This window comes from Hyaena hyaena, unplaced genomic scaffold (genome assembly GCF_003009895.1).
Source record: "Hyaena hyaena isolate Hyena2069 unplaced genomic scaffold, ASM300989v1 scaffold_734, whole genome shotgun sequence".
NCBI classification, from domain to species: domain Eukaryota; kingdom Metazoa; phylum Chordata; class Mammalia; order Carnivora; family Hyaenidae; genus Hyaena; species Hyaena hyaena.
In genome coordinates, this window is record NW_024081365.1 from 456,088 (window position 1) to 705,877 (window position 249,790).

The window sequence follows — 249,790 nt, forward strand, 5'->3', positions numbered from 1 at the left end:
TTACCTCAAGGGTTCAAAAACTCCCCAACCATTTTTGGCACTGCATTAGCCTCTGACTTAGAAGCCTTCCCAGCAGATCAATATGACTGTGTCCTGCTTCAGTACGTGGATGACTTGCTATTAGCTGGGAAGTCCCGGGAGGGTTGCATGGAAGGGACTCGGCAGCTCCTTACCCTCCTACGGAAAGCCGGCTACAAGGTCTCAAGAAAAAAGGCCCAGATCTGTCAAGAAAGGGTTAAATATCTTGGCTTCCACTTTATCTCAGGGGCAGTGTCAGCTCGGCCCAGAGAGGAAGCAGGCCGTTTGCTCTATCCCGACTCCCACAACCCGGCGGCAGGTTTGAGAGTTTCTCGGGGCTGCAGGTTTCTGTTGGATCTGGATACTTAACTTTTCAGTCCTGGCAAAACCCCTCTATGAGGCTACAAAGGGGGGAGAAAGGGAACCCCTGATATGGGAGTCAGTACAGCAAAAGGGCTTTCGAGGAAATAAAGCGTGCGCTTACTAATGTGCCTGGTTTAGGGCTCCCAGACATGACCAAGCCTTTTTTTCTGTATGTCCATGAGCGCACTGGCATTGCAGTGGGAATACTGACTCAGATGTTGGGATCATGGCATCGCCCGGTGGTGTATCTCTCCAAGCAACTTGACTCTGTGGCCCAAGGCTGGCCCCCCTGCCTATGGGCACTAGCAGCCACAGCCCTTTTAGTGTCTGAGGCTGACAAGTTAACTATGGGACAGGAATTAACAGTTCTCGAGTGCCACACTCGGTATTAACATTAATGGAATACAAAGGACAATACTGGCTCACCAACGCCAGGATGGTCAGGTATCAGGGAATGCTATGTGAAAATCCATGCATTCACCTAGAAGTAGTACGGACCCTGAACCCTGCAACCCTATTGCCTGTCGGGCCAGGCCAGCCAGACCATGACTGCGTTGAAATCATGGATGAGGTGTTCTCCAGCAGACCAGACTTGCGGGACCAGCCTCTCAAAGACCCCGATGCTGAATATTTCACTGATGGTAGCAGTTTTATAGAAAGGGGGGAACGTCTTGCAGGATATTCCGTGGTGACTCTAAACTGTCATTGAAGCAGAGGCCCTGCCGAAGGGGACTTCAGCACAAAAGGCAGAGCTAATTGCTTTAACCCGAGCCCTCCAACTGGCGGCAAAGATACGTGTTAATATATACACAGACTCTAAATACGCCGTCACCACTCTCCACGTACATGGTGCCTTATATAAGGAAAAGGGTCTAATAAACTCAGGAGGAAAGGACATAAAATATGGTAAGGAGATCCTTGAACTCTTAGATGCCGTGTGGGCTCCTAAAAGTGTGGCAGTCATGCATTGCCGGGGACATCAAAGGGGGGATACCACGGCTGCACTGGGAAACCGAAAGGCTGACCGAGAGGCAAAGCTAGCAGCTTCCAAAGGAGCAATAAATTCAGCGGCTTTACCTGCTGCACTGTTCCCTAACCCACTGACAGAGTGGGACCCTAATTACTCACACCATGAAAGTACTTGGTTTAAAACTGAGAGTGGCAACTACCTCCCAGGTGGATGGTGGAAATTTGAAGATGGCCGAATAGCAATTCCTGAGGCCTTAGCTCCAGCCTTTGTTAAGCAGTACAATCAGGAAACTCACATCGGCCGGACAGCCCTTGAAACAATGTTAAGCCGTATTTTTCCATCCCTCGGCTCTCCAGCACAGCCCGAGTGGTATGTGAGCAAGGTGAAACCTGCGCCCGAAACAACTCACGTCAGGGGCCCAAGGCCGTCCCTGGAGTACAGAGCGTTGGGGGAGCCCCCTTTGAAAATGTGATGGTGGACTTCACGGAGCTCCCCCGGGTTCGGGGATGTAAATACCTGTTGGTGTTTGTATGTACTTTCTCAGGCTGGGTAGAAGCTTTCCCTACCGAACAGAAAAGGCACATGAAGTGGCCCGACTCCTTCTCAAGGAAATTATCCCACGATTTGGGATCCCTATCACTATTGGTTCAGATAACGGGCCAGCGTGTGTAGCTGAGGTGGTGCAGCTGGTGGCAAAGGGGCTAAAGATAACCTGGAAGTTACACACGGCACACTGACCCCAGAGCTCCGGAAAGGTGGGACGAATGAACAGAACCTTGAAGCCGCAATTAAGTAAACTGTGCCAGGAGACCCACCTGCACTGGGACCAGGTGTTGCCAATAGCTTTGTTAAGAATCAGGTGCAGCCCCAATAAGCAAACGGGGCTTTCCCCTTATGAAATCCTTTATGGGCGCCCTCCCCCAATTGTTAAGGGGAGAAGGGGAGACTTAAATGAGACAGGCAATTTAACCCTAAGGCAGCAGATGCAGGCTCTGGGCTCTACTCTAGCCACTTTACACCGATGGGTTAAAGAACGATTGCCCGGGAGTCTCACCACAGATACTCACTCCTTTGAGCCAAGAGATGCTGTATGGGTAAAAGAATGGAAGGTCCAACCACTCAAACCCCTTTGGAGGGGCCGGTTTACTGTCATTTTGTCCACCCCCACTGCAGTAAAAGTAGCCGAGGTAGGTCCCTGGATTCCACACCGTGTAAGCGGACCATACGGAAGAAGCGAGCTGCCACGGCGGAGACTCCAACGGGAGACTACAGCCCTGCTTTAGTCACTCCGGAAGCTGACTAATCTACGCACGGCGGAAGCTTGAGGAACTGCCAGTCCGAAGAAATAAATAGACTGTCCTTATTTCTTACATCTGCCTCTTACTGTAATGCACTGTCACCCCTTGTCTCTCACTATTATTGCAATTTTTGCTTTACTTCTTGCTATCGGATTGGCAGAGGTTGCCCCAGCCAGCTGGAAATGTGGCGAGAGGTTTCTGGTAGCACTCACTTTTCTCTTGTGGGTAGGATGTTTGGTTGGTATTGGTTGTTTTCAATTTGGACTCCGCTTGTAAACCTGGATCTCTCATCATGCGGTCCGCGCATTCGCATAACCAGGTCAGGCCAAGGAACCAACCTGCGCCCTATCGTACCATACCCATTTCTCACGCCAGGGAAAGGTCCAAGGGACGTGCATACATAACAAGACCACCTGTTCCGTCTGCCATTGGGGAAGTCAATACACTTGCTTTGACCCACAGTACTCCCCAAATGAAGATTGGTTAGAAGTCCGATCTTACCAGGAAGAGGGGGCCTTAATTAGCCGGACACGAATTACAAACCCCAAACGTCCAGTGTCAGTACTGTTTGATGTGTGTGCGGTTATTGGTCTAGGCCCAGAAGCATCCGTTATACGAAAAAAACGGGCACTTTTCATGGAGGGTCCAAAAACTCTTGATATACCATGTGGAGGCTTAGATTGGGAGCGAAAATATCGCCTCAATGACAACTACATGTGTGAGGAAAATGGTTTATGTGCCTATACACCTGAGTTTCTATGTCCTAGTTGGAGCTGTGTTTCATAGGCCACTTGGAAAAAAAAGGATGCAACAGCTCTCCTTCAAAAGGGGGCTGCTAGATCAGATTGTCAGTCAAAAGCCTGTAACCCTGTAATTTCACTACCATTAATTTAGAAGACTACAAACGGCAACGGGGCATTCGAATTGGTATTCGAATTTATGGAAGAGGCAAAGACCCAGGGACTGTACTGTATTTTAAGAGGATCACTGCCACCCATCCAGCCACGTCCCACCAAGTTTTTCACTCCTTCTGCGAGGAAATAAGAAGTAGTCCCCTTCCCATTTCAGTCACAGCAAGGAATTTGTTTCCGGCCCTGGCAGAGACTATAGCCCAGACTCTGAAGATCTCTTCATGCTATGTATGTGGAGGGACCAACATGGGGGATCAATGGCCATGGGAGGCCAGAGAATTAGATCCCATAGAGCATTATGATGGAACGAATAACCCAAGTTCTACAGCCAGGGTTTGGCTCCTGAAAACCTCAATCATTGGGAAGAACTGTCTTGCCCGATGGGGGGAAAAGTTCACCATTCCTGTTGGAAACTTAAAATGCCTGGGCCAAAGGTTTTATAATTCAACCACCTGGGAAACCCAATGGTGGGGGTCCCCAGGTCACCATGAGCCAAATCCTCACCCCTTGTTTAACTTCTCTCATCTCCAGGAGGCCTGGGACAACACAGACGCTGCCATCGAACGGCGGGCCCCAGGGGGACTATATTGGATATGTGGGAGAATAGCCTACACAGTACTCCCTTCAGGCTGGTCACGGTCATGTGTGTTGGGAACTATTAGCCCATCCTTCTTCCTACTCCCACTTGCAGGAGAACTTCTGGGAGTTCAAATATATGGAGATAGGAAAGTTCAAAGAAAGCAATGTACCTTGCAAATTGGCAACTGGAAGAATAATGAATGGCCTCCCGAACGAATAATTTATTATTACGGCCCTGCTACGTGGGCCAAGGATGGGTCTTGGGGCTACCGCACCCCCATTTATATGCTAAACCTCATAATTAGGCTACAAGCAGTTGTAGAAATTATAACCAATGAAACTGCTAGGGCTCTTAATTTACTTGCTAAGCAGCAAACCAAAATGCACAATGCAATCTACAAAAATCGCCTGGCCTTAGATTACCTGCTTGCTTCTGAGGGTGGTGTTGCGGAAAATTCAACCTGAGCAACTGCTGCCTACAGATAGATGATGAAGGAAAAGTCATAGAGGAGATCACAGATCGAATGAGAAAAGTTGCTCATGTCCCAGTCCAAACCTGGAATGGTTGGAACCCCAGAGAGTTATTTGGAGGATGGTTTTCATCTTTCGGGGGATTCAAAACCCTCATAGGTATTGTCCTCCTAATTCTGGGAGGATCTTTGATCGTACCCTGCTTGGCTCCCTTGATTATACGATCAGTCTCCAGTCTCATTGAGACTATAGTTGAGAGAAAAACGGCTGCTCATGTAATGATGTTATGGAAATATAAACCTCTAAGCCAGGATGATGCTCTTTGACCCAAAATAGAGGGGTCCGAGCATCAAAGGGGGGAATGTGGTAGGAACCCCTCCCTAAGGAGAAAGAAAAAAATGAAGAAGAGAGGTGAGAAGACTTCAAGGTCACCTAGGTATGAGTCCAGCTGCCTACATGCCCCATGTTCCTGTAAACTGAAACAACTTAATCAGACTGCATGTTTATGTGTATTACCATATATGGGAGACAAAGAAATAGAAAAGGCATAAAAAACCTATGCCATATGATGTGAGCCGCTCAGTTCTTTTGGGTACAAACCCAACTGAGCGGTGCCGGCAAAATAAAGTTGCTTCCTGGAAAGAAAAGTCTCGGTGTCACGACTCTCTGAGCAATAATCCTGCAACACTACAATGGGCGCTGGGACTCTGCACACATCCACACTCCCTCACTCAGCCTAAAAATGGGGAGGACGGACTCAAGCAAGTCCAGCTGCCCCAGCTGTTGACCTGTGTGTCTGCGTGGAGGGGGGAAGGGCAGAGCAGAGTCTACCCTTGGTGGGGTGTGGACAGGCCTAACTAAATGGGGAGCTGGGTCAGGCAGAAGCAAGGGAAGGAGTGAGGGGGTTGATCTGGACCTGCCTGACCCACCCAAGCTGACCGCAGACTGCTCAGGACTGCTCCTTAAACCCTCAGTGAGGAACCTCAGTTGGGTGGTAAGGACGTGGGATGAATGGGATGGACAGGGACAGATCCCAGCTCTGTCACTGCTTAAACTGGACACCTTTGTCCCCTTAAAATGTCTTATGTTGAATCCTAAAACCTAGGGGATGGGATTTGGAGGCGGGCTTTTGGGGAATGATTACGCTATGTGGCTAAAACCCTTGTGAATGGGATTCGTGCCTCAGAAAAGAGACCCCAGAGAGCACCCTCACCCCTTTGGCCAAGTGAGGTTACAGTGAGAAGCCACCAGCATTCAGTGAGGAGCCCAGCTGTGCCTGCTGGTGCCCTCCTCTCAGACTTCAGCCTCCAGACAGTGAGAAGTAACCTTCTGTTGTTTACAAGCCATCTGGTCTGTGGCATTCTGCGATAGTTGCCCAAAGGGACTAGTTCACCCTGTGTGAAGCCCCCATCCCCAAAAAAGAAAAACGTAGGCTGGACCTCCCTACAAGCTCAGAAGGGTGGTCATCCTTGGGCATTTTTACTTCTTTCCCACTTTTTGCTCATTTTCCCATGTACCCTCCTTGACAGTGCCCTGTTGTCCAGAGTCAGGGATGTGCCAGCACCTGTGGGAGCTGCCCATGTTGTGCCCAGCATAGCGCTCCCCTCTGTGCCCCGCCCCTTGTAGCACGGGAACAGTTTATTGCTGGACTTGCCTCCGTTTACCTTCCCCCATGGAGTCCCGTGGGACCGTGTGGAAAGGCCAGGCCTGGCGTCACACTGGGCTGGGTGTGAACATCACCTGCTCTCCCCCTGCTCGGCAGGTGAGAGGAGCATCAGCACTCACAGCACCTGCCACACTGAGCTTCCGAGGACCGCTGGGTAAGACGCAGCATGGGTGCCTGCCAGCCCGGCCATCCTTAGCCTGGGTTTGTTCGGCGAGGGGTGACCGCTTTGAAACATCTAACAGTGCAGAAACATCTCTCTAAAGGAGAAGGCCTTTCTTTGTTGAGGACGCAGCACGACGGCCCGCAGGGAACACCCCTTCCTGTGCATCTGTCCCCACGACCAGAGTGGTGGATGAGGCTGTGGGGTGGGATGGAGAGTGAGCAAAATGGAGACAATGGTGGAATCAGGGTCACCTGACCCGGGATGGGCCAGCGACCCCTCAGCTGAGGCCAGAGGCCAGAAGGTGCCCTGAGATGGGCTGCCACGAGGCCCCAGCTACCCCAAGGCAGCACTGTCTCACTCCCAAGCTGGCACTGAGGCTGCCCATACAGGCTCTGCCCCTGTGCTGAAGCCAACAGAAGATAAGACTGGAGTTACTCCTGACTGGGGGCTGAGGGCTGAGGGGCAGGGCAGCCACCCAGACCAAGGGCCAGAGAAGCAGCCCAGAAGTTCCTGCATGGGACGGAGATGTCCCAGCACCAGTCTCAAGGGCCAGACCAGATCCTTGCCCTTTATCCTACTTGGTACAGGGAGGGAGAGCTGGGATGGGCTTCAGATTCTTTTCCCTCCTTTTGCTTCCAGCAGTGAACAAGTGGGTGCCGATGCCACATGAATGGGCACCGAAGTGGGTCCACTCAGCCTGAGTGCTGGCTCTGTGTCCCATCCCTTGCTCCCACCATTCACACTGCGGTCCTGGGGAGGAGAAAGCAGCCAGCAGCATCGGCACCGGGCGGGATACCCTACACCCCGTTCCGTCCTCAGGCCAGGACAGGCAGGTGGGAACCCTGAGGCTGAGAAGCCCCTGACCTCAGGCAAAAGGAGGAACAGAGGCTGACATGCTGCACCCCTGCTAAGGGCCTAGGCTCGTACGTGCATGTATGTCATGTATACACAGAGAGAACACAGGTGCATGCGCAGGAACACATAAACACACACACAGAAACATACGCATGCACACAGAAGGACAAATGTCCATGCATAACCACTCATACACAGAAGCACATAGGCAGACTAGCACAGAACACACACATACATGCATATACAGAAGCACACGTAAACCACATAGAGACACACACACACGCATACACACACTCCTACACACACCCCAAGGCTCTATCTCCTAATCTCCACAGTCCGGAAACCTTGGTGTGTTCACATCTAACAACATGCACGGGCCCCGCAGGGCATGTGAGTCCCCAGATGGGTGAAGCAGGCAGTCAGTACAGAGGAAGGGCCTTCTGGGCAGCTCAGAGGTCTGTGCTGGTGTCACATGGAGAAAACCAGTCTCTGTGCCCTCATTCCTGTGCTGCAAGCAGTGAGGTGGGGGAGGCCTTTGATGTCAGCCTGGGAGAGGAACACCCAGGAAGCTTCTAGAGCTTACAGAATTGGAGGAAAACGCCCCAGGAACTTCATAACACAGACACTGGAGAGTCCACCACGACACACCGGCCTAGAGCCTGGCAGCCTCTCTATCACGTGGGAAAGTGAGGCTGTGGGGAAGGCCAGGGGCAGGCACCGGCACTGGGTACCCATTAGAGAGGGGGGCTTCCTGGAGCAGAGCCCTGGAATGAGAACTGGGAGGAGGGGGCTCTGGAGGAGGGGGAAAGGGTGGAAGTTACCTGCAGAGGCACACAGTGGTGCAAGGCCCAGAGACATTGTCAGAGAGAAGGGGAAAGGAGGCAGATGGGGTCCTGGTCATTTCCTGAGCCCTCCTTTCTGTTCACTTTTTTCTTTTTTTTTTTTTTTTTAATTTTTTTTTTTAATGTTTTATTTATTTCTAGGAGAGAGAGAGACAGCGTGAGCAGGGGAGGGTCAGAGAGAGAGGGAGTCACAGACTCTGGAACAGGCTCCAGGCTCTGAGCTGGCAGTCAGCACAGAGCCTGACGCGGGGCTCGAACCCACGAACCGCGAGATCATGACCTGAGTGAAAGTTGGACGCTTAACCAACTAAGCCACCCAGGCGCCCCTCTGTTCACTTTATTCTTGTTACTATTATAGCAATACAGAGGGCCAGAGAGGTTAAGTAAATTGCTCAAGGCCACCCAGCAGGTTTGAACTGAGGTCTGTCAGACCGCATAACTCAAAATCACATACTCACACTCCAGTCTAGCGTGAGGCTTGGGGGACCCTCAGAGCCCGGGGCCTGGGTTAGGCTGTCAGCCAAACACACCGCCCTTGCAGGAATGCAACTGCATTCCACAGGCCAGCAGAGGTTGTCCAGGGATCACAGATGGGAAGGCAGGCAGAGGCCCAGGGGGGTGGTGGGTCTCCCAAGGACACTGTGCAGCAGGGTGATCAACCTTCCAGGCTCTCCTGGGACTGAGGGGACCTCACTGGTGGTCAGAGTGTCAGCCATAGAGCTGGGCCAAATCAAGACAAGATGACCAACCTCTGGGCGGTCAACAGAGGACTGGACGCCCGGGCTGTGATCACATGTAGGGCTGGTGTATCCCCCTCTCAAGAGAACAGTGCTACCAGGGAGCCCGGGCTTGTAGGGCCACCGCAGGGTGACCTCTTACAGGCCCATCCATGGGAGACCTAATGAGTTCTCGAAGCAGGAGCCTGGGGGCATACACACCTGACTGAGGGCCTCGCAACTGCCTCCTCAGCACAGCAGCTGGCAGAACTTCTATTGCTTTCAAATGAAACACTTTTTGAAGGTCAAATTCAAGCATTTCTGCCTGCTATCCAAAGTTTTAAATTCTGAGCAGCAAATAGTCAAAACAATTACAGCCAGCCACCGGTCTCGAAGACATTTGCTTTTTGTACATTTCTTGTCTCCACGTCCCTGGCCTTGTTTTTGCAAGAACTGCTGCCTGTGGGGCCTTCGAGATCGCGACCCATCATTTTTCTACAGATGCAGCGCGGAGGATTCTGGGGGCCCCTCATTATGTACCCTGTACCAGGGCTACTAAATGGCGCTTCTCCAGCACCTGCAGCCTCAGGTCGGAGGAGGGGTCACTGGCTCCCCACTGCACAGTCCTCGGAGGGCACTTCTCAGTGGACCCTGCCCTGCCTCCGAATCACACACATGCCCCTCTTCTGTCCTGCTTTTCCCGTTTAGCACACATCCCCATGTAAAGGTCTGTTTATCTTGTGTTCTCTCTTTCCCACCGGAACACCAGTTTCACAAAGGTAGGGATTTGTGTCTTTTTTCCCCCCACACTGGTGCACCCCTAACACCCAGAACTGGATCTAACATAAATATCTTATAAATATTTGTTGAATAAAGGAACTCCAGAACTTCGCTTCTAAATCACAGAAAAATCCTCTGGGAGTTCAGAGACACCTCCCTGCCCCTTGGCAGGCGGAACTCCGCGCCCTGGGTTCGTGAGCGCTTGGCAGCTGCCTGCGGGTCATGGGAAAAGCTATTTCCTGAAGCCCCCACTCGGGGCCTCGACCTGCCCTATCTGACTTTCAAGAAACTCGTTTCACCCCCAACAGTGATGGAGGGTCTAGGTGGTGTTAGACATGGTTGCCGAGCTCAGGTAGGCAACCTTGAGAAGCTGCTGGCTACTGGGAGAGCAGGGATTCAACCCTGGGGGGAGTCCCCGTCCCGAGAGGCACACTGCAGGGGTTAAGGTCCTCCTCACAGCACACAGCGCCCCCTACAGTCGGGCAGCTGTGGGCAAGCTGTTTCAGAGCTCACTGTGCTTCTACTTCCCCAACTGTAAAAGGGGGACCCGGAGCACCTATGTCCCTGGACGATGGGTGGGGTAAGTGAGGTATTACTGCAGGCATAGAGGGCCGGCCTGTAGGAAGTGTGGGGTGCTGGAGTGGTCACTGTGTGGGCCCAGCCTCTCCTGTGAGAGCCTGGAGGCAGGTTCCCAGTATCACTCGGGGCGGGACTGAAGCTCGGGAACCCCTGCTTCAGGTGTCAACTGTGCAGCCAGCCCATGTGTCTCTCTGTGGAAGCTCCCCAGCTACACAGCTTTGGAACCTGCTAACTTCAGGCAGACGGGCCCTTGCCCTGGGGGATGTGGCCTGCACGGCCAAGGGTGCAGTGGGTCCCTGATGGAGCCCCGTGTCTGGCTGAGGTTCCCAATCCTCAGCGTCCTGCCCACCCTGCCTTCTGGAGGACCCCTCCCCCACCAGCAACTTCTGCTCTGGAACAGACCCCCTTGCATCCTCCCTGCACTTGAGAAGGACTAAGCGTGTCTTATTAACTAGTGCAGTCGTTCATCTATCACCAGCCCTGCAAGGAGGGCGCTGTCATCGTGGTCCCTGGATAACCAACTAGAGCCCCAGGCCGCACTGCGGTCGGTGCCTATAGAGGCCGAGGGCAGGCTGCGAAAACGTGCCCCAATGGCATCGTGATTATTATGAATTGAAGCTGCTGGGAAGCGGCAAGTTTAAGGACACTTAATCCCTCCTCTGTTCCTGAGAGCAGGAAGCAAACCTTCCATTTGAAAGGTATCCTCCCCATGCTAAGCAAAAAGACATCCTTATCATCAGATAGGAACTTTAAAAAATTTTTTCAAAATTTCATCTTTTTTAAGAGTTAATTTTTAATTTTATTTTAAGCAGCCTCTAACACTCACAACCCTGAGGTCGAATCACATGCTCTTCTGACTGAGCCAGCCAGGTGCTCCCGGGTAGGAACTTTAAAGCCAAGAAAGCTTTAAAAGCCAAGAACTTCAAAGCCAAGAAAGCGGAAACAAACCTTGTCACTTTTTTACTAATCTACTTACTACCCCAGCCCAAGTTCCACTTAAAAGTCCTTAATAATTAAAGCTCTCAAACATCTGTTTTCTTTCTCCTGTCGATCTCTCACAAATTTATCATCTCTTTGTCTAAAAAGCATAAAAACTGCCTGCTTTGGTCATTTCTTTGGGTCTCAGTTTCATTACCAGGCCTCCATGCACACATAATAAAACCGGTGGGTTTTTTTCTCCAATTAATCTGTTTCATGTAAATTTAATTCTTAATCCTGCCGGAAGACCTTGAAGGGTAAAGGAGGAACGTGCCCCGCTCCGACAGCAGAGCAGTCCCCACCGGGGTGTGCTTGCCAGCCTTGGAAACAAAGTCGGAAGAGACCTCGGGCGCAGTGGCCTGGCCCCTCAGATGCTCACGGGAAGATCCCGCCCTCAGCCAGCGCTCCCTCGAGCCCCCAGCGAAGTCACCCTCTCCACCCCACCGCCTCAAATCCTTGTGGCGCCTTTCCCCTTCCTTTCCCCATCCAGACCTAAAATGAAGCCGCTCCTTAGAGGGAGCCTTGAGCCCCCTTGTGGCCATACCTGGAAACGCAGGTCCCGGAAACCCGCCCCCGCCCTGGCTCAGGGTCCCTGGAGTCCCTCTCCAGGTGGAAGGCGTTTGAAAGAACTGCACCTCCTAAGAAAGACCCCGGCTCCCTGAGGAGCGTTCCCCCGAGGGGAGGGCTGCCGGGAGGCACAGCTCCCACTCTTGTGTCCCAAGGTTCCTCTGCCCCAAGGACATGGCCCTCCCATGACAGCTTTAGCCTGGGCTGGGTACATGCCCCCTCCAGGGCTTCCCTGCAAATTTAAGGGCAGCTCAAAAGAAATGGCCCAGAGTAACGGGCAACAGGACAGAGGGCATCCTTCATCTATCCAGCGGGTCGTACTGAGCACCCACCTGGTCAGTAGGACTTAGGGAACATCCCTCCCACAGGCTACAACAGGCTTTCAAATCCACCCACTGAAATTCAGACTCACTAGAGGGCCAAAGCCTCACCCTGTAACCTGTGTGCCTCGGCGGGTGGGCTTCGCATCGCTCTTCCCAGCTTTGAGCCCCAGGGGAAGGCCTCACGCGCTTCTGATGTGGTGACTCATATTTTAAAAAGAGTTATGTGGGAGGCACACGCAACCCTTTGATAGTTCAGGCGGGCACCATTCCGACCCAAACCTTCCCTAAGAGCTGGTGGGTGACCTTAGATCCACAAGAAGCAAACCAGAAAGTTTGAAAAAGCCTGTGCAGGCAAGTTGCCGTCACATGTTGGCTGGTGTACCCAGGATACACAGAAGAGCCTGGTGCCACCTTTTGGAATTTGTGAAAGATTCCCAGATCTCTGATCTGTTGTGCTCCAACAAGTCTCTAAAGGAATTTTGTTTCTTTTGGTAATTATGCAAACACGGTGTCCTGGGATCTGCTGACATTCACTTGATGTGACTGTGAGAGTTTGTTATTCATATAATTGGTGCAGACAGAGAAAAACTGCAAAAACTTCTGGGAAATTGACTCTTAATATTATAACACATGATGCAGAAAAAAAACGGAATCACAGCAAAGATGAGCTCGTGACTGGGGACTTGTGGTTTCTGCATGGGTGAAAATGTCTGCACTTTTTGATAGTTTTCAAAAGTTGTGTGCTGGAATCTCCCCACCTCCAGACTTTTCAAAATCCAAAGGAAATTTGCAGAGTTTGGCCTCTGAAAGTCATAACTGATGCATAGCAAATCAGAGCCTGCCTTAGCTGGTGCTGTGCAAACCCTGCCCCCCCAGACCTAGACCCTGCACAGGACTGAGCAATATACACCTGGAGACTGGGGAACCAGTTTTTACAAGAGAGAGACCCACTTCAGGTACACAGGGCTATTCATTCTGGACTCTGGAAAAACAAACCTGCTTTCCCCTTCCTCCTTTATCATGGCTGGCAACACTTATCACTCCCAGGACTGTGCAGGCACATGCAGGGAACCAGGATGTCCAAACTGACAGAGCAAAGCTGTTGGGAAGAGCCAGACGTTTTAGCCGGATTCTCCAACTCTTACCCAGCTTTGCTGTGGCTTCTATCAGGGTCTTGAAAATACCCTCTGGAACTGCCTTGCATTTGGAGGACAAGGACAAAGTTCCTTCCCTTGATGGCACAAAAAATTCTTTTTTATTTTATTTTATTTTATTTTATTTTATTTTATTTTATTTTACAAATAGTTTATTGTCAGGTTGGTTTCCATATAACACCCAGTGCTCATCCCCAGAAGGATGGCACAAAAAATTCTTAAGGGACCTGGGCATTGCACACGACAGCCACAGTGCCTTGTCTGCCGGGCTTCTGATAGGAGCCAGGAAGAGGAAGGGAAACGGTCTGGAACTGCTCTGTTTCACAGAAATACAATGCCAGGCACGTAGGTCATTTAAAACTTTTTAGAAGATACATTTAAAAATTTAAAAAGAAGTGAAATTAATTTTAATAGCATGTTTTATTTAACTCAATATGAAATAATTTATTTCAAAATGTAATGGGTATAAAAATTATTAATGAAATATTTTATCTTTTTCAATGTGAAATCTGGTGTGGATGTTATACTGACAGGACATCTCTGTTCAGTCTAGCCGCGTTTCAAATGCTCCGCAGCTGTATGTGGCTCATGGCTACCTGACTGAACTGTGACGGTCAGGAATCCAACTCCGGGAGCCCCTGGCACAACTGAGCAACATCACAGACATTCTCCAAAGTCCTAACCAGAGTCTCAGTGCTCCCTGAACATAACTAAGCCTGAAGGATTGAAATGTAGGAAACTGGCGCTGAATGACTGAGTGGATTGAATTTGCCAGTCTTCTCAGGGCATCCCCATCCTGGGAGCGATTGCCCAGGGCAGGGCTGCTATGTAAAAATCAAGCATGCCTGTTACATTGAGACTCTAGGTTAGCTTTTCCAAGTGAATAATGTCCACATGGAGAGTGACTCATAGTACTGTTTTTGTTGAATTACTGACGAGGTCCAAGGCAAATTTGTGACTGATCTACTTTTTTGGGCTGCGAGAGCAATGGAACACGTACGTTTCCTTCTTTGCCTTAGCTGCTAGGAAACTCGAAGTCCAGTCTGTTCTCAGTGCAGAGATGGTGCTTTATTATCCAGTTGTGCTTTCACTCTTATTTTAATACTTTGGGGATTTTGCAGGTTTCTGTCTTCTGAAATTTTAAAGAAACCTTGAAGTGTTTTGGAAATGGGCAGGGTATGAATGTGTAAGGAAGTTTCCATATCTTACCACGAGGTGGCAGCATTGTGTAATAGACTATATTGGTTTCCGCCCCCATCAGGGCCTATTCTGCCATTTAGTAACTGGGAATTCTGGCAAGTGACCTTTACTACCCCAAGTCTGAGTTTGTCATGTGAGAAAGGAGAAGCTATTGTGAAAATGAACTGCTGAGATGAAATAAAGCCTGAGAAGTGGGAACAGCCTTGTGATTAGTTGCATGGACTCTGAACCAGATGGCCTGCTTTCAAATTCTGTTGTGCCATTTAATAGCTGTGAGGTCTCAGGTAGGTTATTTAACTTCTCTGAACTTCAGCTTCTTCTCTGTAAAATGGAGATGCTATCACCTGCTTGTTCTGAGAATTATACAAGTAGCAGATGAGGAGAAAATATCTGCAAAACATGTATCTAGTAAATGACTTGTATCTAGAATATAAATAGATTCCTTATACTTCAATAATAAGACAAGTAAGCCCACCCCCCAAAAATGGACCAAAGATTTAAATTTTAAAGACATTTTATTAAAGATGTGGGAATGGTGAATAAGCACACAAAAAGATGCTCAGCTCAGCGTGGCAGTCTTAGGAAACCACAAAGCAAAACCACAATGAGATACCAGTTCACACCTAGTAGAATGGCTATAAAAAGACACATAACAACAAATGTTGTCAAGGATGTGGAGAAATAAGAACCCTATACTTGTTGGTAGGGACATAAAATATGATAGCATCTTTGAAAACAGCTTGGCGGTTTAAACAAAAATTTGTCCTATGACCCACCAATTCCACTGTTTAAGATATCTACCAAAGAGAGGGGCATCTGGGTGCCTCAGTCGGTTAAATGTCTGACTCTTGATTTCAGCTCAGGTCATGATCTCACAGTTTATGGGATTGAGCCCCATATTGGGCTCAGTGCTGATGGTGCAGAGACTGTTCGGGATTCTCTCTCTCCCCCTCTCTCTGCCCCTACCCTAAGTACACTTGGTCTCTCTCTCAAAATAAATAAATAGACATTTTTTTGAAAAAGGGGCACCTAACAACATGTCTGTTGTTAGCAACGTTATTCACAATAACCCCAAATTGGAAACAACCTAAATGTCTGTCAACTGCTGAATGTGGTATTTCCATGCAATGGAATATTATTTAGCAATAAAAAGGAATGAACTGATTCATGTTAGGACTTGGATGAATCTTGAAACATTATGTATGCTAAGTCTAAGAAAATATATCCAAGAGACTACATCTTATTTGAATACATTCATAGAAAAAGTCTAGAAAAGGCAAATTTATAGAGGCAGAGTGGGATAGTGATGCTTGGGACAGTTAGGGGGCAGGAAGTAATGTTAAATGAGCATATGGGATCTCACTGGGGAGAGGAAAATGTTCTAAAATTGATATATGCTTAGGGTTGCACAACCTGGTAGATTTAACTAAAAAATAAAATCACTGAATTGTATGCTTGGAGTGGGTAAATGATATGATATGTAAAGCATGCCTTAATAAAGTAGCGTTTAAATAAAGAAGTAAAATGAAGTCACACAGCTTTGGAAAAACAACCTACTTTATCTCCGTACCAGGGAGTATCAACTCTGGGAGGGGGAGGTGTGACGGGCAGGGGAATGACACCTTGTTGAAAGATGCCTAATCGACATAAAATACGAAGAATTGAGGAAATCTGGGACAAAATCCTCTTGCCTATTGGGAACACTGAGAAGCTTTAGCAAGAAAGTACAGGCAATAGGGACTCAAAGGGGCTAAAAAGACTGTTGAGTCTTCTTGCCCACTTCATGCAGAAGAGGAGGAGAAGGAGCAGTTCCGTGCCCCACCCCTACAGAGCCACTGGCACCCTGATCAGCACAACACACCCGAGTCTGAACACTTGTCTCTTCTCTAAGAATCCAGAGAGTCAGACGTTGAGTGCACATGGTGCAAAGGCACCTGCCTTTGTTATTCTGAACTTGTCACATCCGATTTACCAGTGTCGAGTGGCATACAGACAAAATGGTTAAGCACGGGAGGCTTATTCAGATAAAAGGAAAAATTACCATTTTCCTAAGGTAGAGAAAAATGATCATTGGTCTAGCAACAGTTAGAAGCTATTGGGGAAATGATGGTGAGATTGAGCCACAAGGTACCGTAGAGTTAAGTATTGCTAACGAGAGAGAGAGATGGTTGTCATGGGAAGAATTCTACATCTCTGTACAAGGAATACATACATGTTTGGAATTTCATCACGTTTCTTGCTTTGAATTCCTTTTCCCATCCTACTTCTCAACAGTGTGCAGTTGTGTGTGGTGCTCCTTAGGGGAAGAAGCTGTGACCTGACCCTGGGCTGCTCAACATTGGGCACTTGGACTTGGGCAGACTTTTCCTTTTCACCCTAAACTGCAATGAAAGCTTACCGCTAGGAAAACCATAAATAAATGGTGTAATAAAAGGCTGAGGTCTTCCTCCTTGGCTCAGAACAAGCAGAGCTGGGTGGGCTGTCTTCACCTTGCCTAAGTTTGGCCAAGACAGGAGGCAGCAGGGCCAGAGGTGAACAAACCAGATGCGTTCTTGGGTCTGTAACAAAGGTGGCCAGGAAAAGCCCTGAGAATTGTCTGTTCTGGTTTCTAGCGTCAGTGAGCCATCCTTTAAAAACCTATACAATTTCATGATGCATTATGCCAGACCTGAATGTCCAGTGATATGTATGAAGAGTTGACATTCCACAGAAAACAGACCTAATAGTGCAGGAAGAGCCAGGTAAGGATCAATCAATCCATACAGATTCTAATTTATAGCACCCCCATTTGAGAGGTTGTAAATAAAACTAATAAGGAAACACTACATGGAAAAGGGTTGGTGTAAGCTTAAGATGAGTATCTCCAGGCCCAGTTAGTACGTGCTAAGGGTGTAAACTATTCAAGTTTGGGAGAAATATATTTTGTCGCTGATGGGTCTCTTATGCAAACCCCAATGACCTGAATGCAAAATGGGGTAAAACAGTGATGCTGATAACAAATGACTACATTTGGTGCCAGGTAGATCTGCCATTAGCAATGTCTTTGCATAAGTTGACTTAAAATTTGCGGACATATCATCCTATAACAGGACATTGTAAACAAAGACCAGTCACTACTCAGTGGCTGTACCCCTGTACCCAGAGACTGCTGGGCCTGGGGACCCTGCACGGAGATGAAGGTGACCTAGGACACATGTATTCCTGCTCCAGAGAAGAATAGTGGAACACAGGAGACAGGGAACAAGCAATCACAGGAAAGGTACAGGCAGGTAGATGTAAGCAGGGAGGTGAGAAATAATTGGCTTTAATGGATACTGACAGATATACAGATAGGATACTGATGGTCATGCCAGGGCAACAGGCCCAGAGGCTTGGGACGGGAGGCTTCCAAAGCTCCTGCCATTTTCTTCTGTCTCTCTTTCTACATACAAGGATCATCACTACCTGTTTCATCTTTGTGTTTTTATGCTTACTTATTTTTGAGAGACAGAATGTGACCAGGGCAAGGGCAAAGAGAGAGGGAGACACATAATCTGAAGCAGGCTCCAGGCTCTGAGCTGTTAGTATAGAGCCTGATGCGGGGCTTGAACTCATGAACCGCAAGATCATAACCTGAGCTGAAGTTGGATACCTAACTGACTGAGCCACCCAGGAGCCTCTCATGTTTTTTGAGTGCCTTCCTCTTTAGGGTTTTACACATTTTGTTGAGTGGGTCAACATGGTTGATAAAGCTAACCATTAAAGAAAATGCAACAGGTTTTGTGCATCACAGATTTTAAAAACATTGCCAGTTTCTGTCAAAGAGTCCCTACACATATGCCCTTGCTCCAGGTAAGTCTGGTGGGGCACAGGAATAAAATTTTGCTGGAGCCAGTTTGACCCTGTTGTGACATACTAGTGACATTTCACATCCTGTCATACTATGTTCCTAGAAAGCTAAATATCTTCTATTTCAAATGTTTTAACTTGCTGTTGTAAGAGAAAATTTTTTTAAGTTTACTTAAGCGAGAGAGACAGAGATACAGAGACAGGAAGAGTGTGAGCAGGGGAGGGGCAGAAAGAATCCCAAGCAGGCTCCGCACTATCAGCATGGAATGTGATGTGGGGGCTTGATCCCACAGTGAAATCGTGGACCTGAGCTGAAGTCAAGAGTTGGACGCTTAACTGACTGAGCCACCCAGGTGCCCCAATAAGAGAAATGTTAAAGATTTGAAATGCTCCACTCCATCCCTCACCCTTTCCCAACTTGCTCAATTGGTTAGGGGTTTTCTAATTCATGGTCATGCTTTTTGCCGGTCCTATATTGACCTTCCATTTGGCCATTCATGTAACAACGTGCCAGTAACCAGAACGAGAGGCATGAGTGGCAGTCCTAGAGGAGTGAGGTCTGGTGCAGAGGACCAACACCCTCCAGGGTGTTGAGGGCTCCCAGAGGAGACTGCTCCCAGGTACTGTGCAAACCCAGTGGAACCCGAGAAAGTAGGACAGGAAGATGGAATCCTGAGGGACGAGTAAGAGTTCAAAGGCAAACTAGGCAATAGCAGGACCTTGGAGGAAGCCTGGTTGCAGTGAAGGTTCCTGTGGCTTTACTAGCTATCCCCCTTAATTTTACTAAGTCATAGGGGCACCTGGGTGGCTCAGTCGGTTAAGCTTCCAACTTCGGCTCAGGTCATGATCTCATGGTTCGTGGATTCGAGCCTCATGTTGGGCTCTGTGCTAACAGCTCAGAGCCTGGAGCCTGTTTCAGATTCTGTGTCTCCCTTTCTCTCTGACCCTCCTCTCCTCTCTCTCTCAGAAATAAATAAAACATTAAAAAAATTTTTTTTAAAATTTTTACTAATTCATAGTCCAAATCAGCTATGCTCAGGGAAGGCTCCAGGTCTACTTCTGGGTCCCAAACTGAAATGAAGACTGTAGGATTGTGGTGACAGCCCTGAGTAAAGTCAGAAATCCCTAAGGACCAGGTGACCCAACTCTCTTTTCTCATAAAGTGGGCTCAAAATAGTGTAATGTGTAGGGGAAGCGGAGGTGTGGAGTCAGGGATCAGTTATTGAATGCCTTTGTCCCGGGTACTTTACAAATGTTGCTTAGGCAATAGAAATGACGTTGGTGTTTAAAACAAACAAAAATAATAAAAACAATAACCCAACCCTTTTCTGATTATAAGAACGGTCTCTTAATTTAGAAAAAACAGAAAAAGTATAATATGAAGATAGAAAATAAAACCACCCATAATTCTATCACCATCCTTCACTGCTGCTTTTTTATGTACGTATTTACAAGCACATTCACAGCTTTGTTATTTTGCTTTTGTCCCAGTTATGGTGTGAGTACTTTTGAGTAAATGCTATTATGATGTGAACACATTCTGAGTAAATATTCTTTAAGACATTAAGTGACTACAGAATAATCTTCATAATGGATTTTCATATGGGAATTGTCATTCCCCTACTGTCAGAAATTTATTTTCCATTCTTTTAAATAGCTCTTTACATACAAAGGTATATATAAATGGCCTGCCATTCTCTACTATTACATTCCTCTACTAGCAAAGGTCAAGATTTCATGTCTTATTGCCTTTTGTATGTCTGTGGTTGGTCCATTCTGCGACTTAATGCTTTTTGCAACATTCACAACTGATTCTAAATCCATGGTCTCCTCTGCTTCTCCCTGAAATTCCTGGGGAGCTCTCGAAGGGAGGAGACCACTATGCTCTACTCCTCTTCCCTCAGCCCAAGCCCCCTTTAGAATGAGAGCAGTCAGACCAAGGCCTAGGCTTCTCAGGGGGTCCTGAGATGAGCTGCTCAGCTCACGCCCCAACCCATTCTCAGACATCTCCTCCAAGTTCTGTCTAGCCCTAGAACTTTCAACCTGACTGAGGTACCAAGGTGTTTGGAGTGCCTGTATTTGCATCTCAGCATTCATCTAGAACACAACTTAAGAAAAAGCATGAACTAATAATTTGTCAAAGATCCTATTTTTTCATTACAATTCATATTTGCATTTAAACTACCTTTAATTTATATTACATAAATGTAATGTTTCAACTAAAACTTCTCATGAAAATTCCCTAGAACTCAAAAGTATTTTGAACTAATCCCATGCTTAAAAATGTCTCAGGGTCACTGAATGTATCACTACCTACTACAGATTATGTGATAATGATCTAATTTTTGTTTAGTTGAAATTAAAAAAAAAATTCTAACACAAATGCACATTTGCCAAGGGAGAATGGCTTTGGAGGTAACCCTCTTACAGTTTATCATTTGGGGATCTGTCTTGTCCTGCTGGAATTCGATCTCTTCCAAGGCAGAAAGGGTCTCATCAGCCCCTACCACAAGATCAAATCCAGAGTTTGGCACGCAACAGGCATTTTAACAATATTTACTGTGAGTAGTGAAAGAAAAACAGGCGCTTTTCACTTTAGCAGGTGAACATTTGACATGTACTTTTGCAGAAAACTATTAGTCACCTAAAATATTACCAAAGAGGCATTATTCACTCTCAAAATGAATGCCTGAATAAATTTACATGTGGATTAGATAACAGGTTATGTTCCAAAATCTGGAAAATAAGCAATACTATTTTTACAGCTGGGAGATCAGAGAAATGTCTGTGAGAAACTTTTTTACCCCCCTCTCGCTCTCTTTTTAAAACGTGGATGCTACCCAATGTTCATAGCAGCACTCTCCACAATAGCTAAAACATGGAAAGAGCCTAGTGTCCATCAACAGATGAATGGATCAAGAAGATGTGGTTTATCTATACCATGGAATACTACATGGCAATGAGAAACAATGAAATCTGGCCATGTGTAGCAACATGGATGGACCTTGAGGGTGTTATGCTGAGCGAAGTAAGTCAGGCAGAGAAGGACAAATATCATATGTTTGCACGTATAGGAGGATTAGGAGGAACTTGACGGAGGAACAAGGGGGAGAAGAAGGGGGGAAATGGCGGGAGAAAGGGAGAGAGGCAAACCATGAGAGACTCTTGAATGCTGACAAAAACTGAGGACTGATGGATGTGGGGGGGAGGGGGGATGGGCATGGAGGAGGACACTTGTGGGGATGAGCACTGAGTGTTATGTGGAAACTAATTTGACAATAAACTATTTGTAAAAAAAAAAATGAGTTTCCTAAAATAGAAAAAAAAACAAAAAACAAAAAAAAACGTGGATGCTAATCTGAGGGGTTTTTTTGGGGGGGGGCGGGGATTAATGAATGAGAAGTCTCCTCCAGATGATTTGAATTTCTCATCCCAGATTACATAGCAAAAAATGGCAGGTAGCCAAAATTATCAAGTAGGCCATACTAGATTACATGAGAGTGGGATAGAAGGCAACAAAGCCTAGACATAAACTGAATGTTAAAGGAAGACTTCAGTAAATGAGATCTTCTGGGTCAAGATCTAAAAGGGAAGGTGGCTGAAGACAGTTGAGAAGCCTCAAAATTAAATCCTGACTAATGATCTAAGAAAGAAAAGGCAGAGAATTTAAGAATACCCAATATGGCTAAAGAGTCCTTGAATCGTATCAGATTGTAAAAGGGAAATGAAGACATGTAACCAACAATTTATATAGAAGCAACGAAGAGAATAGTAAAAGGCAGTTAAAGCCCAGAATGAAATGAAATGAGAGGAAAAGGAGTTTTACTGCTATGTTCTAGACAAGATGATGAACAGGGCATTCCCGCAGAGGATGGCATGATGTTGGAACCACCCATGGGTCCTTCATTTCCATGAGTCAGGGACCATGTGGTTTTCATCTCAGCACACCCAGCAGCCAGCACAGGACTCACACCCAAAAGACATCCACAAAAATTACTTAAGATAAGAAGTCTGAATCAACCTGTACTTGTTTATTCTACAGAATAGAAACTATGGCATGAACATGAAAGACCAATGAAATTACTACACTTGATTACAGACTAAAAAAGAAAAATCTGGAGTTAAGTGTAAGAAAATACTTGCTATTAACTCACAGGGCCTTAAAACTGATACAGATGTCTTAAGAAGTGGTAAATGTCATTACCAAACTTGTTAGTAGTGAAAGTTTCTTCATTCTTTTCTCAGCATTTATATAACCATTTTGGATTAATAATTAATCAAGTGTCAACTTTTTATATCCCATTATATAAGGACTATCACATACAGTTAAATTGGAAAATAAATTATAAATGCCCTGTTCTTTTTGTTCCTAAAAACTACATAGAATTTCATAAAGCACTTTGTGGCTTTAGGTTATTTTGTATAGGTAATGTTTAAAAAAATAAAATAATCAAAATTACAATGTCTTCCTCTTATAGGCAGCATTCTCACTCAGGGTGCTAATATTTTTTTAAGTAAAAACTATCCATTATCACAATATTTTCCTAAGATAAAGCAGCCATTTGATGAGAATGGAAACTGATGTATTCGATCACTTACAGAGTCTGTGGTAACACTCAACTATTGCTCAACTCCTACTCGATCAGGGGTGAAAGTGACGTGGGTGTAGAGGGGAGTATGTGACATGACAGAGTTTGAAAAGAAAACACAACCAAATGAGAACAGCATTTTGCATCTCTGTGTAGAACAAGGTATCTGAGACAAAGTACTCTATGGAAGGCAGTGTTGAGAAGGACAAGAAAGATTTTATAATTATGAACTTTATTTTTATTTACTATGCCAACATTTTCAGGAAAGAGACTTTACATCCAGTTTTTGTAGTTCATTTTACAAGCAAATTCTAATATACAGTATTTACTCTGAACTTGTTTTTCAAATCAACGGGAACAACAATACTGCAGATATTAAAGATTGTGGTGTTTTTGTTTTTAGTTAGCAATGACTTTAAATTCTTAGGGTCAGTATTATTTTGTTATGGTGATGCTCTAACAAGGAGAAAGTGGGTAGCTTTCCCCAAGACAGTTAAAATATATGATGTATTTTTAATTAATAGCATAGTTGTAGATTGGTGCCCACCATCAGAATCATTTATCCAAACATATCCTTTCAAACTGCTGCAGCAGAAAAACTGAAGGGAGGTGTGGAAAGAAAATTAGAAAATATAATTCAAGCATCAGAATTAAGAAAAATAGCAATGTCATCATCCTCAAGGAAAAACACCAGGTATCTGTATTACAGCTATAAGTAATTTTCAAATGTGTGCATAAGCATGCAAACATAACCACCCCAACTAATTTATAAACACGAAAACCATTGTGTAAGATGAAGAGTAAACTGAACTATGCTGCAGCCTTACTGGATTTCACTGAAGGCCTGGTTGGTGACTCCAGATTACATCTTCAGTGCCCCAGAGACCAGGAAATCATCATGACAACTCTGCTCAGAACTGAAAAGTGTACTTCTGTATCTGCAACAACCATCTTTGCTACAGAAGACACAGAAGTGACAGCTAGGGCGGGGCGGGGTGGGGGTGAGGGATCATGTTCTCTTTGATGCACTGAGTAAAATACTTAAGGGTACCATGAAACATTCAAAGAACTTAGTGCTTTAATGAGTAAAGTGACATGCTGAGGATATAATTCTGTGAAAGGCTGTACTTCAAACAGCAACAATTATAGAGAAATTCATTTCAACAAAGAAAGCCACGCCCAATAGGAGGCATTCCAGGCACAACTCCAAGCAATTAAGCTCATTTAAAGTGCAAATCTGATACTTTCTCTCATTATTCAGATTTTTACTTGTTAAAATACTTAGTAGTAAGTTCCCTAACATCTATATAAATACAATGAACAGTAGTCTATATGCCTGAAAATATTGCACAAATTAAAATGAGACTCCAAAAGAAAAATGCTAGTCGGCCTGTTATTAGAAACATTCTAAATGATATAACTATATAATCCTTTGTTTAATGCCTTAAAATCATCTGCACCTGTACTGATTAACTCCTTAGGCTAACCTTTCTCTAAGAATTTGATATGCATCCCATCAACAGCCAAATGTCTAATTCTACATGCTCTATTTTCTCTTTCACAAATGCGAAACTTAACCAACCCCCCAAAAAACTTTTTCTTTAGGATTTATAACTCCTACATTGCAGCCATCATCACCAAAATCACAAGAACTCAGAAAAAAAGTGATCTGAGTTCCCATGGAGGAGGATTTGGCACAGAGCTGACTTAGAGAAGCACTAAACAGAGATCAAGCCAAATCTGAGAGTGATCCCTGATTATTCAGGTGAGTTACATCCTCACCTCATTTCTGACTTAACTTTTACTAATAAGGAGCAGTTTTTAAAGAAACATTCATGCAGTTTTTAAAGGAAAACTGCAGGCAAAACTTGTTTTGTACAAGCATCCTAGATTTATTTTCCTCCTAAATATATTATACTTCATAATGATATTGACGAGCCAAGACTGAGGCTCAACAAAAGTACAGAGAAATCAATAAATGGGTGGGTTAATTTTTATGTAAATTCATCAGAGAGAAAAAATAGAGCAGGAAAAAGACAGGAAAAAACAGATTTCAGGAGTCAACACTTTTATATAACAAAGGTATTTCCCTCAGACTAGGGGATTAAAAATAAAGTAAAAGTTTCAACTTTTCCCTTAAAGATAAAGGCCTACATGTAAATAATGTTTCACAAGAGTCTACACCAACTTCTAAATAAACCAAAAACCAATTCACCAATGTTTTAGTTTAGAAAAATATAGTGTAATAACATCCTATTTGCAATATACGAGATCTGTTTTCTTTCTCCTTCAAGATAAAACACCACAGGTACCCACTTACATCTGTCAGCCATTGCTTATTGTATCTGGGAACAAAGCTTTGCTGATAGGTCTGAGTACTTTACACTAACAGTATCTGGACTATGTGAAAACCTTCCTGAACTTCAATGCTTCTCTGACAGAAGTGCTGTCAAATGTTGCTCACCTGTTACCAAATTCAAGAATGGTTTTTGTATCCAGTGAACAGCAAATTCACTCGAATGGTCCTCTGATAGGTAAGGGATGACTGCATTAAACTGAGAGTTAACAGCTCTTTTGAAATTTCCATGAGAGCACTTGCTGTTTTTCTTAAAAGGGGCAATTTCACCAGTGTATGTTTTTTAACAAAATCCCCAGAACTTTGAGTGACTTTTTGATCATAATCCCTTATGATACATTTTTGGTCAGCTGATCACAACAAAAATCAACTTTGTAAAAGCCTATTTGTCCGAAAGACATTGATTCTAATCAAAGCAGCAATAGGTGAACAGCCTAAAGATGACATGATGTGGGAGAACAGAGGGCAAATTTACTGAGCCATCTGATGAGTGGCCCGCAGCATGATTATGTTAGTGCATATGGTCCCTTGGCGGTTCCACAGCTACCTTCCTAGAACATTAAAAAAGCTTTTAGTGAAACACAATGTCCCCCTCTCCAATTCTATTTTTCATCCCAAATCCACTTTTCAAGAAACTGCCATTCAAACATGCCAACATAAAAGGGAAACCTGGAAAACTCAGGAAAAAAAAAAAACCCACTAAGAATTCCAGCTTTCTCAAGATAGTCTTAAGTTTATAATTATCCTCAAAATATTTTAACTGTTTTGCTATAGAAAATAGTTTCAATCCCTATCTGTGACGTATTTATATCTCATCAAAGGTTTGTGCAAACATTTCAAGTCCATTATTCCAGTCTTCAGATAATAGCAGAAAGTCAATAAATACAAATATTATAATAAAGACTTAATTTAAAATATATACTGTGGAACCTTCAATCAGCTATCATGGATCCATAAGCCTATAGGGTTCAAAACTGAATTGCCAGCAAAACTCTCTAGCACCAACAACACGTGTTACAAAATGAATACACCTTAGGTATAGACTTCAAGATGTAACCCAAGCTTTCCAAAATTTATGAGTAGCAAAAACAAACACAAATGGTGTGTATGTGTATATGTGTGTGTATGTAAAACAAGATGCTAAAGCAACATGTAATTGATTTTTACAGCATATGAAACATTTTTAACCAGGAGACTTTGGTAAATAAATAAATACTGGGACTAGCTGGCTGATCCTAGCAAGGAAAAATAAAACTTACATAGACTTTCCATTAAAAGCCTGATCTCTTTTATTCATCACAAAGCTTTTGCATAGACCTTCTGAATATACAAATCACTGGCCAGAATGTTACTTACAGACTACCATCTTCAGTTATCACCGTGTCTTTAGTTAAAACAGTAACCATATTCACAAGAGGGACAAATGAAAAAGGGCGAGGCTCTGAGAACCACAGTTAATACAGACCTTAGAAGGACTAAATGAACAAAGCACACTTCTTGCCTGCTAAGTGGAATATTATGAACTTTCTGATGTGCAGAGGGATGGATAACATGATTAGAGCCTTCTGTAGCCCTCTGAAATGAGTAAGCAAACTTTTGTGTTTACCTGAGACAAATATGCTCAAATGCTGTGTACTTCAACCAGGACACAAAATGGAAGAGCCAAACTATTAGAAGCTTCCATATTTTAATTTTTTAAGATTTGCAAGCTTTCAATGGAACCTCCATCATAGTAGCAAACTGCGTGTAAAGCTAGTAAAGAACAGATTGTTTTTTAAAAAAACAAATTGGCAGGTGATGGCTATGTACTTAATGTATCTTTGGTTTAGGAAGTCGGGAATATCGATTAGAGGCCAAACAATCCCCAGAATTCAAATTGCCATTCAGATTCTGCATGATTTCTTTTCTTCTTGTTAGTGGCCTTGGGATGCTTGTCTTGGCCTGGAAGTTTTGAGGCTCTGGTTGGGAGCTGCTTATTTGTTTTTGTTTAAAAGAGCCAGAAGGGGGGCGGAGCTTAGATGCTTTTGGATTTGAATTACTTGCAAGATTTGTTTGACTAGATGTTGGCTGCAGTTTTGATGAACTGCACGGTGTGATTATTGGTGACTTTTTACAAGTGGGAGTTCTACTTGGAGATGATTCAGAAACTGGAGGAGGTACCAAAGAATTTGAGATGGACGGCTTAAAAAGCAGTAAGGACTTGGGCTGGGATGTGTAGCCTTCCAGTGAAGACTGATTTCTTCCAACTCTCGTAGCCTGGTCTACTGTACTTGACTGGGGAAGCGTCTGAAGAGAAGTGGGTACAAATTGCATGTCACTAATTTGATTATTTGTCGAATGATAAGGCTCTTGAGCATTCATGGTCATTTTCAAGTCTGCTTCAGAAGGTGTAATCTTAGCCACATCCTCAGTGAACTCTGGGCTTGACGAAAAAGGCCGGTCTTCCAGACTATAGTTGCTTTCTTGTTGTAAGCCATGTGTAAAGCTTTCATCCAGATGTGAAACACCCTGATGTATGCCCTGGCTTGTGCATTCACTGTGGGCCTCGATATGCTGCGGCTTTATTAGTTTTCCCTGGGCGTGGTCTGTGGGTCTGGGAAGGCTGCTGGAAGGCTGTAGTACTTGAGGCTATTAAAATTAAAAACAACATTAAGCAACAATTCAATTTACAAATGCCACCCAGAATTAACAGAAGTTCCAATTAGAGCGTGTTGATACTTATGTTTTAATATGAGAAGTATGTGGGTTTTTTAAATTGAAAAATAAATTGCAATATTCAAGTGAATTCATGAGACACATACAAGAGTGATAATGCAAACAAAAAATGATACAGGCAGTCAACACTAAACAAGATTTGAAGTCAAACAAAAATGGGAAAAGAAAAATCTTAAAGTACTTATTTATTATAGAAAAAAAGATTCCTGCCTTGATTCATTAGTATTTAAAACTTTACATGTAAGAAAGCTCAACAAAATGATGTCTATAGCACTTGTGATTATATTCTGTACAAATCAGAGGAAACATTAACTTTTATTACTTTTGGAAAGAGCCTACTGGTCATGTCCTATTACAGGTGAGGTTGTTATCAATGTATAAACACAATACATATATACTTTCTATTAAATGATGGGGCCGAAAATACAAAAAAGTTTGCCAAAGGGCTCTGAAACATATTTAAAGGATCAGTTTTTACTAATAACTTTTTTTAACTGCACTAATCCACGAATAAATCTACATAGTATGTCTAATTTCTCCACCAGAACAGGCAAATCTATTTACACGGCATCATTTGTGTTTGGTCACTTTTTTCACCTTCTTGATTAGTACTGGATGATGGCTGCCAGAGCCTGCAGTCAAGTAGGTCACAGCAGGGTTACAGATGACTGAGAACAAAGTTCAGTGACCTGTAGAGGGACGGTGGGCCAGGATGATATATGGCCAACTTTCTACTCAAAACAATAGTAAAACCAAGGCAATGACTACTCAAAATTTATAGAGAATACATTACATTAAACTCTTATTTTAGAATGTTTTAAAAAAAATAAGCCATCTCAGTTTCTGCTTCAAAAGCTAAATGTCCTAGACCTTAAAGTCACTGGGCATTTTCACAATAAATCACCACAGAATGAATAAACTGTCCTTCTAGAAAGAAAGTGCTAAAATCACCAGGCAATTACAATCAATTCAACAGACTTTTTTTTGCGGGGGGGGGGAGGGGGTCCCTAGAAAAAAAATGACCATGTGAAAGTGATCATACATTTTAGAAAGATTAGTAAAAATACAGAGGACTATAGTAAGCAAACAAAAATCTACCAAAAGGGAAAAAAAAGCAACCCAAGAAGGGAAAAGTGCAGCATCAAATGGTTGACTGAAATGGGATGTGCCTTCCTTTTTCACTTCTTCTGACCTTTAAAACTATTCAAAAGATATTCTCATCTTGAGTTAAAAATATTAAAGCAACTTAAGACCTTTGAAAATATTGATGACTTTAAATTTAAAAAATGACTTCATTGTAATACGTCTATTGCTAGTAAGAAATAACATATAACATATGAGGTGAGCTCAAAGCAGGAAAAGGTATGATATCCTAATTAATAAGCTTATTTTTAAGAAAACCAAATCTCCAAAAAGAGGGGTCCTGTGACCTGTGAACCGACCTGGGTTGTCCTGATTAAAGCAGGTTCCCTTATCCACAGGAATATGTTCCAAGACCCCAATGGACGCCTGAAACTACAGACAGTAAGGAACCCTACATTTTCTATGATTTTCCCTATACAGAAATACCTATGATAAAGTTTAATTTATAAGATGGACACAATAAGAGATTAACAACAATAATAATTACTTTGGTGAAAGTTGTGTAGATGTGTTTGTTCTCTCTCTCTCAAAATATCTTATTGTACTGTGTTCACTCTTCTTGTGATGTGATATAAGATGCCTAGGTAATAAAATGAAGTGAGGTGAATGATAATGGGGTTGTAAGATAGCATTAGGCTACTATCTTCCAACAATACATCAGAAGGACAATCATCTGCTTCCAGATGGCAGCCAACAGCAAGTAACTGAAAATACAGAAAGCAAAACCATGGATAAGAGGGGACTACTGTAATTTTATTACACAACTGACTACTGCTTATCAGAGAACTAAATGGAACTAGAGCAGGAAGATGTGCTGCTTAAATGCAATAAAGCTCCATATAAAATATTAAAGAATTAGAAATAATCAGGCTTTTTAGAATAATAAAATTTTGAGTCTTAAGAAGAATTAAACAATTATATAAAAAGTACCTATCACTTAAATTTACAGTGAATAAATTAGTGGCTTCCAAATGCTTTATAAAAATGTAGATTTTTTATTTTTATTAATTGTGGTCTAGTTTCCCTATCCCTAAATAAATGTTGTTTTATTATTTATTTGAAAACTAGTTTGGAAATTAATTCTACTACCATAAGAAAAAGTCTCTTGAAGAAGATGAAGATGTGACTACAGTGAGGACCAAGGAAATGACTTGCTCCTAAATGTGGAAGATTGTGTAGAGCTGGTTACCCACTAAGGACTAAATTGTCATCAATTAACTACTGCTGAGTTAAACAAACTGCGTCTTAACCTCAAGCAAACAAAACAGGGATGTGTTCTGATAGCTTGTTGCCTGCAGCACAATTTCCTCCAAATTCGAAACACTCAACGGTATTAACATAAAGGCAAGATGTTAACAATTCATCCTGCCCACATTCATTACTGCTTCTATGCCCTCAGACATCTTTAGAATGCATTTAAAAATATATATTTAAAAAATCCATATTCTAATGGATAGGAAAGAACATCAAAGATCATTCATTTTTTTAAATGTCTATGATATATCATGCATTGTACTAGGTATAGAAAAAATATGGAGCTTAATACAATGTTGTTCCTATGGTTGAGAGACCTGGTGAGGGAAATAGGTAAACAAATGACACCATGCCTCAAGCAAACCAACATAAGAGAACAAAAAGAAAAAATATGCCTGATTATAGGGGTCGTAGAATCCAAGAATCACAAACATCTGAACTGAGTTTTACGAAGAGTTAAGAGTCTGCCAAGTACACAAGAAGGGAAGAACATTCAGGGTGGAGTGCCAGTACATGCTAAGCACAGAGACAAAAAAGAGAATTTGGTATGTTCTAGTAACTTCAAATTGTTAGATTGAATTTGGAGAGCACAGTGCTGATGGGAAAGCCATAGGCAAGGGCCAGCTCATAAAGAAACTCATGTCAAGCTAAGTGGTTCTGACTTTATGCAACAGATGATGGGAAACACTGATAAATTTAAACAGAGGAATAATAAGATAACAATGTTTATTTTACAATGTCACTTTGACGGAATTAGTGGGGTACATACAGGAAGACTGACTGTAAGCAGAACAGCCAGGTAGTATGCTACTGCTAATAGCCCAGGTGATAAATTATAAGGGTCTAAAATAATATACTGAAAGCAAAACTGGAAAGGATTTAAAGAGATTTTAAAGGTAGTCAGGTAAGCAGCTGTTTGGAAAAAAATTAAGATGCATCCCAGGTTTCTGGCTTTGGAGATACATGATGAGGTACTTCCTAATCTGTATCCAAATAAAATGCCTCTAGGGAAGTTGCCCACAGCCTATTCATTTCGTAGCCTCAGCAACCCAAAACTCAGGATTCAGGCAACTCACTGTAGTCACAAATAAGTACAGCTTTAGTACTTCATCCCTGCAACTTACAGAATGGTTGGTTACTGAAGCTTTTTTCAAAATGTGGAACCATCCCAGACTTAAAGAGCTAGGTGCTTCTAACTAGACTCAACTACTTCAAGTCTTACTTTTAGTTAGATACATCTAACTTGGCATACCATTCTGAGAATTCTCAGAAACATGGTTACAGATATCAAGGTCAAGACTGCCAGAGGCACTACTAGATAACTGCAAGGGATTGGCAGGATCTTCAATGATCATCTTAAATGTTTATTTTGAACAGCTTACAAAGATAACCAGAGATATGAGCTCATTACAGGCATGTACCATGCTTTAATTTTTGTTCTTGCAGTTGGTATCCCTTGTACTTGGCACACAGTAGGGATCAAATACATATTTTCTAGATAAATTAATAAATGAGTATTAGTAAGTGATATATTCCAGAATTGCTTCTTTGGTAATAAATAATCAAAATGATACTTCCCTATTAGGTCTGTGATGCAGTATTAATAACCAAATAAAAACAAGTTTAAAACAAACTGATGAAAAAAATCATATAACAGAAAAAAAGATAATGATTAACATTTAGAAGGACAGCAGGAAGAATTACAAGCTAACAGGAACACAGCACTTCCCGTAATGACCTACCAGCTAAGCCACGAGTATGTTTTAAATGGATATTTCTGGATGAAATAAATAAGGAAAACTGTCTTAACAAGCATTAAACTATATTCCATTTCTAATCCTAACAATTAAACATGATTATACATACAAAAACACTTAGCACACCTCCTACCACATCAAAAGTGCTCAAAAAAATGTCACCTATGATTTTTAAGGTGTGAGAATGATGAATTCAAGCTATGGATCTTTTGTTAATGGGATTTGGGGGGGGAAGTCAAGTTTTTATAGCAGTATAATAAACTAGTTGCTACAGAATAAGAGGGCTCTAGGCTTCAAATAAATATTTCAGTAATGCCAGTTCTATCTAAATGTGTTAAATCGATAGCAGGGATATCTGATATGACACAGAAGTTCCTTAAGTGCCTTCCTGAAGATAAAATAGAGCCAGGAGATGCAAGGCACATCAAAGTATAGAAAAAATTTCACACAGTTATACAGAGGACCTAGTATAACACAATACTGAATCATTTAGCTTCTGAGTCAGACTGATCTGGGTTTGAGTTCTGATTCCATCACTTACTATCGGTGAGATATTGGGTATATTATCTTACTAGTTTGAGATGGAATTTCATAATTTATAAAATGAGGATAACAGTATTTACACCTCACTGAATTGTTATAAATAATACATGATAACATGCATACAAAGTGCTTAGTATAGTGGTTGACACATTACAAATACCTGAGAAATGCTATATTCTGGGCTCTGAGAGAACAGCTTCCCTTCTCTCCAAGGGTAAATAATCAAACACTAAGTTTGCATGCATCATCTCTACATATCACAAGACTATCAGTGGAAAGTACTGTCTTATTTTTGTCAATGAGTAAACTGAGGTCTAAAGAAATACAGTAACATACTGAAATTCACACATTTTAGCAAATGGCACAGCCAGAATCTGAACTGACAGAGAATTTAAAATGTAGCACTAAAACTATATTATTATTTGTGTAATTCCAATGAGTTTACAAACTTTCAGAATGTGTGGTATACCCAGAAGATTATTTTAAAAACTTAACAGGCAAATTAAATACCGACATTCAGATATTAACTTTCCTGGAGAATGCTCTACTTTCTTTCTTAACTGATCTATCCTACACAGACACCAAACTCAAGCCACACTATGTAGCATTATTTTTGGCAAAAAGTGGTTGCAAGCGACCTATTGGTGGGAATAAACTGAATACAAGGAAAGGTAAATTAGCACCCATCACAGAGAAAAACCTGACCTTCACTGTTCCATACCATTTCAAAGATTTCTAGCATTAGCACAAAAAATACTCCTCTCAGTTTCTGTAAACACTTTGTGCTAGAGTTAACCATCGACAAGATCGCAGCTAGAAACATCAAGCCCTGACTGAGAAAAATATGTCCAAGTGTTATAAAGTAGGAAGCAGAAAGTGTAATAATGCATAGCAGACACAGGAATTACCTAAAATTATTTTCTTGGTACATACAAGTTTATTATTACTAAATACATTTTAAAGACTAAAAGGAAGATGGAAATGGACCCATCTGTAACATGCCTGTATTTTCATGCAGGCTCTGACATGCATCATGCAAACTGGAAAAAACAAGAACAAAAAAGTGACTATGAAGAAGGTGGTAGGAAAAAATCTTAAATTGTACTGTACCACGCTTTGTCAGAGAAGTAATGGACTAACTTCTCAACTCCTTGCCAATGGCATAATGGGAGAGCAGAGACAAGAAAAAGACAGGACAATGGTGTCAGAGACCACACATAACACCAAGGAATTGCCATGACTGGGTATAGCAGCCAACAGTATTTGCTTTGCTTTTGTTATGTTTTCCTAGGCAGTATTATTTTATTTACCATACTTGTATAAAATAAAAACATTTTTAATAAATTGATACTTTCTTGCCAAAGAGGTTTGCAAGTTAATGTAAATATTCATAACCACATAAGAGTATTATGTACAGCTTCCCACACTTAAAAGGAATCCTTTGAAGAATGTTACCAAATAAAATATGGAAAGAATTCTGACACAATTTAATATTCATACTCTATTGATCTAAAAAGGTTCAGCCACATGTATCCCTTACAAAGCAAGCAAAAATTATTTCTTTAATAGTTTCAGAACCTTACACATTGTAAACTAAATACAATTCAATATTAGCTTTTTTACTTTGTAATCTGATCTTCATGTCTTAAATGTGATGTTCTAAATTATAAGTGAGGTCTCCACACATCATTATAAAGATGGAAGACATGACTGGATTCTTAGCCTAGTATAACGAGACTCAAAAAATTCTGCTCTATAATTGACATGAACCCAATCACAGCTTTGAAAGTTTCTTGGGAGCCAGGAATGCTCTTATTCCTCTAGATCTCATAATGGTGCCTCTTGATCTCGGAGAACTTAGAGTAGATAACTGATAAATGGAAAGTATATATAAACAAATTCTGAGATAAGGAGTTCAATGGATTTTGTAAATTGACTAGTGAACTTCTTTAAACTAGTAAGCTTATTACTGACTTAAGTAAGCATTTACTACACAGGCACAATCAATGTGAGATGCTTAATTTTCGTGGGTCTTTAAGACACAGAACGATATTAGCATTTACGTCTGGGATTCAGAGTAGTTCAGAAAATAAAACTAAACGTCATAATAGGTACAAGTCCACTGGTGTGACCAGTACATGGTATATTTATCCAGAGTAAGATACTGCAGGCATTATGATACAACAAATATGACTAACAAAACAATCCCACAATCTACAAAGCAGGTTGTTTTAAAAAGCTTATACAGAAAACAGCGGTTGCTATGTATCTTCATATAGGAAAGTGCCCAGAGAAACTAGTTTATGGGACAGCCTCCTGGACCATGAGTTTGATGCACATTTCTAGTCAATTAACCAATGACTAATCTAAACAGCACTTGAAAATAAATAAAAAGCACTTATAAATTAGGGGCAAAATGGACAGAGTGCCTCATTCTATTTGTTCAGTTTTTACTGAGTTACTCTGGTTACCATTTCACTGAAAAATATTTTATTTTTATGAAAAGTCACTCCCAGAGCTAATTTTTCATTAAAGCACTGAAGCTAATGCTACACTTACATATAAAATTGATTACAGTCACATGGTAGAGCCAGATTGAGCCACGTTAATGTATACTTTATGAACACGTTTAGCAATTCAACAATATACATCAAGTGTTTCTAGAAAGTGCACACACCCTTTAAGTAACACCCTTGTAGTAATCTACCTGAGATGATACTGATCTATACATAAGGATAAACTGCACTGCAAGCATATCTTTATTTAATAGGGAATGTTTAAATTAGAAACATCAATGCCCAATAATAGGAAAAGATTAATTATAATCTATCCACATGATAATGTATTATCACATATCCATAAAAATGATGTTTTCAAAAAATATTTACTAAGTGAAAAATGTTCATATAATGAAGCTGTATGAAAAAAAGGAAAACCAAAAACTTGGGGGAAAATATGAGAGCATTATATGTTCTAAGAGAAAAGTATTATTTCATACAACTTTTATCTGAATTTTAAATACACATGTGTGTTAGATTGTAAATACATAACTTAGTTTGGTAAATATATACTGAGTTGTTGATATAAAATGAATCTGTAAGTGTCATTTGTCAAAAAGGTTTGTGAAATACCTTCTGAGGGTTATAAAAGGAAGAAGAAGAGGAGGATATAAGATAATATAATCATCATTCTTAATGTAATTCTGGGTGGAATACAGTTAGTTATAAATTTAGAAATCAGGCAATACTAACACTACATCAAGAAACTGCTGAGCTATTAAGATATATTTAAGATGCACTTACGTTATTTTTATTGTTTAAAATCAATTTTTGTCTCATCTAAGTTGCTGTACATGGAAGGTTAGGTCGATAAGATTTCTAAATTCTTTCAGCAAAGGTATTAAAGAGCAAATTCAACAGTCTTTTCAGGCATAACAATAAATAGACATTATTTCAAAACACAGTTCTGGAAAAGTCAAGTACTCCTAAAAGCATATGCTTTGGCAAGAAGTGCAACTTGAGATTATCATTAAGGCTTTTGCTTTTTACTTGCCTAAAGCAATTTTTTAAAATTAAATTTTCCTACTATGAGGTAGGTTATTTATCATTCTTAATCTTACACAATTGGAAATTAAACAGACTAAACCAATGTTAGTTAAAATATTTGGACAAAAGCTGAAGTCAAAACAAGAAGACTCCTTCTATGTCTAAGTGTAGATATCTTCCTTTAACCCAGAGAAAAATTTAATTTGAAATTGGAAGACATGCATCAAGTTGAGAGCGGTACCATACTCAAGAAATAGAAGTCAAAATTTCCTGAGAAAGAAAAAATATAAATATAAATATATATAATATAAGGCCAGAATTTTCTTAGTTATTCTTAAATTGAATAAATAAATATATTCAATAAATAAATAAACTTAAATTCAATAAGTAGAAATATATTATATAAAAATAAAATATAATATTTAAATATATTTTAAAAATATTTATATTTTAAACAAACAAACAAATAAATAAATACAAATAAAGACCAGGATTTTCTCTGAGGTATTCCTAAGTTCAGTAAGAACATCCTTGGCCAATGAAGCTTTCTGGAGCCACCAGAGCTAAACATTTCCTGTAAACATTAATTATTTCACTCTCCACATATCCAGAACAGGCTATTTCATTATGCTGGAAGGTCTACTATTCTTAACTAAAATCACAAAGAAAACCAGATTGCTGAAGACTAACAGCCAAGCATGCCTTGCTTCTGCATTCAGAAGAAAAGGCAGTTTGCTTATACTGATGTTCAAGAGGGCCTTGGAAAAAACTTACTAATGAAACAGATTATTATAATAAAGGAGAACTCTCTCAACTATCTACCATCACTTACAGAATTAATCTCTTCAAAAGTCGGCCCTAGGAATCACATACTGACTGAACATGGAGACAAACATTATTTCACTAAATAGAAGTTTAGGGTAGGAAGGGGGAAATCTATTCCAAAACCCTATGAAAACCACTGTATTCCATACCATTTTCATTTTCTATATTTAAAAAAATTTTAAATATTCTAAAAAAGATTAAAATTCTGTATTTTATAATTTATGAATAATTCTGTATTTTTTATTCTATAGAAATTCTATACTTTGGAGAAATTAAAATATTCTTTAAAAATTTTAATTAATAGTATTTTATTAATAAGCTAATTTAGTTCTCAGAGGAAATCTAAAACAGTGTAGTAGTTTAGAACATTTAGAACATATTTTTCCTCTAAAGGGACCTTCCCAGCTCAGTAAGAATAATATCAAAAAGCCATGAACAAGTCCTCCAATTATTACTTTCTGCAAACGGGGTCTTAAAAGTTTCAATGATCAAGTACCAGGGCAAGTTCTCTTAGCTATGTAAGCTGTGAGAGCTTACCCAAGAAAAGACTCCAGTGTGTATTATCTTCTAGATGGCTAACCAAAACTTTCTTCTTACTAATCTGAAGATGCAGAGAAAGAAGGTTTGATCCAGAAAAGGCAGAACAACAAATCTTGATAGTGTTGATAGACAGTGCTGCTATTTATTTTCCATATTTGGAAAATAAAAGGTAGCTTTTGACCCAAGAGGAAAGGAAGAAGCATTTGAAAATGGAGGGCCAATGAATAACTCAACAGAAGGACTAGAAAATTCTAAAGCTATACAAGTAAGAAACTAGTGAAATGAGTGTTTCTGAGAAACGTGTTTTGAAAATAAATGTAAAGCTCTGTTTGCAATATAGAATAGGTAACCTTAAATTTCAATTCCATATTCTAGCTAGCTGAAGGGGAGAAGAATGAGAGAGAAGAATGGTGGGGGGTAAGGTAGGAATTAAAAACGGTTAAATTCAAGGCAGAAATGTTAATCTGAGGTAAATCTCTCAAACCATACAATTTACTGGCTACAGCCCTAAAAATATGTTAACATGTTATAGCTGCCTTTTGAAATTCAGATTAGCTTACTAGCATCTTAATGTAATTCCTTAGGTGCTAGTAAGATTTAATTAGAGGAGAAAGGAGAGGAAAGTACTTGAAGATATGAGAAGAAAAAGGAGGGCTACAGAGGTGGTGGGGATGGAAAAGGAGGGAGAGGAGGAGGAGAAATCCCTCTTCTCTTCGCTTCCACTAAACAAATGAACTTGCTACTAAATAATGTGATATAAAAGCCTATACAAACTTTCTACCCTATTTTTCTTTATGCTCATTTTAATTTTTATTTATTCACTTTTTTTTAAAGTATGTTCCACGCCCAGCACAGAGCCCAAGGCAGGGCTGGAACTCAAGACCCTGGGACCAAGACCCCAGCAGAGATCAAGTGTCAGACACTCAACCCTCTGAGCCACCCCTGACTCCCAATCCTGTTTTTCTTTAAAACAAAAAGCACAAAAGAGAAGGAGATGCATTAATAGCCAAAAAATAAGCTTCAAACTTTTGTCTCCTATTCATGCTGATACCTCATAATTTTCCATAATTCAATAAATGAATTTTTATTTGAATAAATCACATTTCTTAATTTTGACTGCTTAAAATGTCTCCCTTTTGGACCTTTGATACTTCACACGGATAAAGATAACTTATGAAAAAACTGATGTGAATCAAAAATCAGGGTAAATCTATACGGAAGGCATAAAAGTGACTGATAGACAATATTAATATCTTTTTCATTAATAGCTTTTTTGGGTGACTTTTCAAAAAAGATAAAATATAACCAACTTACCAGGTGTACCTAAGTACATAATATAAAATAAACACTGTTTAGGAAAGCAGATTTAATGTACACAAAAATTTTCTTACGTCAATTACTAAATTATTAGAAATGTTAGTGAATCATGCATATTCAAAAGCCATTTTCTTCTGTACTGTAAAGCAATTGATGAATTATAAAAACATATTAGTTGTTAAAAAATACCCTTGAAGAATGATTAAAAACACTTCTTTTAGATGACAAAGTTTTTTGATTAGGAAATATTTAAAGAAATGTGCAATGGTCTAGTAAGCCTGCTCCCTCAACAGTATGCATCTGGCCATATCACTGTAGGTACTGTATACCCCTTTTTTTTTTTTAACATAACTGGACTAAAAAAAATTGTTATTCATATATCTCAAGGTCACAAAAAAGAAAATACATTAAAGGCAGATGCATGTCAGTAGGTCTAGGGTCACTGGCAATAAGTTTAAACAGCATTAGAATGAAATTAACTTCAGGTAGTTTTCCTAAGGCTCTAAGTAGACGTCTATTCACATGCAGTCAAAGGAAGGGTTAATTAAGAGAAGAGAGCCCAGGGAGTGCTGATTTAGCACATGCCTGCAGGTCACTCTGGATGGGAGAGGGGGTGCCGGGGGAGGGATAGGTCATGCAGAAGGGAAATACCATGAACGGGAAGCCAGAGCAGGATAGGAGTGAGAGACACAGACTCACTCTGTCTGCGGTGCGGCGGAACAGTCCGTGGGATCCCCTGGAAGGAGCCCTGCCAAGGAGAGAAGGAGGGAGCAGAATACCCACCCTGTGCAGAGAGAGATGGGGTAGGGAGGTATAATAAAAAAGGGAGCCAAAAAATAGAGAAACCAAAGTCATACTTTAAAAAAAAATAACAATAGTGTTAATAAGAAGACAGATTTCATATTTTTTAATATAGATAGTTCAAATGATTAAAATACATCATAATCCAAAATTAGGTATTTTTCATATATTTAAAAAATCATTTTCCCTAATACTTATAGTTAACATGTAAGAGATAAAATATATATATATTCTTTCTGGTACACATTACATTTATCATCTATAGCTCTTTTTACAATAGCAGATTCCGGTCTTGCAAAATGTGAAAGCATTTAAAAGGGGAGATAGACTTTTAAGTGTTAAACACAGAAATTGCATCAATTATAAGTCAGGCAACAAAAAACTATCATATAAAAAATTTTTACTTCTTTTTAAGTCATAGGTTTTCAGAGGATGAGCATGTAAAATAAAGAACACTGGCTGTAGACAGCAGAACCAATACAGCATTAAAAAGACTGAATGTTTTGAGAGCGAGTGGACTGTCAAGAATGTGACACACAGGCCACCAGTTAAACATGTTCACTTTTTAATATGAGTAACTTACAGCTTCTTAGATTCATTTAACAGATTATCAGAACTGGAATACACCTATAATGGCCTTTACTTCACTCTCCTCACTTTCCAGGTAAAACTGGGACATCAAGCAAGAAAAAAACTTATTCAAGGTCTCACAAATAGGACAAAATTGGGTCTCAGGTCTGTTCCTACCCTCCTCAGCAACTGAAATATATCCACAAATAAAACTATTAAAACACTAACAAATCATCAAGGAAAATGAGCTGTAAATCATTATACCCAGTTACATTTGCAAAAGAAGGTATGCATGATTTTTCAGACCAACTAATTGGACAGAGAAGTAATTTATTAGAAGATTACTAACACAGTGTATTGGTATTTACAGATTTCATAAACACTAGTCTAAATAAATAGTTTCCCATTTCTGTATCAATATTTCTTGGCTCAGTTCAGTATAATCAGGTACTTCTTTAAATTTAAGAGTAATCATAGCTACAGTGCTCATATCAAACAAAAACAAAATGATCCATGTTCTATGTTAATGAAGGGGAAAAACAGCTCCAAGAAACCACATGGAATTAATGATCTTTAGAATATTCTAGTTAAAAAAGATCCTACCTTTTGAAATTATCTTTTCTCCATTAACTTAGCCACAGATATTTGCAAAAATAGCTTAGAAAATATTTAATAGGGTGATAATCCCAAGTGCTCTCCAAAAATATTACCTGATATAATTCTAGTTTGCTCTTTCAGAAATGTTTTGGTTCAAAACCTTTACACAAAACACGTCCTCAACCAAGAAGGGGAATGCGCTTTTCCTCTGAGTTTCAGCAGGGCCATCTTTCTACCCACTGCACTGGGCAAAGACTCTTTCATATAGGGATTTTGTACATAAGCTAAACTAGCAGTCAGGATTCCTTTTCAAAGAAATAAATTCTCTCTGGAGGTCTGTGAAAATAGTGCTAACTGGGAGCCAGAGGAACTGTGTTTTTCTTTGAATCTTCTAGAAGTCCTGTAACCTTGAAAAAGACACTGATCTTTTCTGAGCCTCAGTTTCCTCATTTGTAAGATGAAGATTGGAATGTGCTATGAATGAATTATTTGTGTTCCCCCCAAATTTCATATGTTGAGACCTATTTCCCCAGTGTGATGGTATTTGGGAGGTGATGAGGTCATGGGGTGGATCCCTCATGAATGGAATTAGTGCCCTTATTAAAAACAGGAACAACAGCAACAACAACACAGAAAGCTCCTTTGTCCCATCCACCATGAGAGAAAAAAATGAGAAGATGATTGTCTTTTATGCAGGGCCTCACCAGACACTGAATCTGCTGGTGTCTTTGAATCTGGACCTCCCAGCCTCCAAATCTGTGGGAGATAGATTTCTATTGTTTATAAGTCACCCAGTCTATGGTATTCTGTTATAGCTGCCCAAGCAGACTAAGACAGGATGGTTCATCTCTAAGAGACTTCTCACTTTTAGTTCTTATAATTCAGTTAGTCACATACCTGTCCTAATCCCTACTCCAGTCATTTTTATCCTTTTGTGATAATTCATTAGTTCTTTGAAACACTTTTCGTGAAAATGTCTGTCATGACACCTAAAACCTGATAGGAATTTTTTTTTTTTTAATTTTAAATGTTTATTTATTTTTTGAGAGAGACAGACAGAGCATGAGCCAGGGAGGGGCAGAGAGAAAGGGATACACAGAATCTGAAGCAGGCTCCAGGCTCTGCGCTGTTAGGCCAATACAGAGCCCAAGACGGGGCTTGAACCCACAGACCATGAGATCATGATCTTAGGTTAAGTCGGACACTTAACTGACTGTGCCACCCAGGCACCCCAAACCTGGTAGGAGTTTTAAAGGATGTTAAATGTCCTACCTTCTTTACCTAACAGTCCCTGGCACATAGCAGACTCTAAATAACTGTTTATAGATTTAAACTGAATTAAAGGAACTTACTGTATTTACCTAGAGATGAAGCTATAATATCAGGCCTGGCTGCATATTACAAGCACCTAAGAATCTTAGAAACAAAAACAATGATACCCATCTTCACTCACCCAAGAGAAACAAACCATCATCTCTGGGATAGGTTTGAGCATGAGAGGGAAAGAGAGACAACCTTGTGAAATAAACACATAAATAGCTCTGCCTGCTACTGCCAAGGGGCATCTGGTTTATCAAACTGCTTGAACAGTTGTCATTTGAGTTTATGCCTAGAAAGGCAAAAAATATTACTCATTTTACTTTACTTCACTTTAAAGGTATCCTTCCACTTCTCTACCTCCATCTGCCCAACTCCTACCCAGCGTTCCAAGCTCATTTCAAACCCATTCCCTAAAAGCTTTTTCCAGATGCTACCTAAGTTAATTATGATCACTCTTGTTTATAAACATCCACATCATTTGGTGGTACTTGTCTCAGGGAATTTTTCTTCTGCTTTTCATTATGTTGATTTGAATATTTCTATTATTCTTTTATTAAAGATAAGTACCCTGAGAATAATTGGTTTCTAACTTTCTTGGTATCAATTACAGCTTCATTAAGAGATGTTCACAGAAAAACCAAGTGTGTCTATATTAATATCAAATAAAGGAAGATTGAGAACAAACTATCAGGTACAAAAAATGACCTTATAAAATGATAAAAGGGTCAATCTACCAAAAAGACATAATGATCCTAAATGTATATGCACCAAACTACCGACTGTAACACATGAAATGAAAACTGATAGAACTGAAATATTCTGCCACTCATTTATGAGGCTAGAATTACCTTAACACAAAACCAGACAAGACAGTACACCCGACCCCAAAATAACAATTACTCCTCACGAATATAAACAATCCTTAACAAAATACAATTGAATAATTCGGAAACATATAAAAGAATTATATACCATGATTAGGTGGGGTTTAGGTTCACAAGATTGATTCAAAAACAATGCAATCAATAGGCTAACGTGAAAAAAAAAATCACATGTTCATATATATTAGGTATAGCTAAAGCATTAACAAAATCCCACAAACCTTAATGATGAAAGCTCTCAGCAAACTAAAAATTGAAAGGAAGTTCTCAACTTGATAAAAAGCATCTTTAAAAAAAAATTTTTTTTTACATTTATTTATTTTTGAAAGATAGAGACAGCACAAGTGGAGGAGGGGCAGAGAGAGAAGGAGAAACAGAATCTGAAGTAGGTTCCAGGCTCTGAGCTGCAAGCAGAGCCCGGTGCAGAGCTTGAACTCACAAACCATGTAATCATGACCTGAGCCAAAGTTGAACGCTTAACCGACTGAGCCACTCAGGTGCCCCTTGAAAATATCTATAGCTAACATTCATTTAATGGTGAAAGACTGAATGCTTTTTCCCCATAGATCAGGAACATGGCAAAAATGTCTAATTTCATCATTCTTATTCAATATACTACTGGAAGTCCTAGCCACTGGCATAATGCAAGAAAAGGAAATAAAAGACACATATAAATCAAAAAGTAAAAAAAAAACAAAACTGTTCATATTTGCAGATGACATGATAGTCCAAGTAGAAAATCCAGATCAACAGGAAAAACTCCCAGAACTACTGAGTTTAATAAGCTTATAGGATAAAAGATCCATATACAAAAATCAATTATATTTCTAAATACCAGCAATGAACACATGAAACTGAAATTTAAAAGACAATGCCATATATAATAACTCAAAATGACGAAATACATAATAAACCTAAGAAAGCATATGCAGAACTTGTATTCTAAAAACTAGAAAATGTTGGTAAAAGAAATAAAAAATGATCTAAATTAATGGAGAGCTATACTTTATTCAGGGATTGGAAGACTCAACATAAAGATGTTAACTCCAAAATAATATTTAGGTATATAACACATTTTTTGTCAAAATCCTGGCAAGATTTTTTTTTACATAAACACAAGCTAATTGTAAAATTATGTGGAAAAGCAAACAAATTAGAATATATAAACAATTACGAAAAAGAAGAAAAAGTCGGAGGAATCACTCAAGATTTTTTATATAGTTACAGCAATTTGTCAGACAATGAGGTACTGGTGGAGGGGTAGATACACAGATCAATGGAACAGAGAAATCAGAAGCAGATCCATACAAGTATATAGTTGACTGATTTTTGACAAAAACACAAAAGTAATTCAACAGAGAAAGATTTTTTATTTTTAAATTTTTATTTATTTTTTTAGGTAGGCCTCACACCTAGTGCAGAACTCAACGTGAGTTCAAACTCAGGATCCTGAGGGGTGTCTGGGTGGCTCAGTTGGTTAAGCGCCAACTTTGGCTTGGTCATGATCTCATGGTTCATGAGTTCGAGACCTGCATCCGGCTCTGTGCTGACAGCTCAGAGCCTGGAGCCTCCTTCGGATTCTGTGTCTCCCTCTCTCTCTGCCCCTCCGCCACTCACACTCTGTCTTTCGAAAATAAATAAACATTTAAAACAAAACAAAACAAAACAGACTCAGGATCCTGAGATCAAGAGTTGGACGCTTAACTAACAACTAAGCCACCCAGGTGCCCCACAGAAAGGATAGTCCTTTAAACAAATGGTGCAAAGTAACTGGATATTGGTGGGAAAATAATGAACCTTGACCTAAACCTCATATCTTACATAAAAGTTAAGTCAAGATGAATCACAGATTCAAATGTAGAATATAGAAATATAAACATCTTAGATGAAAACAAAATTTTCAGTGTCTTGGCCTTGGTGAAGCATTTAGGCATAACACAAAAAACACAATTCATAAAAGACAAAAAATATTGATAAATTAGACGTCATCAAAATTAAGATCTTTTATGCTTGAATTACTCTGTGAAGATGACTTCCCCAATAGGGGGAAAATACTTGCAAACCATATACTTTACTTTTACGTAAGGACTCAGAAAATACATCAAGAACTCTCAAAATTCAACATTAAAAAAAATAAAAAGCAAGGTGCAAAATGGGAAGACATGGAGATATATTTCAAGTAGAAAATGGCAAATAAGCACACAAAGGACATTAGCACCATTAGCCATTAAGGAAACAGAAATTAAAACCACACTGATATATCACTACACACTTACCAGAATGGCTAAAATTAAAAAAAATAACAATATTAGAAAACATTAATAAAATGCAGAGAAACTGGGGGCACCTGGAAGGCTTAGTTGGTTAAGCGTCTTGAGTCTTGGTTTTGGCTGAGGTCATGATCTCACAGTTTTGTGGGTTCAAGCCCTGTATCGGGCTCTTCATGGACAGTGCAAAGCCTGCTTGGGATTTGCCCTCTCCCTCTCTTTGTCCCTCCCCCACTTGTGTTGTCTCTCTCAAAAATAAATAAATTAATTAAAAAAATATGCAGAGAAACTGTATCACACATACAATGTTGATGAGAATCTGTTCCAGCAGTTGTTCTGATAAACAGTTTGTGAGTTTCTTTGAGAACCAAACACAGAGTTAACATATGACCCAGAATGCACTCTACTGGGCATTTATCCCAGAGAAATGAAAATTTCCTCTATACAAATACTTGCAGCAGCTTTATTTGTAATAGTCCCAAAACAGAAATGATCAAAATGTCTTTCAATAGATATAGTGGTTAAACAAACTATAGAACATTCACATCGTGGAATACTACCTGACAATAAAAAGGAGCAAAATACTGATAGACACAACTTCTTGGATGAATTTCCAAGGTATTATGCTGAGTGAAAAAAGTCAGTCTTGGGGTACCTGGGTGGCTCACTTCAAGATCTTGCATTCATGGGTTTGAGCCCCGCAACAGGCTCTGTGCTGACTGTTCAGAGCCTTGGAGCCTGCTTTGGATTCTGTGTCTCCCTTTCTCTGCCCCTCCCTTGCTCATCCTCTGTCTCTCTCTCTCTCAAAAAATAAAATAAAATGTTTAAAAATTTTTTTTAAAAAGCCAATCTCAAAAGCCCACATACTATATAACACCACTTACATAAAATTCTTGAAATCACTGAATTAAAAGTATGGAAAAACAGAATAGTGGCTGCCAGGGATTAGGAACAGTAGAGGAAGGGAATGGTTCTGACTCTTAAAAGGTAACACACAAGGCAAAATTTCACAGTGGCACAATAATTCTGTATCTTAAATATGGTGGTTGTTGCTAGAATCTAAACAGTAATAAAATGGCATAGACCTACAAAAATACTAATCTCTATTTCCTGGTTTTGATATTGTACTATATTTACATAAAATGTGACCATTGTGGGACTGTACTATTTTTGTAACTTTTTATAATCTATAAATATTTAAAATAAAAGTAAAAAAAAGAGAAGAGTAAAACCATAATGTATATTAGAGCAATAGAGAGGACAACTATTTAAAATGCTGATTATATTGGTAGGGAGAGAAAGAAAACATGTTTAAAGATATTCTCATCTCTATAAAGGTAATTTCCCTGAGTATGAAAGGAAGAGAGATTATGTACTCCTTTTAACAGTAAACAACTGAAGTAGCTATATAATAAATACATGACTAACTAAACCCTGAGATCAGGCAACTTTAGAAATAATAGAAATCCAAGCAATACTAAGCAGCAGCACTAAGAGTAGGCATTGGTTCCCCATGATTTCCTATCTAATAGAAGTGTTTCTACAACAAAAAAGAACTTGTAGAGAAGAACCTAATTTAGAAACTTAGAAGATTTAGGATTTATAAAATATAAGGAAAGGGTGGGAGACCTTATCTTCAGTAAAAAGACGGCAGAAGCAAAGCAAGTTCCCAGATGCATGGAGCTGTTCCAGCAGTGAGTGTTGGAACACATTATACTCCTGAACTGAAGTCTGCCATGAGTCATGGCAGCTGTTAAGATGGATTTGAGAGCCAGAAGGTCTAGTCCCCAAATATGGAACACACGTACACCATCCTCTGGTCCAGAAAGAAGAGCCTCACTCTCCTGTTCTCTCAGATTTACCCTTTGCTATCTGCTCATGAATGTCATAAATTAAGAATCAGGCAATGTCTTTGATTTAGCATCCAAAACCCTAAGCATACTGGGACTGAAATATAGAATAAACTAATCAAAGTTCATTGAATGAATGAATGGCTCTATGGTTTAAAAGCTGGAGGAATGTACTATTCATTCATTCATTCATTCATTCATTTATGGATTCCTGCTACTTTAGTTCAAGTTTAAAGCCTAATCCAATGACCTCTGCACAGAACTGAATTACAGATAGCCTGACATGAAATGTACTATAGACGTAAAATACTCCCGAAATGTCAAAGACTTAGTACCAGCAAAAAACCAAAAATCAAAATGTAAAATGTCTCGGGGCGCCTGGGTGGCTTAGTCGGTTAAGCGTCCGACTTTCGCTTAGGTCATGATATCGCGGTTCGTGGGTTCGAGCCCAGCGTCGGGCTCTGTGCTGACTGCCAGCTCAGAGCCTGGAGCCTGTTTCAGTCTGTGACTCCCTCTCTCTGACCCTCCCCTGCTCACGCTATCTCTCTCTCTCCTAGAAATAAATAAAATATTAAAAAAAAAAATGTAAAATGTCTCAATACATTTTTTATAATGATTTTATGCTCGAATAGTACTCGGGTTAATAAAATATTTTATTAAAATAAATTCTGCAGGGGGCCTGGGTGGCTTAGTGGGTTAAGTGTCCGACTCTGGATTTCAGCTCAGTTTACAATCTCACAGTTTCATGAGACTGAGCCCCGCACCAATAGCATCCCTGTGACAGTGTGGAGTCTGCATGGGATCATCCGTCTCCCTCCCTCTCTGCCCCTCTCCTCACACCTCTCATGCAAGTGCGTTCTCAAAATCAATAAATAATTTTTTTTTTTAAAATTAAATATGCCCGTTTTGTTTTTACTTTAATTTGGATACTAGGGCATTTCGATGATATATGTAGGTCATATTATATTTAATTGAAGCACTAATCTAGATGGCAGCAAGTACCTAATTCTTTCTTAGTTGATGCCATGAAGTCATGAAGTTCCCTAAGCTCTATCCAAGAAAGTACCTTCTGCTCATTGAAATCTACTTTAAATCTTCTGATGACTTTTAAGATGAAATGGTAGATACGAGATGCTTTCTGCTAGAGAAACCACAATGGTTGTATATAAAACCAAAGAGGAGTCGGTATGCATATGAGTATATTCTATCCAAGGGGAAAAATAAAATCTACTTATTGAAAACCATCTTCTTTATTTTCCTTCATTTCTTCCAAAAATGTCTATTTCTTTTCTTTGCACTTCCTAAATAGCTGTATTATACACAGTATCTCTCTCTTCTCTACCATCCTTCTCTGGTTTCTACTACAATCAGATTTCTTCCTCTGCTGCCAGGAAATGTTCAGAGGACCTGCTTACATATGCCTCAATAACCTCTGAAGTAGATTCTACTTCAGATCCTCAATTAACTCAGAGAGCGTCAAGAAGCATATTTAAATTTCTCAGGATATTCAGGGAATGGTAAAGAACAAGGACTTGGCCTATAACTTGCAATCTTCTACATGCTTATTAGCAAGATCAAAAAAATGTTACCTACAGTAAACCTGAGGATTTTTAAATATAACATGTTTTGATTCTCCAGATCACTATCTAACAAACTCATTGTTGCCAAAGAAGAATCCCACCGCACCTCCCCATCACCAACATCTTGTTTAAATACGCTGGGTTCCTGCTAAAAAAAGGACACGTCGAGTCAAGTGTAATTTTTTAGATGAGAAAAAGAAAATCTTTGTTAGTATAATAAATGGTTTCTAAGATAATTTATTTCAAATGAATCCTAAGTCCAAAAAAACATAAAAATCAGGAAATAAACTCAATATTTAATGTTAATTGATAATTATCATTTAACTATGTAAGTAAATATATGTAACTACCTCTTTAACTAAATACAAGTCAGTAAAACTACTTTTCCAATAATTCCTGGATAAAATTTTGAATTCTATTTTCAAATGGGCTTTAACAACAACTTCAAGTATTTCCCTAAACATAAAACTGTGCTGCAGCCAAAATCATGTACTTAACTACTGCCTAAACGTTATCTTCCTACCTCATCACCTTTACTTGTACTGTTCCTTTTATCAAGGATATTTCTCCCATTTCAATTTGCAAAACCTCTCGCAATTCTTCAAGGCTCCTCAGTGTGCCTTTGGGGGAAGGAACCTTGAACTAGCAGTCAGTAGCCTGAAGTTAGAGTAAAACTCAGTCATCAATTAATTATGGAAACTTTAACATTCCATTTAATCTCCCTGCCTTTTGTTACCTAGATAACTATAAGACAAAGGTGTTAAGCCAGATGATTCCTATAATAACAGATGACAAAGAAGCCTAAAGTCTGGGTTTGGTAGAAGTGCTAGGCTAGAAAACTGACCTTCATTTCACCCAAAATTACAATATAACTAACACAGCAATGTCTGAGGCCTGTTTACACCATTTACTTTTGTCTGATTAATAGCCAGTTTTCAGAACAGTAAGGTCAAGGAAGATAGAGATGGTATATAAAGACTCCCATGAGGATGAGAAAATGGAACTTCTCACACTTAATGAAATCACCAAACTACCTAGTAACAGTGTCAGAAAGCACAAATATATAAGAGAAAACTAGAGAAACTTGGAAAGCCCAAACTTCCATCTCGAAGCAAGAGGCATAATCCTATTGTGCAATTTCCTCCATCAGGTAAGGTTCCACAGCCTTTGCCATTAAAGAAATATATCATCTCTGCCTGACAACTTTTACTTTCTATGATTCAACTACAACTTTCGCCTTCTTTACCAAGCTCCTTGATTCTTCCAGCTGGACTTTCCCAATCCTCTGAACCTTATAGAATGCACTACACTTTATATATCACATCACCAGTTCCTTTAACAAACACTTGCTAAAGAAGGAAGGAATCCTATTTGTCTGTGTATTTCCTTTCCCAATTCCCAACTTCTACTGCAAGAGCCTAATAACTGAGATGGGAGAGGTTCACAAACTTTTGTTGAATAAATTATTAGCATCGTGCCTTACATAGAGCACACAAAAAAATTACTCATTAGATAAAATGGAAAAAAGTATTTTGTAAGCTTTAAAGCTATAGCTAAGCTTTAAAAATCGCACTGTTAATCACATTAACCATTATGGTTCCGTATTCATTTTTGTTACTAGGATTCCACTGCTAAAATAAGAGAAGAGTAAAAGAGTCACAGGTGGCTTTATAAGGCATTCTCTTAACAAAAATATCTATTAGTTGGCACCCTACAACAGGATCATAATTACTGGATGGCCATGTGATGATTCTGTGGCACAGGCATACCCTGAACTGAATTTCAGAACTCAGATTAAATTGTGGTCAGTGGATTTTAAACTAAATATATTTTGAAAAACAAGAAGCACAGAATACATGGTTACTTTCTACTGTTTAGAAGAAACCATTCCCTAACTATGCCTAAGAATATAACCTTTACTATCTATATCTTAATGGATTTATACTTAATAGCCTCAACATTTGAGTAATTATAATGATAGAATATATTTGAAAAATTTCAACAAAATAAAATGCTACATCATATATTTTCAAAGAGTTATATGCTGCTAAAGAGGGAAGACTGCATTTTTTGGATTTCTATTTCATTTACAGCATGGGGAAATACCAGTCTCATAAATACATGCAATGAAAGGAGACTAGACACTCAAATAAAATGGGCTATAGTGTGCAAAATGGAAAAGCTATTAAATGCACATTCATTTATATAAGACACACAAGAAGCTTTAAAAAGCACATAAACACCTAAGAGACAAGAAAAATCAACTTACCTAGAAAAAAAAAGTTACAGCCACAGCATATTCAAAACTATTAGGTTAGAGTAAAAAAGAGTGGAACAAACATCAAAAGAGTAAATGACATGAGGTTAAGGGCATATGTACTTACAGGAATTCTTCTCCAGGGTGTTTGAGTGTATTTATCAGCATATGTGCATTTTTCCTCTTTAGATTTTTGGTGGCAGTTACACCGAGTTGCCTGAATAAAACCACAACAAATTTTTATACTAGTATAATTCTACACATACATATATATATACAAAGTAGAGCCTCATTTAAAGGGTAAAAGACTACTACCACAAAAAAAGGGCAATCTTCCAGGTCTATTCAGGTTTCCCATCTTATTCAGAGATTGGGTTCTACTGTTGAATAGTAAAAATTAACCTTGGGAATCTCTTACATTATCCATTTAAACACTATGATCTTATGTATATAAACATATACAATACTATGTATATAAATGTAAAATATATACAGCAATACACAGTTTATAAAGAATACAACTGCAAAATCTAACGTATTTCTCTGAACTACAACAGTACTACTGTCACCACATCACTGTTTTTTAAATTCATTTTTGACAGGACTCTACTGGATATTAAATACCTCAGTCCACAAGTAAGGTTATCTATTCACATGTGTAGTACTTTTAAGCCTCCTTAATAATGTGCTAACCTTATGAACTAAACAATTTGAAGGATCTCTGCCTTTGGACAAGATCCATCTGACCATTTCAGTTCACAAATGAATTTTCTACATATGATTCTACTCAAAGCATACTCATTTAGTCATTTATACAACACAAAGCAATGCACCTATTGTGTAAACTTTGGTCTCTCAAGTAAAAATCAATTAATAAAAAAAGAATGAAAAAACTGATAAGAATTTCTCCCTAGTATGTAGTTGGAATACATCTGTATTATTTATTAAGCAACCCCACTGGAGGTAAACATATTATCTCATAGGAAAATCTACATAAAAAATTCTTGATTACTGCATCAAGTTAAAATTATGTGTCAACTTAAAAATACTTAACAAAATAAGAAATTTTTCTTAATTGTAATCAGATCATTCCATTTTTCAGATATAAAACAAGATCGAATTACAAGCAAAATCTCTATAGTAAAGACATTTTTCTATTCCTAAGAAATGGAACACTGAAACAAAATTCAATATATAAGCAGGCAACTTAAGAGTCTTGTGGAATTCACTGTAATAGGATATAACTTTTAATATATATGGGAGGTATGTAAGGAAAAGATAAAACATTTATCTTACACTTGATCTTAGCCAAAAGGCCGAGAAGCGATAAAACATTTATCTTAATGCAAGCACATTATGTAGTCTATCCTGACTACTGCAATTCCAGAAGTAATTTCCGTTTTGTAGTCTCTATGCTAGGCATATTAAGTATTTGGCAAATGTTTGAATTTTCCATAATTTTAAAAATTATTTGTGACACTTCAATAGATGTAAAACAACTACCCAAATCATTCCCTGTCCATGTGCTCATGTTCTATGCCGTCCCATATTTCAGGGAAGTATATCCTATCTTTTGACCCAATGATAGATTTTGATTAGTTTGAATCAATCAGATTAATCCCATTCCACCATGCTTAGAAAGGGACAAAGAACTTAAACCTAGCCAATTCAATGTGAGGAAATTCTGTGTTATTTCTGAGAAAGTGCTCTTGATTTTTAAATAGGCGTGCTTGGGAAAAAAAACAAACAAACAGGTCTTTATCCTACTTCTGGGGACTAATATACAAGTATGTGACACATGGAGCTAAAGAAGACATCTTGTAACCATTACAGAACAGCCAAAAGGATTCCAGAAAAGTCAATTGAGAACTTTACCATTACCCAAACGACCATTTAAGTAACCATGAAAATTGGTGGGATCTATATTATTTTGTTACTTGACTTTACAAATGTTCTAATCTTTAAGTCACTTTTAGTTTAGGGACTTTTACTTGGAACTTATTACATCATAAGAAATGCACAGATTTACAAGCTGGGTGATCTGGGACAAGTCATTAAATAAAAGTTAATATTTATCATGCACCCATGGTCCAGGTTATAGCATTAGATAGTTTACATAATATAGTTCTTTAAATGATCATAATCCTATATGGCATTATTTTTATTATCCTCACATACAGAAGAGGCTTAGGAGAAATTAGGTAACTTCCCTAAGAGAACATGGTTATTAAGTTTTAGAACCAGGATTTGAACCCAGATCTATCCAGCTTTTCACAGCTAGTCATAGTTTTTCAAATATATGATTTACTCATACGTAAGAGCTATTCTGCTTAAGCTGAGTTCTACTATCTATGACTCTATAAAGAAAATTCTATACTAGTAATTACACAAGATTATTCTGAGGGATCACTGAGCAAGTGTATCTAAATGTATCTAATTAAGGGCATTCTTAGCATTTTAAATGAGGTTTAAATGGTTGAGCATCTATAGTTTTCAGTTAAATTCTTTGAACATTGCATTATTTTACGTTTGTATATTTCACATAAAATATGAATTCAACACTTTATACTGCCACTTTGCTTTTCTGAAACTCTGGACACAAACACGAGTTGGGGAGAGTGCACATATTTTTTAAAAAAGATAAAAATGCATTGAAGCTTGAACTAGAAAGAGACTTTGAAATCCCCCAGAAAATCCTTCATATTTTTCCCTTAAATTCCAATGTTGTTAACATAATGTATTCGTGTCAGCTGTATAACACAAACCATAGACTACTGTGTTCATCAAGTATACTTCTAATCCTCTACACCTACTTCACCCATTCACCTATCCATCTCTTTTCTGGTAACCATCCGTTTGTTTTTTCTAGTTAAGAATTTGTTTTTTGGTTTATTTTTTCCTCCATCATTCACTTATTTTGTTTCTTAAATTCCACATATGAATGAAAACCTTTGGTATTTGTCCTTCCCTTACTGGCTTATTTCACTTAGCATTATACTCTCTATATTCATCAAGGTTGCTGCAAATGGCAAGATTTCATTCTTCTTTTATGGGTGAATAATATTCTATCACACACACACACACACACACACACACACACTCATATATATGAATCACATCTTCTTCTTTATCCATTCTTCTATCAATGGACACTTGGGCTATTTCCATAGTTTGGCTATTGTGAATAATGCATAAATAAACATGGGCTGCATGTATCGCTTCAGTGTAGTGGTTTTGTACTCTTTGAGTGAATACCCAGTAGTGCATTTAGTGGACTGTAGGGTAGTTCTATTTTTAATTTTTTGAGGAACCTAAATATTGTCTTCCACAGTGACTGGACCAGTTTTGATTCCCACCAACAGTGCACAACGGTTCCTTTTTCTACACACCCTTGCCAACACTGGTTGTTTCTTGAATTTTTGATTTTAGCTTTCTGACAGGTGTGAGGTAACAGCGCAGTGTGGTTGTAATGTGCCTTTCCCTGATGATAAATGATAGGGAGCATTGTTTCATGTGTCTGTTGGCCATCTGCAGGTGTTCTTTGAAGAAATGTCTCTTTATGTCTCCTGTCCATTTAAATGGATTGTCTTTTTGGTATTGAGTTATAGATGTTCTTTATATATTTTGGATACTGTTTCTTGAATGTGTCATATTCAAATATCTTATCCCATTCAGTAGGTTGTCATTTAGTTTTGTTGGTTGTTTCCTTTGCTGTGCAGAAGCTTTTTATTTTGATGTAGTCCAACAGTTTATTTTTGCTTTTGTTTCCCTTGCCTCAGGAGACATATCTAGAAAAATGCTGCTAGGGCCAAAGTCCTAGCTGAAGAACACTGACTGTGTTGTTCTAGGATTTTTATAGTTTCAGGTCTCACATCTAGGTCTTTAATTCATCTTGAGTTTATTTTTGTGTATAGTGCAAGAAGGTCATCCAGTTTCCTTCTTCTGCATGTAGCAGTTCAGTTCTCCCAACAACATTTGATGAAGATACTACCTCTTTCCCATTGTATATTCGGGCTTCCTGCATAGATTAACTGACCATATCACTGGGGGTTTATTTCTGGGCTTCTTATTCTGTTCCATTGATCTATGTGTCTATTTGTGCCAGGGCCATACTGTTTTGATTACTACAGCTTTGTAACATAACCTGAAAACTAAGTTTTTATTTTTGAGAGAGAGAGAGAAAGCAGAGGAGGGGCATAGAGAGAGGGAGACACAGAATCTGAAGTAGGCTCCAGGCTCTGAGCTGTCAGCACAGAACCCAATGTAGGACTTGAACTTATGGACAGTGAAATCATAACTTGGGACCCTCAACCAACTCAGCCACTCTGGTGCCCCAATATAACCTGAAATCTGAAATACCTCCAGTTTTGTTTCTTTCTAAGATTTGCTTTGGCTATTTGGGATCTTTTCTGGTTCCATATGAATTTTAGGATTGCTTATTCTAGTTCTATGAAAAAATGCTTGGTATTTTGTTAGGAATTTCATTAAATCTGTGGATTCCTTTAGGTAGTATAGATATTTTAACAAAATTTTTCTTCCAATCAACGAGCATGGAATGTCTTTCCATCTCTTTGTGTCATATTCAATTTCTTTAATCAATTTTATGGTTTTCAGAATATAAGAATTTTACATCTTTGGATAAGTTTCTTCCTAGCTATTTTATTATTTTTGGTGCAATAGCAAATTGGATTGTTTTATTAATTTCTTATTCTGCTGCTTCATTATTACTACATAGAAATACAACAGATTTCTGTACAGTGATTTTATGTACAACTTTATTGAATTCATGTATCAGTTCTAGTACTTTATTGGTGGACTCTTTTGGGTTTTCTATATAGAGTATCATGTTACCTGCAAATAGTGAAAGTTTTACTTCTTCCTTATCAATATGGATGTCTTTTATTTCTTTTTCTTGTCTGACTGTTGTTGCTAGGATTTCCGGTACTATGTTGAATAAAAGCGGTGAGAGTGGACAGCCTTGTCTTAGTCCTCACCTTAGGGAGAAAGCTCTCAGTTTTCCCCCACTGACTATGATGTTAGCTGTGGGTTTTCCATATGTGGCCTTTATTATGTCAAGGTATGTTCCCTCTAAACTTGCTTTGGTGAGGGTTTTTACCATGAATGATGTTGTACTTTGTAGAATGCTTTTTCTGAACTTACTGAAATGATCATATTATTCTCATCCTTTCTCTTATTGATATGATGTATGATGTTGACTGATTTGCAAATAATGAACCATACTTGCATCCCAGCAATAAATCCCACTTGACCATGGTGAATGAAGGTTTTAATATACTGTTGGATTCAATTTGCTAATATTTTGTTGAGGATTTCTGAGTCTATGTTCATCAGAGATACTGGCCTATAGTTCTTTTTGTGGTACCTTTACCTGATTTTGTTTGCTGGGCTTTTTTTTTTTTTAATTACTGATTCAATTTTCATTGCTGGTAACCACTCTGTTCAAATTCCCTATCTCTTCTTGCTTCAGTTTTGGGAGGTAATATGTTTCTAGGAATTTACTGATTTCCTCTAGGTTGTCCAATTTGTTGGTGTATAGTTTTTCAAAATATTCTTTTACAATTGTATTTCTGTGCTGTTGGTTGTTATTTCTCCTCTTTCACTTGTGATTTTGAGTCCTCTTTTTTTTTTCCTTTTTCCTTTTTTTTTAATGAGCCTGGATTAGAGGTTTATTAATTTTGTTGATCTTTTCAAAGAGGCAGCTCCTGGTTTCACTGATCTGTTATACTGTTTTTTAAGTTTCTATTATTATTTATATCTGCTCTAATCTTTATTATTTCCTTCCTTCTGCTGGTTTGGGTTTTTTTGTTGTTGTTGTTCTTCATTTCCTATCTCCTTTAGATGTAAGGTTAGATTGTTTGAGATTTTGCTTGCTTCTTGAGGGAGTAATTTTCATTTCTCTCCATGTAATTTTTTACTTCGTCTTTGATTTCTCTGTTGACCCATTCATTGTTTAGTAGTATGTTATTTAACCTCCATGCATTTGTGCTCTTCCCAGATTTTTTTCTTGTGGATTATTTCTAGATTCAGTGTTGTAGTCAGAAAAGATGCATGGTATCACTTTGATCTTTTTGAACTTGTTGAGAAGTGTTTTATGGCCTAATATGTGATCAGTTCTTGAGGATATACTATGTACACTTGAAAAGGATGTATATTCTGCTGTTTTTGGATAGAATGTTCTGATTATATGTTAAATCCATCTGGTCCAGTGTGTCATTCAAAGCCACCATTCTTTGTTGATTTTGTTTAGATGATCTGTCCACTGATGCAAGTGGGGTGTTCAAGTCCCCTACTATTACTATTACTGTACTACTATTGATTAGTACTGTTATGTTTCTATTAACTGTTTTTTGTATTTGGGGGCTCCTGTGTTGGATGCAGAAGTACTTATAATTATTATATGTTCTTGTTGGATTGTCCCTTAATCATTATATAGTGTCCTTCTTTGTCTCCTTATAGTCTTTGTTTTAACGTCTATTTTGTCTGACCTAGGTACACTGCTACCCCAACCTTCTTTACACATTCAGTTGCATGATGTTTCTGTATCCCCTCACTTTCAATCTGCAGATTTCTTTTGGTCTGAAATGAGTCTCTTGTAGGGAGCATACAGATGGGTCTCGTTTTTTTTTTGTTTGTTTGTTTTTTAAGTTTATCTATTTATTTTGAGAGAAAGTGTGAGCAGAGCAGGCACAGAGAGAGAGGCAGACAGAGAATCTGAAGCAAGCTCCATGCTGTTAGCATGGAGGCCAACGCAGGACTCAATCTCACGAACCGTGAGATCATGACCTGAGCCAAAATCTGGAGTCTAATGCTTAACTGACTGAGCCTTCTAAGTGCCCTATGGTTCTTGTATTTTTATCCATTTTGTCACCCTACATCGTTTGATTGGAGCATTTAGTCCATTTACATTCAAAGTATGTACTGATAGATATGTTACTGGCCATTTTACTTGCTTTGTGGTTGTTTGTGTAGTTTTTCCCTGATTCTTTCTTCTCTTGCTCTCTTTCATGGTTTGTTGGTTTTCTTTAGTGATATACTTAGATTCCTTTCTCTTTATCTTTTGCTTATCTGTTACTGGTTTTTGGTTTGTGGTTACCATTAGGTATGTATATAACATCTTCTGCATATAGCAGTGTATATTATGTTGATGGTTGCTTAAGTTTGAACCCATACTTTATTCCTCCTCATTTTAGGTAATATGGTGTTATATTTTACATCCTTTTATTTTGTGAATCCATTAACTAATTTTTGTAGATACACTATCTTTATGGTTTTTATGTGTCCTACTTTTTTTAGTCTTTCCTTCCCACTCAAAGAATCCCCTTTAAAATTTCTTGTAGGGTTCATTTAGTGGTCAATAACTCTTAGATTTTGCTTGCCTGAGAAACTCTTTATCTTTTTCTTTTTTTTTTTTTTAAATGTTTTTATTTATTTCTAGGAGAGAGAGCGAGCATGAACAGGGGAGGGTCAGAGAGACAGGGAATCACAGACTCTGAAACAGGCTCCAGGCTCTGAGCTGGCCGTCAGCACAGAGCCCGACACGGGGCTCGAACCCACGAACCGCGAGATCATGACCCAAGCGAAAGTCGGACGCTTAACCGACTAAGCCACCCAGGCGCCCCTACAAAGGACATTTTGAATGATGCCTGAATGATGGTGGTTACTGAAATCCTGTCTGGTGCAGCATCAAAACTATTCCTATGGTCCCAACCTGGGGTACCAAAACCCCCAAAAAACAAAACCAAAAAACTACTTGTATGTTCTGTTTTCAGTCTTGGTGTTTGCAAGATAATGTGCAAATCCCATTTAGCAAGATATGTTACAGTAAAGACAGAGTAGTACCGTACATTTAGCAGTTTCAAATACTTTTAGGCTCTTTCTAAATCACTTAGCAAAAAAGTCTGTTACATTTTGTTTTAGCTGAGAATTAGATGTCATATTAGGCTTCATAATCCTAAGCCTCTAATATGTCTGTTTTGTTTATAAATATAGACACATTTTGAACTCAAAATGTGACGCATTATTCTCAGAGGAAGATCTTTTAATAGAGACAAACATGAGAAAAGGGCTGCTGTGTAAAGGTGTTGCAATGATCTTTGTAAACTGTGGACACTGTAGAAGTAACAAAAGTGATGGAAGACAGGAAGACGATTAATTATCTTCCTCCTATAGAGAAGACTAAAGGNCAGAGCCCGACACGGGGCTCGAACCCACGAACCGCGAGATCATGACCCAAGCGAAAGTCGGACGCTTAACCGACTAAGCCACCCAGGTGCCCCTATCTTTTTCTGTAGTGAATGACAGCCTTGCTGGATAAAGTATTCTTGGTTACGGATTGTTCCTTTCAGCACTTTGAAATATGCCACGCCATTCTGGCCTACAAAGTTTCTATTGAAAAATCGCTGATAACCTTAGCGAGTTTCCCTTTGTATGTAATTACCTTTTTTCTTGTTGCTTTAAAAATTTTCTTTATCACTACTTTTTGCCATTTTAATTACTACATGCCTTTGTGTAGACCTTGTTGGGTTAATTTTGCTGGGGGACCTCTTTGCCTTCTGGATGTGAATACCTGTATCCTTCTCCAGATTAGGGAAGCTTTTAGCTATTATTTCTTGAAATAAGTTTTCTGCTCCCTTTACTCTCTTTTTTTCTTCTAGAATCCTTATAATGTAAATGTTATTATGCCTGATGGAGTCTCTGAGTTCCCGACGTCTATTTTCATTTTGTATAAATTTTTTTCTCTCACCTGCTCAGCTTGATTAACTTCCATTATTATTCTGTCTTCCAGGTCACTAATTCATCCCTCTGCTTCCTCTAGACTGCTATTATTCCATCTAGTTGTGATTTTAATTTCATTTATTGTGTTCTTTATCTCTGGTTGGTTCTTTTTCATCTCTTTGTTAAGGGTGTCACCAATGTCTTCCACTGTTTTCTCATGTCCAGTGAGTATCTTTATTGTTACTTTAAAATCTCTATTAGGCATATTACTTTTATATCCATTTCACTTTTACTGTGGTTTTGTCCTGTGCTTTTCATTTGGGGCATATTTCTGTCTCCTCATTTTGTCTAAATCCCTCTGTGTGTTAGGAAATCAGCTATGTCTCCTGCTCTTGAAAAGTAATGCCTGTATGAATAAGAGGTCCTGTAGTGCCCTGTAGTGTCCCCTGATTGCTAGGTGTTTGGTGGTAGGGGATGGGTATGCCCTGCTGTGTGTCTTGGTCACTTTTTCTTTTAGTCTGGTTGTCTGCAGAGGGTCTCTCTGCCTGTTGTGGGCAGTGTTTAGTCTCTGGCTGGGGTGCAACACACAATTTTAACACCTTGGGCTTCCACAGGGCCTGCTGCCAATGGGCCTGAGGCCTTGCAAAATGCTTCGGTCAGGAGACATGGTGTTGGCAAGGTTTCTGCAAGTCTTCTGGGGGAGTGGAGCCACAGCACTGGGAACTGAGGCAAAAGTGACTAAAAAGGGTAGATTCCCCAAAGCATGACGAGGTGGGCATGGCTTGGTGTTAGCAACTTAGGTAGTGAGTGTCAGCACTTGGCTGGTTTACATAGGTAGCCATGTGTTAATGCTGAGTTGTGGAGACAGATGGCACCTACCATCTCCTTTGTTTCTATAGAAGTCCTTCAGTGATCCCTGCTGTTCCAGGACATGCTCCAAAATGAGTAAACCATTCTCCCTTCCATATGTTCCAGGTGTTTTTTCAAACTGCTACTTCTATGCTATAGCTCCGTGGGCTGTTTGTTGTGCTGCCTGTTTAAGGGCAGGAACTCAGCTTTCTCTCACACTTTAGGCTCTCCTAGCTGATGTTTAAAATTCTAGACTTTAAGTCCCTGTGTTTTAAGAACTCATGAAATTCAGCTCCACTTGTTTTCAAAGCCAAATGTTAATGGGGATTCATCTTCCCCATTGCAGGCTTCCCTGTGTAATAGTCTGTTCCTCTCCTTTCTCTTTACCCAGAGCCCCTCCCCTCTGCAGACAGCTGCAGTCAGTTTTGCTCCCAACCATGTCTCTGCCCTTTCTACCCACTTCAATGTGGCTTCTTCTCTAACTTTAGTTATGAAGTTGTTCTGCCTATCTTCGGGTTGTTTTCTGGGTTTACACAGATGTGAGTGTTATCTAGTTATATCTGTGGGATGCGCTGAGCTTAGGATTCTCTTACTCTGCCATCTTCCCAGCCTCCAAAACTTTCATGCTTTTGATTAGGAAATTACTAGAGAGTGGTGGAAACTGTCACTGTCATTCAGCTAGTTAATACTTTTTTTTTTTTTTTTTTAACATTTTATTTATTTCTAGGAGACAGAGAGAGAGACAGCGTGAGCAGGGGAGGGTCAGAGAGAGAGGGAGTCACAGACTGAAACAGGCTCCAGGCTCTGAGCTGGCAGTCAGCACAGAGCCCGACGCGGGGCTCGAACCCACGAACTGTGAGATCATGACCTAAGCGAAAGTCGGACGCTTAACCAACTAAGCCACCCAGGCGCCCCTCAGCTAGTTAATACTTAAGACCAAAAAAAAAAAAAAAAAGTCCTCTAATACCTTGTTTATGATGATGTTTTACTATTTTAAAAAAAGTAGTCAGAGATGTAAGGAAAGAAAAAGTATTTTAAATAGAAAGACTATTTTAATTTTCATTATATGGAATGTGTTTACTGATCTCTACTTAAAATGGTTCATATCTTTTTAAATTATCTTGATTTAATAAATAAGTGACTTCCTAGAGTTCCATTACTAAAACTAAAGATAGGTGATGAGCTCTTCCAAATTAAATCATTTCTAGTTTAATGTAGCAAATACAGAGAGCTTCAAAGCACCTATTGTTGCTTTTACCTTTCTTTTTTCTTTTTTTAGGATTCGTTTAGATTTTTCTTTTAAAAAAAATTTTTTTTAATGTTTATTTACTTTTGAGAGAGAGAATGCAAGTGGGAGAGGGGCAGAGAGAGAAGGAGATGGAGAATCTGAAGCAGGCACCAGGCTCTGAGCTGCCAGCACAGAGTCTGACATGCGGCCTGAATTCACAGACCATGAGATCATGAGCTGAGACGAAGTCAGATGCTTAATCAACTGAGCCACCCAGGCGCCACTCTTTTAGATATTTCTAAAAACTTTCTAAAAGTTATTTGGAAGGTAAGATTTTCTTTTGGACAACTGGGTGCATCTCTTCAACAAGTTAGTATAGCAACAATAAAAAAGATGGTCCTAAATTAAGAGACTTAAAAGATGTAAATAGATATAATATATAAATGCACAGGATATTTTTAGAACTGGGGAAATCTGAAGATGGACTGGATATTAGAAGACAATAAGGATTTACTATTAATTGGTTAAACATGGTAATATTTCAGCTATGAATGTTCTTATTTTAAAAGAAACATATTGAGGTTAACAGAACACTATTAAATTTTTTCAGCATAAAAGGCTTTACCTTTTTATTACTTATTAATCATATATCAATATAAAGTGACCTCTTTTCATAATTCATTCAGTCTTAAATTTATTTTTCTAATTTTAATACTGCAACCTCAGCTTTTTTAATGAGAATAATTTCATTCTGTCTCACCGAACCATTTTGTTCAGCTTTATTGTACCATTTTTACATGAGCCAAATTTCCTTTGTACCAAGAAAATTAATGAATTTTGCATTATATCCTCAATGAAACTATGTGAGATAAAACTACTTTCATTTACTATTATACTTATTACATTTTATCTAATTTCTGTCACCTTAGTTCTGCTGGTTTTAAATATCCTTGGATATTTTTCTACTTTCTATGTCTTTTTAAAATTTTATCTTTTGCAAGATACATTATTCTAACCTAATAGTTATCTTAAAGCATTTCAGAAACATTTTATAATGTATGTAAGTATATCAAAATAATTTAAAAATAATTTTAGATATCCATTTGTAGAAGATAAAAACTTCAACTTCAGTATTTGTCACTTTTCCAGTATATTCCTTATTTCCTTCCTCAAACCTGTATTGCACTTAATGTAAACATTTTTAAGGGGTGCTTGGGTGACTCAGTCGGTTAAGCGTCCAACTTCAGATCGGGTCATGATCTCATGGTTCATGGGTTCGAGCCCCGCATCAGGCTCTGTGCTGACAGCTCAGAACCTGAAGCATGCTTTGATTTCTGCATCTCCCTCTCCCTCTCGCCTCCCCCCCACCCCCAACCCCCCAGCTCGCACTCAGTTTCTCACTCTCATTCAAAAATAAACAAAAAAAAATTATTTTCAAGAATTTAATAGCAATTTAACATTTTACAAACTAAAAATTTCATTTCAAGAAAATAAAAATGTATAAATTCAACATTCAAATGATATAAGAGATAAAGTAATGAGCAATAACTTTTCTCCCATTACTGGCTGAGAAGTTTATCTCATCTAGTCACCCTAAAAATAGTTTTCATTTCATCACTCTTTCCTTCCTTATTCTTAAGTTATCTTTTAATGTCTCACTCAGTTATTTGGAATGCATTATTAGGACATTTTACAAAGATAACTGGGTGGCACATTTTTCAAGACATTCAAGGTCTGAAAATTTACCTTGGTATATAAATAAAAATTTGTTTAGATATAAAATATAGGGTCATACATTTTTTTGAGGTGCACTAGACACAATTTTTGTTTTCTGTAATCTATTTTTGCAAAATCTGAAGCTTCATTTCCTAATGTTGTTTTTCTTCTCCCTGAAATTGTCTGGGTACTTTAGTTTTGAAATACAAACATTAGGTCTTATTATTTTCCTTTTTAATTTTATATTTGGTAGACCCTCAATTTGTAATATTCACTCATTCATTTTACAGATTTGTAAGTTTTTTTATACTCTTTAATCATAATATCTGATCCATCAGTCCCTACTATTTATTCATGAGTTGGATCTCTGTGATCTGAACTCAGTGGCTTAGAGTTCAGGATATATTATATCCTTTTACATTCTAAATGAGATTAATAATTCAAACTATTGAATTGCTTTGTTATACCAATAATGCTTCTGAATTCCAAGATTTCCTTGGCCTGTTGTCATTTTTATACCATTATGTTGTTATCCTGGCCTTTTTATGAATTAAATTATAATTAATTTCAAGATACTGCACATATTTTCATATGAGACTAACATTTGAAATAGCAATTATAAAATTACAAAGATCCAAACATGGTTCTGAGGGATCACTCAACATCATCCATGGGGAAGAAGCATTTTCTTAGAATACTGTTCACTCTAACAGTTTTACCTACAGAAACCTAAGCCCAATATCCAGTTTAATTTCTGCTCTGAGAGAAAAAAATATGCCCTGTTCTCAACTCACCAGTACTTGTTTCTTTAAATACACAAAGAACATCATTTACCTTTCATCAATAAAATGAATGTAAACTGGCGAATTTCAAAACCCTCAAATGAAGGCCACCGAAAATGTACTCACAAAGACATTCTTTTCACCTTGAATAATTAATATTTAGACTAAAATTTCTTAAATATTTAGAATGAAGTAAACCACATAATTTCAGAATGCATATAATCTAAGTGTAATACAAAAGTGAAGCTTTGAAAAACCAAAATAAAGTCAAATTTCAATTCTGTCCAGACCTTAAAAAAAAAAAAAACTGCTCAGTTTGAAAAGCCTCTACTTTATGTACTACACTATAATACTTACAAGCTGATGTTCTAATAGTTGAATTTTTTCATCTTTTTTCTTTATTTCCTCTTTAAGTTGTTTTATTTCATTTAATAAATCTTCATTCTGAAATATTTAAAAAAATTAACATGAAGTATTTAAAATACCCTAATGAGAAGCATTAAATCAACAATGAAGACTGGATAATGACTGGTTTATTAAGGGAAAACTCTTCTTAAATGTGCCAGCTATTAACCTATGAATAAATAGAAACCCATTTTGGTTCTTCCAAAAATTCATAATATAATGGAGTCTAACATGTAAAAAATGAATAAAAGCAACAGTAGCTAACATTCATTAAGTACTTATCAAATGCTAAGAGCTAAGTACTTTTAGATATCTAAGCATTTGATCCTGAGTACAACCCTGAGGCGTTACTACTATCCCCTTTTTACAGATAAGGAAACTAGGACATGGGCCATATACTAAAACAAATTACATATAAAACAGTAATTTCACCCAGATTTCAAGGGATGTATGAGAGTTGCCTATCAGAAAAAATGAAGGGTTCAACAAACAGAAGGAACAACATAATTAAAGGCAGAGAGTCATTTCACGGCTGGTTCAGAAATCAGCAGAAAGATAAATATGCCTGGGAGGGTAAGAGGGAGATTCTTTTTCCATGAGCCACTTTCCTGAGAACTGCCTGACTCAAAGACAAAATACCCTGTCAATTTAGTCTTTAAGAAATTCCTGATAGTATTAAACGGAAACCTTTGTCAAGTTAAGCAGTTTAGTCTTTAAGAAGTTCCTGGGGTGCCTGGGTAGCACAGTTGGTTAAGCATCCAACTTCAGCTTAGGTCATGATATCCCAGTCTGTGGGTTCGAGTCTGGTGTCAGGCTCGGTGATGACAGCTAGCTCAGAGCCTGGAGGCTGCTTCAGATTCTGTGTCTTTCTTTCTCTCTGACCCTCCCTTGCTCACGCTGTCTCTCAGAAATAAATAAAACATTAAAAATTTTTTTAAAAAAATGCCTGATAGTATTAAATGGAAACCTTTCGTCAAATTAAGCAGAAATCCAGTTACATTTCCAAGTGTAAAGTAGCATTACCTTTTGTTAGCCCACTGTGTTTACTACTATTCAAGTAACCAGAAATATATACTGAGGAAATAGTACAAGCAAGGATATAAGTATACATGAAAGACATATCTTGCCAAGGAAAAAACTATGGAGACAATTATAATTATAAAATGCTGTTACTGAGTAAAGTATGTAAAGTATCTCTTGCAGATACATTGGGAACTAACACAAAATAGTGCAGTCTCTTTAACAGGAGATCAGAAATAGACATTTTGCAAATATCATATAAGCTTCACAAACAATGAAGAAGAAAAGATCTTTGTTAATGATGTTATATGTACTGCAACTGGGCAAGACTGTTTATTATAGAAAAACTGATTTCCAGGTGAATTTAAAACGTTTAATTTTTTTAAAAATCATAAATCAAGAAAAAAGAGGGGCACTTGGGTGGCTCAGTTGCTTAATCGTCCAACTTTGGCTCACATCATGATCTCATGGGTTGTGAGTTTGAGCCCCATGGTGGGCTCTGTGATGACACCTCAGAGCCTGGAACCTGCTTCAGATTCTGTCTCCATCTCTCTCTGTCCCTTTCCTGCTCACGAACTGTCTCTCTCTCTCTCTTTCCGATATAAACATTAAAAAATTTTTTAATGAAACAAAAAGACAAAAAGACTGCAGATCACAAAGGATACATTTTTTAAGCTATGTGGCAAATGAAGCTATTAAGAAATGGTAAGTATATTTGATTACATAAAAATTTAAAGCATTTATACAAGTAACACTAATGTTAAAAGCTGGTGAAAACCTATGCAAATATTACAGAGGATTTATACTCAAGTATATTAAGAGCCTGTTCGAACATACAGGATAATTTTCTAGGCCTCAAAAGACAAATAAACCAATTCCCACAAATATACGTGCAACTGGCAAAATGTTCTGACTTATTGAAGAAATATAAATTCAAGTATTAAAAGTATTGTTTTATAGACATTAAATTGGGGGGGAAATGTGATGAACAAAACTACAGAAAAAAATGGTACATTATCAGACATCAAAACTGGTCTTTCTGTACAAACACACGGCTGCACATAGAAGTCATAAAAATGCTTGCACTCTGATTCAGTCATCCAACTCCTAAGAAACTATGTCAAAGAAACAATCCTAAGTATCAAAAAATCTACAAAAAGTTGTTATCTAAAAGTTTACAAATTTACAATTGTCCTAAAAGGAGGCAACTGAAATACAATGTAGTAATCCGATGGAATACTATATGCTATCATTCAGTCACCTCTGGGTTCTGCCAGTGTTGGAAGAAATGGACCTGAAAATAAAATCCAAATACAATGGGATATCATATTAATAGTCAACATGTATACAGTATTTAACTTTATGACACGCACTGTTCTAAGTATTTTAAACATAAGATGGGCAAAGGAGAACACCTATCAGGAAATAGGTAACTCCAGTGAAGTTTTAAAGGATGAGTAAAAGGTTCTGAAGATACAAAAATATGTCAAGCTTTGGATTTGAGGAAGAGATTCTAGTATCATACAACAATACACAGATGAAGATAAGCATAGTATATGTGGAGAATTAGAAGCAGTGACTCTATCACACACAGGCTGTAGTGAATAGCGGATACCAATTTGGTTAGTAAACCAGGCAAGAGCCAAATCATAGAGGGCCATGAATATCAAGCATGACCTAAGCCAAGGGAGTGACAGTGCATTTGAGATGGCTATTTAGAGGACAAATGTGAAAATAACAACAAATTAGGGTAGGGAATTTGTTACCAAAATGTTATAATACTCCAGATGACAGCAGGAGCCTGACCCAAGAGAGTGAAGGGAGAAGGAAGAAGAGCAGGAATCAAAATTAGGAGGTTTTGGCAATTCTCTCTCCATGTGAAAGAGCAAAGAGCAAAAAGGGACAGTCAAAGAGTGATACCGATATTTCTAGCTTGGGTTGTTTAGGTGTGCCACCAAAAGAAATGGAGAATAAATGAGAAATATGTCCAAAGAGGAAAATTTGTGAGTTTCAGATATATTATTAGAGGTACCTGGGGCTGGGACACAGTGGAAATGTCCAATGGGCAACTGGATTACTCAGTGTGAAAGAGCAATTTCAGGGGCCTCTGGCTGGCTCAGTAAGTAAAGTGTCTGACTCTGGATTTTGGCTCAGATTATGATCTCCTGGGTGTGGGATCAAGCCCTCCACAGGGCTCCATATTTGGTGTGGAGCCTGCTTAAAATTCTCCCTCTCCCCCCCCCCCCCCCCCCTTGCGTGTACTCTCTCACTCAAAAAAAAAAAAGAGAAAATTTCATGTTATCAACACCTATGTTATATATGAAATCATGACAGTAAAAAGTTCAAAGCCAACTGGACTAAAGATATAAATCTATACTCTAAAGAAGAGGAGGAACCTACAAAAGAAACGGGAAAATGCTGAGGAGTGTAAGGGATTTCAGAGAGAAGTGACATAAATATCAAGGATAAAGCTTTTAAGGTAACAGTCACACCAAATGTCTATAGCATTAAAACCAGTAGCTGCTTTCATTCTTCCAGGTTTCCACGGTAACTAGAAAGAGGTTTAAGGAGAGTCAAGGAAAGGTTTATTTGGTTTACTGAATTTATGATAGGTAAGGTACAAAAATTTGTTTGTTTATTTATGTTTTTGATTTATTTCTGAGAGAGAGAGAGAGCATGAGCAGGGGAGGGTCAGAGAAAGAGGGAGACACAGAATCTGAAACAGGCTTCAGGCTCTGGCTGGCTGTCACCACAGAGCCTGACACGGGGCTCGAACCCACGAACTTCAAGATCAAAGTCAGACGCTTAACCGACGAGCCACCCGGGCACCCCAAAGTACAGAAATATATAAACTGAGGATGAAGAAAGAGCAGAAAAAGCACATTGAAGATATGAGAGGAGGAAATAATTAGGTCCTTACCAGTAGTAGAAGATAAGAGTCAAGAACCTAACAAAGGGTGGTGATCCACAGCACAGTGGGCATTTTTGCCCTGTAAATGACACAAGGTGAACGCGAATGAAAAGAGATACAGGTAAGTCAGAAAGCCAGAGGGCAGGCAGCAGATCTTGCTTGATAAACACAAGGCCACTCTCAGAAACTGAGAAGAATGGCTGAGAATGAGGTTTGAGGACAGAGGTCAATGTTGAGATCAGCTCATCAAGGGAATGGGAGAGGGAGCTGTTCTGAGATAAAAGACAGATTAGAGATATGGCAGGTCCAGTAGAGACTGCAGATTCTAAATTTGCAATGACACAAGTCATTTGTATCATTTGAAGCTGTGCTGCTGGATGAGAAGGGGAGGGACATAACTGGGGATTTGACACTGAAAGTGCAAAGAAGTCCAGGGTACTGGAAGCAGTATCAGCATCTTACCTTGGATAAGAAGGAAGACTAGAAATTATCTGTTTGGAGGGAAATGGAGTAGGGACAAGAAATAAATACTGTGTAACAACATGTCTATCATGTAACATTAAATATATAGACAAACTAGAAAGGAACAAAGAAAATATTAAAAACATCAGTTGTATAAAAAAAGTTGGAATTAAAATTTTTTTCTTTAAATTACTTCTTCATATGTAAAAACTTTTCACAAAAAAGAATGCAGAAAAAAGTCATCTTCACTTTAAAAACGTCAGTCACAAAACTTAAAACTGAGAGATGATCAGAAACCAACCAAGTCTATGGTTGTCAACTGGTATGTATGTAAAAGTTTTATTTTTTTTTTAAAAGATGTCCTATTGCAGACCTGCTGATTTAGAATATGATACTCATAACAGGATGGAAGCCCAGAGATGGGAAGAAATTTGTGCAGTAACAGGTAAGATAACACATTGAGAAATCAAGACTAGATAACCAGATAACTCCTAGTCCTATATTCTTTTGGTTTTGGTTGTTTTAGATGCAATCTTGTTCCAATAAGTCACCCCATATCCTATGAGAAAATTATGCTTCTTTGACCTCTAAGTCCAGGGCTGACTACTTGACTTGATTTGGAGAAGGTGATATTTGCAACTTTCAAGCAAAATCCACATGTGGTTCTGCCAATGCTTTTTCCCTGAGGTTCAAAAACATATCCTAGGACAGGGGCTGATCCTCCAGACTGGGTCTCAGGATGAAGCAGCAGCATAAAGCAGAGTCCCAGCTGATCTACAGCCAATATGTAACACAGTGAAAAATAACAAGTGAGAAATACATTTCTGTCACTGCAAGACACCGATATTTCAACATTGTTTGTTGACTAGCAAACACGGACTAGCATGCCCTGAAAACAGAATGTGAAAAAAAAAAATAATTTTACTTAGAAACATTAAATCAGGAAAACCTGTATATGCTTAAGAAATATGTACTTCAGAAATAACCATAAAAGAAGAGCTTTTCTCAACTAAAAACAGAATTAAAAATGACCATTATAAAAAATATACTTTCAAACACTAAAATGCATCTGTATTCTATATAGTTTTAAACATGAAAAAAGATAAATTAATCCCATTTTCAGTATACTTCTTCAATATTGTGATTATATAGAAGCATCTGTTAATCACTATAACTGGTATATTTTTAAAACTAGTATTTATAATTATAAAAAAGAATTTAAAAACTTAATATTATTTATTGATTTAAGAAAAATAATTGTGCACCAGTAGTAATACAGGGACAACTAATCATCCAACCAATAAAATAAATTCAAATTAAAACAACAGAGTGATAAAATTTTAACTTATAAGGCAGCAAAAGTTAAAAGCAGACCTGATTAAAACTTAACACAGCAAAACTGCAGGTTTTAATACATTTATCATTAAATGTTTTGATTATTACTGCTTTATAATTTTAGTAATAAAAATTATTTTTTAATGTTTATTTTTGAGAAAGAGAGAGAAAGAGAGAGAGAACGAGTGAGGGAAGAGCAGACAGAGAGGGAGATACAGAATCCAAAGCAGGCTCCAGGTGCCAAGCTGTCAGCACAGAGCCCGATGCGGAGAATGAGCCCATGAACCATGAGATAATGACCTGACCCAAAGTTGGATGCTTAACCGACTGAGCCATCAAGGTGACTTAAAAAAGAATTTTTAAAAATTTAGCATGACTACCTAGTCATACCTTATATATTTGATCACCATCTTCTGGTTCTGGACTCGATGGCAATGATAGCTGAATATCATGCAATGAACCACTTCCATCATGCTGTCAGAGAGGAGAGAAAGAAAACATGAAATTAATACAATAACTGCAGACACTCATTTTAACCTGAATTCACCCCAGACCAAATGCTAGCATGGCAAAGAACAAATAGGATATAAGATTTTAGGAATCTCCTTTTCATCCCTACATATCTGTAGAAGAAAATGTCGAATAGGTAAAAAGAAAGAGAGGGGCAAGAATAATTTGTAGAAATAAATAACAGATAGTACATGAGTAGATGAAGTACAAAGCCACTGAAAGTTTTAGAGTGAGAAAAGGAATATGGAAAATTTCCTAAAGAATTTGAAGATTATCTCACCCACAAAAAATGCAAAATAAAAGTCAAATTACATCTCCTTTGTTTTTTTTTTGTTTAATTTTTTTAATGTTTTATTTATTTCTAGGAGAGAGAGAGAGAGACAGCGTGAGCAGGGGAGGGTCATAGAGAGAGGGAGACGCAGAATCTGAAGCAGGCTCCAGGCTCTGAGCTGGCAGTCGGCACAGAGCCCGACGCAGGGCTCGAACCCACGAACCGTGAGGTCATGACCTAAGCGAAAGTCGGACGCTTAACCGACTAAGCCACCCAGGCGTCCCTGTTTGTTTTTTTTTTTTTTTTTTAAAGAGAAACAACATCTCTCTCTCTTTTTTTTTTTTTCCTGAGAGACAGAGACAGCATGAACAGGGAGGGTCAGAGAGAGAGAGGGAGACACAGAATCTGAAACGAGCTCCAGGCTCTGAGCTAGCTGTCAGCACAGAGCCTGATGTGGGGCTCGAAGTCACGAACCATGAGATCATGACCTGAGCCGAAGTCAGACGCTTAACCGACTGAGCCACCTAGGCGCCCCAAATTACATCTGCTTTGGTTTAGATATGATTATTTGAGTATGATTTTAAAAACTTTTTAAATATTTACTTATTTTTTAGAGAGAAAGAGACAACGCATGAGCAGGGGAGGGACAGAGAGACAGAGAGAGGGAGAGAGAATCCAAAGCAGGCTCCAGGCTCTGTCAGCACAGAGCCCGACACTGAACTCGAACCCATGAACCACGAGATAATGACTTGGGCCGAAGTTGGATACTTAACCAACTGAGCCACCCAGGTGCCCCTGAGTGTTTTTGAGTCAGAAACAATAATATTAAATAACTCAACAAGGCATAGCCATAAAAATCATTTGATTAAAAATACTAGACAGGAGTATACATATTGCATGACTATTTAAGTTTATTTATTTATTTACTTCAAGAGAGAGAGCATGAGCAAGCAAAGGTCAGAAAGAGAGGGGGAGAGAGAGAGAGAGAGAGAGAGAGAGAATATTCCAAGCAGTCTCTGCACTGCCAGCACAGAGCGCAATGTAGGACTCAAACTCATGAACCGTGAGATCATGACCTGAGCCGAAATCAAGGGTCAGACACTTATCTGAGCCACCCAGGCACCCCTGCATGACTTTATTCATATGTATTCATATGAAGCCTAAGAGATGGAAAAACTAATTTATTGTGTTAAAGATCAGAACAGGGGTTGACTCAGGGGAAAGGGATTACTGACTGGAAAGAGTATTAGGGAGCCTACTAGAATGCTGGAAATGTTCTGTCTTAACTGTGTATGGTGGTACATACATACGAAAAGTTCAAGTTGTATACTTAAGATTGGTATACCTTAAAAACCTTACTGGATATATGTTATACCTAAACAGAAGTTGAAAAAGTTAAACTTTTTGTCCTTAAATGCAATAGAGAAAATGACAAGAATTAAGTCCTATCCCTTGCTGAGCTGGTTAGGAATAACCAAGAAATGGCATATTAAATAATTCACATGGGGCACCTGGGTGGCTCAGTCAGTTGAGTGTCCGACTTCGGTTCAGGTCATGATCTCACAGTTCATGAGTTAGAGCCCCGCATTGGGCTCTGCGCTGATAGCTCAGGGCCTAGCCTGCTTTGGATTCTGTATATGTGTGTGTGTCTCTGTCTCTCTCCTCTCCCCTGCTCATACTCTGTTCTTTCAAGTATAAACATTAAAAATTTTAAAAAAAGAATGATTCATGGGGCGCTTGGGTGGCTTAGTCGGTTGAGCGTCCGACTTTCGCTTAGGTCATGATCTCGCGGTTCGTGGGTTCGAGCCCCGCGTCGGGCTCTGTGCTGACTGCCAGCTCAGAGCCTGGAACCTATTTCAGAATATGACACACACTCTCTCTCTGACCCTCCCCTGCTCACACTGTCTCTCTCTCTCTCTCCTAGAAATAAATAAAACATTAAAAAAAAAAAAAAAAGAATGATTCACAGCCAGCCTAAAGAACGGTGAACAAGTATAGAATATGCCTGGGATGATGGTGAAGGACTGGGTCCCTACCAAGGGTGGTTTGACACCTGGTTTGTTCAGATGGTACCTAGCACCCTTGAGATACCCACTGAACCAACAATGTTCAAGGAGCGCTACTATCATCATCTTCCTCAGACCTGTGTGTCCTGAGAAAATAAATCTCTTAGACCACAGAAATGTCCTGTATTAAAACAACAATGCTAAAGAAGAAGACCCAAGCATTTAGGACATTTTCTTCTTTACTGAATCAGAATCTCTGGGTATAGGGCCTATGAATGCGTATTTAGATTGACAGCAAAAAAAATAAGCATTTGTCAATTTTCGAACATAAATAAATTATATTTTTATTGGTGAAATCATATGGAGATAAAGAATTTGACCTGAGAATGAGGTAATGTCCTAATGAATAACAAATGGTTTCAGAAAACCATGTTAAATGTTTAAAATAAAAAAGAAATTTTACAAGACTCATCTCAGTAAAAAGTTCATCTCTGTTGTAAATACCGTGACATATAAAAACAGTCCTACGTATAAGTATATATTTGAGAAAAGAGAAACTGCAAAATCCTACTTATTTTCAAACATCTCTATCTTCTTCCTGAAAAATGCAAAGCAGGAACTCCAAAGAATGGGAGACAACACAAGTATATACTGCTTTTGCCTTAGACATGGGTATAGCTGTGGTAAGTATGTAGCAGAATAAGAAAAATAAAAAATCAGCTTTAAGGTGAAGGAACAAAAAAGGGAGCCCCAGGTAAGGAGAAAATAACAGTGAGACCAGCTCAGGACTCCAGAAAGCTGTATGTAAATTTCCAGGTTCAACCCTGAGTAGCACTTATTGAATCTGATCCTAACATCAAATACTTTGAGAAATAAATCAAGACCACTGCCCAGGCCCAATCTAGCCTCTGAAAAGTGTATACTAAGGACAGATCTGACGAATATGCCAAAAGCTTTTAAATAGAAATGACATTACATCCACAATCCAAAGGTGGCTGGCTAGTCTGAACTTCTAACCTGAACCTAACCAGAGTATTGACCTGTTTTAAAATTAAGATGGTGCCTGGGTGGCTCATCGGTTAAACATCCGACTTCTGCTCATGTCATTGTCTCGCAGTTTACGAGTTCGAGCTCCATGTTGGGCTCTTGTGCTGCTTCAGATTCTGTGCCTACCCCTCTCTCTGCCCCTCCCCCTCTCATGTGCTCTCTCACTCTCTCAAAAATAAACATTACCAAAAAAAAATTATTTTAATAAAATTAAAATAAAAACCAAAAACAATAGAAAACCCAAGAAAACCCACAATATTCTCCATAGCATTTAAACAAAATTAAGTGTCTCATAACAAAATTCACAAAGATCTAAGATACAATCCACAATTACTCACATATAAACAACAAGGAAAATCTCAACTCACACAGGAAAAGACAATTAACAAATACCAACGTCAAAATGAGACAGAGGTTGGAATTAATTGAAAGAGATCTTACTAGGGCCCTTATAAACATTCTCCAAAAGTAAGACAGAACACTTAAAGGGAATGGAAAGAGAAAGTCTCAGAAAAGAACAGAATACGTAAAGTGGAAGTACATGCAAATTTTAGAATTGGAAAGATTCAATAATTAAATTTCAAAATGCACTAGCTAGACTTAATACCAGCATTTGAGATGACTTAGTGAACTTGAAGATGCATCAACAGATGTCATGCAATTTGAACCATGAAGAGAAAAAAAGATTGGGGGAGTGGAAAAGGAATAGAGCTCTCTGAAGGAAATATGGGACAAGAACGAAGGATCTAATATTCATAGCATTAGAGTCACAGAAGGCAGGGTAGAGGGCAGAAAAAAGTATTTGAAGAAATAATGGACAAATACACCCCAAACTTGGTGAAAGACATAAATCTGCAGATTTGGGAAGCTCAATTTAAAAGAAAATAGACAAAGCATAGTCTCTGAACATAATGGAATTTAACTAGAAACAATAACAGAAGGATAATCTTCAGACTCTTCAGAGAGTAAACAACAAACTTTAAATCATCTATGGGTCAAAGAAGAAACCTGAAGGCAAATAAGAAAATATTTTGATTTGAAGAAAAATGAAGATACATTATCAAAATCTGTGGAATTCAACTAACGCAGTGCTTAGAGGGGAAATTATTGTAAGAGACACTCATATGAAAACAAAGGTGTCAGGGCGCCTGGCTGGCTCAGTCGGTTAAGCGTCCAACTTCATCTCAGGTCATGATCTCATGGTTCATGGGTTTGAGCCCCATGTTGTGCTCTGTGCGACAGCTCAGAGCCTGGAGCCTGCTTTGGAGTCTATGTCTCCCTCTCTCTCTCTGTCCTTCCCTCTTTCTCTCCTTCTCCCTACCTCCCTCTCTCCCTCTCTCTCTCTCCAAAATAAAATAAACATTGAAAAAATAAAAAAACCTCAAAAGTGTCAAAACCACAACTGGAGCAAAATAAACCCAGAGTAAGCAGAAAGAAGAAAATAATAAAGAGCAGAAATTAAATGAAATTGAAAATCAAGAAACAGAAAAGAAAGCAATGAAATCAAAAACAGGTTATCTGACAACTATAAAACGTCTAGCAAAACTGCTGAAGAATAAAGATAGAAGGCACAAATCAGACACATCTCAGGACTGAGAAAACAGGTATCAGGAATGAAAGCAGGGATATCATTAAGATGTTTCAGGCATTAAAGTACATAATGCAATAATACTATAATTGACTATGCACACAAATTTGATACTTACACAAAAGGGAGAAATTACTCAGAAAGAGCAAATTATCAAAACTCACCTCAAATGAAACACAACCTGAGTAGATGTGATTATTAATAAAATTATTTCATAATTTAAACCTTCCGTAGAAGAAATATTAAAGGCTAAATATTTTCCTAGAAAATTCTTCCAAAATTTAAAGGAATAATATCAGTTCTATATAATTTCTTAGAGAAAAAATAAAGTTAGAAAATTAATTCAGTTAAATGAGGCTACTAGCACTTCCCTGAACCTAACTAAACCAAGAAAAAAATCAAAATCCCCAAATAGAAATACTTAGGTACAAATCTAACAAAATATAGACAAACTTTCTATACTAAAAGCAAAAAAATCAGGGAGCCTGGGTGGCTCAGCTGGTTGAGTGTCTGATTTCAGCTCAGGGAATGATCTTGCAGTGAGTTCAAGCCCCGTGTCTGGCTCTGTGCTGACAGCTCACAGCCTGGCGCCTGCTTCAAATTCTGTGTCTCCCTCTCTCTCTGCCCCTTCCCCACTCGCACTCTCTCTCTGTCTCTCCAAACTGAATAAGTGTTAAAAAAAAAAAAAATTAAAAAAACAAAAAAAAGGAAAAAAAGAACCAATGAAAGAAATCAGAGATGACTTACATAAATGGAGAGGTATACTCTTTAATGAATTTAAAGACATTGTTGAAATACCAATTCTCTTCCAAATTCAACTACATATTAGTGCCCACTCAACCAAATTTCCAGCAGAATTTTTGCAGAAATAGAAAAGCTGCTTCTAAAATTTACATAGTAAGGCAAGAGATAATAGACAAATAATTTTGAAAAGAAAAAGTTGGAAGATATAATACTACTTTAAGAGTTACTATAAAACTATTGTAATCTAGAGAACGTGATATTGGCAAAAGGACAAACATTGATCAAAGGAATAAAAGAGTCCAGATACAGACACATTTATGTTCACAGGCATTTTTGACAAAAGTAGCAAGGCAATTCAATACAGAAAGGATAGTTTTTTCAACAAATGGTACCGGAATATCCAAATGCAATAAAATTAATTTCACTCATACCTCATAAACAGTCTGCAGACTTATGTATCAAGCTTAAAACTATAAAAACTCTCCAAATAAACAGAAAATCTTTGTACCTTAGGGTTGGGCCAAGATTTCTTAAATATGATACCACACCACAAACACGACCATAAAAATAGTGATAAATTTGACTTTAAGAGAAGAATTTTTGTTCTTTAAAATACTATTAACAGAGAAGAGAAGCTATGGGCTGGGAGAAAATATTTGCAATAATCCGCAATAATCCAGGTAAAGTACTGAGCATAACGTCTAACTCATAGACAGCATTTATAAATTGTTAGCTATTATTCAACAATATTGACAATAAAAAAAATAATGTGCTCTAGGGTTGGTTTTTTTTTTTTAAATTTTTTTTAATGTTTTATTTATTTCTAGGAGAGAGAGAGAGAGAGACAGCGTGAGCAGGGGAGGGTCAGAGAGAGAAGGAGTCACAGACTGAAACAGGCTCCAGGCTCTGAGCTGGCAGTCAGCACAGAGCCCAACGCGGGGCTCGAACCCACAAACCGCGAGATCATGACCTAAGCGAAAGTCGGACGCTTAACCGACTAAGCCACCCAGGCGCCCCTGTGCTCTAGGGTTTTTAACAGAGTTCATCAACTCACAATTGTACACAGCTGCCTAAAAGCAAATTTCATTTTTTTCAATATTCATTTGTTTTATCATTTACCTGCCTGCTAAAGTACTAATATATAAATATAAAGATCAAAACCAACAATAAAGCAGACATTTTTGTTCATGGGCAAAATAATAGACACCAAAGAAGATATACAAATAGTAAATAAGTACATGAAAATATGCTCAAAATGATTAGTCATTAGACAAATGCAAATTAAAACCACAGTGAGACACTGTTGCACATCTACTGAAAAACTTCTGAACAACACAATACCAGGCAAAGGCAAAATGCAAAATAACTGAAGGTTTCATTAATTGCTGATGGGAATACAAAATCATACAGTCCCTTTGGAAAAGAGTTTCACAGTTTCTTAAGTTACATATATAGTCACCATACAACTCTGCAGTCCTAACACAAGGTACTTATCCAAGAAAAATGAAAACATGTGCATATGAAAATCTGTGCACAAATGTTTATATTTATAGTAGCTTTATTCATAATTGCCAAAAAGTGGAAAGGGACACAAATATCCCTCAACTGGTAAATGGATAAACAAACATGCATTCATACAATGGAATACTACTACTTAGCAATAAGCAGGGAATAATTAGTAATACAAGAACAGAATGAATTAATTTGAAATGAGTTATGGTAAGTGATAAAAGCCAGACTCAGAAAACTATATATGATTCCCTTATGTGACAGTCTTGAAAAGGTAAAACTATAGAAATATAGAAGAGATCAATGGTTAAAAAAAATCATTGGTTGCCAGGAGCTAGCAGTGGGTATAGGGATTGACTATAAAAGTTAAAAAAAAAAAAAAAAAAGGAATTTTGGAGGTGATTGTAATACTGCACAACTGTATGGATCTGTCAAGCTCACAGAACTCTACAACAAAAAAGGCTGAATTTTAGAGCATGTAAAGTTATACTTCAAAAAAGCTGTATTAGATTGAATTGTGTCTTCCCTAGAAATTTATACCAATCCAAAACTTGTGAATAGAACTTCATCTGGAAATAGGGTTTTCACATGTAATCAAATTGAGGTCATAATGGAATAGGGTTGAGCCTAAATCTAATATGACTGGTATCTTTATCAATAAGAAGGGAGAAATTTGGACACACAAACACACAGATCATGTGAAGGTCATGTAAAGATGGAGGCAGAGATGGGAGTGATGAATGTACAAAGGAAAGAATTGCCAGCAATCACCAGAAGCTAAAGAGGCAGGGAAGCTTCCTCCCAGAGCCTTCAGAGAGTACATGGCCCTGACAACACCTTGATATCAGATTTCTGGACTCCAGAACTGTGGGAGAATAAATTTCTGTTGTTATATGCCACCCAGCTTGTACTTTATATTGTGGCAACTCTAGAAAACTAATAAAAAAAAATTGAAACCAAACAAAGGGAGACAGTAACACCAGATAAATCTCAACAATCCCAAGAAAAGTAAAAGTGATATACCAATATTACTAAAACACAAGAGGCATGGTAGAATTAAAGATACAAAGCATTAATGAGGATAAATCAAGACTTCAGTGGTCAAAGAAGCACTCCATCAAGATGATGTGCCAATCATAAACATTTATATACCTAATAAAATAGGGCATTAAAAGAAGAAATGGAAAAATCTATAGTTAGAGCAGGAAATTAATACTACTCAGAAACTTGCAGATCAAAGAGAAAAATTTAGTAAGGATAAAATATAAATAACACAATAAAAAAGTCAATATAATAGACATACTGCTACCTAAAATATAGAGAATTATGTTTTCAAAGAAACATAGAAAAGTCACAAAAATCAAGCATATTGTAATCAGGAAATTATATAAACTATGGTCCACATGACAAATCTAGCCAGATGTCTATTTTTATCATAGTCCATGAGCTAAGAATGGCTTTTACATTTTTAAGTAACTGCATTTTAAATGATTTTATAAATATCTACATAAGAACCACGATTTTGCTTCTTATCCAAAAGAGCTAAAATATTTACTATGTAGCCTTCCAAGGAAAAGTTTTCCACTCCTGCTTTAAGACACAAAGCAAATATCGACACATTCCAAAGAACTTATATCACATAGATATTATTAGTCTAAGATTAGAAATCAATAAAGGATGAAAACCCATACACAAACCAATTATTTTTGAAAATTGAAATAATATTACTCTAAGTTAAAAAACGTTTATAATATAGCCCAAGACAATTGAGAGTTACTAATGTTTAAGTTATTGGTATGCCTCAAGGGAAAAAAAAAACACTTTCCAAGTTTTCTGACAGTCCAACAGTCTAGATTTAGCCAATCAAAGAGGGAAAAAGCCCATTATTTCCATCAAAGGACAGAGGCTTAAAGATCATGAATAAAATCTCCAACCGAATCAATTAAAAAATCGTCTCCTCTCCAAATAACTCTGACACTAACCAATGGTAGTATTCCCCATAAACTTCAATTCAAATGAAGTGTCCACGCCAAAATTAGAAAAGCTTTTTCAAGCATTACAGGGGGAAGAAAAACATTACATGGACAGAAAAAACTTATCTTTTTAAAAAACACTGACTAACAATCATATATGCAATGTTCATGTTTCATATCGCATATACTAAGAAGCTAATATTTACTGAATAGTATTGGCATTGTTCTAAGGATTTTGCATAAACCTATTTAATAAACCCATAAATGCAAAACTACATAAAACTACAACATCCTACTGCACAAAAAATAAGCAATTCATAGTAACTGATTGTCCCAGGTATGCTGGGCTGCTTTGCTGAATGGATGGACTGTCTCACAGTTTCTATGATTCCTAATTAGGATTTTTGAACTCTAAATACAATTATCCTTACTTAACTCTTGTGCCATTAGCATTTTATTAAAGATTCAAAAAGAGAAATGTTCCTTCATCCTAAGAGCATTAGAAGACTATTGTCAGCAAGCCATCTTCCACTTTTCTCTTTTGACATAGCATCAAGGTAAACTCACATATTAACTTATTGGAAAACCCTATTAACAAACTCCATCTTACCCAGGCGGCTCTTCCATGAGTTTGCAAAAACTGGGATCTTCCTATGAGTTCCAGAGCAGCTGCAATGGACATAGACACTTGAAATGACTAACAAAAAAGTTTGGCAGCGTTGACCAATCTCTGCTGACAAGCATCATCAGTGATGTCAACAAAGCTGCCTTGTGTTTCAGAAATGCTACAACACAATCACAAGAGGCATCCTAGGAAAAGGGGTAGAGGAAGAGGAGAGATTGGTGTTTTCATTTTTTTAATAAATCATTTAAATTTAAAAAAAAGACAAAAGAATATGGATGAACAATCACATCACATCACATAGACTCTCATGTGCACTGAAAATAATTTTTGAGTAATGCTGTAATGCACCTATGGGATTACATCTAATGATTAAAGCTATATTTGAGAGGATTTCTGAAATACAAACTTATAACTCCTGATTTTAAATAAGTGCTTCAGAGGGGTGATCCTAACAAATGATTGGGATAAATTATATTTTTAAAATAGAAAAATCTGGTATTCAAATTGACTACAACATTGTTATATTAAGATAGATTCTGTAATATTTTAAGCAATTATTATAAGTTTCTTCTGTTTAGATTTTTTTATTGAACCCAATTGTATATTACTGAATCAGGATCCTTTTCTATATAGGTTTCTTCTGTCACTTGAAAATATTAGTTGTCAATTTCTTCTAATTTTTTAATTAAAAAATACTTAATTCTTCAAACCATCTGTTAACTATAGTATGAAATAAATAATTGCCTCTAGACTACTGAGTTTTTCCTCAACATTTACTTTAAAATCCTTCTGTGTCCAACTGTTTAGTAGATACTTCAGCACATATGTCTGGGTTTTCTATTCTTTCCTACTGCTTTATGTTTCTATTTGTGTCAATATTACATCCTGTTCTAAAGAGTTTCCTCCCACCCTCTTTTCTCTTTTTGTCTTTCTCATTCTTTAGTGTTAACAATTGTGGAGTCATTTTGATGAATACCACAAATAAAGGTGTTTTGATTTTGGGTGAAATGTTAGTACATCTATAAACAGCACTGGGAAGAACTATAGGTTCCAATCATACACTCAGTTTGCATCCTTGCCCTTTGTAACACATCATTTTTATAATTATTTAATGTTTATATGTTTTCCTAGACTATAAGGTAGCTGGCTGGGTTACTACATTAATATCCATGGAGTAAATTAATTTTTAAAACATTTAGCCTTCCTATAGAGCATTAAGTATTTTCTTCAAATCTTTTACACAAAATTTTGCAGGTTTCTTTATAAAACATCACAAACATCTTTCAGAATATTTACTAATGATTAAATGCTTTATTGATGCAGTGATCATTTCATTATTTCCAATTTAAATCTATGATTTATCATCTTGGAATTCTGAGTATAGCACTGTTTATATATCAGGTTTCTTGGGGGGGGGAACTAAGACCCACAATAAGCAATACATTTATATCACAACCAAGTACATATATTCTTGAATTTGTGTGCATGTATGCGTGTATGTGTGTGCATGTGCATGTATCTAAATAAGGATGGGTGAATAGAGGATGGATACACATACAGATATCACATCAAAAATGTTCCACAAAACAATATTTGTCTTTGCTACATGTAATGCCCCCTGATAGTTCCTACACTATTCTACTTTATTGGAAAAAAAACTCTAGTTATAATGGTCAAAATTTAATTCAAAACCCACTAACCAGTTGCAATGTGTAGTTTAAAGAACAATGCACTACATACAAGAATTCTGTCTTCTTTCTTTTTATCTTCATTATTATCACAATCTTAGTACTCAACAAGTGTTTAATAAAATATACTGAATGATGAAATAACACTAATTTAATGAGTATTAAAGTAAATGGAATTAGCTTTTTGAGTAGCCACATAAAATTTTGAGCAATGCAAGCAATTAAAAACCCCTGACCTTCATATTTTTATTGCTGTTGTTGCCATTATTGTAATACCTAACATTTATTAATTGCTTTCTATGCATCAGACATGCTCATAGCACTTTATCTGAATTTCCTCATGTATTCTTTATAATAATCCTTAGATAGGAGCTATTATAATCTCTATATCTTTTATAGGGAATTTATTCAAGACCACACAACAAAGAAGTGGAGGAATTGGTCTAAATTCAAATTCTATTTTCTGAAATTACATTCATTCTTATTAACTTTCAGCATTAATACCTAGAAATTTAGCATTATCCCAATTATTCCACTAGTAAAAACAACTCGAGTATCAACAGGTAAATGTACACACACACAGAGATGCCATTCATCAATAAAAAGTAATGAACTGCTGATACTCTCAAAACAGATGAGTATCAAAGCCATTATGGTGAGTGAAAGAATCCAGAAACAAAAAGGGTACACACTGGATGATCTCATTTAGATGAAATTCTAGAAAAGGCAAAACTCAGTAACAGAAAGAGCAATGGGTATCGCTTTTCGGCCTTTTGGCTAAGATCAAGTGAAGAGCAATGGGTGCCTGGAACAGGTTTGAGAGGACTGATGGCAAAGGGACATGAAAGGATTTTAGCAGCTGTAGAAATGTTCTTTATCTTGATTGTAGTAGATATAGCTTTTGGCCTGCTACTGGGTCTCAGTAGTGACTGAATGGTTAACCATGGGCCACCAAGTTACCATGCTACCTGAGCTGCCAATCATGAATTGGATATTATCTAACACACAAAGTCATAAAGTTGGGGGTGCACAGAAACATTCCATCATCAAATGAAAGTGGTATAGAAGTGATCGGGCCTGAAGAGGCCCTAAGGATAACATGAAGAAGTGGCTCAAATGCCACTGCCCCCCTCTCCTCCCTTCTTTCTCTATGACCTCATGGGGAGTTCCCTAAAATCAGCTGACAGAGGAAGAGAAGACTCATGTTTGGTTTACAGATGGTTTCATTCAATATGCAGACAACACCTGCAAGTGGACAGCTGCAGCACTACAGCTCCTTTCTGGTACATCCTGGAAGGACAGCAGAGGAGGGAAATCCTCCAGCGGGCAGAACTTCAAGTAATGCATGTGACTGTTCACTTTGCCCAGAAAAAAAAAAAAAGTCCAGACATGTGATTATATACCAATCGACAGGCCAGTGGTCAAGGACTTAGAAGAAACATGATTGAAAAAGCAGTGAAAAGGAAATCTGGGGAAGAGATATGTGGATAGACCCTCTGTGAACAGGCAAAAATACGAAGAAATTTATGCTTCATGTAAATGCTCACCAAAAGGTGATCTCAGCAGAAAAAGAATTAAAAAATTAAGTGGATAGTCTGATCCATTCCACAGATACCAGTCAGACTTTTTTCCTAGCCACCTCTGTCATCATCCAAAATGGTTCATGAACAAAATGGCAGTGGTGGCAGGGGATGCAAGTTATGCATAGACTCAGCAACATGGCCACGTTGGCTGTGGTCACTGTTTAGTGCCTAACTTACCAGCAGCAGATATCGACACGGAGTCTCTGATATGGCACCACTCCCTGGATGATCAGCCAGCTACCTGGTGGCACACTGATTATACTAGACCCACTCCATCATGGAAAGGATGATGTCTTGTCCTTACTCTAATAGACGCTTACTCTGGATATGGACTTGCTTCTCTGTTCACAATGCTTCTACCAAAACTACCATCCATGGCCTTACAGAATGCCTCCCCAATGTGGATGGGCCTCATCCAATTAGCTTAAGGCCTGAATAGAAGAAAAGGTGGAGTAAGGGAAAACTCACTGTCTGACTGTCTTCAAACCAGGGACATTGGTCTTCTGTTGCCTTTGAACCCAGACTCATGCTGAAACAAACACTGTTGGCTCTCCTAGTTCCCAGGCCTTCAGACTCAGACTCAGACTAGAACAAGCTTGCCAACTGCTGAATTTGGGATTTCTCAACTTCCATAGCCACATGAGCCAATTCCCTATAATAAACTCTCTCTCTCTCTCTCAGATCTTTTTCTTTGTAGAACTCAGACTAATTCCAAAGGCAATTCCTTCAAACTGGTAATAGACATTAAGAGGAGATCTAGAAAATACAAATGTCATTTATCATGTCCTTATCAAGTAGAGTCTCTTAACCAGGTCCTGAAGACCAAGAAAATAAAGAAAGCAATAAGTGACCACTAAATTAAGGAATAACCAGGAACTAAGGCAGGTAAAGCATTTATAAAACTGTCTGATTAAAATTAATCTAACATACATTTGCTAAGTACTAGGTAATAGAAATTTTACATATTTATATGTAAAGTCCCCTGGAGCTCTATAAAATTCTATTGTTTCCTCTAAGAATTAGGCTATAGAAATAATTTTTATGATATTTATATTTTCATTAATCATTTCTCTTTAGTTTCCTTTTGTGAATTTAATTCAATCTTATAAGGGAAATAGTTTAACTAAACTGCTAAAAATAATCAAGGAAAATATTTCTGTCTGAATTTAAGGAACATTGCCTTGGGGTAAGTCATCTGGAGGAGAGAAAACCAAAGTAAGAGAACCAAAGAGGTGATGCAACTACCTCTATTCTTCTTTCTGAGCTATTACTCAGTCATATCTTGCAGGGCTCGGTCAAAATATGAGGACTCTGGTGACTCCTCCCTATAATAATCAATCTCTTATGAGTAGCCCCAAGTAGATACTGGTTACAAGTGCTTATTTCAGTACTTATGCTTGCAAATGAGTGCAAAACTCCACCTCTCCAATAGCAGATCCAACAAACAACAACAATGTGCAAAGAATAAATCAAATTTTGGGCTGTAACACACTGAAATTTCATTAAGGAAGCATTCATACAGCTAAAGTAATCTTTAAAATATGTTTCTCTATATTTTTAAAAAGAAGGCTTTTGATCAGAGATACTTTTATCTTCTCTTTCTCTTTAACCTGTACTAAAATGATAGTGAAGACATTTTTTTAAAAAAACATATAAATCATAATGATAGAATTACAGAGGGGCCAGAAACTCTAATAAGTGATTTAGCAGGACTGGAGAAAGACATATGTGAAGTGTGTATAGATGGAGAATATGGACAAAAAAAGAGAACCAATTTGCCCTGCAAAACCCAATGAGGGCCAAAACACTAGATACAGAAAAAAGTAAGAATATGACCCATAAGGGTTAAAGATGTTGGAAATTAACTGTAAGTCTGTATAAGGCAAGAACAGACAGACTTCCAGTCTTCTACCTCTATTCGAAGCAAAAATAAAACAAAACGAAAACAAGTGGTTTCTTCTCTGGAGACAATACAACAACCTAAGAAAAATCCTCCAATCAGTAGATACTGTAGGTCCTCCAACATCTATGCAGTCCTATAAAATCAAGCCAGCCAACTGACCAGTCCAGGTAATATACAAAGAGCCCTGAGTCAACTTTTTAGTTCCTCACTCCTAAATATCAATGAACACTATATAATCATTAGATATTTGAAGAAAGATTCCAATAGAAAGAGAAACCAAAGTAAACATAAACAAAATGACTCTTTGGAAACAGAGATAATGCAAGGAACCTGAGAAACCTTAACAAAATCTAACAGAAACACTCCATTTAATATAGTTACTGACAAAACAAAACTTAAATGATATGAATAAGGCATAGTATATTATAGGGAGTTCCTAAAAACTAAGAATACAACTGTCAAGATAAATAATTCAACAGAAAAGGAGAGCTGGAATATGATGCTGAAGAAATATACCAGAAAAGATAATCAAATCTAAAGGAAAATATGAAAGAAAAAAATAAAAGACTGAGAATCAATTCAGAAGTCCCAGTTTGTAATTACCAAGAATTCTTGAAAGATAGAGAAAATGGACAAAAATAAAATCATGGAAATAGGTTAAGAAAATCTCACACTACACAAATCTCCAAAGAGTCTACTAAGTTACCTAGACATTAAGTGGGAAACATACAAACTACGACAAAACTCAAATCCTAGGACATCACTGTGAAATTGCAGAATGCCAGAAATAAAAGATTAGAGTGCCGGGGGGTGGGGGACATTGTAAATCTCTCAAAGAAATAAAACTTCGAAACATAAAATGTAAAGGGGATCAGAATGTAGACTTTTCTCAGTGGCTAACCTGAATCCTAGAAAAGCAATGCATTCAGATGTCTAAAGAAAAACTCACTTCACTCTAGCCAAATCATTAATATCATATAGTAAAGTAGATGAAAGAAATTTTCAGTAATGTAATGACTAAAAAGGATTTATCATCTATTTGCCCCCTCTTAGAAAGTAAATTAAAGATATACTCTAGCAAAATGAGGGAGTAAACTAAACAAACAAACAAACAAAACAAAACAAAACAAACAAAAACAACAAAAAGAAGATATACAGGAAATAGTGGACCCAATCCCCGGATATGACAAAAGGAAGTTAAGTCCTGCACGATAGCTCTAGAGAAATCTTCCGACGATATACTGTTCAGATGAGAAAAGGTTGATGCCTGGGTGGCTCAGTCAGTTAAGTGTCTGACTCTTGATTTCAGCTTAGGTCATGATCCCACAGTTGGAGAGTTTGAGCCCCGCATCAGGCTCTACACTGACAGTGCATAACTTGCTTAGGATCCTCTCTCTCTCCCTCTCCAATTCGTGCATACTGTCTCTCTCAAACTTAAAAACAAAAACAAAAAGGTTGACTGAGGTGGAGTGAAGGACAGAAATCCTACATTTTCATTAAGTCTGGATGCTATGTGAATTTTTCAAAACTATGTATATGTATCACGCTGAACTTCTTTAAATTTAGTAGTATTATTAAATGGGAAAAAATTAAGAGGCAGTTATATGAAAGTTTAGACTCATTTAGCTTTTAACCTCTATTAGCATTTTGGGAAATTTCAAAGATGCCCTAAAAAGATTCTGCAATTTTTCTTGTCATAATTTTGTTTTCACTGCATAAATAAAAGGTAAAGTTAATTTGATCAGTGTTTACTATAAAATTTCAGAGGTCATAATTACAGAAAAGAACCATTAAGAAAGTCACAGTTTTTCTTTTAAGTGTCTTATCAATTCACATATTCTTTCCTGCAGTATGCTACTTCTGTCATTATTAGACATGGCCTGGTCTGATTGGTTGATATTTATCATGCTTCATGTTTCAGGGCAATAAACCCAGAAACAAAAGAGGGTATGTAGTATAGCTAGTATAATGATGGGTTCAAAGTAGATATCTAACATTTTGGCTATTCCCCATCCCTTCTACCTCCTCTTTCCTTTGACTCGAAGATCCTGATGAGAAACTCTCCCCAGAGTAGTGAACAGAGCAAGACTATAAACCAGAGTCTATCTTCTAGTTACAGTTAAAAGTGTAAGTTCTATCTATGTCTGGATATCTCAATCATGGAATCTCTGCCTTGAGACAAGTCCAAGGATTTCAGATCTGAGAAGATCCTCTGCTTTCTTGTCCCTCGTTGTAGCATGAAAAAGCTTCTTTCAAAAGGTAGTCCAATACCCACAAGAAGAACAGAGAAGAGCAGTCTGGAGAATCCACAATCAAGTTCTTATAAAACAATTTACGTGACTTTAACTGGATATTTACACTAACCATCATTAACAACACAGGAGCCATATTTCACTTCAACTAGCTTTTACTGAGTATATATATCATGAGTCTGGTTTTGATAGAAACCAGGAATTCTAAGAATTGGTCCCTGCTCATAAGAAGCTACAACATACAACCCTGAGGAAGGTAATCCAGAAAATAAATTCAGGAGAAAAGTGAGACCATTCTTTCTCAACCATAATTTTAAGCAAAAATTGGCTAGCCTATAAAAATAAACAAACAAACAAACAAACATAGCTTGAAAACTAACCAAAAGATATCCAGGATTTAAAGTTAATATTGTTAGGGGCACCTGGGTGGCCCAGTCGGTTGAGCCAACTTCGGCTCAGGTCAGGATCTCACAGGTTCGTGAGTTTGAGCTCCGCATCAGGCTCTGTGCTGACAGCTCAGAGCCTGGAGTCTGCTTCAGATTCTGTGTCTCTCTCTCTCTGCCCCTCCCCTGCTCATGCTCAGTCTCTCTCTCTCAAAAATAAATAAGCATTAAAAAAATAAAGTAAAATAAAATCAGTATTTTACTCCTTAGTTTTCTGCAACACATCTGACCTTATCTGTAAGTTCAAGCTAAAAAAACAAAGTACTACTGAATGAGAAGCCAAGATCTACCATCAGCTTATCCTGCATCTTTGGACAAGTCACATCACTGTTATGAGTCTAGACTTTCTAGAATAAAGAAATAAAAGGACTGAGGAAGATTAAACTTGAAAGTCGGAAACAAAAGTTAAGTTACATGATTATGTAAGTAAAAACTGCTGCTGATTTCCTAGTTAGCTGAAATTATAACAGCCACTGATGACTAAATGCCTAAATAATATATTTCAGGTATTAGATCTCTAAATTTACAACGATTTCTAACTATGTCAACAACCCTATAAAGCAGGTCATGTAAAAATGAGGAAACAGGAGAAAAACTGGCATACCAAATAGTACACAGCTCATGAATGTTGGGGACTATACTGAGAGCATCACACAAAAACCCATGTTTTTTCTCCCACTGAAGCTTGTTATGTACTATTTACAAGGATTATTTCTCCAAAAATCAAAATAGACATGAGAAACCCAATTAACTTTTTTTAAAAAGTCAATTCATTTTGCAATTCACAATACCTGAGCTAAAAATGTTCATATGAACTCACCTGATGCAGTAGACGTTTCAGTTTAAGTAACTGCGTTTTTACAGCAGTGCAATCTTGGACCATGTGCCGGAGCGTCATCTCATCCAGTATCACTGTATTTTCAGGTACATCTACAAACATCTTCTGAGCCTGGAAAAAGGGAGTCCCTCCATAGCTTTCAAAATGACCCAAAGGAGATTCTCTATAGGGAGAGCCTCTGGAAGGGCAGGGGAAGAAGTTGGGAGGGAAAAGATATACAATATCATTTCAGAAAAAAATAGGGTAATGAAATTATTGCAGTGATTATTACATATCAGTTATCATTATCAAAAAGCCTTTGACTTTTGCTTACCTCATCAGGTAATTACCTCATTACCTAAATTTGTTTCCACCAAAAGTTCCAATCATTTCTAGTTCTCTTTAATACAATTTTACCTTCTGCACTTCCTCCCCTTTTTATGTATTTTACACACTGGTTGAATAAACCGTATTCTTCAGGAAATGGAAGAGAAAGAAAAAACTCTAGGGAAAGGCCTTGCCTTAAAAAAATTACACATATTTTCTTTGCCTGAATGAATTGTTTGCTCTTTAGCTTTTGATTCTAACTGGTCTCTTGAACTTCACATTTTTGTTAATCCCATAACTATGCTATCTATCTTCATTCCCAGTTTGGTCACACATGCCTGGATTCTTATTTCTTATAAGTCCCAGCAAACAGTCAAGACAGACAAACTGCTACTTATTTTATTTTTACATTTTGGTAAGTCTTCTTTTCCAAAAAAGATTAAACTTGATTTTGTAAAAGTCTTTACACACCACATACTTCCAATCTTAAACTTTATTTTAAAAAGTCTACTCAAAGGAAATGTAAATTTCCCTTTAGTTTCAAACAGTATACTTGCTGAAAACGGAGACAAAAAAACCCCACAAAAATGGGGGCTGATGTGTTTTGTAGATGTGAAGAACACAATGTTTTAATCAGGAGTCATCAGCTAAAGGAATTTTAAATCACTACGCTCAAATAATACATGATTCCAGTTGGTTCTTCAGACATGAACTTATTACACATGTGAGACCTCAATATATAAAAATAACACACTGAACAAAATGAGTACTCTCTCCAATATGATGGCCATATTAACATATCAGGATTCAAGTTAAGTTCATGGCCCATTCAATTTGCAACAGTCACAGCGCATTAAATTTTAACCACACAGAAAAAGTAGAAACACTAAATTTTCTCCACTGTATTTTCTAGTTTATAACAAATATTCCTAAATCTCTAAACTTTTAAATATTCAATATAAGCTTGGTTTTCACAAAATTATTTTTCTGAAGCTATTTTTCATATTTGATTTTAGACCTGATATTTGTTGTAACCCAAGAAAAAAATTTTAAGAATTAAAATTTTTGATCTATAGTTAAGACTCTAATATGTTTACATATACCTCTGCCTTATTCTCGTTGGTTCAAAATATAGTTGAATTATTAAATTTCAAATACTGATCACAATTAACTAATATCACTTCACCATCCATTACTGAATAGATGGGCAATATATACATGGAATAATGAAAAATATATAATAATAAAAAGTTAGCAAAATAGTAAGACAAAAATATAGAATCATCCAGCATATGAAGAGGTATGTTTTCAGAGAAAAATTTGACATATTTTGGAAGATTTTCTTGGGCAGGAAAGAACCTGGGATGTACTATAAAGTATAAGGTTAAGTTTGACTGAAATGAAAGGAAGGCATTCTGGAACAAGAAAATAAAAAGCAACAGCACAAAGTGCAAGGCATGATTATCAGGGACAAGGAGACTCTTAAATATGGCTTAGAGGCCACAGATAGACTAAATCCAACTTACTCTTCAACTTCATCCCTCAACACATCTTAATCCATAGCCAATTACCTGAGATTGCCAAAGCATGCTACAATCTCCCTCATCTCCAAATCTATGTCAACCTCTTCATACTCCTAGCTAGGCTATTCACCCTGCCCTCCACTGCACACTTGATCTGAAGAATGATAACTCCTCTTTATCTTAAATTAGTTGGCATTTCCTCAGGGAAAGCTTCCTTTATACCCTAATGCAGGGCTTGGAACTTTCACAGGTGTCCTCTACTGTGCCATACTACTATACTTGTCACAGTATACTGTGTTCAGGTACATCTGTGCCAAATTATACACTCCATGAAGACAAAGACGGTGTATTCTTTTTCTCTAGATCAAAAACAGTTAGCTTTTAATTAATTTATTTGTTGTTGTTGCTTTCATTGAATGATTAAGGAGCATGGATTTTAAGCACTAGGTTGTTTCTTTTCAAGCTTCCATCTGAGATAATAAAATTCTTTAGTCGTGACCTTAAACACAATTTTAAAATTATAATCTGGAAGCAGTCACATTTAAAACTACCAGTTAATAATCAAATTAAATTTTACTTTCTATTTTACCAAGTCAATAAAACAAAACTTAGGGAAGATTCTGAAAGAGACTGGTCTGCAGTCTTTAACATAAAAATCAGGTACAGAATAAGGCTTATTTTAGGTTGACTAAATATGAACTACATGCAAGGAACTAATGAATTAAAAACATTTCAAAGGAAGAGTCACAACAAGTCTTTATCACTAATAATACAGGGTAAAAAAGATTTGGTATCCAGAAAACCACAATGGCATAAAAGAACTGCCTCTTGCCTAGGATTAAGGTTTAAATCCTGGCTGATAGTAACTAGCTACTGAAAATACTTAATATCTTTGGGCCATAGTTTCTTTAATTCTCTATGTTCACCAGTGCATACCAAATAAAGTTCATATACCTTAGCTTGCATTCCAAATACTTCCACCATGAGATCCCAAGTGAAACTTCTATCTTCATCTAGTACTAAAATGCTACTTCCTCCAAAAGCCCTTTCTGATGCTCTCAACTAGATAAAACTAGCACTTTAGGATCTCTAATTTATTTTGTATAAATTAAAGAAATCTATATAACTATCACCTCTAATTAGATTGCAAGCCCTTTGAAAATATGGCCATTATCTTATTCATTTTTATATTATCTCCATAGATTACCTGAGTTTTTAAAAAAAATTTTTTTTTTAACGTTTTATTTATTTCTAGGAGAGAGAGAGAGACAGCGTGAGCAGGGGAGGATCAGAGAGAGAGGGAGTCACAGACTCTGAAACAGGCTCCAGGCTCTGGGCTGGCAGTCAGCACAGAGCCCGACGCGGGGCTCGAACCCACGAACCGCGAGATCATGACCTAAGCGAAAGTCGGACGCTTAACCGACTAAGCCACCCAGGCGCCCCTAGATTACCTGAGTTTAAATCTCATCTCTGTCACTTATTAGCTAGTAAAAGGGCAGGTTACTTTATCTATCTTTCATTTTCTTGATCTATAAATCAAGGATAATAAGAGTACTTACTTCATTAGGTTGGTATAAGTCTCATGTGAGGTAATATATTTTGTTAAAGTGCTTAGAACAGTTCCTAATATATGGTAAATGTTAAATAAAAAGTAACTGCTATTGTACTATTTACTATAAATAACTTCCAACTTTATATTGAGAAAATTTTCTAACATAAATGTTAAAAACATACTAGAATGCCATATACCCTTTCACCTATATTCCTCAGCTGGTAAATTTTAATATGATTTGTTTATACTTGTGTATTTGGTACTAAACCATCTGACAAAACATTGGAAATAACAGTATCTTCCCGAAAAAAAAAATGGAAAAATGGAAAAAAAAAAAATGAAGATAACTGAAAGGCAAAAGACAAAGATGGAACAAAAAGCAAATGTATAACAGGGATTATTTCAGCAAATGAAAGGAACAATTAAAGACAGGAAAGGAAAAAAATGACTGAGAGATAATGAGGACTCTTAGATTTCACATTCTGAGAAGATGATGCAGTTCACATACGGGAATCTGAACCTCTGAAACCTCTGAAAATGAGAAGTAAAATCACTTTCCAAGAGTGCAAGCACAAACCCAGGGATGAAGACATAAAGAAGGTAAAGAAAAATAAACATGAGATAATAGAAGAATTACTGAAAACAACACATCATATTAAATTGACAGGCAAATGCCTCTATTTGTATATGGATTTTAACAACTGTAGATTTCTGCTAGAGAAATTAGATGGTGAAAGCAACAGAAGACTGCATGCTGTTTTGGGGAATACACTGGAAGGTTGGCAGTGTGTTAGCAAAGGTAGAATCTATGTGGCTGACCACAGGCCAGGTAGTTGACTGAATATGAAGAAATGAACCAGTATGGATATTTATTGGGTGAGGGCAAAAATGAGTTCAGTAGTTACAGAAGCATGAGAAAGATGTCCACCATCATCACCAATGTTATTTAACATTGTTCCATAAGTATAGCAAAGAAAGTCGCCTGCCCCCCCAAATGAGATCAGGATAACTACAAAAAGGAATCTTTGAGGTTTTTTTAGCCCATTTAAATTGAATCCATATAATAGCACCTGATAGTCAATCCACACACCTAATAATCATATCATTGCATAGTCACTTATTGCAGTTTTAAAGGAATCTCCCTAAATTACATGGCTGTACCTATATGTTTAAGTTCTTATTCACTTCGACCCAAGCTTTTTGAGTACTAATATATTTGATTCTGTGCTAATCTTAAAGTCTGTGATTCACACATTAGACTAACCAATAGAGAAGCATGTGTGAGAGACAGGGAAATTCAGAATTTTTCTTCTTACTTCATTTCCTAACCTGAGTTGCACTTTGACTTCACAAAACCTTTAGTGTTTCTTTTTTCATCATGAATAAGTTAAATATATGTATTTTATGTTCATGGTTATTACATTTTTTTTAAATGGTAGATTGGACACAATCTCAATCAAACTCCTACCAAATTATTCTGTGAATATCAACAAAGTGATTCTAAAGTTTATATGACCAGGAAAAAGAGCCAGAATGCTAAATACTTCAGAGGAATAAAGTCAGAATACTGACAGCGATTTCCAGACTTACCACATAAAGTGACAGTAATCAAGACTGCAGTACTGATGAACAGATAAAGAGATCAGTGGAACAAAACAGAGAATCCTAAAATACATCCACACATATAGTCAACCGATCTTTGACAAGGAGCAAAGGCAATTCAAAGAGGACAGAATAACAGAAATACCATATGATCTAGTAATTCCACTACTGAATATTTACCCAAAGAAAACAAAACCGCTAATTCAAAAAGGTATTTGTACCCTTATGTTTATATCTATAATAGTCAAGATATGAAGCAACCCAAATGTCCACTGCTAGATGAATCGGTAAAGAAAATGTGGTATCTGTATACACACATACACACACACACACAAATACTACTTAAAAAAAAAGATCTTGCCATCTGTAATATCATGAATGGACTTAGAAGGTATTTCACCTAGGTGAAATAAATCAGAGAGAAAAGATAAATACCATAATTTCACTTATATGTGGAATTTTAAAAAGAAATGAACAAATAAAGAAACAAGCAAAGAAACAAAAAGACTCAAGTACAGATAACATTGATGGTTGCCAGGATGGGTGAAATGAATAAAGGGTATTAATAGGTACAAACTTCCAGTTATAAAATAAGTAAGTCATAGAGATGAAAAGCACAGCACAGGAATACAGTCAATTGTAATAAGGTTTTGGTGACAGATGGGGATTCTTATTTATCATGATGAGTACTGAGTAATGTATAAAAACATTGAATCAATATGTTATACACTTGAAACTAATATAAACATTGTATGTTAATTATACAAGAAAGAAAGAAAGAAAGAAAGAAAGAAAGAAAGAAAGAAAGAAAGAAAGAAAGAAAACCTAAGGAAAAACTCCATAAGACAAAAACAAAGGAGAATGGACAGTGTTTTCAACAAGAGATACTAGAAAAACTAGATATCCATATGCAAAATAATGATCATTCAAACTGTTCACAAAAATTAACTCAACATGAATCAAAGACCTAAATGTAAAACATAAAACCACAAGATAATAAGGAAGAAACTTCGAGTGATATTGGGTTTGGCACTAACTTCTTAGAAACAACATAAAAAGTACACTCATAAAAGAAAACAATTATAAACTGAACTGCATAAAATTTAAAACATCTGTTCTTTAAAAATCACCATTAGGAGACTGAAAAGGCAAGTCATGGACTGGGACAAAATATCTGTAAAATATCTGACAAAGAACTAGTATCTAAAATATGCAAAAAACTTAAAATTCAACAAGAAAACAACCAAATTTTAAAATGAGCAAAAATGGGGTGCCTGTGCTCCTGAGTCGGTTGAGTATCTCTAACTTTGGCTCACATCATGATCTCACAGTTCGTGAGTTCAAGCCCTACATCTGGCTCTGTGCTGACAGCTCAGAATTTGGAGCCTGCTTCAGATTTTATGTCTCCCTCTTTCTCTGCCCCTCCCTCACATGCACTCTGTCTCTCTCTCTCTCTCTCAAAAATAAACATTAAAAAAAATTTTAAATGGGCAAAAGTTCTAAACAGACATCTCACTAAAGATATTCAAATGGCAAATAACTTGTGAACAAATGTTCAACATTATATATCATTTGACAACTGCAAATTAAAACAACGAGATATCACCACACACCTATTAGAATGGTTAAAACCAAAACACCACCAAATGCTGGTGAGGATGTGTAACAACAGGAGCTCTCGCTCATTGCTAGAGAAAATGCAAAATGTACAGTCAATTTGGCAGTTTCTTACTAACCTAAATATCTTACTATATAATCCAGCAAATGTGCTTGATATTTACCAAAATGAGTTCAAAATTTACACATGTAAATGTTTAGAGCAGCTTTATTCATAGTTGCCAAATTTTGGAAGTAATCAAGATGTCTTTCAGGAAGTGAACGGATAAACAAACTGTAGTACATCCAAACAATGGACTATTATTTAGTGATAAAAAGAAATGAGTTATCAAGCCGTGAAAAGGCATGGAGGAAATGTAAATAACCTGAGTGAAAGAAACCAATCTGAAAACACTACATATAACTATATGGCATTCTGGAAAAGGCAAAGCTATGGAGACAGTAAAAAGATCACTGTTTGCTGGGGGGGCGGGGGGGGGACAAGGAAGGGATAATACACGGAGAACATGAGAGTCTAAGCAAAGTGAAATTATTCTGTATGATAAGGTAATGGGAGATACAGGTCATTATGCATTTATCAAAGGCCATAGAATGTATACACAAAGAGTGAACTCTAATGTAAACTATGGATTTTAGTTAAAAATAGTATATCAATATTGACTCATCAACTGTAACAACTAATGAAAGATGTTAATAATAGAACAAATTGTATAAAAGAAGGTGAGGGAATAAATGGAAAGTCTCTGTGCTTTCTGCTCAATATTTCTAAACCTAATACTGCTCTAAAAATGAAGTCTATTAACTAAAAGACAGAAGGAAGTATTTGCAGAATGACAGAATAAAAGATCTCTGAAAAGTCCACTCCTCCATAAGAGCACTGAGACCAATGGCAAACTGGTTAAAATCAACTTTTCCAGTACTATAAAAATGCTTGGCATAACCAAGGAGCGCTTATTAAAAAAAAAAAAAAAAAAAGAAAAAGAAAAAGGAAAAGAAAAAAACCCCAGTTGAATCTTGGTGAGAACAAGCTCTGTGGCATTTAATTTATTCTATTGCTATGCCTATCTCCCCAGCTCTGTGGTAACTTGGAAAACAAGAGCCTTACAACCATAATAGCAGTGAAATTCAGCAATCACTGGGGGAAAGAAGTGGGTGGTAAACTGGGTTTGGAATTCTTTGAAAAGCACCATTTCCAGAAAATAGTTACTATTTGACCTAACCAACACCTCCCTAGAAAAACCATTCTCAGCTCTTGTCTCATTTGACCTAATTTGGAAGCTTCTCAGTGGGAACAGCCTTATCTCTAGTACATTTTGTTGAAAAAAATCAGTACAACTGATTAAAATTTCAAGCTGTCTGAAATGGCAATGATCAAAAAAACTTAAAAGAAAAACCTGAGGAATGAGACGTCCATACGAAGCTTTGAAATGCCCCCAACGTATCTTGGACATAGAGAAGGCCACACACCTGTGTAGGGCTCTGTGCATGCCAAGGAAATACCTGAGAAGAACTTAACTTCTCACTTTTGGCTCTCCTTGAGTCTCTGAGCAAAAAGAAGGAAATGAAGGCTAAGGCAGAGCTGCAAACTGCTTGCCAGATTATTGAAAGCATCCCTAAATACATACACACACACACACACACACACACACACACACACACAGCCCCTTGAAAAAGGCTGGGATACTTAATGGTTCAGGGTATTAAAATAAAAATGTTGTCTAATAATTACCTCGACAAACTCCAAAATATAATAAAGAGACATCATAAACTGTCAAAAACTAAAAAAAAAAATAAAAACGGGATTCATCATGTAGAAGACAAGCTCAGTAAGATTAACAGCTGATTTTTCATCAGAAAGCATGGTTGTCAAAATATTAAGATTGTCAAACAAGAATTCTATATCCAGCAAAATTAGCCTTCAAAATTCAAGAGAAATTAAAACATCACCATATAAACAAAAACTGAGAATATGTGTTGCTATTAGACCTTCCCTACAAGATAAACTGAAGTTAACACCCTCCTTATTAACGGACAGAAGAAAAGGGTCAGCAAGGAAATAGAAGACTTGAACACTACATATTAACAAAATTCAATAGATATCTATAGAACATTTATAGAGATTAAATTAGTAACCAAAAAACTTTCTACAAACTAAAGCCCAAGCCCAAGCCCAAAATACAAATCAAAACCACAATGAGATACCACTTCATACCAGTCAGAATGGCTAAAATTAACAATTCAGGCAATGAGATGTTGGTGAGATTGCAGAGAAAGAGGAAACCTTTTGCACTACTGGTGGGAATAAATACTGGTGCAGCCATTCTAGAAAAGAGTATGAGGGTTCCTCAAACACTAAAACTAGAAGAATCCTATGACCCAGCAATTGCCTTACTAGGTATTTATCCAAAGGATACAGGTGTGATGTTTTGAAGGCACACATGCACCTCAATGTTTATAGCAGCACTACTGACAATAGCTAAAGTAAGGAAAGAGCCCAAATGTCCATCAACAGGTGAATGAATAAAGATGTGATATATGCGTATATATATATATGTGTGTGTATATACACAATATACACAATGAAATATTACTTGGCGATCAAACAGAATGAAATCTTCCCATTTGCAACAACATGGATGGAACCAGAGTATATTATGCTAACCGGAATTTGTCAGAGAAAGAAATATATGATTTCACAAATATGTGGAATTTCATATAAAAAACCAGATGAACACAGTGGAAGGGAAGCAAAAATAACATAAAAACAGGGAGAGGAACAAAACATAAGAGATTCTTACACATAGAGAACAAACTGAGGGTTGCTGGAGGGGTTGTGGGTGGGAGCATGGGCTGGGGCATTAAGAAAGACACTTAATGGGATGAGCACTGGGTGTTATACGTAGGGAATGAATCACTGGATTCTATGCCTGAAATCATTATTGCACTATATGTTAACTAACTTGTATGTAAATTAAAAAATAGGTAGGCAGGAAGGCAAGGAAGGAAAGAAGGAAGGAAGGAAGAAAGGAAGGAAGGAAGGAAGGCAGGCAGGCAGGCAGGGTGGCAAGCTCAAGCCCAAATAACTGTACTGGTGAATCCTACAAGTTCTTCCAAAAACAGAAATGAAAGGAACATTTTCCTTTCCTTTTCAATCTATGTGACCATAATACCAAAACCAGACAATGACATCTCAAGAAAAAAAAAAAAAGAAAGAAAACTATAAACCAATATTATGAATATATACACAAAAATCCTCAACACAATACAAGCAAATTGAATCTAGCAACTCATAAAATGATTATATACCATGACCAAGTATGATTTATCCAAGAAATGCAAGGTAGGTTCAACATATGTAAATCAGTCAGTATCATACACCACATTAAGAGAATGAAAGTGAAAATTTTATCTCAATAGTCACAGAAATAGTATTTGACAAAAACTAACACCCTTTCATGATAAAAACACTCAATAAGGGGCGCCTGGGTGGCTTAGTCGGTTAAGCGTCCGACTTTCGCTTAGGTCATGATCTCGCGGTTCGTGGGTTCGAGCCCCGCGTCGGGCTCTGTGCTGNNNNCCCTCCCCTGCTCATGCTGTCTCTCTCTCTCCTAGAAATAAATAAAACATTAAAAAAAATTAAAAAAAAAAACACACTCAATAAAATTTGATTAGAAGGGAAGTTCCTCAACCTGATTAAAACTATCTATGAAAAAGCAGAGCTAACAACATACATTAATAACAAGACTGAATGCTTTTTCTTTAATATTAGAAAGGCATGAATATTTGCTCTCACCAGTCCTATTCAACAGTACATTGGAGGTTCTAGCCATACAAATTATGCTGGAGGGAAAAAAAAGAAAGTACCTAGATGGAAAGAAAAATATAAAACTACCCATCTCTGATGACATGATCTTATACAGAGAGAATCTTAAGAAACTAAGAGGTCAGGGAGTTAAGTGAACTATGTACATGAACACTGAAGGCACTCAGGATTCTAGCAAAGCTTACAATGAAGAGGAAAAATGAGTCAATGGCCAAGACTTCTGAGGCGGGAACAGGGACCAATAAGGAGGGGTTGATACAGCCAAATGCCCTAAGTCTCAAAGTAAAGACAGTGAAGAATAGTGCATTTAGAAACAAAGAAGGAGTGAAGACAAAGACCCCACTTCTTAACAGTAAACTACTAGAGTGACTAGAAAATAAGAATCCTTCATATAAAAATACTACTAGGGAATTAGTATAGGAAAGAGTTAGATTTCAGTTACATTCAGGAGAAGGTGAGCAAAGAGGTCAAGAATGTGAGTTTCTTAGGATGTGAAAGAATTCCACATAGCATAGTGGAAGGTGTAGGGAAAGAAGGAGGTTGGGAGAGAAAAAGGAGTGAAAACTTAGGCCAGATGAGGAGAAGAGAGCATAGTATTATGAAAAATATGTAAAGGAAACTGATCAGTGGTTCTGAACCACTGAATTGCAGATAAGACAATTCCTATAATTACAGTCCCCTGTGTAACAAATAAGACATGTTCCTATAATTTAAAAAAAAAAAAAAAAAAAAAAAAAGACAGGGATGCCTGGGTGGGCCAGTCGGTTAAGCATCCAACTTCAGCTCAGGTCATGATCTCATGGTCTGTGAGTTTGAGCCTTGTGTCAGACTCTGTCCTGACAGCTGGAGCCTGCTTCAGATTCTGTGTCTCCGTCTCTCTGCCCCTCCCTGCTCGCATTCTGTCTCTCAAAAATAAATAAACTTAAAAAAAAATTTTTAAGAATTGATTTAAAAAAAAAAGGAAATGATAAGAATTAAAAGGAAACACTCAAGAAGTCAAAAGGAACACTCAAGAAGTCATGGAACGGCAGACACTTTTACACATGTAATGTTAAAAAATTACACATGTAATGTTAAAAAGGCCTTGGCATTAGTACATCCAAACTCAGGCATAGAGAGAAAATAATAATACTCTTAAGCTATGCTGGAGATTAAGGCTGGTCTTGAGTGAGGTTTCTTTCTCTATCCCTCATCCACATTACTAGCTCTAGGGGATCTAGATGCCCCAGACCCACACAGCCAACTTAAAACCTGGAGGGATCAATAAACTGGTTAACCTAGAACTATTCAAGACAAACCAGGGTGCCCATTTCTTGGGAAGTTCTGTGCTAAGGGAGTCAAATTAGCAACCCCCAAGAATATGGTGCATTTCTCTCTCCTCCCTGAGAATCACCAGTGTGGATGATACACAAATCACCAGTCCCTCAAAATACACAGTGTAAAAAGGGATCTGTGGTCATATGTTTTGGGAAATGGCTACATATTCTTTTACCACATTTTGCAAAATCATAGTACTGTATTTATATAATTAAAGCACCGTGGGAAACTATTAAGAAAACACTTTATTCATTACTACTAATCAGAGAATTGCTCTTCTATGGTTAATTAACATCCAGGAATATCGTTTTTGGAAAATGTTCTCCAACTTTTGAAAGATGACTAATCAGCCTCAGTTTGATCATTCCCAGACAGGACAGAGATTACGACTTCCATCCAGGTAACTCATTCCATTTGGGACAATCTAATAGTAATCCCATTTTAAGCTGACATTACTGCCTTTTACCTTAAAATAGAGACTTTTGCTGTTAGAGTTAGAGATCACATTTATTCATTCCTGCACATGACTTAGCAATCCAGCTAAGGACTTGTAGTAGTTCTCTGAAAATGCCTCAGTATTCATACATGGTTTTACACAAGCTATTTTTTCCATCTAAACACTCATCCTTCTCCTACAGAAACCACTCTTCTGCAATCTCTACAGTCATTATTACCAGTTCAATAGTAACTTCCTTTTACACACGACTATCCTAGACAAAAACCAGTTGCTGCGTGCTTCTGGAGTCCTATATAGATCACTTTATTAAGGCACTCATCATCCTTCTACTGCACAAATGCTATATTATAACTACCTACATACCTGTCCCTCCCAACAACTCAACATCCAGGAAGTATTTACTAACTCAACTTTGTATGGGATAGAGGTGGCACATGAAACTTTTACCTAACCAATAACTAACTGCAATGACTCCAACTACGCTCATGTACTGCATAATGGTTTTTACCATCCTCAAGACAATGCTCCAAGAAGCCACTACTCATCCACTGCTATTACCTCTCACACTCTCTCCAAATTCATCCCAGCTTGAGAATTTAGAGTTCAACAGAGGTTCTCAATGAATATTTATTAAATGGATGAATAAATCTTATCAGAAGTATATGCAATGGTTCACATTTTAGTTAGGCTTCTAAATTTTCATAAGTTGGCCTTAAATTTACCTTCTTTTAAGCCAACCATCAAAGATGAGGGAAGCATAATCTTCATTGTTAGCAACTACGACTATTTTTACATCATATTCTTGCCCGACAATAACAACTCTCCAATGTCCATTCCTTATCAAAAGCCTAGCTATAAGAAACAACAGCCAAAATAATGTCTGGAAGGATATATACCCCATGCATTCTTCTGTATCTTCTAATTTTTACCCCTACATTTAATCATACCAAGAGAAGGATGTCTAGTTAAACTTCATTATTTCATGACCCACTGAAGAACTGCCTTTTCTCACTTGGTCTAGAGTTATCTGTAGCCAACACTGAAGAACATAAGTAAGAAATGGACTTAAGGAATCTGTCATTATTTCTACTTTGGGAAGCTGCTGGGACCTGTCCTCTATATCACAAGGTATTACCCTTAAAAGAACTCATGCAAAGCAACTTCTTTCAGGTTTGTGTCTCTATGCATACTGTAAATCTTGCAGCGGATAAAATTCTGTTCTTTGCTTCTGCTGCTTCTTAAAGCCAAAAATTTTTTTTTGTTGTTCAAGAACTATATGGGGCCATACATTTCCCTTCCATTGTTTCTTCATCCAGTTTTACTATCTGTATTGTAAATGTGCCCCCAAATGACCTCAAATCCCTAGTGGAATGAGATGATGAAGTGAAAAGAGAAAAAATTAATAACTACCACCACTGGGTGTCTACTGAAAACTATATATTGCTCCAAGCACTTTTGCCCCTAATCCTTGAACACTGAGAGAAAGGTATTACCTGTTTTATAGATGATAAACTGGAGTGGATAAATAAATTACCTGTGCTCACAAAGCTAATTTGTGTCAGGCCAGAGTTTGATCCCAGTTTGACGGACTACAGAACCAAATTATATATAAAATCTGATCAAATTAAAGACTATCCAATGCTTCAAAAAGGAAAAGAATTCTAGCATTGTACAGTATCTTCCTCTGCTTTTAATAGCACTTGAGGAATTTTTAAGTTTTAATTTATTATATAAGCAAAAGAAGACAAATCACTTGGCACTAATTTTATACATAATTAACTTCAAAAAATTGAATATTTAATCATTCCTAAATGAGAAATAGAAAATGACACCAAACAAAGTCCACATAGCAGACATTAAGTAAAATATTTTTATTTATGGTAAAGCTAATGGAAAAAAGATTTGGGCCTAAAGGAAAGAATTAAGACATATTATTCCAATTAGTAACACATAGAACTTGAAATATTTTCTGGTGCCTCTAAAAACCAGGTTAAAAAACAGTTTTGGGGGCAGGGGGAAATCATGATTCAAAATTAATCAAAAGATAGGAAATGTAATCTAAATTAGACTTACCTGCTCAAGTCACTTTTTCCATGGTGATGATAGTGGTCAGGATGGCTGAGATGATAATGCTCCTGTCCACTCCACCTCTGGGGTGGCCTTTTCCAAAATCCTTCCTGAGACTGCCGAACATTTCTGTCAGACCGGTCAAAGCGGTTCATATTGTCACACTCCACTAGATAGATTCAAAAGCAAAACACTATAAACATGTGCACATTCTGTAAAAGTTAACTATTTACAGCTTGATAATTAAGTGCTGCTGAAAATATAAAAATAATATTCTAAAAATACCAGCCATTGATATTATCTAATCACAAAATCAAGATTTCCAATAGAAAAATAACCAGTTCTTGTGATGAAAACTTAACTTTTTAGTATTCAAACTGAAGTACATTATAAAACTTTCATATCACAGGCACTTAAGTAACTTTTCAAACAAGCATACTATCCTTGTTATCAACATTATACATTTTAAACACCAATAATCAGTTTTAAGTGGTTTTTCATCATTATCACTAGCTGGTTCTGACTTCAGAATGAAAATGATCACAAAAAAATAGAAGATTTCTAGTAGAGAACTTGTTCCCAAAAATGAATGCCACGATTAACTTTCACTGATTTCAAGAAGCACAAATTAAGTTTTCAACACAAACGAATAGTATTTTTAAAAATTAAGCTCACAGTTTTAGAAAGTAAGACACTTCAATCTGCCTACAGTAGAGCTTATTCAAAAAGTCTAAAATGCCACTGAAAACAAAGCCAGTACTTTGCAGCAACAAACAGCACACTCCCTGAAATCCAAATGCCAAAAATCACGAAAAGAATCTCCTTGAAATACCCCAAGCTTCTCCTTCACTTACCCAAAGACTTTTTCCTCACATATCTGAGCACTCACTAGGAGAGTTACTTTGTACAAGGGAGACATTGTGTCGCCGGCTGCCTACTCAGACATAGTTGCATACAAGGCACTGACAAACAGGCCTTCCTTCCTGCTCAACTCCCAGCCCTCCCTGTGGGAAGCAAGCCCAGTTTACCCTGTGACTCCATCTTCGCTCAGTGGTTACATAGCTACTGAGTTAGGACTGTTACTAAAAATACAACTAAACACTAACCCAAGCCAGGGGCAGGAAAGGTTTCTCTAGTCTGAGAATTATTACATGAGAAAGTTCAAATCCTAAATGCTCAGAATTCCTTGATAAAGAAGCTGTAGAAATCAATTAATCCTCAACTTAAAAAAATCATTATTTAAATGATTATTTTCACCAAACTCAATCTTGAATTTGAAATATGGGAAGTGTTTTATCATAGTATACCAGATAAAAACAAACTTTCCCTCTCCAAAATAAGTAGTTAAAATATAGATGTTCAATTCTCATATACACTAAACTTGCTGTAACATATTTCTCCTAAAATGCATAATAATTTTGTATAACTTTTTAAAAGACTTTGAAATTTTGTTTCTAATATTTGGAAAAATCAATTTTGGGGAAAAACTATATATTTTATAGTTTAAAAAATTTTAAAGGAAAAATTTGTAAAAGAAGCCTTACATTTGAAATTATTTCAAACAATTTCTTGTCATTTTAATAAGAGAAATTACAATCTATTTTTTTTAAAGTTTAATTGTAGAAAACTGGACTATTGGATAAATAAAGGCATTGGTGATCATTATAATTAAAAAACAGGAGTAAAAAATGAAAGCAGAAAAGAAAAATTAATTTAAAAGTAATCCTAAATAGGCTGAAAACTGATTTTAGTTCACATTTGTATTATACTCAGAAGCTAATCAAGAATTTATACATAGCATTAAAATGTTACTTTAGTTGCAGCAATTCTATATAGCTGAGGGATAATCCGTATCTAGTTTTAAATGCTCTGAATTCATATTTTTTAATTCAGGCAGAAATAATTCTACTTACTCCCCAAACAAGAAATTCTGTCATAATAGGAAACTAATATGTAATTAGGATATCACCAACAGTGTGCATACAGAGTAACAAGAAGCAAATGAACGGTGCAAATAGGTGAGGAGATGGAGTTAAATACTGTGGGAAATTAAAATGCATAAAATTGATGTACCGCTTTTGTGTCTCTAAAGAGGTTCTTGGTTCAACACACACACTAAAAATTAAAGAAACAAGAACTCAACACAGGCACAAGGGCAAATAAACACTGGAAACAAATATTTGCCACAACCATAAAAGAGTATTAGCAGAAACTGAGACAGAGGGGCCTAAATTCTCAGATAAATGACTGCTCCATGACTCTAAGAGTCTGCTTATACAGTTGATATCTGAACAATGTGGGTGTAAGAAGTGAATGACCCCCTGCACAGTCAAAAATCCATGTATAACTTTTGACTCCCCCAAAACTGAACTATTAATAGCCTACTGTGTGCCGGAAGCCTTACCAATAGCATAGTCAATTACCATGTATTTTGTATATTATGTGTATTATATACTGTATTCTTACAATGAAGTAAACTAGAGAAAATAAAATGTAAATAAGAAAATCCTAAGAAAAAATACACTTACAGTACTTCACTGTATCGAAAAAAGAAAATGTTATTAATAAAATCATAAGGAAGATAAACACATTTATAGCACTGTACTATTTTTATTGAAAAAAACCCCCACATATAAATGAGCCTGTGCATTTCAAACCTGTGTTGTTCAAGGGTCAACTGTACTGCTATATGAGGCACCCATCGAACATGTTTATACACTTTAAATGTTACTAAGAAGATAATGTGAAATAACGTTAGTGATGGTTTCTTGTAAAAGATTAGGGATTCTGACAGAATGAAAGAAATAATATAGAAAAGAAAATGGAAAGCAAACAAAACTATAAGATGGAGATAAATCAAAACCATTTCCATAGCCAATGAGGGAACAGGACACAAAAAAAGGAAACAAATCTCTCTGAACATGAAATACTGTAGGGTATGATGAGGTGAACTGAAAGGTATCCTAGTTTGAAAAATTTTAACCCAGTATGTCAGTCACATCTATACACCAAATTTCTACCCAACTCTGAATTGAGGTCTAGAAGATAAAGAAAAGCCTTGTGAAGGGGCTTTCCAGTTCTAAAAGTAAAAGGCAGAAGATTTTAGTTACTTTACTGTGAGTAGGAGACAGATAATATCAGGACCTTGACCCTCTGGAAGGGGAAAGAGGATCTAATATAGTTAAATGAAAGATATGGGATGTGGGAGTGCACCTGGGTGGCTCAGCTGGTTGGGCGGCCAGCTTTGGCTCAGGTCATGATCTCAGGGGTTCGTGGGTTCGAGCCCCGCATCGGGCTCTGTGCTGACAGCTAGCTCAGAGCCTGGAGCCTGCTTCAGATTCTGTGTCTCTGTCTCTCTCTCTGACCCTCTACTGCTCATGCTCGCTCGCTCTCTCTCAGAAGTAAATAAAACATTAAAAAAAAAAAGATATGGGATGTGGGGATGCCTAGATCTAACGCTCATCACACTCATTTCTTCTGATTTGATAAAAGGAACAAAATATAACACCAAAAACAACCTAGACTATTCCTCTGATTACTTAAAGTCATAATGGTTGACACAAATAGTATTTGTACCTGTGAGTAACATTTGGCTATGAAGATGGCAGGAAGAAATTACACATTACAAACGCTGGAAAGAATGTGCTTTGCAGGAGATTTTACAATCTGATCAGAAAAGCCCTGAACTAAAATTTGGTTTGAAAGAAGGAAAGGTTATGTAAAAAAAAAAAAATCATGAACCTTGTTTTTCTAAACACAATTAGTACTGAAAAAGAAAGACAAATCTCCAGAAGAAAATACAGTAATTGGAAAGTGATCAAGGATAATACTCTAGAACTCCTATGACTATCTCAATAAAAAGGCCAACAATGTGGCCTTAGGAAATGCAACATGGAATAAGAGCAATTTAATAGGCACCATAACTTGGTGGGTGGGGTTCAGGAAGTAATTAGAAAAGCATCTTTTTCAACAGAGAAAAGTTTAAAAACAGAAGCACATGTAACAAGATATACACTATGAAAATGTCACAAACCTGAGGCTTTATACTATGTGCCAAATGCTAGGCTCTAATCTGTAGACAATGTGTGACCATCAGATGTTCCAGAGCAAGATAATAAAGCAACATGATTGTGTTTTTGATACAACCTGAATGGTTCATTTTAGAAACACTTTGGAACAAAAAAAGAGCACATCTCAAATACTCAGTGGTCTGCCAAAAGAAAGTCAGATGCAAAATTGTTTCCTTAAGAGATTCCTTGATGAAGGTAAAAGAAAAATGCAAAAGAATTAAAACAATTCTGTCTTTTAGATCTTTCCTAATTACAAATGAAACCTAAAGTCCTTTCTCATTTTATTCCTCCTCTCATTCTATCCTCCTCCTCTGACCCATCTCTCCCTTGACCTGTTTCCCTACCCTGAAGCTGGCCAGAAACCTCAAGGACTCAGTACCTCTTAAAGTTAAATCTCCTTCAGAAGAGGGAAGATGCCATAGGGTTGATTTTAAACCAGGTCAGGTCTCATTCTAAGCTGAAAGTCACGGCTGGATGTTTTCTAAGGTCTAAATAAGATTGGGAGAAATTTGCAAAGGAATTTAGGACAGTTTTAGGAACTGATAGTCTTGGGCTCCCAGATCTATTACCCATTAGTTCATACATTGAAGGGAAACCCAGGTGCAAAAAGAGAATGGAAAAAGCAGTGTGAAGAATTTGAAAGTCACGTGAATATGAAAGAACCCATGACTGATTGTGTAGAAGAGGAAAGAGTTTTCATTGACTCTCTTAGGATCTGAAAGTTAAACTGACAAGACAGATTAATGGAAGGAAAGCATACAAATGCATTTAATATAATATGTGACACAGGAGACTTCAGAAGGAAAGACCCAAAGAAACAGTTAGGCCTGTGTATTTTTATGCTAGGTTTGATGAAGAATAGACAATCATGGACGAATATGACAGTTACAGAGTATGAGGTAACTGTAGAAAACTGGGGGAAACTTGAAAAGTCCTATTAGGATTCTTCTTGGCGTCCCTTGTCTTTAGAATGAAGAATGGCGCCTTTTCTCTGGGTATAGGGGAGCAACTCTCACATGAGGGTTTAATGGCCTGTTTCAGGGAAGAAGTATGAGGGGAGGAAAAGGTAAGAGGGACTTTCCTGCTTCTGCCATTTACTCAAAGTCCTTTAGCTTAAAATAGTCAATATACCAAGGCGCTATATTTTGGGGTACTGTGTAACTGAACTCCATCAAGCACACAGAAAACCAGAAGAGGTTAAAAAAGGCCTTTGAGAGGCTGTCAACAAAGTCTTCTCTGTGAACACAAATTGGGCTCTGATTCAGTTCTGTAAGGAAATAAAGGATAAATCCACCGCCAACTTTAAGAACAGACGAACACCTTTAGATAGCGTTTGGGGATAGATTCTGAAAGAGATATGGCCCAGTCTCTCTCCTTACTTTCTGTGAAAGATTTTAAGGCAGAAATAGGATAAGTATAGCTTCATTGCTGGATGTCTAATGCTTGGAAAGAGCCCAGGAAAAAAGCAGAATATGACTCAGAATAAAATTATGTTCTTCATATATAACAACTAGATGCTTCCACCACAACCACTTAAACACTAGAAGAAGAAGTCTCTTAGTACACTTACAGAAACTATTACCAGCAGAGCACTGGAAAAACAAGTGTTCTGCATCGCCTAAGAAATAAAAGAGAAAAAATAAAGTGGGTGATTAATCAAAGTGTTCTAAAGAGAAAATAAAGTATCCAATTTCCAGTTTTACCCTTGTGCTCAAAAGATAATTTTCTCTAATATTAAAAGAAAATCTTGCAGATGTTTTATTGCTACAGGCACTACAATATCAACCTTAAACTCTACTATTGTTATATCATCTCCCCTCAATGTCACCAAAAAACTCAGGTGTGGATATTTCCAATACTTCTTAGTTCCTAAATCCTAGCCCATAACTATCCAAGAAACACTGGACCAACAAGCATTCTTTCCTCCCCTGTGTTATCACGTATGATACCTAATAGGTCATGATTTGCTACACAAATGTAATTGCCAGATAAATATTCTCCTCATGGTCTCTTCCTTGAAATCCCAGAAGACCCCTTACTCATAATACAGTCATAGCAAGCTTGTGGCCAAAATCAAACCCAAAGTAAAGATCTCAACAAGGTCTCAGTCTTTTTGTTGAAAAAAATTCCATTGATACTGGCAGAATGAGTGATGCTGAACTCACCAAGCTTCAGAGTAACCCATTTCATGCCTCTACCCAAATCTGCATAATAGCCACAAAAACCAGACGCTAAAGGGAATAAAAATAAAAAATCAAAAGTATATTAGAAGACTCCTTTAAACCTTTTACAGTCCTTGTAACATTCCTATCCTCTTCCCGATCAAAAAGAAACTCAGGTGGATGGGTAAGGTCATCCAGGAACTCAGAACTATAGAGAAGTCATTCTTTAATATCTAGTAGTGTCAAAACGGAATACTATATTATGTTTAGTGCCTCTGAAGGCTACATATTTTAGACCTATATTCTGCTTTCTTCAGCATTCAGTTAGCTCAAAATAGTCAATGTCTGTTTGCCATCTCCTAGGAAAATCTACAATGTATATGAGATGTTAAATCTCAGGACTTCCCTCCTACTTGTCATAAGTCCCCAACCCAAGACCTCAAAGACTTTAAATTTCCCTCATTCTAAATTTACCTATTATGAAGATAACTTTGTTGTCCTCTAAAGATGAAGCAGGCTCTAAGACCAATTCCTTTAGCTCAGAGAAGATCTAAAGTTTCCAAAGAAAAGCTGTTAAAATTCTGTCAGAAAATGCATTATCTAGGATGTGATTATTCCAAGAAGTACAACCCTCACTCCACACAAGCCTTTAAAACATCACATGAAATCTCCTGGATCATCGTCTCATTTTCCCCCCATAATTTTCAATGGTTTTAAGTCTCGACCCTAAGAGATGATATATGCACATTTCTGCTCAGCCTGTTGTCCTTCTGCCATCTGCCATGAGAGCAACCTGCTCCAGGTAATCCTGGTCTTGAAGAAACAAGTAGACCTGACCCGAATCCCACAGCCTGAGCTGTCCCAGCTAATCCATGAATAAGGAAAATAAATGTTTATTTTGATAACATTTGAAGATTCTGAGATTGTTACACAGCATCCTGGGAACACGGAAAAAAAGATTTCTGAACATTGTGACAACTGTGAGCTCCTACTGCCCTCAATAGCACCATATCCCTGTATTTTTCTAGCATCATGTATAAAAAGGACTTCACCAACATCTTTGGTCCATCTGTGGCCTCTGGGAGGCCTGAGAAACTAGGTAAATGTTGACTGACAGGGAATCCACAGATCTTCTGGAGCCATTTCTCTTTCCGGCAGTATTTACATTTCAACCCTTGCCCCAGGGGTTTTCTGAAGCTCATCTCTGATTCTAGATCAGTCCTTTAGATAGAAAGTGCTACGAATATCAAGTCAGTGGGAGCAAGAGTACCCAGGCCTCTCTTGCATATGGATTATCTAAATCCCTACTCTAGCAGTTGGGATCCTGAGAGGAAGAGTGTGGATTTGGGAGTAAAAAAATGTGGAATGATTCATCTGGAAGATCACCATCTGCCCACAATTAATCTTTTTAAAATTTTCAGAATCGATCTTGTAAAAATATTTATCAACTTAATGAGTTTTACTGCTATTTCACAAGGCAAATGATATGTTTCTCTAAATGTGTTTCTTCTTAGAATTAAAATGAAACTAAAGGGAAAAAAAGATGGATATGTACACAAGGAAAAAAAGGACAAATCCTATCTACCACTTACCTTATGGTATAGACACACAATTTTATTGGATCATACAGAATTATATCTAAGACCTACAAAGTCAGGTTTCAAAGAATAAAATAAATTTGCAAATGAATTTATTTAACACCACTTAAGACTGATTCTCAGTCTGAAAGAAAGTCCGTAAATAACAAATATTAAAGTCCGTAAATAACAAATATTAAAGAAGCTCAACTATATATGCCTCTCAGAAATTCAATATTGTTCCTACTTACCATTTTCAAGAGGTGCATCCTCAGGCAGATCCACATCAAGCATAAGGTCATCATCCTCAAGGTCACATGATTCAAGATTATTCAGAATATCCTGTGAGTAAAAACAATTTAAAAAATGCTAAAACTAGCTCAAAAAATGTATGTCTTCATTAGTTTTGGAAACGCCACTCAATGATAGTCTGAATTTACTCAATGTTTATATTCTAAAAACACATTTTTTAAATAAAACTTAATAAAAAAGATTTAATTGGTTTACTTGTTAAGCTATTTGTAATATCCTTCTCTTACTCTTCCTCCCACCAATAATTTTTTAATTTATTTTTTAAAATTTACACAATGCTCACTATCTGCAAGATACTGTTCTAAGTACTTTACAAATATTAATTCATTTATTTAATCTTCAAAATAACCCTATGATTTAGTGACTAGTACAATTGCAAGAAATTAATGCACAAAGCCAAAATAGGATGCAAACACAGAAAGTCTATTTCCTGAGTCCATGCTTTTACCAAGTTCCCCGATTACATGAATAACCAAAGACGATAAAGAATCTTCCAAACTTTACTCATATTTGGTGTGCAAGGTTGTGTTTTATTATACCTAGGACTTGGAGCTCTGATGTAAAATAATGAAGGCCTATAACAATATGATCATTCCATTTCCTTTCTTGTGCCAAACCCACCTACTACTACCTCTGGCACCACTACTATCTCCTCAGTTTGCTTTAATGTGTTCTTTTTCTATAAAAAATAAACAGGACTGAACTAGTCAAATTGGTAATAAGAAGCCACTCCTGGGTTCCATGCGTAACCTTGCTAGCTACCTATCACCTATCTTGAGAAAAGTAAGGTTTTCCTTTCAAAGACTCTTGTTCTGAAGTTTAATTAAAGAAATGGACAAAATTTAAAGTTAGAAACTCAGTTTGACCTGTAGCCCATTAGCGGATCCTTCCAATCCAAGAATTGATTCAATACTGTAAGACTTTGTTAGTATAAATAAATAAAAAAATTAAAAATCCATAAAATTTTAAATAACAGATATTATGGACTTCAAAAGCTCTTATAGAAGGAGGATGTATATTTTATTACAGATGATATGAATAAAATTAGCATTTATTCCTTATATGTCAAGTATTCCATCCAAATCTGTCCAATTTTGTGTGGTTGGCCTTTCTTTCAGGATACACTGAGGACTGAAAGCAAATGGAATAATTGTTACTTCTACCTGAAAAGGCAGAAGCAAACAAACAAACAAACCCACCTCTGGATAATTATTTAACCTTGACAGAAAAAGAGATATTTCACAGAACCTTTATGAATTAACCACTGTCCTTACTATTTAGGTCTTCTAAAAGCCAAAAAACAAAAACAAAATAAACCAAACAAACAAAAAAAAAAACAAAAAAACAAAAAAAGTTGGACATGGAAAGAAACTGGCAAAGGCCATAATAGTCAAATCACAAAATATAAAATAAACAGCCAATAAATATAATATAGGAAAGAATGCTAACACCAATGGTGATTTACCACAATTGAAAAGTATCTAGTACTCATTAATACTCCAGATGGGATTAGATTCATAAGCTTTCTGGAAGCAATTTGTCAAAATTTAGCTAAAACCTTTTTTAAAAAATGTTTATTTATTTTGAGAGAAAGTGTGTGAAAGGGGGAAGGGCAGAGAGAGGGGGAGAGAGAGGATCCAAAGTGGGCTCTGTGCTGACAGCAGAGAGACCAATGTAGGGCCTCGAATCAATGAAGTATGAGATCATAACCTGAGCCAAAGTCAGATGCTTAAATGACTGGGTCACCCAGGTGTCCCTAGCTAAAACTCTTTTTAAAAAGGCAAATTTTTCCTTTCTAAAAATTTATCACCCAGAAATAGACAAATGCAGAAAATACATGTGTAAGTATGGCTATTGCAGCATTATTCAGAATGGCAAAAAAAGTAGAAATGTCCAAGAATGGAAAAATAACTACACACAAAGTATGATACGGTCATGCAACAGAACAGAAAACCCAGAAATGGGCCCACAAGCATATGGCCATTAATGTTTGACAAAGCAGGAAAGAATATCCAAAAGAATAAAGACAGTCTTTTCAGCAAATGGTGTTGGGAAAACTGGACAGCAACGTGAAGAATGAACCTGCACCACTTTCTTATACCATACACAAAAATAAACTCAAAATGGATGAAAGACGTAAACGTAAGACAGGAAGCCATCAAAATCCTAGAGGAGAAAGGAGGCAAAAACCTCTTTGACCTTGGCCAACAGCAACTTCTTACTCGACATGTCTCTGGAGGCAAGGGAAACAAAAGCAAAAATGAACTATTGGGACATCATCAAAATAAAAAGTTTCTGCACTGCAAAGGAAACAATCACCAAAGAGGCAAGGGAAACAAAAGCAAAAATGAACTATTGGGACATCATCAAAATAAAAAGTTTCTGCACTGCAAAGGAAACAATCACCAAAACTAAAAGGCAACTGACAGAATGGGAGAAGATATTTGCAAATGACATATCAGTATTCAAAATCTATAATGAACTTATCAAACTCAACACCCAAAAAACAAATAATCCAGTGAAGAAATGGGTAAAAGACATGAATAGACACTTTTCCAAAGAAGACATCCAGATGGCCAACCAACACATGAAAAAATGCTCAACATCACTCATCATCAGGGAAATACATATCAAAATCACAATGAGATACCACCTCACACCTGTCAGAATGGCTAACATTAACAATTCAGGCAACAACAAATGTTGGCAAGGATGCAGAGAAAGAGGACATCTTTTGCACTGTTGGTGAGAATGCAAACTGGTGCCACCACTCTGGAACACAGTGTGAAGGTTCCTCAAAAAATCCAAAATAGAACTACCTTATGACGCAGCAACTGCACTGCTAGGTATCTATCCAAGGGATAAAGGTGTGCTGTTTAGAAAGGGCCCATGTACTCCACTGTTTATAGCAGTTCTATTGACAATAGCCAAAATATGGAAAGAGACCAAATGTCCGTTGACAAATGAATGGATAAAGAAGACGTGAGATATACACACACACATGCGCACACGCACACACATACACAATGGAATATTACTCAGTAATCAAAAGAATGAAACCCTGCCATTTGCAACCACATGAATGGAACTGGAAGGCATTATCCTAAGTGAAATTAGTCAGAGAAAGATAAATTTCATATGACTATACTCAATATGAGAAATTTAAGATAGAAAACAGATGAACAGAAGGGAAAGGAAGCAAAAATAATATAAAAACAGGACAGGGACAAAATATAAGACTCTTAAATACAGAGAACAAACAGATGGTTGCTGTTGGGGTTGTGGGAGAGGGGGTGGGCTAAATGAGTAAGGGGTATTAAGGAATCTGCTCCGAGCCTAAGTGTCTATCAACGGATGAATGGATTAAGAAGATGTGGTTTATCTATACGATGGAATACTATATGGCAATGAGAAAGAATGAAATCTGGCCATGTGTAGCAACATGGATGGGCCTTGAGGGTGTTACGCTGAGTGAAATAAGTCAGGCAGAGAAGGACAAATACCATATCTTTGCATGTATAGGGGGATTAGGAGGAACTTAAGGGAGGACTGCGGGGGAGAAGAAGGGGGAAACAGTGCAGGAGGGGGAGAGAGGCAAACCATGAGAGACTCTTGAATGCTGAGAACAAACTGAGGACTGATGGGGGTGTGGGTGGGGGAGAGGGGAGATGGGCATAGAGGAGGGCACTTGTGGGGATGAGCACTGGCTGTTATATGGAAACCAACTTGACAATAAACTATATGTTAAAAAAAAAAAAGGAATCTGCTCCGAAATTATTGTTGCACTACATGCTAACTAACGTGGATGTAAATTAAAAATAAATAAATAAATAAAAAGAAAAAAAACAGTTTTATGGCTATTGCAGAATCAGTGTGACATTCAATGGTGGCATGACATTAATCAGTGTTAGCAAGAATGAATAAGCAGTTATGAAATATACTGAGGAGTTAGGATCTATAAACCAAAGCTCACTGAGAAGTAAAGAAGGAGTCATGAATAACTGCTTGGTTTCTGGTTTAAGGAACAAATGGATAACTTCTATTCACTGAAATAAAGTATAAAAAAGGAAAATCAAATCTGGCAGGAGATGGAAGAATTAATATGTAATTTTAGAACTTGGTAATTTTGACATGCTTGCTGCATCTCTGAGAAGACATGTTCAGTAGATGACACTATATGAGTCTGGAGTGGCAAAGAGATTTGAGGTGCAGGAGTCACACCATTACAAATGAAGGATGCTGAATAAGGAGTCTGACAAAAGAGACAGTACAGAGTTGAAGACTGGGTTCTAACAGCTAACTTAGACAATTTTCCCCTATTCATCTTTATAAGAGGTCTATGTTTCTCAGAATTATATCAAATATATTATTAAGACTTTTCAGTAAGGATCTCAGCAAAGAGAAGAAAAAAAAACTTGATCTACTGCAATTTTTCTTCACCAGCTTAGAAATATATCATTTCTAAAATACAGGTTAGGAACTGCATTACTATAGAAAAAGAAAACCATGTAACATGGAAACTAGTTAATGTGGGAGTTTTTGTTCCCATGTTTGTTATGCCAGGCTCCTCTAACTGGCAAGCCTGTACTTATTGAGAGCCAACATCCACATACACCTATTTTACTTGGGAGACCATCTACTACAACTATTAGCTGGGAGTATGACAATAAAAACCTAAATCTGTATACTCTGGCTTCCAGAGGCTTCCCACAAGCCTCACTGGAATTAAAACTGAGTACATAGCAAAATCATCACAGAATTTCCTTGGCCTCTGAGAATACTTTTCCATCCAAATAGAGCAAGCTTTGAGATGGTAGGCCGGTTCTTTCCATGAATTCCTCCTTCACTAATAAATTAAAGAAAACCTCCAAGTTTTTGACAAATGAATAGCACCATTACTATCTACTGGAATTATCATACAGTAAAATTGATTTTTCTTATTGTGTACGGTTTATGAAATTTAAAACACATATCAACATCAATACAACCAGTACACAGACCAGTCTCTTCACCTAAAAAATCTCCCTTCCAATCACAGTTACACCCTCCTCCTACCCAATCATAGTTACACCCTCCTCCTACCCATAACGCCTGACAATGATCTGTTCTCCAACACTACAGATTTGTCTTTCAAGAATGTCATAGGGGCGCCTAGGTGGCTTAGTCGGTTGAGCGTCCGACTTTCGCTTAGGTCATGATCTCGCGGTTTGTGGGTTCGAGCCCCGCATCGGGCTCTGTGCTGACTGCCAGCTCAGAGCCTGGAGCCTGTTTCAGTCTGTGACTCCCTCTCTCTCTGACCCTCCCCTGCTCATGCTGTCTCTCTCTCTCTCTCCTAGAAATAAATAAAACATTAAAAAAATGAAAAAAAAAAAAAAAGAATGTCATATAAATGGAATCATATCATATATAACCGTTTCAAAGTTTATTTATTTTTGAGAGAGACAGAGCATGAGTGGGGGAAGAGCAGAGAAGAGAGATGGGGAGACACAGTATCTGAAGCAAGCTCTAGGCTCTGAGCTGTCAGCACAGAGCCCAATGCAGGGCTCGAATCCACGAACTAGGAGATCATGACCTGAGCTGAAGTCAGACGCTTAACCAACTGAGACACCCAGGTGCCCCTGTATGTAACCCTTTTAGACGGGCTTCTTTTACTCAACAAAATGCCTTCAAGATTCACCTAAGTCATGAATATATCAATAATTCATTACTTTTTACTGCTGAGTAGTTATCCATTGCATGAATGTACTAGTTTGTGTATCCATTTATTCACTGAAGGACATTTTGGGTTTTTCCAGTTTTTAGCTATTATAAATAAAACTAAAATGAACAGTCATGTACAGGTTTTAGTATGAATATAAATTTTCCTCTCTCTAGGGTAAAAAGGCAAGAGTAGTATTGTTGGGTGACATAGTAAGTACATTCTTAACTTCTTAAAAAACTTCTAAACCATGTCCCAGAGTTGCTGTAAGGTTCTGCATTCTAGTTATCGATGAGACTGACCTTTCCCCTATGTCCCTCCCCAGCTTGACTACTGATCTGAAGACAGCAGATCTTGTTCCCAGTTTAGGACATTGGTCCCTGTTTCCAAAGAGCTTAGTGGAGACCTTATTCACAAATAATTATGTTTCTCTGATCCAACTTGTCTGGGGTTACCTGAATGTCTGACACAAAGTGCTTGTCTTTGTTTGCTTAACTTGGAATTCACACAGGGTAGAAAAACAATGGGCATTTCTCAAAACTCTTGTAAGGCAAACAATCCACAATCACCCTGAAGCAAAATATTATTGTTGATACATATAAATGAATACTGAAAGACTGAGAGGAAGACTGGGGAGAGTGTTTCCTTGGGAAATTAGACAATTCAAAGGTGCCATGTATAAAGGGGAATTTAGAAAGCTCCAAAAGAGCCCAGAGCAGAATACATTCTCAGTAAAGACCTAAGAGGACCCAAAGCTTTCAACTTCAGCTGATCTCTGGGTTTGAAAAAAGTAGTATGTGAAGAAGGTTATGGCAGAGTTGTAAATGGTCAGGTTAGGCACTGAAGAAGTACCTCAACAAAGAGCCAAAGATGAAAGAAAAGGAGAGGGTTTTAAAAAAACTTTGAGATTTTTTTTATTCTCCTTCTTTGAATTTTTTTTTCCTGCTTCCCTTCCTCCTTCTGTTCTCTCTTACTCTCCTCTTCTCCTTTTATCTTTCTTTCCTTTTTTTCTTTCTGGCACTCAAGGAAATCTGCATAAAACACTAAGTAAATAGATTAAGGTAACACAAACTTCTTATATCAAACATGACAAGAGGAGAGACTTTACAAAAATAGTTTAGAAAAGTTACCTGAAAAGCAAACGAAGGGAGTAGTAACAAAACAAACAGTAAAGAGGTTGAAGAATATGATTTCCAGTGTTGTCACATTAAAATTTTCAAAATGTCCAGTTTTCAACAAACACCTGGAGTCATGCAAAAAAAAAGTACCATCCATTCACAGAAAAAAATTAACAGAAATGATCCCTGAAGAAGCCCAAGCATTGATTGAACTTTGTCTATTGACAAAGACTTAAGGAAAAAAAAAGTCTTCAACATGACCAAAGAACTCAAGAAAACCATAGGCACATCAAGGAGAGAACATCAGTGAGGAGACAAAAAGCAAAAATTCTGGAGTTAAAGTGTAACTTAAATGAAAAATTCAGTAAACCTTCTGGGTATATATTCACAATAATCAAAAGCAGGATCTCAAAAGAGATATGTATACATCCACATCGACTGCAGTATTATTCGTAACAGTCATGAGATGGAAAGAATCCAAATGTCCATCAAAAAATGAATGGATAAATGTGGTATATACATAATATAATGGAATATTATTCTCCTTTAAAAAAAAGAAAGGAGGGGTGCCTGGGTGGTTTAGTCGGTTAGGCGTCCGACTTTCACTTAGGTCACGATCTCGCGGTTTGTGGGTTTGAGCCCCTCATTGGGTTCTGTGCTCTCAGCTAGCTCAGAGCCTAGAGCCTGTTTCAGATTCTGTGTCTCCCTCTCTCTCTGACCCTCCCCTGCTCACGCTGTCTCTCTCTCCTAGAAATAAATAAAATACTGAAAAAAAATTAAAAAAAAAAAAAAAAAAAAGGAAAGCTTGTCACATACAACAACACAGATGAACCTTGAGGACACTATGCTAAGTGAAATAGGCCAGTCACAAAATGACAAATACTGCATGGTTCCACATATATGAAGTAACTAAAACAGTACAACTCACAGACACAGTAAGTAAAATGGTGGTTACCAGGAACTGGAGGGGAAAAGGAAAAGGAAAGCCCATTTATTGTTCAATGGATACAGAGTTTCAATTATGCAAGATGAAAAAAGTTCTAGAGATCTGTTTCAGGATAAATGTAATTACTACTACTGAATTGTACTTTAAAACAATTGAAATGGTAAGTTTTATGTAATTTTTTACAATTAAAAATTAAGAAAAAAGAAGAATTAACTGACAACTGTTAAGAATTAAGAGACTATACAGTTGTAAACTTATATTTTCACATACCAACATGATGCCAGGTATTGTGGTAATCATTTCAAATAAATTATTTCATTTAGCCCTCATGAAAAGAAACAAAAAAATCACTAGAGAGTTTCAATATCAGATCTGAGCAGGGAGAAGAAAGAACCAATAAATCTGAAGTTTTGTCCATTGCAATTATTCAGGCTAAGTAGAAGAAAGAAAAAAATTAATAAAAATAAAAAGATTGAGAGACTTCTGAAAATACAGTCAGGCATTCCAGGAACTTCAGAAGGAAAAGAATGAAAAACAGGCAGAAAGCATACTTGAAAAAATAATGGCCAAAAACTTCTCAAATTTGAAAAAAGACAAGAATTTACACATTGAGGAAGCAAACTGAATTACAAAAAAAAATAAATGGAGATAGCATACCAAGACACATTACATTCAATTTGTCAAAACCCAAAGATAACGTGAAAATCTGTAAAGCACCTTGCATTGTATGCAAGAGACCCACAGTAAGATTAAGAGCCAAGTTCTCACCACAAAGCATGGGGGACAGAAGCGACTGGATAACATTTTGAAAGTGATGAAAGAATACTCAACCAAGAATTCTCTATCCAAGAGAACTATCCTTCAAAAATGAAGGAGAAATTCAGAGATTATAAGATAAAAACAAAAGGAGAAAACAAAACAAAACAAAAAATGAGTTTGTAACTAGTATAACTGCCTTACCAAGAAAATGGTAAGGGGAGTCATTCAGGCACTATATAAAACAAGAATTATAAATCCATGTTAATGGGTATACAATGTATTAAGATATAACCTGTGACAGGAACATAAAGGAAAAGGGGAACAAAATTGTATAGGAGCTGAGTTTCTATACACTACTGAGGCTAAATTTGTATAAATTCTATCTAGATTGTTATAAACTTAGGATTTTCATTATAATCCCTAGGTAAACAAAACGATATTTTAGATACACACATTTTTGTATCCACATTCATCAGGGAAATTAAATTAGTCTGTAATTCTCCTTTTTAGTGGGGTCTTTGTCTGATTTTGGAATCAAGGTAATGCTGGCCTTGTAGAGTGAGTTTGGAAGTCTTCCTTACATTTTTATTTTTTGAACAGTTTCAAAAAACTAATTATTAACTCTTTGAATGTTTGGTAGAATTCCCCTGGGAAGCCATCAGCCCTGGACTCTTTGTTGGGTGATTTTTAATTACTGCTTCAATTTCTTTACTGGTTATGGGTCTGTTCAAATTTTCTATTTCATTCTGTTTCGGTTTTGGTAGTTTAATATGTTTCTAGGAATTTGTCCATTTCTTCCAGATTACCCAATTTGTTGGCATATAATTGCTCATAATATTCTCTTATTATTAGGGCACCTGGGTGGCTCAGTCAGTTAAGCATCCAACTTAGGCTCAGGTCATGATCACACAGTTCGTGGGATCAAGCCCCGTGTAGGGCTCTGTGCTGATGGCTAGCTCAGAGCCTGGAGCCTGCTTCAGATTCTGTATCTCCCTCTCTCTCTGACCCTTCCCTCTTACTGTCTCTCTCTCTCTCAGAAATAAAATAAAACATTAAAAAATATTTTAAAAATATTCTCTTACTATTGTTTGTATTTCTGCAGTGTTGGTTGTGATCTCTCCTCTTTCATTTGTGATTTTATTTACTTGAGTCCTTTTTTAGATACACACATTTAAAAAATTAGAAGAGAATCAAAATGGTATACAAAAAAGTCAATTAAAATAAGTAGGGGCGCGTAGGTGGCTTGGTCAGTTGAGTGTTGACTTCACCTCAGGTCATGGTCTCGCAGTTTGTAAGTTTCAAGCACCTCGTCGGTGCTTACAGGGGCCCTGTAAGGTTGGGGAGCCAGCATTAGCTCCCATTGGTACACTCAATCTTTAATAGTCCTACATTAACACCTCTGCTTCAACCTTATTAATGGTTGATATATTCATCCCATTTCTAATAAACATCGAGCCCTGAAAGGACAAGTCCCTAGGCTCTCCCTTTCTGTCTTGTTAATGATTCTATTCTTTTTAAACATCTTTAATGCCTGTAAGGGAAACTGAAACAGCAAATATGACAAAGTTTTTTGAATAGTTGCTTGGTTTTACAGCATGGTTACACAGGGTACCCATTTAAAAGGGGTGTCCTTGGGCACATAGGTGGCTCAGCTGGTTGAGCGTCTGACTCTTGATTTCGGCTCAGGTCATGATCCCAGGGGGTAGGATTGAGTCCATGTTGGGCTCTATACTGACCCAGTAACTGCAGTATTAGGAATTTATCCAAGGGATACAGGAGTGCTGATTCATAGAGGGACATGCACCCCAATGTTTATAGCAGCACTATCAACAATACCCAAATTATGGAAAGAGTCCAAATGTCCATCAACTGATGAATAGATAAAGAAGAGTGCTACATATATACAATGGAATACTACTTGGGCAATGAGAAAGAATGAAATCATGCCATTTGCAACAACATAGATGGAACTGGAGGGTAGTATGCTGAGTGAAATAAGTCAGTCAGAGAAAGAGATATCATATGTTTTCACTCATAAGTGGAATCTGAAAACTTAACAGAAGATCATGGGGGAAGTGAAAGGGGAAAAAAGCTTCAAACAGAGAGAGGGGCAAACCATAAGAGACTCTTAAATACAGAGAACAAACTGAGGGTTGATGGGGAGAGGGGGTAGGGAGGGAGGGGAAATGGGTGATGGGCATTGAGGAGGGTACTTGTTGGGATGAGCACTAGGTGTTGTATGTAAGTGATGAATCAAGGGAATCTACTCCCTAAGCCAAAAGCACACTGTGTACATTGTATGTTAACCAACTTTACAATAAATTGTATTTAAAAACAAACAGATTCTTTTTCCCCCACTCTCTCTTCCTGGCTCACTTTTTGATACACACACTCTGTCTCTCTCAAATAAAAAGAAATAAAAAATTTAAAAAGATAAAAGGGGCCTCCTTAATCACAGCAATTACCGTGATCTGCTTAAGGGGCATATTCCATAGATGACTATCCCAGTGACCATAAAGCCAGTCCAGCATGGCTTGCTGTAGGGTTTAGAGCCACTTTATGTGGGGCTTTCCACTGCATGTTTATAGAAGATACTTTCTCTTCTCAAGAAACAAACTTTACAGCAGCTTTTATTCAGTCCACCAGGCTACCCGTTCCCTTGAAAATAACCCACTGAATATAGCCATCTGTGACTGTTACACAGTGAGCTGTGCATCCTACGTCAACCAAACATGCTCTTCCAGTTTGTAGCATTCAAAACCAAAGATGTTGACCCTAAATTAGTTACTCTCACAATCCATTTCAGTAAAAGTTCTTCAAGAAGCTGATGATACACGCATCCACAATATGAGACAACTCCTTGGCACTATAACCCCTTGGTTATAGTTTCTTGGTTTTGCCCTCCCTCCAACTGGACTATCTTCCTGGTAACCAGAGGTCATAACAATACTGTCTGTTGTCCTAGAATAATCTTTCCCATTGCAGGTGGCTTTAGGATTATTTGGCTGTAGTTCAGACTGACTGAAATCTAAGCTTGGCTCAGCATCAGAACCAGCTCCAGAACTCTATATTACTTTCATTTTAGTTATACATATAACAATAATCAAGGAGTTGTATTTTTAGTTGGTATCTCATGTATATATCCAGTGAGCCATCTCATTGTGAGCTGAATCTACCATCATTTCTAAATTCCATCCCATACCTTTTGCCTTTAATAATGGATCTCAGGATAGCTGCACTTTCATATTATGAGTGAATATACAGCAATCCAAAGATTAAAAATTCCTCACCCTTTTGCCCCTCCATCCTTTCTCTTCTCAAACCACCTGTTTCAGTGAGTCAGGGTTGATATAGCAAATTTCACTTTTTATGACACAGACTGCAGTGACTTTTCATGCTAACTATCCAGAGTTAAAATAAACTCCAAAGGTGAAATGTAGAGTCTTCCAAAGACTGACCTTACTTCAGATACCACCGGCTAAAATTCAGGGGTTACTAGGCCCTAAACAAACCCAGAAGTTCCCACTACTCCCTCCTTTGGGCTCAATAATTCACTAGAACGACTAACAGAACTCAGGAATGCAATATAGTTTACAATTACAATTTTATTACAGCAAAAAGTATATTAACCATGACCTGCTAAAAGAAGAGACACAGGGCAAGGTGTGGGATAACCCCAAATGCAAAGCTTCTGTATTCTCTCTCTGTGGACAAAATAGGTTGCTACCTTGGTATAGTGATGAGTAGCAATATGCACAGAGTATTGTTAACTAGGGATGCTCATCTGTGATTGAGTGTCCAGTGATGTTATTGGAGTATCCTTACATAGGCAACTGATCAAACCATTTGCTATATACTGAACTCAATCTCCATCCCACTTCCTCTGTTCCCCAGAGGTCAGACTAATATCACATGGCTCAATGCCCTAACTCTATAATCACAGGTTTGGTTGTTCTTTCTCCCCATCCTGAGTCATCTCATTAGCATTAACTACTACGGCCAGTGTGAACAAACACACTCCTGTCACTTGAGAAATTCCAGAGGTTTTTTTTTTTAATGTTTTATTTATTTCTGAGAGAGAGACAGTATGAACAGGGGAGGGTCAGAGAGAAGGAGACACAGAATCGGAAACAAGCTCCAGGCTCTGAGCTGTCAGCAAAAGCCTGACGCAGGGCTCCAACCCACAAACCAAGAGATCATGACCTGAGCTGAAGTCGGACGCTTAGCCAACTGAGCCACCCAGGCGCCCGATTTTTTTAACTATAATATGAATACAATATAATTTGGAATTTATTAAAACTTTTGCTATGTGAAAAGACACTTTTAAGAGAATGAAAAGACAAGGCACAGACTAGGAGAAAATATTTGTACAACACATAACTAATAAAAGATTTATATCCAATATATACAGAGAACACTTAAAACTCAATAAGAAAATAAATAAATTAAAAAATGAGCAACAGATCTAAACTGACATTTCACCAAATATATATAGATGACAAATAAGCATATGAAAAGATATTCAGTATTATTTGTCGTTAGGGAATTGCAAATTTAAAACAATACCAACTGGATGGTTCAGTCGGGTTAGCATCCAACTTTAGCTCAGGTCACGATCTCACAATTTGTGAGTCTGAGTCCTGCATCAGGCTCTGTGCCGACAGCTTGGAGGCCAGAGCCTGCTTCAGATTCTGTTTCTCCCTCTCTCTCTCTTTCTGCTCCTCCTCTGCCTGTATTGTCTCTCTATCTCAAAAAGTATACATTATACATACATAAAGTATACATTAAAAAATAATAAATAATAAATAAATAGATAAATAAATAAATAAATAAGATACCACTGTACACCTATGAAAATTCCTAAAATCCAAAACACTGACTAACTGCTGGTGAGAACAAAGAGCAACTGGAACTCTCACTCACTGCTAGTGGGGATATAAAATTGTACAGTTACTTTTTAAAACAGTTTAGCAGTTTCCTACAAGGCTAAACATAACCTTATCATATGATCAAGCAACTGTACTCTTTGGTATTTTCCCAATTAAAAAAAAAATCCGTCCACAGAAATACCTGCATGTGGTTATTTATGGCAGCTTTATTGATAATGGCCCCAAACTGGAAGCAATCAAGATTTCCTTTGATAAATGAATGGATAAACAAACTGTGGTACATCCATGCAATGTAATATTATTTATCAACTTAAAAAATGAGGTATCAAGTCACGAAAAGACATGGATGAATCTCTAATGCATACTGCTAAATGAAAGAAGCCAGTATGAAAAAGCTATACACTGTATGATTTCAATTATATGACATTCTTTAAAAGGGAAAACTATAGAGCTAGATTAGTGTTTGCCAGGGGGTCAATGAGGAGAGGGAAAAATAGATGAAGTGTAGGGAATATTTTTAGGATGGTGAAACTATTCTTTATGATACTGTAATGGTGAACACAAAGCATAAGTGTGTCAAAATCCACTGAATTACAGCACAAGGAGTAAACCTTAATGTATGCAAATTTAAAAATATATTTTAGAAAGTCAGGGTCCCTGGAGGGAGTGCAGAATGTGACAAAAGTCTAAATATATAGTCTAAATATATTACAAGTGCATGAAACAACCTCACTGAAGGGGATGAGTGGTATAAGGTGCTGACCTAAATAACTTACTTCAGAAATCAAAGGAGTCTAAGACTAAAGGCTAAGAAATTGTATAAGCACTAGCTGACAAAGGTGTTTCCAACAGGAGTACAAAGTAATAATTCTGAAAGGACTATACATGTATACTGGAACTGAACAATTACATAGGTGGATGGCTGATGGTAAGCAGCTTTCTCCCTGCTGGGAGTGGAGGGTTACAAACAAACAAGGGGAAGAAGCAAGAATGGTGCACAAGGTAATGGGATAGAATTGGACATATCAATTTGTAAACTCATATTTAGTTCAAAATACAAATGGTAACATACAGAAATATTTATAGATAGATGTATATACATAGGTTAGCACACACACACATACATATCTCCTTCTCTTTAAGCTGATAAAATCCAGAACTAAAACCTGGCTGCCACACACCTCACATGCAAATTTGGGTTTCTAATACAATCCTCCAATTAGAAACTAAGGCTCTTTGGAGAAAGGGTTGATTCTAAGACGAAGGCAGGAAATATACGAGATGAGGTTGGGCATCTTGTAGTGCCAGAAAGTTTTAAAAGAAAAAAAAGGTACTCAAAAACAAAATAACAAAAAACATAATGATAGGGGGGTGAACTAGAACCAAAGGTATAAAACATGTAAGTCCACACCGATATAATGAAATGACTGAATAAATAAATACACGAGGAAGAAAAGACAAATCACTTTCTATCTTGCAATAGAAATCCAAATACTTTATATAGACATACTGCACTCATATGGATGTAGAGCATAACTAGCTCTCCTAAAGTGTGGACTGCCCAAAGTGATGTTTCCCGAAGACTACACTATGGAGAGGAGAAGAAAAGAACAACTTTACTTTGGAGAAACCTGAAAAATACTATCTCAAGCCAAGTGATCATGGTCAACAGCAACAAAGGCAAGTCATATTGATGGTATGCATCTTTGCTACGATGTGATGAGAATGCACTTTAACTCCGTGGTCTTTTGTCCAAAAACGTTATTTCCCCAGTCTAAGCATAAGAAAAACATGAGACAAATCCCAGTTGGTAAACATTCTACATAATATCTGCCTTGTAGTATTCCTCAAAACTGTCAAGGCCATCAAAAACAAGGGAAGTCTGAGACACTGTCACAACCAAGAGGAATCTAAGGAGACATGACTGCTAACTGTAATACAGTATCCTAGATGGAATTCTAGAACAGGGGATAAAAGGGGGGGGGGGACAGAATATCTAATATGGACTCTAAGTAATAAGACAGCAATATTAGCTCATTAACGTGACGAATATACTATATTAATGTAATATGCTACTAAAAGAAGAAACTGAATGTAGGGTACACAGGAACTCTTTATATTATCTTTCCAACAATTCTGCAAATCTAAAACTCAAGTTTGCCAAAGACTGGGACTGTAAATGAGAACATTTACTGGATCTTAATCATAAGAAAGAACTGCTCATTTTTTAGAGGAAGAATAATGAAATTTAGCTGTGTCTTAACAAGAATCCTTATCTATTAGTAAAACATTCAGAAATAACTAATTAGTAAGAATACAGAAATATCTACATATAAATGTGCAACTATACACTTATATTAATATCATTTTATATTATATCACATAAATCACATAAATCATGATGATAAGACCCACTTAATTTAATCCCACTTGGAGGAGAGGAGCAGATGAATAGGGTTATAAATGGAAAAAGGCCATGATTTTGATCAGATTTTAAGTTGAATAACTGATATAGTAAGCCCCCTTACTCTTCTCACCAGGTTCGAATAGGTCTGAAATTTCCTATAAAAAATTAAGTAATTGCCTGATCTAAAAACAGAAAGGGCCAGGGGTGCCTTGGTGGTTCAGTCAATTAAACATCTGATTCTTATTTTCAGCTCAGGACATGATCTCATGGTTGGTGAATTTGAGCCCTGTGTCGGCTCTGAGCTGACAGCATGGTGGCTACTTGGGATTCTCTCTCTCCTTCTCTCTCTTCCTCTCCCTATCTCTCAAAATAAATAAATAAACATACGAAAATAAGGGGGGGGGCAGAAAACAGACTCCAGGAAAATAAAAAAGGTTAAAAACAATAAAAGAATGAACAGAAATAGAAAAGAGAGAAAAGAAGCTCATAAGCTCATGTGACATATAATAACCAACTATTAGAAGTTCTAGGAAAAGGGCCCAGAAACAATGGAGAGAATAAAATAATAAAAAAAGAAAATTTCCAGATTTGAAAAGGATAATGGATCAAACTCATTTAAGAATGCTTCAAAAATTCTTGTTTATAATTATTATCTTGTAGAGACCGAAAACATATTTAATGAGTGAAAATAAATAAATCCAGACTAACATTCTGCTCCACTTTTTCTTTTTAATGTTTATTTATTTTTGAGAGAGAGACAGAGAAACAGAGTACAAGCAGGGGAGAGGCAGAAAGAGGGAGACACAGAATCTGAAGCGGGCTCTAGGCTCCAAGACTGTTAGCACAGAGCCTGACATAACCTGAGTCAAAGTTAGACGCTCAACTGACTGAACCACCCAGGCACCTCTACCCCCATAACTTGTAATCAGTGTTCTTCCTGGTCTCTTACTCCCATCATGACGCAGAAAAATCACTGCTCAGAGAAATTTCAGATGTAGTTTTGCTACAAGACTCTTCCTGAAATAAAGGCTAAGGCAGTTAGTCTAACTGTAAAGAAAACTCAAATGGCCAGATGTGATCAGAGTGATCAAGTTTAAATAAGCTTATAAAATATCCCTACAATACAACCATTTTACAGAAGAAATTTCCTTCGCGTATCAGGCGAACTTGATAACCACTACACTACGTAAACTCCCTAAGAAGAAATTTCCTTCGTATAGAGCTGGTTCCCAGACCAAGAGAACAGAACAATCGGGCTCTATTAACATGTCTACATGAATTATTTACAAAGAATACCCTATGCTTAAATAAATAACTGTTCATCATTGTATTCTCTGTGAATTATGTAAATAAAAAGAGAAGATTTCAACTATAGATTTCAACTATTTCTGCGGTTTCTCTTTTGCTCTCAAGAAATTATTATGTTAGATTTTATTCCATTCTTCCCAGGAACAAACATAAACATATCTTAATACCCAGGAACACCTTAAAAAGATAAACACATTTATAAGTGCCCAAATCTAAGAGCTCCAGAGGAAGAAAGAACTACTCATTGTTTTATTCTGGGATCTCCATAATGAAATTATGATTTCTCACAACATACCTGAAGAATTCTACTGCAATAAAAATAGGAATTCCAGAAAATGAAGTATTTTCCTGATAAAGATATGCCTGGAATACCTGTGAATACATTAGGTTACACGGCAAAAGAGGAATTAAGGTTGCAAGGGGAATTATGACTGCCAATCAGCTGACCTTAAAATAGGGATTTTATCCTGGATTATCTAGGTGGGTCCAATGTAATCACTCTTTAGAGTGCAAGAGAGAGGCGGGAGAGAGGCAGAGGAAGAATCATTAAAGAGATGGAAGAGGGGGGGACATGATTCAAAGGCAGCTGCTTGAAACTGGAAAAGGTAAAGAAATGGATTCCTCCCCTAGAGCCTCCAAAATGAATGCAGCCCTGCTGACACCTTGATTTTATCCCACTGAGACCTGTGTCTGACTTCTAACCTACAGAACTATAATAAACGTGTGATGTTTTAAGACACTAGGTTTGAGCTAATTTGTTACAACAGCAAAAGAAAATACAGTACACTGTTTCTTTAAATTCTGCAATTAGACATATTTGTTTCTTCTGTTTTAAATCCAACCCTATTCCTATTGCCTGCAAACTTTATGGTTTAATGTGTTCTCTCCTTTCTGTAGTACTTCCCAGTGGGCTCAAAGAGAGAAAGGCCAACACATAAGCACATTAGCAGCTGAAAAGCAAAGAGAGAAGAGTCAGTGTGTCATCTTGTATGGAACTTCCAGTCGATGTAGGTAAACTCCCTCTGCCCTGCCAGCCTTGTAATATGCTACGGACTTCAGCAAAAAGTCCAAGTCAAGTTCTGCTTGACTTGGCTTAAGCCTTTTTAAAATTTACTTTAGCCTTTACAGATTTCAGATGAATAATTTTAGCCACATTGGGTATAAGGGTTAGTGGCAGATTTCAGTTAACATGTAGGTTTGTTCAAAGTTTAGCTGAGCTACTCCATCATATTGCTGCCTCAGCATACGTTTTTTGGCTAAAGTGCCTAAGAGGACCTTAAATTGACACTAATCCCTTGTGCAAGTATAATAAGCCCTAGATGACAGCCCCCAGTTACAAGCAAATGCAAGTTCCTTGCCTTTCAATACCTCCTCCATGTGGCTTACCAAAACCGCTGTGAAGCTTACCAAAACACTTGCTCTTTAAGATCTGACTGGATATCCACCTTAGCCCAGGAACCCCAAAGCACTCCACCTACAGACCCTATAAAGACACGCCTAGATCATCACTCTTTCTGTCTGTATCCTGCCTTTAACCTTCCTATGTGGCCCCTCGGGAAGGGGATATACTTCTTTCAAGGCCTGTGAGTAGTAAACTTCTCTATCTCTGCTCACTACCCAGCACCCTGCGGGTTCTACTTAACAAATGTTGATTTAACAAAATCATAACAATGTTTAATGAACTGAAATGTCAAATGCATTGGTGACTTAGTGTCATACCCTTGTTGGATGATGGGAAAATGAATGTATTTAAATGGCCCCAAATCCTTCAGTATTCTGAATTTCCTTCTTTGAGATTCAATTTTTCCTTTTTTTTTTTTTAAATTTCTGAGAGAGAGACAGACAGACAAACAGACAGACAGCGTGAGCAGGGGAGGGTCAGAGAGAGAGGGAGACATAGAATCGGAAACAGCCTCCAGGCTCTGAGATGGCTGTCAGCACAGAGCCCGACGCGGGGCTCGAACTCAAGAACTGTGAGATCATGACCTGAGCTGAAGTTGGACACTTAACCGACTGAGCCACCCAGGCGGCCCTCAATTTTCCTTCCTTAGACCAGTTCATTTCCAGTGCATCAGTGAGTGCCCATTATGGCTGAGCATCAGACTTAACTGCATAATACATCAAATGGAGTTTATTATGCTGTTTCCTACGCCTAAAATGAATGTTCATCCTCTCTTTTCCTTGGCCAATTGGTTAACTCTGTATTCATTTTTCAAAACAACTCAGATGTCACTTCCTCTTCGAAATCTTCTGAACACACACACACACACACACACAGTTAAACCTCCTTTCTGCATTATTTTGAGACCACATGTATACTAACTATAACATGCATAAAATTACATTATGATAATTTATTTATAGTATATCTGCCAACCATACTAGACTTTGTATTCATCAAGGACAAAGACAGCTTTATCCACATCAGTATTTTCCACACTTAACAGGCCGGGGACATAATAGAAGCTAAATAAATGATTACTAAATTAAACTTCATATTATAACAGTCTATACCAAAAAATATAGTGAAGAAAAATATTATGCTTAAAGGGTCACCAGTTATATTTGATAAATTTAAACTTTTTTCATACACAAATGTTATATTAACAGGCCAAAAGAACCTATACTATCAAATGCATGTAGAAAATTCACTAGTTTGGCAAAAAAAAATAATTAAGAAAAATTTAGTTTCCTCATCTCATTTTGTCCCCTTATCTATAAAAAAGGAAACAAGACAAAACAAAAAAAATAACGGAGTTGGATTAGATCCTTCTATGTGTTCAAGTTCTAGATTCTGTATCACAGCATAGGTGAATGTATCAATATCAGTTTGAGATTTTCATTTACCTATATTAAGACGGTCTCAACTTTCTGTAAGCTGTCCCTCCACTATGACATCCATGCTAAGGTCACATTTTTAGTTACCTGCAGCTTGCTATTATGACACGTGGTACCTTAGAAACTTACTTTGTAAATAGGTTATGTCACAATGTAAATGGAAAAGTTGTGAATAGTATTAAACGGTAACTTTAGGTTTTTCTGTTTATCTCAAAATAAACAACATGTCCTCACAACACGCATTTCAACAAGTATATAATGGGCCTTTACTTAGTGCCAGAAACCTAAATGAGAGAGATAATGAAATATCAAGTATATTCAAAATAAGTAGTAGTAGATTAAAAGCAACCAGACAGGGGGGTCTAGGTGGCTCCGTTGGTAAAGCGTCTGACTCTTTATTTGCGCTCAGGATGTGATCTCATGGTCGAGATCAAGCCCCATATTGGGCCCTGTGCTGAGCGTGGAGCCTGCTTGGGATTCTCTCCCTCTCTATCTGCCCCTCCCCCACATGCACGAAAACATGTGTGTGAGTGCTCTCATTGCTCTCTAAATAAACAAATAAATAAATATTAAGGAAAGAAAGGCAACCAGACAGACCAGTATAAGATGACAACACTCCACAAAGGAGTTTAGATTTGACACTACAAGGAATGGGAAAAACAACAGGCAACACTGACTCAATCCAGCAATTTAGGATGATTTTGGCAGAAGGAACAGAACCAACAATGTCAGTCATAACTTCTTTCTTTTTTTAATTTTTTTAGTTTTTTTAATGTTTATTTTTGAGAGAGACAGACAGAGCATGAGCAGGGGAGGGGCAGAGAGAGAGAGAGAGCGAGAGAGAGAGAGAGAGAGACAGAATCTGAAGCAGGCTCCAGGCTCAGCTGTCAACACAGAGCCTGACACTGGGCTCAACCTACAAGCCATGAAATCATGACCCGCCGAAGTCAGAGGCTCAATTGACTGAGCCACACTGAGGCGCCCCTCAGTCATAACTTGTAGAAGGAGGTGACACTTTTCTCCCCTACAGTCAACAAATAATGGAATTTTGCCAAGTTTACCCTCTAAACATGTTTTCAAAATCACCCATACCTCTAGGTCCCTACTTTGACACCACTTTAGCCCAAGCCACCAGCACCCTTCGGGAACAGTGGTAGCTTCCAGCATCTTGCCTAGCTCCTTTTTAATTCTATCTTCATACAGAGCATTTTTTAAACATAAATTGAATAATGTCCCTTTCAGGCTTCAAATCCTCCAACAGGTCCCCTTCAATTTTTAAGAAAAAGATCCAAATCCTGTGAACTCCATAATAGCTCTGTATTTATAGCCTCCTCTCCTGCCACTCCACCCTTCTGTGTCAGTGCTCAAGCTATACTAGCCTTCTCTTGGTTCCTCAAATATTCCATAATCCCTTCCTGCCTTAAGGACTTCCCATATACTGTTTACTAAAACACGTAACATTCTTCAACTACATATATTCTTTTTACTCTAGGCCAACTTAGCTTAGATATCATTTCCAAAAAATGCCTTACCTAACACCCACACTACATCAGGTTTTCTAATAACATATTTTCATACCTAGTAATTCTTCTCTGAAGCACTTTCCCTTCTTATTAACTGAAGACAGTTAATGAGTTAGCTAAGTATTTGAATTACATCTGCCTCATTAGGACACAAACACCACTAAAACAAAAGCTGTAGCTGCCCTGATCAATGTATCCTCAATATCTTGCACATAACAGTCACTCAAATATATTGAATGGATTAATAGATGACTGGGGTCAGAGAAAGAATGTACTAGGAATGACAACAAAAAGAAAAGTGAATGCCTAAAGAGTTTACATAGACTTACATTTAGCTTGAAAAATTAACTTCTGAATCTTTAAAATTATTTTTGTGTTATAATACAAGAGTCAGCAAACTTTCTTTAAAGATGAAATAGTAAATATTTTACTTCGTGGGCAAATATAGTCTCTGTTGCAACTATTCAATCCTGCCACAGCAGCACGAAAGCAGTTATAGACTATATATAAATTAAAGGGCATGGCTGTGTTCCAATAAAACTTTATTGACAAAACACGTTGGCAGCCTGCGGGCTACAGCTTGCTGGGTCTTAATAATATATCCCTCCAAAAGAGGAGGCAGAAATTAAACAATGCAAAAAATGAAACTGTTCTCTTTTCATTTGAAACTCATAAAGAAGTTTTTCTTGAAATGCCATACATATCTCCCCAAACTCTGAACTCAAAATGGGTTAGCATGTATTAATTAAGAGCAAACATGGAATCTTCCTATAATGGTCAGAATTGGGGCACCTGGGTGGCTCAGTCGATTAAGCATCTGACTTCGGCTCAGGTCATGATCTCACGGTTCGTAGGTTCGAGCCCCGTCTTGGGCTCTGTGCTGACAGCTAGCTCAGAGCCTGGTCTGTGTCTCCCTCTTTCTCTGACCCTCCCCCGCTCATGCTGTCTCTTTCTCAGAAATAAATAAAACATAAAAAAAATTTTTTAATGGTCAGAATTAAGTATATCTCCTCTCTTAATCTGGATCATGAGTTTCTGCTGAAGCAGCAACTGTCTCTTTACTCACACATATTTTTGAGTAACTAAAGTACATATGCACACAGTGGAAAGTTAAAACACATGCTGAACGAATGATCCAACCATTTATTAGCCTTTTCCCCTTTCATTCTTCTAGTCTACTATAGTTTGATGCAGAGATAAGAGGAGAAGCAATCTGAATGTCCTGATTTTCAAAAAAGGTATTCTCCATTAAGACTGGTATGCTAGGCCAACCTGTGCATGGATGCTCTCTTCATATTACTTGGGTTCTAATTCCCCATGTTCTCTGTCCCTCCATATGTGCGCCTTTGTTACTTTGCTCAGTCTCTGACTCCTCATGCCTCACTCCTCCACCCCCAATCCTACTTGCCAATTTGAAGGAATAGTTATGAAGATGCTCTTGGACATCTTAATCTCAAAAATACAGGTGCAGTATAAACATTCCCAGACCTGTGCATGTATCTGTTGTATTATTAAAGTGAATGGAAAAAAATTCATAAAAATCATGACAAATGCTTCTATTTAAATTTTTGAAAGAGAGAAAGAGAGCGAGCGAGAGAGAGAGACAGAGAGCAAGAGGGAGAGCGAGCACACAAGCAGGGAAGGAGCAGAGAGGGAGGGAGACAAAGAATCCAAAGCAGGCTCCACAGTGTCAGTGCAGAGCCCAACGTAGGGCTTGAACTCTTGAACTGTGAGATCGTGACCTGAGCCAAAGTTGGACGCTTAACCAACTGAGCCACCCAAGAGCCCCCAGAATGCTGCTTTTTGTAGTAAATCTTATGGTTATTGTTCTTTAAAAGAATCTCATTAAGGACGTTAGGCATTCTGGGGGCACCTGGGTGACTCAGTTGGTTAAGCGTCCAACTTCAGCTCAGGTCATGATCTCACAGTTCATGGGTTCGAGCCCCATGTCAGGCTCTGTGCTAACAGCTAGCTCAGAGCCTGGAGCCTGTTTCTGATTCTGTATGTCCCTCTTTCTCTCTGACCCTCCCCTGCTCATGCTCTCTCTCTCTCTCTCAGAAATAAATAAAGCATTTAAAAAATTTTTTTAAAAAAAGAATGTTAGGCATTCTGATTTTTATTGTTTTGTAATCAAATTCAGACTTTAATGAAAAACAGATTTATAAATATATAGGTGCATTATTTTTTTTCTTATTGTTGAAACAAATTACCAAAAAACTTAACAGCTTAAAAACAATACAAACTTATCTAATTACAACAGCCAAGATATGGAAACAACTCTAGTGTCCATCCATAGATGAATGGATTAAGATGTGATATATATTAGCCATAAAAAAGGATGAAGTCTTGCCATTTGCAACAACATGGATGGAACTAGTGGGTATAGTATAGTACTAAGTGAAATAAGTCAGAGAAAGACAAGTATCATATGGTTTCACTCATGTGATATTTAAGAAACAAAATGAATGAACAAAGAAAAAAAGAGACAAATTTAAAAAACAGACTTTTAAATACAGAGAACAAATTGGTGGTTGCCAGAGGAACGGTGGATAGGGGAATGGGTGAAACAGATAAAGGGAATTAAGAGTACATTTACCTTGATGAGCACTGAGCAATGTATAAAATTGCTGAACCATTGTATTGCACACCTGAAACAACACTATGCTAATTATCCTTCAATAAAACATATATATATATATATAAAATGATGAATAAAAAGATACGGTCATTCAGTAAACAAAGATAACTTTGAATCAGGAATGTGTCAGAGTCCTCAATACTACCCCCAGGCTACATGATTCATGAGGATTCACAGGACATAGCATATAGTCATATTCACAGCTAAGATGTGTTCTAGAAAAAGGACGCAATACAAAAGAAGTAAACACAGGACAAAGTTGAAGGAAAAAGTCCTCTCTCCCAGGGGAGCCACACAGGATGTGCTTAATTTCTCAATGCCTACAAGTCGTGACAACAAATTAAAAGTGTTGTCTAGGGGTGCCTGGGTGGCTCAGTTGGCTAAGCGTCCAACTCCTGATTTCAGCTCAGGTCATGATCTCTTGGTTCATGAGTTCAAGGACTCATGAGAGTTCAGCTCTGCGTGATAGCACAGAGCTTGCCTGTGATTCTCTCCCCCTCCACCACCATCTCTATGACCCCCCCCACTTGTGTGCCCTCTCTCTCTCTCAAAATAAATTAAATAAATAAATAGATAAATAGATAAATAAATAAATAAATGTGTTGTCTATTATGAATGTTCCTAAGAAATGAGATGATTTAAATTGGAAGTTGGTCACATGGGCATCCTCTGCCCAGCACATATCACAACTCCAGAATCTCTGAAGAAAAGCAAGTGTTCTGTATAAACTACATTATTTGTATAAACACTTCAGGTATCATGAGCCACTCTTATTTAGGGGAAAATTTATATCACTGTAGGGAACTGTTTGAGGAAAGGGCCAGCTTTTCTACGGATAGGCAGTATTAGGGCTACAATGTCAACTTTTTCCTTTTTTTTTTTTTTTTTTTAACATTTATTTCTTTTTGAGAGAGAGAGAGCGCGCACATGAGTTGGGGAGGAGCAGGGAGAGGGAAATAGAGGATCCAAAGCAGGCTCCGGGCAGTAAGCACAGAGCCCAAGGTGAGACTTGAACTCAAGAACTGTGAGATCATGACCCGAATCAAAACCAAGAGTTGGCTGCTTAACTGATTGAGCCACTCAGGAGCCCCATCAACCATTTTCTCCACAGTATCCCAAGTATATTATGATGACATATTAATAAGGGTAAATTATTATGCCTCATACCAACTTCAAAAGGAGCAAAGTCTTAAAGGTGGAACAATTAAAATAACTAGAAGATAGTATAACTTGCTATATTCCTGGCATTAAGTATGCTGTGTGTATGACCTTATTTAATGTTTACAGCAACCCCATGAGGCAGTCAGAGATGATACTCAAAACACTCAACAACCTATATCACATGGCTATTACACCATTCAGGCATGTCCTTCCTAAAATCAACCTGAGAGGTAGGTACTATTATTATCTCCATCTTATAAAAAAAGGAATGAACACAGAAAATCCTTGCAAGGACACACAGCTAGGACATAACAGAAATGGGATTTTTAATTTAGCTTATTCCAGAGTCCTGACTCTTAATCACTGGGCTACTATACTGTCTCTCAATAAGCAAAATGCCTCTATGGCCCTAGGATGGGAAAGGATGTCTTACGCAAACACAGACACACACAGACACACACACACACCACACACACAGAGACACACACCCAGAGTAAAAACTATAAAGAAAAAACCGCTAAATTTAATTACATGAAAACTTAAAGCTAGAAATAGTAAAAGGTACAAAAAATGAAGTTAAAAGCCACTGGCTGAGACATTATTTGTGATACATTTAACAAGAATTAAAGTCAGACAACATAAGAAACTTTCCTTTTCGATAACAAAAAAGCAAAAAAACAGAACAGAAAAATCAGCAAAGTAAACAAATAATTCGCATAAAAGAAAACTAAACAGCCAAGAAATATATGGGGAAAAAATAAATAATAATGTAAATGCAAATTACATGACATATAATTTCATACTCTCCAGACTGGTTAAAATTTTAGTCAGATAATAGTAAGTGGGGTGAATATGAGGAACAATAGAAATCTTTCTTCACTGCTGGGAAGGATAAATGACAAAACCACTTTAGGAAGATATCTGGCAGCATCTAGTAAATATGAACATCCATATATGCTCTGATCCTGTCACATGATTCTTAGGTTATATCCTAAAGAAACCCTAACATATATGATTACAGACATGAGAAAGAATGTTTGCTGCTGTACTATTTCATTAGTAGTAGTAGTAGTAGTAAGGAATAAAAATGTTCAATAGCAAGGGAAGAGAGAAAAAATTAGTGTATTTAAGTGATATAATACAGCATATTATACATATTATATGGCAGTAAAAATGAATTAACTTACACTTATAATACACATGTATCACAAAAACATAAAACTAAGTAAAAAAAAGTTGCAGAACATTATGTATCACTTACATAAGTTGTAAAAACACATACAAAACAGTATTATTTACTGCTCACAAATACATAAATGTATCAAAGGTAAAAAAAAAAAAGGAAAAAGATGGCCTACATAACATGACTCAGAATTTATTGTTTTCTTATATATTCATTTATTTTGAGAGAGAAAGCACATGTACACATGTGCATACAAGTGGGGGAGGGACAGAGAGAAAGGGAGAGAAGAGAGAGTATCCCAAGCAAGCTCCCGTGCTGTCAATGCAGAGCCTGATGTGAGGCTTGAACCTAGGAACTGTGAGATCATGACCCGAGCTGAAATCCAGGCAGATGCTCAACCAACTGAGCCACCCAGGTGTCTCAGAATTCACTGTTTTAAAGCAAGGCACATTAGAAGAAACTTGCTATTATATTTACAATTAAGGTGCTATTCAATGCATTATTTACTATATAATAAAGCCGCCTCTTTATGAAAATCAATGTATATAATAATAATAAAATGAAGGCTGAAAATCAATGCTCTAATTTCCGTGTGAAGAATTTTGGATTAAGAAAACAAAGTTGGGGCACCTGTGGGACTCAGTCAGTTGGTTAAGTGTCCAACTTTGGCTCAGGTCATGATCTCATGATCTGTGAGTTCGAGCCCCGTGTTGGGCTCTATGCAGATGATGGCTCAGAGCCTGGAGCCCATTTTGGATTCTGTGTCTCCCTCTATCTCTGCTCCTCCCCCTACTTGCTCTCAAAAATAAATAAAGCATTAAAAAAGAAAACAAAATTAAAACAAAACAAAACATGGATGGAAGGAAGTAGAGACAGGACCCAAAATCAATAAAACAGGAAAAAAAGTAAACAATAGAGAGAAATCAGAAAGTCCAAATTTTGCTCTTTGAAATGAACAAAAAAAGAGGAAACACCAATTACCAGTATCAGTAATGAAAAAGTAGACATCCCAAGACTGTAAAGATGTTAAAAGATAATCCTGAATAATTTTCACCAACAAATGACAACTTAGACAAAATGGACAAACTCTCAGAAAGCAACATAAGAAGAAATATACATAGCAATCTTTTTTTTTCTTTAAGTAGGCTTCATGCCCAGCATGGAGCCCAACACGGGGCTTGAGCTCACCACCCTGAGATCATGACCTAAGATAAGACCAAGAGTCGACCCTTAACCCACTGACCCACCCAGGTGCCTCAGTAGATATAATATTAAGCAGATATGTCCATTAACGTACATTTATATGTACATTTCTGGAACAACTGGGTGGCTTAGTAAGTTAAGCATCAGACTCTTGATCTCAGCACAGGCCCTGATCTCGGGATGGTGAGTTCAAACCCTGCACTGGGCTTGGTGCTGGGCATGAAGCCTACTTAAAAACAAAACAAAACAACAACAATAAAAACATTATATCTGTCATTAAAAAACACTCACAAAGAAAACTGTTTGGAAACAGGTCCAAAAGGCTTCATTTGGTGAGATGTAGACATTTAAGAGAGAACATCAATTGTACATATCTCCTTAAAAGGGCAAAAAAAACAGGAAATACTTCTCAACTTATTTATAATGACACTAGCACAACCCAGATACCACATGTGAAAAGAAAAGTAAAGAAAAATATAGCCATCTTGCTCATGAATATAAATGCAAAAAAAATTTAAATAAACTATAAGGATATCAAATCCAACAATATTTAAAATAGTAACACATCATAACTAGGTGAATTTATTCCAGGAATGTAAAGAAAATATTTGAATATCAATATTCAAAATCAAGAAATGTAGTATTTGAAAATCAAGAAATGTAATCTATCACACTAACAGAAAATATAAAACATATAACAAGAAAATTTTCTTATCATTTTAATAGATGTAGAGAAAAATTAACACCTACTCACACAAAAAAATCAGCAGATGAAATAGAGGGGAACTTGCTTAATCTGATCAATCTATAACTAGCCCCACACACATAGAAATTTTAATGGTGGAATATTAAAACTTTGCTGAAATTCTATCACCACCTCAACTCACCATTGTGTTAGAGGTCCTAATAAGTGCAATGAAAGGGAGGATGGGGAGATGGAGACTGCAAATGGTATGACTCCATAGTATATGTAAAAATTCCAAAAACATCCATAGGCAAATTATTAAAACTTATTAATAAGTGAATTCACCAGGATCGCTGGGAAAACAGCTCAAACTACAAACACTTAGAAAATAAAAATTCAAAAGTGGTGCCATTTCTAACAATGAAATCAAATACCTTTAAAAAAGCCAAAATGTATAGAGCTCCTTATCTCAACCTAGGCTGGAATGAACAGTGTTGTAAAGAATAACCATGATGGTGGTTGGGGAACCGGGGGGAGGGAAAGACATGGGCTTAGATGAGAGAGATGGGGAGACCAAGAAAAATGAGAATGTTACAGCTCTTTGTGGATTAAGTTATAAATATTTATTTAAATTATTTTAGGGGAAGAAAGAGAAATAAAAAGTTTCAGATGGCAGAATGAAGTCCAAGTATATTAATAAATGCAAATATAAAAGGACTAAACTCACTGATTAAAAGAAAAAGAGATATTATAATAAAAAAAAATAGAGTGCCTGGGTGGCTCAGTCAGTAAAGGTAAAAAAAAAAAAATATATAACTTATTTGCTATGTATCAAAAAGTTCATAGTAAAAGGATGGAAAATACATAAATAAAACTGATAAAATACACTAATATCTGGGGGAAAAGGCTTTAAGACAAAAAGCATAATGAGGAATAGAGAATATCACTAAATTATGACTTAAAGTTCTATTTCACAAAGAAAACAGTTCTGAACAGGTACACACGTAACAAAATGCATTGAAAATATAAGCAAAAAATTGATAGAATTTCAGAAAAACGGTAAATCCACTATCACAATAGGAGATCTTAACACTGTTTTCAACATTTGCCATCAATCCTCCAGCCGTTCTCAGACTATTTTCCTATTAGATCAGAAGATCTAAGATCTTAAAGACTAATGGTCAATTAAAGTGCATTCTGAACTCTTTTAGAGGCTATTTCATCATTAAGTTACAGGAACAGTGACTTGAGAAACTAATTTGACAATAAACTATTTGTAAAAAAAAAAAAAAAAAAAACAGAAAAGAAAATAGGGAGAATCTCTTAAAAATGTCCGGTACTAAAGTGGATTATTGCTGCCATCTGCTGGACACAATGTTCATTCCCATTTCAATCATCTGCTTTAAAAGGACCTTGTAAGAAAGCACATGCGGCCCTAAACTGTAATCTTACCTTTTTTAAAAAAAAAAAAAAGTTTATTTATTTTGAGAGAGAGAGAGAAAAGAGAGAGAAAGAGAATGATTGGGGAACGGTCAAGGAGAGAGGAAAAAAAGAACCACAAGCAGGCTCTACACAGTCAGCACAGAGCCAGACACAGGGCTTGATGCCACAAACTGAGATCACGACCATAGTCTAAACCAAGAGTCAGACGCTTAACTGACTGAACCACCCAGGTGCCCCTGTAATCTTTTCTAAGCTTCCTTTATCTAGTGATATAGAGATACTCTCTCTAAATTAAAATATGTGTCCTCTCTATGTGCAATTTAACAAGCCTCTGGTAACAATTTTTGTTTTTCCCAAGTCACAGGTTTATGAGAGTGTAGAACATTACACTGCCTGAAATCCACTTGGAATTTAATATATCCAAAAGACTACCAAGTTTCCCATACAATGACTATAAAATCATATTTTATACAATGAATAATTACAATGAGTCACTGCAACCACACAAACTACACATTATTCATATGGCATATTAGCCACATTACTGGCAATGTCTCTTTATATACACACATAAAAACATATGGAAGGTCTTTTAGTGCTCCCCCAAATCTGGTTCCCTTGCCTTCCAGGCACACAGGAAAATTACACTTCCTGCCGAGTTAGTACCTAAGATTAGTTAGGATCAACAGGTTGTGTGTGAAAAGTACCATGTGCCATCTGCAGGTGCAGGCAAGGAATTGCATGTATCAGACTGGCAGCATCCTTCCTCTAACCAGTGACAAGATGTGGCCTCAAAAGGAGATGGTAAAGCCACCTTCTTTTGGTGACGGTAAAGATAAAAGCAGCTTAAAACACTAAACAGAGCGGGCGCCTGGGTGGCTCAGTCGGTTAAGCATCCGACTTCGGCTCAGGTCATGACCTCACAGTCTGTGGGTTTGAGCCCCATATAGGGCTCTGTGCTGACAGCTCAGAGCCTAGAGCCTGCTTCAGACTGTGTCTCCCTCTCTCTCTGCCCCTCCCCTACTCACTCTCCATCTCTCTCTCAAAATAAAATGAAGACTTAAAAAATTTAAACAAAAAACACTAAACAGAGCTGCCCTATAGAATTTTCCAGACCTACGACAGACTTTGAAATAGTAAAAAAAAAAAAAAAATAAGCTTTTATTGTGTTAAGGCACTGAGTTGGCACTTAAATGTTACCTCAGCATAGCCTAGCCCAGGATTTCTCAATAGTGGCACTACTGACATCTTGGGATGAATAACCCTTTGCTGTGGGTGCTATCATATGCCACTTTAGAACATTAAGCAGCATTCTTGGCATCTACTCACTATTTGTCAGCAGCACCCCTCAATGTAACAACCAAAATTAGCGCCAGACATTGCCTTCCTCTCTGACTTTGAGAACCAGTAGCCTAGCTTAACCTGAATACAGTATTATCTATCTATACAGGTGTATATATTATGAATACATATGAGAGTATATTTAACTCAAGTGTCATGTGACACAAATACATGCTTTATTATGCATTAAGGTCAGATGTTTTATAGGCCCTTAACAGATACGAATTTCGTTTTCTTAAATTTGGAGAGCTAATTCATAAGCTTAAAAAAATCTAGTCAGTATTACAAGTTTTTACATAGTACAGCAAACAAAATCTTTCAAAAGGATAATATAAATCCATACATACTATGCTGTTCATTTCTGAGGACTCATAGCTCCCAACTGGATGGACATTTCCAATGGGCTCCAAGCCCTCTTCATCCCACATGTATGTTCCATCGGAGCTATCAGATGGAGAGAGCTCAAATGAAGAACCAGCTCTGTAATCTGTATCTGGTGAAATCAAGTTATTCCCAGACGTATGTTTTGAACATTCACTCCTGTCTTCAATTGAGTTTTTAAAAGAGAAAGAAAAAATTATTAATTCACAAAAATATATTTATCAGGTTCTAAAAATATAAGCTCTAATAATTTAATATATTATAACAAAAAAAGTTGGCAAACAAGTATCAGTAACTATAGAACTTTCTAAATCCTAAACTACAAAAAAAAAAATCAAGAGGCAAAATCTTAAATAACCTACTGAAATGTTTCCCAATACACATGAAGAAAATTCATTGAGCCATCTTTCACTTCCCTAACATTTCTAGAATTATAAATAAAGCCTTATTTCTTTTAATATTTCCTAAGATATTTACTTTTACACACTGGCCAGGAAACTCCTTACTCAGTGTGTATCATTTAAGCTCACAGTTGCCTCCTTATAAGGAAAATACTTGCTCTGGCCAATCACTTCTAACTAGAAGACCCTCAAACAGGCAAGGGTTTATGTATATCTATAGGTATGGTTCACGCCCTTGACCAGACCAGATCACAAGCCTATACCCAATCCCTTCAGTTTGCTCTTTATTCAGGTTATATGGGCACAGATACATTTTCTACAGACTTTCAGTGCCAGGATAATCAAGTTTAAGCAGAAATGTTTACAGGTGCTATTCTCATTTTCTTCAGTTAAAAAATTAAATAAAGCTCCTCTGGAAGTGTAACAAAAAAGCTTGCTAAACAAGAAATATATATCCTCCTTTTAAAAAAATGAAAATTTCCTAGGATAAAAATATGCATTACATTGGACATAACCTATTTTAATATTAGCTCATTTACCCTTTGGTATAGCTTTACTCTAAACAAATAGGACCTATTGCTGTAAGGGAAGAGATGGTTTAAAATGGCATGCACTGTTGAGGGAAGTGGGGAAAAAGAAAAAACTTTGAAGCAAGTAAGAGAAGACCTATCTGTGCATGACGGTCAATGAAGAACAAAGGTAAGATACATTAGGGAAAGAGTGTTTTTATTGATGCTCTTTTAAACAGTGAAATATAAGACCAGGTGCAAAAGTCACAAAAAAGATAAATGTTGCCCTGCCCCAATTTTATCTAGATCCATCCCTCCATGAAATTGATGGTATCTTGGAATTACTTAAAAAGTACTCCTAAGTGTAAGTTCAGTTATATTATCTAGGAGAAAACAAAGATTTAAGGATATTAATATTTACCAGAGACACTTATATCTATCCACTCATCAGTTTTACTTTTCTCATTTTCCTTTGGGGTATCAAATATATCCTTCGGCGGTACATTTTCATGCTTTTCTTCTTTGAGAGAAATTTCCTCTGGAGTTATTCTAGTTCTGTTGGAGTCTTCTATATCTATAAAATCATCACTAAAGTCTTCACTTAAATCATTCTTATCAGAAGACGACAGAGAAGACAAAGAAATATCATCCACATCATCACTCAGGTATCTAATTTTAGCATCATGTTTCATGGTATGGTCATTTTCTGTTCTATAACTATCATTTTCAATTAGTTCTTGGTCCTTACTAGTAGCTCTGTCGTTAGCCATAAGTGCAGCATCTTCCTCTACACATGTATCAGCAGGTGAATTTTTATTACCATCAACTGTGATAGTCCCAGAAAATGGAGGTCGGCTAGATTTCAGTAGAGAAGGATGAACCATCCTATAACCCAAAGTGGATGTTACACCTGGGCCATTTGGTAAAGCCAGCTTCTTTCCACCAGCAGCATAAGGCCTATTAAATCCATACCCTAAATGATCATTCCCATTGAGCACCTCTGACTGCCGGGAATTTCTTGTTAGCATACTTGACCTCAGAGGCACTCTAATGGGTAGCTGTTGATTCTGATAAGGCTTTGTAAGATCTGCAGCTCTATTGAAGGAATGTGATCTGGTTATAGATGAAGGTGGAAGGAATGAGTTTTGAATGGAATGTGAAAAACTTTGTGACCTTACCATTTTTTCACAAGTAAGAGATTTTATATTGTCTAGGGATTGTGCTAAGCCTTCTCCAGAACTGCTTCTGGTGGCACAGGAGTTTGCTCTAGGCCTTTGTATGCTACCAGACGAACGGTTTCCATACAATCCATTCAACTGAGATTTTGGAGCATTGACTGAAGAATATGAAGTCCTTCCTAATAATGTGCCTTTGGTGAATTTACCCAAACTAGATGGTCCAGACAAAGACTTTTGGTTTAACTCCTCTGTAGATGACACAAACATAGTGGATGGCTTTGCTAACTTTGATGTAAGTAAAGAAATACTTTTCAAGCCTCCCTTTATCCCATTTTTATCAAACATTCCTTGAGCAGGTACATGTTTTTCAGGATCAATCACTTTATCATGTGAAATTTGAGTACTATTACGCTCTTCAGCACTTTGTGCACTAAGCTGGTATTTAGTTGCTGTTCTCCAATTAAATGAATGGGAAGATGGACAATCAGAGCCATTATTTTTGATGTAACTTTTGATGTTGCTATTCTTGGAAGTCCCCAATAAATTAACAGGTGTCCCATTTGTCATTGGCTGTAGTGTACTTCTCACAGATTTTGCTCCATACTTTGGCAACTTGGAACCCAAAAATGTCTTGATTTGTGTTTTTTCTTCCATGAGCTATAAGGTGCATTTGTTCTTAAAATTTGACAGAATCTGAGGAGACAAAAAAGTAGATTAAACATTCCTAAATAAGCATAATTACATGGAGTATTACATAATAAGAATATGTATTCTTAGACAATTAGATGCACCAAAGCCCAAAAGCTACTTATGATTCCTATATAATCCTTTATAAATATTGAATACACTCAATTAATAAATTAATGTTAGGCAAAGGTAAAAACATCTTTATAAACATTTTTATAAACTTGGGCTATGCATAGTGATAGCAAAATCCAGAAATAACAAAATAGACTCAATTTTGACCATGTTTTTAAGAAAAAGAAATTCTATAGCACACCTTCCAATTATCAGTCCAAATTACTTTCTCACTTTGGACAATATTGTCTCCTTTAAAAATAAGAAAATGTGATTTTGTTAAATTTTTAAGTTTATCTATCTTGAGAGTGAGATTAAGAGAGAGAGAGAGGGCAGGGGAGGGGCAGAGAGAGAAGAGAGAGACTGTTAATGCAGGCTCATGAACCGTGAGATCCTGACCTGAACCAAAATCAAGAGTTAGACGCTTAATTGACTGAGCCACTTAGGCGCCCCATGATTTTGTTAATTTTTAAAGCATATGTGATCTTATAAAAACTGGAATACATTTTTAAAATCCATTACTAAAATCATGGTAGGATGTAGGAAAAGAATACAATAGCACCAAAAAAATTCTTCTGACATTAAGGGTGGAGATATTTGCTATAATTTTAAGTAACTATTTCAACTAGTAATATAAAAAGTCTGCACAGTTGGTGCCACAGTGAAAAGTATGATTTAATAAGGTTAATTAGTCCACTTGTCTCAACCTCCCAAATTTATTTTAAAGGTAACAAACTCAGAAAGGTTCAATGCACATATAAGGGCATAAAACTAAAACAACTAGTGTCCTTTTTTTGAGTAACTGTTTAATAAGGTATGACATGTCACTGCCACATGATGAGATTATAAAAATTAGATAAAAATATTAAAATGCTTATCCTAACATTAGCAGAAATATAACATAATATGCTGCTTACTGCTCACTACATACTCTGTGACTATATGAAAGTTCTGCAAAAGCATACACAAGTGCAGAATGTGAGTAAAAGAAAAACATACGCCTAGGGTCACTGATGGTTTTTAAAATTATCTATCTTACAACACTGTCTTTAATTTGTAGGTTTATGTTTTAATTTAAAAAAATGATTCCAACCCATCCCTGTCCCTTAAAAATTAAGAGTTTCTAAAGTACATATGTATTATTATGTCAAAAGCAAATATTTAGGAAATCATACAGACTTTCAAGTAAAGATGGCAGGGTAATAAAGCAGAATCACAGAACTTCCCATCTCCAATAACTAATAAAAGAGAAAGAATATACATACATGTATGTATATAATTTTTACCCAGAAACTCACCAGCTAGCTGAAGTCAAACAAAAATTATTTAAAACTAAATGCCTCTAAACTTTAAAAAAAAAGTGGTGGCCATAAAAAGATTTCTGTACAATGTGGTCTGGTTCCTAGCCTGATCATACTGCCTGAAAGCCTAAATGGGAAAATAGGTGAGTTGCTAAAACTTCAAAGTGTTAATAAACATCCTCCAGTTTGGATAGAAATATCTAATTTGGCAGTCCCTAGAAAAGTTCAGGAAAACATCTTCAGCACAGAAGCTCTGAAACCTTAGCTGAAGCACAGTGGGAGCAGAACCCATCAACTTCCAAGGCAGTAGTCTATTCTGAAGGAAGGATCTGAAGGCCTTAAAATTATATTACACCTTCAGCAGGATGGAGTGAGCCCAGTACAGAACACTTAAGGAGACAAGGGAGCCTGGTGCATAAGAAGAGTTCTCTCCACACCACCACCTTATGCCCTTCAACCACCAAGAAGCAGACAGAGAACAATATACAACTGCTCAAAAGGTATAATAAAGGGGTGCAGTAAAAGAAGGAGACAAAGTCAGAGCTAAGGTGAAAAAGGCATCAATGGGAATTCACCTATGTTATACCAGGGCAAATACAAAGTCTTGATCTAGCTATTCAAGTCTTTAACTAGAAAGATAAAAAGAAATGGTGACATAACTATAGAAACAAGGGAGTAGAAGGAAGGAGAGAAACAGGTTAACAACTAGCAAGCAGACACAGAAGAATCCAGAAGAGAAGGAAAACGTAACACAAACAAGTAAGAAAATCCCCAGTGAGTTCTTTGTAACAGAGAACAACTTACTAAGAACACACACTTAATAAAATAAGAATTCAAAAATAAAAAGACAAAACAGGTAAGTCAAAAAGAAGTTATAGAGCTAAGGAAATCAATTAAGAAGTAAAGAACCAAAGACTGAAAATCAAACTAATTGGCAAGGAGAAAAATCTTAAAATAACCTGAGTAGTGAGGAGAAAAAAAGACAAAGGTATCAAAGCACTTAGTAGATGTAAAACAAGGATTGAACAGAAAGATAATTAGTATCCTTGAAGTAGAATAACTAAATAGAAGAGAAAAAGCAAGTAGACATAATAGAAAATATCCTTAAAATAAAAGAGAAAAAAATCCACAGAACAGAAGGAAAGATAAAATCAACCACAGATCTAAGTGCATATCTAGATTAAATTAATAAAGCATCAAGGATAAAGAAACAATTCTCCAGGAATGCAGGCTGAAAAAGAAATCACTTTGTAACAATGATTGAAAGTTTGATTTCATGGACTGCCATTTACTAATTCCTGACGGCTGACACAGACCTAGTCTGTGTTGGGTGAAAGAAAAAGGAGAATTTGATTCATTAGAGACATTTATTCATGTATCTCTTCTGTTTACCTATTCTAAGCTCAAATCAATTAAGAATTTCATGCTGACCAGAAAGGAAAATCACTCTATGGTATATGAACAGTCATGTTTTGTGTCTATGTTAACTCTGTAGTCAAAGCTAAAACTGTAGAATTGGAAAACAATAAACTCTCTCATTGTCTGTGTATCTACTATAACTCAGGTGGGTATTTACCTCTCATTCTAAGTACATATTACTTTCCTACCCCTACAGGGTATTAATAAATTAGATTATAAGTCTTTTTTTATAAGTCTCTTAAAGTGGCACTGTTCTGAGTAGCTTCTAGAGATAAATATCCATTTATATAAATTGAATATGACCAAAACTGCCAGAAAATATGAAAACTCATCTTCAAATATTTTAAATATGTAATACTTTTAAAATTATTCTTACAGAAATTCAGAAAGGTTTTAAAAACCAAGTTCATATAACTAAAGTATCTGGCAAAATAAAACTTGTTTTAACAAATCTATTTCCTGATTTATCAGTATTAAAGATAACATAAGCATATATTTTTATTCAAGTAAAGTAACTTTAATGAAACACACAGACTTAGGGATCAAATAAGCCATTCTTACTCACACAACAATGTCTAAGGTTATGAAAATACAAATCTGTGTTTAAATCGGATGATTTTTCTGACAAATCTTTTTATAGCAACAGTAATTATGTTATATAGTGTCAGCTAACAGATAATTTTCAAGAACTTTAAAGGTAACTTAAAACCTTAGACTAATATTAAATTAACTAATGATAATCATTGGCTCCCTAGATCATTTCTAAGACAGAATATTAAAACATTGATCACTAAGCATAATTTCAAGTTTATATGCTTTTGCTTCCTGTCATTGTATGCTACAGATAGATGGACAGCTTGGGCCATGTAAATGAACACACTAATTTTTGCTACTTTGAGAAACTGTGTACTGGATCCCATTTTTATAGAAAGTAACATGATAGATAGATAGATAGAAATTACATAAAGATGTATGTGCACATATATATTTAAATACAACAACCTGTTAACAGTGGTTACCATTAGGGAAGTGAGAATTAGATACAGTGAAATTTTCTTTTTACCTTTATATCCTTATTTAAACATGCCCATATTTTTGTAATTTAAAAAGTTTTAACTAAAAAATTGCATCTTAAAAATAAACAATTTAGGGGCGCCTGGGTGCCTCAGTTGGTTGGGCATCTGACTTCGGATCAGGTCATGATCTCATGATCTCTCACTGTTCCGTGTCTGGCTCTGTGCTGACAGCTCAGAGCCTGGAGCCTGTTTCAGATTCTGGGTCTCCCTCTCTCTTTCTGGCCCTCCCCTGCTTGTGTTCTGTCTCTTTCTCTCTCTCTCTCAAAAATAAAGAAACATTTAAAAAAATAATAAAAACTTATTCAATATCAAAACAAGATTCTTAATAGTTTAACTAAAAAAAGTTCAAAATTAAGTTCAATATTATATAAAATATACTTAAAAGACATATAAAATAGATGTTTGGAGAAAACAAAAAGGATCTTTTTATTCAACAAGTGTAACTTCTTCATAAATACCACTTCAATTTCACCAAACCTCAACCTCGATTTAGTACATTTCACTTGTCAATTTTATCTTTAAAAATCTATTCTAAACTGACAATTTCCATTCCACAACTCTAGTCCTTACCTCATTATCGTTCTATATTGCTACAAAGACTTCCTACGTTAAGTCTCCCATCTCACTTCATATTCAAACTATCAACAGTTATTCTCTTAAAGCACAGATCTGATCATATTATTCTACTGATTAAAAATTATGCATGGCACAGGAACATCAAAGTAAAACCCAAAATCCACTAGAGAGATCAAGCTTCTCTACCTGGTTCTACACTATCTTTGCAGTACTATACATTCTGGCCAAAGAGGCATTATTAGTCATTCCCCAAAATCTATCCTGTATTTTCTACCTTCTATGCCTTTGCTATTGTAAAGACCGCCTTGAAGGCCTCATGCTCAAAGTTCAAAATCCCTACACCCGCAAACCTTTCCAGTTAAAACTGATTTTACAACCTTCTCTATTCCCTTGGCATCAATAATATAGCTGGGTCTGTCTAATTAGTCTGTCTAAATGTGTGCATGTCTATTTGACCTATAAGAAAGTAAAGCTGTTAAGAGCATAAACTGAGTCTTACATACTTTGGGGCCTGCTACAGGACCACAAATTTGAAAGGTCCTCAACTTCTTAAGTACATTCATAATCTCTTAGTGCAAGGTAATTTAATAAATGATAAGTCGACTGAAAAATAACTTGGTTTTAGAGGCCTATGATTAACTGGTAGCAGCTACCTTGAGCAATATGTTAAAAAAGATCAGAAGTCAAATTCAGACTCTATGATAAATTATCATGATCAAACAACAGTATCTGACATGACCAGAAAAAGGACAGGGGCAATATCCTTCCAGATGACTGCTATCTTTTTTTATAATAGTTTTTACCACAAAACATACCCCCACACCTACAACCACTTTCAGGATAACCTTAAGAAAATAAGTAATGATACTATATATAATGGCCATTTTGCAAATCACTAAGTAACACACATCAAAGATTCTGCCCTCTGGTGAATCAGTCTGTGAATCAGAAAGGCTTTAATATTTCCTTTCCTATCACAAGTAGACTAAGGACAGAACATTCTATTCCTTCACTTCTCTATTCCTCTATTTTACTGCCTAAAATGAGAGTAATGTGTATTATCTCTCAAGAACACCCACGTATTAATAACTTAGAGGCATAAGATAAGCCCACAAGAAAGACACACTATTACTACAAAGTGTTTGGGGTGTCACCACTCAGGAAAAATGTACTATTTCCTATCAAAAATGGTTTTGATTTCTAAATGCACAAATGTTTATAACACAAATGAAGTTAATCATCATGGGCTGTGGTCTTCAGTATAAACTAATCTGATAGTTCAACTGTAAAGCTTGCATACCTGCCTATATTATGAATATTGTCATTTTGTTAATGAGCTACTTATTGTCTTTAAATATTCACGAAATTTTCTCCTACATTTGCTTATATAACTATGAAATAAAGTAAAACAGACATTGTAAGTCTGCCTCATTTTAGTAGCTATGCTACCTCTGATGCACTTCCCCTGATATGCAAGTCTGTTAAGTGATTAAAAAATGCAGTCATAACAATTTGAAAAAGTACATGTTGGCTACAAAATCTAATGATATCATCTTCTCTAAAATACTTCAATACTGTCTGTAAGCTTTAATTTATTGCTAAACTAAAAATAATACCTGGCCTAGGGCTTGGAAATGTCTGAGATTTTCTGATTTAATTTCTGTAAAATGATTTTTTTTAACTATAGCAGGTTTACACTATTAGTATTTCACATTTGAATTTTCAAAACTACATATATAATTTTTTATTGTCAAATTGGCTAACATACAGTGTGTACAGAGTGTTCTAGGTTTTGGGGGTAGATTCCTGTGGTTCATCACTTACATGCAACACCCAGTGATCATCCCAACAAGTGACCTCCTCAATGCCCATCACCCCTTTTCCCCTCTCCCCTGCCTCCTCACCCACACTCAGTTTGGTCTCTGTATTTAAGAGTCTCTTATGGTTTCCCTTCCTCCTTCTCTGTTTGTAACTATTTTTTCCCCTTCCCTTTCCCCATGGTCTTCTGTTAAGTTTCTCAAGTTCCACATTGAGTGAAAACATATGATATCTGTCTTTCTCTAACTGACTTATTTCACTTAGCATAATACCTTCCAGTGCTATCCACACTGCTGCAAATGGCATTTCATTCTTTCTCACTGCCAAGTAGTATTCCATTGTATATATAAACTATATCTTCTTTATCCATTCATTAGTTGATGGACATATAGGCTCTTTCCATAATTTGGCTATAAGTTTCTAATAAATCAAGGTTTGGGGGGGATGGTGTTGGTTTTGGGTTTTTTGTTGCTTTTAAAAGGAATCCACAACAAGGGGCACCTGGGTGGCTCAGTCAGTTACTTGTTGGGTGACTTGATGTCAGCTCAGGTCATGATCTGGCGGTTCCTGAGTTCGAACCCTGCATTTGGCTCTGCGCTGACAGTGTGGAACCTGTTTGGGATTCGGTCTCTCTCCTCCTCTTTCTCTTCTGTCTACACTCTTTCTTTCTCAAAATAAATAAATAAGCTTAACAAAAATAAATAAAATAAAATAAAAGGAATCCACAATTGGATGGAAAGGGAAAAGAAAAAGCAAACTTTACTGAGTATTTACATACGATTATGCATGCATGTATGTATGTATGTCTCCTGCTTACCACTCCATCCTTGTTTAATATTCACAACATTACATGTGGATTTCCTCTGATTTTAAATAGATAAGTCAAGATTCAGAAAGGCTAAAATACTTGTCTAAAAATTCATAAACAACTGAAAAGGATCAGGTTCAAGTCCATCTGATTCCAGAGTCCATGTATACTACCTTCCTGACAAAGGAATGAAATATTCTGAGAGGCTTACTGAGATTTAGGGACAAGAGTGAAGGAAAGGACTGGATAGCTAAGGTAAGGAAAGCATAAATACTGCAAAGAACCTAGGTATAATTAAATGAGAAGTTTTGCAGAGCAACACTAGAAGCTTTCACTTTTTCAAACTCCTTTCATATCCATTACGTTATCATCTGAGGAAACACCCACTCACATTCTTTTTTTGTAGTTTTTCAAATAGCTTGTTAGAAGGTATGAACTGCCTGCATTTGGGGGATGTACATAGGCATAAATTCACTAATGAGACCAAGAGCAATGAACTGAACAGCAATACTAATGACTGCATACCCATAACCAGTCACTTCTTTTTTTTTTTTTAATTTTTACATTCATTTACTTATTTTGAGAGTGACAGAGGTAGCCTGAGTGGGAGAGGGGCAGAGAGAGAGGGAGACATAGAATTCCAAGCACACTCTGTACTATCAGCACAGAGCCAAATGCGGGGCTCGAACTCAAGAAAATTTGAGATCATGACTTCAGTCAAAATGAAGAGTCAGATGCTTAACCAACTGAGACACCCAGGTGCCCCCACCAGTCACTTCTTAATATGTGCTTTCACATTCAAATAACTATGTCTTAATTTTTTTTTTAACCTTGTGTTACTCAACCACTTCCCCCAAATCCCTTCTACTCTGTTTCTCTTAGCTTTCATCTGTGGCATAAATTGATTCAAGTCTTGATTACAACAATTAAATAAACAAAACTGACACTTGGAGTCAAAAATAAACGTTTAAAACAGTACTTTATTCCAGAGTGTTCATAGTTTTAAAAAGAGCCCATCAAGCTCAACACAAAGCCCCATTATCCTACCAAGCTGACTTTTCTGTCTTCCAGTTACAACTTTTTACTCAGGCAGATAGGTATCAAAACAACTTGTGAAAGAGAGGCTTTAAAATAATTTGTGGCTTAGGAACATTAAATAATGTTATTAAATGTAGATTCAAAGTATATTACTTTCTGAAATTTTAATTTAAGGAACAAGGAGAATACTGGTAGATAAAGAGAAACCAGAAGCTACCCAAACCACAAAAACTCTCCCTTCAAATTTTATCATTTAGTTCTGCTAAAACTCAACTGTCTGGGGCATGTAAATGACACTAAGGTGCTGAGGGCTAAGTAAAGATGATACATGCCAAGCTGCTTGAATAATGACCAAGTCTAACACCTGAGTAGTTGCACCGCCTTTTAAAATAGGGGCGTCTGGGTGGCTCAGTCAGTTAACTGTCCGACTTCAGCTCAGGTCATGCTCTCACAGTTCGTGGTATGAGCCCTGTGTTGGACTCTGTGCTGACAGCCAGCTCAGAGCCTGGAGCCTGTTTCTGATTCTCTGTCTCCCTCTCTCTCTGACCCTCCCCTGTTCACGCTCTCTCCCTTAGAAATAAATAAAACATTTAAAAAAATTTTAAATAGTATACAGGCATAGGAATTAACCATAGTCATTTTATAAAACACTGGGTATGGAAAAAACATGGCATGCAATTCTTTAGTATTTTGGACCTGCTCAAGCAAAGTTCCTAAATTAAATAGGCAAGGGGGACAGGGATATAGAGGATCAAGTATCAGGGAGAAGAGTGACAGGCATAACATAAACACAGATTGCTAGGCTTAAGTTCACACATGGCACAGACTAAATTTGATATACCTGAATATGTTACCCAACCCTAAGCTTATTCAGTAGATGGCAGACAATAAATACCCCAAAATGAAATATTTTGTTAGGATTTAGTTGTACTGAAAGAATAATATAATAGAAAATAAATTTCAGTAGTAACTTTGATCTAACAGAATATAACAAGGTAAGTTTCTTAACAGAGCTATTGGTTACATGCAACAATACAGATGAATCCAGTAAGATCCTTTAAACAGAAGAATCCAGATACTTAAGAGTATATATAGTGTTGTTCCATTTATAGCAAGTTCAGAATGTCACTTCCACTTAGGATGTAGAAAGCTGCAACGAATGTCACTACTACTTAACAACCTGGAACAGCCAGATAATCTTCAAAATCCTAACTTTTTTTGAGCCAATCAGAAAGCCAACATCAGAAGGCAACCAAATAATGCAAATTCCAAAGGGGGCCAAGATCTGCCAAGAAGAGACAAGACATTTTAAGAGTTTCACTTTTAACAGAGCATATGAGAAGGAGGTGATCACCGTAAGGAGTAATAAGCTAACATTTTCATGGATGCTTAAAAGCCAAATGTGGAGTAAAATGTCAGTTTGGAATAGCAAGCTCTCTTCCAAGGGCTTCAAAATACCGTTCAAGGAAAATGCATTAGAGAGCCTCCTCTCGGCACAAGCATACAGGAAATGATAAGAGGCTAAGCTTGGACAAAGACAAAGCCCCACTGGCTTCTATGCATCCTTCTATCTTATGAAGCAAAGCCTTAAACAGCTGGGCAAGGGGCAGCAAACCCTCTCACCTCTAGGACACAGAGAAAGATCCACTGCACCTGGGGAAACAGAATGGAACATAAAAAATGTTCAGTTGATCCATTTATATAAAAAGAAAGTCAAGAACGAGCTAAACTAATGATGGTTAAAAAAAAAAAAAGATTAGAACAAAGCAGTGGTTCATAAATGCTGGTGTGCATCAGAATCACCTGGAAGGACTTATAAAAACAAGATTACTGCCCCATTGCCACCACAGAGTTTCCACATCAGTATGTCTAAAATAGGCCTTAAAACATGTATTTCTACATGTTACATCTTGAAACAAAGATTACCTCTATGAGAAGAGGCTGACTGAGGTGTTGGTAACAGTCTATAACTTAACCTCGATGGTGTTTCTCAGGTGAACACTTATGCAAAAATTCACCAAGAGGTAACATCATCTCAGATTTATGCACTTTACTGTATGTATGTTATAACTCAATGTAAAAAAAGTTTCTCTAAAGACTTAAAAATCTTCACACTAATACCACCTATATTTCAAAGCAATCAAGTAACTGCTGATGAAATTTTCCTTATAGTATAATCATAACTAACGAATGCAGAAAAAAACATGGAATCACAAAATAAGAAAACCAGATATACTTGGTGTTGATTAATAATGAATATACCCAGGTAGCAATCCTTAGTGACTGTTAAATCCAATAGTTGAAAAAGACACCTGAATCTGAATCCATCTTAATGTCCTATCATGAGACAAGAGGACAGACACAGGGACATCCATGACATATTTGTGTCTATTCAAGCCTCTAGATCTATAATGTGAAAGGGCTACCAGAGAAAGGATTTGGTTTCTTTCCTCAGCCAATAGAAAGAGAATGTTACAAGTTTAAGAGATACATTAATTAATTAATCCTTCACATGGATTCTAATGTAATCAACCCCCAGTAATAAAAATTGTTTTTGAGACAATTCAGGAAAATTGATCATGAAATGGGTATCAGATCATTTAACAGATTTTATTTTTTGTTGTTGAGGGTGTTAAGAGTATAATGATTATACTTTTAAAATAAGTGTTGTATATAAAACAATTACTGGTAACTGCTAAAAGCTGAGTGATAACACACAGGCAGGGTAGGGGATCACCATACTGTAGAGAAGTATGTTTAAGACCTCTATGTAATTTTTCCTTTAAAAAAGTAAACCTCAAATAAGGACATTTCCATAAGAAGAAGAGAGGTGTAATAAAGTACAGCACATTTGACATGCCTCCCCCACCTCCTTTTAACATTCGCTCTTCTCTCCCTCTCTCTTTCTCTACCCCTCCGCCTTCTTCCTCCCTTCCTTTCCAGTCCCTTCAGGAGGACTTCTCTTTTTCCCTCAACGGGTCTCAGTTTGTACCTCCATTCAGAGAACTCCCAATGTCTAGATCTCTACATTTAACTTCTCTCACAGAGGCCTCTTGATTTAGCAGAACCATAAGCCATAAACTGCTCTAATCAAGGCTTAAGAGGTTCCATCAAGAGAAAAACTATCTTGGAAAGTGACAAAGAAAGGGTGATTAATGGTTAAGAGGGTAGTGAAGCCCAGATTAGAATGTTATACTCCCCACTTCCTAGGAGTATCACATAGAACAAATTACTTGGTCTCTCATTAAATCTGTTTTTCATATGTAAATAATGAATAAATAATAGTACCTGATCATGGCTTTTATCTCTTAGGCTGTGCTGTTTGTAGATTACCATAAAGATCTAATCTGATGAAGTTAATCTGGACCTGTTTTAACATTTGCAAAGGGATATTTCATGAAACACTATCAAGTAATAAGAACAACAGGCATCTTCGACCCCTACCATACTTCAGTGGGACCATAATGCAAAGCTCAGAAATTTTTTAACAATAATTTTTTAATAATGAATCATGACATGGGTAGGAACTATATTTGAAAATAATTCTTTTTTTTTTAAGTTTTTTTTTTTTTTAGTAATTCTACACCTAATTTAGGGCTCAAACTCACAACTCAGAGATCGAATCATATGCTCTTCCAACTAAGCCAGTCAAGCACCCCATGTGACTAAAAATAACTCCATACAACTAAAGCTAAGAAAAATGAAATGTGAACTACAAATCAGACAAATACTACAAAAAAAGAATTAAAGTTTCTTCTATATTAAGCCAAAGAATATATTCTCATCACCTAAAGAAATCAGGTGGCTAAGAAATCAGCAGAGGAAAATGAAAAGCAATGCAGGAAAAACAGGAAGATGACCCCCAAAGAATACAAAACACTAATTTGAAAGGATATACGCACCCCTATGTTTATTGCAACATTTACAATAACCAAACTATGGAAGCAGAACAAGTTCGATCAATAGATGAATGGATAAATAAGATGTGGTATATACATATATAATGACATATTATTCAGCCATAAAAAAGAATAAAACCTTGCCATTTCCAAAAACACAGATGGAAGTAAAGAGTATAAATGCTAAGCAAAATAAGTCAATCAGAGAAAGACAAATACTGTATGATTTCACTCATATGTGGAATTTAAGAAACAAAACAAATGAACAAAGGGAAAAGAGAGAGAGAGAAAAACCAAAAAACAGGCTTAACTATGGAGAACAAACTGATGGTTACCAGAGTGGGTGGGGGCAGAAGGTGGGTAAAACAGATGAAGGGGATTAAGAGAACACTTATCTTGATAAGCACAGAGTAATATATAGAGTAATATATAGTTGAATCACTATACTGTACACCTAAAACTAACATAATACTGTATGTTAATTATACTGGTATTAAAAATAATAATTAAAAAAAATAAATTAATAGGAGGATGACAAAAAGAGCACTGAAAGTAGAACTGGCTGATCCAGATGATACAGAGAGAAGTTTTGAAAAGCAGTTTGAGGGGCGCCTGGGTGGCTTAGTCAGTTAAGTGTCCGACTTTCGCTTAGGTCATGATCTCGTGGTTCGTGGGTTCGGGCCGCGTCGGGCTCTGTGCTGACTGCCAGCTCAGAGCCTGGAGCCTGTTTCAGAGTCTGTGACTCCCTCTCTCTCTGACCCTCCCCTGCTCACGCTGTCTGTCTCTCTCTCTCTCCTAGAAATAAATAAAACATTAAAAAAAAAAGTTTAAAAAAATAAATAAATGGCCCAAATTAATGGAAAAATTTAAAAAAAAAAAAGAAAAGCAGTTTGAGAAAGAAATCTTACGTAAAAGGAGCAATTCTGAATTGGAAACTAGTCAACTTTTTCATTTTAAGGGAAGCTAAGGAACAAATAAGGGAAAACGTATCTATAAAATAACAACTCGAAGTTTTTCTGTAAGACAAGAAGACAGATGAAGAAAGACTTATTTTTGAAAAGAGACAACAGGCAAAAGTTCAGAGTAATCTAAAACTTCTGACCAAAGAACAAAAAGAAGGCAAAGAGATTTTAAGAAGAGTATACAAACTGATGTAGGCATTGATTGTTTGAAAGAGAAAAACGTTAAGTGGAAACTCAGATTGATATAATAACTGAAAAATAAAAATAAAAACTGAATATACAAAAGAATTCATTATCTTACTTGAGGTAAATTACAAAATAATACTGGAATGAGCCACCAAGAGGGAAAATACCAGCAAAGGACAATAAAAGTTCTGGATTGCCTCTAAAGGCTTTATCTGAATTCCATAATCAAGCTGTCAATGAAAGATTAAAGTAGATAAAAGTGGTGACAGACTCAGTTTCTGTACATGGAGTGATTCTATTTGTGTGTGGTACTGTTCTTATTGTCAGATCAAAAGACCAAGTCATGTCACATTCAGAGGACATAGAGTAAGAAACTTGCCTGGCGATGTTCCTTAAAACCGGAAAACGTACTATAAAATTATTCTATGTAAACACTTTTGCTTTTATAAGTGTCTCTTATAAGGAAAACCAAAACAGAACCTAAGATGGTTATAGCTTCAGCAGTTTCTATGATGATCAGTTGGATTTTCAAAATTAATTTTGTAGTTATTTCACAGAGTAATTTTATATATTGGATATAAGATTTATTGTAGTAATATCCTAAAGCAGACTTTTCCTATTTGTAATGAATCAATATTCTTGCTACACATACCATAAGAATAGAACAATAAAAAATATCAAAAGGCATCATGCATGTGTTTCACGACACTTCAGTTTGTTATATGTGCATATGTGCATGCAGCACATAAAATGTTCTGAACATCGTAAGATTAAAATATGATGTATTTTATGTAATGTCGAAGAAATTTTTTCTGCATTGGTATTCCTTAAAATGTAAAGACCCTATCAACCAACATTTGCATATACAGAAATCTTCTTGCACACTGGCCACTACTCATCCAGAGGACTGCTTCCTACCTTCTTCCTCCTTCCCCAGTGCTTCGCCTGTAACCAGCTGACCTGAGTGGACACTGCCACCTTGGTCTTGGGGCCCTGCTCATATACCTCCTCTCCCACATTGTACCTTCAAGATTAAGACTCTTTTCCCTGTAAAGGATTGTGCAGATAAGTCATCATTTTGTCTGTCTTTACTTTTAAGAGTAATCCTATCCCAGAAAATTTCTTATTCTTGCACTGTCTATAGACCTTTCTGTGATAATGGAAGTGTTCTATATCTGCCCTGTCCAATACTGTAGACACTAGCCATATGTGGCTATTGGAGTGTGGCTAAGGTAACTAAGGAATTAATTTTTATTTTTATTTTAACTTATTTAAATTTAAATAGGTATATGTGACTAGTGGCTACCATAATGAAAAGCCCATATTAAACACAAACATAAAAACAAGTAGTATTTACTTTGAATTTGAAATCCTGTCATTTCAAATTCTTGCTCAGTTATCATGTCAGAAGAAAAAAACCCTCTTATTTTTATTCCATTTATGAATCACAAAATGTGCCTGTGGGAGACAGATAAAGCTTGAAAACTAGACAAACCACACATGTGAAAATTGCTAAAATCAACAACCCAAGAAACAACAGGTGTTAGCGAGGATGTGGTAATGCAAACTGGTGCAGCCACTATGAAAACAGTATGGAGGTTCCTCAAAAAGTTAAAAATAGAACTACCTTATGATCCAGCAAACACACTGTTGGGTATTTACACAAAGAATACAGGAACACTAATTCAAAGGGATATATGTGCCCCGATGTTTACAGCAGCATTATTTCCAACCAAGATGCAGAAGCAGCCCAAGTGTCCACTGATACATGAATGGATAAAGAAGATGCAGCATATATATACAATGGAATATTATTCAGCCATAAAAAATGAAATCTTGCCATTTACAACAACATAAATGAAGCTAAAATACAATGCTAAGCAAAATAAATCAGTCTGAGAAAGATAATTACTGTACGATTTCACTCATATGTGAAATTTAAGAAACAAAACAAACAATAGGGTGCCTGGGTGGCTCAGCTGGTTGAGCAACCAACTCTCGATTTTGACTCAGGTCATGGTCCCAGGGTTGTGGGATGGAGTCCTGCATCAGGCTCTGCATTGAGAGTGGAACCTGCTTAGGATTCTCTCTCTCTCTCCCTCTGACCCCCTCTCCTGCTTAGGCTATTTCTCCTTCTAAAACAAAACAAAACAAAAACAAACAAACAGAAAAAATAAGAGACAAAGAGAGACAAATCAAGAAACAGACTCTTAGGAGAAGTTAAGATGGAGGAGGAGTGGGACCCTGGGCTTTCCTCATCCCTCAAACATGGCTGTATCGAGATCAGAACATTTAGAATACCCAGGAAATCAATCTGCAGACTGGCAGAAGGAACTCCATGGCTGGAGTGAGACAGTGTGGCAGGTGCAAGGTACATGGAAGTGAACTAGGGGAGAGAAAAACAGCAGTGCCATGGAGGGGAGAGAACACTTTCTGCTGAGACAATAGGTAGAGAAAAAGGGGTTGAAAGAAGGTGGCACTGGGTTCCCAAAAGAGGAAAACATCTCTGGACCACAGACTGCGTGGTGAGAAGTACTGAGTGTCACAGGGTTTTTTGCAAACAGCATGTGGAGCTCAAATTTGGAGGTTTTGGAAGTGTACAACTTTCTCCAGAGCAGAGCTGTGGCACGCACTCATGGGGAAAAGCAGGGAGCCAGCCCCAGAGTACATAGTATGATGTAGGAAGCTCCAGGGCACACTGGGAGAGAACATTCCCCTCCCTGGAGTACTTCTGGAAGAGGGTATACTGCCACTCCAAGGACAAAAGACCCTGTAGGCGCCAGCAAAAGGCCTTTGAGCAGCAGGGGACAGAGGCATGCCCAGAAGGTGTATAACCTTATTGCTGCTTTGAGCAGTGCTACACCATAGATTCCACACACCGCACAGGCACAGGACTGTTTTTCTGTGACAAAGGACATCAGCATGGAGAGCATGGACATGCACGGAGAGGCTCAATTGCAGAAGAGGAGGCCAGGTCTGCTGGGTGCTGTCTCCTCTAAGACTTTGAGTTTTGAATCCAAGCTGCGTGCCAAAGAGAAAACACAGTAGAACTGTGGCAGGCAAGCTGACTGCCCTCACTATTCTGTAAGGGCTGCATGAATAGGGGGGCGGGGGAAGTGAAATCCCCTGTTTGGGACAAGAGATTGGGGTGGTACCATTTTCCCCCCAAAACCATCACAGTGGGACTTCAGAGAGCAACACAGAGGTCCCCGGTGGAGGAGGGACTCACACCAAACCCCGCCCCAGAGCCTGGCAGTTGCTTATTTACCAGGGAAAGACTGACTCTAAGCCAGCACAGCAATCTTCTCCTCCAAAGGACCAGTATAGCCAGGACCCCACATGCACCAAATGTACTGATTACAGAGTGCTTCAAATGACACCTGCAGTTCTGGTGGAAAGTGGACCAGGCTTGGGTTTTTTTCTTTTGGAACCAGGTGCATAGTTTTTTGTTTGTTGCGTTTCCTTTTCTCTTTTCAATTGGATCAGGCTTCTTTATTTTTTTTCTTTGTTCTTTTTTTCCTTTCTTTTTCTTTGGAATCAGTCTTACAGTTGTTGATTGTCTGCTTGTTTTTTCGTCGTTGTTGTTCCTTTTCATTTTCTCTTTTTTGGGGATCAGGCTTCCCTCCCCCCTTTTCTCCAGACTTATTTTAACAAACAAATCAAAGCATACATAGTTAAAGATCCAAAGACTCCACACTGCAACCAAGGAGCTCTGCAGAGGGCTGACCAGTGGGAAAGAGCAGCCAAAACTCAATAGCAGAGTACACACAGTATACACCAGAAACACTTTCTTTTTTTTTATCTCTTTTTTTAAATATTTTTTTTATTTATTTCTAGGAGAGAGAGAGAGAGACAGCGTGAGCAGGGGAGGGTCAGAGAGAGAGGGAGATACAGACTCTGAAATAGGCTCCAGGCTCTGAGCTGGCAGTCAGCACAGAGCCCAACGCGGGGCTCGAACCCATGAACCGTGAGATCGTGACCTAAGCGAAAGTCGGACACTTAACCGACTAAGCCACCCAGGCGCCCCCAGAAACACTTTCTTAAGTGCCAGGTCCTGGACAGTGTATGACCCCTTTTTAATACAGGAGTACTCTCAGGTGCAGGAAACATAACAAACTTTCAAAACACACAAAAGACAGAGACTTAGCCAAAATGACAAGATGGAGGAATTCTTACCCCAGAAAAGGTCAAGAAGAAATCACAGAAAGGGATTTGCTCAAAACAAATACAAGCAATATACCAGAACAAGAATTTAGAACAACAATTTAGTTATAAGACTACTAACTGAGCTTGAAGAAAAACACAGAAGACACCAGAGAAACCCTTGCTGCAGAGATCAAAGACCGAAAAACTAGTCAGGATAAAATTAAAAATGCTATAACCAACTGGATACAGTCACAATGAGGACTGAAGAAGCAGAGGAGACAATAGGTGATACCGAAGATAAAATTCTGGAAAATAATGAAGCTGAAAAAGAGAGGGAAAGAAAACTATGAGATCAGGAGGGAAGATTTAAGGAAACTAGTCATTCCATAAACCAAAACAATGTCTGCATCACATGAGTCCCTGAAGAAGAAGAGCAGGAAAAGGGGGTAGAAGGTTTATTTGAACAAATTATAGCTGAGAACTTCCCTAATCTAAAGGAAGGAAACAGGCATCAAGTCCAAGAGGCATAGAGACCTCCTCTCAAAATCAACAAAAACAGGTCAACACCATGAAAAATGGTGAAACTTGAAAAATACAAAGATAAAGAAAGACTTCTCAATGAAGCTAGGGTCAAAAGGTCCTTAACCCACAAGGGTATACACAGAAGATTAGCAGCAGACCTGTTCACTGAAACCTGGCAGGCCAGAGGGAGTGGCAGGAAATACTCAACATCCTGAATGGGAAAAATACACAGCCAAGAATTCTTTATCCAGCAAGGCTGTCATTATGAATAGAAAGAGAGAAAAGAGTTTCCCTGACAAACAAAAATTAAAGGAGTTCATGACCACTAAACCAGCCCTGCTAGAAATTTTAGCGGGGGGAGGGGGGGGCGGCATGAATGGAGGGGGGAAAAAAGTAACAAAGACTACAAAAGACCAGAAAACATCATCAGATACACCAACTCTACAGATAACACAATGGCCCTAAATTCATATCTTTCAATAAACACTCTAAATGTAAATGGAATAAATGCTCCAATTAAAAGGCACAGGGTATCAGAATGGATTAAAAAACAAGATCCATCTGTATACTGCGTACAAGAGAGTCACTTCAGATCTAAAGACACACCTGCAAATTGAAAGCGAGGGGATGGAGAACCATCTATCATACTAATGGATATCAAAAGAAAATCAGAGTAGCCATATTTATATCAGACAAACTATACTTTAAAACAAAGACTGTAACAAGACTTGAAGAAGAGCATTATATCATAATTAAGGAGTCTATCCATAAGAAGATCTAACCACTGTAAATATTTATGCCCTTAACTTGGAGTGACCAAATATATAAATCAATTAATAACAAACATAAAGAAACTCATTGATAATAATACAATAATAGTAGGAGACTTTAATACCCCACTTAAAGCAATGGACAGATCATCTAAACAGAAAATCCACAAGGAAACAACAGCTTTGAAGGACACACTGGACCAAATGGACTTAACAGATCTATTCAGAACATTCCATCCTAAAGCAGCAGAATACACATTTTTTCCGAGTGCACACGGAACATTCTCCAGAACAAATCACATACTGGGCCACAAATCAGCCCTCAATAGGTACAAAAGGATCAAGAGCCTACCATGCATATTTTCAGATCATAATGCTATGAAATTTGAAATTAAACACAAGAAAAAACTTGTAAAGCCCTCAGACACATGGAGGTTAAAAAACGTCCTACTAAAGAATGAATGGCTTAACCAAAATATTAAAGAATAAAAAACATACATGGAACCAAATGAAAATGAAAACATGGCAGTCCAAACTCTTAGGGATGAAGCAAAGGCAGTCCTAAGAAAAGTATATTGCAATTCAGGCCTATCTCAAGAAGAAAGAAAGATCCCAAATACACAGTCTAACCTTACACCAAAAGGAGCTAGAAAAGGAACAGTAAAAAAGCCTAAAGACAGCAGAAGGGAAATAATAAAGATTAAAGCAGAAATTAACTATATAGAAACAAACAAAAAACAAAAACAAAACAAACAAAAACCAAAGTAGAGCAGATCAATAAAACTAAGAGCTGGTTCTTTTACAGAATAAACAAAATTGATAAACCCCTAGCCAGACTTACCAAAAAGAAAAAAGGACCCAAATAGATAAAATCACAAATGAAAGAGGAGAGATCACAATCAATACCATAGAAATACAAACACTATTAAGAGAATACTATGAAAAATTATATCCCAACAAACTGGGTAATCTGGAAGAAATGGACAAATTCCGAGAAACTCATAAACTACCAAAACTGAAACAGGAAGAAACAGAAATTTGAACAGACCCATAACCAGCAAAGAAATTGAATCAGTCATCAAAAATCTCCCAACAAACAAGAATCTTGGGCCAGATAGCTGGCTTACCAAGAGAATTCTAGAAGAAGTTTAAAGAAGAGTTAATACCTACTGTTCTCAAACTGTTTCAAAAAATAGAAGGAAAGCTTCCAAACTCATTCTATGAAGCCAGCATTACCCTGATTCCAAAATCAGACAAAGACCCCACTAAAAAGGAGAATTACAGGCCAATATCCCTGATGAACCTGAATATAAAAATTCTCGACAAGATACTAGCAAGTAGAATTCAACAGTACATTAAAAGAATTATTCACCATGACCAAGCGGGATTTATTCCTGGACCACACGGCTGTTTCAATATTTGCAAATCAAAGACATGATACACCATATTAACAGAAGGGTAAGAACCATACAATCCTGTCAATAGATGCAGAGAAAGCACTTGACAAAATACAGCATCCGTTCTTGATAAAAAACCTTCAACAAAGCAGGATTATATGGAACATACATCAACATCATAAAGACCATATATGAAAGACCCACAACTAATATCATCTTCTATGGGGAAAAAACTGAGAGCCTTTCCCCTACGGCTAGGGACAAGACAAATGTTGTCCACTCTCACCACTACCGTCATAGTATTGAAAGTCTTAGCCTCAGGAATCAGACAACAAAAAGAAATAAAGGGGTGGCTCAGTCAGTTAAACATCCGACTTCAGCTCAGGTAACTTTCTTGCAGTTGGTGGGTTCAAGCCCCTCATCAGGCTCTGTGCTGATAGCTCAGAGCCTGGAGCCTGCTTTGAATTCTGTATATCCCTCTCTCTCTACCCCTCCAACACTCATGCGCCTGCTCTCTCTCTCTCAAAAATAAACATTAAAAAAAATTAAAAATAAAGGGCATACAAATCAGCAAGAAGTCAAACTTTCACCATTTGCAGATGACCTGATACTGTATGTAGAAAACCCAAAAGTCTCCACCAAAAAATTGCTAGATACATTAATTCAGTAAAGTTGCAGGATATAAAATCAATGCACAGAAATCTGTTGCATTTCTATACACCAATAATGAAGACACAGAAAAATAAATCAAGAAATCAATCCTATTTACAATTGCACCAAACACAATTAAGACACCTAGGAATAAACTAACAAGGTAAAAGATCTCTTCTCTGAAAACTATAAAAGACTTATAAAAGAAACTGAAGAGAACAGAAAGAAAAGGAAAAGCATTCCATGTCCATGGATTGGAAGAACAAACATTGTTAAAATGTCTATACTACCCAAAGTAATCTACAGCTTTAACGGAATTCCCATCAAAATACCAACAGCATTTTTCACAGAGCTAGATAAAACAATCCTAAAATGTGTATGGAACAACAAAAGCCCCTGAATCGCCAAAGCAATACTGAAAGAGAAAAACAAAACTCCAGATTTCAAGCTGTATTACAAAGTTGTAGTCATCAAGACAGTATGGTATTGGCACAAAAACAGACACACAGATCAATGCAACAGAACAGAAAACCCAGAAATGGACCTACAACAATATGGGCAACTCATCTTTGACACAGCAGGAAAGAATATCCAGTGGAAAAAAGATGGTCTCTTCAACAAATGATGTTGGGAAAACTGGACACTGACATGCAGAAAAGTGACTAGGCCACTTTCTAACATATATGAAAATAAATTCAAAATGGATAAAAGACCTAAACACAAGACAGGAAACCATCAAAATCCTAATAGAGAACACAAGCAGCAATCTCTTTGACCTCAGAGAGGAGCAACTTCTTACTAAACACATTGCCAAAGGCAAGGAAAACTAAAGAAATATGAACTATCGGGACTTCATCAACATAAAAAGCTTCTGCACAGAAAAGGAAACAATCAACTAAATTAAAGGGTAGCCTATAGAATGGGAGAAGATATTTGCAAATGACATATCTGATAAAGGGTTAGTACTCAAAATCTATAAAGAACTTATCAAATTAAAGATCCAAAAAAATGCAAACAACCCAATTAAGAAATGGGCAGAAGACATGAATACTTTTCCAAAGACATCCAGATGGCTAACAAACACATGAAAAGATGCTCAACATCAACTCATCATCAGGGAAATACAAATCAAAACCATGATGAGGGGCTTCTGGGTGGCTCAGTTAGTTGGGTGTCTGACTTCAGCTCAGGTCATCATCTCACATTTCATAAGTTTGAGCCCCACATTGCGCTCTCTGCTGTCAGCTGCACAGGCCACTTCGGATTCTCTGTCTCCCTCTCTCTCTGCACATCCCCTCCTCACTCTCTGTCTCTTAAAAATAAATATTTAACAATAAAATGAATTACATTTAAGAAAACATGATAAGATATCACCTTACATCAACTGGAATGGCTAAAATTAGCAATACAAGAAACAAGAGGTATTGGTGAGGATGTGTAGAAAGGGGAATCCTTTTGGTAAGCACTGCTGGTGGGAACGCAAACTGGTGCAGCCACTCTGGAGGAACAGTATGGAAGTTCCTCAAAAAACTGAAAATAGAACTATCCTACAATCCAGCAATTGCACTACTAGGTATTTACCCAAAGGATACGAAAATATAGACTCAAAGGGGCACATGTACCCCAATGTTTATAGCAGCATTATCAACAATAGCCAAACTACGGAGAGCGCCCAAATGCTCACCATCTGATGAATGAATAAAGAATACATACACAATGAAATATTACTCAGCCATCAAAAAGAGTGAAATTTTGCCATTTGCAACAACACAGAGCTAGAATATATTATGCTAAGTGAAATAAGTCAATCAGAGAAAGACAAATATACGATTTCATTCATATGTATAAGAAACAAAACAGATGAACATACAGGAAATGGCAAGAGAGGACAAAGGGAAACAAACCACAAGAGATTTTGTAACGACAGAGAACAAACTGAGAGTTGATGGAGGGATGTGGGTGGGAGTAGGGTGGATGGGTGATGGGTATTAAGGAGGGTACTTGTGATGAGCATTGGGTGTTGCAGTTAAGTGCTGAATCACTACTTGTGAAACCAATATTGCACTACATATTAAGTATTAAAATTTAAATTAAAAAAAAAAAAGAAACAGACTCTTAATTATAGAAAACAAATTGTTACCAGAGGGGAGTTGGGGGGGGGGAGGATTAAAGAGTGCACTTGTCCTGATGAGCCAATGGTGATGTACATAAGTGGTGAATCACTACATTGTACACCTGAAAGTAATATAACTTTATGTTAACTAACTGGAATTAAAATAAAAATTTGAAAAATAATAAATAAATAAATTTTGCCTGACATGGTTATTTATTATTAGAAGGAATGCTGGCTAAAAATGACCTCGCTCATCAGAACAAGAAACAGAGTCTCCTCTTAACACCTTTTAAAAAGTTGAAACCTGGGGCACCTGGGTGGTTCAGTCAGTTAAGCGTCCGACTTCAGCTCAGGTCATGATCTCATGGTTCGTGAGTTCAAGCCCCGCATCAGGCTCTGCACAGCAGAGACAGATGACAGCACAGAGCCTGTTTGTAATTCTCCCTCTCTGCTCCTTCCCTGTTTGTGCACGCGCTCCCTCTCTCTCTTTCTCTCTCTCTCTCTCTCTACCTAAGATAAATAAACCTTTAAAAAAACAAAAATTGAAACCTTTACACACACATAAATTTATTACTCTCTCCACATGAAAAATACAAAAAAAGGACATAAAAAGATAAACGAGATAAAAATAACTTATTAGCAAGAAAAATACTTTGAAGTGAAATTAGATAGAATAAATAAAAGCGCTAATAACTTCTATACCCTTGAAAAGGCCACTCTGTCATATAGTATACTTCAATAAACCAGACTTTTAGGATTGGGAAACCACAACTCATATAGGAAACTGAGCCCAGAGAAGTTAAGACAATTGCCATTCACAGAGTTTGCTGGCCATAGAGCCAGTTTTTTGACACAGGACGGGCCTAGCAATTCTTTCCGAATTCACTCAACAGACACGACAAATAACTAGATACAAACAATAAATGGGGTGCCTGGGTGGCTCAGTCGGTTGAGCATCCAACTTTGGCTCAGGTCATGATCTCACGGTTCGTGGGTTCGAGCCCTGCATCCGGTTCTGTGCTGACAGCTCAGAGCCTGTAGCCTGTTTCAGATTCTGTCTCTCCCTCTTTCTCTGCCCCTCCCCCACTTGTGCTCTGTCTTTCTCTGTCCCCCCCAAAAAATAAATAAAAAATAAATCTACTCTCATTCTAAGTATTCTCCTATCTCCTTAATGTTTATCCAATAAAACTTGATTTTCTTCACATATCAATCAGAACAATAATTTTCACCAATATTTTTCCAGATTTAATTACTAATATCCAATGGTGGTGTTTTCTTTTTGGATGACACAAAATAATGCTTTTATGAGGAAAAAGCCTTCTAAGTACTATATAAACATCTGTAAGTTTGGATTTCATTAAACAATTCAGTTCTAAAAACATTTTTCTGTAAAAATAAAGCATGGACTTATTTTTAAGTTTGCTTTTAAATATGCTACTAGAGGGGTGCCTGGGTGGCTTAGTCGGTTAAGCGTCCGACTTTCGCTTAGGTCACGATCTCACGGTTCGTGGGTTCGAGCCCCGCATCGGGCTCTGTGCTGACTGCCAGCTCAGAGTCTGGAGCCTGTTTCAGTCTGTGACTCCCTCTCTCTCTCTCTGACCCTCCCCTGCTCACGCTGTCTCTCTCTCTCTCCTAGAAATAAATAAAACATTAAAAAAAATTTTTTTTAAAATATGCTACTAGAGCATGTTAAGTAAACTTCTTCTCAGAAATAACTGTCTCAACTGTAGTTATAATTACAACTTAATTATTAGTTTTGATTAAAAATAATATTAAAATATTAGCCTATTTCAGGACAATAAGAATTATAGTATTGAGACAGAATATTCAAATAATAATGCTAGCAGTCCACGATATCTTCAAGAAATAATTTAGATAACAAAGAATGCCCTGAACAATCCCTCAGTTATTCAGTATATCTCAGGTCCCTAACTCAATTTAATATGTCATTGTGAAAAATTCAAATGTGTTTACATCTCAAGGAAACAAATTTTGCTCCATTGTTTAACTTGAGCAATTTTAGCTGATGAGTTCAAATGGGTTAAGTGTGACAATGCCACAATACAAGCAATTCTAGACTACAATAAAAGAAACACAGTATCTAAGTCAAGAAGAATTAGTGCAGACTATTAAAGTCACCCTTACCTCCAGCTGGAATGACATTAATAGTTGTAAGCCTTACATTTACCCCTTATCAAACTAACTATAAGCTACTCTCAGTTGACTATAATAACTAGATACAATTTAACATTCTACTCTGTTAATTATTTTACAAGCATTTCCCACACTTCTATAGTTACATTTATTATTTTAATGGCTACAATATATTACATTGAGTTAATATGCTTAAATCATTTAACCACAAGTTACTAGACCAAAGATCATGAACATCTTTATTCTTCAATATATCACTTTAAGAGTTACCCTGACAAAATGGATTTTTATATAGGGGGTAAGGGTGAAGAACTGTATTATATGATGAAAAGTAAAGCATTTACAAATGTTGTAGCCTAACCAACAGAATATATGATTGCTACTGTCAAATAGTTTTAGGTGTCAGAGAGGGGCAGAGCTAAGATCAAAGGAAAAAAACAAAGACAGTTTTCGGCTCAAGTTAAGAAAATCTTTCAAACGAACAGGATTACTCAACAAGGTAATAGGCTACCACATAAAACACTAAGCAGTGCATCTGAAATCATTCAAAAACAAGCTGAATAATAACTTGCCAGAGAGTATAAACTCTTACACTGGATGGGCAATAATAGGAGTACATAACCTCTTATGTTTCCTTTCACTAAGCATCTTCAAATATTTAATCTCCTGCCATCTTTCCAGAAATACACTAGGTGCTAAGTATACAAAAGTTGACAAAACAGACAAGACCCCTATGATTTCTGCAATTACAGTCTAGTGTAGAAGACAAAGAAAAAGAAAAAGGAAAAAAGGCAAAGAGAAACAAACAGGCAAACAAGTAACTACAAATCAAAGTCCTGTGAAGGAAAACAACAAAAACATAAGACTGCGCATCAAGGTAGGCATCTCAGAGGAAGAATATTTAAGTTATAATCTAAAGAAAGAAGAGCTAGTTAGACAAAGAGTGTTCTAGTATAATGCAAAGCCACTGAAGGCTATGAGGAAAATGACATGATCTGATTTTCATTCCTAAAAAACCATTCTGGCTAGTTTGTGGCAAATGAACTGGAAAGGAGAAAACACAGAAGCAGGGAAATTAGTTAAGAAGTAGGTAGGAAGGAGCCCAGATGAGAAATGATGACACACCAGGCAAGGTGAAGTAGATGGACAGAAAGGAGGAGAAGAGTGCAAGATGTAGGCAGGGGGAAACAGGAGCTATAGCACTTGGTGACAGATTAAATGGAAGAAATGAGGAAAAAGGGAAAGAGAAATCAAGGATGACTCTCAGGTTTCCAGCCTGAACAACTAATCAAATGGTGCCACCATTTTCTGAAATGGAAAGACTGGGGGAGAGACAAATTTGGAGTAAAAGGGAAATTCAACTTTAAGTTTCTACTATTTTCTTTAGATCCTTAAAAAAATTTCAACCAAAAATAGCTCATTCTCCATTCTCTCCTCTTTAAAAAGCAGTCTGGGGGCGCCTGGGTGGCTTAGTCGGTTAAGCGTCTGACTTTTGCTTGGGTCATGATCTCGCGGTTCGTGGGTTCGAGCCCCGCGTCGGGCTCTGTGCTGACTGCCAGCTCAGAGCCTGGAGCCTGTTTCAGAGTCTGTGATTCCCTCTCTCTCTGACCCTCCCCTGCTCACGCTGTCTCTCTCTCTCCTAGAAATAAATAAAACATTAAAAAAAAAAATTTTAAAAAGCAGTCTGTATAAGGGGAGAAATGCTATAGAGGAGACTTGGTCAATAAAAAAAAAATTGGAATACAAAAGGTAGATTATTTATCAACGCTAAATTTAGTGAAGTCCATAATCGTACAGTGGTTAGTTTTTTGGGTTTTTTTTTTTTTTAAGCCCTAGGAAACACATGTGGACATACTTAGTGGAAAGTGTCTTGACATATGCAACTTAGTCTCCAATGCCTGGTGTGCATAATGTGTGACTGTGTGTATAAGACACCATATATATGTACACAAACATATATGTACATGTGCAAGACAAGAAATGATAAATAGCATAAAATTCTGACAATAGGTGAATTTGGATAAAGACTATCTATCTGGATATTCTTTGTACTGTTCTCATTCTTGCAACCCTCCTCTGAGTATGAAATTATTTCCAAATTAAGAAAAAAATTAAGCAGTCAGGACTATTATTAAATCTTACTACACTTATCTTACTAAATAATTCTAGTTCTTTTCAACCTATTTCATATATATTTTCCCCCAAACCAGCCGTCTTGTCTTTTCCATTACCAAGAACAGTGTCCCCATCAGGGAGACAAGAAGCACACACTACAGCTCCACAAATAGAGAGCGTGACAGGAAGGGAGGGCTGAAACAAGAGGCTTACTGCAACTTGCCATCTCCCATGACCTACAATAGCTGTGTGTCTGGAATGTACTAGCTCCTATGGCCTGATCGGTATCAGGCTGTTAGATGACAACTCTTCAGTTCTGTATTTTCACTTCTCATGTAATCTACAGCAATAAAGCTCACCATAAAATCACCCTGTTCATGTGACACCTGCCTTGGTTAAATGCTCCTCCTGTATGCTCCCATACATCTCTGGGTATGGCAATTATCACATTATTTTAAAAATCATATCTACACATGTTCTACTTTTATATGTAGAAAAAACACTCATTGAAAGCTATTGAGTGAAGAAATGAAAGTAACTAAAAAATCTAAATATGTAGAACTGCAGTTTTACTAGAAGGTATTTTCTTTCTTTGCTTTGGACACAGCAGCATGTAGAAAGAGTCTTACTCTAATTCCACAGCAAAGAAGACATAATATCTGGGTATTACTGACAAAAAACTGAAAATGCCTACTCCTGAAACCAATACTACACTGTATGTTAACTAACTTGAATTAAAAAAGAGAAACTTATAAAAGAAATAAAAATAAAACAATAAAATTGGCATCACACATACAAAGAACTGAAAATGCCAATAACAAAACTATGTACAATCCCCAAATCTTGTCTACGTCAATAACACAATTATAATTTTATAAAATCTGATTAATAAAAGGAAAAATATATTGTAGGCTGAGGCCCAAGTATCAACCACACCTTAAATTCAAAGTACATTTATATTTAACCTATACTCACTATTTGTCAATCAATGCAGGGAACACTTCACTGACAAGAAAATACACGTCATAATATTCTAGACAGAACTTTGTTCTCTATTATCATAATCTTTAAGTATCTTACGTAAGGTAAGAATATTTAACTTAGTAAACAAACTGAAAACAAATCATTTTACTTTGAAAGGCAGTTTTTCAAATGATACAATTAAACTTGCCAAATAATATATGATTAAATGATAATATACACAAAGTGTTCCAAAAACAAAATTATAAAGCAGATATGCATCTTTTAACAAAATGACTGTATGTTAACATTTCTCTTTTTTTAAAGTTAATTTATTTTTTAAGAGAGAGAGAAAGAGAACCAGCAGGGGAGGGGCAGAGTGGTAGAGGGACAGAGGATCCGAAGCAGGCTCCATGCTGACAGCAGAGAGCCCAAAGTGGGGTTCAAACTCACAAACCGTGAGATCATGACATGAGCGGAGATTGGACGCTTAACCCACGGAGCCACCCAGGCACCCTGACTGTATGTTAACATTTCAAAATGTCCCAATTATCAAATGCTAAAATACCAAATGCTTAAAAGATATTTCTGAGCTTGGGGGCTCCCGGGTGGCTCAATTGGTTAAGCGTTTGACTTCAGCTGAGATCACAATCTCCCAGTTTGTGAGTTCAAGCCCCCCATAAGGCTCTGCGCTAATAGCTCTGAGCCGCCTTCTGATTCTGTATCTCCCTTTCTCTCTGCCCCACCCTAGCCTGTGCTCTCTCTCAAAAACAGACAAACATAAAAAAGATACTTCTGAACTCATAAAATCAACAGACCTTAGGTGAGTCCCTGGTGAGTCCATAGGTAGGGCTGATCTTTTAGCACTTAGATAGAGAAGAACTCAGAGATTCAAATCCAAAAATAATTTAAAACTGTCAGTTTGTCTTTCCAGTCTCTTAGGAATTAGCTCTTCCTCTATTTCAAGCCTGGAACTGCTTAGGTCTATTTGTGGTTTTGTCATGTCTCTCATGCATTCATGAGAGTTCCTGATCCTTGGCACAATATCCCTGTGTGCTGCCCAAAGTCTCTGTTCTGGACTCATCTAGAGATGTGCAAATGCTCCAGCCTCATCTGGAGAATGGTAGGCAGCCCAGCTCAGCCATTAGACCCTTGGAAATGGTGAGCATGTGCCTCTAGCCATCCTCTTCTGCCCTCTCCCATTAACAAATGAGCGAATACAAGGTCTCCTACCCAGCTGAGTACTCTGTCTACATCCTTGCTATTTTCCTAGTTCCCTTTAGATTTTCCCAACTCATAGAATATAATGCACATCATTTTTTAACAATTCTCACATCCATCCTGTCTTCTCCAACACCATCTCATTTCTTAATCTAGAATCTTACCATCTCTAGCCCGTATTCTACTAGCATACGTTTCCTTAATTTCCTACCTTCAGCGTTTTCCCTTTAATGCTTCCTTTATACTTTTCTCAGACTTAATATTCAAAATTCTGATTATATCACCCCTCAGTTTAAAATCCTTCGGGGCACCTGGCTGCCTCAGTCAGAGGAGCATGTGACTCCTGATCTCATAAAGTCATGGGTTCAAGCCCCATGTTGGATGTAGAGATACTTAAATAAACTTAAAAAAAGTAAAAAAATAAAGTTTTTCAATGGCTCTCCAAAGAACAAATGCCATAGAACAGTACTAACAACAGCAGCTGGTACCAACTGAGCACCTGTGTACCAGGTACTTGCATTACTTCATTTAAATGTTACAACAATCCTACAATTAGGTATCTTTATTATTCTTAGTTTGCAGATTTAAGGAGATTGAAACTTGGAGAGGAGTGCCTGGGTAGCTCAGTTGGTGAAGCGCCAAACTCTTGATTTCAGCTCAGGTAGTGATCTCATAGTCATAGGATAGACCCCTGTGTTGGACTCCACACTGAGCATGGGGTCTGCTTGGGATTTTCTCTCTCTCTCTCTCTCTCTCTCTCTCTCCCCTCTCTCTCTCTCCACCCCCACCCTGTGCCCCTCTCCTGCTCGCATTCTCTCCTTGTTCCCTCTAACTAAGCATTTAAGAAAGAATTGAAGAAATCACATAAACTGTCCATAGATACACAGATAGTAAGCAAGTGTTCCTTTGCAGCTACTCTCTCCTACCACCACCCAACAAACCCTGCCTTCCACTCACACCAAACCACCCAAGCATCTATTCCCATACTATGATCTTTCAGGACTCCTGACCAGAGCACACCTACTGCCTCAGCTCAAAATGCCACTCTGTCTACTTTGGGCACTCTCTATTAAGCCTTTTTCCTTTCTTTCCTCCAGAGAGGAACTCCTAGGCAGAATATTATAAGCCAAAATGATACACACCCCATGCTCAACTTCAAAATGCTACAATACAGTATGCTCAAATACATTTTCCAAGGTAATTTCCAAGTGAGACTCTAGTACCAGCCTCATAAACCCTAAATTCATTGGACAATTAACAAAAGCCAACAATACAGCAACAGTAAAAGCTAAAAAAAAAAAAAAAAAAAAAAACCAAAACCAAAAAAACACAATAATCTTGTAAAATATTCACAATATAGAAAATTCAATTATTCTGACATATATGTTAACTCATTCAGTATATAAGCGACTCAAGTTTTAAAGTAATTTCTTCCGTTAATTTGACTTTTTAAAATGTTCCAAGCAAGACAAATTCTACCTAAAATCAAAGAAAGAAAACCAGGAAAAAAATTCAAAATACTGAAGAGGTCTTCTTTAACTATACCTGAATTCAGAAAATACTGCTTCAGTCGAGAAGACTTGTGCTTATGAAACATATTAGATGATACAGAGGTGGTGACCATGGCACCACCTCTGTAGCATCAGCACATTAGGCCAGTATCTGCCAGAACATACAATAATGGTATCAGGAGTCTCACCAGATTATAAACTGGTGGTTAAAAACATCTCTTCAAAGTGCTATTCAAATCTATTAGCTTACAATTCCCCACACTAAAGCTCTCAGTTCTGTCTACTCATAGCCTGAAGCTCCTTCTGTAGTTATCTGCTCTTTAACTGGCACCTGGACAGAAAGCACCTAGTGTTACTTTCAAACTTAGACTCTCTTTGCTAGTTCATTATGAAAATGTCCTAAAAGATCATTTCTGGCACTCATCCCAGAAAGACCTGTTTCCCTCTATCTTTTCTTGCTTTCTCTTTTATCTTTAGTAGTAATATTCTTAATCCTTAAGAAAATTTCTTGTACGAAGCATAAATTATATCTTAACAATATCACCTTATAGAAATACTTCGGAATTTACCTTTAATGGATACACAAAGATTAGTCCACGGTTCAGGTGCTATTCTAGAGCAGCAGACCCAAAACTATTTTGACGTTGGCATTCCTACAGGATACAACCAACATGAATTTCCTATACAATATTCAGGATCAGGCAGAAGACTTACTTTAAAGGGCCTTTTTACAATGGTTTCTAAGGATATTAGAACCCGGCCCAGGGAAACACGTAAAGGCAATGGAGAGGGAGAAGCTCCAACATCAGGACTTGCCAGCTAATGGAAAATAAGGGACGGGAGAACAGAAGTCAGGATGATTCCCAGGTTTATAATTTGAGTAACTGAGTGATTGACAGCATCATTAACCAAGACAGGAAAATGAGGTGAATACACAGTTCTGGAGAAAAACATGTACTTAATTTTGATGTTGTAACTTTCAGGTTTTCTGCTAGACAATCAGGTGGACATTCTCAGTAGCAAACCTAAGGGCTGGAGTGTTCAAGAGAAAAACAGGGCTGGGGAAATGAACACAAAGGAGATAATGAAAAATGACATGTGTTCCAAGACAGCATGACAGAATGAAGAAAAAAAGAGGTCAGACCGAAAACCCTGGGAAACGAACATTTAGGGATAGAGGTCAGTTAAGACAGCTGAGAAAGAATAGGTAAGAAAGAGAAACAGAAAAGAGTGATATCATGAAGGCAAAGAATGAGAGGGTGTTATAAATATGGGCATGATCATCAAAAAGGTTCATACTAGATTTAATAATGGGAACTACATCCAAGAACACATACAATTTCAGTAAGTAGAGGAACCAGGAGTAAAAACACTGTTGGGATGGTAGAATGGTTCAAACAAGCAAGGCAAAAAAGGAAAAGTATAAACTGTGTTTGGAACAGAATATAGAAGAGTTTTGCTGGAATGAAGAGTTCATGTAGCAGAAAAGAAGAAAGGAAATCTGGGCCAAAGGTTTGGCATTCCAGATTGCATTCTATTTTGGATTTTATTCCATGAAGAGGAAAAAGAAAGACTGATACTTTTTTCTTCTTTCAAAGACAACGAATCGAATCTGCTGGCAGTATCCATGATGAACTGGAATGACAGGAGAGTTAAGGCAAGACAAGCTACTGAAGAGTCTTAAAATTATCTAGGCCCTGAAAGAGGTTAGTAGTAGGCTAAGTAAGAATTAAGGAGTACATGAAAAGAAAGAACTCCCAAAGCATCCTAGATATTCCACTATTACTATACTCATCGTGTACCACAATAATTCGTGGACTGAGACCTTCTCTTATTCAGCCTTTCATCACTAGTACTAACAAATCAGGAACATGGGAAGTGGCCAAAAATGTTTGTTGAATTATAATAAAACTCAGTAATGATAAGATACAGAAGTGAGACTTAAAGATACTGTAGAGAAACCAAAGATGGTGCTATAGAAAATACTAACATAGAAGTCAAAATTAAGGGTAGAGAATGAGTTTAAGATACATTTAGGGTAGGAGCGCCTGGGTGGTTCAGTCAGTTAAGCATCCACCTCTTATTTCAGCTCAGGTCATGATCTCACAGTTTCATGAATTCAAGCTGCCCCCACTCCACCCCACCCAGTGTAGGGCTCTGTGCTCACAGCTTGAGATTCTCCCTCTCTCTGTCCCTTTCCCTCTCACACTCTCCCTGCCTCTCTCAAAATAAATAAGTAAACTATTAAAAAAGAGAGAGAGAGAGAGAGAGATGTTTAGGGTAGACAGTAAGTAAGGACAACCAAATAAATACATCAAAGAGAAAAAACTGAAACCACAGAGGAAATAAATATTCAGATAGGCAGACCAAAAAAAAGGAGATTTGAGCTACAAGATGAAATTAACAAACCTCATTATTTGCTCAGAATATTTAATAAAATATGTTAATTTCCTAAGACACTCTGTATGTGACTCTGTCTTTAAGAGCACTCTGAATTATTCATCTGAATAACCTGTACAAATTAAATTGATGTAAAAACCCAACCAAATGGGTCAATCAGAAATGGGTCAATGTTGGGGCACCTGGGTGGCTCAGTCAAGTTAAGCATCTGATTCTTGACTTGGTTCAAGTCATGATCTCACAGTTTGTGGGTTCAGGCCCCTCATCGGGCTCTACACTGATGGTGCGAGGCCTGCTTGGGATTGGGTCTTTCCTTCTCTCTGCCCCTCCCTTCTCTCTCTCTCTCCCCGTCCTCCCTCCCTCTCTCAAAGTAAATAAATACATAAATATTTAAACATAAATTAATTTTTTTAAAGTGGGTCAATGTTGGGGTGCCTGTGTGGCAGTTAAGTGCCCAACTTTGACTCCAGTCATGATCTCACAGTTTGTGGGTTCAAGCCCTGTACTGGGCTTTGTGCTGAGAGTGCAGAACCTGCTTTGGAGTCTCTCTCTCCCACCTCTCTGCCCCTCTACCTCCCCCACTTGTGCATACATGCACGCATGCTCTCTCTCTCTCTCAAAAATAAACTTTTTTAAAAAGTGGGTCAGGGGCACCTGGGTGGCTCAATCAGTTGGGCAGCTGACTTCGGCTCAGGTCATGATCTCATGGTTCATGGGTTCAAGGCCCGCATCGGGCTCTGTGCTGACAGCTAGCTCAGAGCCTAGAGCCTGGAGCCTGTTTCCGATTCTGTGTCTCCCTCTCTCTCTGACCCTCCCCTTCTCATGCCGTCTCTCTCTCTCAGAAATAAATTAAAAAAAAAAAAGTTAAAAACATTTTTTTAAAAAGTGGGTCAATGTTGAATAATCATTTGCTTTACCCAAACATTCACTCAACAAAAATTTATTGAGTGACTCTAAGTTTAGTGTTGAGAAAAGGGAGACCAGCCATGAAAGCAAGTAGAGGAAAACACAGCAAATACTAAAATAAAATAACTGCAAAGTGTTACAAGAACACAGGTAACAGAGAATATAATGGAGGTGGGTTAGAGGAGACATGGTGAAAATATGCCTAGAAGGTTTCCTAGAAGAGACTTTTATTTGGCTTCTAAAAAGATGATGTGATTTAACAAGATAGCTAAGAAGTTAGATGGCATTTGGGGGGTGGGGGAGGAATATTATGTGCAAAAGCACAGAGATGTCAAAGAATTTCTCATATTCATGGTACCACAACAAAAGATGAAGGCCACAACACATGGAGGACTTTCTGTACACTGACAGCAAATTTGACGATTATCCTGTGGTAAGAAACATCAGATGTGCATTAGAACCCAGTAAGGAGCACTCCAAATCCCCTAAAGCAGAATGCAGGTACAGGCAGGAGGTGGGCAAGACGAAGAAAAAAAAAAGGGGGGGGTGTCTAACTTCCATAGACAACAGAAAGCCAAGGAAGATTCTTTAAGCAACAATAAAACGTGATCAGATCTGTGTTTCAGAAAGTCAAAAGTCAGTAGTATGGATAAGGGGCTAATGGAAAAAAATCTGGAAGAAAACCAATGAAGAAGATTAAAAAGCAATTGCAGTAATGCTTCAGCACTAAGTATTGACAACTACTTACTCAAACATAAATGAACCACAGAATGAGGCACATAAAGTAATGTAACTGTAATATGGGCTTTCAACATAAGTTTCTGAACTCATCTCAAACATCAACTCAATAATCAGAAGCAATTACAGTAAAAGTACGGTAAGGCACATTAGAAAAAAAGAAAAAAGAATGGCCATCAAATCATTCACTTAAAAGTACTTCACTTAAGAAGGGTTTTTTTAATTAATTTTTTTTCCTTTTTTTTTTAAAAAGGTACTTCACAGTAAAACTACTATACAGAGATTAACACACGGCAACAAGCACTGTGCAAAACTGTTGAGAATGATAAACAGGGAGAGGTTACCAAACAAAAACAGGTTAGAAAAAATAAATAAATAAAATATTTTAAAAAGAACATTTAATCCATTTCCTATTAATCCATTAAAAACTTCATTACTGACATATAAAAACTAGTTTTGAACTGATTAAACATTCAACAAATTGAAGGTATGGGGGTGTTCTTTAACACCTCTCCCCACTAGCCACTGTCTTAATTTGAAAGAAATAGGTTAATCCATACAGACATATATATGATAATGATAGACTCTGGGTTCACAGATTAGGACTAAATTAATTTCGTTTATTTTTCAAAGAAATGGCTCCTTTAATTTTTCTCTCTCTCTACTGGACCATTCCATTAGCTATAAATATTTTTGTATTTATACAAATATAATAGAAAAGCACTCATCTTTAAAAAAAAATAACAATTCCTGGACTCCACATCCCCTCTAGCTATTGCCCTGTTTTTTTCTCCTATTCAATTTATAGCAAACTCCTTGAAACCAACTTCCTTCCTACAGTTCTCTCTTAAACTCACTCCAATAAAGTTTTCATCACCACCAACCAACCAGGAACATGTTATGCTCATCAATGATTTTCATACTGCTAAATCTAACAGTCACATCCTTATCCTGGATCTAAGAAGATCTGGATCTAAGATCTAAGAAGCTGCTCACTCACTCCCTCCTTAAAACATTTACTTGGCTTCAGGAATACCATTCACTCTTATTTCCCCTCCTTCCTCCTGGAACGCTTCTTAGTTCCTTTCCTAGCTCTAGCTGTCTTTCTCCCTCTTCCCCTGTCAACATTACAGGACCCTAAAGCAAAATCTCTGGGTGGCTTCTCCAGCCACACTCTCTCCCTAGATTATCTTAATCAGTTCTCAGGGTATTAAATAGTATCTTCATGCCCATGACTGAAATTTTTTTATCTCCAGCCCAGACCTCTGCCCTAAACTACAGACTCATGTATACCTTGTCTGGACAGTATCTCCACTTGGACTGCTAACTTAACATATCCAAAATTAAACTTATTATTTCCCGTCTGCTTCTCTTGAAGTCTTCCTCATCTTGGCAAATGGCAACTCCATTTTTCCAGTTAGTCAGGACAAAATCAATGAACAGCTACATCCAATCCACCATCAAATTCTGTTGGCATTGATTTAAAAATGTATACAGATTATAAACACTTCTCTCAATTCCTGCCTAAAATCACTATCATCTCCCACTCTGAATTGCTGCTGGAGCCTGCTAAATGATCTCATTATATCCAGCCTCAGACATTCTCTACATACAGTTGAGAAGTTTATTTAAAACAAGTCAAAACTCTTTACATGCTTCCCACCTTCAGAGTAAAAGCCAAAGTCCTATTGGCCTATAAGGCCATATATGATCTATCATGAATGCCTCTCCCAGTACCCACTATGGCCCTCACCTCATCTTCTACCAATCATTCCCCCCAATACCTCCACTGATCTATTGCCACTCCTCAAACAAGACAAGCATGCTTCAGACACAAGACATCTGCACTTGTTTCATCTTCCTCAAACACTCTCTCCCCTAATATCTGCACAGATTAGATCACAATCTCGCTTCTTCCATGTTTCGGCTCAAATACCATTCATCATTGCAGCCCTCTCTAACCATCTTATATAAAACAGCAGCATCCCAGAGCACGTTGGTGGCTCAGTCAGTTAAGCTTCCCACTCTTGACTTCAGCTCTGGTCATGATCTCAGTTTGTGGGATCGAGCCCCATGTCGGGCCCTGTGCTAATAGTATGGCGCCTGCTTGGGATTCTTTCTTTCCCCTTCTCCGGCTCACCTCCCCCTGAAATAAATAAATAAACATAAAAAAATTTTTTTAATTAAAAAAAACATCATCCTCCTTGCATGGTTTCTCTGCCTTATTCTGCATTGCTCTTCCCCACGGCACTATAATAGCTGATATATTACATATATACTTGTTTATTTTCTGTATCTTGTCATTAGAACGAAAGTTCCACAAGTGTAGAAAATGTGTTTTCTTCACTCACTATGCACTTCACTTGTATTATTAGCAAGTGCTCAGTGGGTATTTCTTGAATGGATGGGTGGCATGAATCAGGAAAATCCAGACTCTGGATCTGGTCTCAAAGCCTGGGTTGAGCAAATTTATACTGCAGAACTTCTCCAGCCCTGGAAAAATGCTGACTGCAAACGTGACCATGAAATGAAGAAAATAAACCTGAGAAAAAAATTTTAAATAAGAATAAAAGAAAGAATAAAGAAAAAAAATGGCCATCTCTGCCTTCCCACTCTCTGTAAAGAAATACTACCTGGCTATGTTTCCTATAACCTCACCTATCAACTCAGATCAAAATATCACCAGGCCCATTCTACACTTAAACAGCTGTTACAAATAGTTCCTGCTTTTCTAAACTATGGTTGTCAGAGAAAAGTGTAACTGCCAACCATAACACTGTCTGCCAAGACATAATGGTCTGAGAAAGCTCTCAAATTTCCCCAAAGCACTCAGGCTGCAACCAAATATCATTAATATGATGACAACAACAACTCAAAGTACCTTCTGGTGTCTGCCTCTCTTAGTTGTCTCTAGTGTATTCACTAGGGGCTCAGTCATCAAAGACTGTGGTATCTTGATATGGTGGAGAAAAGGGTATGGCAGGGGGAAGGGGGAAGGGAGAGAGGGAAACAAAGAAAGGAGGGAGAGAGAGAAAGGGGAAGGGGGAATGAATGAGAATTAATTCAAAGAAACATGGCCTACATTTATTTTTTGTATTTTAAAGAGAGGTAGATTGCCAGGGAATAAAAATCATCTACTAAGCTACAAAGATATCACCATTACAGAAGCACCAAAACCCTGAGACATCCAGCATTCCTCAGCTAAAGAGCTATCTTGCATTTCCCATCCCCACACACAGAACTGAAGACATGGGGCAGGAGGCCATGCCAAACTGGGCAGTTGGGAACAGTGATTGTGGAGAGGAGGGTAGTAACAGCTAAAGAAAGGCAGTTAAGCGAGTTAAGAATAAGGATGCTTTGGGACACCTGGGTGGCTCAACCAGTTAAGCGTCCGACTTCGGCTCAGGTCATGATCACATGGTTTGTGGGTTTGAGCCCGACATTGGGCTCTGTGCTGACAGCTAACTCAGAGCCTGGAGCCTACTTCAGATTCTGTGTCTCCCTCTCTTTCTGCCTCTCCCCTGCTCATGCTGTCTCTCTCTCTCTCTCTCTCTCTCTCTCAGAAATAAATAAAACATTAAAAAAATTTTTTTAAAAAAAGAATAAAGATGCTTTGAAACAAATAATAGCAGAAGAAATCAAGTTGTACTTGATTTGTATTCCTTTCCTAAGTAGCTCTTTGAAAACCAGTCATATGAAATCAGTTAGGAAATGACCAAGGAAAATTAAAACAAGCTCCCACACCTTAGTTAACTATAAAGCTGTACAAAGAGAACAAAGATTATTAATTATTTGGAATGATGGTCTTGGAGCATTTTTTTTTCTAGGAGAGAGAGAGAGACAGCGTGAGCAGGGGAGGGTCAGAGAGAGAGGGAGTCACAGGCTGAAACAGGCTCCAGGCTCTGAGCTGGCAGTCAGCACAGAGCCCGATGCGGGGCCTGAACCCAAGAACCGCGAGTACATGACCTAAGCGAAAGTCGGATGCTTAACTGACTAAGCCACCCAGGTGCCCCGGTCCTGGAGCATTTTTAAGATCAACAATCCTCAAAGATGATCAAACGATCAAACTAATCAACATGGAAAAGTATATAGGTGAAAAACTTCAGCTTTCATGAATCCAGTCTTTAAGAATCCTCTGGCTTCTCAAAGGTTCCAAATCTCCAAACAACCAATCACAAGTCTTGAAAGTCAGAGTAGAGTAACTCTGGGGGCACGCAAAAGCAATCAACTCAGCAGAACTGAAAAGTCACATATTACACCTAACATACTGATTTCTCTATTCACTTAAAAAGAGAGGAGGGTTCAGATTGGTTGCTCTCAGAAGGCTGAGTCATGTCCCAGCATCAGCACCAGGAGCAAGCAGATGTTAGAAGCTAAAAGAAGCAGGAGACCACAGGATACTCTGAGAAAGGTACGGAAGGAAAAAGTGGGTAGCAAAGTAAAGACAACTTAACTCTATATGACTGCTGGTCATCAGCACATCAACACAACCAGAATTGTTTGTAGCCTGAAGTAGCACATTGGTATTTACTTTTGTGCTTAATACTTCCCCTGTCCTTAACACTTCTCTCCCATCTGGCACTGATCCTCCCTGGTGATTGTCACTTTCTAGAGCTCCTCTTCCTCTATGCACTCTTTGATTTAGGTGATTTGGTGTTTCCCACTCCCATTTCAGTCTCCTGCCCTCTTCTTGTATTAGTTCATCCTGTATTAATTAGCTCATGCCTTCTACTCAGTCTCTGTCCTTGAAAAGCACACAATCCAGTGGGGGAGGTAGATGTGTCACTAGATTAGATGCAAATATATCAAATATTGCCATAAAAGAAATATGACAAAGTGTTGGAAGCACATATTCATTTGTCATTATCCCATCCCATATCTTCCAAATCAACACTCCAGCTTTCTACTCTCTTATAAATCAGTGACTAAGTCCTGTATCTTTCCATAAAATCCCCTGATCTCCAAATTCACTTTGCAATTCAGGCCTCATTCCTCATATGACCTATTTCAACCACTTCCTATCAGAAACACAATTCAATATATTTCCACACTGCCACATCAGCCAACTCCCTAAAAGACAAACCCTATCATCCGTTTACTCTGAAACATCTAGTATCTTTCCAATGCCTATGAGATAAAGTTCGAATCTTTGGCACAAAAAGTAAGATAATACACTTCTCAAATACAGCCTTTTAAAAGCAGACAGACTAGGGGCACCTGGGTGGCTCAGTGGGTTAAGCGTCCGACTTCGGCTCAGGTCATGATCTCACAGTTTGTGGGTTCAAGCCCCAGGTCTGGTTCTGTGCTGACAGCTAGCTCAGAGCCTGGAGCCTGCTTCAGATTCTGTATCTCCCTCTCTCTCTGACCCTTCCCTGCTCACGCGGTCTCTCTCTCTTTCAAAAATAAATAAAACATTAAAAGAAATTTTAAAAATAATAATGATAAAATAAAAGTAGACAGACTAAGTTCCAGTTCGACTGCTTACTTACTGTGTTACCTTTGGCAGATCACTTTACCTCTCTAAGCTTTCTCATTCGCAAAGTGAGGATATGAAGAACCTACCTCTTAACAGTTGTTATGGGAATCAAGTAAGCAACTCCAAGCCACCACGTACCAGAACAGTACCCGGCACTCAATCAGTGTTAACTATTACCCTGGGATATCTCATCTACCTAGAATGTCTCACTCCCCAAAGGAAGCAGATAACCAAAGTGTTACTCTCATATATTTTACAATAATTAACAAACAGTAAGAGTTAAATCAGAAATGACCTTCTGGTTAACCATGAACCAACAAAAACTTCAATTAACCAAAATTTGCTTTCCTAAAGTTTTTGCTTTGTCAAAATTTACTATACTTTATTTAGAAACAAGTACCCATTGACAAAAAAACAAACCAAAATAAAAAACTAGTTTTGTTTTGTTTCCTATTCAAGCTCAGGAAGAAAAATAAGTTGCAATCTACCAATGGGAACTCAGAGATTTTTAAAAATGTGATTCTCTATAGTATAAAATCCACATAAATGAAATTCAATCTCAACTCAAATTTATATAATTTTCTAAAGATATATGCATGTAACAAAACAAATTCGAGGGGCGCCTGGGTGGCTTAGTCGGTTAAGCGTCCGACTTTCGCTTAGGTCATGATCTCGCGGTTCGTGGGTTCGAGCCCCGCGTCGGGCTCTGTGCTGACTGCCAGCTCAGAGCCTGGAGCCTGTTTCAGCCTGTGACTCCCTCTCTCTCTGACCCTCCCCTGCTCACGCTGTCTCTCTCTCTCTCCTAAAAATAAATAAAAAACATTAAAAAAAAAAACAAATTCGAGAAGCTTAAGAAAAGTGTGCATCAGATGATGGAGTGACGTTCATTCTCAGACTTCACAATCAAATGATGAAATTGCAAAAATTTTTTGTAAGTCAGTGACTTTTAATCATTTTAAAAGCTGCCAAGTCCACAATAATAGAACAGATCAGAAACATTTTAGGAGATTCATATTTATGATGTTAAGTGCTAGATTCTAATAAACTTATGGGCAAAGAACAAACAATTCATACAAAGAAGAAAGTAAAACCAGAAAAATACTGCGGTTTTCTTTTCTATTATGGATAGTTATGTTAGGCAGTAGATAGTCTTAAACCTATTTTTAAAAAACAAACTTTTAAAAACAAAAAACTATAAAAGTATGATAAAACTGATCAACTAAATAGCAAGAGGCAATGTAAATCAATAAAAAAAAAAAATTCAGGGGCACCTGGGTGGCGTAGTCGGTTAAGCATCTGACTTCGGCTCAGGTCATTATCTCATGGTTTGTAAGTTCGAGCCCTGCATCAGGCTCTGTGCTGACAGTGCTCCATGCTGACAGCACAGAGCCTGCTTGGGATTCTCTCTCCTTCTCTGTCCCTTCCCCATCTTCTCTCTCTCTCTCTCAAAACATAAACTTCAAAAAATAAATTAAAAAAATAAATAAATAAATCTTTCAGAAATATATTTAGCAATACTTTCCGAAAGTGACAAAAACCTCTGACCTTGTAATTCCCCCTCCTGGGTCTTTAGCCTAAAGGAAAGAAGCAAAACATAGCACAGGTATATGATAACTGGTTTTTACCTGCAAAGCAAGAGACAACTTGGATATCGAACTATTATAAGTATATAACCCAATTCACTGTAACATTGTAAAATTTAAATGTATAATAATTATAGCAAAATAAAACATTAAATATGAAATATTAAAAATTATATTTATGCTTTGATTATAACATAAATCACATAAATATGGTGAGAAATAAATAGGAAAAAAAAATAAACATTTTTTTTTCCTATTTATTTCATCATTAAGTTGTAATAAAAACTCTGTCCGAACTGATCAGGCCCACTAGAGTAAGTACACATTTCAGAGACATGAAACCACAACCGTCAATTTTTTTTCCCGAAAAACCTATCAGATAGGCTATTCTCACATAGACTAGTCACACATGTAATTTTAGCCATGCTATTAGCCATCTGTAACCTTATTATATTAAAATCTCATTTTACCATCAAAACATAACGGTATGAGGGATCTCCATATGGTAAGCAGAAGCCACTTGTTTGGGGCATCTGGAGAGAGGGCCTCAAGTGCTGAGGTTAAAAACTATCCAGGCAAGCAGAGTAGTGAAGGTTAGGTTTCTCCTCTATCCCCAAATGAATTATCATGTTTCTCACCACTCAGGGGCTCTAAATTCCTAAGAGTGGCAGCTAAGCATTCAAGGACGGAGAAAATATAAGCCGATTTGTTCTCCTTCTGAAAACTGGCAGCTTCCTTATTTTCCCCAAAGCACCATGAAGTAATGAAAACTACACAAGCATGAGGTCAGAAGATGTGGGGTCCGAGTACCTCTAAGCAACTTGCCCTTTCGAGCTTTGGTAGTTTAGTAGTTTAATTGGTAAAATTTTTTAAGTTGAACCAAATAATTTGTTAATTCTTTCAACATTCTATTAATAGACCCCCCCCCTTTATTTATACTTGTCTATGCCACTCAAAACCTTCCATTCAAACTGTAGAACAATTATTAAGACTTATAATTAGGAAACTGGGGACAAAGGCAAAATACGCATATAGTCAAAAGACCTGAATTGTATTCCAGCTCTGTCCCTTTCTACCTGCATGACCTGGGGCCAATCACTTTGCCTCAAAATAAACTCCTAAAACCAAAAGAAACAGCAATCCTTACTAGTCATGCCTTTTTTAAGTCTTGCATTATAAAATGTATTTTATTTATTTTTAATTTTTTGTGTTTTTTTTGCTGTCATCACTGGGGTTTCATTCCCAATCAGCATCACCTTTGACTGTTCTTCTTGGAAATATAAGGTACCTATATATATTATAGGTATATATATGCCTATATTACAGGCATTCATCTTTTCCATGTTTTTTAATAGTGAAAGAGATCATTAACAAAGTGTGCCTATCTTAAACCTATATTTAAGATCAATAGCATTCCTAAAAAATGTAATCAATAGTTTTTGAGTACCTGTGCCACAAAACAGTAAATCCTAGAGTTGAAGGAACCCAAAGGTCTGATGGCGACAGACACAGAAACAAATCATTCCTAAATGACAAATGCTAACGGAGAATGTATGACATAGTAGTGATCAGTCAAGATGAGGGGGATAAGATCTCTGGACGATTCAGAGGTGATATTTTCAGTAGGCCTTGAAGAGCAAATTGTTTACTAAGTAGAGAAGAATTCTCAATAGAGAGAACAGTGTAAAACCACAAAGGAAGATGTCATCTTCAGAGAACTCTTTAGTGTTTGTATGGAGAGGCGAGCAAAATGGTAGAAATGAAATTAGAAACGTCACGAGTTATCAAAAATCGCAAAGGACTTTGACTTTTATCAAATACAGATTATGCAGTCACTGACGGACTTTTTAAACAGAGAAGCAAAGTCCCCTTCTTTAGCATACAAAGGAGCGGAGTTGGCAACAAACAAAAAAATGCAGGTCTTCATATGGAAATATAGAATAAATGGTTGTTGCTTTAAATGGGAGAGTTCCTGCTCTCAGGATGACTTCTAGCAGTTTCTCACTATGGTATATTAATACTACACTAAAGTAAAAGAATATGAATTGGGGCTAGAAGGTTCTTAAAAAAGTGTGTGTTGTTTACCTAAAGAGAATACTAAAGAAAATAACCAAATAATACTAAAGAGCTTCAATAAATCACAAGAAGCAAACAGTAATAAATGTCTGAGAAGACTGACTTCAGGCAAAACATTCAAGAATGTTTAAAATCCTTATCATCTTTTGATTGCAGATAAGACCCGTTTTGTGCAGGAGGAGGGTATCTTAAATTCCTTCTGGTTAAAGAAGAGCTGTCACCACTAAAATCTTTAGTCTACAGGATGATTTTTTTTTGTAACTGGCAAAATTAATAAGTTCCATTATACTTTAATTCTCGGGAGAAAAAGAGAAAAGGAATGCCTTTTCAAACGGCTATTCTGAAAGAACTAAAGCTCAATTCATCTCCCCAATGAGAATGAAACATCCACATTTCAATCTGCCACCACGAAGAAGAGTCCCTGCATCAGTAACTGCCTCTCTGCTAAGGCCTAGTGTTGGAACAGCAACCCTATTTGGCTGGGTAGCCTACAAAGATGAATTTGCAATTATTGACATTCAAACTCAAGCTTAGCCACCAACGACTACTTCAAAGGAGTCATTCTTCCTTTTACTTTGATTAAAAAAAAAAGTAGGTACACAAAAAACGTATATATATATATATATATGTACACACATATGTATAAAAATAGCAGATGTCAAAAGGAGAGAGAAGCATCAGGTGAACCCATGGCAACGCTGTGGTCCACCAAAGTTTGATCTAAGGATGTGTTTTAAGGTGTGTCTTTTGTTTTGGCCCAGCAATTAAAAAAAACAACAATAAAAAAAAACCCAACAGTCATTCGGGGCACCCGGGTACTTTCCCCTGTCAACCATCGCAAGCATCCTGGCTCTGAAATCACTGGGTAACTTGGCCTCGCCCTGATTTCTTCTTTAAGAAAGGCGCACCCTCAGCGACTGAGGCCCCCTGAGCGCCTGTCACGGCCCACGGGGTGGGGGATGTTCGGCCTCTAGGCTCCACGCTCGTCCCTCCTCAGGTGGCTCGCGGGGAACTGGAGACGATGCCGGGAGAGCTGGAGGCCTGAGAGGGTCACTGCCTCACCCTAGGTGCCTGGGCCCGAGACCCACCGCGCCCCCACCCCCCGCCCCGGGCTGTCGCGTTCGCCAGCCCCGCCCCGACTCTGGCCCCGGCTCCCGCCCGACCCCGACTCTCACCGTGCGGAGGTCACGCTGCCTCCCCGGCCGCGGCCCGGCTGCGGGTCGCCCAGTGACCTACGGGCCCAGGACCGCAGGTGAGGCGAGGGACCGCCGGTCACATCCCCGCCTGCCCCACCGCCAAACCCGCAGCAACCAGCATCGCGTCCGCGGCCTGACGGAGCGCCTGACTCCAGAGACACCGCGCCCCCTCCCTTGGCCGGCACCCGCCTGGACTCCGCCCTCCAGGGCCCGCGCAGCGCGCGCGCGCAGCCCCGCCCCCCAAGGCCCCGTTGCGCAGGCGCGGACCCCACGGGGCCAGGCCCCGCCTTCAGATCCGCCCCCGCAGCCCGACTCCGGCCGCAGCCTACCTCTGGCCCCGCCCCTACGCCTCGCCAGCCTTCCCCAGGCTCCGCCTTCACCTCGGGACCCGCCCCCCTCCACTGACCTTGCCTCTCTGCCCCCTGACTCAGGTGTCCGCTAGGCTGAACCCGTGATGCCAGTCCCACGGCTGACCGCCGCTTTAGCCGGCGCCTTGGACTAACATTTGCTGCTTGACTGCGGTCATACCTGTCAACTCCACCTCCTGACCCCGGGAAGTTAGTAGTCTGAGAGCTTCGGAACTGACATGGGCTCCCCTCCCACCTTTCAGTGGTGTGGGCGTTTCCAGCGTTTGTGTCTATCCGCGTTCCCTGCCCTCCCGTGCTCTGGCGCATGCCTGAACCATACACCCAACCTACCACACCAAAACAGGGGTCTTGCTGAGGCTGAGCGGAGGGAAGGGGAATCTACAAGTGCTGAGATCTGCAGCATCTCTATGGCGCAATCAGTCTAGGTTCTTTTTGCCAGGAACAGCGTTGGAACTTCCATCACCCGCAGGCCTGTTCCCTTCCTTTCTTTCTCAGCAGCTGGGCCTGCCATGAGTCCGCTGGGGGGGTCTCCGAGGTCTGAGTGTTAAAGCCCTGCAAGCTGCACATACGTGACAAATAGACTAGCGGCTCACTGAAATCCTTGTGGGCCAACACTTATCAACAGCTCAACTGCAATAAATAACATTTAAGAATTCTAATGCTTATTGGGGCGCCTGGGTGGCTCAGTCGGTTGAGCGTCCGACTTCGGCTCAGGTCAATGGTCTCACAATTCGTGGTTTCGAGCCCCGCATCGGGCTGTGTGCTGACAATTAACTCAGAGCCTGGAGCCTATTTCAGATTCTGTGTCTCCCTCTCTCTCTGACCCTTCTCTGCTCACGCTGTCTCTCTCTCTCAGAAATAAATAAAACAAAAAAAATTAAAACAAGAATTCTAATGTTTATTGATTGCTTTTAAAAGTATAATATACATAGTCAGGGAAAAGCCATAAATATATATCCTTAAGTATCTTAAAGTTCTGTAACTCCTTTCATCTCTACTTTTTCTCATGGTCAGAACTGTCCAACATTTTAATTAGCTCTGGGTTTTTTTCTCCAGGCTTGGACATTATCTTTTTTTTAAAAATGTTTTATTTATTTCTAGGAGAGAGAGAGAGCGTGAGCAGGGGAGGGTCAGAGAGAGAGGGAGTCACAGACTGAAACAGGCTCCAGGCTCTGAGCTGGCAGTCAGCACAGAGCCCGACGCGGGGCTCGAACCCACGAACCGCGAGATCATGACCTAAGCGAAAGTCGGACGCTTAACCGACTAAGCCACCCAGGCGCCCCGCTTACACATTATCTTTAATTTTATACAGTAAACATTTTCTTGTAATTACTCACATATTTACCATTGTTCTTTCTTATTATTTATTGCATTTCATATTTGCGTGGGGATAATACGCCATTTTATGGAGGTACATCCTTTAAAAGTTATTTTAGTGAAGCTGTTAATGGCAAATTCTATTAATTTTTTTAGTATGAAACATCTTATTTCCTTTTACTCTAAATTAACATTAGGCTGGGGGTAAAATTTAGTATGAGACTCCCCTTCTCTCTTAAATGTTTGATGTATTATTCTACTGTATTCTAACTTTTGCTGTTGCTGTTGATAATTTTTGTATTGATTTCTTGTTATTTTGGGTAAACTGTATACTCTGTATGTTTTAAAATAGCTTTGATTTTAACATTCTGTAGTTTTATTATCATGTGGCTTACAATGGATTTCATTTTATTTATATTGTGCAGAGGCGCCTGAGTGGCTCAGTCAGTTAAGCACCCAACTCTTGATTTTAGCTCAGGTCATGATCTCACACATGGTGAGATCGAGCCCCATATCAGGCTCTGTGCTGACAGTACAGAGCCTGCTTGGGGTTTTCTCTCCCTCTCTCTGCCCCTCCCGACTCGTGCTTCCTCTCTCTCTCTCAAAATAGGTAAATGAGAGTAAAAGAAGAAAATGTTTATTATTTATATAGTGCAGTGTTTATTGTGCTTCCTGAAATCCATAAATTGAAACCCATAATTTCTGGGGGGAAAAAGGAATATTTTTTAAATTCCATCATTTCCTCACTGATTTTGATGCGATTTGATGTTTGCGTCTGAGAGTGATTGGTTAAGAAAGAATTTTTGAGATGGTTTTGGTGCAAAATGGTGGTTTTATTAAAGCACTGGGACAAGACCTGTGGGCAGAAAAAGCTACATTACAAAGGTGAGAATTTAATTCTCTAATTTTTTTTTAAATTCTCCAAGAGTTAAAGAGAACAAGCCAGCCTCTTTTTTAGTAAGAAGTAAGTTTATACATCAAATCTTTTCCAAGTAATGGAAGGGGACAAGCTGGAAGGACTAGAAAAACATGAGTAACGGGGCGCCTGGGTGGCTTAGTCGGTTAAGCGTCCGACTTTCGCTTAGGTCATGATCTCGCGGTTCGTGGGTTCGAGCCCCGCGTCGGGCTCTGTGCTGACTGCCAGCTCAGAGCCTGGAGCCTGTTTCAGCCTGTGAGTCCCCCTCTCTCTGACCCTCCCCTGCTCACGTTGTCTCTCTCTCTATCTCCTAGAAATAAATAAAACATTAAAAAAAATTTAAAAAAAAAAAAAAGAAAAACATGAGTAACTAATTGACTTATATATTTACAGGTTAAAGCATTGTCTGGTGGCATGTTTTACTTTCTCCTTTTATGCCAACCATTTTCTGGCTAGAAAGACAAGTAGGGCCAGAGTGCTGAATATGAACAGAGTAACTGACTCCTGTATCAATAACAAAATTGATAAACTGACCTTCCACACCCAGGGTAACCTGAAGTTCACTCATCTTGATGTCAAAGGAAGCCAGACCAGGCCTCATTATGCCAGATCCTCTGGTTCCTGCACTCTGGCAGAGAAAGGAGTTCCTGTCTTCCCTTCTCTCTCTCTGGAGATGAGGATAGTCTCTATTCCAGTGTCCTTTTTTCTTACACACAGGACATGGCCCTGGTGAAGAGCATATGTTTGGACATTCTTTGCTTCAATGTCTGATTTGGCCATACCCATACCATGGTCCTTTGTCTGATATTGGCTTTTTCTTTGGCCCCACACAATGATATTGTGTGGAATCTGCAGTAGCAGCAGTCAATGTTTGAGCCTGTCCTTTATCCTGCAATTTAGCTCTCCAGTCGTTTTCCTACCTAAAGGCCATATCTCTATTATTAAAGACTCCAGTAGCTACCTCTAGTAGGCACTGGGTGGGAGTTTGAGGGCCTAAAGACATTTTAGTCAATTTTTAGAGATGTCAGGTGCCAACTGACTTATGAAATGTTTGTTTAGTATAGCTGTTCCCACAGGTGAGATTGGGTCCAGATTTGTATATTGACAGATGGCTTCTATCAAATGAGCTTGAAATGGAGCTAGATTCTCTCGTCGGCTCCTTGAGTAAGTTCCTGAATTTTATCAAAGTTTACAGGTTTAGAGAATCCTTTTTTCATTCTTTCTATTAAACATGTTGTCTTCTGGTCTCATCATTTCCCTTCCTTGTCTATCTTCTTGGTAATTCCGGTGAGGTTCGGTATTGGAAGCAGTAGCTCCGCCTACTGGATAATTATCTCTATCTCTGGCTGCTATTTCATTGTCAAATTCTTCAGCCCCTACCCAGATATGATTTTTTTTCCCTCAGGTGTACAAAAATGAGTTAATATGATGTATACATATTGCCAGGTCAAATCAAACATAATAGATACTTGTTGAAAGCCAATAAATTGAGAAGGATTTTCAGAATATTGTCCTAATTATCTGAGCTAGGTCTGTCATGGAGAATAGGACATAGACTTAATTGTGCCCATTTCTCCATTAGCAACCTTCTAGATTTAGGTAGAAGTCCTGGAAGATAGGGAGTTCTGTTCCTGTTATGTTCAGCTCTGCTGGGAGCAGAGGGGTCTTGAGGTTTATAAAGAAGAGGGATAGCAACAGAGCCAGTGTCCTCTTTGTTTGGATTGGCAGATGATTCCTCCAGGAGTGGCTCAGGCTTATTAGGAGGAATGCGCCTATTTCGACAATCATCATCCAATATATATCCAGAGGGGGTTTATTAACCTGGTTGCAAGAGGCCCCTTAGGTCAGGGTCCTGATTCAGGGCCTTGAAGACCTAGACATAAGGTATTTCAGTCCATTTGCCCTGTTTTTTGCAGAAGAGATCAGATGTCTGAAGTTTAATGTTCCATTAATGGGACATTTTTTTTCATCTCCTAAGGAGTACGGAGGTCATACAGTGTTACAGAAGATCAGTTTTTTTCTTTCTTAAATCTTATAATCCAAATTGACTCCAGTGGGTTAAAAGGCATCCCAAGGGTAAGTCCTTGGGAACTGAAGAAGAAGATCCCATGATCCTAAAAAGCAGAGAAGATCTGTTACCAAGAAAACGTCCTCCCTGACTCCCAGGTCGTGTCCCATGCAGGATATGTCACAGGTTCCTGGTTTCAAAGAGACCCAAGGGGTCTCTCGAATGAAATTGCTGTGATCAACACCCTGCCTTGTAGAAGGGGATGCCATCATCCCCTGCTTCCCCATTCCTTCCTAGGCTACAAATGGGTGCCAATGAATGGGCCAAAATGCTGTGCCACGCTATGAAGAACCCACCATTTTTAACTCATGGTAAACATACAAAAAGTTTTACAAGGAGGAAATTACCCAATTTTGTAATTTAAGTAGTTAGTAGGGGACATTGAAGAAAAACACAGTAAAGACAGAAACCTACCATGATCTAAGTGACCTTCTAATACATGTAGTTCTTATAGCCGACTTCCTTAGGAAATGGTCTCCAGTTGAGTTTTAATTAAATTGGATACTGGTACTAACTTCTAGCCAAGGTACTAACTTCCAAAAGGCACAAGTGGAGGATTACAGCCTGAGCAATCAAGATGAAGGTGTTCCAATAAGACCCTCTTCCTTGAAAAGCCCCTGAAATGAAAGTAAAGGAAGAGAAGTACTCACCAAATTTGCACTGAGGCTCGGAGTCCAGAGAGTAAACTTGAGCCCCACGTTGGAACCCAAAATGATATGATTTGATGTTTGGGTATGAGAACAAAAGGTCAAGAAAGAATTCTTGAAATGTTTTTGGTGCAAAATGTTTGCTTTATTAAAGTACTGGGACAGGATACATGCAGAAAAAGCTGCATTATAAGTGTGAGAAGTGAATGATTTTATAGGAGTTTTTATCTTATGGAGAGAGAAGGTGACATTAGGCTCCTGGAAATTGAGACTGTAGATTCTTGTAGGTCTATTACTATGTTTTTCTTGTAAATCTTTAAAACAGTAACAGACTGATTGAGTTTCCTGTCCTGCATGACTGTGATCTTTATCAGTTGACCATTTGCTTTTCCTTTCTTTGTTCTCTGGCAGTCTTAAGTGCCTAGGAAATGTCACACATCTACCACTCTCACCTTGGGGGAGGGTGTGTAGAGTGGCAGTCAGCTTACCTTTTGTTAACTCATCAATTTGAGATGCTGCCTTTGTCATATATTTTCAAATGCAATTGAGTCTATTTCTGGATTTTTAAATTCTGTTTTATTGATCTTTCTTCATATTAATAGACCATTACCAAAATGTTTTTTGGTATAAATATAAAAGCTGTATCAAGTTAGCTCCAACCCTTTCCATTGCTCTCTTGTTTTCAGAGGTTTTCTGACTAATTTTGCTTCTCTGTTCCCCAAATTTTACAATCAACTTATGTGGCTTCAGAAAAATAAAACATAATATATTTTATTGGAATTGGTCTGCATTTTACAAATAGGGGAGAATTGACATTTCTATGAGGTTGTATCTTTCTATCCAGTAACTTGATGTCTTTCCATTTTTTCACATTCAATTTTGTGATTTCTTAATTATTTCACAGTTTTCCTACTTTGGATATTATGTGTTATATTTATGCCTTGGAATTTTATGTACTGCAATAAATGGGAACTTCTTTTCTATTATGTCCTCTATCGCTTGTTGGCGTGTATGAGGGTCTTTGGGCTTCATGTTAGTTAGATGACTTTTTTTGTTACTTTACTAAATTATCTTGTTTGTACTACTTTCCTCATTAATTCTTTGGGACTTTCCACATATCTAATTTGTTCTCTGTAAATAACCCTGATGAATGCCTCCAATTCTATATAATAGAAGACACAATGACATCATTATTTTGTTCATTACTTTAGCAGAAAAGCTAGTAAGATGCTAACTTTTGAGGTATGGTATATATATGTGTATATATAAGTGTGTGTGTGTATATATATATAGATATAGATTTTTGGTTTACTGAGTGTTTTGACTTAAAAAAAAACAAATAGATGTGGAATCCTGTGAAATGCCTTTATTACGTCTGTGGAAATGCATACATATTAGTGGATTTTCCAATATTGCCTTCTTTTGCATTCTTGAAATAAACCACACTGGATCACAATGCATCTTTTAAATTTGCTGTTAGATTCTATATTAAGTTTTTTGCATTGATGTTTTTAAATGGTCTGTGGTTGCCTTTTAGTGGAATAAAAATCTTTGGAACTTATTCCAAATAAATTTGAAGTTTATTGGAATAAAAACTTGGCAATCTTTATCAGGTTTTAATATTATATGTGCTTCCTAAACTGAAATACTCTAAAATAATTTAAGTAACAATGGCATTATCTGATCCTTAAAGATTATATAGAATTCCTTTGTGAAACCATTTGTCTTCTTTGTACCTTCCTTATGATTCCTTGTGTATTTCTTTCTGGGGAATAACCCATAAGCCTTTTGACTTCATTTACACTAGGTTTTTAGACTTTCTGTCTTCTATTAGGATAAATTTTGGCAAGTTGTGTTTGCCTAAAAATATACTTCTTTCTTCTAAGTTTTCAAATTTATTTGCACAGAGTTATATAAAGTATTTTCTTCTTAAAAATAGTTTTTTTCTGTTTTTATGCTATTTCCCCATTCTCACTTCTATTTTTGTATATTTGTGCTCTCTCCCTTTTTAAAAGCTTATTTTAGCTAATGGTTTCTGTATTTTGTTGTGTTTTTCAAATAACCAAGTTTTGCATTTATTCTACTCTTTTCTGTTTTCCAAATTATTATTGGTAAGTTTACCTTTATTAACTCCTTTCTTCTTTCTTTTGAGTTACTTTATTTTATTCTCGCTTTCCATTTTGGATATTGAATTCATTTATACTTCTTTTTTCCTCTTAACTGCCCAGGTATTTAAAGCTATAAGTTTTCCTGTGATAACTGCTTTAGCAGTATCACAGAGATTCTGTGTCATGTTTTCTTTATTATCTTTGAGAAATTCTATTTTATTTTTCCATTTTTCCCAGAAGCTTTTTTTTTTTTTTTAATGTTTTATTTATTTCTAGGAGAGAGAGAGAGACAGCGTGAGCAGGGGAGGGTCAGAGAGAGAGGGAGTCACAGACTGAAACAGGCTCCAGGCTCTGAGCTGGCAGTCAGCACAGAGCCCGACGCGGGGCCCGAACCCACGAACCGCGAGATCATGACCTAAGCGAAAGTCGGACGCTTAACCGACTAAGCCACCCAGGCGCCCCGATCCCAGAAGCTTCTTAAGAGAGTGTTTTAACTTAACAGGAAAAAAATATTAAAACATTAAAAAAAATTCTGTCATTAACTTCTAAAAGTTTTATTATATTATGATCAGAGAATGTTATTCATATATTCCTGTTCTTTGGAATTTCTTGAGATTTTCTTGGTGGCCTAATATTTGCTCAGTTTTCATGAATGCTCCACATGCACTTGCAAAAAGAATATATATTTTCTTTTGGGGCGCCTGGGTGGCTTAGTCGGTTAAGCGTCCGACTTTTGCTTAGGTCATGATCTCGCGGTTCGAGGGTTCGAGCCCCGCGTTGGGCTCTGTGCTGACTGCCAGCTCAGAGCCTGGAGTCTGTGACTCCCTCTGTCTCTGCCCCTCCCCTGCTCACGCTGTCTCTCTCTCTCTCTCTCTCTCTCTCCTAGGAATAAAACATTTAAAAAAAAAAAGAATATATATTTTCTTTTTATAGGTACAGAATTCAGGATAGTTTTATAGGATCTATTAGTTCCCTTTTCTCACTTAAAAATGAACAGAAACCAAAATTGTAAGACATTGGAGGAAAGCCTTTAACAAAGAAGCCAGAGACCCAAACAAATAGACCTAAAAGGAACCAAAAACACTACAGGAAGAAAAAAATACCCTCCATACCCTTCTCTCCTAAAAACTATAAATAATATGTTCAGAGAAATAAGAAGTCCATTTTGCATCCATGACACAAGAATAGGTGTTATAAAAAAGAAATGTTCTGAAAACACAAAAGACCTCTTGAAAATGAAAAAGATACATCAGCAATGAAAATTCGACAGAAGGGATTGAAAATAAAATTGAAAAAATCTACCAGAAACTGACACAAACAGAAAAATAGATTGAGAATAGGACATAAAATGATTTAATTAGATCTTCTGAAAATTTTCCAAAACACTCAGATACTAAGAGGAAGCCTCACTGCAGATGGTTCACTATGGGATAAGGGCTTAGGAGGCTCTCTTTTGAGGCTGGGCAGGCAGGGCAAGTGCCCAGCTATAGGTTCCTTTGCCCACTGTGCGGTCTGCCCTGGCTATTTGCCTCTGGTCTGATATCCTTCCTGGGCACTCCATCAGAACCCTCTATGGTCCTCTGCCCCCATTCACACTAGACCTGACCCTTTCCAGTCTATATACCACAGGTGGGATCACTCACAGACAGGCCAGGCACTGGACCCGAGGACCCAAAGGCTTTCTTCCTGTGTACTACAGTCAGCCATTTCTTAGGGTGGTGGCTCCAAATCCATCTATTATCTCTTCTGAAAAACACTCATTTTGCTTCTCTTCTGTCGCAACATGGCTTACAGTCCTCTCAGGCAAATCTTCTCAAAAATGGAGTTCTGTTAGCAATGCAGAAGTGTCTGCTAAATTAAGGAGAGCCTACCAATCCTTAGAAACACAATGGTCCCTCTGCTTCTGCAGTGGGGAGAGGAAATGCCTTAATTCTTTCTGGATGAATCACTGTTCCAGACAGTGAGTTCAAAGCTACCTACTGGCTTAAGCAGCAAAAATCACAATAACTATAACTCATATTTGCTGTTCTCTTGACTTATACAGGGGCCCCTAGCTCTCCCTGGATGACTTAGCCTCACTTTTGCTCCTACAAACACAATAGACCCTCTGAAGTCTGTCTGTGATCCTGGGCCATTGGTTAAACAATGAGCCAGGGAGGAAAAGGATGGTGGGTAATTCCAAGGTTCATGTCACTGAGGACATTGTAGAGAGGACTTCTAATTTAAGGATTAAATTAGAATGCAAGGATTCTAAATTAAGCATGCAGAATCCATAGCAAATATGAGTTAATAGAATGCATAGGCATGCACTCCAGTCTTGTATAGTGGATGGAGCCCAGTAGCAGTTTCTCCAAGCAATATGGACACTCCAAGTCAGTTGGAAGCAGCTGAGCACTTTTAAGAGACCCATCCGATTTAGAGATGAGCAAAGTGCAGGCAGTCAGGCATCAGCAACCCAGAGAGGCTTCTCTAGGAAACTATGCACATTGCCCTAGACTTCTAAGCTGGATAAATATGCCCACGCACCACCAGCCAACAGTGGTGTCAGTGATAGGAAGCCATCTGCTTAATGACCCATAGGCTGCTTTTCTCACTTCTTCCCAACTGGCCCCTATGCCAAATCTTTGCTTCCAGTTTTCCTGGTTCTTGAAATCAATTAGGAAGAGGATATCCATCCCATACCATTGACCAGTAGCCAGTTCTTCTGACAAAGGATGTGTGCCCTTAAGAAGAAAATGACCTGCTCATGACAGAGAGACAAGAGGTCTGTTTCTGACACTATGGGTCAGGCAGATGTTGGGCTGATGGTCTATGGGTACATAGGTGTCCAGGGTGTCACCTTGGTAAAAGCAGGCATGTTGGACTCCAACCTCCCAAAAGAATAATTTCAAGCTACCCTGTAGCCATCTGCCCTGCTCCACATGTATACTGCATGCCTGCCACCTGGCTCACCTACTGACTAGGGCTGAGATTTCAAGCTCAAGGATTTACTATGTAGGTAAGAAAGGTAGGGGCTGAGAATGGCTGATAGCTTTTAAATCAAAATCTACAAATTAACCATTGCCATTATTAGCAGCAGGAATTTGAAAATAAACATTGAAATCTATTTCTTGAAAATTCTTTTTTTTTTTTTTTGGAGACAGTGAGAGAGCACAAGTAGGGGAGGGGTAGAGAGAGAGGGAAAGGGAGAATCTCATGCAGGCTCTGGCTGTTAGCACTGAGCCAGATGCGGGGCTCAAACTCACAAACCATGAGATCATGGCCTGAGCTGAAATCAAGAGTCAGATGCTTAAACAACTGAGCCTCCCAGGTGCCCCCTCTTGACAATTCTGAGAGGATGGTAGTTTATTAGTAAGGGTAGAGATGAAAAAAAATGTCAGCAAAATTCAACCTGACAGAGGTTACAAGTGGACCAACACACATTCCTTCCTTATAGAAAAGTCCAGGTGTATATAGTCCCAGCTTGGTGGGGCGGGGGTGGGGGTTGGGGGGGAGGGAGGTGAAGTGGGTGTGTGGTTCCATCAGGTCTCTTGGAAGTCTCCCTACCATCCCTAGGTTCCTAGGGTATGGCCTTCATCGCCAAGATCTAAGTCAGCACCTATGCTCTAATGAGCAGGATGAAGAAAGAAATAAAGAAAAGGCCAAAAGCATAGTCCAGCAGTCCCTTAAGAAGAGTTCTAGAAGGTGGCCATGGGACACTTCCTGTTTCCTCAGCCAAACTTTAGTTCATAATCACAACTAGTTATAGGGAGGCTGGCAAACGTTTTCTTCTCTGCAGCTCTGTGCTCAGACACAAAATCTATGGCTACTGAAGGAAAGGGATGTGTACTGGGGACAGTTTCTGCCACAGACGACTTCAGTGCAGTGTCTGGTTCCTTTTCCCGTCATTTTCCACCTCTGCATTATCTTGAGCACGAGGGAACAAAGTCCGGGGAGGCAGGAGACTCTGTTTCCCTCTGCTCCATGGAAATCACTAGAGGAAGGAACAGGAGCTGAAAGCAAGCAGGAAAACTGAGCACTTTCCCATCCTTCCCATCAAGCTGCCCTCCAATGGAAATATTATACAAGGCAGGTTTCAGAGAATATAGGAAGAAAAGTTAGAGAAGGTAAAACCATAAGCTAGATTGAGGACAGAGACCAGGCTTTACTGTACAATTATCTTCTTGATGCCTAGAATACAACTTGTAATGCAGTAAGCATTCAAAAATATTAGTTGAATTAGGGAGGGAAAGGCTAACTTTTTAGGAAATGACAATGCAAAACCATGCATGATCAAAGAGCAGGGAAATGGAAATATCTTGCAGTCCCAGCCCTGAGAAGGATGCTGACTGTTTCTCATGGAAAGTGACCCCTTGTTTATCTTCCAGGATAAACACTCCAATAAAGCAGAAAAGATTGCTGATTTGATATTGCTGAGCCTTGCCCTCACTGTATAAATGCCATTTGTCTGCTATGGCTGGGGAGGTTTTTGTGTCTCTGGGCTTCTTGCCAGGCATCAGCGTGTCATTGTTGAAGGTCCACAGACTCCCTTCCAGAAAGAGCCATTTCCCTTTTCAGCTCAGCTGATCTGGGAGAAATTAAAATGCTGCAGCTAGAACTGCTTCATTCCTGTCCACCACTGGCAGGGAAGCAGGGAGAGCTACAGGGAGGATGCCAGCTGCTAAGTGGGGGGATGGGAGGTTGGGGGGAAGGAGGGGGGAACTGCACGGGGTACCTCTTACTAGAAACTACAATGTGGGGAGCAGAGGGCAGGGAGGTGATGGGGGTTCCTCAGAATGACTCCAGACAGTTTTCCAAAAGTCAAAGTCAAAGAAATGTGATGGCATAAGCAGGAACGAGTAGCTCTCTATGTGCTAAAACAGAGCTCTCTCCAAGTCACAAAGTAAGGAGGGAGAAGCCAGGCACAGAAGAGTGTGTATAGTATACTACAGTGTGCGTAGGGGAAAGAAATATATGGATATACACAAATATTTATCAATGCAAAGGCCATCTCTCGGAAGATACTAAAGGAACTGTTAACAGTGGTTACTTTCACAAAGGGGGATTCTATTACTAGGAGATGTGGGATGAAAGATTTTATTTCATCCCATACCTTTGTGTAGTTTTTTGTATCATGTACAAAAAAAAATCACACAAAATAGCAAATAAATAAAAAGTAGGGGCGCCTGGGTGGCTTAGTCGGTTAAGTGTCCGACTTTCGCTTAGGTCATGATCTCGCGGTTCGTGGGTTCGAGCCCCGCGTCGGGCTCTGTGCTGACTGCCAGCTCAGAGCCTGGAGCCTGTTTCAGTCTGTGACTCCCTCTGTCTCTGACCCTCCCCTGCTCACGCTGTCTCTCTCTCTTTCCTAGAAATAAATTTAAGAAAACATTTAAAAAAGTATATAATAATAATGATGATAATGATACACAACCAAAAAAGAAAATTATGAGAATCACTGGTTAAAGCAAGGAAGATTGAAGGAGGAAATGGCAGACAAGATTAGGAATCAGTGCTATGAGATGCAGAAAAGCCAGGAGCCAGGATAGTGAGATGTGAGCAAGCCAGAAAGAGAGCAAGTGTAGGAAAACATCAGAGAGATGGGGAGCCATTCTCAGGGGCTGGGCATTCATGGTGTAGGTGGGTAGGAGGAGACTCAGGTATATTATATCCCACAGTAAAACCACCGTATTCACTTAGAAGAGTCCAAAATATTCGATTTTGTAAAATGCACAAGGTTATGTTACTGCAAATTTAATGAGAGGACAGGATGATGGAAAGGTCTTTTTAGCTGGAGCTTTATCATGTCTGTATCCAGGTCCTGGCCGCATTTGGTGCGGGGGACAACCCCAGGGTCTCTTAGCTGGTTGGTATCCAACTGACCTGGGGTGGATGAACCAGTAGAATCTTAGGAAGATGGAGGCCATATTCTTTTCACACCCCAATCTGACATTTTCTAACATCCCCTTTCCCTTGAGGAAGATAAGAATTTTAGCTTGCCCCTTTGGAAAGGAAGAGGAGGGCTGGAAGAAGATAGAAAGGAAGCACCACTCTCCATAGATCTAAATTGGCATTATGTCCAAATTTACATTACCTATGGCAGGATTTTAATGTCTATAGAAATTAAAGACAGTGAGAATGCTACATGTTGAACCAATGGAATCCAGCCAAATGATATGAAAAGATAAATTTCTCAGGGTGCTTGTGTGGGCCAGCTGGTTGAGCGCTTCTTGATTTCGGCTCAGGTAATGATCTTATGGTTGAAGATCAAGCCCTGCATCAGCTCCAGGGTTGCAAAGGTGTTGCAATAAAAATAGCCCATATGATACAATTCCATTTATGTAAAATTTACAGATTTATATGTGATTGTGAAATATACCTTTAACGTTGATGAAAACAAGCTAAGCTTTCCATTTGAGATGTGAGGAAAAAATAACAAAGAAATCTAAAAATGAAGAACATCTTAAAGGTAATAAAATTATTCAATCTGAAAATAGGAAAGAGTATAATTAATAAATAAACCCAAGTCAGGAAGCATAAGCAAATAGAAAACTGTCCAGCATATGTAATAAAGAAAAAAGATAGCATAATTACTGTATGTACTGGGGACAATATTTTGAAAACATTGAAATTAAACTGTTATCTTTTTTTTAAGCTTATTCATTTATTTTGAGAGAGAGAGAGAGAGAGAAACAAGCAGGGAATGGCAGAGAGAGAGAAGTAGAGAGAGATCCCAAGCAGGCTCCACAATGTCAGCGCAGAGGCTGTGACAAGGGGCTTGAACTCACACTCACGAACTGTGAGATAATGACCTGAGCTGAAATCGAGAGTCAGACACTTAACCAACTGAGTGAGCTACCCAGGTGCTCCTGAACAATATATTTCTTAATATTCTCTAAATCATGTTCCCCAGAAGATGCCCTGCCATTATGGCCCAAGGAGAAGGTGGCCAAATGTCCACTATGGGAAGAAGGAGGCATTAAATGGAGAAGCAATTTCCAGACAGGACACGAAATCAAAGTCTTTCTGATTCTGGGGAGAAAGAGAGAGGAGATAGATACATATAATATCAGATGCAAGTGTCCTTGTGTTTGCCAGTCTCCACATTTGGATTCTAATGTTAAAATGGGGGAAGATGGTAGGTATAAATTATCCCTTCACCTAGAAAGCCTAAAGCAAAGAGAGTTTGTATTTCTCTTCCTCTGGTAACTATAGAAGGATACCTCTAACAGGGAGTTCCCACATCATTTTAGGGGACATGAGGCGGCATGGAATGCTCATCAGAGAGACAGCTAGAGGAAGTGCTCCCCTGCCCAGGACCCCTGTTTCTCTTGTGGAATACAAGGATTCCAGAAGTTCTCTTAAGCTCCTGGTAATGTGTGGGGTAGGCAATTGAGCAGAGAACCAGTAAGCCAGCCATAGGACCACCACAGTGACAACAAAGTGACCCCAAAGTAGAGGCCATAGTGGAGATGTGGACTAGGCTCCACAAAGTATGGCCTTTGGACCTGCCTCACCTGGTAGTCTCTTAGAATTGCAGAGTCTCAGCTCCACCCCAAAACCTACCAATCAGAGTCTCTGGGTGTGGTGCACAGGAATCTGTTTTGATGAGCTCTCCAGATGATTCTTCTGCACGCAGAAATCTGAAAAGCACTGGTGAGGACAGCCTGGCCAGGAGGGTAATGGAGAAAGTGTCTAGACTCAGAGGAGTTGGAGGTAGGAGACTCAGCTGGCAGAGAGGGACTTGCAGAGACTTCAAGTGCCTGCTAGACCCCATGGCCAGATGTGACAAGGTACACAGACGGGAGACCTGCCTGAGGACCCGCCCCTCCACGTCCCTCGTACATGCTGTGCTCCCATCAATCTGCATGCCTGATTCAGAAGTAGAAGCCTGAATATTGATGGATGATTTATCTCTAATAAGAAACATAAGCCAGGGGGCACCTGGGTGGCTCAGTCGGTTAGGCGTCTGACTTCAGCGCCGGTCGTGATCTCGCAGTTTGTGAGTTTGAGCCATATGTCGGGCACTGTTGCTGGTGGCTCAGAGCCTGGAGCCTGCTTCAGATTCTGTGTCTCCCTCTCTCTCTGGCTCTCACTCTGTCTCTCTCTCTCAAAAATAAATAAATATTTTAAAAATTAAAAAAAAAAGAAACATAAGCCAGAAGAGATAAATGAGAGGTCTAACTTGCTGCCACAACACCTGGGTCCTGGCTTGTCATCCAAGACAGCACAGAGATGGTGAGATCTTATAGGAGACCCCTCTCCTCTCCTGCACCGTTAAGAGCTCCCAGGACCTCCTGTCTCAACACCAGCCATACCAGCAGACACACTTCCATTTTCTAAGTGACTTCACAGATTTAACAGCTTTTATACAAATCATCCGCAAACATGGCCAACAGCGTTAAGAGGACGATGATGACAGTGATAAAGCAATACGTCGCCCCACTTCTGACCATGCCCGACTCTCCCTGGACAACCACTTCCAATCACAACATTAGTGTCAGACATTGTCTCTTTACTTCCTATAGATTTTCGCTCTTGCGTCACTTTCACTTCCTTCCATTCTTCCAATATAGCTCTACTACTATTTTTGGTTTAATCAATACCCAGAGGTTGTATTATTACATCTACGTTGACAATGTTCTTTGTAGAACTAGGGAGTGTGTTATGACTACATACCTTTTCTTGTATAGCTTTGTGTCTTCCTCTCCTGGAGTCCTAACATGATTTATTTTCTTTCATTAAATAATAACCACAAAACCAAGTCCTCATGGTATCAGGTATGGAGTTCTCTCTTTTTATTCCAGGAGACGGAGTCCCCTCCCAGTACATCTGTCTGCCTACTCTGACCTGGGCCTGCTGTCCTGATGTTGTTCAGAGGTTGTGATTAGGGCAGTAGAGGAAGAAACTTTGTCTTGTAGAAGGTGGCAGTTAGCACTTCTCCTGAGAATCCATCTATTACCTGCTCAGAGCACAACCCATGTGCTGATCTTGCTGTGGGCCTCCTGCTTACACCTGCCTCATGGTGGTGATGCACTTCTTTAAACCTCTACCCACCTTTTGAGCAACAAGAGCTGAGGAACAAGATCTCATTCCCCACACGGATCCTTTTATGCTCCTTTTACATGGTTCTAGTACCTTTCCCCAAGTCTAGGTCTTTCATCCCAAGCCGCCGCCTGGGCTGTGGGAAGATGATGGAGAACTCCTACCTCACAACCTAGTCCCCTAATCCTGGGCAGGGAGGGGCTTTGGCCTTCAGACACCAGCGGGAGGTGCCTGTTGCCATCGGGTCAGCTTTCCTTTGCTGTGTTTCTACTGATGTGACCTTGGGCTCCTTGCTTCTTCAAATGATGCACCTATTAAATCCAGCACCAACACCCACACGTCCCATGGACAAACACCAATGATAATTGTCAGGGACAGTGTTCAAAACCTACAATGAGGAAAGAGCTCTTCCCTGACCGGTCTTATAATTAGTAGTACATCTGGCTTTTTCCTGGGAGTCAGTATGCTACCTTGTTATGAGATGTTCTGTTTGGTTCATTTCCTGCCTCTCCTTGGGTCTGGCCTAAAAAATAAAGAAGCCATACATAGTAAGCTTTGGAGGAGACCTCCTTGGTCACCCCCCGAGGGGGGCAGTGAAATGACTCTCCCAACTACACCTTCATTTCATTCTCAGCCAAGAGCCTTTGGTCCCCCAACTCCTTCTGAAGAAAAGGGACATAATGGCCAATTCTTCCCATTACAGGGATGTGTACTATGTTTCCAATTTTATATATCCTGGGAGAAAAGAAACTGGAAGGAAATGCACCTGGATGTTAGCAGCTGTTATCTCTGGGTATGAACAAAGAAGTGACCATTTTTCTTTTTTATACTTTTCTGCGTTTTCTTATTTTAAAAACAATATCTACCATGAGATGCTATTTAACAAATGTTTATAAAATATTAAAAATTATCTATCTATCTATCTGTCTGTCTGTCTGTCTGTCTACCTACCTATCTACAAAGTAGCAGGGGTAAAGGAGCCTATCTTGAGTCTGAATTAGAAGTAGGTCTATTTGGACACATCTGACCACTGGGTGATGCAAGCAGAGGTCACTTTGCAAGAATGGGCACTCTGTGTGGCATGGGTGGCTCAGTTGGTTAAGTGTCCAATTTCAGCTCAGGTCATGATCTCACAGCTAGTGGGTTCGAGCCCTGCGTCAGGCTCTGTGCTGACAGCTCGGAGCCTAGAGCCTTCTTCAGATTCTGTGTCTCCCTCTCTCTCTGCCCTTCCCCTGCTCATGCCCTTGCTCTATCTCTCTCTCTCTCAAAAGTAAATTAACACTAAAAAAAAAAAAAAAAAAAAAAGAATGGGTAGTCCAGGAGGCACTGTGGTCACTGTGAAATCCCCAGCACCTAAAGCAGTGGCTGGTGGATAATGGACACTCATAGTGTGTTTTCATTTTTTTTTTTTAAACATTTGTTATTTTGATTTTTTTTAAAATTTTTATTTATTTCTAGGAGAGAGAGAGAGAGACAGCGTGAGCAGGGGAGGGTCAGAGAGAGAGGGAGACACAGACTCCGAAACTGGCTCCAGGCTCTGAGCTGGCAGTCAGCACAGAGCCCGACGCGGGGCCCGAACCCACGAACCGCGAGATCATGACCTAAGCGAAAGTCGGACGCCCAACCGACTAAGCCACCCAGGCGCCCCACATAGTGTGTTTTCAAAATACACCAGTGAGTGAAGGAGAAGTGAGGGATTCCTACAGATGGAGGCAGATCCATTCAGGAACTTGGTCATCAGAGAGGAGGCCAGACCTGGCATCTCTCAGCTTTGTCTCTCAGCCCAGTTTTTCATGTCCAAGTGCTAGGTAAACAGGATGCTGTAAGTAAAACTGAGAGACTGCTAGAGATAAACACCTGCCCTATGACTACACCAAGAAAATGCATTACAGATGGTAGGGAAAGTATATTCCTCCACTGCTTCCTCCAAGACCATGCACAATCTCTGGCAAGAGGGAGTTCCCTGTGAAACCCAGGCAAAGCCCTTGCCAGTGGAGCTGGGTGCTTGGTGAAGCAGCCAGTGGTGTGAATGATTCTGAGCCACTTAGCTTTCACTGCATGGGATACTGTTATTCAAATTCAGCAGAATGGCAGGATGCGCTCTTAAAATTTCCTGTGGGGGACCAGGATAGTGGCAGTTTTTATCTGTGTTTTCCCCACCTTGCCAAGTCTAATAGCATATTCTTGAGGGTCAGGGGACAAAAACATAGTGGTAAGTGGAATTTCCCACTTCAATCATCCCTGATTATTAGGTATGTGGCCTAATTTGTCCTTGTTCTTACCTCCAAATAGCTTTGGGATGCCTCTACAAATATTCTTAACATTTTTGCCAAACATCATTGCTCAATAGTCAGTATGATGGCAGCAGATGTCCCTGGGCCAGTAGGTCTCTGGATATAAGATGCCCAATAGAGGTCAAGAAGAAAACATTATCTACTTCATTTAAATCTCTAGGTTATAAAGAGAGGTGTTGTAGAAGGAAGGAGTCCTCTGAATTATTTTCTCTAAAAAATGGAATCAGGAGGGGGCACCTGGGTGGCTCAGTTAGTTGAGTGTCCACCTTCAGCTCAGGTCATGATCTCCCAGTTCTTGAGATCGAGCCCCGTGTCGGGCTCTGTGCTGACAGCTCAGAGCCTGGAGCCTGCTTCAGATTCTGTGTCTCCCTCTCTCTGCCCCTCCCCTGTTCATATTATGTTTCTCTCTCAAAAATGAACATTACAAAAATTTTTTAAATGGGATCAGGAGACTGGTGAGCACCCCTCAGAAGTCAAAGTGGACTGACTTGTCAGCTGGGCTTCCACATACTTTCTCGGGGCCCTAATTTTATGTCAACATGGCTAAGCAATGGTCCCAGTTGTCTGGTTGAATGTTTAGTCTAGATGTGAAGGTATTTGGTAGGTGTGATTGACATTTACAGTCAGTTGACTTCAAGTAAAGTAGATTACCCTCCAAAATGTGAGTAGGCCTTATCCCATTCATTGAAGGCCTTAAGATAGCAAAAAACTGAGGTTTCCAGAGAAGAAATTCTGTTGTGGGACTGTAACATAAAAATTCATCCTGGGTTTCCAGTCAGCTGGCCTGCCCTATGGACTTCTGACTGGCCAACTTTCTCTATTATGTGAGTTGATTCCTTAAAATAAATCTCTTTCTCTGTCTTTCTTTCCTTCTTCCTTCCCACCTTTCCTTCCTTCTTCTACCCCCTTCACATCTATCTCCTTCCTTTCTCTCTCTCCACATGCATATATCCTATTCATCTGTTTCTCTGGAGAGTTCTGATACTGGCAAAGACTTCCTCCTTGACCAAACTGTAGTCAGACTTGTTTGAGTCTTCTCCTTCACTAGCTCTCATTCTTGACCTGCTGAGCCCAGTTTTGCTAAAGAATTCACCTACCACCTCCATATCTAATCACATTCTTCTTCCTCCACTTCCTCCTCCTTCTTCCTCCTTGATATCTAATTAAGCTCCTCTTCCTCCCCTCTTGATACCTAACCAAGTTTCTCTTAGTAAATGTCTATCGTCTTCAGCCTGCCTTGGCTATGTTAATCCACACTTGTTCCTGTTTGTGCATTTTTTTTTTATGTTTTATTTATTTCTGAGAGACAGACAGCATGAGCAGGGGAGGGTCAGAGAGAGAGGAAGACACAGAATCTGAAACAGTCTCCAGGCTCTGAGCTAGCTGTCAACACAGAGCCTGATGCGGGGCTTGAACCCACGAACCGTGAGATCATGACATGAGCTGAAGTAGGAGACTTAACCGACTGAGCCACCCAGGCACCCCTTCAGTTTGTATTTGGAGTTGAGTTTAGTATTTCCTATTGCAATGGTCTCTCTCCTGTTGCCATAGTCTTGAATAAACTCTCTTTCATTAAAAAAGGTTTAACTAATTAATTTATTTATTGAGAGAGAGAGAGAGAGAGAGAGAGAATGAGTGGGGGAAGGGCAGAGGGAGAGAGAGGAAGAGAGAGAATCTCAAGCAGATTCTGTGCTGCCATTGCAGAGCCCAACACAGGACTGGAACTCATAAACTGTGAGATCATGACCTGAGATGAAACTAACTGAGCCACTCAGGCTCTCCACTGGTCATTTTTAACAAGCATCCACTGAGTAATTTCTCTATAATAGTACAGACCCCCAAATCTAATGCTAGTTATAAACATTTTATAATACTGCAAAATCAAACTCAGTTTCTCATATGGCTGCTATTTCCTGTGTTCCTACAGCAATCAGAAGTTCTAAAATCAAGAACACAGGCTTGCCTGAGATGCAACAGGCAGGGGGAAGGGAGAGATCGCGTTTTACTCAGGTGTGGTACCACATGGCAGGCAGTAGCTCTAACAGATGGGAACGCTTCTGAATCCCTCTGGCTCATGTGAGGGAATCAGACCGCTGGCTGCGATCTGGTGTGAGGTAGGGCCCAGGAACGGAGGAGCAGTGCTGTTCACTTACAACAAGCTTCTTTTGTGTCTAGATGTCTTTCGTGAGGACATGTACAAGACCCACAGGGACTTCAGCAATATCAAATTGTGAGGAAGATTAGGATGCCAGATTAGGTCATCACAAGGCTGGAGAGCCTTTCTAGAAAGCAGCTGCTGATCGACAGGGGTGGGGGCAACAAGTGCTCATCTGGACGAGAGACACAGTGCCAGCTGACACATTCACAGAACATGCCATCCCTCTGACTGTTGGAACTCACATAGGAGTGAGCTCAGCTGTCATCTCGGGGTGTAAGAGCCTCTTCCCCAACCGCTAGACAAAGACCACAAGATCCAGGTGGAGATCGAGCCCCAGACAAGTGCCAGCAGAAAAAATGAGTTGGGAACCAGGTCAGATGGACAAGAGCAGGGGTGGCCTGGGATCCGTGGGCACCTGACAAGAGGCTCAAACTGTGGCACAGCTGGTGGTTGAGGACATGATGTCCTTCTGTCTTAGTTGGAAATATTTCAGGATGTGGGTGGGGCTGCCTCTGCAGAGGAGTGTCACTGACACTTGAACAGGGAGGGCCTGGGGCAGTGAGGCCCAATCCATCCTGTCTTTCCAGGTCTACATCAGGGAATATGAAGACATGCTAGGGAGTGTCCCCTTTTTATTATCAAAAATTTGTGACTTTGCCTTCAGTGACCTGCATCACTGCACAGTAATGATGGTAATAATACTACTAATAGTTAAATTTCATTGAATACTTTCCATTGGCTAAGCACATAACATACATGATTATATATAATCAACCTATTATTCCCATTTTACAGATGGGAAAGCTGAGGCTTATAAAATTAAGTAAATGCCTCCAAAGTACACAGCTAGTAGAAATAATGTGAATGCAAACAATCTAAATTGACACTTAACTACCATGCTATTATCTTATCATAAAAGGCTCTTCCTTAAGTCTGTTTATTGCTGAACCGACCATACCTCAGGTTTCAAGGTGGGCTTATGGTCTTGGTTTCTGAAGCCCATTCTATTCACTAGGGACCTAACCACATACCAGAAGATCCCTAGATTGCTGTTAAGTATTGGCACTCTTAAGTCATTGCGTAGGGGGTGCCTACATCATTAAGCATTCGACTTCAGCTCAGGTGATGATCTCATGGCTCGTGGGTTTGAGTGCCGCATTGGGCTCTGTGCTGACAGCTCAGAGCTTGGAGCCTGCTTCTGATTCTGTGTCTCCCTCTCTCTACCCCTCTCCCCTTCAAGAAAAATAACAAACATTTTTAAAAAAAAGATGCCCTGGGACATTGCCAATCTACATCTTCAGGGATGATCTTTCTCCCACTGAGTAGGCATGTAGCTACTTTCTGGCTCTCTCTAGCACCAAGAGGAGGTCCCCTGAAGCCCAAGGAAGTGGGTATGGGAGGAGCAGTAACCCCTGGCTTCAATCAGAGCACTATAATAATAATCAAAACTATGACCTAATCCAACTACTTTTTAGTTCTTCATAGGTAGGTCTGCAGTACTATTGATTTTTTGGAATAACAGCATCCAGACCATAAGGAGCTGGAGCTTTGGATTCAAAGAGACCTGGAAATAAATCCTCTACTCCTGGAGCTGACTCACAGGGGCTCAAGAGAGCCAACTGTGTACAACTTTTCCCAACTGTGGTGATAGCATGAGCTTAACCACAATGGGAATATTTACACCATAGAACTAGGTAAATACTAAAAATCAAGACTTTCTAAATTGTTCTAGAAATAAGGCTTATGAACACACCCCGGGCCCAGGCTGTCAGAACAAGACAAAGACAATGTGAGAGGCTCTCATTTAAGTGTCTGGTTTTTAGTCTGTGGTTCTCTGACTGCCTCTATACCACCTGGGGAAAGTGGGAATTAACATGATTGGTATGTTATCTATGGCTGCATAACAAATTGCCCTGAAACTTATTGGCTTAATGCAATAGTACATCTTATCTTCCATGGTTTCTTTGGGCCAGCAATTTGGGAGAGACTTGGCTGCACGGTCCTGGCTTGGGGTCTCTCATAAAAGTACAGGCAAGACGTCAGCTGGTCTTCCAGTTGTCTGCAGCCAGAGCTGGAGGATCTGGGCAAAGTTTATTCACACACAGGGCCAGCAATTTCATGCTGGCTATTGGCAGGAGGCCTCAGTCCCTGGTCACGTGGACTTTATCATAGGATTGCTTGAACGTTTTCACCATGTGAGGGCTGGATTCCTCCTGAAGGAATGATCCAAATGGCAAGATAAAAGCTACAAGGTGTTTTAATGACTTAGCTTTGAAAGTCAGATTCAAATTCTGCATTTTGTTGGTCACACCCCAGCCCTACTCAATGCAGAAGAGGAATACACGAGGGTGTAGATATCAGTAGGCAAGGATTATTTAAGGATCCTGAAGGCCGCCTACCAAAATTTGTATAGAGAAATTATAATCTGCTCACACAGGAGGACTGGTAGCACATCATTTTCTCCTAAATCTCACAGCCACCTGCCTGATATCTGCAGCAAATAGGTTTTTTTCTAAGCAATAAAAAAGGGTGAGGGCCATTGGACGGGCAAACAAATGACAGTGTCTGCCACATTATACACTCTCCAGACAAGAAGCCCTTCTTGTGCCTGCCATACAATTGGCCTCTGCATGTTTTCTTCTAGCTTATTAACCAGAATAAATTGCTCTTGTGTCTTTTATGCTTGGTTTGCACAAGACAACTTTGTGTCTCTCTGATTGAATAGTCAGCCTTTTCATGGGGTGGGGCTGGATCTCTGAGCAGAGAGCAAAGAAAAAAAAAATTAGGCTGATGTGCAAAATAGAGCTTCTTTGCCTCTGAGGAGACAAGGGTAAATGCTTCTACCACATTTGGTAGAATGTGCATAATTCTGAAGCTGCTGCTTGCTCAGTTAATGTCCAGGTTGAAGGAAAATGTTCTGTAACTGATCCCTAGACAGTTGTCTTTGGAAGTATTCAAGACATTTTCAGGGCAGTCTGCAAGGAAGGCAGGAGAGGTGTTTTCTATAGCAAAGTATTTATGATTATTAGCATTTGATTCCTTTATAGTATAAATGGCACAAAAGAGTTCCAAGGTAAGAAGGTATGGTACCCTCACACCACACACTGCGCTTTTCACTCAAAACTCTAATGTGAAGAGCTCAAAAACAGTATGTGTTTAATACATCTTCACCTTGTAGAAAGATTTGAATACAGCAGATGCCACGATTCCTCTCTTATTCTCTCCAATGCCCAAATTGAACACTTCAATCCAAAGATTCTCAAATAGAAAATGTGATGTGTTTTCCTCCTAACAGAGATATAGCTGGGGACAGAAGGCTTTGAAAGTACTTTCTTTATTAATTTGGTCATGTGTCCTATCCACCTACAATCAGTGTACTGTGTAGAAAATCACACCATCCATGAGATGTGCCAGATTCCATTGAGCCATTTGTGATGGGATCGCTAGACAGGCAGATTAAAGAACTGCTTTGTCTAGACTTCAGCAAGGCATGAGGTGAGTAACTCCCAATTACCACGAAGACAGAAGTGAGGGATGGGGGCTGAATGGCAATATCATGGAGAAAGTCATAATAGGTTGTTTTGAAAAGGTCCCAAATGACTTGAAAGTGAGGTTCTCTTTCTCTTCGTAGAAACTGTTAAATGTGTTCTGGTCAAAATCCCTTTTAACAGGGGCATTTGCAGAGCAAATGTTTTTAGTTTTGATATAGTCAAATTTACCAGATTTTCCTTTAATGAATTGTCCTTTTTGTATTGAATCTAAGAACATTTCGCCTGGCTCTATATCCTATAGATTTTTTCCTAAGTTTTTTTTTTTTTTTTTTCTAAAAGGTTTGTAGTTCTACATTTTATATTCATGTCCATGATCCATTTTAGGCTAATTTTTGTAAGAAAGTGACTCTTAGGTCAAGCTTTATTTTTATTTGTTTATTTGTCTGTTTGTGCCTAGGATATCTGATTGCACCATTTATTTATGCTTCTGCCTCCTCATCAAAAATCAGCTGGGCAGGGGTGCCTGCGTGGCTCAGTGGGGTAAGTGTCTGACTTTGGCTCAGGTCATACTCTCACAGTTGCTGAGTTCAAGCCCCGCATGGAGCTCTCTGTTGTCAGTGCCGAGCCTGCTTCAGATCCCCTATTCCCCTCTCTCTCTGCCTCTCCTCTGCTTTCTTTCTCACTCTCTCTCAAAAATAAATAAACATTTAAAATAAAAGTCAGCTGGGCATATCAGTGTGGCTATTTTCTTGAGTTCTCTGTTCTGTTCCACTGATCTATGTAAGTATACTTCTGCCAATATACAGTCTAGATGTCTATAGCTCTATAAGAAGCCTTGAAATTGGGTAAATGGATTCCTTCCAGTTTAATCTTCCTTTTCAAAAATGTTAAGACCTTTCCACATAAAATTTTTAAAAATCTATATCTAGAAACAATTTTGCTAGGATTTTAATGGGAATTGCATTATACCTATATATCAGTTTGGGGAGAATGAACATTTTTACTGTGTTGAGTCTTTCAATTCATGAACAAGATGCATTTCTCCATTTAGATCTTGTTTTCATTTCCTTCATCAGCATTGCACAGTTTTCAGCATGTAGGTCCTATATATGTTGTGTTAGATTTACACCTAGGTATTTCATTGTCTTTGAGTAATTGTAAATGGTATTGTATTTTAATTTCACATGCTAGTTGTTGATATATTGAAGTAAAATTCATTTTTATATGTTTTTCTTTTATCCTACAGTCTTACTTGAACTCACTTGTTAATTCTAAGAGTATATTTGTACATTTGCTGGAATTTTCTATTGGGACAATTTATCATCTGCAAATAGAGGCAGTTTTATTTCTTCCTTTCCAATCTTTATGCTGTTTATTTCCTTCTCTTGCCATTATTATACTGGCTACAACTTCTAGCATTATATTGAATAAGAGTTATAAAAGCAGACATCCTTACTTTGCTCAAGTTCTTGAGAAGAAAGCATTTAGTTTTTTGCCTTTAAATATGATGTTAGCCCTAAATTTTTTAGATGTTCTTTATCAAGTTAAGGAAGTTCTATTTTATTCCTAGTTTTCTGAGAGTTTGTACTATGAATGGGGGCTGAATTTTATCAAATGGTTTTTGTCTACATGTATTGATATGATTGTGTGATATTTATCCTTTAATAGTCTAATCTGGTGGATTACAATGATAGATTTCCTCATATTGAACAAGCCTTGTATCTCTGGATCCCTCTTGGATCATGATATAAAAATTGTTTTCATGCAGAGTTGATTTCTATTTGCTGATATCCTAAGAGCTTTCAATTGGTATTAATGAGACATATTGGTCTATAGTTTTCTCATTTTGTCTTTGTCTGGTTTTGGTATCACGGTGATGACAGTTTCATAACACGAACAGAGAAGTCTTCCCTCCTCTTCTATTGTCTAGAAGACATTGCATAGAATTGGTGTTAATTCTTCTTTAAACATTTGACAGAATTCCCTGGGTCTGAAGATGTTGTTTCTGGGAGGTTTTAAATTATAAATTCAATTTCCTTAATAGTTGTAAGGCTATGATCTATCTCATATTTGATGATTTGTAGTAGTTGGTGTGGTTTTTAAGGAATTGGTCCATTTCATCTACATTGTGAAATTTATGTTTATAGAGAGTTTATATAGAGCTACTGTAGTGTTCGCATATCACTCCTGCTGTCTGCAGAGTCTGTAGTGATACCTTTGTTTTCATTCCTGATGTTGATAAAAGTGCCTTCTTTTTTAAAATTCTTGTCACTCTTATTAGAGATTTGTTCATTTTATTGGTTTAAAAAAATCTGTTTTAGGGGCACCTGGGTGGCTCAGTCGGTTAAGCATCCGACTTCGGCTCAGGTCATGATCTCACAGTTCATGAGTTCGAGCCCCATGTCAGGCTCTGTGAGCCCGTTTCAGATTCTGTGTCTCCCTCTCTCTGCCCCTCCCCCACTCATACTCTGACTCTCCCTCAAAAGTAAACATTAAACATTTTTTAAACTCTGTCTTATTGATTTTTATATCATTTTTCTATTTTCAGTTCATTGATTTTGCTCTTATCTTTATTATTTCCTTTTTTCTGCTTATTTGGGGATAATTTTGCACTTTTATTTGTAGATTTTGAGGTGAGAGCTTAGAGAAGTGAGCTAAGACCTTTCCTCTTTTTTTCAACTGAGATATAATTGGCATGTAATATTAAACTCATTTCAGATATAGAACATAATGACTTGATATATGTATATACAATGAAACGATCACCATAATAAGTCTAATTTCCATCACCACACACAATTACAGAATTTTTTCTTCTGTATAGAATTTTTAAAATCTATTCTCGGGGCGCCTGGGTGGCTTAGTCAGTTAAGCGTCCGACTTTCGCTTAGGTCATGATCTCACGGTTCGTGGGTTCGAGCCCCACGTCGGGCTCTGTGCTGACTGCCAGCTCAGAGCCTGGAGCCTGTTTCAGTCTGTGACTCCCTCTCTCTCTGACCCTCCCCTGCTCACGCTGTCTCTCTCTCTCTCTCCTAGAAATAAATAAAAAATATTTAAATAAATAAATAAATAAATAAATAAAATCTATTCTCTTAGCAGCTTTCAAACATACAATACAGTAGTTTTAACTATAGTCACCACGCTGTACATTAATTTCCTGTAACTTACTCATTTTATAACTGGGAGTTTATATCTTTTGCCCACCTTCACTCATTTTGCCCACCCCTATCTCCTGCCTCTGGTACACACCAATCTGTTCTCAGTATCTGCAGGCTTGGTGTTTTTTGTTGTTGTTTTTTTTTAATTTGTTTTTAAGATTCCACATATGAAACGGGCACCTGAGTGGCTCAGTTAGTTGAGCATTTGTCTCTTGATTTTGGCTCAAGTCATGATCCCAGGGTCGTGGGATAGAGCCCTGCATGGGACTCCACACTGAGTGTGGAGACTATTTAAGATTCTCTCTCTCCCTCTGATCCCCTCCTCCAATGGCATGCACTCTCTCTCGCTCACTCTCTCTCTCTCAAAAAGTTAAGATTCCACATATAGATGAAATCGTTTGGTAGTTGTCTTTCTGTCTGACTTATTTCGCTTAGCATAATACCCTCAAGATTCATCCATGTAGTTGTAAATGGCAAAATTTCCTTCTTTTTGTGGTTGAGTAATATTCCATTGTATATATACCACCTTTTCTTCATTCATCCACAGTAGACAATTAGATTGTTTCCACATTTTGGCTATTGTAAATAATGCTGCAATAAATATAGGGGTGCAGATATGTTTTTGAGTTAGTGTTTTTGTTTCCTTTAAATAAATACCCAGAAGTAGAATTTCTGGATGATATGCTAGTTCTATTTTTAATTTTTTAAAAATTTATTTCCTAGAGAGAGAGAGAGAGAGCGTGAGCAGGGGAGGGTCAGAGAGAGGGAAACACAGAATCGGAAACAGGCTCTAGGCTCTGAGCAGCTGTCAGCACAGAGCCCGTCGCGGGGCTGGAACCCACGAACCATGAGATCATGACCCGAGCTGAAGTCAGACGCTCAACCGACTGAGCTACCCAGGCGCCCCCTATTTTTAATTTTTTGAGAGACCTCCATACTTCTTCTTTTTTAATAAATACATTCAATGCTATCAATTCCCCTCTCAGCACTGCTTTAGCTGTGTCTCACACATGTTCATATGTTGTATTGGGTTAAAAGCTTTTTTCTTTCGGGGGGGGGGGGTTAAAAGCTTTTAAAAAAATTCCCCTTAAGACTTTCTTTTTGATTCATGGATCATTTAGAAGTGTTCTGTTTAATTTCCAAGTATTTGGAGATTTTCCTGTTATCTTCCTGTTAGTGATTTCTAATTTGATTACGTTGTAATCAGAGAACATACTGTATATGATTTTAATTACTTTAAATTTGTTAAGGCTTCTTTCATGGCCCAAGATATAGTCTAGTTTGGTATATGTTCTGTGGCTACTTGAAAAGAATATGTATTCTGCCATTGGTGGGTGGGATATTCTATACATATGGACCAGATATGTTGTTTGATGGTGGTGTTGAGTTCCTCTGTATCCTAGCTAATATTCTATTTCATTGTTTTCTCAATTATTGACAGGGAGGCATTGAAGTTTCCAGCTATAATTGTGTATTTTTCTGATTTTCTTGTCAGTTTTTGCTTGCCATATTTTACAGCTGTGTTGTTTGGTGCACACATTTAGGAATGCTGTGTCTTCTTGGGGAATTTATGCTTTTCTTATTATACAAAATTCTTTTAACTTTAGTAATTTTCTTTGCTCTGAAATCTATAGTATCTGACATTAATGTAGCCACTCTTGAATTCCTTTGATTAGGTTTTCCTCTGTCCCCTCCACTCTGCTGTTGAGCCCATCCACTGAACTTTTCATTTTAGTTATTGTATTTTTCGGTTGCAAAATTTCCATTTGGTTTTTCTTTATATCTTCTACTTCTTTGATGAAGTTTCCTAATTAATTTTATTGTTTCAAGCATACTCATCATTGGTTCTTGAAACATTTTTTTCATGGCTGCTTTAAGTCTTTGTCTAATAATCCTAACTTCCTTCTCATCTTGGTATCAGCATCTATTGATTATCTTTTTAAACTTGGCTTGAGATCATCCCAGGTCTTTGTATGATGAGTGATTTTCAACTGAAACTTGGACATTTTTATAGTATGTTAGGAGTCTCTGGATCTTACTTAAGTCTGGCTTTCTTTGGCAGTGAATAGTGACAACTCCTCATTATTTATAGGTAGGAGTTCGGATTTTCTTTCTGGCCTCCGTTGATGTCCAAAGTAAGGAGAAGGCTCTACCTTGCTGCTGTGTAGAGATGGGCATTTAGGCTCCTAACATGTTCTTCACTGATACTCTGGGGATTGATTTATTTGAGGATGAAAGTCCTCATTCCCTACCTGACCTTCCCTGACACCATCTTGTTCAGGGTAATAAGATACATTGTTACAGCCTCACAACAGTGAAAGTATAGCTTCCCTTCTCAGTTTTTCTTTGTGTGGGTGGGGAAGGGGACCATAATTTTTTCCATGGTGTTTGACTGAAAGGGTCCAGTTTGTCTAAAAGTCTTCTGTTTTGCTAGGCTGTGCCTTTCCTATAAATTTGGCTAGAGAATATTGCAATAACTTTGGCAACTAGACTTACAATGGTGATCATTTCATAACGTATGTAAAAGTCAAATCACTGTGTTATTGTATGTCAACTATACTTCAATTAAAGAAAGACAACAAAAAAGACACTGAAAGGTCAAAAAATAAAAATGACTATAAAAAATGTGTTCAGTTGTAGAACAAACTTGTACTGAAAAACGGATGGTTGGGTGGGGTTTGGATTGTGTGAACATGATATAAAGCCTTCGTAGAGGAAAGGAAGACACTAAGAAGGAGTATCAGAGTATAAAGTGGAATGTCACTGCTCTGAAGAGGCATTGTTTTGGGATATGATTGTGAACCAGTTATGTTCAGAGACTTGAGAGCTAGGAAAAGGACAATTTGTGTCCCTTCCCCAGGGAAGTCTTCCTGGATCACCCCCTTTAACTTGTAACTTTCTTCTGAGCTCCCACAGCACTTTCACTTCACATACCATAACACGAAGATATATGGTAAAATACATATTGAGATATAATTCACAAACTGTAAAATTCACCCTTCTAAAGTATATGATACAGTAGTTTTTAGCATAGTCACACAGTTGTGCAATCAATACCACTAATTCCAGAACAGTTACAATATCCCCAGAAGAGCCCTGCACACATTAGCAGTCACCCTCCATTCCATGCTTCCCCCAGGTCAGGCTCCCATTAATCTACTTTCTGCCTTCCTGTGTTCATCTATTCTGGACATTTCCTACATGCGAAATAATACAAAATATGGTCTTTTGTGTCTGGCTTTTTCCACTTCGCATAATGTTCTCAAGATTCATCCATGTTGTAGTATACATCAGTACTTCATTCCTTTTTATGGCTAAAGCTGATTTCATTATATGAATACATTACATTATTCATTCATCAATTGATTGACATTTGGGTTGTTTTCACACTTTGGCTATTGTGAATAATGTTGCCATGAACATTAACATACAAGATTTTATGTAGAAATGTTTAAATTCTCTTGGGTATATACTTAGGAGTAGAATTTCTGGGTCACATGCTAACTATATGTTTAATATTTTAAGGAACTTCCAAACTGTTTTGCAAAATGCTGCACCACTCAGTATTCTCATCAGGAATGTATGAGAGTTACAATGCCTGCATATCTCTGTCAACACTTGTTAGAATCAATCTTTTTTATTATAACCACCCCAGTAGGTGTGAAATGATATTTCGTTATGGTTTTGGTTTTAATTTCTCTAATAACTAACGATGTTGAGCATTTTTTCATGGAATAATTTGCACTTGTATATCTTCTTTGGGGAAATGTCTATTAAAATGCTTTGCCTGTTTTAAAAAATTGGGTTTTTTTTTTGTCTTATTGTTAAATTATAAGAGTTCTTTATGTATTCTGGATACCAATCTCTTATAAGATATATGGTTTGTAGATGTTTATCCTAGTCTGCAAGTTGCCTTTACTTTCTTGAGAGTATTCTTTGAAGCATAAAAGTTCTTAATTATGAATTCCAGTTTGTCAATTTTTTGCTGTTTTTGCTTGTGTTTTTGGTATCCTATCTAAAAAAAAAAAAACAGTACCTAATCCAAGGTCACAAAGCTTTATGTTTATGTTTCCATCTAGGATTTTAATAGTTTTAGCTATTACATTTAGGTCAGTGGTCTATTTTGAGTTAATTTTTGTAGATGGAGTGTGGTAGAGATCCGTCTTTGTTCTTTTGCATCTGGATATTCTGTTGTCCCAGCACCATTTGTTGACTGTTCTTTCCTTTTTGAATTATCTTGACATCGTTGTTGAAAATTAGCTGATCACAAATGTAGATTCAGGATGGCCACTTGACACTGACAGTGGAATTCACAACCTTTGCAGAAGTCATCAGGTGCACCCAACATGTGCCCGAGGGCTCATGACCCATGCCCACTCGGCTTCAGACGCAGTGCCTAGGCCTACCAGTGGTGGCCGCATGACCAATGAACACCTAAATCCGCTCAGGTTTTCCAACCTACAGGTTTTCTAAACTGAGGTCGAACTATCACTACAAGAATCTTGAATAGCCTGCATTTTAACTAAGCCAAAAAGTTTTGCCTCAATTATCATCTTAATACACAAAACATGACAGCATACCTCAATCACATAACCTAAACTCGACGCTTCCCAGATGTAAAAAAATAAATAAATAAAAGCTAGTGGATCATAAATGTAAAAATCTATTTCTGGACTTGACTGAAGCTTTGGGGTCCTCTTTGACCAGGTATGTTGCTTGACAGAGGTGTTGAGTTCCTCTATATCCTGGCTAATATTGTATATCATTGTTTTCTCAATTATTGACAGTGAGACATTGAAGTTTCCAGCTGTAACTGTGTTTTTCTAGTTTTCTTGTCAGTTTTATCAGTTTTTGCCTGCCATATTTTACAGCTCTGTTGTTTGGTGCACACATTTAGGAACAAATTCTTCTTGGGGAATTTGTACTTTTTTTATGATACAAAATTCTTTTAACTCTGATAATTTTCTTTGCTCTGAAATCTATATAATCTGACATTAATGTAGCCACTCCTGAAGTCCTTTGATTAATTTTTCCTCTTTCCCCTCCACTCTGCTGTTGAGCCCATCCACTGGTGCCTGCGTGGATCAGGTCATGATCTCATGGCTCGTGAGTTTGAGCCATGCAGCAGCCTCACTGCTGTCAGCACCAAGTGCCCTTTGGATCCTCTTCCCTCTCTGTCCCTCCCCTACTAAAGCTCTCTCTGTCTCTGTCTCTCAAAATTAATAAAACATTAAAGAAAAAACTTACTCTAAAGTGACAGCAATCAAAACAGTGTGCTACTGTCATAAAGGCAGACACAGATCAATAAATACAATCAAGTTTTGAAGTAAGGTAATGTGAGCCCTCCAACATTGTTTTTTTCAAGTTTATTTATTAATTTTGAAAGACAGAGAGAGAGAGAGAGAGTGGCAGAGGGGCAGAAAGAGGGGGAAAGAGAGAATCCCAAGCAGACTGCTGTGCTGCTCAGGCTCTGCTCTGATGCAGGATCAGTATTACAGACCCTGAGATCATGACCTCAGCCAAAACCAAGAGTCAGCTGCTTAACTGAATGACCTATCCAGGTGCTCCAAACGTTGTTTTTAAAGATCATTTTTATTGTTCTGGGTCCTTTGCATTTCCATATAAATTTTAGAATCAGATTATCAATTTCTGCAAAAAAAAAAAGTGAGCCAGGATTTTGATAGGGATTGTAGCAAATCTGTAGACTAATTTGGAAAGTATTGCCACTTTAACAATATTAAGTTTTCTAATCCATGATTATTCCCTGTCTTTCCATCTATTTGGGTTCTCTTTCTCCTTCTAAAGTTATTTATTTATTTATTTGAGAGAGAAAGAGTGGGGAGGGGCAGAGAGGGGGGTCCTCTTTAATTTCTTTCAATATCATTTTATAGTTTTCAGTGTACAAATTTTGCACTTCCTTTGATGAATTTATTCCTAAGTATTTTTTAAAATTTCTAATACTATTATAAATGGAGTTGTTTTCCTAAGTTAATTTTCAGATTATTCCCTGTTAGTGTATAGAAAATCAATTGCTAATTTTATTCTGATCTTGTATTCTGCAAACTTTGTATTTGTTTATTACCTCTGATAGTTTTTATGTGTGTGTGTGTGTGTGTGTGTTTGTGTGTGTGTGTGTGTGTGGGTATATGTGTGTATGGCATCCTTAGAATTTTTTATATGTGAGATCTGGTCATTTGCAAATAGGCTAGTTTTACTTTTGCCTTTCTAATCTGGATACATTTCATTTCTTTTAAATTGCCTAATTGCCTTCCAGTACAATGTTGAAGAGAAGTTGGGAGGGTGAACATCCTTGCTTTGTTCCTGATCCTAGGTGGAAAGATTTCATCCTTTCACCACTAAGATGTTAACTGTGGGTTTTTCATAGATATACTTTATCAGTTTGAGGAAATTTCCTTCTATTACCAGTTCGTTGAGTGTTTTTATCATAAGATCTTGGTTTTTTGTTAAATATTTATTCTATATTCATTAAGATGATCATATGGGGGTGCCTGGGTGGCTCAGCTGGTTGAATGTCTGACTTTGGTTCAGGCCACGATCTCACTGTTCGTGAGACTGAGCCCCATGTTGGGCTTTGCACTGATAGCGTGGAGCCTGGTTTGCTTTCTGTCTCCCTCTCTCTCTGCCCCTCTCCCACTCACTCTCTCTTTCTCTCAAAAACAAACATTAAAAAAATGTAAAAGATGATCTTATGTAGATTAATGTTTTTCATCAAAGTTGTGAAAATTTTGGCCATCATTTCTTCAAATATTCTTCCTGCTCCCTTCTCTTTCTCTCTCTCTCTCTCACTCTCTCACTCTCTCGCTTGCTCTCTCTCTCTTTCTGGAACTCTTATTTTGAACATGTTGATATTCTTGATGGTGTTCCACAGGTCTCTGAGGCTCTGTTCATTTTCTTAATTCTTTTGTCTTTCTGTTGTTTACACTAGAAAATCTGCAGTGGTCTATTTTCAAGTTCACTGATCCTTTTTTTTTTTTTTTTTTTTTTGCCCACTCAAATTTGCTGTTGACCCCCTTCTAGTAAATTTTTCACGTCAGCTATTGTATTTTTCAATGCTAGAATTTTTATTTAACTTTTTTTATAATTTTTCTTTATTGATATTCTATACATGGTGATAAATTAATCTCATGGTTTCCTTTAGTTATTTGAATATGTTTGAAATATATGATTTAAAGTCTTTGTCTAGTAAGTCCAACACATGAGCTTTCTCAATTTCTCTTGATCACTTGCTTTCCTAGGTACGTGACATACTTTCTTGTTTCTTTGCATGCCTTATAATTTTCTATTGAAAATGAAATTCAAGAAAATTTCCTTAATAAACACTTCATGGATTGTTGGACAATTTTAGCTAATCAAGGGTTATGATAATACTGATTTTCTAATTTTTTTTTTTTTTGCCAGTGTTCTCATTGCTTTTGTGGAGAAGATTTTCAGAGGCCCTTAATTCCATCATTCCTGCTGATACACCACGGCATTTTGAATTAACCTGTATTGTAGCACTTGTAAGAAATGGTACATATTAACTACTTTGTTTCCCTTCTAGACTGTGAGCATCTAGAGGGAAAGGATTGTGTCTTGCTCACTCCCTTATCTTTCCTTTACAGAGCAAAGCTCAGTGCTTGGTAAATAGCAGGCTGTTGAAAGATGAGTGATTGAACCCCATTTAGAAAAAAGTGTATGTTGACTTGGGATGCTGTGGCTTTATTTCTTAATCTAGAGTATCCTGGAAAAACTATTCTTGCATCTGTATTTAGACAGCTCTGGGAATTTCTATCCAAATTGTGTCACATTTTAATAGTGCCCTGAAGCAGTTTTCATAATCATTTAGAGCCTTGGTTTTCATATATGCAATGTGGATAATACTTAAGATCACAATATTGTGATCCCAGTATGGTTCAGAGGATTAGATGAGATGAAGCATGTAAAGCCCATAGTAGGGTGTCAGGCAGTGCTGCTCATAATTATGAGTGTTTATGATTCTTGCCTGTCCTAACTCCAGGAAACTTTAATAATTTCCTGTTTCACTTGAGCAAAGGTTTGGCAAATCCACCTGCCATCAACTACTGATGAACAATGCGTTCCTCTGCTCCTTTATGCCTGAGATTCCACAAAGGCCTCCTTTGAGACAGGCAGACAGGACAGCCAGGGCACTTCTTCCATGGAGCTGTGAACAGAAAACACCTGCTGCCTGTAGCGCTGGCCATTTGTGGAGACAGACCGTGATGCAGCTTTCTTGGAGGACTGGAGGCTTTAAAGCTGGGGAAGGTAGGCAAACCCAGGGCTTACCTAAAAAGGGAAGCAACCCACAGATTCCTGAAAAGCAATACAGAGAGGTCGCCAGAACTTTCAGAATAATAGTCCTGGGGGAAAGGGTTAGGCGATGAAGTATGCTGGGATCTCTCTAATTTATTTACACTTCCTAGTATGGCTTTTCTTTTTTTAAAAAAAAAAAAAAGGGAAGAAACTATTTTTAAGCTTTGAAAACAACTAACCTAACTCAAACCACTTATTAGACAGATAAAAATGCATACCAGTAAAATTCAATGACTCACCCAAGGCCAGACAAGAAGCAAGCAGCAGAGCACCAAGGTGAGTGTTGTTCTGACTGGGAGTGCAGGGTTCTTTCCGTCTTATCTGCTGTGACCCTGTTAAGCCACCTCCCAGAGAACTCATTGAAAAAACATCCAAGCGTGAGCTGTCCGGAGTCACATGCATCTCCAAGAATAATTTATCTGATCACAGATACTTGGATCTATAGGGTTTAGAGGCTAAATTTAGCATCAGGAGGGTGGAGTTCAAACATAAGATCTGGTGTCATCAGTTAACCTGTGTGAATCTCATTGTTTTCAACTAAAAATTGGGGTTCCAAGTCCCCTTCCTATTTCCCTCCTCTGGTTGTTCTAAGTATTACAGAAATAAACGATGTGAAAAAGAGTTTTCATTCTAAGTTTTTTCATTCATCTCTTCACCGAGATCCTCGATCTATTCCCTCAGTAGCAGAATACTAATGCTCCATGCCTTTATTTGGTTTGGAGAATCACGAGCCCTAAACGTCTCATCAGAATCCCAGGCCACCCTCCTCTTCATCCTAATCCTTAGGTGAGGAGTCAGGGAGAGACTGTCTCAGTGACTTGAAGTTTGTCACTCTGTCCCACACCTACAGGATGCCATGTGATGTGAGGGACTCCACCCAGGACAACTCCCTTTAGTTCCTGCTCATACTTACAAATGTTCACTGGACTCAGACACTTGAGTAGCTAAGAGGCAGCTGTTTTTACTCCCCTCTGGGCCTTTTGGTTTTCCCCATCTTAGCACGACACCTCGAAAACCTTAGGTGACATCCTCATGTTCTTCCATGCCTTCCAGCCTAACATGGTTTACAATAATGGATGTTATAAGTTTCTTCTCAGCATCCATGTGGTTCTTCCCTACTATGTAGCACCTATGCCATTTGGGTAGGATTGATCACACTCATACCTTCATTGGTCCGAGGCAACTAAGATAATCTCATTCCTTATCCATGCTGATTGTTTCCAGTGACTCCCACCTAAGCTAACCAGTCCACTGGCAGTGGAGATATTAAGCTGACTTCTCTGATCCCTTCTCCTGGCGACAGGCTTTTGTGCAGAGATGGCTCAATCAATCCCAAGATCAAGATTTTTGTTTTATAGTTGGTGGAAATGATGCCTGCCCCCCCCCATGCAAAGAAAACCATCTTGCAACCATGTATGTATCTTGCTCTTGCAAACATGTATGGAGTCAGCATAAGGGTAAATGGACACATAACGGGTGGGGCACACATGAAACAGGACTGAGAATCAGAAAAGCAAGGCTAGAGCCCTGATCAAACCTTCCCTTAAGCCCACCTCCATCATAGTTTTCATTTTTATAAGTCTGTAAAGGATCCTTATTTTCTGATGAAAATTGAGTTTAATTGCTTCCTGAAATCAAAGGAATCCAAACTAATAAACTTATTCAAGGCACTAGCAAATTGTTATATTTGCTTTCAAAACCATACATCATATCTGCTCACTTCTTAATGTTTCCACCACCATCACCATCATTACTTTCCTACTTAAGGGTTAAAACCTTTCAAAGAACTTTAAATTGTTCATAAAACAAAACCAAACCCTAATTCACAGTTTCCCTCAACCACCTTCCACCCACCCTACCTAGTAGCCCTGATAGACATGGTCCCTGCATCTCCTATTACTTCTCCGTGATTCCATCTGCTTCAGCCTCACGAATCTGTTTCTTGAACAGCCAAGCCCTTTCCCACTTGCTGTTTCCTTTGCCTGGAATGTTCTCCCCTCACCACCTTCACCTGACTGCCTTATTCTCATCCTTTAAATCTTGGTTCAAATATCCTTCCTCAGAGGTGTCTTTCCTGACCACTCTCCCAATCCCTTCCTATCTTATCCCTTGTTTATTTCCTACAGAGTGACTATCACAATTTATAATGATCTATAAATGTGTAAGTAAATCTTACACATTTACTTGTCTATTGTTGCTAGAATGTAAGCTGCTCATGAGGACCCTGACGGTCTTGTTTAAACAGTGTCCCAGCTTATAATTAGGCCCAATAAACATTTGTTCAGTCAACACCCAAGAGCTGCTCAGCAACCTGAAACACTTAGGGAGATGTTCCCAGAGTGCCACCCAGTGGTAGGCTGAGGTCTGGCACGGAGGTCCGTGCATCTCCACAGTCCATGGCATGCCTTTCAACATTGGTCTGAATCGTCCACCAGGTGAGACTAAAATGAACACCCCAGTCAGCTTGCTGGGAAAGGAAGGCCAGGCGGTTGGGATCACGTTATCATGCTCTGCTCTGGCCAAACACAGCACAGCTTCAGTTTCAGTAGCAATAGCTTCACTTGGGAGCTTGTTAGAAATACAGAACCTTGGCCCTACACCAGACCTACTCAAGCAGAGCCTGCACTTAACAAGATCCCAGGTGATTGTCTGCACCTTATGGTTTGAGAAGCCAGGCTCTTTACCACCTTGACATGCGCTGCCAGCACCAATACTGAAAATCTCTGAGCCAGGAAGTTTCCCCATACACTGTATGACTTTAAGCAGTATGTTTAACCTTTTTATGCCTTAGGTTCTCAATTACTTAAAAGACCTGACCCTATTATCTTGTAAATGATACATGGTAATAAAACAAAAAGCCTTGGGCTAAGGATCTCCTCCTGGTCTATGATCTTTGGGATTTGGGGAATTAGCAAGAGAAAGATTAGAGTTAGCTCCAGGACAAGATGGAGGTGAGTAAAATAAAATTGTGTGTGTATATATTAATATGCATATGTAGACATACATCAATATGCATGTGTATATATTATATATGCACATGTGTATGTTGATATGCATATTTGTATGTTATAGACATGTGTGTACATATGCATTTGTGTATATATATTACATATGTGTATATGTATTAATATGCCTACATGTGTAGGATGTTATGTGTGCACATGAAACAGGAGAGAATGGCCTCAGAGTTGACTCAGCTAAATCACTCTTTGTAAAATGGAATATCCATAACACCCTTCCCCCATCAGTGGTTCTTAATCTTGGTTGCACATTCGGATGACATGGGAGCTTTTAAAAGTCTCAAGCCCAGCCAATTACATCATTGTCTCTATGGGAGGGAGCCAGACATCTGTAGTCTATAAAGCCCCACCATGCATCTCAAGCTCTAAGTGCACACAAATTACACTTGGTGGGGGTCTGTTGAAAAGCACATTCAGATTCAGAACGCCTGGGGTGGGGCCTGAGAGTCTACATTTCTAACCAGCACTTGGGTAAAACTGATGCCTCTGGTCCAGAGACCATACTTTGAATCACCAAGCCCCAGATGACTCAAATGTGCAGACAAGTGTGAGAACTATGATTTCGAGGATGTGTGGGAAATTAGTTGAGGTAGTAGGTTTGATGCGTGTTGCATACAATCATCACACAGTGATCGTAATTTTCCCATAGAGCCCTTTCTTGAGTGACTAAAAAGAAAAATCAGGGGATAGCAAGGAATAGCCGAAAGGTCCCTGAGGGAGGGAATCTAATATTTGTGGAGCATCCACTGCGTGCCATGTGCTTTAAATTATGCCGCCCTGGTGAGTCCATTTTGGTGGAAGTTGAACAATTTAGCGAAAAGAAACTTGCTCCAACTTGGTCACACGCTGAATAAAAGGCGAATCCTGGATTCATGCCTAGGTGTCTCCAATACTCAAACTTGAGTGTTTTTCAAGCTGCCAGGCTGCCTCGCACCTAGAAGAGCAAAGGACTTGCATGTGTGTCGACAGCTGCAGTGGGAAGGGCAGCTGGACCGAGGATGCCTTGCAGGGAGACAATGGAGGCCATTGCAGGAGCAGCTGGATGCTTGGAGGAAAGAACAGGTGTACGGTGTCAGGGCCAGGGAACAGCTAAAGAGGGGAGGAGGAGGGACAGTAAATTACCTCAACCCAGAGGAGAGGGAACATTTAGGGACTGTAACTCTGGCCTTCACCCAAGGCTTTCCCAGCACTTGTTACCCAAGGCTTTCCCAGCACTTGTTACCTTAGAAACATTACCATCATCAATTACCATTTACAGCACATTTGCTGAGGCTTGGGCTGCTTCTCTGGGCATAGAAATTTGAGTTATTGTGATAAGACAGAGGCAAAACCTAGACCCAGACCTCCTAACCAAATCCTATGTGCAGGAAGGCTTTGGAGGTCTGCATTTGACTAGACTTCCAGTGACTGCTCTGTAAGCAAAGAAAAAGAGAACTCTGTTAGGATCATCTGGGCGTGCTCTGGCCAACAGGCATGCAATTCTTTTCCCTTCAGGGAGAGATGTGGAATCGTATCATCATTTGAGGTAAAAAAAACAGCTACACATCAGGCTTCTGTACCAAGAGCAGAAAAGAAAGCTTGCCTGAGATCCTGCAGGAATAAAAAATTCCTCCATATGGACTCACCAGGGAATTCCCAGGCTCTCCTGAAAGGCACCTCCGCGGCTGCGGCGCAGGATCAGTTTATCATTGAGTTAGCACTGCCACCTTGTGGTAAAAGCTAGGCACTGCGCTGTCCTAACCTACTCAAGATCTATGCATATCAGATCTTTGCTTTATTCCCCCTCTTCATTTAGCTTCTATGACAGGACAGAAAGTAATGCCCTTTACAGAGATAGGGAAAATAATACTGGAGGCAGTTTTATGCGAGGGAGAGTAAGCGTGTATTTGAACCAGGTTCAATTTACTCCTGGTAAATTGAACCAAGAGTGTCTCTAACAGGGAAAACAACAGAAATCCTATCAGTTCTCTGGCAAGGAGAAAGATATACATAAAGTAGGCCTACTAACTTGCTATTGAATTTATTTCTCTTTGTAGAAAATTTGCAAAAAACCTCCTTACTTTTAAACAAAAATAGAGACCACAGTTTAGGCTATAATTACATTTCTTTTTGTGTTAATCAGGCACACAGTCCCTCCCCTCCCCAGAAAAATTGTCCCAGTGGGGACTTTGGGGGAGGAGGCCAGGGACTGTACATTCCTATACCTCAGAGGTAACTTGCTCCTCTGCTTGTGACTTTATTCAAGTCCATTTGTCAGGAGGCAGAGCCGTCTTTCCCAGCAAGAAGAGGGGGTGGGGTGGGGAGTATTATTCTAATGTACTTAAATTTCTTTGCAAAAAGAAACACTGAAATAAATGAATCTGAGAATGGTAGGTGATCTTAGAAAACAAATTTTGTGCCTTATAAATTGAGTTTCATACAATTCCAGGTTCTGCAGAAGTGAGACTGGATGGGTACTCTGGGTGCTGGGGACCGGCGGCCCAGCCAGGCACTCCATCCCCCCTGCTGTCATCTGTTTTAAACAATGAGCTTTGGTGAAACATTGTATTAGTCAGCTCTGGCCGCTGTAACAAAATACCACAGGCTGGGTGGCTTAAGCAACAGAAATTTATTGTCTCATAGTTCTGGAGGTAGATGTCCAAGGTCAAGGTGTCGTCAGGGCCAGTGTCTGGTGAGAGCTCTCCCCTAGGCGTGCAGACATTCATCTTCTCACTGTGTCCTCACATGGCGTCTCCTTGATGCATATGCTCAGGGTAGAGAGGAGAGAGAAAAATCTCTGGTATCCCTTCTTAAGAAGACATGAGTCCTATTAGATCGGGGCCCTACCCTTATGACCTCAGTTAATCATGTCTGTAAAGACTTACCTTCAGATATAAGCCACATTGGGGGTTATGGCTTTAGCATATGAATTTTAGGGGGGACAAAAACATAGAATCCATACCACACATCTTGTTTGAAAAAGAGACTTTTGATAGTGTCTGAAAATCTTCTGCCTTTGTCAGAGCCTGGTCAAATCGAGAAGGTGGAAGGGATGGGCCAGAAAAGGCTTGTGATTCACCCAGGGCCACCCTGATGGTAGCGCTGGAGCCTCATCACCACACACGAGGGCATGCATGTGGCTCTCCACCCCAGTAGGCTACATTTTATTTTGTTTTTATTTTATTTTTTTGTTTATTTTATTTTATTTTATTTTATTTTTTCAATTTACATCCAAGTTTGTTAGCATATAGTGCAATGTTTTGAGGAGTACATTCCTTAATGTTCCTTACCCATTTAGCCCCTCCCCCCTCCCACGCTCCCTCCAGCAACCCTCTGTTTGTTCTCTGTAATTAAGTCTCTTATGTTTTGTCCCTCTCCCTGTTTTTATATTATTTTGGCTTCCCTTCCCTTATGTTCATCTGTTTTCTGTCTTAAAGTTCCTGTAGGAAACCTCATTTTAAAAATGATGGTGACATACAGGTTACCAAGTCAACCACAGAAACTTCGAAAATACAGAACGGGGCTGAAATGCTCCGCACGTTCAAAGTCAGTGGGTGGCAATTCTGTTGAAACACACGATCAAACCAGGCATACCGTGAAGCTCAGAGGGCATGTTTAATTTGTCTAGAACGAGGGAAAAGAGTTTAGTTTCGACATAGGGAATTGCAGGGATTCTGAGAAAAACTTCTGGGCAATGTTGATAGTGCTTATTACTATGTCTGATTCCACTTACTTGGACACAGCTGGACCCTAATCTCTGCTTTTGACTTCTCAGCCACATTGGCACAGGGTTTACTCACAAAGGCCAGAAGGAGATAAGGAGGCTGAGGTGGCTGGAAAGGATCTCAGGCCCGTATCACTCCATCAGCACAGTGTCTGACTCAGACACAGTGTCTCCTTGCGCCTGTTGCCCTGGGCACCATGTTTCCAGTTCCCCTGGCATGCAGGAACTTGGGGACAGCATGATGTCACCAGTGATGGATGGTGTGAGCCCTGGGGGGCAGGCTGGCATGTCCCCCAAAGTCCATTGTGTCTGTGTGGGAGGAGCAGGGCACTGTCCCTACTAGTGGCACTAGTGGCCACGTAAGTGAACAGAGGAAAGGGGCCTGGGTTAGACACTGCTCAACAGGAGACTGAGGGGAGAGGAAAGCCAAGACGGTGGGGAGGGACCGTCACCAAAATCAATGACCAGAAGGGGCCAGGAAACAAACACTTCATGGAGACAGAGTAACTGCTTTCTTCGTATGTTCTCCTGACAATAGAAGTGATACGCGTTCACCCTAGAAAATCAGCAATCTGGGGGCTGAGTGGGGCTGGGTGGGGGCAGGCAGAGCGAAGGGAGGCTCAGGAGGTTGCAGGGCTTTGGGGGCTGTGCCCTAACAATGTTTAGGTGCTGACCGCCTTCTGGGGCCTGGCTCTGACTCCTGTCTCAGTGCCCGTGCCAAGGCTTGCAGGGAAATGGGTGTCGGGCAGGACCCAACTCCCTCGTCCCTCGGGTCCCAGGGGCAGGATGCTGGAGGGGGGTGGCACGGAGGGCAGAGGAGAGGCCCTGCACACAGTGTTCACAAGGACTCGAGGCCCTGCAGTGCTCTGGGACATGGGCACAAAAGCTCAAAGGTGACCCATTCCATGAGTGAGCGGCGGGGATGTGGGTAGACTTGGGGCTTTGGTCATTCCCCATGGGGTGCCGCCTCAGCCCCTGCCTGCCAACCCAGCGCAGGGTGGAGAGGCCCCGAGCCCACCTTCCCCGCTCTACACAGGCTAGGGGTGCAGGGTTTGAGCTACAGGCGACCTTGACCATGTGTGCCCAGTGTGCATTCCCCCCCACTTTTTTGGTCACAGGTGGGCAGGATCTGTTAGGGACACTGGCCACTCTTGCCGGGCATCTTCAGCCTCTTCATCTCCCCCTGCCTTCTCTCTCTGAGTCTAGGAGTCACCTCCCTTCTCTTCTGTGTTCTCTTGTCCCACCTTACAAGATTAGTGTCTATAACAGTGGAGTGAAGAGTGGGTCCCCAATAAAGACAATTTAAGGATCCATGGGCAGTGGGGGCAGGGTCAGAATCTCTGGGCTCTGGACACTCACTTTTGCAGCCACCTCACTCAGCCTGTGTGAGCCCAGCAGGCCCCAGGATTTCCCCTATCAGTCCCCACTCTGGGACCGAAGACAGGGACTCCGACTGGTCGTTGGAGTGAGGCTGAGTGGCATCTTGTCTCGACAGCACTGGGCACAGGGCATGGTCTGGGAAACAGCTGTGGGAAGGTCGTTCCCCTCCCCGACTCCACCTGGTTTCACAACATGACCGAACTGGCCTCTGTTTGGAGCAGACTTCTCGTGAGTTATGTTTATGTGGCCTGATTTTCTGCATCTGCAAAGCTGAGAGGCAGGTCCTGGTGCACAGGGACCTCAGGTGCTGTTCTCATGACCACGCGATCCCCCCCCCCCCAAACCTGTCCCTTCCCTGCTCAGCAGCCAGGCTTTCATCCTTCTTGCATCCGAGGTGCCTGGGGCAGCTGGCTCTCCGTCATCAGATCCTCTGTAGATCCACCGTCTCCCTGCCAACCATCTCCACTTCCCTCTAAGGCAATGGGTCCCACCCAGGTCTGTGCACCTGCCACCCCTTGTCCCTCAAATGCTGGCTCTGCTGGAGGTGCAGATGTACATCCACGGAGGGGACCCCAGCATCACTGTCACAAGCTCTGCAGGGAATATAAAGCTACAGCTGGCGATAGGGAACGAGCCCTGGGCGCTGGGACAGAGCTGCCCTGAGCTATACAAACTATCACCATGGAACCTCTTCCAGGGTGGTGGGGCTTCATCTTCAGACATCTGGACTTTTAAATAAATTGTCTTGAATGTTAATGTTGGCAGCGAAGTAACATGCAGCTAGCCGTCTTCGACTGGCAGGTGCTGGTGACTAACTCTCAGTGAGCACTTAATGTGCCAGGTAATGTTCTGGTCCTTTCTGCATGGTGAAGTCACCATTTCTGTCATCACATCTCACAAGCTGGGAAACAGATGCACAGACAGACTCAGTCACGGGCATCAGATCTCAATTTAATAAGTGGCATTTGAGTGCTAACAGCCTGGGTTGCTCTCCCACACGTAACCTGGGGCTTTCACCCCTTTCTATGGGAGACTCGGAGCCCAGACAGCTGTTTTGAGGAGTTTCTATGTGCATGGTGAGTACACATTATCTTGCGTAAGCCTCACAGCAGCCCCGTGGAGGCCTTATGTTACGGCTCAGGAAGCTCAGGTCAGAGGGAGTGACTTCCCAAGGTCTCTCAGCCTCTGTCTGGAGGGCTGTGACGGACACTCGGGTCTGTCTGGCTCCAAAGTCCCAGCTCCTCCCACGCAGCCTGGTCGCTCTCTGAATCCCCTGTGTCAGACCTGGGCCCAGGCCCAATAGGGCCATCCGGGGTGGTGGACGAGTCTGGAGCTTGGCTTCTGAGGCTGCTGGGCAGGGCTCCGGGGCAGCCTTCTCACACAGGGCTCAGTCCAGGGAGTCAGGGGTGGGCCTGGGTCTGAGAAGCCCCACGGAGAACTTCACCGTGCTCGGTCCAGCCCGCTTCTCTGAGGTGAGAGGCACTGCCAGATCCCCCTGTGGACCATCTCACTGCCCAGGGCATAGTTGATGGCATTGATCGTGGGCACCGTTTTGGCAACAAGAGCTGGCACCTGTTGTGACAGAACAGTTCAGGGAAGAAGCTTCACAGCCTCGCCTCCTCTCCCTGGTCCCACTTAATGACTCCAGCCCCGCCATGGCCCCCATCCCCCACCGCAGCCACCGGTCATCGGTCCTTGGCCCGATTCTGCAAATCGTAAGGCTTCCTTGACCAGATGGCAGGTGATGCATGGAAACACGCCTCCCGGAGCACTGGTCTCAGCCTCGGTCCTGGAGTCTGGCTGCCCCTGTCACTCACAGGAGGCCTAGGCAATGCCAAGCAGTAGCCCCGTGAGACCCAGGAGACAAGCGTATTCCCAGTGCATTATGAGTGTTCAAAGGAAGAGAGAAAGAGACTCCCAGGAGGCCATAAGGCAGGAGGGAGAGATGGGGCGAGACAGAGAGACACAGTGATGGAGAGAGTTCTAAGTTGGGGCGCCGGAGGTGTCTGTACCATTTGCAGCTTGGGGGAGATGGAGCTCACATCCGCGATGGTGGCATAGAGATACAGGAGGGCATAGGGGCCCCAGCCGAACAGCAGCGTCCTGGCTGGCAGAGTGGTGTTCACCTGAGGAGAGAGAGTCACGGGAGGAAGGCGTTGACTTGCTTCAGGTGGCCGCAGCCCCACATGCGTAGGGACCAGTGGGCACTCAGCAGGCCTGGGCAGTGTGATCAGGCTGTGGGGCCCGATGGCCCTCTCTGGCGAGCAAGCCGTGGGACCCTAAGCCTGTCATCAAAGCTTACTTGGCCTCATTTGCCTTGTCTGTAACATGGCTTGATCATGCTTGACTTACCTGGAGGGGGACTAAGGGGCAGATGATGAGTTTCCTTCCTGGTCTGTGCTCTTTTTGAGGAACCCCAGGCTGCCGGAGTGTTGGTGTGTGAATGAGGCTCCCCAGGCTGAGCTGCTCCCACACCTCAATCCCAGAACCAGCTCACCATCAGCCATCAGCAGCTTCAGCCAGCTGGTGGGTCAACCTGTCCTGGGGTCAAAGTGGCTTTCAAAGGTAGGAGACAAAACCAGGGAGCAGACCCTGTGATGCCATCTACGGCCACAAGAAGGCGCACGACTTGAGATCTAATTTCAGGATGAAAGTTGTCTGCTTCCCCCTCACACTCAGATGTTAAAAAGCTGAAGCTCAACATCAGTGCCTATTTTCTCTTTGACCGCATCGCCCTTTAAGAAAGGAGGTGACTTAAGTTGAAAGAGGACACATTTTTTCATGGAATAAAAATGTTAGTTGGGAGACATTTTTTTTCTTGAATTGCCCCTCATTTAAAAAGAGAAAGAAAAGAAAGGAAAGGAGAAGAAAAAAGCAAAAAAGATGCTTCGCATTGCCAGAAGGCCTCCTGGGGCGGGGCCAAGGCCTCGTGGGGCGGGGCCAAGGAGTGTCACCTGGAAACCTCTCTGCTCATGGCCGAGGTCCCTGTGCCCACGCACAGCGACCTCTCCTGATGCTACCGGAACTGATGGTTTCAAGTCAGGCAGGAAAAAAGAAAATCGGTGTGGCAGCCCTGTGTCTTGGCCGAGTGAACCTCCGATAAATTGGGTCATGGAGTCCCAGAGATGGGTTTCATCCAATTCTGTTATTACTAGTTTCGAAGCTTGTAGCTACCTACTTAAGAGACCCTTACAGCCTCAATTTTCTACCCTGTGACATAGTGATAACAAAGCCTTCCTTTGAGAGTGGTTGCAAAGCTATGGAATGGCGGAATGCACAGAAAAATAGTATTAGTATCTGATTTTTTTTTGAAATTTCAGTGCTTGTTAAGGCTCATCTGCTGAGGTTGTCCTGGTGACAAAAGAAAATTGTGGAGAGGGAATATTAATGCAGAGATTCAGAAATGACCAGGAGAGCTTATTCTGAAGAATTATTTTTCTTGGATAAATGTGCTTGCAGGTGTGATTTTATGTTGAGGGTAAATTAGACATCTTGGGAGCAACTTAAAAGAAGCATTTGAAAAACATGTTATTTTGTGCCAACCTTTGAATTCTTGGGAACAATGAAAGGTGACAGCATGGATGGCGTCCAGCAGGGTGCCCTGGCTCAAGGTTATGGGGTCTGGTGAGTCCCAGCAGTCCTGACCCTTCCTCTCGGGTCTTGGCGATGCCCAGCAGTGGGGAGGGTGCATTCCTGCTCTAACCCCCCAAGCTCTGGGAAAGCTGCATTTTCTCCCGATCACTGAAAACAGAAAACCCCTCACCACTGTCTCTTACATCACTCATGTTCCCTGAGAGGGACAAAGAGAGGGAACTGGTCCTTACCTGGAGGTGGCCAGTTTTCCTGAGTTTCTGTTCCATGAGCCGATAGGATATGAACGTGATGGAGAGAGGCAGGAAGAAGTTGAAAAAAGCCATGGTGAAGAGGAAGCTGGTGAAGTTTCTGCAGGCAGGGTAGGTAGAGGAGTCAGGACCATCTCTCAGGGAAGGCTCATCGGCGTTTGCACTAGACAGTCAAATGTGGGGAACTGCTCTCATCAGACAAGTGCTCAGAGTATGGTCGTTCCCGGGTCCCAGATGAACTCCCCTTAGAGACAGGGACCCACTGGGTCCTCCTCGAACTTGCCTTTAGGAGCCAGAGAGCTGAAATGAGGGAGAGTCCTCCTTCAGCTTGCTGTTGGGTAGTTCAAGTGCTCAGTCTTGTTCTCAGTATGTGCCCCAAGCATGGAGAATGGGAAACATGTTTATCAAATGGAAGATACATCAATGGGCCAAGAGGAAGGATCATTCAAAGAGTGTTCCTGGCAGAGGGATTTGAAAGGGGTCTGCAGATGAGAAGGAGACTGGATGCTGTGTCATTGAAGGGATGCCAGGAGAGCCTGGTGTCTAGGTAGGGTCATGGGGAGGTGAGAGGACTGACCAGAAACAGGTGGGAGTCACAAGAAGGTAGATTCCCATTCTGCTAGGGGAGACCATGTTACCTTGGTGCTGCCCACTAAGGAGGGGTAGGAGGAAGGGCCGCCAGAGGAAGGGACACTGGTTGGGGAGATATCTGTAGGGAGCACCCTGGAGGGACACTTGGACCAGACCTTGGGTCCTCAAGTACATTTCACCTGGAAAGACTGTCATCAGGGGCAGGCATTTCATGAGTAAACATAGTAAACATGGAAAGCAGATGAATGCAACATGGTCCTAGTAGAAGCAAGAGGGAGGCTGGATCCCACGTGACACTTCCCTAAGGTGTCCCCTAAAGGGTTTCCTTAAGTCCTGGTGTCCCCAGAGCCTTGTGGTTGGTGCAGTACTAGACATATGCTCCATGATGGTGGAGGCCATCATGCATCAATTTTGTCTCCTATGACTAGGTCCAAGGGTTGGTTCACAGTAGATGCTCAGGAAATTCTGAGAACTGAACTCTATGCCAAGGAGGTCCCTCCCAATGCAAAGACCTTAACATTTTTTGAGTCAATTGAACAAGGACATGGCTCCCACTAGAAACTGGTCAGGTCAGAGCTGGGACAACTGACCATGTTGAAGATGGTGAAGGGGTCATGGGGCTCAGTTGTAACAGTTCAGGCTGTTGTAACTGACATAGGCCAACAGCTCACTGGGTAATGCCCCCTCTTGGGTACATACACTCTACACCCCAACTTGTATAACATGCCCATCACTTGGTCAGCCTTCAGAATGGGCTTGCCACAGTTCTATTGTCCACTAGTAAGTGAGTGTCATGACTAAGGAGTTGAGATTGACTGGCCAATGTTGACACTTCCCCATTGGATTTTCAGCTGTGACACTGCTGTTATAAGGACTCAAAGAAATGTTCCCAAGGAAGGGAGACTTGAAGCCGCTCCTCACACCTCACCTGTCCCCCCTGGAGTAGTCCAGGGTGCAGCATGTCCCCAGTGGCTCATAGTCATAGTGGCCCCAGCCCAGGAGGGGCAGTGCTGCCCAGAAGGCAGAAGACAGCCACACACATATCACCAAGGAGATGGCCGTGTTCCATGCCAGTTGGCTTCCTGAATGGGAGAGAGGAGGAGGAGGGTTGAGCTAGGCAGAGTGAAAAAGAACAGACTTCATGGTCACACAAAATGTTCCTAAATCTTGGCTCTGATGCTCACTAGCTTAGTGCCTCAGGCAAGTTAAAAGTTTCTCTGAGCCTCCATTTTCTCCTCCACAAAAGGGGAGTGATAATCCTTACCTCAGAAGATTGTTATAGAGAATAAAAGAGATAATAGGTGGTGAAGGTCTCCTGGTAGATACTCTATTCTGTCTTCTTTAGGGGACAAAAAAGGAGGGAGTAGCAAAGACATAGGTGTGTTTTCCTAAACCAACTTAGTGAAGAAGCATGGGCAGTGGTTCAGGTGAGGGTCATGAGGGAGGGAGGCAGAAGGCTGGACGTATCACCATCCTGAGCTGTTACCCAGAAGCAGGCCACTGTCTCTGCTTCCAAGATACCCTCAGAGGACTCTTGACTTGGGGCTTAGGGTCCTGTCTCAGTGCCAGTAACAGGGTCTTGGTCCTAGCAGCATTTTTTGACATGGCCAGTCTCACTGACCTGACCTCTTCCATGTCCCCTCTCTGCTGCAGGCTGATCCAGCCCTTCCTATCCAGTGCTTCCTCCTGGACCTACCTTCAGAATGCCTTCCCCTTGAGTCTCCTTTGTATATGGTTTATTTGTCATGTTCTTTTGTAGACAAGACCCCAGCAGGGCAGAAGGCAGGAGTCCATGTGGGATTTGATCAACAGAGAAGAACAGGTCTACAACATCCCTCATCTTGACCCTTTACTTCCATTGATACAGCCCCAGATGCAGTTTGCTTGAGTGTCATCCGCTGCTATGGACTGAATGTTTAGGTTCCCACCAAACTCATATGTGGAAGCCCTCATCCCTGTGTGATGGTATTTGGGGGTGGAGCCTTTGGAAGGTAATTAGGTCATGAGGGTGGAGCCCCCATGATGGGATCATTTCCCTTAAGACAGATGATCTGTCTTCTCCATGTGATGACTCAGCAAGAAGGCGACTGTCTGTAATCCAGGAAGATGGCTCTCACCAGAACCCAACTGTGCTGGTGCCCTGATCTCTGACTCCTGGCATCCAGAATGGTGAGAGATACATTTCTGTTGCTTAAGCATCCAATGTATGATATATTGTCGTGGCAGCCTGAGCTGACTAAGACAACTCTCCTCCTAACTTTGGATACAATAATTAATACCTACCATGACCCATGTGTTGCTTTTTTGCTTGTGGAAACAGCTGACCGAGGTGACATGCCCAGGGTCACCCAGTATGGAGTAGATAAGTTCAGACGCCCTCCTTTCCCCTTCCCTGTTTTCATATTGCTCCACGGTGCCCTCCAGCACAGGAAAGGCTTTGCTCTAGGGACCCCTGGATAGAGACTAACCACTCTCTATTGAGGTGGAGAAGCCTGTTGCTGTTATGCATTGTATATGTGCACATGTGTGAGTGCATGTGTGTGTGTGTGTGTGTGTGTGTGTGTGTGTGTGCATGCACAATGGCCTGAGGGAGCTTTGGGGGCTGGGTTGGGATGGGGGTGGCGGGGGAGGAGCTCCATGGTCAGCTGGGGGAGGCGGGGCTAACGTGGCACTAGAAATGGTAAGAACAAAGGCAATTTTTTTGGCCTGGAGAGAGGTGTGTGGCTTTGCCAAGGACAGGGGACTATGCGTGTGTGGCGAGGGCAGATCTGCAGATTCCAAAGGGGCCATGCCCAGTGCTTCAGGCCACACTGGCCATGGCCACCACAGCAGTAGCCTCCATGCCAGGCAGAGCCACAGCTCAGAACTTGGGGCCCAGCAGACAATGGGAGCGAACCCCGGGGAGGCGTCCAGGCCATACCCATCCCAGCTCTACCTTTACAAGCTGTGTGACTCTAGGAAAGCTATTTAACTTCTCTGAGCTTCTGCTTCCCAGTCGGCAAGTTGGGGGTTTGCAGTGAGGGTGAGCTGAGTCACAGCTCCCCAAAGTATGCTCACTTATCACTGGCGGTGAGTGGGTTTCTCGATGATCTGTGGGGGAAAATGTTTTTTATTTTAATGTGTGCTAAAATTATAAGAACATCACAGTTGTGATTTCACAGATATTGTTGAGGATGAGACTAAAGCAAGTGTTTAAATTTTTTAAGGTGAATCACTTTTAAGAAAAAAATCACGTAAATAATAGAGCAGGTGGTACACGGATGTGGCCAATTATGAAGGTGATATTTGACAATACAGCTCAGGAAATCTAGAGCCAGACTAGTCTTCATGACGCCTTGGCACGGCAGAGGCCCCAGGGACACATGCCAGCCACCCACGCACCCACACCCCCCCCACACACTCACTGCCTGTCTGCAAGAGCATTTTCTGTATCCATGATCACATTTGAAGTTCAACAACTAGGAGATTGGTTACAAAAATCTGCTTTTAGAGGAGACTAAGGTTCAGAGAGGACTCCTGACTTGCCTGAGGCTGCATTGAGGGCACAGGCAGCCTTTCTGGCATATGCCTCAGCTCCTTTCTTGTCTGCTCTCCCTGCCTCCCTCCTTTCCCTAATGCCCCTGTCACACACTCATGGACACGCACACCCACCCACACTCCCCTGGAGTTCCCCCTGGACTGGGAAACACAGTGTAGACCTTTGTCCTGACCGCCCTCGCTGTGTAAATGTCCCTTCACTCCGGGAACCCAAAGACGTACGTGTGCAGTAGTGGTGATAGCGCCCCCAGGCGATGGCTGCGCTGCTGCAGATGCTGGCCAGTGCCGTCACAAAGCCCTGGAAGCCATGAGCCTGGCAGCCGTTGGAACCATAGGGCCAGCGCCTGTGGGAGACACTGGGACCAGTGACCCCTTCCCTCTGTCACTGCCCATCTCCCACACCTGCCGCTCAGAAGCTTGGAGGCCACCTTCCTGGATGTTGGTCCAGCTCGCCAGAAGGGGGCTTCATGGTCTGTTTTTCCAGAGGAAATAGAGGCCCCAGAGGTCAAGTCCCCAAGGTGAATGGGTGGAGCCCAGTGCAAATCCCCTGGGCTCAGTGTCTGTCCCTGCATCTCAGTAGGACCAAAGGGTCTCTCCGTGTGGCCAGAAGCCTCCAGCATGGGAAATGGAACATCATAGTCAACAGGAAAGCCCACGCCTTTATTCTATAGATAGGGAAACTGAGGTGCAGAGAGGAAAAGGTACTGAACCAAGGTCAGACAGCAGATGAAGACTAAGCCAGAGGGTAGACCCCAGGGTTCCAGCTCATAGCTCCACAGGCCAAGCAATTGTTGCTCTCCTCTCTGAGCCTGGGAAGGGGCAGGCAGAGATCAAGACAAGGAACCCTCACTGATTCAGACCCCACAGACTGGTCAGCCCTGAGCACGCATACTCGGGTGCACTCCAGCTTCCGTTAGCCTGAAACCAGAGCAGGGATGCTCAGTTCGCTTAAGAAAAACAATCTTGGAAACACCCAACACCCATATTGAAAGATTCTAGTTTGAACATAAGGAGGTTTTAGACACTTGTAAAAATCCTGTTTGCTTTTACGAACACTTATGTAGGGCTTTTTGGGTACCACACTTCATTTGAAGTTATTTCCACATAATAACAAGTTAAAACTTCCAGCCACCATATGAGTTAGGTAATAATATTCAACTTCTAGAAGAAGCCAAGAGATAGAAACACGAAAGCCAGGACTCCACAATCTGGGCAGCCTGGTTATAGGGCCCATGCTCTTGATAGTCAGCTCCGATAGTCAGCCAGCTCTGTTGGTGGGGTTTAAGCGACTCCTGTGTTCTAGAAATCAGCGCTGGTTCTTCAGGGATAGTCTGGAACTCGGATTTAGCCTTGTGCTGCCTGCCCACCCTCTCCCCTACAGTTTTCCATAGGTGGGAAGAGTGCCTCTGTGCTGGCTGCCCTGTGCCCAGAGGTCAGGCCCCACGCTGGGCCTCTGAGAGCAGGGACTGGGAGGGGCTGGTACCGGAGGAGGCTGGATGTGGCCGCAACGAGAGCATTCAGGCTGATCCCACTGTCCGCCAGAGCCAGGCTCAGCACCAGCAGGTGGGAGGGGGTCCGCAGCTCCGGGGTCTTGCAGAAAGAGAGGATGGTGAGGCTATTGAGGCAGAGGCCGGTGAGAGCTGAAAAGAAGGGGGTGGCTGGCGTCAGGGCTGGAGAGGCCGCCTGAGGTCAGAACTGGGGGCCTGGGGTGGACAGAGCCTCGGCAACCTTGTAAGTGCAGATTGTCAGACCTCACTGAGAAGGGCTGGCGCTCAGACACCAGAGGCCAGAAGATGTACATCCTGCCTCGTCCCAACTCAAAGATAAGGAAGAAACCAATAAGGTACAGCATGGTTCATGCTGTAATGGTCACAGTCACCGACAGCTGCTGACACTTATAGGCTAGGGCCGAGCACTTTCTGTGGATCCTCCCATTCAGGCTTCACCAGCATCCTGTCCCCCCCGCCGCCCCCCCCCCCCATGTACAGCTGGGAAACAAGCTTAGGGACACTAGCTAACCTGCCCTAATCACACAGCTGGTGAGTGGCAGAATTAGGACTCAGACTCAGGTCTGTTTAATTCCAAAATGCCACTCTGAGGGCTGTTCGGCAATGTCAGGGAGAGCCTGGGAGAGGCGGGTCGAGGGGAGAGCTAGGAGCTTCCTGGGGCAGCAGGCGAGGAGGTGAGTTCGAGAGGGTGACCTCAGGCAGACCAGACCCCTAGTTTTAGCTTGGTCACCCACTTGCTGCTCCTTTGGTCTCTGAACCCTGGCTTCCCCATTGGAAGGGAGGAGTGGGGAAAAATCTTGCCTTCAAAACTACGAGTGTTAGGTGTGGAAGAGCATTCTAGAAAAAGGGAACAGTATGTGCAAAGACTTAATGTTGTAAAATTTCCAGGCACATTTGAGGCCTGAGAGGGATGCTAGATTGTAGAGTTCCCAGAAGAGAGGAAAAGGGGCAGGGCCCCTAGACAGTTGTGTCCTGAACCTCCAGGACCAGCCCCGTGGCTGCCACTCCCTCTCCACCATCAGCTCTCATTGGGTGAGAAATGGGCTGATTATTTCTTTGGATCTGCTGTGAAAAGGGCTGAGTTCCCTATTACCTTAGTCATGGACTGTCCCAGCACCAGGGTCTACAGTCCTCACTCTGGCCTCAGGAAGTATCTCAGGGATTCTGGGCTGAGGCAGGCACCTTATGGACCCATGAGGCCCCTAGAATGCAAGTGCTTAGGGCTGGGAACAGAGATGGTGGGAGTAACGTGGGGTTGGAGAGGATGGGGGCAAATGAAATTAAATCCTGAGTGTCTGTCTAGGCCAGCACTTCACACTCAAGACCCCATCTAACCTTCACCACCACCCACTTGGGGTCAGAGAGCCCAGCTGAACTGATTATAGTCACACAAAGAGGAGGTGACAAAGCTGACTGTCTCCAGAGCCTCCCAGAGGCCTGAGCTTATATGGGATTCTTAGCAGGATTTCCGGGGAGTGGATTAAATGTTCCCCCAGCTGGAAGGACATGAAAAGGCATGAACCCTGGTTCTTGGTCATGTTCTGGGCAGATGTCCCTCACTCCCTGGGCCTGTTCTCTCTCGGCTCCCAGACTGCAGCCTGCATCTCACAGGTGCACCCATCAGAAGCCCCATGGGTGGAGGCACAGAGAAGCAGGGTTTGGGGACCTCTCCTTGTCAGCTCCGTGGCTGTGACCTGAGTTCTGGGAGCCCACTGGGTGCCCGATCCACCCCAGGTCTTTCCTGGCTCACCTTCTACCAGCAGCACCATCCCCACAGCCAGCACCTCCAGCTCCCCGAAGCCGGTGGGCAGGGACCCAGGTTCTGCCATGCTTGGCCCTTCTCCCTGCCAGCCCAGCTCTTCTCTGGCTCGCCAAAACCAAGTCCCACCTTTTAAAGGGCCATTCCACGTGCTGGCACATGCAGGTGATTATGCTAGACCTTGGGCTCCTTCTTGCTGCCCCCTGCCCTACACTGTGCTTTTGGCCCAAATAGAAGGAACCCATTCACCAGTTGGACAGTGCAGTCTTTGTGAAGCGGGAATGGAAGCCTGTCTCATTCATTTTGGCCCAATCAGGCAGGATTAAAGTCCCAGGATCCAAATGGTGTGTGGCTGAGAGCCAAATTAGAAAAGAGTTGCATAACCAAGGGAAGGGTAGGGAGCAGAAAGAGGGATTTGAGCGGCAGCTGTGCTTGAGACTGGGTCAGGAGCCAGGCCCTTCCATGCGTGTGCTCACAAGCGACTGGGAAAAGAATGATGAATCCCAACTGGGACTAGTGACTGAGGTTGCGGTTCTGAACCTGCCATTAACCAGCTGCCAGGGCTGGAGTGGGACCATCGGGGTCTTCTCAGTTTCCTCCTCTGCACTGTAAACATCCTTCCTAAATCTCAGAAGAACACATCATGAATATGGCCTCCAGGCTGCACTGCCCAACTGCCACAGGGCATTTAAGCCATAGGAGCAAAAATCTCCCAAAGGCACTAGCTTGGGACAGAGGGACTGCTGTCTTAGTGGCCCCATGATCCCGCTAAGAGCTTTGGCTTCTACAAATGTGGTCCTATTACAAGTTACCCTGTACCAAGTTACACTGGCCAATGGTGTAACATCTGGAAACACTAGTCTAGAGTGATTTAACTCCTTTTCAGATAAAGAATCCAAGGCCCGGGGCTCTATCAGCAATATAGTTAACATTGAGGCCCCACTACGAGCCAGGCTCTGTGCTGACTGATCTTAGGATGATTCCTACTACAATCCCATGAACCAGATACCGTCATCCTTTGCATTTCATGTGAGAGAACAGGCTCAAAGCAGTTAAGAATTGACCTGAAGTCATGTAGTAATTTGTGAGTTAAGCTGAAACAAAAGCCTGGTCTCCTGTCCCCCAGCTCTGGGTCAAGCAGCTCATTCTATTCCATAAATGTTCATTTCCCATGCCTTTCCTCCAGTGGTCCCCACCACCTCACAGTGCTTGCTCACATCCTCCTGGAAAACTTTCTTGATAACCTGGTTATACTTTTTCCTAATTTCTATCTTGCATTACTGGTTCATACATGTGTCAAGTTGTTTTCATGCCTGCAAGATCGCGGAAGACTTCAAGGGGGACAGGAAAGCAGGTCAGGGCCAGGAATCAAGACCAGAGCTCAGTTAGAGCAAAGAGGGACGAGAAGACATCTCCAACAGAAGAAGGAAAAGGCAGAGATGTGGGAATGAGAAGGGCCACACTTTTTGGTTTGGGGAGGAGGAGGGACAGGTGGCAAGCATTGAGAAAATCAATGGATTGGAAGAGAGGAAGAGATGGGAACCAACATTTCCTAGAAGCCAAGATTGTCAAAACTGGCCTGGCACAGAGCTAGGCAGTTCATGTGTGCACTGCAGCCCTAGGTATCTGTCTTGGCCACACCTCATGGGTCTAGGCCTGCCTAGGCCTAGGCACTAGGGAACCTTCTGGAAAAGCTAACGGAACCAGATAGGATATGCTGGACCAGAGAGCAGAGCCTGGGGGTCAAAGGTGATGAATGAATGAGTAAGGAATGAGATCTATGATGGGAGGCAGGTAACAATCAGTAAAAACTAAAAGCACTCTCTCTTAAAACTGTGAGATCCTGCTCTGGGACTTTCCTCAGAGCATGAAAACCCAAGGAGAGGGATGCTCTCTGTCCTCATGCAGAGACCTGATGCCTTTGGCATTGATGATAATGCCCACAAGGGCTTGGCTTGGACGTTGTGCTCTGAGACTGGGTGTGCAGGGGGCATCAGGGAGAGAGCTGCTTGCTCAGCAGAACGGGCAAGTTCATGAGTCCGTAAGGCATACCTCTGGGGTCTCTCCCCAAGTGTCTGAATCTTCCCAATTCCTCTAGGAGAAGGTGCTTGTAAGTGCCAATGAAACTGTGTGCTTACTACTTAGGAGGGAGCTTCTACTCCCGTAGGCCATCAGAATCTGGGAAACTTGAGTGGTTTAATTTTCATAAACACCCTGAATAGAGTAACATTACTTCCCTTTTTCAAATGAGGAAGACACAGACTCCAAGAGAGACCGTGTAACTTATCCAGGGTCACAGCCTGTAAACAGAAGAGCTGGGATTTGAACCCAGGCTGGCCTGGCCCTCGAGCTTGGTCTCTTTCTAGTGCCTTTATCACCTTCATCTCATTGCTTTTTCTCTATAGAACAGTGTGTCACAGGAGAGAACTGCCCATGGCCCTCATCAGAGCCCAGGTCTGTCTTCATCTTCTTGGAGCCCAGGCACCCCGGCAGGGTCCACATAGCCCACAGCCTAGCTGGCATGAGGTGACTTCGCAGGTGGACAGCCAAGCTGGCCTATCCAGGAGCCACTTGCTCCTGGGTGGCTGCCTACCTGCCTCACTTCACCACATCCTGGCCTCTCTGGGCCTGGGGCTGTTGCTACGGAAGACGATCTTCCACCCTCACTCTTAGGACTGGGTGATTCCAGGAGCAATAAGCCGCTGAGTGCTGTGGCCAGGGCTCTCCTCCCTAATCTGCAGTCTGTCTGTGTTTATCTGATGGCCTGGGGAGGGGGGGGAGCTGATGAGCCAGTGGGAAGCTGCTGGGCTTCCTGGGTTGGGACGACAGAGCAGTCCAGGGACAGGCCCGTGCCCGGGCTACAGAGGAGCCAGGAGCCATGAGGGTGGCAGTGGGCATGCTCTGGCTCCTGGCCCTCTGGGAGCACCCCCGAGCCCAGGGCTCCTGCCCCTCTCAATGCAGCTGCAGCCTCCACGTCCTGGGTGATAGCAGCAAGGCCAGGTATGGCACTAGGTGTGTGGGATGGGTAGCCCACTGCTTCCCTCTAGCAGCTTGGCTGGGTTGGGAGGGCTGGATGCAGGGCCCTCAGAACATGGCTGGGTGAGACTTCTATCTTCCAGGCCCTTGAAGCCCAGGTGTTCTAGGGGGCTGGTCTGCTTTGCATTGTCCTCCAGCCAGCAGGGCATGGGAAGTACCAAGTCCCTTTACACATGGGGGCAGGGGTGGGACACATGTGTGCCCACTCCAGGAGATCCATCCTGAGTCTTCCTCCTTGATCTTGGTGGAGGGAAACCCTCTCCCTTACCCCTTTCTTTTCTTTTCTTTTCTTTTCTTTTCTTTTCTTTTCTTTTCTTTTCTTTTCTTTTCTTTTC

General features: G+C 39.1%; 3 protein-coding genes across 8 annotated transcripts in view; 1 reads left to right on the forward strand and 2 right to left on the reverse strand.

Moving 5' to 3' along the window:
- Positions 1-23,065: 23,065 nt before the first annotated feature.
- CCSER2 (coiled-coil serine rich protein 2) lies at positions 23,066-191,370 on the reverse strand. 5 transcript variants are annotated; one of them, XM_039218065.1, is made up of 11 exons: positions 191,182-191,370; positions 144,630-146,079; positions 143,265-143,461; positions 111,717-111,807; positions 103,663-103,825; positions 89,375-89,570; positions 70,803-70,886; positions 64,637-64,723; positions 51,096-51,185; positions 39,545-39,629; positions 27,657-27,834 (listed from the first exon to the last, which is right to left on the reverse strand). In XM_039218065.1, the coding sequence occupies exons 2-11, from the start codon at positions 146,038-146,040 to the stop codon at positions 27,740-27,742; spliced, it is 2,499 nt and encodes an 832-aa protein (XP_039073996.1). In that variant the 5' UTR covers positions 146,041-146,079; positions 191,182-191,370; the 3' UTR covers positions 27,657-27,739. The 5 variants fall into 5 exon arrangements, with proteins under 5 accessions (XP_039073995.1, XP_039073999.1, XP_039073997.1 ...); XM_039218064.1 differs by lacking the exon at positions 39,545-39,629 and having other exon boundaries at positions 23,066-27,834; positions 191,182-191,354; XM_039218068.1 differs by lacking the exons at positions 39,545-39,629; positions 143,265-143,461; positions 144,630-146,079; positions 191,182-191,370 and adding exons at positions 119,437-119,440; positions 130,956-130,960 and having other exon boundaries at positions 23,066-27,834.
- A 45,252-nt stretch (positions 191,371-236,622) lies between these two features.
- On the reverse strand, positions 236,623-246,489 carry RGR (retinal G protein coupled receptor). Of its 2 annotated transcripts, none has more exons than XM_039218072.1 (7): positions 246,411-246,489; positions 244,636-244,792; positions 243,375-243,496; positions 240,544-240,697; positions 239,007-239,124; positions 237,195-237,308; positions 236,623-236,754 (listed from the first exon to the last, which is right to left on the reverse strand). In XM_039218072.1, the coding sequence occupies exons 1-7, from the start codon at positions 246,487-246,489 to the stop codon at positions 236,623-236,625; spliced, it is 876 nt and encodes a 291-aa protein (XP_039074003.1). The 2 variants fall into 2 exon arrangements, with proteins under 2 accessions (XP_039074003.1, XP_039074002.1); XM_039218071.1 differs by having other exon boundaries at positions 243,375-243,508.
- A 2,808-nt stretch (positions 246,490-249,297) lies between these two features.
- LRIT1 (leucine rich repeat, Ig-like and transmembrane domains 1) overlaps positions 249,298-249,790 on the forward strand; it is a 9,961-nt gene continuing 9,468 nt past the window's right edge. The window contains exon 1 of the mRNA XM_039218059.1: positions 249,298-249,419. Coding sequence (XP_039073990.1) covers positions 249,298-249,419 — 122 coding nt within the window. The remainder of the gene's footprint in view (positions 249,420-249,790) is intronic.

Coding starts and splice junctions, on each gene's coding strand:
- CCSER2 (XM_039218064.1), bottom strand. CDS start 146,040: ATGGAAGAAAAAACACAAATCAAGACATTTTTGGGTTCCAAGTTGCCA. Junction 64,724..70,802: donor ATGGTGATCAAATATATAAG/GTATGACTAGGT, acceptor TAAATATTTCAG/AATGAAGATTTATTAAATGA. Junction 27,835..51,095: donor CACCCTGGAGAAGAATTCCT/GTAAGTACATAT, acceptor TAATTTTAATAG/CCTCAAGTACTACAGCCTTC.
- RGR (XM_039218071.1), bottom strand. CDS start 246,489: ATGGCAGAACCTGGGTCCCTGCCCACCGGCTTCGGGGAGCTGGAGGTG. Junction 244,793..246,410: donor GATGGTGCTGCTGGTAGAAG/GTGAGCCAGGAA, acceptor CCTTCTTTTCAG/CTCTCACCGGCCTCTGCCTC. Junction 240,698..243,374: donor CTATCACCACTACTGCACAC/GTACGTCTTTGG, acceptor TCTCCCATTCAG/GAAGCCAACTGGCATGGAAC.